Here is a 283,835-nt window from a genome sequence, read left to right as displayed (position 1 = left end):
AGCAGAAGTCACTCCCTGGGGTGACGGGGAGGCAGAGGGACAAGGGTCAGGAGTCCCCACCCCCACCCCAAACTTGCTACCATGAGGAAACTAAACTCCAGAAGTGACACACTTACTATTACAACATCATCAATAACATTACTTAAAATATGAGAAACTTGTCTTTTTGTAGAGTGGAAAATCCTTTCCAAGCATGACACTAAACCACCAGTCATAAAAGGAAGAGATTAACCAAAATTATATCAGGAGAAATAAATCCGAAGGAGAAAGATAAATTAGGGATGGTCTCACTTTTATGTGGAATATAGAGAAATACAGTCAGACAAAATGAACCGATAACAAACTCTTCACATCTGACTGCAAAACTCAGGCCACAGAGGGGCTGGTGGCGGGTGAGAGGAGGGGCCGAGGGACCTCATGGAACTGGTGGAGGAATGTCTGGGCTTTGGTGGTGGGCAAGGTGTGGAAATACACATTTGTAGAGGTTTGAACCTATTGCCCCTAAAACAAATACAATGATGCGCAACAACTTTATCTCGATAAACATTGTTGGGAGAAAAAAATCATACAGCTTGTTAAAAATTACGAACATTACATGGGCCTCCCTGGTGGCACAAGGGTTAAAGTCTCAGTGCTATCAAGCTCTTGGCAGCCACTGCAGCATGAGTTCAATCCCCTGCAGGCCAGGGAGCTACCCACATGGCGCAGCAGACCCTTTTCTGTCTCTCCTGCTGCTCCCCTCAGTTGTGTATTTCAGTCAGTCTGCCTGTTCTGCTCTCCACTCTGTCTCTGGTGAATTCTCTCACCCCCTGCACCTCTGGCCTGTACCCCAGTTTTTGTATGCATAAATAAATAAAATTAAATCTTAAAAAAAATAAAAGCACCAGGTCAAAAAGCTTAGGAAAAAAACTCAACCCTTCTACTTTGAAGACTCTCCCCCAGACATCCACACCACACAGCTAAGGAGGTCACAGAACACCACCACCAATACCTGAGCAAGAACCAAGTTGCCCTTTGCAGGTCCTGGGCTCTATACCATCTACCCCAGAGTGTCTACACAGCCAGGATCCACCTCAGTGACTCACAAGCCTTATAAATGAATTCTATAATATCTGCCAAACTGAAAATTATTTGTAACCTACATTACAGACAAGGAAGAAATAGTTCTTTCAACAGGTAAAGGTTGGTTGGTTTGTTTTTTTTTTTTTGTTTTTTTTTTTTACAAATCTTTAAAGAAAAGAAAATAATTGTCTTAATAGATAAATGATAGGAACAAAAAAATTAAAAATCCACAGCAGGGATTGGACTGGAAACTGAATTTGGATTACTGGGATTTCATCCCCAATCACCAACCCCCCCACCCCCCCACCCCCCACCGCTACCCCCCTATTCACTGGCTCGGTTCGGTTCTGATCCCCGCTTTATTCCCCTCCAGGCACGTGGGGGACGATGCAGACGTTCTTCCTCCCTTTCTGCAGGAAGGATTAGACAGTAAACAGCGGGCAGAGCCGCGTACAGATGAAGACACCGAGCGCCTCGCCCTCACTGTTCTGGACAGAAAAGGAAGGACAAGGCGACACTTCCAAAACCAGAGGGAAGGGCCGGATAAATGATATTGCAGCCGCACAGCGGGTGAGCACAAAGAGGTCCAGAGAAGGGGAAAGGCGCAGGAAACAAGGGGCAGAAATACATGCCCAGGGTGGTTCTATTTGTTCATAGTTATTTGCACGCACACGTGCTCACACACGCACGCCGGGGTTCTGGCTCCATTATTAATGAATTTCCCACTTAGCGTCTCATCTGCCTGGAGACATTGGGGCTCATTGCAGAAAAGACAAAAACAGAGCAGAGAGGTGTTGTCAGCTTCCCTCATGAAAAATGAAGGCTCTGCGGTAGGGCAACTGCAACGCAGGATACTATCTTGAAAGCAGATCCTCCAGATGTTTTTATTCCCCCAGGAGTTCTCTTGTGTTGCAGAAAGGAGGCAGCTTTGCTCCCCAGGCCGCAGCCAGCAGGGCAGAGACGGTTGGATGCAGGACTGCAGAGAGAGGGAAGGGAGGGCGGGGAAGGAGGAAGGACAGGGCTTCTTTCTATTCCCCCCACCTTGGCCCCAGCCCAGAGAGGAAGAAGTGTGAGGGAAGGTTGAGAGGACACCAGGCTTTGGCTTCTGCCCATCCTGGACTCTGAAAAGCCCTGCTCACTCCATCAGCCAGGGCGCAGCTGCATTACCCCAGTGGACACCAGGCCAGCAGAGGGGGCGCAGCTGTCCTCAGGTCAGTGGGGTGTGCATGCTGGATGGACATCCGTGGCCGCAGCAGGCCAGCCTCAGTGGCGGGTGTGACGTTAGCAGAGGGGAGCGAACAGGGCCTGGTGGAGGACAAGCCAGGTTCAGGGGTCTGCAGACCGGGGTGCCAGCCGAGGCTTCCACTGCAGGGGGCCGGGGGGCCAGGCTGTGAGTCACACAACCACAGCATCCACTGAAAATACAGGGGGGCACAGGGGATGGGGGCATCCCCCTCAGAGGACACAGCCAGGGAAAGGCAGATCTCCAGCTGGGGTCAGGCAATGGTGGGGAGGGCAGCGTGAAGGTCAGGGGTCAGGGTCCGTTCACCTTAGGGACCTGAGATTCAGCTGAAGAAACTGTTGACTTTTTTTTTTTTTAAAAGATTTATTTTTTATTTATTTATTTATTTATTTATTTATTTATTTATTTATTTATGCAAGCACTAGGTACAGTCAGAAGCGCGGGAGGGCGAGAGAATTCACCAGAGCCAGAGCGGGGAGCAGAACAGGCAGAAGGACCGAAGTACACTGCTGAGGGGAGCAGCGGGCGGCAGGAGAGGTCTGCGCGCCATGTGGGACCCTCCTCTGGTGGGCGGGGAGCAGCCGGGTATCGAACCAGCGCTGCAGAGGCTGCGGGCAGCTTCGCAACCCAGCGCTCAACTGCTGCGCCACCAGGGAGGCCCTGTTGACATTCTTGACAAATTTGAGTCTCATTGCACATGCTTTACATTTTTTAATAAGAAAAATATAGCATCATTTAAAATGTTTCCCCCTGCGGCCTCCCCTGTGGCACAGGGGTTAAAGACAGTGTTTTCAAGCCATCGCCAGCATGAGTTCAATCCCTGGCCAGGGAGCTACCCACATGGCGCAGCAGACTTCTCCTGAATTCCTGCTGCTCCCCTCAGCAGTGTATTTCAGTAGGCCCAGCTGTCCTGCTCCCCACTCTGTCTCTGGTGAATCCTCTCATCCCCACATCTCTGGCTCTTGTATGCATAAATAAATAAATCTTAAAAAAATAAAATAAAAGGGCCTCCCCTGGTAGTGCAGCGGTTGAGTGCTGGGCTGTGAAGCTGCCCGCAGTCTCTGCAGTACTGGTTCGATCCCCAGCTGCCGGGCAAAGGTCCCACATGGCGCACACCACCTCTCCTGCCACCCGCTGCTCCCCTCAGCAGTGTACTTCATCAGTCTGCCTGTTCTGTTCCCTGCTCTGGCTCTGGTGAATCCTCTCACCCTCCTGGGCTTCTGACTGTACCCAGTGCTTGTATAAATAAATAAATAATCTATAAAAAAAAAAAAAGAAAGGAGATTCAGCTTGCCTTTTGCTGTGGGATGAGAATGGATGATGCTTAGTTAAGTACGTCAGAAGGAGAAAGACAAACGCCACATGGTGTCACTTGTATGTGGAATAGAAAGAAATAAAAGGATTGGACAAAACCAACCCAATAACAAACCCTAGAAATCTGACTGTAAAATAAAGCTGAGAGGGGCCTCCCTAGTGGCGCAAGGGGTTAAGCACCGCTCTATGAAGCTATCTGCAGCCTCTGCAGCACAAATTCAATCCCCGGCTGGCCAGGGAGCAATGCACATGGCGCAGCAGACCTCTCCTGACTCACCCACTGCTCCCCTCAGCAGTGTATTTCAGTCATTCCACCTGTTCTGTTTACCACTCTGTCTCTGGTGAAACCTCTCACACACACCCCAACCCCGCCCCACATCGCTAGCCTGTACCCCAGCTCTTGTATGCATAAATAAATAATTAAAAAAAAAAGCTGGGGTGGAGGGAGGGCAGAGAAGAAGGGTGGGAGGGGCCCATGGGCTGAGGTGGAGACGGGTGCATGGAGTTGGGGGTGGTGTGGTGACACACATCTGAAGCGGTGTGATCCTGCACCTCTGAATCATGCACAGTATTGTAAACCAATGCTACTCCAATTTAAAAAAAAAGTGAGGTTCAGAGAGGTTAAGCAACTTCCTCACCATCACACAGCTTTTATGCAACGGAGCAGAGATTCCATACCCATCTTCAAACTCCTCCCTGACTCCGGCAGTTCTGCCACACCAAGGAGGACAGAGAATGAGCAGTGGGATCCACCTTGCTTCTGCGGAATCATCCCCACTGGGGCCCAGGCCTCCTTTGGGTCGAGAACATTGTCAAGTCATGTGATTTCCCTTCCACACCAGAGCAAAAACTTTTCCCGGCACTGCAGCTGTGCACCTGGGAGCTTGGTCCAAAGTTTGAACCCTCGACTTCCTGAAAATAGCAGCCTGAAACAGCAAAACTGGACTGGCACCAAGCACCAGCCATGTGTGCGTTTCCTGGCTGGCCTGGCCTGCTGAGCCCCTTCCACTCTGGGGGGCCTGTCGTGCCAGGGAGGGAGGAGGGGAGTTGGGACAGGGGGGCTACTGTGCTGGGGGCCTGCGTGGGGGCATGGGGGGCCTGAGCAGGGCAGGGGGGCTGCTGTGCCTGGGCTGGGGTGGGGTGGGGAGGGGGGCTTCTGTGATGGGGTCCTGCTTGGGGCAGGGGACCTGCTGTATGGGGGCCCTGCTGTGTGGGCGCCAGCTGTGTAGGGGTGGCGTGTGTCCCTGCTCCTGAGAGCTTCCTGGACAGCGGGTCAGATCAAAAGCAGAGATAAGGTCTCTCAGAGCAGAGGGGCTGACTTCTCGGGGTCACACTGCAGCGTGGAGGAGAGCAGAGCGGGGAGCAGGTCATACCGGCAGGGCGAGGCTTGCCTCAGCCCATCGATTCTCCAGGCTCCAGAGAGCTGATGTCTCCTTAAACTCATCCCCAAACTTAAACCCCGCCGGCTTTCTTTTGTGTGACAGTTTTGGTCTCTGAGTCTGCCTTTGGTGGTGGTTATTTTTTGCTCGGGCTAAGGATCCATGTATTTCAAACTCAACGCGGTGGCTGGTTTCTCCTTAAGCATTTTAAGGATTCTCATTTAGAAATGTTCCCCTGAACGTAGTTCTTCCTGTAACATCTATCTGTCTGTTTATCTACTTTTATTTATTGACATCTCATGATTCTTTGATTAATAAATTATAATCTCAGTGTCATGCAACTTGAAATATGGCTTCACCCTCCCTGCCCCATTGAACTACTTCGTGGTGACTGATTAGATAGATTTTGCTGGGTCGGGTCTTGGGCTCTGGAAGTTGTAGGGACAGTGAAGGTGGACATTTGATTTGGGGTATCCTACATGAAGCAAAGAGAACTCTTTGGACTCAACAACTCCCTCTGAGATCCTCCCTAATGTCTGCTTTTAGTTTGATTTTATCTGGAAAAAAAAAAAAGAAAGAAAATGGTGGTGAAGGCGGTAAATATATAGCCTGGCCCCTTCCCATCGGACCCAAGGGCATCCTGGAATCTCACCTCCTTGTCGCTCCTGTGGCCTGGTTCCTACTGGCACAGACAGGACTTGAGAGCAAACCCAGGGCCAGGTTAGAGCCCCTCCCACAGGCTCCTCTGGAAACTGACTCCCCTACTGAGATGCTCACTTTGTTATCACTCCCAAACTGTTTTCCTCCCCAGATAGACCCTTGTGCCGGCCATGCCTCCTGCTTCTTTTGCATTTTGTGCATTGTCTAGGGTAAGACACATAATCATGAACACATTTTTTTAAAATTTTTTAAAAGATTTATTTATGCATACAAGAACTGGGGTACAGGCCAGAGGTGCGGGCGGAGGTGAGAGGATTCACCAGAGACAGAGTGGGGAGCAGAACAGGCAGATCCCTGAAATACACTGCTGAGGGGAGCAGCGGGGAGACAGGAGAGGTCTGCTGTGCCATGTGGGTAGCTCCCTGGCCAGGGATCAAACCTGTGCTGCAGAGGCTGCGGACAGCTTCACAGTGCTGTGCTTAACCCCTTGCGCCACCAGGGAGGCCCAATGAACATTTTCTTAAAAGAACAAAATGATCTGGAATGTAGTGTTGGAAAGCAGTGAGACTTTTAAATTAGACCCCCTTGCACCCTAGTAAAAATGTAATTTTCAATCAATATTTGCATAGGAAGTCTAGCCATTTTTCATAGAAAAAAGTCTAGCCAGGTAGGTTTTTTGTTTTTTTGTTTTGTATTTTAAGATTCATTTACTTATGCATGGGGTACAGGCCAGAGGTACGAGGGTGAAGGATTCACCAGAGACAGAGTGGGAACAGAACAGGCAGATGTACTGAAACACACTGCTGAGGGGAGCAGCAGGCAAGTCAGGAGAGGTCTGCTGCACCATGTGGGTAGCTCCCTGCCCGGGGATCGAACTTGTGCTGTGGTAGTTGCTGATAGCGTCATAGTGCTGACGCTTAACCCCTTGCACCACCAGGGAGGCTCCCGCCGCCACCAGGTGGTTTGAATTGAAGATAGGATTTTCATAACCCACATTTGACTTGGAAGATGACCTTCGCCAGGAATTTCCTGTGGATGATGCAGTGACAACAGCAGCCCAGACCCAAGTCTCTGCTGGGGAGAGTCGCCCTACACCCATATTGGATTAGGATGAAATTGCAAAATAAATCACTGCTGCGGTTAAGCCTTCACAGCAGCCAGTGCTCACTCATTCAATTTCCCTGGCAAACACAATCTCCTCTTGAGCTGCTTTGCAATCTATTTGAAATATTCCTAGTGCTATCAAACCATTATCCTTTGAATATGAGTTAATTCATTGATTCAAGTTAGTTCAACAAGTGTGTGTTGAGCCCCAGTGTGTTGGGGGTAGACTGACAGGGGCCTGGATAGACAGCAGGCTGAGTCGGGTATAGCTCTCCCTGAGCTCATAATGTCCCGCCTCCCACAAGACCTGTCAGCCTGAAAATCCAAGACATGATTTAAAAGGCAAAGAGTATTTATTGAGGGTCAAAGAATTTTAAGTCAGAGCACAGATTCAGGTAGCAAAACCTAGAATGTACTCTCCAAAGGGACAAAGTCAGGGGGTTTTATGAAAAGTAAAAGGGAAGATGAGATAAGAGGTGAAAGAAAAGTTGATGAGTATTAATAAGCATAAACTATTCTTGGCTATACATAATTGGTTACTAATTCTCTAAAAAGGACGAAAAGGGAGCGGACTGTTCTAGTCTCCAGCTGAAAATCCATAATCATCAGTTCTCAAACAATTGTCTGTGCGTTGGTTTCATGAAACAATGGCTGTTCACCCTGTCCAAAAGTCTTTGGGCACTCAAGGCCATGTAGATCCTTGTAATGGCCTCCAGCTCTATTTTAATATGGCCTCACAGATGTCAGTTTCTCACCAGTGCTCATGCTCAGCTGAAGGTGTGGGCAGGAAGACATGGAGCAGACAGCTTAGTTCTAAGTCAAAGGGCTTTTTCTTTGAAAACATTCTATCAGGGTCTCCCTGGTGGCGCAAAGAGTTGAGCACAGCACTATGAAGCTATCCAAAGCCACTGCAGCACCCCAGTCAGGGAGCTACCCATATGGCGCAGCCAACCACTCCTGTCTCTCCTGCTGCTCCCCTCAGCAGTGGATTTCAGTCAGTCTGCCTGTTCTGCTCCCCACTCTGTCTCTGGTGAATCCTCTCACCCCCTGCACTTCTGGCCTGTACCCCAGTTCTTATATACAAAAAATAAATATATCTTTAAAAGAAAAAAAAACAAAGCACTGTATCAAAAGAGCGTGGTGCTGTCCTGGTGACCTTGGCACTGTAAGAGCCCTCCCCACTTAAGCAACTGTGGCTTCCCCTTCTCCTCTGCCCCAGGACTTCTGCCCCTGCCCTTTGGTGCTTGGTGATGTCCCCAGTCAAGAGGTGGCACAGTCTAATCTGGGCTTGAGACCTTTCCTGCCCAAGGGGGCACCCTCCAGTTTGATCCCTTGAGTAGTCCAGTTGTCTCTTGGGAAGAAAACAACTGGCCACTTTTGTGCCTCTATTTCCCCACAGGGACCCCGAGAAGAGACAAGCCCGTTTACGCTGCGTCATCAGGCCGTGCAAGGACAGGAGGGAATGCCAGGCAAGCGCGGCGCTGGGCACAGCAGGTCCGCGAGAATGAATAAATCATGGCGAGTATTGATGCCGCTATTGATGGAGGCACAGCGCCCGCAGCCCTGGCCTGCTCTGCTCTGAACTCCTCCCGCAGGGGCGGGTCTGGTGAGAGTGAAAGCGCCAAACTAGTGCAAAAATGGGAGAACATGAGTGGGAATTGGTGTATTCCCCCCCCCCCCAGGATCAATCAAATAGTTCATGAGAGTAGAATGAGCTGATGATAAGAGCCAAAGCGCCTGCAAGGCCTCAGGGCGCGCTTCCCACGCTGCGCACGCGCCCCCACCACCCCAACAATCGGGCGCTTGGATGAGGCGGCAGCCGTGCTGGGTGCACACCCCACAAAGTGCACTGCGCAGGACCGCCCAGTCTATAGTCTCACTTTATAGCTCACCTTTCCATCCTGGGCACCCTGCGCTCATCCCAGTACCCAAACCTCTCCTTGGAAGTAGGAGGAGCTTTCATGGGTCTCGGTGTCTCTGTGCCCACACACTATGTGAGGGGTCAGACTGAGGCGAGCTCCCCAAAATTCCAGCCACGAAGGCCATGGCTTCCATTGTGATCACAGCTGACCCTGCTGGTAGTTCTCTTGGCATTGCCTTCTTAAGATGACGCAGCTATGGCACAGAGAGGTTAAGTAACTGAAATAAGATCACACAGCATGTCAATCGCCAAGACCTAATTTCAAACTGCAGGATGACTGACTCTGGATCTAAGTTCTTAGCTGGTTTGCTGAACACTGCCTGCGATAGTGAACTTGTGTTAAGGTTACTGAGTCACGAGATGCCCAAATATCTGGGTAAATGTTTTTTCTGGCTCTTTCTGTGACGGTGTTTCCAGAGGAGAGTCGAATTCAAATAGACTGAGTAAAGCAGATTGCCCTCTCCAGTGGTGTGGGCCTCACCCAACCTCTCCACGGTCCAAAGAGAGCAAAGGGTGGAGGAGCAGGGACTTCCCGTTCTGCCAGCTGGAGCTGGAGCACCTGGCTCAGTCCTGGGACTGAGACCGAACTTACAGATTTCTTCTCTGTTTCTGAGGCCTGGAGACTCACCAAACAGGGGCTCCAGCGTGCAGAGAGCTGATGTGGGCCATCTCCACCTCCGTGATCCCACCGGCAGTTCCCCACGACAAATCCGTGTGTGTGTCTTATTTCATACGCACATATCTCCTTCCAATCAAATATATACATGTATATATATTTTTTCTATTTCTCTGGAGAAGCCTAATGCACCACCTATCCCACAAGAAAAACTCATCTTTTATGTGCTTTCCTCTTTGCCAATTCCTTAGGGCCAGGATGGTGCAATTAAAAAGCTGACTAACAATATATTCATCCATCTAACTAGTCAGCATTAATTGCTGTCTTTTATGTTAAACATAATTTTGCTATCTTTAATAGTGAATTTCTAAATTAAATAGCTTTACAGAATTTCCCTTCCCAGATTACAAGAAAAAATTTAAGTGGCCTCTCTCGTGGCACAAAGGGTTAAAGTCTCAGTGCTATCAGGCTATCTGCAGCCACTGCAGCACGAGTTCAATCCCTGGCCAGGGAGCTACCCACAGGGCACAGCAGACCTCTCCTATCTCACCCGCTGCTCCCCTCAGCAGTGTATTTCAGTAGATCCATCTGTTCTGCTTCCCACTCTGTCTCTGGTGAATCCTCTCACCCCCACATCTCTGGCCTGCACCCCAGCTCTTGTATGCATAAATAAATAAATCTTAAAAAAAAAAAAAAAAAAAGAAGAAATTTAAGTGAAAAAAAAAAAATTCCCAGCAACAACCCAGGAGGAAAAGCATACACATCCCAAAGTACTTTCAAATAGCAGAAAGCCAAGAAGAGCCTGGGACTCAAGAAAGCAGGCAGGGACTCGACCCACCAGGGGCAGGGCCTGAGGCAGCCCCCATACCACTCTGGTGGGTCGACAAAATCCTAATGGCCAAGTGGAGAGGAAAGCTGTCTCTGCCCTCTGAGAGAGGAGCAGTAGAGCTGACAGAGAGAAACAGGCCCAACCCGGAAGGGGCTGAAATTGTGGGTGAAGGCAGTAGTTCAGCACACTGCATTTGGGGCTGACCTGAAACCCCAGTGGATGGAGCCCCAGGACAGGGCCAGGCGAAGCAGGTCCTGGGACGGCACATTGCCTCGACTTCCCCTACGTGAGAGGAAGTCAGATAGCCCGACAAGCACAGCAGGCCGCGTTCACCAAGCACCCCCTTCCAGCCTCCAGTTCTCGAAGGCAACAGAGAGGGGGATAGTCTCCAACTGCTTGTAGGTTACCCTGGCCTCAGAGCAACGGGGAATATCAAGTTACCTCTTTAATTTCCAGAAACACAGTGGCTGAGAAGCTATTGGAGAAGCTACTGAGTGCGTGGTAGCCAAGAGAAAAGGCTGGCCTAAAACAGCTGGTAACCATGAATGTATTTCAATGTCAAATTTTCACATACCAGCAAGAACCATGGTTGCCAAACAGAATGTGGTTGATGGAAACCAACCTGGATGGGGGAATAACGAGGGTACCATAATGGAGCACCCCGAACTGGGTGGTGTTAACAGAAATGCAGTGCCCCACAGTTCTGGGGGTTAGAAGCCCCAAATCCAGCTGTCAGCCAGATGGTTCCTTCCGGAGCCCGGGGCCCTCTGCCCCAGCTTCTCTCCTTGCTTCCGCTGGTGGCCAGGCAGCCTCGCCATGACCCCGGCTTGTGAATGCACCGCTCCAATCTCTGCCTCTGCCTCCACAGACTTTCTTTCCTTTGTGGGTTTTTGTCACAATGTCCCTCTTATAAGGACGCCGGGCATTGGGCTAGGGCCATGTCACCCAGTGTGACTTCCTTTTAATGTGAACACAGCTGCCAAGATCCTCTTTCCAAATGAAATCAGACTCACAGGTTACCAGCGGTTAGAACTTGAATATATCCTTGGGGGGAGATGCAATTCCAATATCTTTGGGGGGATGCAATTCCACCAGCAATAAAAATATACCTAAAGTTAAGAGGCAGAGGAGGGGACTGCAATCAGCATGAGAATGTTAATATCCGCAACTTCATTTGGAAGGAGACACTTGATATGTCCTGAAATCAAGACATGCAGTGTGTAGAGGTGAAGGTGTAGTCCTGAAATTTACATAGCATTGTAAATCACTATAGTATTATTTTTAAAAAGATGTACAGTGTAGATAAATGTGAGCACACATAGATTTTCTATAATCTTTTAGACAACAGAAAAATTTACAGAACTAATCTCTGTTGTGACAAAGAAGCAGTTTTAAATTATTTTTAATTTCTTAAATTAAAAAAAAATTTGCATAGAAGTACTGGGGTGTAGGGCAGAGGTGCGGGGAGGTGAGAGGATTCACCAGAGACAAAGTGGGAAGCAAAACAGGCAGACTGACTAAAATCCACTGCTGAGAGGAGCAGTGGGGAAACAGGAGAGGTCTGCTGCGCCATGTGGGTAGCTCCCTGGCCGGGGATCTAACTCAGGCTGTGGCTATGATAGCGCTGAGACTTAACCCATAGACCACCAGGGAGGCCCTAAAAAAGCATTTATTTCTGGTTTAACTTCAGTTTTTGTTCTTTTACAAAATCAGTAAAATTTAAATAGGATTTTTATTCTTTTCGAGACGAGTGGCTACTTAAGAGGCTGTCCCATTAGGCAACTGTCATAATAGCGTCTTCTCTCACAACCCTCAAAACCAAAGCACAAGAACAAGTCACCGTTTTTAGTCATATTTGTGGTTGCAGCAGCTCACAGAATGGCTGGTACTTGTTTAAAGCTTAACTGATGATTGCTAGATTGGAAACTTGGTAGTTACCAGAGAACATATAAGCCAAGGGGAGCCCACCTGCCTTGGGAACCTGCATCCCTGGATGTGCACAGTGTCCAGTTTTCAAAGACTGCATTTTTCATTTCTTCTTTGCACCCAAGAGCCAGAGCCTAGGAAATTAACTGCAGCGTAGCTGATGGGGAGAGGGCACAGCTGCCTTCAGATGAAGTGATCTGTTCTGAGAGGAAACATGAATCCCTTCTTCCCGTCTGAAACAGGCGCTCTAAAGGCACATTTTCTGGCAACATAGTGAGTCAAGTCATCCCTGGACAACAGACTATGCTGGTAAAAAGCCAAGGGTGATATCTGTCAGCAACTTGGACTCAGCCCTTCCCGGTGAAGGGCTTTGCTGCTGCAGATGAAAGTTGCCTGGTCCAGAAACGAGCAGATACTGCAGTTGCTGGCCACTGCAGGCAAGTTAGGACAGCAACAAGCTGTCGTCAGCTTTGTGCCTCCTGTACCCCCTGCCTCTCCCAAGCCAGCCACCTCCAGCCTACTTGGAAGGCACCCCAGAGGGATGCAGGGTGCAGTGACAGGCATCGAGCAAGTGCAGAAGTGGCTTAGCTATTATTAACACGCTCCCGGCACTGGAGCTGAGCGCCACCTCCTCTTGCTCTGCCTCTGTCTGGCATGAATGCCTCGCTCCCCACGCCTCTCTCAACTGCACCCTGGTGCAATCGATGGTGCAACCTGGTGCCCAGTCCTGGGGGGCCAAGCTGCCCGCTGCTCCGTGTTGACTCATCCACGACCCATCCCGGCCGCCTGCCCCCTCTGTCCGGAAATGCTCCTTGGTGGAATCTCCAGCTCTGCCTCATCAAGGCTCCAATCAGTTTTCCTTTTTCCAGAATGCCATGTGAGTCCTCTCCTGCTCCCTGCCTGCCTGGCAGTCCCAGACAGGCATTAGCGCAGACTCGGGCTTTCCAGGATGCAGTGGCAGGGGGCCCATGGCCAGAAGCAGCCAGGAGGCGCCACACTGGTGATCGGCAAACACGCTAGAAATAGATGAAACCCAGGATGGCGCTTTCTGCGTCCAGGTTTGGTGCGATTTCCTGATTTCATGTCCTAAGAATAACTAGAGGGATGGAGGAAAATAGTCATTTAAATTCTTACCTAGCAGCTAGTGACAGAGGTTTCCAGCCGGCTGGACCTCAGAAGTCGCTGTACGCAACCTCCTTTTTCAGCACAGGAGAGGGAGGGCCAGAAGGTGGGGTACGGCTCCCCCAGGTCATGTGGATGCACAGGCCCCAGTCCAGGGACACGTTCTTGTCTCTGGAAGTGAGGCATCTGCAGCGCTGCGTCTGAGTCTTGTATGCTGCCCCATGCTTGACTTGGCAAGGTTTGTGATCATGTGATGTCAACAGAGACCTGTTTAGAGATGGAAGCGTGTTCCCCGAGCTGGTGCTGGCCCGGCACATGGCAGCCAGGCTGGGGAGCCCACGGGTAGGCTGGGGAGGGGGGTGGCGTAGAGTGAGAGGGACTCTCTGGGCATTGCAGGAGGAGGACAGACATCACGGCCTCACCCTGGAGGTTTGAAGAAGATGGCCAGCGACCTGGCATTTCACATCTTTGGGTCAGGAAGCCACATGAGCTCTTCTGGAAAGGTCTCTTTCTGGCTTGTGCAAAAGTTCTGCAGAAAGACAGTGCTTGGCTCCTATAAATTCTGCTGCAGGCCTCCCTGGTGGCGCAGGGGTTAAAGACAGGGCTATAGGGCCTCCCCGGTGGTGCAGCGGTTGAGCGCTGGGTTGCGAAGCTGCCCGCGGCCAGGGTCCCGCATGGCGCGCAGACCTCTCCTGCCGCCCGCTGCTCCCCTCAGCAGTGTACTTCGGTCCTTCTGCCTGCTCTGCTCCCCACTCTGGCTCTGGTGAATTCTCTCGCCCTCCCGCGCTTCTGACTGTACCCAGTGCTTGTATAAATAAACAAACAAACAAACAAACAAATAAATAAATAAAACAAAAACATGCGTCTATAAAAAAAAAGTAAATTGCCATTTAAAAAAAAAAAAAGACAGGGCTATAAAGCTATTGCCAGGGAGCTACCCACATAGTGCGGCAGACCTCTCCTGACTTGCCTGCTGCTCCCCTCAGCAGTGTGTTTCAGTCAGTCTGCCTGTTCTGTTCCCCACTCTGTCTCTGTTGATCCTCTTACCCCCTGCACCTCTGGCCTGTACCCCAGCTCTTGTAGGCATAAATATTTAAAAATTAAAAAATAAATAAATCCTGCTGCCTGGGTTGCAGGGAAGGGTGGGGCCAGTGAGAGGGAGTAAGGAGATGAAAAAGGGAGAGGACGACAGAAACAGAAGGAAATAATAAGGAGGGAGGGCAGCTGAAGGGCAGCCAGGTGGGGAGATAATTGGAGGGAGCAAGTGAGGAGGTAAGAGAAGGGAGCAGGGAGACGGGGAAGATGGCTGGGGGGTAAAATAGTGGGTGGGCTGTTTTGATGGACCTGTGGGTAGGAGGTAGAATTTGAGGGGAGAAAGAGAAGACTCCCTGGGCACCCTCCCGAAGGCTGTGAGCTTACAGGCTCCTAGGCCTCAGGAGGGAGAGTCGCCTTTTTTTTTTTTTTAAATTTTATTTTTTTTTTAAGATTTGTTTTTTTATTTATTTATACAAGCACTGGGTACAGTCAGAAGCGCAGGAGGGCGAGAGAATTCACCAGAGCCAGAGCGGGGAGCAGAGCAGGCAGAAGGACAGAAGTACACTGCTGAGGGGAGCAGCGGGCGGCAGGAGAGGTCTGTGCGCCATGCGGGACCCTCCTCTGGTGGCCAAGTCACAGCCGGGGATCGAACCGGCACTGCAGAGGCTGCAGGCAGCTTCGCAACCCACCGCTCAACCGCTACGCCACCGGGGAGGCCCGGGAGAGTCACCTTTAAGGCTACCTGCTGTCAGGTTTTCTGGGGAGACAGTGCTGGAGCCTCCTTGAGCAGTTCCCAGAGGGCTCCTGGTGGCGGGATGGCCCATCTCCCCGCTAACTACACCACCTCCCCACTGACGTGAACCTGAGCATGGGCTTTATCTGCAAGTCATTGTTCTCGCCCTTCCTTGGGATTCTCAGATTCTCACATTTGTGTTACACATCTCAGAGGCCAGTGCACATGTTTGCAGCCATGCGTGCACGTGTTTGTGGCACATGTGATGGTGCACATGTGTGACCATGCGTGCGTGTGGGAGGGGGACTCCTGCACAGTCTAGATGTATCATCTTGGCAATGATGGACAATTAGCGAGCACACCAGTGACTGATTCAGCTGGCGGCTGTTCGCAACTATTCTAAAAGTTGTATTTTCCAATCCTTAAGTCTATTTGACTTTGGAAATCCTGAATTTCACACCAGGGGTATAAGTGCAACCAACTTTCAAATGCAAACACTGGACTCGTTAAAATAAATCTGTGGCTTTTCCCAAGATGGGTCCCCTTCTTCAGTGATGGCGAATTCTTCCCTGCCCCTCAGCCCAGAAACCATGCGTTTACTGACGCCTCCTTCTCTTCCATTCGGGGTCAAGTTTGGGGGATCCCACACTGACTTCCATCCACAGCCATGGCCTCCAGCCACACTAGCTTTCAGGCTCCACCTCCTCTGCTGGTGCCCCCAGGAGAGCCCACAGTCCCTAAGAGGTGGGGTTTGTATACCGAGTGAGGGACACCTCAACGCTCCACCCTCCACCTTAGCAGCCCTGTGTCTTGCGTCTCTTCCTCTCTGTGTCTCTCCATTTGCACTTGGTTGGACCCCTTGCTTTGCCTCCCAAGCCCCCAGACCCCAGCTAGCCCCCTTCACCATTCACCTGTGCCCTTCTCACCTGTCCTTCCAGCCTCAGGTTTGACTTGTCGATTCTCTGAGACCCCTGTCCAGAGTCACAGCCCCTCCTCACTCTGCACTGGGGGTGTCTAGCACTTCTCTATCTCTGGTGATCCCCCCACCCACTGGGTATGCCTCCCCCTGGACTCATCTCTCCACCAAGGAGGGCCCAGCTGGGCCATTGGGCAGGTGAACCTGCACCCAGCATGGTGCCGCCCAGGGAGATAAGGGTTCCCTCCTCTACTGAAAGCACCTCAGACCCCCACCCCCACTCCCCTGCAGCTGAACGCCTGTAAAGGGAATCCTGAAACCCCCTTCTGCCCTGCTGTCCTCTCATGTCCTTGAACAGCCTACACCTTCTCTCTCAAACAGCTGGAACATTCCCCCAAGGGCAGGACACTTGCTCATAAAAATATGTTACTTGTTATGTGTGGCCTGCGCTAGAGTAGTAGATAACACTCAGTACGTTCATATATTAATGTAATATATAATAGAAATTGAAATTTAATATTTAATATACGCTATATTATAGAATACATCACTAGACAACAGATTAACATACTGTTCATGATAGGTTAATATAACAGAGCAATCTATTATGCATACCCTATTGACATAATGAAGTATTATATGCTTCGTATATTAATATGATAGCACATCGCACATACTATTATAATATAATAAAATCTAATGACTTGGTATTTATTACCTAGCATGCATACCTAACAATTAAATAATTGTTATATGAAACTATGCATGGTGTGTATAATTACAACACACACAGTCTTTTTCCAGGCCAGCTGCTCTTCCTAACCCTTCACAGGCATTTTATCCTCCCAAGAGCTTGGCAATCTCAGGGGACTCTGCAGCCCCCCACTTGCTTCCCCCATCCCTGCCCTATGGCTCAGTTGCAGAGTGGCCAAGTATGATGGCCAGCTGGGGCCACCTCACAGCCCCTACTCCTGCCACATTGGGCATCCTGGAAAAGCCAAGGAGCCTATGAAATTCATGTGGTGAGTGGCTCAAAGGGTTGATTGAGTCTTAGCACTGTGGAGCTGTCTGCAGCCACGGCAGCATGATTTCCACCCCCAGCCAGGGAGCTACCCACATGGCGCAGCAGACCTCTCCTGTCTCCCCGCTGCTCCCCTCAGCAGTGTATTTCAGAGCCTCTTCTGCTCCCCACTCTGTCTGGTGAATCCTCTCAGCCCCGCACCTCTGGCCTGCACCCCAGTTCTTGAATGCATAAATAGATCTTTAAAAAAAAAGGAAAGAAAATCATCTGGTAGGAGCCGATGCCACGTTTTTGTACCATTCCTACCCCTGCGTGCCAGGCCTGGAAGGGCAGCTCACTGCCACCATCTGCCAAATGGGGATATAGCAGCAACTACCTACAAGGTTCCCAGCAAGCAAGACTGTCATGTCAAAATAAGAACAAAACTCAGCGCTGGGCTCTGTGAGCTTTCTGGAAAAGGTGTGTGGTGTGTGGCAACAGCTGCCATTTTTCTTATTGTGGGTTGAACCCAAGAAAGAGTGTTTGGGAGATGATCGCTTGGCTTGGAAAACCAAAAGCAAGTATCATATTCTGGTCACGGACATCAGAAAAATCCAAGTCCCCTAAGCTTAGCACATGGCAATGTCCCCCAAAACTGACCCTCTGTGGGGTGAAAGGCATTTGGGTGTGTCATTGATTTATGGGGATTGATTATGGGAGTTGAAAATAAGTTGACTGACATTGATTGCCTAGTGAATTTCTCTGTGAACTCTTACTGCTTTATGTTTGCAATTCGGGAGCACAAACTCAGGTGTAGCCCAAATGTCCCATTGGGATCTTTGTCTAAGGGGGTATAAGGGCAGGAATGAACACAGTGCAGGTTCTCTGATCCCATGCAGACCGGGTAAAGGAGGAGTCAGAGTCCTCAGTGGTTTTGCAGGTCTTTTATTGGGGTTCAGCGGGCACGTGGCAGGCAGGGGTGCTGGGGGGCTGAGAGGCTGGCAGTCCTTCACTCTATCCTTCACTCAGTCCTTCAGCAAATCTTCACTCTATCTGGGCTCTCTGGCATTCTCTGTTTCTGCTTCGGGCTTTTTCTCTTTCGGCTTCTACTGGCGTCCCCGTGACACCGCCCTTAAAAAGCACAGTCTTAGAGCAGGTGTACCCACTCCAGGTGCCCGCCATCAGGCATGCATTCAGGATCACAAGGTTCCCTCATCTATCCTGATGGCGGGAGGGCAGAAAAGCCTGATTTTTTACCTTCCCCTACAGGGGGGGCTTAAAGGAAAAAGATGGGGGCAAAGGAAGGACAGAATTGCAGAAATGTTTACCAATAACGAGGATTGGTCATAGATTACTTTTCTTACATTCATTAACTTTTAGTCCAAATGGTCGTGTTCGGGGTGGAGGAAGGAAAGTAGTTTTCGTACAATGTTGCTCAACATTCCACCTCGCTGAGCATTTGAACACTATTTACGGACCGACAAGAACCGGTTTCCAGCCCGGCTCTGCCTTCTCTGAGAACTATGCAGAGATCATATTATTTTCTTTTTCTTTTCTCCCTGATAACTGAGGCCAGGTCACATAAATGTCATAAATGAGTGCAGAGGAATTTAATCTATAACCAATCCTAATTCCTGGTAAACAGCTTTTGCAATCCCCCCTTCTTCCCCTTCCTTTTGTCTTTTAAAGCTCCTTAAATAAAGCCCCAGCTGGACACAATGTGGGCTGATACCTGAGTTTGCATTCCTCCATTTATTTGCAAATCTAAGACCCCCCCCCAAATAAATGCCACTATTTTGTTTGACCCTCATCTTGTTTTTCTCCCTCATCAATCCCCTGTACCCCTAAATAGTCATCATGCATTTTATAAGAATAAGAAAATCCTCCTTCACACCACAGAACAATCACCAAATTCAGGTAATGTGAAACTGATACCATACAATGATCTAGTTTATAGCAAATATTCAATTTTCACTAATTATCTCATTCAAACTCTCTGATGCAGTATCCAAACTGAACGATACAGCATCGTGAGTTCTCCTGCACACTTTCCTTTAAAAGGGGTGCTCATTTTTGTCATTAAAGATAATGGGTTTTTTTTTTTCAGCTTTATTGAGGTATAATGGATGATACTGCAGTCTTTGAAGAGTACAGACCACCTTTTTGGAGAATGTCTGAAACTTGATTTGGTCCAATGTGTTCTCCTGACAAGACTTAGGTGATTGTCATACATTGGCAGGAACTTGGCGGGGGCGGGGGGTGCTGTGTTCTCAGTGCAAGTCATCGTAGAGACTTAGTGTCATTAGTTCCACCAACCCAAATAGTAACTCCTCTGTCTTGGTAAGAAAATGCCAGGTTTCTTCTTTTTTGCAATTTGACTAAGGTAGCACTGGTTTATAGCACTGTATATGATTTAGGGGAATAGGTTCACACCTCCTCAATGTTTGCTACCACACCACTCCCACCACCAAGCCCCCCTAATCCTCTACCACAGTCCACTCCCCACTTTGTCCCCAACCCCCCTCCCCCCTCCCCCCTCCACCCAGTAGCCTCCAGTCTGCTCTCAGATTTCTAGCCTGCCAGGTTTCTCAACAAATCATTGTTTGAAAGGAAAAATATATATATCAGCTATGGTCTAAAGTCCTCCATGGGCACATTTATAAATTTAACAGAATTCCCCCCAAATCTCCTCACACATCTCCTTCCTTCAGGAGTAGACATGCAGGTTCATTCATAATGAACAAGCCAGCATGGCCCAGGGAAACTCTCAAAGAGATAAAGAATGGAGCAACCCTTGTCTCCCCAGTCCTTAAAACCCATCCTACTGTCCTGGTGGTTGATGCAGAACGGCACATGGATGGAGAGACAGAAAATCCAGAAAAACCCAAATGTTCCTGGGGTGTTGATCTATGACAAACATGGCCACTCCCCAGCAGGTCAGGTGGGTCTGGGGTAAACAGGCCTGGAACCGAGGAGAGCTGCTGGGGCAGAGCTAGGCTGGAGCATCATTACGCCATAGTCCATCAGGATAAACTCTGCCGCATCAAAGTTGGTTTTTTTAAGTTTATGTTTACTGAGGTAACATGGGTTGACATCACTGTATATGTTTGAGGAGCTCAGTCTCACATGTCTTCAAATGGGCCATCATACCAAGCCTGGGTCAACATTTTTTTTTTTAAAGATTTATTTAGTTATGCATACAAGAACTGGGGTACAGGCCAGAGGTGTGAAGGTGGGGAAGGGCTGAGAGAATACACCAGAGACACAGTGGGGAACAGAACAGGCAGACTGACTGAAATACACTACTGAGGGGAGCAGCGGGCAAGTCAGGAGAGGTCTGCTGCACCATGTGGGTAGCCCCCGGGCCAGGGATTGAACTCGTGCTGCAGAGGCTGCAAATAGCTTCATAGGCTGCATCTTAACCCCTTGCACCACCAGGGAGGCCCCGGGCCAGTGTTTTAAAATGGAAAGTCCTGTAAAGTTTGTCCCAGGCACTCTTTCACTCTGCGGCATTTCTCTCCCCTCGACAGCATTCACAGAGGCCCCACCCTCACTTTCTCTCTTGTCCTGCACTCGCGGGCTGCCCAGCTGACTCCCACAGGCCCCCACACCGGCCACAGGAGCCGTGACCAGTCAGATGAGGCAGGAGGAGACTGAGGCAGGGTGTTCACTCCCTGCCTCCTCAGACTCAGGCCCTCTTCTCCAGGAGCCCGGGTCTCCACAGCTCGAGAACTTTGTCTCCCTCAGCCTCCAGGGCCTGTGGTAATGACATGGCCAGCCCAGCCGTTGCTGCTCAGCCTGCCTCTTCCTGGGGTCCCTGGGAGGCCCCTCAAGCCAGCCCATAACCGTGTAATTAGTTCCTTTGTACTGAGTTATCCTAATTCTGGTGTTTCATGTGCTCCCCGCTGGGACTCTGATGGATGGGATAACTGGGGTCCGCTGGCCTCCTTGACTATGTCTCAAAATCCAGAAGAAAAAAGAAAAAAAAGGGATCATTGTAAATCTAAAGACCAACTTCTACCTGGTAACCCAAAGCAAAGCACCACAGAAGGAAAAATAAAAGATAAACACTAGGAGAAATATTCGTAGCTCATGACACAGAAACAGTGTTTTTCTCCAAAATATATTAAGAGATTGGGTGTGTGTGTGTGTGTGTGTGTGTGTGTGTGTGTGTGTGTGTGTGTGTGTGTAAAGAGCCCTCAGGTCACAAGACCAACAGAAAAATGGGCAAAGGTCACAGGCAGCTCACAAAATAAAAAATACCAGTGAGTGGTTATACCTACGTGCAGACTCTCATAATCAGAGAAGTGAACATTAAAATTACAGTGGAGACAGTTTTTCCTGGATCAGATTGGAAAAATTCCAAAAGTTTGACAAAACACACTTTGGCGCGGTGCTGGGGAAGCAGATGCTGGAGCTTCCTCAGTGGATCTGCCAAGTGATGCAACCCCTTCGGCAGTGATATTCATCAGAATTTCAAATGCACTCCCCTTTGACCCAGCCACCCCGGCTCCTGGAGTCGTAGCCACAAATATCAGCTGACATCTGACAAAATCGTTCACTGTGGTATTGTTTGTGATACCCCAAAATGTGGAAACCACCCAAGTGTCCACGTCTGAGGAAGGGGCTAAATAAGCCTATGATTTACACGTGGCAGAAGAAACTGTAACTGGTTTTGTTTTCTTCTAAATGAGGAAGTTCCTCATGCACTAAAGTCAAAATATCTCTTGGGTGAAGAAGGAACCCTCTTTCACTGTTGCTGGAAATGTAGATGGTCCAGCCCTATGGAAAACTGTGTGGAGGTGCCTCAAAGGCTGAATATGGATCTTGCATATGATCCAGTGATTCCACTCCTAGGAATCTACCCAAAGGACACAAAAATACTAATTTGAGAGGAAACTTGTACCCCTATGTTTACTGCATCACTGTTTACATGGCCAAGATATGGAAACAACCTAAATGCCCCAAACAGATGAGTGGATCAAGAAGATGTGGTCTATACACACAGTGGAATACTACTCAGTGATCGAGAAGATAAACTCATGCCGTTTGTGGCAACATGGATGGAGCTGGAAGGGATTATGCTAAGTGAAATAAGACAAAAGGAGAAAGAAAAATATTGAATGGTCTCACTTATATGTGGAACATAGAGAAACAGAACAAAAGGTCAAGAAAAAGTCAAAACTAGCAAGTAGACCATAGAACTGACGTATACACAAAGGAGTGGGAGGAAGAGAGGTGGTCAAAACAGGGGAGGGAAATCTTAAAAAAAAAATAAATAAGGCCTCCCCAGTGGCACAGTGGGTTCAGTGCAATGCTGTGAAGCTGTCCCCAGCCTCTGCAGTGCAGGTTCGATTCCTGGCCAGCCAGGGAGATTCCCACATGGCATGGCAGACCTCTCTGCTCCCCGCTCTGTCTCTGGTGAATCCTCTCACCCTCTGGCACATCTAGCCTGTACCCCAGCTCTTGTATAAAAATAAATAAATCTTAAAAAAAAAAACCAGGGGAGGGCAGAACACAAGGGAATACAGTGATGGTTCAAGGGTGATAAGGTGACAGGAGAACTGATAATGGTGGTGGGGATTACAACAGTGTGAGAAAATAATTAATTTTTTAAAATTTCCAAAAGATAAAAATAAAAAAGATAAACCTTAAAAGCTACCCATGGATCTGTGGCATCCAGGAGGGGAGGGAGAGGGGCAAAATGAGGGGGCGTGGGGGGAAGAACACAGTGGATTATTTTTTTCTTTAAGAATTATTTATTTATACAAGCACTGGGTACAGCCAGAAGCACAGGAGGGTGAGAGGATTCTCCAGAGCCAGAGCGGGAAACAGGCCAGGCAGACTGACGAAATACACTGCTGAGGGGAGCAGCAGGCATGGCAGGAAATTCCGTCGCTCCATGTGTCCTCGCAGGTGGCTGGGGATTGAACTGGCGCTGCAGAGGCTGCGGGCAGCCCCGCAGCCCGGTGCTCAACCGCTGCACCACCAGGGGAGGCCCAAAACACAGTGGATTATAGTGATGGACTGTGGGTGCTTTGGTGATGGGAGAACTGTGGGGTCCACACCTGAGGGGAGAAATCCTATACTGCCAAAAAATTAACATGGATGCAAGAAAAAAGTACTTCCTTAAAAAGTAAATCAATTTAAAAAATCTCTCCTGGACATATCACTAAGTGCAAACAGAGGGGCAATATACGGTGCAGTTGGTGTGCCAACTTTGGGGTAAGAAAGTGGGAAAATAAGAACACACATTTCTATTTTCTTGTGTTTTCATAGAGACACACTGAGGGGAGACCACAGCAAATATTGCCAGCAGAGGGCTAGGGTGCAGGCAGCAATGTGTTCGGATGGGTGAGTGTCTGGATGGGTAAGTGTCTGGATGGGTGGGTGTCTGGATGGGTGGGTGTCTGGATGGGTGGGTGTCTGGATGGGTGGGTGTCTGGATGGGTGGGTGTCTGGATGGGTGGGTGTCTGGATGGGTGGGTGTCTGGATGGTTGAGTGTCTGGATGGGTGGGTGTCTGGATGGGTGGGTATCTGGATGGATGGGTAAGATTTCTCAATGAAGGCCTTTTGAACTGGTTCCGTTTTGGGACAGTCCCTTGAATTCATGGCTATTCCAAAACAGAGAAAAGATAAAAGGGGTCAAGAGGAGACAAGGAGGGCGATGAGGGCGAAAATGGAAGGAGACAAAGACAAAGGAGATGAAGATGAAGGGGAGAGAGATGGAGAAACCGGCCATGTTGCTTGAGCCCAAGGGTTTGGCAAATTCTCCTCCGTAATTGTCCCTCCAGTGATGAGTCACAGCCTGGGAGGTTCTGGCTCTGGACTGAAACATCCCTTGGTTTGATTCTTGGCACTTCTGCTTTCTTGCTGAACAAAGGACTTCTCTGAGTCACAGTGTGTGTGATGGGTAAATGCAGATTGTAGCCGACCTGACTTCGTACCGTTGTTGCGAGGGCTGAATTAGTTAATATGTGCCCTTTGAAAGTGCTGCCTCACAGGAAATACAAGACCTCATTTTGCTAGCTTTTAAGTAGAGACCTTGAAAGGTGAGAATTTAATTGCCCATGTAAACTCTTTTTACCGAAATTCTCTCTGGAAAATGAAATTACTGTCTTCCAAATAAATACAGAAGCTTCTATTTTGAGATGCGCGGTGAAGGGCGCTTTACCCAGGTGTAGTTCCATCATTTCAGCCTCCATTAAGAACACAAGATGCCAAGGTACCGAAGTGCTGTGGTTTCAACCAGGGCTGGGCTGAGTCTTCACCTCTCCCCACTGTCCTCATCTCCACACTGCTCCATCGCCAACTCCTCTTCTCGTTTCCTTTCTCATTCCTTTTCTCCTACCTTTTTCTGTCTTCCTCTTGCCTCTGTAGTCACCAACAACCTGAATGCTAAAAACAGAAGCTAATCATTTTTTTGTTTGCTTGGTTTGTTAATTCTTCCAAAAATCCCCAACAGAATTAGGAAAACTCCCTAAATAGTGTTGTTACCTACATGACCAAACATGTCAGTGTTCTAACTTATTGATTCTATTTTTTTTTTTTCTGGGATATGTTTCTCCCAAGCCCTTGTTCCTCTTACCCAAATGAAGACCAGAGGAGCAGGCCTGGTCCCCTTCAAAGCCCTTACTTCCAAGCCCTTTGCTCTGGCTGGATCCAGGGCTTGACCTTAGGAGCCATGTCCTCTTTGTTGCCACCCACTGCCATCGTGCTAACATGTCTCTGGTCCCTCACAAGAAAGGATGCCTGTGGGCCAATACTATTAGACCAGGAATATCTGGGAAAATATCTTTATTCTACCTCCCGCTGGATCAGTCATGGGATAAACCAAGAATCACTTCTCCTGGGTCTTCTGATTTCCTTCATGGCTCTCCATCCATTACATGTGGATTCTCATGCCTTTGTATGTGACTTTCTTTTTCTTTTCTAGAAGCTTTTAGGGTCTTCTCTGCTTATCACTGTGACATTTCAACAATGTGCTGTAGTGAGGATTTTTTTTCATTCACCTTGTTGGCCATTTTTGGGAACTTTCATTTTCAAAATGTATTTCATTGCTGAACAGTAAGACTTAAAATTTGTGTATTTTGTTCCAACTCAACAAAAAACTTAAAAACAGGGAAGGAAGAGCCTGACTTGGAGCTGGAAAGCCTAGGGGTGCTCTGGTGGTACGTGGGGTGTGGTGGTAGACATCTAAGGAGGTGGGAACCTGTTCCCCGAATCATCTACAGCTATGGAAACCAATGTTACCTCAATAATAAAAATTTTAAAATGCAGGGATGTGAATTCTTTAGTATCCATGTTTCCTCCCGCTGGAGGCAATTTGTGCTTCTAGGGGATGGCAAAGATGACAAGGTATGGTGTTCACCCAGGAGTATGTGTGGGGAAGCCTGGCTGTGTCACAGAATCTCTCCTCCACCCCTGTTCTGGCTTTTTGAGTTCGTAGGTAGCGATGCTCTCCCCAGCTCACAGGACAGTCAAGGCTCAGGACATTCAAGTGACAACCGTAGATCATGCAGTGAACTAAGATTTGAACGTGACTTAGAGTCTTGCTGACTCCTAACTCCCATTTTCTCTCTCTTTTCTTTCCTTCTTCCTTCCCTCCTTTCTTTCTTTCTCTCTTTCTCCCTTCCTCCCTTCCTTCCTTCCTTCCTTCTCTCTCTCTCTCTCTCTCCTTTTTTAGATTTATTTAAGCATGTAAGAGTTGGGGTGTAGGTCAGAGGTGCAGGGAATGAGAGGATTCACCAGAGACAGAGTGGGGAGCAGAACAGGCAGACTGAGTGAAACACACTGCTGAGGGCAGCAGCGGGCGGGACAGGAGAGGTCTGCTGCGCCATGTGGGTAGCTCCCTGATGGCCACGCAATCGAACTCATGCTGCGATGGCTGGTGATAGCTTAATAGTACTGTCTTTAACCCCTGAGCCACCAGGGAGGCCCCAACTCCTGTTCTTATTCACAATCCTCACATGCCCCCTGGGGTGGAGAGGAAAGAAGGAAGCAGGGAGGGTCCCCCCCTCCCCCCCCACCCCCCCCACCCCCCCCACCCCCCCCGCCACCAGCTGCTGAGAGGACCTGTCTTCAAGCCCAGACTTGAAGTCGGCTTGGCTTTCTCTTTTTCTTTTCCATTTTTCTATTTCTCTTTTCATTTGCTCTTTCTGCTCCCTTAGGAGATGGTAAATGTCCCGGGTATATCCATGAAAATCGAAGCTGCTGGAGACTGGAGAAGAGTATTTTACAAATGTTTTCACCCTAGAATCCAACAATCCGGCAAAGGTTAATGACCAACAGAAGACATTTCTCATGGGGTCAGAGGCTCTCGTTCCCCACGTGATGCTAAGATTACCTTTTATTTACTAGCCACAGCTCCGTAACTGCAGGCAGAGGGAGAGAGAGAATAGACTCTGGTATCACTTCTCCTTTTTAAAAATAGATTTCTTTTCGGTGGGGGCGGGGGTTGGGCTTGGACTCCTTCATAAACACATGCAGTGTATATAAACACAGCCGGGTGCTTCCCTGTGGGTTTCTCCAAGACCCAGTGTAACCCTTTCAGCCATTCCCAGCTAATCTGCCTATTTCTCTTCCAATTCCATTTAAATGTAAGTGAAGCATTTTGATTTTTCTGGTGATGCAATGGTCTCAACGACAGAAGACTACTCTGCTATAATTTCTGGAGAAAATGAAAATATTTCCCTCATAAATGAAGCCTGCAATTGGATTCTCTTTCCACAATTTAATTTGCTAGTTTAGGATCCTGGTTTTGCAACATAGTGATTAATACATTACACCAATTAAACTGCAAGTAACTTCACATTTGTTTGCGTATTTTTTTTTTAGAAGCTCACACACAGAATTAGTTTAAACCAAAGGTGTAATTTATTTGCCTGCAGTCTGAGTCACCAAATTCCCTCCGGGTATCTTTCAAGTTGTTCCTGCTTAATCTCCATGGAGTATTTTTTTTTTTTTTCAAAACATGTGTGATTTATTTAGAAACAGGCTACCCAGTTCAGAACTCAACCTGTTTCATAGTTTCTATTTCAGAATTAGTTCACAAGACTTCAGGAACTTCAAAACTCTGTACTCTGTGTACATTTTACAGCTCTGAATGGTTACTTGGTGGTGAATCTGTTACTGTGGGTGCTTTATTACTGAAATCAGAAAGGGCACTGACTTACAGGTGCCAGTTAGCAAGGTAAAGTGAGAAGACAGGTGACACCCCTGCAAAATGTTCAACTTGGTGGCACTACAGCGTTAGCTAATAGCTCACCTAAAGTTCCAAAGAGGTTTTCCTCTGAAACATTTACTTTGCTTTCAGCCTTAAGAGAGAATCACAGACATTTGATGAGAATTTCTATTTCAGTTCTTGGGGAAGTTTGGGGGGGCCACTTGCGTTCCTGGTGTTCCCTTTGCTGAGCAGAGGGATGAGACTCCAGATGAGTTCTGTCCTCAGACACCCCACTGTGCAAGCAGCTGCCCCCACACAGAAGCCCTGGTCTGGGTCCGCAGGCCCCCCAGGAAAGAACCGCCAATCTGGCAGGGGTTCTGAGCCTGCAACCAATTTCCTCCAGACAGGGAGAGGAAGGGAGTTTCCATGAGAAGAAAAAGCCAATGCTGACTTGCTGAAGTTCTGGCAGGCGCCCCTCCCCTGCCTAATTCAGGCCCTGGGCACCCACCACATACCCCGGGGCCAGCTCAGCCTGACACAGGTTCCACCTCCACTCTCTGCTCTTGATCCATTTGGCCTCGTGCCTTCCCTCCCAATGGCAGCCAAGAGCCCTCACAGCCTGGCAAAGACACATCACACATGAGGTGGCTCCAACAGGCGACACCAGCAGCCCAGGTGTGTGTCGCTGCCCCGTCCAGGTGTGTGGTCTCACCCGATGGCATTTGTGCAACGACCATGTCACCCCGCAGTGCATTTCCCAGCACAGCCCCTGGGTGAAGGGACTCGTGACTGTGTCCTCCGCCTGGACTCAGCGCTAACGCGCTTGCAAATTGGCTGGAAGGAAGGGCAGCGCTTGCCTTCTGTGTTTACGTGCTGGAGCGTCCTTAAGGAAATCCATCCTCTTTACAAAGCAATTCTGGTTTGATTTCCAATAGCGACTTATTTCCTTATTTTTAGATATTGAAGATGGTCCAGTGAGACCGTCTCTTGGACAGACTTTATGTTTCGGCTGGTTAGACTTATAAGCATATTTGAAATCAAGAAAATGAAGATTTCTGTTCCACTCCTACTCTCAGCAATGCTGTAATCTGGTAAGATCTGGTGAGCCGTGCCCCAAGGACCCCACTTCTTCCACACAGCGACGTCCTCTCCTCTGTCCTGGAAGGACCTAAACAAAGGGTTAAGGAAAGCAAGTCCCTGCTCTGTTCATCCTGTTGGTTGTGTTTGCAGGTCTCCGCCCAGCTCTGATGTGGGCCTGTCGATTGATTAACTCGCCCCATTTGTCACCCTAATCTCTCGTGCCTGTAAATTTCCTGAGGCTCCGGCTGGGCAGCGCCCTAACCCAGGATCAACATCTCCTCCTTGGTTGTGAGTCACCCACTTCCCTAAATGTCTCCAAGTTTCTCGAGTTTGCACATTGTTGGTGTCTCCATGGCCCATAGACCCTGGAGTCCCTTGGGCCCCCCGGGCGCTGCCGTGCACAGGTTGGCTTGTCTGATGCCTGGAGTGGCCTCCTGGCCTCCTCAGAAAAGAAACAGTCCAGTCCTCCACAGGCCGGTAGTGCCCAGGCTACTTTCCTACAGTCCTGGGTGTTTGTTTTTGATTCAAATGTTCATCTCTGCTCTTTTTTTTTTTTTTTTTTTTAAGATTTATTTGCTTATGCATACAAGAATTGGGGTGTAGGCCAGAGGTTTAAGGGGTGAGAGACAGAGACAGAGTGGGGAGCAGAACAGGCACATGTACTGAAATCCACTGCTGAGGGGAGTAGTGGGCAAGACAGGAGAGGTCTGCTGCACCATGTGGGTCACTTCCCTGGCCGGGGATTGAACTCGTGCTGCAGTGACTGCGGACAGCTTCATAGTGCTGGTGCTTAACCCCTTGCACAATCGGACAGGCCCTCATCTCTGCTCTTGAGGGGAACTCTTTACATGAGTGCTGGTCATGCTATTGAGGTCAATTTTAGTATAGTGATGATGGAAGAGGAATGTGCCTGTCACAAAAGAGGATGGGGCGGGGGTGGAGAGAAAGGTTGAAGGGAGGGAGGGAGGAAATGGGGAAGAAAGAAAAAGAATCTCAAGAAAGTTGGCCTTAACCCAGGCAGGCTCTGAGTGTCTCACTGCCTCCTCACACCGCCCTCCCACAAACACATCTCCATCCAGGGAGCTTTCTACATCAGTGACCTATTGATTTCAGACCATCTTTGTGTGGAAAACAAGTAATTTAGGGGCACCATAAAAGCTTATTGATTATCAATGGCCCATTCTGTGGCAGGTACTCAGGCCGGGGGGAAAAGGAAAAATAGAAATAAGCCCAAGTTCACTTCTACAGAAAGACATGGATCAAATACCAATATGGCGCCCTCCCAGCTCAGGCTGTTTCCTGCCACTCATTAAAATTCAAAGCAGTCGTCCAAGTGTGTCCTGGAAGAAACTTCCCAGAGTCTGGCTAACGTGTTGCCTCTGTCCCTCTCCACCTCCAGCAGAGCCTCTCGGAGGGATGGATGGACTCAGGGCAGAGGCCCTGGAACTTGAGCATCACCCGAGGGCTCGTGGAGCTGTGGGGTGCCCCAGAAGGTCTGCGTGTCTACCCTGTTCCCAGTGATGCTGCCCGTCCGGGGACTTCTCTTTGAGAAGCCATGTGAACCCTGCAGTGAACTAAGCAGTCACCACCCGGACTCTGAAATTCAGACCAGCTCAGCCCCCATCACTCCCTCACATGTGTTAACTGGAAATAAAGTCCCATTCAGCTAGATAATGATAACCAACCCTGGGGGGCAGTCAGGCCGATTTTGCTCTGTGAGAGCTGTTCCAATAAACACAAGTTTGCACTTAGTTTATCTAGGTAGGAACAGTGGGTTGTTGACATTAAGAGTGTGATCACGCTAGACATGGGGCTTCTCGTTCGAAGTTGTCCACAGCTACAGACATAATGGTGCTGGAGGGAGGCCAGGCAGGATTTAACCTCTCCCTTTGTGAAGAAGGGGCTGCAGAGAGGCAGAGGCTGTGTACCCAGTGTTAAATCTTCTTTATCTGGCTCCTGGGTGATCAAGGGGGTGAGAAGACTGGTTTCACCTCCAGGCAGCTGGCTACAGGGCAGAGCCTGTTCTGCCAAAATCTATGCAGGTGGCTTTGTCTTCTGTCTGCCAGACCAGGGGGCCAGGGGCATCCCAGAAAATTTTCCAGTATGTTCGCATGCGTAAGCCTGGCAATGCCTATTGGTGCCTCAGTTTCCTCATTCTGTAAGTGGGGTTATGGTAGGACTTACGTCATGGTTGTCAAGAGAACTGAATGAGTTTCTGCGGACAAAACACCTAGAACAGAGCCAGGATGTGGCAAGACCACCGACGAGTGTTAGCGAGCGTCTTTCTGTGACACAGGCTGGTCCCTCGAGGAAGCAAACCTCCCAGTTGAACATCTGGTCTCTAAGTCCGCCTTCTCCTCTCAGCTCTGCCAGTTTTATGCTGTGAGGCGGAATGGTTAGCTCAGCACTGGGCCTCCATTTCCTGATCTGTCATAGGGGAGGCTTAAGTAGCTGACTTTCATTGTTCCCTCTTAGACAAATACAAAGTGGTTTCTAGAGCTTCCTGGAAGCTGTGCCTGTCCCTGGGCCATGCCGCCCACCTCTTTTGTCAAGGCAGCAAACTTCCGAGTCAGCCAGGGCCAGGGCTGTGAGCTGGCCTCTGCACTGCCTTCCTTTCCAGGTGCCTGTCCTTCCTCCCCGACCTGGCAGGCAGCGGGAGGAGGAGGGGCTGAGGCCTCTCTGGGCCACCTGGCCTTGTCCAATTCATTCCCTACAAATTTTGAAAAGCTGGTATAAGGCTTCAAGCAAGGAATGTTTATTGTGGGTCACACACTAGGGGAGGGGCAGTGCCTGCCCTGAGTTCTGGGGACTCCAGCTTTTTTTAAAAAAGATTTATTTATTCATACAAGAACTGGGGTGCAGGCCAGAGGTGTGGGGGTGAGAGGATTCACCATGTGCCATGTGGGTAGCTCCCTGACCCAGAATCGAACTTGTGCTGCAGAGGCTGCAGACAGCTTCATAGTGCTGAGTCTTAACCCCTTGAGCCACCAGGGAGGCCCGGGGAATCCCAGCTTTATGGGACTGGTTGCCAGATGAGGGGGGTCGGTCAACATCATGGCAAACATCAGGTGGGGCTGCACAGGGCACATGCAGGTGGGTGACTGCGCTTCTTGTGTCTTCTGTGCATACACCTGCGTGTCACCGGGTCTCAGCTGCAGGAGATCTTGCACGAAGGCAGGACACTGCGGGGCGGAGGGTCTTCTGTCTCTGACCCGCGATGGCTGACTTCCCTTTACCCTGCGGCCAGGGAGGCCCAGGTCCTGGGGTCCCGGAGGGGTGTGCAGGCAGACTCCAGGCAGTCCTGGAGGTGCATTGCAGGGGTCCCGCTCTCCAGTTGAGGCTACTGAGCCATAGGAAGCTAAGTAACCCAAGGCTACCCAGCTGGCGGGCGAGAAGCTGGTGTGGAGAGGCCCAGCAGACACAGGACAGCAAGACCGGAACCCCCCAATGGCCCGGCCAGGGAGGCTCTTCCACAAGGCCAGTCCTCGGTCCGTTCGCCGCACTCTTCCAGAACGGACTGCTCGGCTCTGCCCCCCACGCTGGGCAGGGGCCCCTGAGGACTCTACTTGTGTCTCCACACATTTTCTCAGCAAGTATATTCCCTTGCTCCCCCCGGCCCTGAACCAAGGTGCAGGCTCATTTGTGAAGACTCGGCCCACCCCAAATTCAGTGGCTCTTCTGAGGCCTTGCCCTGCAGGGACCCCCTCCATCCTTGCACCCCACCATTTTCCCAGCACCCTGAACATTTCTACCTTAACCCTCCGGGGCCCTTTAAGGCCTTTTCCTTCCCCCATCTGACCCCCTGTTACAGGTGAACCGTGACCCCCTCCCAAACTCACGTGTTGAAGCTCTGAAGTTACGTGAGGTCGTTAGGGGGCCTTCATCCAAGGGCACTGGTGTAGACACGCACCAAGGGAGGAGCCCGTGAGGACGCGGAAGGAGAAGGCATTTGCAAACCAAGGCAGGCTGCCACAGAAGGAGCCAGCCCCGTGGGCACCTTGGTCTTGGACTTCCCGCCTCCACGACAGTGAGGAAGTCAATTTCCGGAGTTCGAGCCATGGGGTCTATGGTATTTGCTACACAGCCCTAGCAGACGAATGCACAGCCCCCCTCAACAATGTAATAAACTCCCCGCCAGCTTAGAGACCTGCTGTTGCTCACACCCAGGTATGGCTCGGGCCTCCCTGACAGTCTTGCGTGAACAATGTTGATGAATCAGAGGGCAGGTGTGTGTAAATACACTGTCCCCATCTCCGTTATAAACTGGAGGCTCCTCGCCTGATACTTGAGCGGAGACTGAGGCCTCAGCCCTGCTAAGAACCAAACTTGAAAAACAGCAAGCACCAGGGATTGACTGAAAATCCAAATCCTCCCTTTTCTGAGTGCTCTGAAAATTTAAGGAGCTGCCCCTGACCTGGAGGCGGGCCTGGGGCTCCCCGCGGGGCTGTGCGGTCCTGCCGCCGGACATCAGCACAGCACAGGTGTCCCCGAAACCACCGTAAGATGGACAAAGCACAGTTGCTTGGAAATTTTGCTCCAGTACAGACAAAACAAGGCCACTGGGCTACCCACGAAACTGCCTTCCTCAGAGCCCCCACTTCCAGCTAAAATGACTACTCTGCCCGTCACAGCTTTATCTTGTTCCAGGGCCCCTCCACATAAAGAAGTTCGGTGCCGAGCCAAAGAAATGCCCACTTTCTGCAGCACCTGACAGCAAACTGAAGTCAACCTTGGCTTCCTTAGATCCCCCCAATCCTCCATGCAAACCTCGAACCCTAATCTAGGGCCTTTCTAACCCCTTCTCCCTGAGGCCCCCCAGGTTCCTTTGGAGAGACCCACATGGCCCCCCAGGGGCCAGGCTGCAGTTCCTAAACAGCTGGCTTTTGTTTGACCAAGTGGGATGTGCGGGTGCCGAGCTTCTGGGGAGGCCGGTCAAGAGTGGGCGAAAGTGCAGGCACTGAGGAAGCAGCAGGACCTGGTCGTTTCGGCAGGAGAGCCATCCAGGGGCTATGGGTCCAGGGGCTTTGTGGGGGTAATGCAGCCATTTCCCCGCCCTCCCTGCAAAACCTGCAGTAAGCCCCAATTATTCCTAAGCCCTTGGAGTTGGGTTTGGGGCAGTTTATCACATTGTTGAGGGGGGCTGTGCATTCGTCTGCTAGGGCTGTGTAGCAAATACCATAGACCCCATGGCTCGAACTCCAGAAATTGACTTCCTCACTGTCGTGGAGGCGGGAAGTCCAAGACCAAGGTGCCCACGGGGCTGGCTCCTTCTGTGGCAGCCTGCCTTGGTTTGCAAATGCCTTCTCCTTCTGTGTCCTCACGGGCTCCTCCCTTGGTGCGTGTCTACACCAGTGCCCTTGGATGAAGGCCCCCTAACGACCTCACGTAACTTCAGAGCTTCAACACGTGAGTTTGGGAGGGGGTCACGGTTCACCTGTAACAGGGGGTCAGATGGGGGAAGGAAAGGCCTTAAAGGGCCCCGGAGGGTTAAGGTAGAAATGTTCAGGGTGCTGGGAAAATAGTGGGGTGCAAGGACGGAGGGGGTCCCTGCAGGGCAGTAATGGCTCTTCCCATTACTGGCTGAAGATACTGGATTAGAAGCAGATTCTCCAGGAGAGGTGGTGGGCAGCTGCTGAGAACTCCATCGAGACCTGCTGCCCGCCCAGGCTGCAGACGTCCGTACTGGGGTTTCATAGCGATGAGAGCAATTAGTGCCCACCGGTGTGACACGCTGGCCAGGGGGGCGCTCAAGACTGAGGGTCTTCTGTCAGAGCAGCCCCTGCACATGAGCTCACTGCACTGCCTTTTCACCTATTTTACAACTGCGCTCCCCAAGAAAGGGCCAAAGTGAGAGCCCTCTGTGACCATCCCAGGAGCCCCCCAACATTTCAGAGAAGCAGGTCATGGGTCCCTGTGCAGCTCACAGCTGGCGGAATTCGCCCTGGGCCTCTGAGCCCAGGGCATCCCTCGACAGGCTGGCCACAGGCCGTGCAGTCGCCCCACCCAGGGCTCGTGGATTAGGGGTGGCGGTGGCTAATGTATCTACTTTGGTCCTTTCTTGGGGAGTCCAGGTGTAAAATAGGTAGAAGGCAACACCAGTGAATTCATATCTGGGGGCTGCTCTAGCAGTTCTCTGTGTGGCTTGCGGACGGCGTCCTCAAGTTCCTCTGTGTTTCTGTGTCCAGATTTCCCTTTCGTGAGGACGCCAGTCGCTCTGGACCAGGGCCCACCTACGACCTTACTGCAACTTCACTTTCCTCTGGAAAGACCCGGCGTAGAGGAGGGTCACACCCTAGGAGCAGGTGGGGTCCAGCATAGGGGTTTGGGGAAAGGCTCTGCAGGCTGTAACGTGAGTATTGACAGCTGCTCGTGGTTGCATGGAAACATCATCTCGGGCAGCCCCTGCTGCCTGTGAGGGGAGTCATCTGTGGCTCTTCCTAAATGCAGATTCTGATTCAAGCAGTCCTGGCGGGGCCTGGGAGTCTGCGTTTCTAAAACAGATGCCCAGAGGATGCTGATGTGGCTGGTCCATGAACCACACTGAGGGTTGAGCATGTGAGGCCTTGTCCAGGGTCTCTACTTTCCTCTGGGAAGGACGCCCTGAAGGACTGACCTTTTCTTAATGGTTCTTTGAGCTCCAGATATTCCAGGGAGAGATTCTCACCCACCGTGGCACATCAGAAGCACCGGGTGGCTTGGAAGCTGCCCTCCTCACTGCCCCGCCTGTCAGAGAGCCAGGTGAGCTGGGCTGGGCTGGGTCCCAGTGTTTTTTAAAAAGCTCCCAAGTACTTCAGGTACCCTTCCTGCCGGCCATTTATTTCTAATTTAAGAGGTGCATTCCTCATTAAAGGTAGGCTGAAGGACTTGAAATAGACAGAGTAGGGTAGATGTACTGAAATACACTACTGAGGGGAGAAGCAGGTGAGTCAGGAGAAGTCTGCTGCGCCATATGGGTCTGCTCCCCAGTCTGTCTCTGGTGAATCCTCTCAGCCCCCCATACCTCTGGTCTACACCCCAGCTCTTGTATGCTTAAATAAATAAATCTTTTTAAAAAATAAAAAATAGAGAAGATCGTCACAACTATGGGAATTTCAACCATCTATTTCAATGGGGGAGGGGTGTATGGTGGACAGACAAGTCTTTGGCTCTTCAAATGACAACAGAATGAGGTCATCTTAGTGCTTGTGAGATCACTTCTGCCAGAGAACATGGGTGGAGACCCAAGCTACGATGTGGGTTCTCTTCTTCAGAACAGAGGAATCACTCATTCTCCAAGAACACCTTGAGTGGCATCCAAGGGGAGAACCAGCGCCACCCCAACAACACCTGACATCTCAGGGCACAGGAAATGGTCGTTCCGTTGGTGCTTTGCAGAGTGAGGGTATCTAGATGGGAGTGGACGTGCTCCCCAAGTCCTCTAGGAGCCACGGCCCAAGACCAGTGCTTGAACATCAACTACGTCCATAAGAGAACCGGCTGAGGCAGCCATCTATGGGGGTGGCAAGCAGCTGAGACCTGCAGGAGCAGGAGCTGGCATTCCCATCTACTGTGAAGAACATTTTTTAAAATCACATTGGGGCCTCCCTGGTGGCACAAGGGGTTAAGCACAGCACTATGAAGCTATCTGCAACCTCTGCAGCAGAGTTTGATCCCCCAGCCGGCCAGGGATGTGACCCACATGGCACAGCAGACCTCTCCTGTCTCGCCCGCTGCTCCCCTCAGCAGTGTGTTTCAGTCGATCTGCCTGTTCTGTTCCCCACTCTGTCTCTGGTGAATCCTCTCACCCCCCACACATACCTTTGGCCTGTACCCCAGTTCTTGTATGCATAAATAAATCTTTTTTAAAAATCACATATAATTAGAAAAATAAACAAAACGTGCTATGATTCAAGACTTTACTCCTTGTCCAAGTCTGGGATGAATGATCACCAGCTTCCAAATACTAGAAAGTGCATCACACCTCGGCTTCAACTGCTCCCGTCCACTGTCTCTCCTGACCAGAGATCCCTCCTTGAAGGCCTGTGTTGCCTCCAACAAAGAATCTCTGTCTAGCAACGGCCTGGCACGCAGCATTACTGCAGGCGCGGTGGCCTAGCTACCAGCCCCGGAGGGTGGGCGTCTGCAGGGCTTGATCTGTCTGCATCTGGGTGCTGCACAGGGGAGCTGAGGGATCATGAGAAGGATGAGTCTGGGCGATGTTCTGCTGCCTCAGTTTCCTCATCTCTAAATGGGGGTCTGGTCATATTTACTTGAGAGGGTTGACAAGAGAATGGAACAAATTCAGTCCATCTAAGGACGATGTGCTTAGAATGACAGTAACGTGTTGAAGGCCTTGCTCACAGATTTCATAGGTCAGTGAGGACTTGACTGTTCAGCCATGTGCCCTCTGACCCCAGATTCATTTGCCCAAGTTGGTGCAGCAGCAACAAGAGGGTGGCTGGGAAGGAGAGCGGGGGTGGTCTCAAGAGGTCTCTAAGCCTTGAATTCTCTCCTGGAGACCGTCTGGGCTCCAGCGACCACTCTGGGCCCTCACCTAAGTGAAACCGCAGTGTCTGTCCTTTCCTGCCCAGCGCTGAGAGTCGGGAGGCGAGGAGCCCTCTTGGGGAGAGACGTCTCTTCAGAGGATGACTGCAGGGTCCCTGCCGGCACTTCCTCTGCCCCACACATTCCACACGCTTCCCAGGTGGTTTTGCCCGGATACTAAAGTGACCCCAAAAGCTGCCATTTTCCAAGTGAGGAGACCCGGCCCACTTTGCCCATGGGCTGGCACCCTCAGGCCAGAGCTGCAAACCCTAAAAAGATTCAGAATAGCATAGCTGATATTTTGGAAACTGATTAATAACCTGATGTTCACTCAGCTCAGCTGCCTGAGTTGGAATCTATTCAAATGACCAACAAGTGGCTGTGGACCAGCTCCTGGGAGGTGGTCATGGTCAGAAGCTTTGCTGAGAGAAATGGATGCTGATGGTCACAGCAGCTGAGGGACAGGAAGATGGCTGGGGGGGAGTAGGGAGAGAAGGTGGCTTGGGACATGAGCAGATGGGGCACAGAAAGGGGGGGATCATGGGAGGTGAGGATGATGGAGCCAATGTGTGGAGGCTGGAAATGGCGTGGTGTCACTGGACAGAAGGGTGCATGCTGGGGCTGCCACTCAATAGGGCTGGTAGGATGGGGGAGTCCCCAATGAGAGGGGTGATGGAGGCCTTGATGAGAGAGACATTCAGCAGGTAATTCAGAGATCAACCTAGCAGACAGAGTAAGAAGCAGACCAGCAACTGCAGAGACACCAATGAGAGAGGATTGCATCTGGCATGAGGTGGTGCTGGCATGAGGTAGCACAGGCATGATGTGGGGAGCATGAGTTGACATGGGGTAGCAGACTGGGGATAAGAAAGGACAACTCCAAGGTAAGAACAGTAGGATGTGGTAAATTGGATGCAAAGAGGTGAAAAGAGGTGAGAAGTTAAAAGTTTAGGGCAAATTTTAGTGGCATAAGAATTAGCTGGAGAGCTATTTTCTTTTAAAAAATTACTTGTTTCTTTTTTAAATTATGGTAAAATATACATAACAAAATTAGCCATCTTCCCCATTTTTAAGTGTACAGTTTGGCACACTGTAGTAGGACCATCCCCTCCATCTGTCTCCAGAACCTTTTCATTTTTCCAAACTGTCCCCATTAAGCACTAACTCCCTATCCTCTTCCCCCAGACCCCCCCACTTTACTTTCTGCTTCTATTAATCTGACCACTCTAGGAACCATGTATGGATGGAATCAGAGAGTACTGGGCCTTTCATAACTGGCTAAGTTCATTGAGCATCATAGCCTCAAGTTTCGTCCATGTATAGCAGGTGTCCAAATACCCTTCCTTTTTAAAGGCTGAATAATATTCCAATGTACATCTGTACCACAATTTGTTTAGCCATGCATCCAGTGATGTACACCTGGCTTGCTTCCGCCTTTTGGCTATTGTGAATAATACTGCTGTGCACACAGCTGTATGAACATCTGAGTTCCTGCTTTCAATTTACCTCTCTCCCCTTGCACTTTAACATAAGGGGACCAAGTCACTTCTGTGTCATTTTGCTAAGAAATCACTTCAGCTAAATATCCAATTCTATTACTGCAAGGTCTACCTTCCAAAAGCAGTGGAACACAGTTCAGTCCAAGTCTTTGTCACTTTATAGTCAGGATAGTCCAGGATATACAGTCAGGATATCTATAGTCAGGCTCCTGGATACTTCAGTTTCCAACTCCGTGTTGTTCATTTCTGAGATTTCACAAGAAGGGCCTTAATCACCCATATTCCTACCAGCACTCTGTTTGTAGTGATAAGTGTTCTTGAAGATGATGCCCTTCTCTTCCTGAGTCCTCACCAGAATGGCTGTTGCCATGCAGACATCTACCAACAACCACGTCAAGGTGATCTAAGCTTCTAGCATGTACCTCCTAAACTCTTCCAGTCTCCACCCAGCACCCAGTTCCAAAGCTGCTTCTATATTTTTAGGCATTTGCTGCAGCAGCAGCCCACTTCTTGGTATGCCTAAATCTGTCTAAGTCAGTAGGGGCTACTCTAACAAAATCCCACAGACTGAGGGACTGAAACAATAGAAATGTATTGTCTTGTGGTTCCAGAGGCTGAAAGCTCAGGATCCAGGTGCTGACAAATTCAGTTCCTGCTCAGAGTCCTCCTGGTGTGTAGACAGCCCCCTTCTCCCAGCTCTGTCCTCCACGGCCCCTGTGCAGATGTGGAGGGAGAACAGGGTCTCTGGAGTCTCTTACTCTTCTTGTAATGACGTCAGTTCCAGGGATTAGGGTTCCACCCCGTGACCTCACTTAACTTTAATTATCTCCCCAAAGGCTGTATCTCCAAATATAGTCGCCTTGGGCGTCAGGGCTGCCACACGTGACATGTGTTCCACAGTTCATCCCACAGAGGCACGCCACCCACCCCTGCTGTTTAGGTGCCTATGACCTCAGCCACATCAGCTTCTGCTCCCACATTGGCCCTTCCCCTGGGGAAGCCACTTCTCCAGGGTGGCTGGTAGATTGGTGGGGAAAATAGCACCTTTTCTTACAGTTGTGTTTAAATTCAAGCGTGGGGACTCCGTGGCGCAGGGGCGCAGGGGTTAAAGTCAGCACTATCAAGCTATCACCAGTCACTGCAGCACGAGTTCGATCCCCGGCCAGGCAGCTACCCACATGGCACAGCAGACCTCTCCTGTCTTGCCTGCAGCTCCCCTCAGCAGTGTATTTCAGTAGATCTGCCTGTTCCCCACTCTGTCTCTGGTGAATCCTCTCACCCCCGCACCTCTGGCCTACACCCCAGTTCTTGTATGCATAAATTCATAAATCTTAAAAAATAAATAAAAAGAAAAAATAAATCTAATCACAAACAGGGCGGTGCTTCAGTCCCCTACACACACCTAAGGAATTCCAAGGCACGGTCTACCAGGCCCCCAAAGGGGTCTAACCATCAGACAAGCAAAGCTCATGTCCATACTCACCCCTGCCTCCTGCCTGCTAGCCAGGGCGGATTGTGTTAGAACAGAACAAGGGTCTTCACTACCGTGAGGTGAGGGAGTCAGCTGTGGTGGGTCTCAGCCGGGCCTAATGGGAGACAGTGTCAGCCGAGGGCACAGAGGCAGGGACCAGGTTAGCTCAGACTCCCCGCTGCCCAGGTGGTCAGGGGCTGCACTTTTGCTTCTCAGTAACCCCACCTCACTCTCTAGCGTGGGGATTTGCTGTTCAAGGTTATGGAATCACAATGTCAGAAGGCAGCAAACGCTGTTTAATGACCAAACCTCAAAACTGCCATCATGTCATCCTCAGCACAGTGCCTAGCACCAGTGAATGGTTGGTGAGTGAATCCCCGTGCGTGTGCATCTGAGCGCCCGTGCAGAGCATGACTAAGGATTCGAGCTCCCGTCCATCCTGCCAGCATCATGCTTCCAGTTACAAAGAAAATGAAATGGGAGCTGGCACACGCCATGTTGGACAAGACAAAGACGTAAGGTAATTAGCAAACAGGTTTACCTGTGCTCAGAGGCATCTCATTCTCCGCACGCTAATGGCACCTTTTTGATTCTGGCACCTAGCACCTCCCAGGTAGGATTATAACTGGGATTCTGCCGGGTCTGTCTCACTAGACAATGAACTCCTTGAGGGCCAGGAGTACGTCTTACGAATCTCTGCATTGCCAAAGGCTGTCACCCAATCTCCCCCATCATTAAGTGTGTGGGTGACTCAGTCAAGGGACCAGGAGGGGTGTCACTGAGTTCCCAGAACTGGAGATGCCGGCGATGTCTTCCTTTTCTCCTTCCTTTCTCCCACAGCTCCTCGCTGAAGGGTACAGGATCCGACACCACAGGGTTTATTTTGGTCTTTGTGTCTGTGAACGAATACATTAGGTGGCTTTTTTTAAAAGAGGGAGCTATTCGAAAGACTGGAATCGATGTTATTTTAGATGCTCTCAGAGCTAATTATAGGATTGGGAAAATGCCCTCACCCCACGCAGGAACTGTGATGCTCCCTAGCTTTTAATGTAAAATATGAAGTAAACAAAAATCACAGTCATTGTTAATGTCTTGGATCTTGCTGGGGATCCATTTAAGATAAATGATGTTCAGCTTCCTGGTGCGTGTAGCTTCAAAGCCTCCTTGGAATTGAAGCACCATAATGCATTAAAATCATTTAAAATCTGGATCCTGCTTTGATGCTTGTTTTTTGTGGCCATGGCCGATAGAGAGGACGGTTCACATAATTAGAACATTGCCAATGTCATCAACTCAAACGCTCGTTTTCTGGCTTAACCCAGACGGGAGTTGCAAGGCAAGCCACAGGACATGTCTGTTGTGAAGCATGTGTAGTGAGGGGTGTGTGTGTGTGTGTGTGTGTGTGTGTATGTGTGTGGCTTTACTTCAGACACGCTAGATATACACAGAGGAGAGATTTTGAAATCTGTCAGCTAGAACAAACAGATGTGTTCTTTAAATAGATACACATGGTTAAATCTCAAAACCAGTGAAAAATTTCCATTTAAAATTATTACATTAAAAAGTCATTCTCCCACCTCGGATGTATCTAATGCATATGTGGATGTATTTTCTTACATCTCCTTCAAAAAGGAAGAGTAAGGAGGAATACCAATCAATACTGATTAATACTAGGACTACTAGGAGTACTAATTAATACTAATGGTTTAGTAAGTGCGTACCACTCGCTCTAAATTCACTGAATCTGCAAACCAATGCTCGGAGGTGAGTGTTATTATAATACCTCCTTATAGGCGCAGAACCAGAGGCAGATACGCACTGAATTCAGCAACTTGTCCATCTGGCTGAAGAAGAGGATTTATTTGATCCAGGCAAGGTAGGAGATTTTAATTCCCCTCCCTGCCTTTCAAGCAGAGAGAAAAATCTGCAGTTTCTGTTATCTCCAGGGGATAAACCATTTCCGAATCAAACAAACCATGTTCCCCAAATCCTAGGAGAGACTGAGGAGGACCCCAGAGCGCAGGGGCAGAGGGTCGCAGAGCTGGGGAGTCTGAGCGTGGGGCGCGGTGGTCCCCGGGTGAGGGAGGGAGACCCTCGCTGCTCCCCTGCAGCCAGGAGCTGCGCAGATGCAGCTCATCCTCGGGTCCACTCCCAAAGAACCCCCAACCTCCTGGAGTGTCAGGGCCTGGCTGGCAGGGCGAACCCAGCGCCCCGCACTGCCTGGCGTGTGAGCTGCTGGATGAACGGCCCCGCGCGCGTCAGGAACGGCGACCGACACTCGCAGGCCGCGTGGGTTGGGGGCAGGAGACCCCGAGGTGAGTGGGGCGCATTTTCATGTGGGGGAGTCTTCAGTAGGAGGAGAACATGGCAGGCACCCGGGGCGTGGCGTTGAGTGTCGTCGACGGTGCCTGTTGTCTGCCCCGGACGTCCAGTCAGGACGCAAACCGCACCCAGACGAGTCCCCTGGACAGCGGTGTAGGGAAGAGCAGGGCAAACAACGGGGGTTATAGTTGAATTTAAAAAACAAAATAAGACATACTTGGTCCTTATTCCCTTTTCCTGCCACAGAGCTCCTAGCTCGGCATTTGCTGAGTGATGGGAACCCCCTTCCTTCTAAATAAAGAGCCCCTTGGACCATACCTGGGTTTATGCTAACGGGGTACCTCTGGGTGGTCCCCAGACAGCCTTAGGATGGGGCCAGTCAACAGAGGATCATTAACTCAAAGGCTAGGACTTTTGGCCTCACTCTGCCCCTTTGGGAGAGGGGCCTGGGGAGTGAGGTCAGTCACTGGTGGCCAGTGGCTTAAGCAGTTGTGGCCGAGTAACGACACCACCGTAAGAACTGGACGGTGAGGCTCAGTGATGGGATTTCCTGGGTGGAGAACATATTGATAGACCAAGAGGGTGGTCTATGGGGTGGTCTACCCCAAGTCAATGGGGTAGAGGGTCTGCACTCGGGGTCCCTGCAGACCATACTGCGTGCTTCTCACCCAGCTGGCTATTCTTCAGGTACATCCTTTATAACACAATTTAATTGTAAGGGTCACGCTTTTCTGAGTTCTGTGAGTTGTTCTAGAGAATTATCAAGTATGAGGGTGCACTGTGGGAACCCCTGAACTTGTATCAAGTAGGAGAGAAATAAGAGTCACCTGGGAACTCATGAGTCACAACTGGCACTGGGGTCTGTGCTAACTCTCGGTAGTCAGTCTCAGGATTGAATTAATTGTGGGGCATCCAGTCAGTGTCAGAAAATGAGAGAGCTGTTGTTGAACAGACATGGGGGTGTTAAGACCCTTGGAGCGTCCCTAGAACAGGGGGCACCAGAGGGACCAGGAGGTGAAGGAGCTGCACAGGAGCTTGCTTTGTGCAGCCTGGAGTGGGGGGTTGGCAGAGAGTCAAAGGGGTGTCTTGAATTAGAGGCTGTGCAGAATGGAAGCAGGACAGGCTCAGCCACCGGGGCTGGCCACATCCCCGCCTGCACCCCGGAAGGCTTTCCTCCACCGAGACATGCAGCCTGGGGTTAGCAGCACAAGAGGCCGGGAAGACTGCCCGAGGGGTCAGGTGTCAGGTTTTCAGGGGGCTGAGGCAGGGTGGATTAGAACAATAATCATCGGATGGCGTGCTGGGGAAGTCAGTCAGTCATGATAAGGATGGTGGGCTACAGATTCCAGGTCAGAGAAGAAAGAGGTGAAGCCAGCAGGAGGAAGAGGGGGGAGGGTGTAAAGGAAGTAATTGATCTACTAAGAATGCTGGGACAGGTGAAAACAGGTCAAGTGGGGTATCTAAGGGAAGGATCTCGAAGCAACGAGGTTGTATGGAAGTGGGACCCTCAGTCTCGGGTGTGCCATTTGGGGGTAATAGTGAGGTTAGGTTGTTGTGTGGACTCAGCTGTGCTGCCCTATAACTCATGTTGACACCTTAACCCCCATGGTGAGCTTACCTGAAGTTAGGGCCTGTAGGAGCTCATTGAAGTTAAGTGAGCTCATGGGGTCGGGGGGCCTATCCTAGAGGATCTGGTCTCACAGGAAGGGGAGGACAATCTCCGTCTCTCTCTCGCTGCTGGTGTCGCTCTGGTGTTACGCCAGCCTGAGCTGACCCGTCCAGTAGCACCTGGGGGAGGGGCAGTCCGTGTGGAGTGGAAGAAAACATCACCCGAATTGAGGAAGTCAAGGAACCAGCTAAACACCCGAGTCGCCAGAATCATGGCAGTAGCTGGGGTGATGAAGACAGTGAGAGTGACTGCAGTGGTTCAAGCACAGATGAGGGGGACTGGCCGGGAGGTGCTCCATGATACCCACACAGGAACAGGTTGCAGACAAGCCAGCCACGTGGTCTCAGCAGGTGCAAATGACATGGAGGGCCACCACAGGCCCTGGCCAGAGGTTTGAGGAGAAAGAGTCCTCGGGAGCAGCCGGCTTCTGTCCAACAGGAGCGTGAGGTGAACTACTTTTGTATCAGTCTACACTTGGGTGACATGACTGCCCGACAGCAGGACATGACGTTGCCATGCAAAACTCGAGTCCTGATGGGTTCAAAACTAAACCTGCTACCATTCAAGTCGTCTCTGTGACGCGTTCATCCCCACACTTGGATCTTGTTAAACCTAAGAATAGGAAGACAGGAGATGACGGAGGATAGAGCGGCTTCCATGTTGGGTGACAATTAAGGATGGGAGCTGTGTGAGATGTGATGGCTCTGGTGGTGCAAGGGGTTAAGACGCAACCTATGAAGATATTTGCTGCCATTGCAGCACAAGTTCGATGGCGCAAGGGGTTAAGACGCAACCTATGAAGATATTTGCTGCCATTGCAGCACGAGTTCGATCTCTGGCCAGGGAGCTACCCACATGGCACAGCAGACCTCTCCCCTCAGCAGTCTGAAATACTGTTCTGCTCCCCACTCTGTCTCTGGTGAATCCTCTCACTCTCTACATCTCTGGCCTGCACCCCAGCTCTTGTGTGCATACATAAATAAATCTTTTTTAAAAAGATTGGATAGGATGTTGGTCCCCACAGATGGAAGACTATGAGCCCCCCAGAAACCAGGAGGCTATTCCAGTAGTCCCCATCCCATGTCACAGGACTAGCTAATCCCACTGAAAACAGTAATGCCCTTCCCACTGGAGGGGAGGAAGAAGCTCCTGTACCCACAAATGAATGGGTACAGGAGAGAACAAGGAAGGAGAACCCCTGTCTCACAGCATAGGTGACCTGCACTGGCTCTCCCATCCAAAGGCTTAATTCCATATGCAGATGCCTCGGGTCAAAAGGTCACAAAGTCTTTCTAAAGTTTCCTTGTGAAAAGAGACTAAATAAAAGGGACATTATTAACACAAGTGAGGCGAGTAAGGAGAAAGCAAAGATGCTTAAGGGAGTGAAGGTATCTCTGGAAGTGGGGTTCACAAAGGTCTCCAGGTATATCCAAGGGGTGACTGGAATATGTGAGAGGTACAGACCCAGGGAGCTTGACACAGGTGAGTGGGCAGCCACCGGCTGTTGTGCCAGGTCCTGGAAAAGGGATCCTGCACGCCAGAGATATCACTGCCATGTGAGTCACTGGAAAGATTCAGAGGGAGCTGGGGTGCTTTGCTGCCTATGGTGAGCCCTGAAGACCTCAGAAGTGGGTGACACTGAAGAACCAAAAGGAGATTAAGAAATAGAACAGAAGGCACCAAGAGTTACCAATAGAGGTAACTCTATTTCTCTTTGGAAGAATGTTCCAGTCCTTTGGAGAAACAGATATTCAACAAGACCACACCTAGGCCAGAACTATTATGAAAAGCTATTGTACTAATGGTTCAGACAGTAACTGAGTCAACTGCAGGCACGTTCGGCCACCAAGCATAAACTCTTCTCAACGGATTCCTGTTATTTGCAATATCCTGAGATAAAGAGCATGTTTTTGTGATTTCTTAAAGAGCACAAACCACAATAGAAAGAGACTGACAAATGGGACTGAATTAAAATTTAATACTTTCATGTAACAATAGGCGCCAGAAGCAGAGTTAAAGTTGATACCAACAACAGAAAGAACCACAGACAGGGAGAAGATATTTGCTGGAGGCAAGAGATGCAGGATTAGGACTCAAGACAGAAAAATCCCTCCCCCAAATCATTGCTTTTAAGAATGGCCTGCTGCTTCCTTCAGCAGTTTATTTTGGTCAATCTGCCTGTTCTGTTCCCCGCTCTGTCTCTGGTGAATCCTCTCACCCTCCCACAAATCTGGCCTGTACCCTGGTTCTTGTATGCATGAATAAATAAATCTTTAAAAAAAAAAAAAGAATGAATACATGGACACACTCTTGCCCATCCCCCATAGGGAAGAGAAGAAGTCACTTGTCTCACATTCCTAGGAATCATCCTGAGACAGCACTTCAAAATAAATGTGCCCTATCTCTGGGATTGTTTCAGAGAACAAATTTTGAAGACACAGAATTCAGCAAAAATGTATGTAAGTCACGGAACTGTATGAAGTGTTCTTTACAGAAAATACAAAATGCTACTCAATATTCATTATTTCCACATATACCTGTGGAAATACAGAAACATGGCAGAAAGATAGACACCAGGATGAAAAGGGTGCTGCCGAGGATGAGGGGTGCTGAAGGGGGAGAATGAAAAGTTTCAAATGTATCTAAAAAACATGGAACAGGTTGCGCAGGGATTAAAGTCTCAGCACTATCAAGCTATCACCAGTCACTGCAGCATGAGTTCGATCCCTGGCCATGGAGGTGACCCACATGGTGCAGCAGACATCTCCTGTCTGGCCCTCTGCTCCTCTTAGCAGTGTATTTCAGTTCGTCTGCCTGTTCTGTTCCCCACTCTGGTGAGTCCTCTCAACCCCCCACCCCCAACCTTTGGCCTACACCCCAGCTCTTGGATGCATAAATAAATAAATCTTTTTAAAAAAAAAGGGGGCCTCCCCAGTGACGCGGCGGTTGAGCGCTGGGTTGCAAAGCTGCCCGCAGCCTCTGCAGCACCAGTTCGATCCCCGGCTGCTCCCCGGCCACCGGAGGAGGGTCCCACATGGCGTGCAGACCTCTCCTGCCGCCCGCTGCTTCCCTCAGCAGTGTGCTTCGGTCCTTCTGCCTGCTCTGCTCCCCGCTCTGGCTCTGGTGAATTCTCTCACCCTCCTGCGCTTCTGACTGTACCCAGTGCATGTATAAATAAATAAATAAATCTTTAAAAAAAACAAAGAAACAAACAAAAAAAACATGAACATCCAGGGCAACCTCTGCTGAGGTTGTGTGGCATATCTAACATTCTTTGCTTATGTGCTGGTATGTACTTTACTGTATGTTTGATATATGTCAGAGAGAGGGAGAGGCTCTTTGGTGCTCTTCGGCGTCTGTGGGACATCCACCCTAGGCCCTTCCATAAGCCCCGGCCTCCTTGAGCCACTTGCTCTCCCCACAATGCCCTGTTAGATCTCGCCCCCTCTTCACCGCACAGAGTAGGCCACCAACAGCAAATGTTCTAGCAGCTCCTTGGATATGCAGATTCTCAGGTCCTGCCCAGACCAGAAGACCTGGAATCTGCACCTAAAGAACTCCAGGGAATTCTGGGGTTCCTTAAAGTGGGCAGACCCCACCTACATGCTGTTGCCTTCGCACAACCAGCCCCCGCAGCTCTGTCTGGATGAGGTTCAAGTCTCCTGGTCCTAAGATTTCCGTGAAGCTCTCTAGGCCAGAAGTTGTCTGTGTCTGCACCTGCTTTTCTCAAAACAGGCAGCAGCATCTCACCCGCTCCTGGACGGGGAATCCCCGTCCTCTTCCTGAGCTGCTGGGGCGTGTGAACAGCTGAAGTTCAAGGAAAGCTTCAGGAACCACCGGTGTTTGCAGACACCAGGGAGTCGGCAAACACACTCAGATTATTCCTCCAGGAGCAGCTGGGCTGGGATTACTTCCATGCATGGAATGAGCTTCTTCCCATCTTTTTAAGTTCTATAAGTCATTTTTAAATCATCCACCTTATTTCTTCTACCTCGACATCCCCAATGTCCAAAATGGGAAGAAACTGAGTTTGCAAGCAGCCTGTCCTCGTCCTCAGTGACCTTGGCGAGGGGCAAGGGAGGTATAGGGACAGGAATGGACACAGTGCAGGTTTTCTAGGATCCAGCAGACCGGGTGTAGGGTAAAGAAAATATCAGGCTTTTCTGCCCTTCCGCCATCAGGATAGATGATGGATCCTTGTCCTGAATGCATGCCTGATGGCGGGCACCTGGAATAGGGTGTGGGCATAGGTAGATGGGATTCAGCTGAGCTAAGACTGTGCTTTTAAGGGCGGCGTCACAGGGTGATGCCAGCAGCCCCAGCCAGCAGCAGCAGAACCTGAAGGAGAAGCCAAAGCAGAAGCAGAGAACGCCAGAGAGCCCAGATAGAGTGAAGACTTGCTGGGGGCTGGGAGGCCTGCCAGCCTCCCAGCCCCCCAGCCAGCACCCCTGCCTGCCATATGCCTGGTGAACCCCAAATAAAAAACCTGCAAAACTACTGAGGACTCTGACTCCTCCTTTACCCGGTCTGCATGGGATCAGAGAACCTGCACTGTGCCCAGTCCTGACCTTACACCGGGTAAAGGAGGAGTCAGAGTCCTCAGTGGTTTTTGCAGGTCTTTTATTGGGATTAGCAGGTACATGGCAAGCAGGGGTGCTGGGGGCTGGGAGGCTGGCAGGCCTCCCAGCCCCCAGCAAGTCTTCACTCTATCTGGGCTCTCCGGCCTTCTCTGCTTCTCTCTCGGCTTCTGTTTGTTCTCGGCATCTTGGCTTCTGCTGGCGTCTCTGTGACGCCGCCCTTAAAAGCCCAGTCTTAGCCCAGGTGAATCCCATCTACCTATGCCCACACCCCATTCCAGGTGCCCGCCCTCAGGCATGCATTCAGGACCGCAAGGATCCATCATTTATCCTGATGGCAGGAGGGCAGAAAAACCTGACATTTTTCCTTACCCTGCAGGAGGACTATGAAATACCAAGAACTAGCTTCTCCCCATTTTCCATTGTCCCCCTCCTGCTGGGTTTCAGGGGGCGGTGGAGGACTCCCAAGTCTTGGGGAGCTCAGAAATCAGGGCTGTTTGTAGGGGTTTTTTTTTTTTTTTTGCCTTTTAGAGAACAGGGGTAAGAAACCTTTCCACTATGTAGTTTTATTCTGAGGACACCCAACTCCCCCCACTATTCTACTGGCTAGTCCCCATTTTTATAAACTGTTGTAGGGTAAGGTGAAAGTTATCAGGCTTTTCTGCCCTCCCACCATCAGGATGGATGAGGGAGCCCTGTGATCCTGGGTGCATGCCTGATGGCGGGCACCTGAAGTGGGTACACCTGCGCTAAAAGACTGATAATATAAGGGTGGGGCAGCAGAGTGCGGTGTGGTGGTAGTGCGGTGTGAAGGGTGGGGGAGTGGAGTGTACGGAGGAGTGTTGGAGCGACTACAAACCACGGCGAAGAGCATGTGGCTGCTAAAACCTTTCATAAACCTGCTCGGAATGGGTTGGTTGCCTTACAACTGTTTATGAGTGTCCTGGGGGAGGCGGGACAGGGTGGGAGAGCTTTTCCTTCCCCCAAACCCCTTAGCTCCTCTACACATCCTACCCCCAGCCCAGAGCTTGCCAAATGTCTGCGACGCCTGCCTGGTACTGACCACCTGTGTGGTCCTGTAAAGAGCAGGGCAGGAATGGCCACTGAGCAGGTTTTCTGATCCCATGCAGACCAGGTAAAGGAGGAGTCAGAGTCCTCAGTGGTTCTGCAGGCTTTTATTGGGGTTCACCAGGCATATGGCAGGCAGGAGTGCTGGGGGGCCGGGAGGCTGGAAGGCCTCCCAGCCCCCAGCAAATTCACACTCTCTCTGGGCTCTCTGGTGTTTTCTCTCTGCTTTTCTGCTCATTCTGCTGCTTCTCGGCTTCTCTTTCAGCTTCTACTGGCGTCCCCGTGATGCCACCCTTAAAAGCACAGTCTCAACCCAGGTGAATCCCATCTACCTATGCCCACACCCTATTCCAGGCGCCCGCCATCAGGCATGCATTCAGGACCACAAGGATCCATCATCTATCCTGATGGCAGGAGGGCAGAAAAGCCTGACATTTTTCTTTACCCTACAGTCCACCCCCTCAGGGTTTTCTGCCATACAATCTACATATATACAATTTTCTTAGCAAACATAAACAATGCAGCCATTGCCCACAAAAGCAAATACATCACAATATAACAACAAAATACAACAGAACACAAATAAGTCCAGGCAGGGCCCCAACCTAGTGGCAAAAGACAATTATTGGTACCAGCAGATGCGCCACCACATCTGCTGCTAAAGGCACTGCTCATGCGAGGGAGGGGAACCACTCACGGCATCTACTCTAACACACCAGGAGCCGTCAGGCTTCCTGGCCTTCTCTGGCTGCAGTCTAGGCTACAAGCCACACACCGCATCCACCCCCAGGATGCACTAGCTCTGGGATTGGCGATTCTATTCTATTGGGGGTAATCGCCAACCCTCAGGGTTTCTGTCTGCAGTCGCTCCAACACTCGGCCTTCATAGCCACCAATGCGACTCAAGACCCCTGCACTCAGGCCAGCCCACTGCACAAGCACATGGGTCGGGGATCCAAACTCTTCACTTGGTTTGGGCTCCACCCCAAGCCATGTTCCCCACCCGTCCCCCAAGGACGGGTTCCTCAGCTCCTCACCCTCACTCAAGAACGAGCAGGGCATCACCCACAGGTGATTTTACGAGACTCACAGGTCTTCAGCATACTCAGGCTGCTTAACAGCCACTCAGGGCTTCTCAACTTAGCATCAGCACCAGCTTTTGCCTTCTCAGTTGGCTTTTCTCCTCCACCTGGCTGCTGGGCATACACAGGCTGCTTTTGGCCATCAAGGCCCACTGGCCACCTTCAGATTGCCAAAAAAACATTATTTGCCAAGGTCCCCCGCCTTCTGGCGGGATTTTCAGTCCAAGTTCATCAGGTCCTGACATTAGTCACCACCCCCCAACTTCTGGACTGGGGTGGGGGGAAGAGTTTGAGTTCTTTGGTCTTGTCCCCATTTTTGGCAGTTTTGGGGGGCGAGGAAGCTGGCCCCAGGACCACTGAGTCTCTCCTGCTGTGTTTTTATATAGAATTGTTGGTTGATTCTTTGTTCTCTTGAACTATGCCAAGGAAAATGAAAAAGAATCATGCACATTTAAAAAATTAGCTTGCTTATTTTTTTATTTATTTAGAAACAAACAAAAAGCCAAAACAAAAGCCCTTGTTCCCTCCTCCCACCCTCCTCACCTCTGCGAACCTCAGTCCTGTTATCCATGTCCACTTCACGAACTCTGAATTTTTCTAGAAGTCTTGGCTGTGTTTAAATGTCTGAGGACAGATGTGGAACCTTCTTCCCAATTGAATGCACATCATTGGTTTATGTTTTCAGTACCCAAGTAAAGAGCTTCTGCCCTCAAGTCGACGTGGTTGTGTATATCTGCATTGTTCTAGAATTTTCCACCAAATCATAGGAACAAAAATGTGTCTTTGGACCTTCCCACCACAGTACCATGAAAGTAATCCCAGCCACCCACTGAAGATCACGTCCACCTTCATCACCGGCTGAGGAATTGATGTTTTGCAGGGTTTTAAATTTGAATTAATTCCACCTGTAGGTCTAGAGAAAGAATCAATACTTACTGGTCAGGGGCAGCCCCGGGGGAGGAATGTGGGCCTGCTTGAGCTACAAAGCTGTCCTCAGTTACCTGGAACAAACAGCATTTTATCAAGTGGCATTTTTTTTTTTCTTAAGATACATAAAAAGAGCTTCAACATCCTTCAGAGAAGCAGTGGAAAAATTTTATTCTACTTTCAAGCACCATCTAACTACCACATGGTTTGAAACATGAGGAACAAGTAACTCAGAGGAATCCGGAGTGGGAGGAGCCATCTGCCCAGGACTGGATGAGGTCAGAAGGCCAGGTCATGAGGTCAGTCTCCCCTAAATTAGTGCACCTTTGCTGGAGAGAAAAAAAAAGATGAATACCCACCCCTCCCAGCAAGTGACCCCCCAGTCCCTTTAGGAGAAACCCCCACCTTCTAGCAAATCATCACTTCCCCGACTCTCCCCTGACATCCATCCAGTGCTTTAGTGGAATAAGAACGGTATGATAATAATGTAAGGGTTTGCACTGTTTTTAACTTTACAAAGCTCTTTTACTTCATGTTGGTCTAGCATTTTAATTATGTGGCCAGAAAGAAAGAGGAGCTTCATCCTCCACTCAGTCCATTGCCCTCCACCCCACCCCACCCCACCCCACCCCACCCCACCCCACCCCTGCAAGCCCACACCACCGCAGACAAGCACCCACAGCCACCAGGACCTGGATTCCTGCTGAGTCACAGGAGCTGGGCTGTTTACTGCCTGCGTGTGCCTGCTCTCTGATGTTTGTGAAATGACTCCCTGGGGAAATATCACTCAGCTCTTCCTAGCCTCTGAGTGATTGAAAAAGCCTTGGAAATTTTGAGAAAGGCAGAGACATTTCAAAATGGGGGGGTGGGGGGAGGGGGGGCTGCATGCCTGGGGAGAGGCGAGTTTTTCCAGAAGAATTGCCTCTCATTGGGAGACTCATATAATTAAGAATCTGGCGATGATGAAGGGGAACTTTGGATGAGTAACGTTTTTATTTGGGATTTTCATTGACTTTCAATATGGCATGGATGTTGTCAAAATAAACCAACTTCATCAAAATAAAAGAGGGGAAAGAGGGGGGATTGCCTCCAGCTGGGGCTGCACTGTGAATGGCACTGACACAGACCAGGGTCCTCGGGGAGTCACTGGCTGTAGCTTGTTCTAATCACTCCCTTCCCCATTTGTCGAGCTCCTGCTAGGTACAAAATGACACATAGTGGGTCTTCAGAAAGTTTGAGTTTCAGGGAGGGACTCTGAGAGGACCTGTTTGAAGACATTATTTGTTTCCAGAGAGGTGAAGTTGGAGAATGACAAGGCAGGAAAATGCCCATTGATTGGGGCCCACAGTTGTTTTATTGATCCCCAAGTATTTCTGCACCAGCTCCGTCTCCCAGGAGGCAGCACGGAGGACACGTGACAGGGAGTTGGAACCACTGAGCGCTGTGTCAGGTGGAGTCTGGCAAACTCTTTTATTTAGCTTCAAGGATCCCACTTTCCTGGTGTAGGGTAAAGAAAAATGTCAGGCTTTTCTGCCCTCCCGCCATCAGGATAGATGATGGATCCTTGCAGTCCTGAATGCATGCCTGATGGCGGGCACCTGGAATGGGGTGTGGGCATAGGTAGATGGGATTCACCTGGGCTAAGACTGGGCTTTTAAGGGCGGCGTCACAGGGACGCCAGCAGAAGCCGAGAGAGCGAGAACGCTGGAGAGCCCAGATAGAGTGAAGACTTGCTGGGGGCTGGGAGGCCTGCCAGCCTCCCGGCCTCCCGGCCCCCCAGCGCCCCTGCCTGCCGTGTACCTGGTAATCTAAATAAAAAACCTGCAAAAGCCACTGAGGACTCCAATTCCTCCTTTACCCGGTCTGCTGGATATTAGAAAACCTGCACTGTGTCCAGTCCTGCCCCTACACCTGGGCCTCAGCTTCCTCTCCCAGAAAATGAGGGGCTTAAAGGAGATGGTCAGGGTGTTCCATGGAGCCTCAATATTTGTCATTCCAAAGCTCTTTTTTCTTGCCCAGAAAAGGGAGAGATTGTCAGTTTTCTATTGTCTTGGAAGGAGCCAGTCATGGGCAACTAGCAAATGCCAGTCCCCCCACGTGAATAAGCTGCGTCGCTCCTTACCTGACCCACTGCCACTCAGCCTCAAGGAGGCTCTCCAAACAGATGATAAGAACCTTCCTCTTCCCTGGACATAGGCCCCAGTGGCCATTTGCAGAGCTACAGAGAGGCTGGACTTAGTGTGAGTTCACACTTGGGTTTAACGCGGTGCAGTATCTCTTAGCGACAGAGAATGCCCAACAGCGAGGCCAAATTCCAGTGTAGACACTACCAGAGGCTCATGTGGAATCAACGTTTATGGGGGGGTGGGGACTGGAGACCTGGAAGTAGAGTCCAGAAGGTGAGTCCACACTCGCTACGTTGAGAAGGGAGAGGGGCCTTAAGTGGCTGGTTAGATGTTTGAAAGGTCCATGCGCCGTACCTTTCAATGTCCACCTAAAGTAGGGAACGGATTGGCAAAGGTGCATTGCCTGGAATTTGCCACATCTGGGCCAGCAGGGTTTCCCACGAGAGTGTGAGTTAGGTGGGAAAATGAGGTAGTCCCCAAGCACACGCTTTCTCCTTTGAAAGGTGAAACATAAAAATGTGGAGAATAAAAAGAGAAACAGGAAGCTGTGTTGACTTGATTTTCTCATCCTTTTCTCTTTCACCTTTGGAAAGCGAAGCCTCGCTGAGTAAAAGCAGATAGGAAACATCTGCTTTGGAGGACATCTCGGCAAGGACGATGACAATTTCTTCCCAATTCCTCCTGGGGTTCGCACACCATTGTCACCCTCATTAAACAGAAAGTGTGAAGGATAAATGCATGCTCGGCTAAGATCAAAAAAGGAGGTGGTGTTTGAAAGTGGGGGTCGAGAAGAGAGCTAGTCAGAGCCTTCTCTTCTCCCCAGGAGGAGGATTCTTCTCCCTCAAAGCTTTAGGGGGTGGTTCACAAGAAAATTGGGACTCCTGGGGGCCACTTTCAAGATAACAAAAGGAATCTCTCCCGCTTGTTTGATGGTCTTCGGTCACAGGAAGCCCCAAATGCCTTTTCTCAGTTTAATGACTAAACTGGCTTTCAGTGGACTTTTAACCACTTTTCTTAAAATCAAGAGAGTGAAAAATGGTCACAATAGAGATAATTCAAAAGAAGCTGCAGCAACCTTCAAATGCAATTTTAGGGCCAAAAAGCTTTGGCATCACAATAGTGACGCCTTTTTAATCTGGCTCATGTCTTCTGTTAGGAGAAATATGGGCCTGCACACCTGCTGGGTGGAATGGACCCAATGCCTCAGGTTAATTCACATCCGGGGCATGATCTAGGTGGAGAAAGAGGCAAAAAAATTAAACAGACTCGCAGAAGGTGGAGGTGAGATTTTCCAGTTGGGGGTCTTTTCCTGCAGAAAGCCTCCCACAGGGTCTGGACAGCTTTTCCGGTCCAATCCCCAGCCCTAGACAGCAAACCCCTAAGAGATCTCCCAAGGAAGGTGGGGGAGGAAGCCATTCACCTGAGCTTCTGGTTAGTTCCTTTTCCAACAGCAGGATTTTCTGAATGTTTCACACAAGGAAGACAGAGAATTTTTTGCTTGAGTCTTTGCAACAGGAAGATATTTGTGAACCCCCCAAAATGGGAATCAAGTGAGTTTATAAAGGTCACTCGGATTCTGGTTATTCTCGAAGGGGTAATGCTGCACTAGGCCCCTGACTAGGTAAAGGGTTCCTGGAGCTTAAGGCCTAGAAAGGGCTCCAGGGAGGGCTGAGTGACAGCATGGACCCCAGGACCCCTGCATGAGCATTTTCCTGCCAGGAAGCAATTTGAGGTTTCTCCAAGGTCACTGGTGTTGAGGTGGAGGGGATGCTGGTTCAGAGGCAAAGGAATTTATAGGGTTCAAGGAAGCCCACTAGGCTCTATTTTCTGCTGTGAAATGGGGAGGGAGACACTGGCCATCAGCTCGGAATGAGCCCATGAGATTAGGATTTTCAATGAGTCAGAAAACTCAGTGGGCCTGCCCTGCTTTGCTGAGCAATTCCCTGCAGGGCAGGCAGTTGGCTGCAGGGGATTAGAATCCTGAGCTCTGGCAGGAGACAGGTCTTAGTTTCCCTTTAGAGTCCTGTTTCTGATACTGTGTGACCTCAGGCAATTCACTTACTGTTTTTAAATCTTGCTCTCTTTGTCCCCCAAAGGGGTGCAGTAGTACTTCCTTCAGAGGTGTAGAGAGCGTGTAAGTGAGATCATCAATACATAAGTGAGATCATCTGTACGGGGAGGTGTGGGTTACTCAAGCACCATTATTAAGATGATTTAGGAACATGTCACCTGGTTGCATCAAAGATGCAAAGCAGTGTGCCTGCAGCAAGGCTGAACCGAGAGGGACTGGGAACCTAGCGTCAGCTCCACCCATGGATAAGATCACGGGCAGGAAACGGGCTGCCCCTGATGGGGTGCGGCTGGGTGTGCTGGGCCTCTGCGCTTGATGATGTTTATTTACTCTAGTAGATGAGATAGGGGGGCCTGCTGGCCTGCCCCTAGGCACCCCTGATTCAGGACAATACATAGAGGTCTGGCCAGCAAACACTCACTACCAGGAAGTCTGACCACAGGCAGCAAACTCCAGCTCTGCCCATCTGCCTCTGCTCTGGAATTATTTAGCAGAGCTAATGGAATGAGATGTCTGCTGGGGATTCCAGCCTCTTTTCTCTATGTGATTGATCTTGGAATCTGACCCTGGTTTGTGGTGCTGAAGAATCAGCTAAGCTCGTTATAGACATCTTGAATGGCTGGGGCCAAGATAACCACTGCTAACAGTACCCAAACCAGACTGGCTATTGTGCTATTGTGTGTTTACACTTCCAAACCCCCTGGGGTCCCACCATCTCATTTGTTGGTCAACCAGCCTGTGTGATAGGCAGGTGAGACCGGTGTGAGGACTATGCCCATTTTACAGGTGGGGAGAGTAAGGGTCAAGGAAGTGATTTGATTTGCTCAAGGTCACACCACCAGGAAGATGTGAGGTCTGGTCTGAAGCTCAGGGAGTCTGACTTTAGATGCTGTTTCCCTACTAGGTTCTCATGGGCGTAGGTGTCGGTGCTTAGGAGCAGGTCCTGAAGTGCAGTTTCATGTGCAAGGAAGCAGGTGGGGGGCAGGGCTGTAGTTGGCCCATACTCACCAGTCACAGGTAAAAGGGCAACTGGACTTCCAGGGACTTGCTGCCCTCTTGGCCAGTCAGCTCCCACAACCCAACAGCAAGGCTTTGCAGAAAGTCTCAGTAGGGGGTTGACGGAAGGAAGAGCCCCTTGCAGCCGCCTCCTTCCTCCAACCCCCAGATTTCCAGACAAAACAAAAATAGTTCAAAGGCCCCTGAAGGGTCTGGCCAAAGACTGTTATCCGCCTCTAAGTCACTCAAGCCAGGAGGGGCTCAGACCCTGCCTCCTGATCACCTAAAGACACACATGCCCCACGCTGTGTTAGATGGGAGGTCACTAGAGGCTTTGCAGGGAGTAGTTCCCTCTGAATTTTTTGCTGAATGACCCCAGAAGTCAAGATTGTCTCCCGACACTGTAACTCACGCCTCTTCTATTTTAGATCAAGGCTCCTAAATGACATCCGTCTGTTCAGAGATCTAGAAGGCAGACTCGCTGCTAGCAAGGACAAGGGAAGTGGCCATGGTCTCCCTTTCTGGTTACTGCACCTGGGGAATTGTGCTTCGCCACTTTGTCATCGGGTTCAGACCTGGCTAAGCCACCTCTGGGTCACGTGACCCAGCCTGGCCAATGAGAGCTGGTGAGATCGGCCTGGTATTGCTGGGGTGTTTAGTGGCCAGGCGTCCCCTCTCTGGAGCTGCTGGGGTCAGCAGGGGAAATCGCCACACTGAGCAACAGAGACAGAAGCAAACTACTGACCTTTAACCTGTGACAGGGAAGGAGCACAATGGACTGGGGGCGGTCTAGGTGCTGCCTTAGTGGGTGTGGGGTAGTAACAACACCTGAAGGGGGAGAGCCTGTCCCTCTAAAATGGAAACAACATTGTCCACCAAAGGAAGGAAGCAAGCAAACCCCAGGGGCGGTGGGAGACCCAGACTCAGTCATGTCGGAGCCAGGCAACCCCTTGGACTTTCTGTCTGTAGATGTAAATAAGGCTCCTTTTTGCATAAGTCAGTTTGCCTGGAGTTTTCTGTAGTTTGCATATGAACAAAATAGCGAGGCACTCACAATATTGGTAATTTCCTATCATTTTCATGCTGTGGAAGCAAGTATGAGACCCTAATATGCTGCCGAAAATGAGTCCGTGCTCAGCTACTGACGCGGAAAGTATTCGCTCTTGCTTTGGAGTCCTCACATAGTCTCCCCATTGTCCCTTGTGTCCTCCAAGAATACGAGCATTATTCTAACTCCCTAAGAATGCAAGCTATTCCGTGCCAGCTCATACGACGGTCTTTGTTCAAATAGTGGCTGTGAGGACAATTTTTGTGGGTTGGTGACATTTCCAAGGGGCCATTTTCAAGAAGTGAGCTGTGACTTACCACACAACCCACCCACCCTACTAGATATTTACCCAAGAGAAAGGAAAATAAATATCTTCACAAAGACATGAAGGTGAAGGTTCATAGAGCCGATTCAAGTGTCCTCTGCCATCTCGGGGACTTGGGGACGCCTTGGTCCCCATCGAGAGAGGGTGGGTTCAGAAGATGTGGTCTGTCCATTCAGGGCAAAATTATTCAACCATAAGGGAAGGGGAGATGTTACCATTTGTGGCTAAATGGAAGGAGTTCTGGGGAATTGAGTGTAGAAAAGCAGGTCAAAATAACAAAGACAAATATTGGATATTTACAGAGCAGACCTTTTTGGGGTGTCTCTTTAACTTTTAAAATTTATTTATTTTTACATCATTGTTAATTTTTGTATAATATTTGATTTCTCAGGTGTCATCCCCATAAAACTCCCACCATCACAGCACCCGTGATCCATCACTATAGTCCCTTGTGCTCTTCCCTCCTTGTTTTGATCCCTCTCTCTCCCTCTCCCCTGCTTTATGTCTCAGATTTATAGTTTGCCTGCTAGTTTTGTCTCCTTTTATTTCCTGACCCCTTGTTCATTTCCCCTATTGTCCTCCTATAAGAGAAACCACCACATACTTTTCTTTTACCTTCTGACTTAGTTTGTGTAGCTAATCCCTTCCATTTACATCCATGTTGCCACAAATGGCATGAGTTTATCTTTTTTGATCACTGAGTAGTATTCCACTGTATATATAGATCATGTCTTGATCCAATCATCCAGTCATCTATTTTTGGGCATTTAGGTTGTTTCCAAATCTTGGTGACTGTAAATAGTGCTGCAATAAGCATAGGAGTATAGGTTTCTTTTCGAATTAATGTTTTCATGTGCTTTAGGTAGATTCCTAGGAGGGGAATTGCTGGGTCATATCATAGCAGACAGTTTGATGAAGCAAGATACTTATAAAAACTTGCAGACACTAATCAATGAAGCAAGACTTCTGAGGTTAAGAGGAAGGGAAAAGAGATTGGGTCAAGGAGAAATAAGGCATGCTGATGGAGGAAAAATAAATATAAAAACAACTAGCTAAATTCAAGGTAACCACAAAATGAAAACTGTAAATATCGACTCATGAAAAATGGGATTCATACAATGAACACTACTCAGCCGTAAACAAAAAGGAATAAAATACTTATACAACAACATGGGCATCTCACAGGTGTTATGCTGAGTAAGAGAAACAAGGCAAAAGAGAGCACTGTGCTGTGTAGTTCTAATTTTTCTAAGTTCTAGAACATGAAAGAGTAACCTGTATGTGACAGAAACCTGACCAGTGTGTGTGTGTGTGTGGTGGGGGGGATTGGCTGAAAACAGGCGCAATTCCTTGGGCAAAGGCGATGTTTTGTATTGCCTTTCATGGGGGCAATGGTTGCACTGATGTACTCATCAAACTCTACATTTAAAATGTGTGCAGTGGAATAGTACTCAGCAATCAAAAAGGATAAACTCATGCTATTTGCAGCAATATGGATGGAAATGGAAGGGATTATTCTAAATGAAATGAGCCAGAAGGAGAAGATAAATACCAGCTGGTATCACCTATATGTGGAATCTAGGATCAGACAGAGACAAGCTGTAAGACCGGTCCTTTGGCAAAGCAGAGCATAGGTATGAGACATTGGGGGAAGGGAGAGAGAGAGGGGAAGAGTAGAGAACAGAGGTTGGGAGGAGAGCACAACAGACTATGGTGGAGACTCTGGGTGCTTCGGTGGTGGGAAAACTATGGTGACCACACCTGAAGAGAGAAATCCTGCATGGTGACCAAAGTAAACAAGGATGTTAAAAAAAAAAAAAAGTATGTAAATTACACCTCACACAGTTGTTTTATAAAAGAGGTATTTCCCTAGGATTTTCTTAACTTCCTTCCAAAACTCATAATGTATATATTTAAAATAGTATCATCACATTTTGTTCTATAAATACTATGATTAAATCATATTATAGAAATGCCAAGAGATCTATCAACATTCCCAAACGTGCAATTCTCATTGCTACTTTCGTGTTCATCTTGGTGTTCCTTTGGCGTGGCATATTCTGTTCCTCACAACGTTGTGTTTATCGTCCCATTCTTCATTCATTCTGCAAATATTTATTGAATGCCAGACCCTGTGACAGGCAGTGGGGCTACTGAGACCTATAAATCAGGGGCCCTGTGCTTTAGGGACGTAGACTAGAAAATGGAGTTATACTTGAACGGCCTTAGATTCATTTTCCCAATATTTTCTGCCTGATAAAAAAGGACTCTGTCAAAGACCGTTAACCTGGAGGCTACAGCCAGCTCTGCTCAATTACCTAAAGCACGCTAGTTACTCCAGACACATATACTTCACAGTCTCCCTAAAGGTTCTATGTTAACTTTAAAGAAATGGGATCTTGGAGGAGGCTAACAAGGTGGGAGGGGGAGAAAGCTCAGAGAAGTTAAAGGGAAACTTGATTTAAATGCATTTCTGGATCCAAGAGGAAAACTCAGTAGATTCTAAAAATGTAAACTCAGATGAAACAGGAGTATTTAAACAAAGTGAGAGTCATCACATACGTCAGACTGGGGGGGTGCATGGTGCCATGCTTAAGGTTCACCCCATTTTGGTGGCCTTTTTAAGCCTAGCCTAGACCATTGCTGACACATTTTATGTCAGTTTCTTTAACAAGTTTTATTAAAATTTATTTTTTGATGACATTTTTTCTGTTCCACCATCCACTTTGTTTTCCAAACTATTAAATCTTCATCTGATTAAAATGTCTCACAGAGCCTCCCTGGTGGCCTAGGGTTTAAATCTCAGCACTATCATCTTTATGGCCTGAGTTTGACCCACAGCCAGGGAGCTGGCCCACATGGTGCAGCAGACCTCTCCTGTCTCGCCCACTGCAGTGTATTTCAGCCAATCCACCTGTTCTGCTTCCCACTCTGTCTCTGGTGAATCTTCTCACCCCCCATCCCACTGGCTACACCCCAGTTCTTCCACACAAATAAATAAATAAAAATATCACCACAGATATATACAGTTGCTGACATGAGAAACCATACACTTGAAGCCTGGACAGTGTTATCAAGTAATGTTGACTCAATTTAAACTGAATAAATATTTTTTAGAATGCTTTTTCACTAAGCTATCCAGTGAAAATAAATAAATAAATAAATAAAAATAAAAATCCTGCACTTAGCTGGGATAGGGTATGAGATTACTCACATTTAAACCCATTTCACATGTGAAATGTCTACCTGACTTGATGGCATATACCAGAACTATTTTTTTTATTTTTAAAAAGGATTTATGTATACAAAGGTGGGGTATAGGCCAGAGGTTCAGAGGTGAAAGGATTCACCAGAGACAGAGTAAGGAGCAGAACAGGAGGATCTACTGAAATACACTGCTGAGGGGAGCAGCAGGAGAGTCAGGAGAAATCTGCTGCGCCATGTGGGTAGCTCCCTGGACGGGGATTGAACTTGTGCTGCATTTGGCTGTGGATTGCTTCATAGTGCTGCAACTTAACCCCTTGTGCCACCAGGGAGGCCCAAAAGAGGGCTATTTTTAAAAAAGATTTATTTATTTATGCATACAAGAACTGGGGTACAGGCCAGAGGTGTGGGGGGTGAAAGGATTCATCAGAGACAGAGTGGGGAGCAGAAGAGGCAGATTGACTGAAACACACTGCGAGGGGAGCAGTGGGCCAGACAGGAGAGGTCTGCTGTGCTTTGTGTGTAGCTCTCTGGCTGGGCATCGAACTCGTGCTGCAGTGTCTGCAGATAGCGTCACAGTGCTGCATCTTAACCCCTTGCACCACCAGGGAGGCCCCCAAACCAGAGCTATTTTAATTCATATATTTCAATATATGGAGCACCACAGAAATAGAAGCTAAGCAGGGAAAATTACTGAGTTAGAGCTTAACATGAAGAATTCATGTTTTGAGAGAGTAGTGCATCACCTTTCAAAAAATACATTTTTATTTAAAAATTACAGAAAATTTACAAATATAATATTAATTATAAAAAAAATTGGCCAAGGTAGTACAGAGAGTTCCCAGTTGACCCATACTCAACTTCCTGTTATTAACACATACATGAGTCTGTATGTACATTTGTCACAACCAAGGAACCAATGTTTACACATTTTTATACATATTAATTGAAGTCCTGCGGCCTCCCTGGTGGTGTAAGGGATTAAGCACAACACTGTGAAGCTACCTGCAGCCTCTGCAACACAAGTTCGATCCCCGGGCAGGGATCTACCCACATGGTACAGCAGACCTCTCCTGACTCGCCCGCTGCTCCCCTCAGCAGTGTGTTTCAGTCGATCTGCCTCTTCTGCTCCCCACTCTGTCTCTGGTGAATCCTCTCACCCCCACGTCTCTGGTCTGTACCCCAGTTCTTGTATGCATAAATAAATAAATCTTTAAAAAAAATTGAAGTCCATGGTTGATGGAGACATCTCAGTTTTTACTCTTTCTCTTCCAGGACCCCATCCGGAAGGCCACAGACACTTCCCCAGAGTGTCTCCTTTGCTTCCTCTTGGCAGTGGCCGTTTCTCCAGCTTTCCTTGTTGGGGTCTCCTGGACAGCTTTCAGTAGTGTGCAGGTCTGTCCCTCAGCTGGGGTTTGTCTCAAGTTACCTCATCCTTCCACAGGGGCTATGGGCCTGGGGAGGACAACAACAGGTCACAGGCCAATCCCATCACATTCTATGACATCCTCCTAGCATATCAACAGTGTGACTGTTGACCTTGATCTTGGTGACCTGGCTGAGGTCGTGGTTATCAGGTTTCTCCACCACAGCCTTTTCCTCTCTTTTCTCCCTTTCCACACTGTCCTCCTGGGAAGGAAACACCATCCCTCAAGCCCTCTGTGTCTACTGATAATATTTGGATTACTCTGCATGTGAGATTTGCCTCTTCATCCCACTCATGTCTTTCTCTTCCCCATCATTTTCCACGTCACTGTGAATTCTTGGATAGATATGTACACCTCGGTCACTGTCCCATCCTAATTTTTTACGCTGCTGCTCAGATGGGGGCATTCTTTCAGGGGGCTCCTGTGTGCCTTTGACACAATCCCGTCATTGTGTATATGTGGTGGGGAGTGTTTGGCACATGACACGGTGCCCTAGACTCATACATTTCCCACCCCAGCCCCACATCAACAACCTTCCCAAGGAGCCTTGGTTCCTATTATTAGGGGACAGTCTTAGAAACAAGGCTCCAGTGCTGGGGTGATTGTTGCTGCAAAGGGGTGATACCAGCTTCTGAAACAGGTATGGGCATCACTCAAAGTTCACAAACTTAATTATATTTTTTTAAATACTGACTTTTGACGTCGGAAAAAATGTTTCAATGACTTTATATAGATATTGTTTTATATATATAAAATATATAATATAATTATATTCTATAGCTAGATATATTCTAGAATCACTAATTTTCTATTCAAAGCTCCCAGGAGACCCACAATTGAGATGGAAGATAGTATGCGTATCTGGCCAATATTTTTAATATGAAAAGTCCTTGCATGTTAACAGTCATACACTCAGACATGCCTTATTAGACAAAAAGGTCCTCTAAAAAGTCTTTAGTCAAAGCATCTTGCATCAAGAACTATATTCTGGGGTTAGTCTGGAGTTATGGGGTTGGGAGGTCACAGAGGTCAAAGGCCATTCTCATTGCCTCCAGTCAGGGTTACCTGCTCTCCACCTGACATGGACACTGAAGAACCCACTGAGGGGTGTTCTTCACTCTGCCTCTTCCAGCTTCTACGCATTGAAGGAAATCCATTCCGGCATGTCAGGTGTGGCTCAGAGAACACGCAGACCACACAGCTGTGGATTTTCCTTCTCCACTGAGCAAGGAAAGAGGTGGAAAGTGTTCTATTCTGAGGGCATTAGTGTATCTTTTGTAGGAAATGAAGGTTCCTGTTCCTAAGCCCTGTGGTGCCCCCACAGTAATTACATTCAGATGGCTCACCCATTGCTGAAAGCCCCAAAGTCTCCTTGAGGTTCATTTGCAAATTGGGGGATGATTCTTGTCAAGCAAAAGAGGCTATTTCCATACTGAAATGAAACATAATGTTCACTTCTGAGTTCTGGCAGCATTCTGTCCTTCCCCCCAGTCCCCCACCCGTGTGTGTGTGTGTGTGTGTGTGTGTGTGTGTGTGTGTGTGTGACAAAGAACATTCCGAAGCACAATAAGGCAAATGTGACAACTGTGATTTTTAGCAAACAATAGCCAACATCAAATTTTAGATCAATTTGTTATACGAATTGTTTTTTAACTCAATAAAAGAGTTCAAGATTAAATTTTGACCAAGCTCTTACAAGTAAATGGGCCCTATCCATCACATTTACATTTGAATAGCTCTTTGTTAAGAAATCTTATCTTCTCTTTTCTATCTTCACTTGCTCTCAATCTGAAGGGATGACTCTGGCTTAATGAGTAGTTTTTCTTAAGATAATACCTGTGGCTTTCCTTATGCTAGATGATGTGACATTTTTATTACTTCTGCCACTGAACAAAAGTAACTTTTTCATCTTCGTCTGTGATAGGTTTTGTAAATGTCAAACTCCTTGTTCTAGAATTGGAGTTAACATTCAAAAGTCAGCGGATGATATAAATAATGTTCAAGTATACACAGTGGGAAGTAATTTCACATCTCTTTCTCCCATCCTCCAAAAATCAAGATAACCTACTTTTTGAATCATTATTTGAAAGGAAAAAAATCAAACCGCAGTAAGAAAAAAACAACACCCAATACCCCCAAATGTAACATCTGTCTAGATTTCAAGTATAAATAACAAATATGAACATGCAGGAAAACTAATATGAAATCCATTAGCTGTGACTTGTATTGCACATTTTAAGTTAATCAAGCCCGACAGTAGCCGTTCCTTGCAACTAACTTTTATAGAATTATGGAGGATTCAACATTCGATTTCTACCAGCGTTAGAAGTAATCTCAAAATATTTTTGCAGTTATTTTCCTGGAAATAAAATTGTTTAAGTGTATTGATGATTAGGTTGTTTTTTTCTTAGTTTTTGGAAATGACAAGCTGGTAGGTTATTTAACATGTTTTCAAGAGAAGAGATAATGATTCAGCTTCTTTGTGGAGATAAATGGATTCAGAATGTAGAGTCACAAACGTAGACACTTTGGGAGGGCAGACAAATGACATGCACGAGGGATACATATCTTCCAGGGAGGCACAGCCCAGCAGACAAAGGGCATCAAAAGGACCCGGGTTCCTGTTGTGATTTTTGGCTTTTAATGTTCAATCTCCCGATTTTCCAATGGTGGCAATTATTTTCCTGAAAACGTTGTGTGTGGCCTGTGAGCTACATTTGACCTGCAGGCCAACTATCTGCAGGCCAATAACTGCCCACAAGAACTTCATACTGGGAGCTAATCCACTAACCACAGTAACTTAGAATAAAAAAATGTATAATTGCCAAGTTCATTTGGATCCTCCTGTTGGCTGATCTGAGTACTCTATTTGAGAGATTGAACAAACATGAAAAGGTGTCTTAGTGACTTGAGAATCAAAGTAAATAGAATTGTAAGAGTCTAATAGATGGAGCATCAAGTGATGATAACTTGATATCTTCATTCATTCAACAAATATGTATCTGGCATGCATGTGCCAGGCACTGTTTAGGCACCTGAAATACAGCTGAGAATGAGGTCTGCAGGGGAGAGGTAATAAATAAACAAACAAACAAACAAACAAACAAACAAGAAAGTTAGCACTTAGTGATAACTCCCAAGCAGAAACATCAAGGAGGGGAATGAGATAGCAGGTGCCTAATCAGCTGCCTTCTACCTGCCCGTGAACTTAAATACATACCTGGAGACCACCAGACTGTCAGATGCTTCCTCTTATTACTCCTTTTATTCTAGGTCCCTCTGTGAGGTCACCTGTGGTCTGTTTTAATGAATTGAAGGCCAGTTTATTTTAAATAGTTACATTTTAATCCTCTTGACTAGATTTTGGGGGCATATGGACCCAAGAGGGCTACAGGGGAAACTTGTAGCTATAAAAGAAACTTAGTTACAATGCCCAAGTCAGAGTTGCAGATGGCTAATTCCAAACATCTTAGACTGATGGTGCTTAGCCTGAGTTTTAGAGGGTACCATTTTCTAGTACATCTCCAAATTAGGGAAATGTTCCATTTGAGGATTGTTACCACCTTTTGGGACAAGGACTAAAAATACAGCCTGACAGTGAAATTCCTCTCCTAAAAATGTACATGAATAAATGTCTTTTAAAACTCTTTCCAGTTGTACTGCAATGGACCCCTGCATGGTGAAATGGAGATGCCTGGGGTGGCAAGTCAGAAAGTGTGGATGCAGAGCCAGCTGTCTGGCCCTGCCTGAGTGGGCCCTTGGATGGGATAGTCCCCTAATCCTCCCAGCCACATCTTGAAGACCCACCTCTTGCGGTCCCATAAGGACTGGATGAGTATGTGTTGAAAGTCAGTATTATTTACAACAATGATGGAAGGGGCTTGTCTGGGGCTGAGCTATAAAAAAACAAAGGGTAACACAAGGGGTTAAGATGCAGCCTGTGGAGCTGTCCGCAGCCACTGCAGTACAATCTCGATTCCTGGCCAGGGAGCTACCCACATGGCACAGCAGACCTTTCCTGTCTTGCCCACTGCTCCCCTTAGCAGTGTATTTCAGTCAATCCACCTGTTCTGTTTCCCACTCTGTCTCTGGTGAATCCTCTCAAGCCCCCCACCTCTGGCCTGTACCCCAGTTCTTATACGTATAAATAAATCTTAAAAAAAAAAGAAAGAAAACAAAGGGATACTGGTGGTTGTTGGCAAAAGAGTGACACACAGAGCAGACCTTTCTAGAAAAGTCGGTCATGAGGGAAAATAAATAAAATCTGCCAAGTTATATTTTCAATTCAGAAATAGACATGTTTACTTTGCACACAGCAGGAGTAGCAGTCGTGTTGATAACAAACCGCTAACATGTCTTGAGCGCATCCTCTGTTCCAGGTGGGCATGTAAGCACTGCTCACTTACTCTCTCTTCCCCTGGGGAGAGGGAAAGGCCAGAAAAAGTCAAGCTGATAAATAACATGCAGTGTGGGTGTTGGGGGGGGGAGATCATTACCACATGCGCAACATGCACAATCATCTCCAGAAACTCTTGAAATACGCGCTGGTCTCTGGACCCCTATGTTGGAGCCACTGGAGTCTTCATCAGCCCTGCAGCCTCTGGAGCTACTGGTTATCTAATCTCCCCCTCTCAGGCGCACGCCCTCCCCACCCCCCAGGCCCAGCCCTCCCGCAGCCCTCAGATAGAATTCTCTCGCGCAGGCCGGTATTGCACATGGTGAGCCCATGACAGAATGAAGCGCAGGTTCAAACTGTAAGTAACTGATAGAGACGCAGAAAAACACCCGGAGTGCCTGCAGCTTGGATTGGATTCTTCGGAAAAGCAAAAGCATTTCTTTCTCCCGTTCTCCCCAAACAATACGGGCGAAGGAGCGCTTTGTCTGCGTCTTCCCTTAATCAACTTCTCAGAATAGGAAACATTTTCAACGTGCGCGGACGCTGGGGCGAAAGGTGCCGGGCCAGTCCCAAGGGGTGCGGGGCCCAGGGCGCAGGAGGAAACATGCTAATGCAGCCGTTTGCCGCAGGGCTGGAGTTATTTATACAGCGCGGGCTGGGCCAGGTTGGCGCTGGAGCCGGGCGAGGGCTGTCTCCGTGCGCGCGAGTGTGCGCGCCTGTGCACTCGGCATTCGGAACGTGCATTCCAGATCTGGGGAGGGGGTGGGGAACACCCTCCCATTTACCTTTGTGCCCAGATAACTTGGGTTGGCAATAGAACCTTGTAGACTCGGACTCGAGCGTTCACTTTGGCGTGGGGAAAGAAATGGCGATTTGAGAGCGGGAGCTGCGGTCGGCCGCGGGTGGCCGGCGACCTAAAATTGGCAAAGGCGCCTTCTTGACCCGGCCGGCGGACACCGAAAACCTCCACCGTCGCCGCACCTGCGAAAAGCGCCTCTAGAGGGCTGATCCCGGTGCTGGCGACCCAGGGGGTCGCGACCCGAAGTGGGTGCGGGCGGCGGGGTGGCCGCGCCTCTGAAATGAGCAGAGGCCACCGACCCCCGCGCGCGCGGGGTGGCTCGGGGGCCCCACGCGGGCGCGGGAGACGCGTCCGGCGGGGGCTCCGCTTCGCCGGCTCCCCGCGCCCGCCGACTCCCCCGCGCCCCCCGCCCGCCCGCGCCGCGGCGCGCCGCCCCCTCTCCCGCCCGGCCCGGGGGGCGCGCGCGGGGCTCCTCGCGCCCGGCGGGCCCGGGGTGCCGGTCTCCCCGCCCCCTCCCGCGGGCCCGCGGCGCGGCGGCGCGGCCGGGCTGGAGGGGGCGCTCGCGCGCAGGAGCGGGCGCAGCAGGTGCCGCGGTTACCTCCACCTCGGCGGGGGGGCGAGGGGGCGGGCCGGGGGCAGGGCGGGCGCGGAGGAGGTGGCGCGCGGCCGGCTCGCGAGCGGAGAGCGCGGCCGGCGGGGCAGCAGGCACCGAGCTCGCGGCTTCCGGAGGCGCCCGAGGTCGGCGAACTACATCCCGGGCGCGCGGGGAGCCGCGGCCGCCGCCCGCACCGCCGTCCCCGGGCCCGAGCCGGCGCGCCCCGCGCGGCGCCCGGCCCGCTCCCCTCCCGCGGCCGGCGCGGAGCAGCGGAGAGCGAGCGGCGGGTCGGCCGCCGGCGCCCGGGCCGCGGAGCCGATGAGCGGCGGCGGCTGAGGGCCCGGGCCGGCCTGTGCGCGCCTCCTCCCGGCGCCCGAGCGGGGCCGCAGCGCCCGGGGCGCGGGCCGGGGTCGCGGCCATGGAGGCGGACTGACGCTCCCGGGCGGCCGAGCGCGCTCTCTCCAGCCGCGGGCCCTCCTCGGCGGCGGCGGGCGCCCGGCCCGGCGCGCTCTGCCCGGGGCGCCCGCGGCAGGCTCTGCCGCGCTCTATGCGCCTCTGCGGGCGCCGCGGGCCCGGGCCATGGCGATAGACCGGCGGCGCGACGCGGCGGGCGGCGGGCCCGGGCGGCAGGCGCCCCCGGCCGAGGAGAACGGCGCCCTGCCGCCCGGGGACGCGGCGGCCTCGGCGCCCCTCGGCGGCCGCGCGGGCCCCGGCGGGGAGATCCAGCCGCTGCCCGCCGCGCACCCCGCCGGCGGCGGCCCGCACCCGAGCTGCTGCGCCGCCGCCCCGAGCCATCTGTTGCTGGACTACGACGGGTCGGTGCTGCCCTTCCTGGGGGGCCTCGGCGGGGGCTACCAGAAGACCCTCGTGCTGCTCACCTGGATCCCCGCGCTGTTCATCGGCTTCAGCCAGTTCTCGGACTCCTTCCTCTTGGACCAGCCCAACTTCTGGTGCCGCGGGGCCGGCAAAGGCTCCGAGCTGGCGGGGGTCACCGCCACCGGCCGGTGGGGCGCCGGCGACTTGGCCAACTGGACCAGCCCCCCGCCCACCCCCTTCTCCACTGCCGCCTGGGGGGGCGCGGGCAACCTGAGCAACAGCAGCGATGCGTCCGGGGGCGACACGCCACCCCTGCCGTCCCCGCCGGACCAGGGGGACAACGCCTCCAACTGCGACTGCCACGCGTGGGACTACGGCATCCGCTCAGGCCTCGTCCAAAACGTGGTCACCAAGGTAAGCCCGCGCCCTTGTCCGGAGCCCTGGCGCGCCGCGGCGGTCCCCCGCCTCCCTCTGGCCCCAAGGGGATGCCAGCCCGTGGGCACGGGCAGAGGCGCACTGTCCTCCTCACTGTCCTCGGTAGGGCCAGAGGCATTTTACTTGGGTGTGAGGCGAGGGCTTCTTGCGGCCTCTGCGGGGGACACGCTCCCAACTCTTAGGGGGCACTGTCGCCTTTCCTAGTTTGCCTTCGAACTCCTGTCCCAGAGCAAAGATGGAAAGGGTGCCCCCCCTCCCCCAACGAAAACAAAACCAAGAGTTTCCTTCCCTCACCCTTCAAACGGTCACCCTCTCCCAGGCCAGGATGGCCACAGGAGGGCAGGCCGCTGACCTGTCACCAGCCAGGCCTGGAGGACTGGCCTGCCTCTGTCTGTGGTGAGGATGGTGTGCTATTCCCAGACCTTCTTCCTGGCGGCCCTCAGCCATCCTGGGCTTGGTTTGGAAACACATGAAAAGAACCAGAGTTGAAACCAGAGAAGCAAAGAGCTTTTGAAATCTCCCTCCCCCCTCCCCAAGCTCGGTCCTTTCCAAAGACTCTAGACTTTGCCACCTCAGTGCGCCCTCGAATGTTTCCTCAGGACTTTTTAGTAAACATCACATGAGTATAGGACGGCGGCTAAGAATGTGTCTGGTGTGCCAGGACTACCTCTACTCTTATGTAGCAGCTGCATTTGTCTGAGACTCTGAGACCCTGGGCCGTACTATCTGACGGTGACACTGGCTGCAGCCAGGTGTGTGCCCTCAGCAGAGGTGTTGTTGCGTGAGATGGAGCAGGTGTGTTTTGTGAGCACTGAGCAATGTTGTATGGCCAGGATAAAGAGGGGATGTGGGCAGCGTTAGAGAAACCAATGCCTGAGCCATCTCTATAATGTTCTGGATGTCTTAACACATTGGAGAGAGTGTGTGCCAGAGTGTCAAGCCATCTGCATCCATTGCCCCTTCTGTCTTTTAAATAACCAATTTGCACTGCAAAGTCAATGTAGCCTCTTCCTCCACGTCTGGGCAGATGAAATGCTTTGTTTAAATGAGAGACTGAAATGTGACAGTTTATAATAACCAGGATGCATGTGCACCCCCTTGTGTGTTAGTAAACAGTGCAGCCCCTGGGTGTGTAAGATGAAACTCTTACATCATCATAACCATTGTTTTAATCTTGTACCAACCTGGCCGGGTGGCTCCTGGGGGACCGACTGGATCAGCTGTTCCTGGGGAAGATCCTTCCAGCCTGGCTCACCTAGATGCCCCCACTCCCTGCCAGCCTGTCTTTCCAAAGGTGTGCCTTCCTATGACGGTTTCTCATCGATGGAGGGCAATATTGGTTTTTTGTTTACCCGCATGGAAAAAATTGAGTGCAATGATTATTCTAATTCCCCTGGTCCATCTGTAAGAGTGAGGATTTGGCCACACTCCCAAATCCTTTTGGCCCCTTTTTGAAACAGGGGAGGGAGAATATAGACCAAAGCTAACGTCTGTGGAGGGTACTTGGTCTGAGCTGGGGTCGGAGGGGAGGTGGTCTGAAAGCTAGGAGGTGCGCTAGGGTGGCCTTATCCTCAGGATGGAGCCCCAGAACTGCATCCCCGGCTCACGCTGTGCCTTGAATGGAGGAAGAGCTGAAATAGCCAAAGATGTGCTGGGGGGCGTTGTGGAGGGCTGGGCAGTTTTTCTCAGTTAGCACTCGAGACAGAGTCACCGAGGCACCTTTCTGGGGTACTCGCTGTGTCACACTTGCAGCTGACAAGGCCAGGCTGGGCGGTGGAGACTTCAGGACAACAGTTAGAACCACATTTTCTTGTAAGGTAAAGACTGGCAAGGACATATTGATTTTCACGCACAAATAAGATCTAAATAAAGGACTGTCCTTCCACGGTGTTCTTGTCCATAAACAAATGCTTTCAAGAGCTTTAGAAGCACATTCTGGCTCGCACCAGACAGGCTCCCCCCTCTGCTGGCCGTGTACTTGGGAAACCGTTTCAGATGTTCAAATATGGAATGTGTACTATGTTGGGCTGGATTCTCGGGGTCAGGTGCCTGGCAGCTGGTCCCCAAGTAGAAGCAGGAGGGAAAGGTTTCTCCTGTGTCAGTGGATGTAAGTTCAGGGTCGGAGAAGTTGCCCTCTTCCTCACTCCTCCCAAGAGCTGGCAAATAAGGCCTCCTACCATGTCTTTATTCTGTGGTGCATGTGGGTGGGTGGGTGCTGTGGAGGGGGCCATGGAAGAATGGCCAGAGCTTATCGTGTGTCCCATAACATACAGACACATAAATACAAATCACACATGCACATAGGATGTGTGTATATACTATCGCATAAATGTTTTATCAAATGCATAGTGTAAATGTATTAGCTGTGTAAACTAGGAGGTAAATGTACTATTGACATATATATGTATTACATGCACCATATTGTGTGGCCTGTTTTATAGACTATGCTCCCCGCTCCTAGGTGAAACTGCCAAGCCAGAATCCCAGGTTTTTGGGTATTTTTTTTTAAAGACTTTATTTACTTATTTTTGTGTAGAAGAACTGGGGATTAGGACAGAGGTACGGGTGAGAGGATTCACCAGAGACAGAGTGGGGAGCAGAACTGGCAGATCTACTGAAACACACTGCTGAGGGGAGTGGTGGGCGAGTCAGGAGAGGTCTGCTGCGCCATGTGGGACACCTCCCTGGCCGGGGATTGAACTCAGCCCGCAGCAATGATAGCGCTGAGACTTAACCCCTAGGCCACCAGGGAGGGCCAAGAATCCTAGGGGATTTTGTAGTTAACAGGGATCTTAGGACCGACCAGTGTTTCTCCCCTCCTGAATGATACACCTGACATGAGTTCTCTTACGGGACTGGGCAGGGAGGCCCATGAACTAGGCAACCCCCCCAACAGGGAGGCAGGTTTGGGGGAGACCGTAACTCTGGCTGTCTCATGCTGATTTGTGTGGCTCCCTCCTTGGAGTCTCTTCCTGTCTGACACAAAGTCAGGTGTCTGAGGGTGCCTGAGGCCCTTCTCAGGCGGAGGTCGCAGGCTGCTGCAATCATCTACTTGGCACAGTTTGCCTGCTGGCATGTGTGGGGGCCCCCAGAACTCCCAGGCCCGAGTGTCCTCATGGAGGAGAGGCTGAATGGTGGGCGCCATGCTTCCAGGAACAGAGCTCCCACTGAGGCACGAGACCTGCAGGGGCCAGCACGGCTGCTGAGGCTCCCCCTGGTCAGGCTAAGTCAGGGCTTCCCAGCCCACAGTTTAGGTTTCACCTGAATAGTTTGTGGTTGTTGGATCGCCGATAGCAGGGCCTTGTAGGAGCTCTGTCATTGCTGTCTCCTCCTGCTAGGGTCTTCCTTTTTTCTATGTTGGTTTTTGTTTTGTCTGGGTCCTTGGTATTTTTCGTCTGTTCCAGAATTGGCAGCGCCTGCAAAATCATAATCATCACCATCATCACCTTTCTTTCCGACAGCTCCTTAAAGTTTACAAAGGGTTTCACGTATATTGTTTCCTTTGATTAGGGATGTTGAGTAGTCAGGGCAGTCTTAACATTGAGCATTATCTGGGATCAGAACACACACACACACACACGCACGCACGCACGCACGCATGCGCGTGCAAGTGGTTGGAACAGAGCGGGTGTTTTGAGCCTGATGAAAGTCGTCACCCTGCCTTTTATCTCCAGCCATGTTGAAAGGTATTGTCAGTGCCTTCCTGAAGAGAAGAATCTAATGAATTCCTGGATAGTCACTTAGAAGGCAGCCCAGTGGGTCGCTCAGTTCTGTTCCTCCTCCCTCGCTGGTGTTGCCTGTTCAGCCTGGGTGCTCTGGTCCTTCTGAGATTTGACTTACTGGGTTAAAAAGAAACAAGGGGGGGGGGCTCCCTGGTGGCGCAAGGGGTTAAGTCTTAGCACCGTGAAGCTGTCCATAGCCACTGCAGCACAAGTTCGATCCCTGGCCAGGGAGCTACCCACGTGGTGCAGCGGACGTCTCCTGACTTGCCCGCTGCTCCCCTCAGCAGTGTATTTTAGTAGATCTGCTTGTTCTGCTCCCCACTCTATCTCTGGTAAATCCTCTCATGCCCCCACACACAACTCTGGCCTGCATCCCAGCTCTTGTAAGCATAAATAAATCTTTATAAAAAAATAAAAAGAAACAAGGCAGCTGACTTGAAAGCTCTCTCAACATTTGCTTAGCTTTTCCTGCATTGTTCTAAGTGAATCCTTGTTGGTTCCTTATACTCACCACTTCCTTGAATAATCCCTAGACTTTTGCCAAAACTCAATGTCAGGTAAATGTTCTAAACCCCCAGCCTTTTCTGTAAATGACATTTGGGAGGTTTGTCTGGCTCCAGTCTTCTGCTATTTCTTCTGTTCTCCACGAATTCGCAAAGATTGCTGGTTTTTGTCCTGTAAGTACACCTGAGAGTTGCTTAAATGTCCTGGGAAGTAATTGGTGTTCTTTTTCTGGGACTCAAGACTAGGAGTTATTTAACATGAGTACAATTTGGTTAGGGTTAAAAATAATTATATCATTGCGATAGTAATAGCTGTAGAAATAGCCCACTACTAGGTCATCCTCGTGAGGTCTTATTTTGTCTGGTGTATGCAACACCACAGTGAACATCTTTATGCCTAGCTATTTGTGGAAATTGACGATAATAGGTAATCCACGCCCATGGCAGAGAACACAGACAGCGAAGGTAACATCCTTGCCAGCTCTGCGTGCCGTTTGCCTCTCACAAGCAACCATGGTTACCAGCTTATGTACCCTTCCAGAAATACTCTAAGTATATTTTCACTTATATATTTGTCTCTCGCCATGACATAATATAGTCACTGTTTTATGCCTTTCCCCCTCATTTTGGGGGTGGATGCATATCAGTCCATGTAGAGCCCCCTCATTCTTTCTGTGTCTGGTAGGATTCCATTGTGTGAGATCAATTCCACGTATTTGATTTAACTCGTCGTCCCCTTAAAGGGCATTTTGTTTGGTTCCAGTCTTGGCTATGACATAATCTGGAGGGAAATCCTGGCAATCACTAAATTCTTAGAAAGGGGGGCTCAAAGCAGGCTGCCTTTAGCTATTTAACTTTGATCGATGTGCTCAAGTAGACATCTGCGCAATTCACACGGTCATCACCATGTCGCCTGTCCCTACAGCCTCCTGAGCCAGGGAGTCCTGCTTTTCAATGTCTCCTGGTTGGATAGGTGGGAAACTATATTTGGTAATTGTAATGTGCATTTCTTTTGTTATGAGGGAGGTTCCTTTTCTTTGCTCTGTCCATGTCCTTTGTGGATTGCCCGTGTGTGTTGTGGGGGGGAGGCATTATTTTGTTGCAATGTGTAGAATAACTGCATACAAAGATTAAATGGACCCTTTGGGATGTCTTGTAACTTCCCCCCATTGGCCTTGGTTTCATCTATGGTGTTTAGTTGGGCAGGAACTCTGGGTTTGCATAGAGTCAGCATGGATCCGTCTTTTCTTTCATGGTTCCTGGGTCTTGTGTCAAATTCTTACGGCTTCCATAATCCCGGACACTATTTTTAAAAGTCTGCCTTTTCTTCTGTCATTTCTATGATCTCAGGACTTGTTTAATTGGGTGTTACAGGTATCGACTCAATAAAACTGCTTTGGTTGAGTTGTTTCGATAAGTTGCTAGAAAATGAAATAAGTGTCAAGCCCATGGATAGCATCAGCATCTCACGCAGTGTTTGGCTTGTGTATACCAGCGTCTTTGACGCTGAATTTGGCTGTGGCCCCCGTTGATGGAAAGGTCAGAAGCTGAACATGCCTCAGCAGCTCCTTCCCGCTCTTTCACCACCAGGCAGGGGGCGAGTCTCACCTTCCATTCCACAGGACTCCCTGCCAAACATCTTCTTTTGTTCGTCCTCAGCATTATTTGCAAGGCTCAATTCCTTTCGGCCTTTCATTCAGAGTAGGGTTGAGGCAAAAGTTGATGTCATTTAAGGACATGTTGGACTCTCTGAATGACCGCAAACCCATGGAGTGGGACAGCAGACTGGCCTGAGTAGATCCCTCCGTGCTCACAGTGCTCCAGCTGTGTGGTCTGGGCATCTTGGGGGCGTTGCATTGGCTGCAAGGGCGTGGCATCAGCCACAGGGGCGTGGCATTGGCCATGCAGGAGTATTTACACCATGGCAGTTGGCATACTCTGCACATCAGCGCATTTTCCCTCTGAGAGCCAGTGGTTAGGCAGTTATCACCGTACTGTCTGTGACCCTGGGCCTCCTCTTCCCTTCTTTTTGTTGACCTCTCCCTCCCTCCTTCCTTTCTCAGATACCAGTGACTATTCTGGGGCAAGCACCATGCTTGCTCTGTGTTGGGGAAATGGCAGTGACTGGCAAAACTAGCTCAGCTCCCACAGAGCTTACAGACTGAGGGAGGCACACCTTATCCCATCAGATAATAGCATTTTAATTACATTTTGGGTGAGTGTGTGCAAAAACAAGGGGACAAGAGACTGGAACAAGGAGCCTCACCTGGACTGGTCCCCCCTGAAACATGAAATGAGACCTGAAGTTTGGGAAGGAGCAAGGCAGAGTTGGGGGGGTGGGGTGGGGTGTGTGTGTGTTCGTGTGTGTGTTCATGTATTCCAGTGTTCCAGACAGCAGGAAGAGCACCTGCCAGGGCCCTGCGGTGGTAGGAGCCTGGACTTAGTAGCAGGCAGTACAGCTGAGAACACGGGAGGGGGCGGCTTCTAAGCCTTGTTCAGAACAGAAGCCATGAGCTGAGCTCTGCCAGCTGGGGGTGAATTGGGAACGCAGGGCGCTTGGCTGTGGAGAGTGTGTGGGGTGAGAGGAGGCCCTGGGACTGAGACCTGAGCCTTCCTTGGAGGCTCAGTCTCTCCAGATGGACACGGGGGTAGGGGAGAGGCATCTGACCAAAGGTTCTGGGGGAACCCTGGACCTGTGTGGGCTACAGGAAGCTGCTTCCTGAGGGGGAGCTGCAGAAATCATACTGGAGCTTCAGGATCTCATTGGACTTTGGCAAGTGAAGCCTGAAACCTGCTCTCAGGGCCCTGGACAGGAAGCAACACTGGCCTGTGGGAGTGTTCAAGCATTTTCTCTTGCCCTCCTCCTCAAAAGGGGAAGGTGCTAATTAAATTTCCACAAGATGTTAAGACACTGATAGGGGAAATCATTTGGGGCTAGACAGTACTTCTAGTCTACCAGATTTACCTTTTCCAAGTGCCTACAGTAGGTCAGAGATTGTCCTGGACATGGTTGTATCAGCTTCTGGTCCAAAGTCTCAGGTCACAGCTGAGAAGACTAAGGCTGGGGGCTGGGACTGGACAAAGTCACCAGCCTCTCAAGGTTAGGATCCTCTTTCCCTCCCCCACAGGGTTTCTTGCCTCTGCCCTGAGGAAGGGGGCTGGGGTGCCGGAGTGGGGGTAGGCCCTGCCTGTCTCTCTCACTGACTAGCAGTGATGGCCGTCCCCCGGGTGCTGGCTCCTGCCGGGTGAGGCCCGGCTGCTTTTCCTGGATGGCCAGTGGCCGGGCCGAGTGGACGCAGCTTGCTCCATCTCCACCTCTTCCCCTCTTTGCCCTCTTCCCTGGCACGTACTCTCCCCCCTCCAGCAGCCGGTGGGTCCCTGTTCATCCTTCAGATGGACCCAACCCCAGGAAGCCCCCGGGGACTCTGGTGCTCACTGTGTGCCAGTCAGAACCGCGTCTGGCCTGCCTGGATGCGTCTTGCTCTTACCCACAGGGTCTACCCCACTAATGTCTGGGCTCACAGGAACTTGTCCTGAGCACCTCTCCACCTTAGGGAGCGGCAGGACCTCACTGGTGAAGAGGGGTCAGTGCTGGCCTCACCCGGAGAACAGAAGAGCCCCTGCCCTGCCCCTCCAGCATGTGGCAAGCAGGAGGAACCTGAGCGCTCAGGTCCTGCTCATCCACCTGGGGGTGGGGGGAAGGGGGCCGCCCCATGAGTCATCACAGAAAGGCTCCCTGGCGTAGCTGTCAGCCACACCTGACGGGATGGGGATGTCTTCCCTGCAGTTGGCTGGAAGCTGATGACCTGGGAGCCAGGTGTGCCCGTCAGCAGGACACCAGGACCCAGTGGTCTGAGTACCCCAGGGTGGGGTGTGTTTGAAAGCCCATGAAGGACTGGCTGGTGTTGGAGGTCTAATCTGAAAACAGGGCTCGAGGAGCTGAATGGAAGGATGTCCCGGCTGACCATGCTGACCCCCAAGGATGGGAGGGGGGCTCTGCCAGAGCTCCCCGGAGTTTGTGCCCTTTGATGGGTGGCGAGTCCTCCATCTGCTGCGTAAACATGTTCCAGGCCTGGCTGGCTGTGCAGGGGGTGGGGAATTGGGTCAGAGAGCAAGCGGGACTTTGAGGAGTCGATGGCAACGTTGTGCTGACTTCCTGCGCAGGGGAAAGCTGGAGGGAGGGAGGGAGGGAGGGGGCCCAAGTGGGGATGCCCCTTCCCACCTTGTGGGTTTTTTGCAGGAGACCATTAACTTTGATCCCTGGTCCAAAGTCCCGCTCTCCTGCGTGCCGAGAGAGGTCATGTGTTTGTCCTCTCGTCTGCTCAGCGTTTACTCAGCCAAGGAAATTTCCGCTGCCCAGCCCTCCCTCCACAGGCGGCCTGGAGATGGACAGTGTGCCCCTGGGAAGGGGGGGGGGCTCCTGTCAAATCAGAGATTGCACCCCGGGGTGCTCAACTGTCCCTTCAACAGTCCCTTAAGCAGAGCTGGACCCGCCACTTGCAAGTAACGAAAACAAATGACAACAGAGCAGGAAGTAAGGTTACGAGAAGGTGCAGGGAGGGCCCTCGGGCCCTCGATTGTGATTTGAGATCAAAATGGGTGCATCTGGAGGGGTGTAGGTTTTTCAGGAGCTGCAGTGGATCCATCCCTTTCTCCAGAAGTCGGCTTGTTCCCCTCCAGGCTGATGTCTGATGCTTCCCCTCCATGGCTGCCCAATCCCACTCCAGGGTCCTGGGCGCACCTGACGTCCAGTTAGGACTGGGTGAGGAAGGCTGAGTTCCAGGGGTGTGGCAGAACGGGGTGATGGCTGCTCTCAGTAGGGCTGGAAGAGATCACAGGTAGATCTTTTTGGTGATTCCAGAATAATTGAATATTCATGCTCTAGCCATTACATGCTCTAAACTTGGTATTTTTTTCTTCCCAGGGTGTAACTCACCTGGCTGTTTAAACTTTTATGGAAGTTTAAACTTTTATGGAAGTTTAAAAATTGGTAGGAAGGCATCTCCTGAGGCTTCTTTTCTGGAAATAGCTGGGATGGCCTCCGCTCTTAGCTCCAGATCGTCCAGGGAGCTTGGAACCAACTAATCCTTGAGGGGTTTAGCAAATGCTCCCCTGGTCTCACCCCATCTAGTCTCTGTTTTCCCAAACCTTGTCTGCTAGTCAGAACAAGCTCCATAACTTGCAAGGCCTGGTGCAAACTGCAAATGCAGAGCCCCTTGTTGGAAAATCATTAAGACCCAAACCCAGATGGGGAGAGCTGAGCCGGAAGCCTGAGGTGGGACCTTCTGAGCGGCCCTGCCCCCACGACCTCCAGCTGCCCCTCCTCACAGCTGGCTCCCGCCTTTCCCCGTCTTCCTTCCTGGTCTGACCACGCTTTCCTGCTGTTGTCCCTTTTTGTTGTGCTCTTCTAGATTTCTTGCAGTAAGAGTGAAATGACCTTTCTGTGGGGCCTGTGTTTCCCAAAGCCCTGTGCGACCTCGTTTGAGGTGTCCAGTTAGCGTAAGGTGGGCAGCAGTCAGAGACACGCGAGGCTCTGGAAGACACAGTTCCAGAGGCGAGGCCTCGCTCACTTGTCTGAGCAACGAAGCAAACAGCTGAGTCATGAGTCTGTGTGCTGACGAATGTTAAGTCACAGGAATGCTTGTTAAGTGTTTATCGGCCTTTTATTTTTTTTCAGTGGGGAGGAGGGTCAGGCCTTTACATCATTTAATTCTACTAGCAAACAGTCACACCTCATTTCTCATATCGTTTCCAGAATAAGTGGGAAGGCGGTGATGCGGGCTTAGACTAGCCGTATTAAATTGTGGGACGAGCTGGGCACTCAGCATCACGATTCGTACGTACTACAGTGTCTCCTCCCAGATTACGTTAAAAGAGGCTTTGGGGGTGTTTAAAGATGCTTTACAAATGGGGCCCCCTCAATAGTCAGGAATGGAGAAACTCCACTGTCCACAGCCATTTGCAGTTAACACAAAGTTTTTATTCTCCTTTAAAATTGTCTTAATTGAGGTAAAATGTACATCACTCTTTTAACTGTAAGTGTGCAGCTCAGTGGCTTTAAATTCACTTGAAATCAGTGCACCTGTCACCACCCTCCAGAATGCTGGTCTCCTGAACTCTTTTTTTTTTTTTTAAGACTTATTTATTTATGCATGCTAGAGCTGGGGTGCAGGCCAGAGATGCAGGGGGTGAGAGGACTCACCAGACACAGAGGGGGGAGCAGAACAGGCAGATTTACTGAAATACACTGCTGAGGGGCACTGTGGGCAAGTCAGGAGAGGTCTGTAGCTCCCTGACCAGGGATCGAATTCATGCTGTGGTAGCTGCGGCTAGCTTCACTGTGCTGCGTCTTAACCCCTTGCACCACCAGGGAGGCCCCTCCAGAACTCTTCACATCTTGCAAAACTGAAACACTGTCCCTAGTAATTAGGGCTCCTCACTCCCCTGCCCCCAGACCCTATGAATCTTATACCCTGGGGGCCTTATGTAAGTGAACCCTAGAGCCTCTGCCCTGTTTGTCTGACTGAGCCACCTCAAATCATGTCCTCCGGGTCTGTGCATGTTGTGGCCTGTGTCAAGTGTCCTTTTACGGCTGAGCCACCTCGTGGTGCATGGGTACCACACTTTGCAGATCTGCTCCTGTGTCACCGGACATGTGGGTCCCTTTTGCTGCTTGGCCTGTGTGACGCAGGTGCTGGTCTGCTTTGGAGAGACAGTTCCACATGCCCCCATCCCAGTCAGAGGTGGCTTCTGCAAGCCTCTGGAGCACCCCACCCTCAGAGCTGCTGCTCTTGGGCCACCTGTGTGCTCCTGCCAGGGAAGGCAGCACAGATGGAGAGAAGTGGCCTCTGCCCTGGAGAAGGTGCTTGTGGTCTGGGCATGTGGAGGACTCCGGGTGCGTGTGGGACGATCCTGGGGTGCAGGTGTGAGGGCCTGAGCTGAGGGTGTGGGTGCGGAAGTGAGCACACCCTGGGCAGCCAGGTGAGGAGTGTCCTGTCCACGGGAGTCCTCACCCCCCAGTGCTGCTGTGGCTCTGGAGTCACTGAAGGAGGGATAGAGAAAGGGTGTCATGCACAGGGTGATGAAGGACACAGAGCAGGAGGACTGGAGAGGACCGGAGAGCACCAGAGCCTGAGCGCCAGGCCTTGGGCTTCAGTTTGACTTTGCCCTGGTGGACGATGAGTCATCGGAGGGTTGTAAACAGAAATGACGGACGAGGCCTGGGGGAGAAGTGCTCCCGGCTCCAGTCTCATGGGACTCCTTGCTCGTCCTCAGTGTCCTTGGGACCCTCTGTCCACCTGCCACGTGCCAACGTGAGTCTAGATGGTTTTCTTGAAAGTCACCTTGTGGAGGCCCCTCTCACGAAGTGGCCCTGGGGCTTCTTCCTGACGCCCCTCCTTGGCGAGCCTGTTGCCTGTGGTCTCCTGCTCGGCCGCCCTTCATGCTCGCTGCGTCCTGACGGCTTCGGGACCCTGGATCCAGACACAGTCACGTTTGCGGGGCTGAGGGTCAGGATATGAGCGTGAGGGGTCTGGGCGAGGGGCACCGTCCAGCTCCTGCAGGTCCTTCTCCGTGCAGCCCTGAGGGGCGCTGTGCACCGTGCTTGCTGGCAGCCCTAGGCCGCGGCTGCCTGGCTTGCTGGTCTGGGTCTCTGGCCTCTGGTCTCATCCACCCCCTTTGCCTCAAGTGCCAGGGTTTTGGTCCTGAACGGTGGCCGAGCTGCTCGTGTTACTGCCCTGCTTCAATCCCTCAGGGCTCTCTCCAGGCTTCGAGATGGCGTGGGTCCAGTGGGCAGGATTTCCCGGTCCCCAATGTCCCGTGTTCTGCCCGCCTCTCTGCAGCCCTGCTGTCTCACCTGCAGGGTACCCTGGCTCCTTCCCGAACAGTGCACGGCCTTTGCACATCAGCCTGGGCCACCTGCCGCCCAGCGTGGTCCTGTCACCCCCTTCAGTCCATTCCTGACTCCCTGTCCCCCCCCCTCCTATTCTGCACTCACCCCGACATGCACCTGGATCTAGTAGGTGCTAACTAAATAAATGTCTTGACAGTGAAGCCATGGAGGTGGCAGAGGAGCCGTCATCTGGGGTGGGAGGTGATCTAATTCTGGGGTGATGAGACTGGAGAGAACCCAGACCTCAGTCACATTTCTGTGAGCTGTCTAAGACAGCGGCGAGTGATGTCATTTATCTAAAATAGCAGCGGATCCGACTTGAATTCACACCGGGCTGTGAATAGATAGCGTCTTTACTTGCAGCCACGGCTTCCCAGGACTCCACGGAGCCTTGTCCTCTGGGGGAAGTGCCGTGTGGGATGGCTTTGCCGAAATCTGGGGCTGGAGGTGGGGAGAGCTGGAGTCCTTGAGGCCACCTGAGGAATTTTTTGAAATACCTACGAGACCCAGGCATCAGACACAGAAGTCCCAGGTGTCTGCTTCTCCTCAGTCTAGAGAGGATCACAGCAGAGGAGGGGCTGCTCTTGGCACCTGGCGGGGAGACCAGGGCTGCTGAACTCCATAGGCGGCCGCCAGGGCAAGGGCGATTCTGCTCAAGCTGCTGAGCCTGGCAAGTGTGAGAAGTCCTGGTCTAGGTGGCTATGAAAGTTCATTGTATCTCCCAAGTGTACCCACAGATGGGTGGGGGGCAGCGTGGCCAGCTCTGCTCCTCCTGCCCTGGGGTGGGGTGCAGGTGGGGTGTGGGCCGAGAGAAGGCCTCACCACCCCCCCCGCCCCCCATGGTGCCCTGGGGAGGAGGGGCTGGCTGAGCGCAGGGCTGGTTCCTGAGTCAGCGGCACCCATGAAGCCTCACGAACCCCATTCTGGACGATGACGTTAGCTTGTGGCTAACGTGGCTCATGACCAGGTCCCTGGTTAAAGCAAGTCCTTTGTGCCTCCATGTCAAATAATGGCTACTCAAGAAGGAAAGTACAAGGTATTTATTTTCCAAATGTCTCGCATTCACACGGGCCTTTTCCATAATTAATTCCCATTCAGTTGGCATGATCGTGTTCTCGGCAGCAGGAACTGAGAACTCCCCGTGGGGGCGCGCACACTGGTTGCCAGAGGCCAGGACCAAACACTGCCACGTGCGTGGCCGAGGGACAGATGCGTGGGTGCGCGGGAGGCCGGAGGCCCAGCCTCTGAGAGCAGCTACCAGTGCCCACCAGGGCCTCCCGCACCCAAGCGTCCTCCCCCGGGGCTCCTCCTTCCTTGGGGGCTCCCAGCACCACCTCTGTCCACCTGCTTGGAGGCTGTGCTGGGTGTTCTCGTTTCTCCAGTAAAGGGCTGCGGAGGGTCCCGGCTGGGGTGCTCATCTACCCGGCTCTCAGAGGGAACGTCGGTAGGAAATAAGGATCCAGCCTCCCCTCTGTGGTCTTCCTGCGAGACTGCAGTGAAATGCAAGAGGGTACCGCGTGTTCTTGGGGGCCCAGCCCCGTCTAAGGAGTTTCGGGGCCGTGGTGAGGCCTCAAGTCTTCTGTGTTCAGGGATTTTTATTATTCCCTCTGAACAGCTTTACTTTATTTATTTTTATTTTTAATTTTTTTAAAGATTTATTTTGCATACAAGAACTGGGGTACAGGCCAGAGGTATGGGGGTGGGGGTGAGAGGATTTGCTAGAGACAGTGAGGAACAGAACAGGCAGAGCTACTGAAATACACTGCTGAGGGGAGCAGCAGGCGAGACAGGAGAGGTCTGCTGGGCTATGTGTGGCTGGCCGGGGATTGAACACGCGCTGCAGAGGCTGCGAATAGCTTCATAGTGCTGACACTTAACTCTTTGCACCACAGCTTTATTTTTAATCTTTTTCTGGATAGTCCCATAAGAAGCAACTCCCCCCCCCCACAACCCCATTTTAAAAGGACATGTTTATTAGTAAAAGGGAGAAGAATAAGAAAGAAACCTGCATAGCCACAGGCGGGCAGGAGAGCTACCAGAGACAACTTTGTAAAAATGAATAGCTTCGAATTGAGGAAGGCTTCTGGCTTCCTTCTTTGTTGGTTTTGTGCAGAATTGAATTGAATTATGGTTGAAAGCGCTGCTTGCCCTGTTTCATTCATTTCTCTTCCACCGCCCTGTTGCCCTGTTTATAACTCTGGCTGCTTTGCTGACGGTCTCAGCTAAGTGACCCAAGGGGAGGGCGAGAGAGGAGAGCCACAGTACAGCCTTGATTACAAATCGCATTTCCAAGCAGGCATTTCTTGAGACCACGATGACCTTGAACAGGCAGGTGACTGAGGAATTTAAAGACTGAAAGTTTATCATGCTGAAATAGGTGTTTAAATCTTCCAGAGGTTTCTAAACCGCCTTTGGTCTGAGGATGCAATGACAGACACCAGTCTTTCTTCCATGGTCTGCTCAGATCTCCATAGCAAATGAGCAGCCTCCTCTCAGAGTTTCAAAGGTGTGCGGGGAGGGGAGCACCTCAACACAGGGGCTAGAGAGACATCCTGCAGCGGAGGAGGAGGGAGAGGGGTCAGAGGAAGGGAGGAGCACAGGGGACTGAGGTGATGGTGCACAGGTGCATTGGGGAAGGAAACTCTGGGGACTACACCTGGGAGGGGGGGAGCAAATATTGTTTAAAAATGAACAATGATGTAAAAAATTAAAAAAAAAATCAATATAAAAGTAAAAGGTGTACGGGGAAAATATTGTGCAAGCAGCATCCAGAGCGGCAGGTAACATCCACGTGCTTATTAGGCACTAAGTTGGGGACTAGGCGGAGCAGCCCATGAGTTGAGGAATGGGGGATCTGGGAGGCACAGCCGGGCAGGGAGGGAGCAGCCGGGCAGAGGGAATGTGCACAAGCTTGGAGGTAGGGAAGGACAGGCGATGAATTGGAAATCGCTAGAATGTAAGTCCTGTGAAGGGAAGGAGTGGGAGGGGAGCATTTGTTTCAATTAGGGGGAGAGAACACACAATATTTTGAAGGGTTTGAAAGCTTGGGGGAACCGTTAGGATGCTGTCTGCTGCGAGAGCACGGAACCTCACATCAAACAGTTTAAAAATACGCAAAAACACCATGTGTCTGAAAGTTCAGAGATAGGGTCGGCCCAGCCCTCAGCTCTGTCTCTCCTCCAGGCCTTGCCCAGCACTGGTTCATTCCAAGGCTGCATCAGCCTCCCTGGGTGGCCGTGACAAGGCCCCATGGGTTGGTGGCTTCATCCACAGACGTTTATTGCCTCACATTCCGGAGGCTGCAAGTCCAAGATCACGCTCAGGGCCGCTCCCTGGACGGTCACCCCCTGTGTCTGTGCCCTCATACCCTCTTCTTATAGGGTCTGTTACCCTGGGCCAGCCCCATAGCTGACTCTGACTGAATCACCTCTATAAAGACCCTGAGTCCAATGCAGTCACATCCTGAGGTCCCAGGGTCTGGAACTTGCACGGGGACACCGTGTAGGCCTTCACAAAGGCTGAGTGAGCCCCGGTGGTGGCAGGTAGCTTCCCAAGATGCTGAGCCCTTTGCTGCCCTGGCCCCTTCCTTAGAGAAGAGGGGTTGACACCCTTCTTGGAATGTGAGCCCTGCTCCCTCACCTGCACACTGCAGGTGGCACACCAGGCCAGTGCCACTCACCTGGGCAACATGTGGGCATTGGGGCCAGGTGCCTCCCCCAGATCATATGTGTATGGGAAGGTATCTTCACAATACTGGGTTTCCAAAAGGGAGGAACCAGAGATAAGAGGCAATCTACCCCCTCTCCTCTGCAGGGGAGCCTAGACAGTCTCTGTGGGGCTGGGGCGGGGGGTGGGAATACGGAGGGCTCTGAGTGAGGTTGTGGGGTGGCCTTCCAAGTTGGCTCTATGAGCCACCAGATCTTCCCCCCAACCGCCGCAGGAATCTGGGCGGTGCCCTGTGCTTGCAGATGACAGGTGCCCTGTGCTCGCAGGTGACAAGGCCTAGAGGCCAAGGAACTTGGTCCAGGACACTTAATGACAGGTGATGTCACTGTTCTCATCTGCATCCTACCAGCTCCAAGGTCTGTGCTCTGCCCACAGGTCTGCCCAAGGTGAACCAGCTGTGGAGTGGAGCAGGTAGAGCTTGGTGTGTGTGTGGGGGGGCGCTGAGGGGACCAGGTGGGATCTTTCAATCAGGTGAAAAGGGGAGCAGGGGATGTGCTGCAGGGCACCCAAGAAGTACAGAGTCCAGGTGTGGGCCCAGTTGGCTCCCCCAGGGACCGCGTGCTTCTGGGGTGCTGCTTTCCTTCCTCATGTGGGTCCTGCATCTCCGCAGGCTTCCCCCCTGTCTCTTCAGTGTGATCCCGCCAGCTTGTCTCTGTCCAAAGGCCCATTTTATGACGACACCAGTCTTACTGGTGGGGGGCCCACCCTCCTCGTTGTCATTTTAACTTGATGGCCTCTATGAAGTCCCTGTCCCCAAAGAAGTTTCTATGCAGAGGCACCAGGGTTTGGGGGGGAACCTAGCCCACAACAGGATCCTTTCAGGGGAAAGGAGGCTGTTAACCCTGGAACACCGGGGACTGTGTTCTTCACACCAGTTCCGCAAGAAGAGGGCCTCTGTCGGTTTTACCTGTTGTAAAAGTGTTAACCTGGCTGTGAAGGCGGCTGTGGTGGGGGCCCGGATGTAATGAGGGCTGGGTAAGGAAAAGAGCAGGCCGGGGACAGGGGTGGAAGGTGAAGGAAGGGAAGGGGAGGGAGGGGCTGGGCTGAGCATGGAACCCTGAATCCTAGCGACAGCTCTCCCGAGGGGAGAGGCGGGTCCATCTCCCCCTCACTCAGTCCTTACTCAGTGCCTGGAGCTGAGGGCGTGTAAAGGCGGATACAGTTAGGCCAAGTGGTGGGGGCGGGATTTGAACCCCAAGGCTCTGAACGCTGCTCTGGCTGGCTCGCCCTGCCCCTGCCTCTGCGCTGGGGCTGAGGTCCCTGCAGGTTGCTATGGAGGAGTGTCCACCCAAGCTGGACTGTTCTAGCGCTTTTGATACAGTAACAATGATGCTCTTGTTCTGACCTGACCTACAGCCCATCACCACATTTGTTCAGACTCTTAGGCCTTGAAATAGCAACTGTGTGAGTTGTTGGCCCTGGTGGCGCTTGGCCTAGGGGTTTGCTCTTCAAGCAGGAGGGAAAGTGGAACCAAATGCCTTTCCCCTTGGGGTTCATCCAGTTACTTGGGTTCTTCCGGCGTGAATTGTGCCCACCCTTTACCTCTGCCTCCTCATTGCCGCCCGCCGGAGGGAGGGAGAGATGGAGAAACAGACGCCCCAATCCATTGGCCTCTGCCTAGTCTTTGGGGACAACTTCCCAGAGTTTTACATGGAGGTGTAACCTATAGCACCAGGGACAGATTCTAAGTAGAGTCTAGTGTGTTTTGACCTGTGTACACACCTGCTAACCGCCACCTGCATGAAGACACAGATCATTTTCCTATTTGGGTAAATTCTCTCACGCCCATTGCCAGTCAGCCCACCCCAGGCAGCCCTGTTGGAGTCTCCACCACAGTTTTGCCGGGTATGGGATGCCCAGGAGCAGCAGAGTTCCACCCTCCCGGGCCTGTGTCTGCTGCCTCCTCCACTGGGCTTTGGGATGGGTCCCCACTCCTGCTTTGCCCTTTCACTGCTGAGCCGTGCTCCATGGTGAGCTCACGCATCCCCTGTCTGTCCCAGGTGGGCACTGGGCTCCCGCTGTGGCTGTCCTGCCAGCCCCGGACATCCTCCCGGGACGCTGAGCCTTCTGGCTTCATGGCGCTGCCTCCCGGGTCTGATATTTAAAAGCAGGTTGACACGCTCAGTGTGGCTCCCAGGACCCCTGGGATCTGTCAGCGAGGCATGGTGCCCTTCTTTCCTTTGCCCTTGCGGGTAGGAAGCGGGAGAGCAGGTATGGGAGAGGCTGCCTGTCTGAGGGCGGGGGCCAACAATGGAGACGGTGAATCACTCCCCAGGCCGATGAGGAAGCCAAGGAGGGTGAGGTGAGCCCGGGAGGTGAGCCCAGGAGTCCGCGGGGGTGAGGGCCACTCAGGCCGCGGGGTGGCAGTCGGCTCTAGCCTCTGACCAGGCAGGCCCCTCCCTCCCACGGACTCTCGAGAGTGGCCTTCCTGCCCTGCGGTGCCTCCTGCTCCCTGGGCGCCTTGCTGAGACCTGCTCATCTGGCTGGTGGGGAGGACGGGTCTCGGCCCCTGGAGGCTGCCTCCACAGCGCAGGGACACGCACACTGCATCGGACTTCGTGGGCGTTCAGTGCCCGAGTGGCGTGTACGCTCCCCGCAGCTTTCAGGGCCGGCCTTTTCTGCCAGGACCTGCCCTGGCTGGCAGCTGCTGAAGTGAGCCCCGACTGCCCAGCCCTGACCTTTACACCCCCAGCGAGGACACAGCCGCCGGCCCTATGCCAGTTCCGTCTCTGAGCACGCACGTGCTCCTCATTCTCCCCCTTCCCGCAGACCCGAGTTGAGTCCGGCTCTTCGGCACCTCACTTAGGAGCTTTGCCTAGGTCCCCACAAATGCCCACTTTCTCACAGCTCCTTCACTTTCTGCTCCTGCGTTCTAGAACATCCAGGCAGCTAATCTTCGCTGCGATGAAACAGCTTGCAGGGAGGTGTAAGGGCAGAGCTGAGCCTTCTCTGCCCAGCTCCTCTCTCTGGAGAGCTGCCCGTGGCAGAGCAGCAGTTGGCCCCCTTGGGTGTGAAAACCTGGGGCCTTGCTGCCCCACCCTCCTCCACCCCCCAGGCACACTCTCTGCTCCCCTGTCTCCCAGACAGCCAGGTCTGGATTTGTCCCCTTGCTTGGCAAGGATATTTCTGACCTCAGCGCCAAGCAAAAGTCAAACTAAGCTTGGATTTCAGCAAACATTTAGTTCCACTTCAAAGTTGTTTTTGGCAGAGCGTCACCTGTGTGGCAGCGTGCAAAGCCCCCTCCCCTCCCCGGGCTCCGGGTCCACCCTCAGCCCTGCCACAGTGTGGGAAGTGGGTGCAGATCTCTGTCCATTCCCACACTCCCCCACTGTCCATCTGCCCCGGTACCTCCTCCCCTGCCCGCCTGACCAGGCAGAAGAGGAAGTCGTGACCAGAACCACTCCCCCACCCCAGGCCACATTGGCTGGCACCACACCTGATCTGGTCACTGTGTCTGGTCCTTGCATTGTCATTTCTTACTCACAACTGCTGTCCACCCTTGGACCCTGAGCTCTTGCAGCCAGCAAGCATTCTCTGCACTGTCACTTCCCAGGACCTGGCATCCATAGGTGACCAGACCTAGTCATTGCATTTTGTTTTTTTAAGATTTAATTATTTATGCATACAAGAACTGAGGCACAGGCCAGAGGTGAGGCGGGTGACAGAACAGGCAGACTGACAAAATACACTGCTGAGGCGAGCAGCAGGTGAGCAGGAGAGGTCTGCTGCGCCATGAAGGTAGCTCCCTGGCTGGGGATCGAACTTGTGCTTCAGTGGCTGCGGACAGCTTCATAGGTTGCGTCTTAACCCCTTGTGCCACCAAGGAGGCCCTCATTACATTTTGCGGAAGGATACCCAAACCCTCTTCTAGGGAGCCTCTCCTATCCCCTAGTCTGTCGCTAACCCTGGCCTGGCCCCCTCCTATCACAGGGACCCCTGTGTACACCTAGCACCCCAGATCTGCTCTCCACCCTGGCAGCCCCATCCCTGTTTCTATCCTTTGCCTCCTTCCCAGCCCATCCCTAGCCTCTTCCTGCATCCAGGCTGACCCACACCTGGGGGCTGGCCCAGGTCCCTGCTCCCCTAACTCTGTGCCAGCCCCCTGAGCCACGGGGCTGCTTGATCCCCAGTCATCACAGGTGAAGCTGAGCCCTGCCCAGCGTGCACATGAGCTCTGGTGGCTGCAGGGTGAGAACGGGAGAAGAGCTCCTGGCGTGAGGCACTGCAGAGCTTAGGGCAACTGCCTGGCCCTTGGGATGAAGATAGAGACCGGTCAGGGGCAGGGCCTGTGAGCAGGAGCAGCAGCCTCCCGTCTCCCCCCCCCCCACCCAAGCTAGCAGAGAAAGGATGCTTCCTGCAGGTACTCTCAGCCTCACGACGAGCAGATGTGGTGCAGAGTGTGCTGGACCCTGGGGAAGATGTGCCTGTGGTCATGCCCCATTCCCGGGCAGGAAGGGGGCGCTTCCCCTTCCAGTGCTGGGCCGAGGCCATCAGGCTCTGTCCCCAGCATCCTGCCAGGTAGGCGTTCTCTCCATCCCACATCTTGCCTCTCTAGTCTGTAGAACCGAGCACTACTGAACGCTTCAAGCCCAGACTTGGGATAGCCTTCTTCCTCTGTTTTGGAACTTTTTGAATTGTGCACAATACACCTACCAGGAAATCAACCCTTTCCAACTGTGTCGTTCGGCGGTGCGAAGTTCATTCACGGCCACCCAGGCTGTGTTCACCCCCGCAAACTGAAACTCTGTCCCCCTGAAAGCCGGAGGCCCCTCCCACTGTCCCCCCATCCCCAGCAGCCGCGCCCCACTGCCTGTCCCTGAATCCCACGCTTCTGGGGGCCTCCTGTAAGTGGGCACGTCCAGCTGCCGTCCTTCTGTGACAGTCCAGCTCGCTGACATTTGTCCCCGGGGCTCCTCTGTGGCGGGGCCTGCGTGGGGTTTCCCTCCTGCACAGGCTGGGTCCTGTTCCACACGTGGGCGTTCGCCCGTTGGTGGGCATGTGGGTTCTGTTATCTGGCTGCTGTGAACAGTGCTGCTGTTCACGTGGGCGTGCAAATACCTGTCCACGGTCCTGCATTCGCCCCTTTGGGTGCACAGAACTCCCGGGAAGGAACAGGCGGTGTGCAGAACTCCTGCAGCGCGGGGCGGAGCAGGGCGGGCACTGCCCCTGCATCTCCTCCAGGAGGCTGAGTTTACAGTTGGTTGCCTCTTGCTGTGGGTGACCTTTTGCCTGCCATTTCCCGAGACCATGTCGTGTCTGCCCATCTGTTCCCAATTAGCCTTTGTAATCGTTTACGGAGACAAAGGAAAATGGTTCTCATCTGTATGTTCTCCGATTGAAGGTGGAAAAAGAGATCCCTCTCCTTGCTTGGAACAGCTTTGGATCTATCTGAGCCTCACCCCTCATCCCCTCATGTAGATCCTGGGGTGGCAGGCTGTGCCTTGTCTTATCATTTGCATGGGGACCGTATGTTCAGTCAGGGGTGGGGGACCCCAAAATATACCTGGCAGTACCTCTCATGCTCAGCAGTCTGAAAATATATATACCCTTTAGGGTGTGTGTTTGTTGGGGGGAGGCTGTTAAGGCCAAGGAAGTTTGAGAAATGTGCATGCAAACCCCCCTTTTGGGATTCATGAGGCTCTGAGGACCCTGCAAATGAGTTGCCAGAGATACTCTGCCTAACTACAGGTTACTGCACATTGCTTGATAGTGGATTCTGTTGTTGTTTTTTTAAAGATTTATTTATTCATGCATACAAGAGCTGGGGTACAGGCCAGAGGTCGGTGGGTGAAGGGATTCACCAGACAGAGTGGGGAGCAGAACAGGCAGACTGACTGAAATACACTGCTGAGGGGAGCAGCGGGCGAGACAGGAGAGGTCTGCTGCACCATGTGGGTAGCTCCCTGGCCCGGGATCAAACTCAGAGTCTGTCTTGGAGATGAGCGCCTATCCTGTCCCCTTGAGTAAGCTGCCTCCAGAAAATGCTCCCTGCCAGCGTGAAGACATGTCCTGAAGGGCAGCTCCTGGCAGAGTCCAGCTGAGGGCTGGACTTATGGGCTGTTTACTTTACCTCATCTTTGGGGCTTCTCATTTGCCTTTATGAGCAAGGAGTGGAGTGGGGCGGCCTAGTGGCTGGGCTCGGTCCCCTTGTGGCCAGTCTTGCACATGCCCCCTGTTGAATCAGTGGCTCACACAGAGTGTTACTCGGGATTGTCTGTGACTTGTGCCTTTTCGGTGCTGCCTGAGGCTGACGTGGACGTGGGTGCCCCGGCTTAGCCCTGCAGGGCCGTGAAACCCCAGGCAGCGATGGACATCACCACCAGAGCAGAAAGTCTGGGGTTGTGGAAGCAGGACAACAACCTGTCGTGTCCACTATTGGGGCTCCCCCATCACCAGTTCCTAAGCACCCTAATTCCAAATCCACTAGCAGCAGGAGTAGGTCCTGTTTGGAGTTCTCTGAGCCAGGTCTGTTGTCAAACCTGTGTCATCCAGTCAACCTGGCGGGCCAGGCGGGCTGCGAGCATCCAGGCCGAGCAGCTGGAGGTCTGCTGAAAAGCCCGCCCCAGACCACCTTGCCACTTCTTTGCCTTAGAAGGGGCACTGCTTGCTCCCCCTTCCTCTTGCAGAAGGCAGTGTTCTGCAGGGAGAGGGTACTGGCTTTGGCTTATGGATGCTTTTGAGTTTTATTTACAGACAACTCCAGGAGAGCTGTCTGTCAGCTAAGTAGTCTCCTGGGGTGTTCCGGCAGCCACAGCGGGAGGCAGGGAGTGGCCTCCCACCTGGGTGCAGCTGCCCCCTCCTGCCGGTGCTGTGCCTCAGGGCGGAGCTCCCCAGGGGCTCAGGCAGCCCGGGACACAGACTGCGCAGTCACACTTTGCTGTCTCAGTGCCAATTCCGCCCAGTGTTTGTGGGAGATTAATAGTTAGTGCAAGGGGAAAAATATAAACACCCTTTTGTGTATAATAGGGTTGTTAGCTGCTCACAACCAACCCACTTCTCTTCCTTTTGGTCAGAGAATGTATATTTAATGGGGGCCTCCTTGGTGGCGCAAGAGGTGAAGCACAGCACTGTGAAGCTGTCCGCAGCCCCTGCAGCATGAGTTCGATTCCCCGCTGGCCAGGGAGCAACCCACATGGCGCAGCAGACCTCTCCTGACTCTCCCGCTGCTCCCCTCAGCAGTGTATTTCATCAGTCTGCCTGTTCTGTTCCCTGCTCTGTGTCTGGTGAATCCTCTCACCCTCCCACACCTCTGGCCTGTACCCCAGTTCTTGGATGCATAAATAAATCTTAAAAAAAAAAAAGTGTATTTAATGAATGATGGTGGGGGGGGGGAAGGGGGCTGGGTGTCTATTCCCAGCACACAACCGATGAGGCCAAAATGAAGGGCACTGCATCCCGGGAGCCAGTGAGGGATGTGTGTGGAGCTGTGCCCAGCGCCTGCAGCACCTCCCCAGATGTCTGTGTTTTGTGGTGGGGGGGGGATCTCTGTCTCCCTCTCCACGGTACCTCTCCTGGTGCAGGCTGCACAGACAGGTTGTACAACTGGCAAAGTAACCCTTCATTTGACCAGTGAAGACTATGGCTACAAGAATAACACGGACTCTTCAACATCAAAACCCTTTCTGACAGTACTTTCATGATGCTCACACCCCAGTGTTCCCCAACAACAGGCATGAATAAGGCCCCAGGGAGCTGCTGGAATCACAGGCATGATTAGCAAGTAATGGGACTCCCATGTGTCAGCCACTGCACTGGACGCTTGCCCCGTGTTGTTCCCTGGCTCGAGACCAACCCCTGTGCTAGGCTTGGTGGCTCCTGTGTTCCTACATGTTGCAACTGAGGCCCCAAGAGGGGAAAAGTGACCCGGCTTCACACGACAGGCAAGAGGCAAAGCCAAGATTGCGACTCGGGGCTGTGAGCTGAGATCTCTGCGCTCACCACGATACCCAGCTGTCCCGACCGACTGCTGTCCGTGAGCACCCTGAGTGCTTCCTCCACAATCTTATTGATCACATAAATGCTCCTCTTCCAAGAGCGTGTAGGTAATAGCCAGGCCCCATGCAGGGAAGGCCATGGCCAGGCTGGTGAAAATGCAGAAATCTCTGTCCCTGCAGACACACCATTTGTCGGGCCTGTGACTTTGGGACACAGCTTGGCCGTTGCGGCTGAGGGTTAGGGCTGACTGTCCTCACGGAAGAGGTGATCCTCTCCGCTCACTGCTGCTCTGGTTTCCTATCACAGTTGGTAGGAAAAAAGCAACCCTTGTAGGAAGAGCCCATTTCACCCATGTCATCCACATCCTCTCTAAAGGGCTAGTCCAGTGTTGAAACAGAAGAAAAACTGGTTTAGCTGCTCAGCGCCTCTGATTCACAGGCTCTTAAACCAAGATGAGACTTTGCAGGAAGCCCCAGAGTTGGTCTCAGTGAAAACGTCCATGTTTTCCATCCTGGTGTTGTCAGGGATTGGCTCAGATTGGCTCAGAGGGGGACTGTGCCCAGGGTCAGGGGAGCAGCGGGTCCGTCTTCGTGCTGCCTTGGCGGTCAGGGGCTTGAGCACCTTGCTGGGAGGTGCCTATGCCACCAAGCATCGGGGTGGGGGGGGGGGGGCATCAGAAAGTGGGGTTTTCCCACATAGCCTGGGACAGAGGTATATCTGCTCAGGAAGCCAGGGCTCTGGCATGTATCGATCAGCCATGTGATTTTTTTTAACTTGAGCCAGTCATTTCATCATGCTTGTCCTCATTCCTTATTTTTTATTTTTATTTATTTTTTAAAGGTTTATTTATGCATGCAAGAGCTGGGGTGCAGGCCAGGTATGTGGGGGGTGGGGGATGAGAGGATTCACCAGAGACAGAGTGGGGAGCAGAACAGGCAGACTGACTGAAATACACTGCTGAGGGGAGCAGCAGGCAAGACAGGAGAGGTCTCTGCTGTGGGTTACCTCCCTGGTGGGGGATCGAACTCGTGCTACAGTGGCTGCCAATAGTGTCATAGTGCTGACTTTTTTTTTTTTAAAGATTTATTTATTTATTTATACAAGCACTGGGTACAGTCAGAAGCATGGGAGGGTGAGAGAATTCAGCAGAGCCAGAGCGGGGAGCAGAACAGGCAGACTGATGAAGCACACTGCTGAGGGGAGCAGCGGGCGGCAGGAGAGGTCTGTGCGCCATGTGGGACCCTCCTCCGGTGGCCGGGGAGCAGCCTGGGATCAAACCGGTGCTGCAGAGGCTGCGGGCAGCTTCGCAACCCAGCGCTCAACCTCTGCACCACGGGGGAGGCCCCCATAGTGCTGACTCTTAACCCCCTCTGCCACCAGGGGGTTAACCTTAACTTTTTCCAGCATTTCAGCAATAAAATTCTCTGGAGAATAAGATAGGGTGATGGTCTGATTTTAATAGCTGCCATTTATTAAATACATTATTTACAGGCACCTTAGAAGTTGTTTTGGTCTAGTCGCCATAACAGTAGATAACAGTGGAATAACCCTGGAGCCTGTCCAGCTTCTCCTGAGAGGCGTTGTGTCCACATCCATGAAATACCTTGTTACAAATACTTGTTAAATACTTGATGAGACAAATGCTATAGCATTTAATGGAGATAGAAAAATGGCTTTTATTTGCATGAATGAGGGCTCTTTCTCTGAGTTGACTGGGAGAAAGAGCATAAGTTTTCATTAGACGTAGTTTTTTTAAAAAGATTTATTTATTTGTGCATACAAGAGCTGGGGTATAGGCCAGAGGTGTGTGTGGGGGGTGGTGGTGAAAGGATTCACCAGAGACAGAGTGGGGAGCAGTACAGGCAGACTGACTAAAATACACTGCGAAGGGGAGCAGTGGGCGAAACAGGATAGGTCTGCTGTGCCATGTGGGTAGCTCCCTGGCTGGCCAGGGATGAAACTCATGCTGCAGAGGCTGCAGATTGCTTCACAGTACTGTGCTTAACCCCTTGCACTACCAGGGAGGCCCAGACGTAGATTTTTAATCTGCTACTGAAGAGTTATTTGACCTGGCACCTGTTGGTTACCCTCTCTGAGCCTCAGTTTCCCCCTCTGTAAAATGGTCACCCTGTGATAACTAACACCTGTGTGGTTGGGAGTGTGTGAGGCCTGTGGGAAAGAGCTTAATTCATAGCAGATGGCAGAGGGCCTAGGCCCACTGGGTACTCACCAAATGTTTCTGTCCATCTTTCTGAACAATGTCTAACATAGATAACAGATGTGTTCTATTATGAGAGAATTATTCATAGTTTTAAATAAATTTCTCATCTACCCAATGGGTTTTTGTAATAAAAGGAGAATGATCTTCCCCTGGGAGCATTGCTAATTGTAAGAAGTTTGGCAGAAACAGCTAGAAACTATATTGTCTCCATAAATTTCCTATAATAAATATGTATTTATTTAAGTAAAATTTATTTGAAGAAATAATCATGGGAGGAAAAGGGATAAAGAAGATCATGGTACCATGACCTCCAACAAACACCAAGAGCACCCTGGGGTCCTGAGAGTGGCCATTTCTAGGCAACAGTATCTTTTTGCAGTATCTCCAGTTCCAGCCAGTATCTTCAGGACTAGAAATAGAAATAAATCCCTCTCTTTGAAGAACTCATGGTCTACATGTGGAGTTGGCGCCCTCCCCCTGTGAAAAGTACGTGTTTCCAACTTTGCTGACTATGGGGTTTGTCACAACCAGGCAACTCTGCATAAACCATCAGAGGCAGTATGGAAATGAATGTGTATGGCTAGGGGGACAATAAAACTTTATTTATAAAACAGGTGGAAGGGCCAAATTTGGCCCACGCTTGGCCATTCCCCCCAAACTGTGAAGGAAAGACCTGTAAGCAAGTGATGGTACCATACTGTGATACTTGTGGTGTTTTCGTGAGCACTGGGTGTTACCCAGAAGGCAACAGGATCCAGACTGGGGAAAAGAGACCCTCCCTCTTCCCCAACCCCACCACTGAGTCTCTTACCCTTGTTAGAAAGATGGAACTGTATCTATTTCTATCTTTGCAATTTTGTGTCCCTTTCCCTCTTCACTTAATTGTGGTACACAAAGGTAACCAGTGCTCCTGAAAGAAAAAAGACAAGCCATCTTTAGCCTCTCTGATGGTGCAGGGGTTGAAAACAGTGCTATCAAGCTACTGCCAGCCACTGCAAGCACAAGTTCGATACCCGGCCGGCCAGGGAGCTAACCACATGGCACAGCAGACCTCTCCTGACTCGTCCACTGCTCCCCTCAGCAGTGTATTTCAGTCAGTCTGCCTGTCCTGCTCCCCACTGTCTCTGGTGAATCCTCTCACCCCCCGACCTCTGGCCTGTACCCCAGTTCTTGTATGCGTAAATAAATAAATCTTTAAAAAATAAAAAGACAATTGGTCTAGCAAGTCATCCTCCCACCCACCAGTGATAGACAATGGTGAAGAATTGGAGTTGAAAGGAGTTTTATCCTTTGAGCGGGCACTGAGCCAGAACAGCCAGGGCGTGTTTGTGGATATTGTGGGGCAGGCCAGGAAGAGCAGTGCAGGCAAAGGGCACCGAGGCTCTGGGTGCTGCACGGGGTTGGCACAGCTGCAGACGGGTGGGGGAGGGTAGGCATGTGAAGGGTTGGTGAGGGATGACTCAGGTTGTAAAAGGAACTTCACAGGCCCTGTGGAGTCTGGGTCGCAGCTGCCAGGCAGTGGGAAGGAATGGATGTGTTTGTTTGCGGTGAAGGAAAGGGGATTTTCCTTCTGCTGGGATAGATCCCCGGGGTCATCCAACGCCTCATTCTGAGGATAACCTGCACCTATGACCCAAAGGTCCCCATCCTTGGCTCCTCTGCAGGATTAGTTGTTAATTTAAATGTTAATGTGATAGTCCAGTTTCACTCGTGTTCAATACTATACTAGAGTAAACGCGAGAGAGCTTTTGAGTTTCTCAGGTTGAGACTTCCTGTGACTTGGTATAAATTAATGTGCTCAAGCCTCTCTGGTTTCACTTGGGGCGTCCTGGCTCCTCTGCTGTGATGCTTAGGGCTATGGCTGCCTGCCTCTATGCCTCTTCCCTTCTTCCTTCCCTTTCTGCTACCCTCTTGTCCCTCCCCCTCTCCCCAGTTTTGTAATAGGCCCCTTTAATTTATAGGACTTACTATTAATTTCCCTTCTTTGAAGGAGTTGGTGAGGGCTGTTGGCACAATATGCCTTGCAGAATTTGGAAAGACTCTCCAAGGTTTGGGTTGTTAGAAGGCATTGCTTACATGTACTGTCAGCTGCCTTGGGGGGTACATCTATTCAACGCCCCCAAACGCCGTTGAGCTCATTATGCCAAATGAACAAACACAATATTGTGGATCTCTGCTTGGAAGCCCTGCGCCCTCGTAGCTTTTAAGAAAATAAAGGGTCTGGGCCTCCCTGGTGGCGCAAGGGGTTAAGTGTCAGCACTATGAAGCTGTCCGCAGCCTCTGCAGCATGACTTCGATCCCCAACCAGGGAGCTACCCACATGGCACAGCAGACCTCTCCTGTCTTGCCTGCTGCTCCCCTCAGCAGTGGATCTCAGTGAATCCACCTATTCTGCTCCCCACTCTGTCTCTGTTGACTCCTCTCACCACCCCCCAGCACCTCTGGCCTGCACCCTGGCTCTTTTATGCATAAATAAATAAATCTTTTTAAAAAAAGAAAGAAAAGAAAAGAAAAGAGAGGGGAGGGGAGGGGAGGGGAGGGGACAGCCTTGTTTCATTCTCCCGGAGAGGATTCTCCCTCGATGCCAGAGGCCCATTCAGGTGGTCAATTTTGTTTCCCTTTCCTTGGAGAGAGGTTTTACATTGCTAGAACCCCTCTCCATGTCAGTCACAAAGGATTGTTGTTCCACTGCCCTCCCCTGGGATGGCAACATCATGGAAAATACAGCAGGTGTTAGGAGCCATCCTTGGAAGGACCCAAACAGAGGTCAGCGTGGAAGGGTCAGAAGGAATCTGAAATGACCATGTTAGTTAAAAATAGGACCAAGTGAGCTTTTGGGTTCTGAACCACTTGCAGGGGGATCGAACCGCTTCTGTGCGTGGTGCGGGGGGGTTGGGGGGGTCCAGAGATGGGGGGCTGCAGGTTTGCTGTCCCTGTCTCCATCCAGCGCGAACAGGCTTGTAGAGGCGCTGGGTACGACTGTCTCCCTCATTGTTCCCTATCTCGGTTCTTGGCACTAAGTTAAAAAGGAAAAAAAATGAGGGGCCTATTGAGCCACTAGAGCACCCACTGTGGCCATTCGGTCCCCCAGGAAGTTTGTGAGGATGCTGCGGCAGCGGGTCTCCCGCAACCAGAGAACAAGCTTAGCAGCAACGCGCCACGAGTCATCTGAGGTTTGCAAAACAAGCGGTGCATCGTGAATGTGGATGGTCTTTTAGGAAAAAGAAATTCCACACACTGCTAGTGTGGAAACTGCCGCCCGCAGGGGCGCCCACGCAGCCTGAATGTGGAGGTGCAGCGGGAGGAGCCTGCCGGGCACTCTGGCTTTTGTGGGGTGTCCTTTTGTCTGCGACTAACCTCTCCGCGTGGACTGGCGCACCGGAGGGCGCGCGCCTGTGTCCTGCCATCTCTTTGTCTCCAATTAAGAAATGCAAAGCGTGGCGGTGCCCGGGATGCGGCCCGCTTCTCCAGAGGCCGCCGAAATGTCACTTGAAGGGGAAAATATACGGTGGCAGTGACTGCTGAGCTCGCATTTCTCTGGATCCCTGTCACTCCCACAAGCATTTTGTTTTATTTAAGCTTTTGAAATTTTCGGCAGTATCAGCCCTTGGCAGTGAGCAGAAATGTGCCCTCTCGCTCAGCGGGCTGGCTGTCCTCAGAACCGACCCCTTGTGTGGCGATTGGTAGGATTCTGGTGGTTTCTGATGGAACAAGCACAAAGGGGGGGATCTCCACTGCCAAAGGTGAAACTCGGGGGAATTTTTCACTTAGTTCCTTAAAAAATGTTGAGTTTTTAAGGCGCATTCACATAAATACGCTGCAAGCTATGAAGACCTGGGCTGCTCTGGGCACTTTCCAAATGAGCTTCCTCTGGGTCTTCACAAAGAACGATAAATTGGTAGAGGCGTGACAGAACAGACAAAGGGGATTTTGATTTCGAGGGGCTGGAAACATGGGGAGGTAAACCTGTGGGGGAAGCTGATAGAAGACCAGGGTCTTTCTGGCAAGGTTTGCTTACAGCTGACATCCCATCGCTTCACAGGCGTCACGCTTCCCTGGAGGGGGTTTATGACAGTCCTGCTTCTGGGAAGTTCCTGCTTCCAGGCAGACAGAAGAGGCTCGAGAAGAGCTGATACTTCTCCTTTGCCTCCAGCTCAAAATAATTCTTAGGTATTATAGGGGGGCACACTCCAATCCCCCCTACTGTATTTTTGTGAGCTTAGGGCTTACCATTTTATGTAAATTTTTTGGATACATGGATGTTTTCAATAATAATTAAAATTATTATTTAAGTATCAACTGTCACCAGATTGAGGTTTTTTTTTTTTTGGGGGGGTGCCCTCCCCTTAGCTTTTATCCTCAGGGATTCCACCTCTACTCCAAATGTGCAGAAATTCTGTTTTCTTCCCATTTTTTAAATGTTTTGGTTTTACGTGTTGCTTTCTCATCGGGCACATGATTACTGGAAATAAGATTGTCTCCCTCCCATCTATTTTCCATCTCCTTGAGAAATTTCATTAGTTTCTCTGATGAAAATGTGTCTGCGCTGGCATGTTTAGCAATGAGATGATTCCTTTGAAAACAATGTAAATGTAATTTCTTCTTATCCTGAAATTACATAGGTAGAAAAATAGTCTGCCAGATTTCCTGTCACCTCGCCTATTTTTTTTTGTTTGTTTGTTTTAATTTTTAACGGAACACATGTGACTGAAACGGAGGACACTGCTTAGTGCTGTGGCCTCGGCGTTTAGTCCTGGCTCACGAATACCATGTGGCACCCCCACTGAACATTCCCACAGAACAAGGTGAAGAAGACCAGCCTGGGATTATGAAATGGGGCCGTGACTCCAAGGCTTTTAGGATCTTGTTAAACCTGCTGATGAAGTGTTAATGGGCCTCATGAAAGCACCTTTCTCATGTCTGCATTCTCATGTCTCATGTCTGCATTCTCATGTCTCAGTCTGGGACGAGACCAGAGTTAATGCATATAGACCTGGTGTCTCCGACCCCCTTCACTAACCCCATCCGGAGGAAGGTCACCGAGGAAATAGAGTTCAATTTGCAGGTCCCAGAAACCACTGCAGGTCTTTAAGGGCCTAGGATTTGACGACTGGGAAACAGTGTGAACTTAATTTCAGGAGTGGCCGCAGGCTGGGCCTCCAAGAGGATTTCTAGGACGAGTCCCTGTGGCTGGCCTGTCTGGGGAGCCAAGTCACAGGCTGGGGCCTCGGGAGGTCACTGTGCTGTTGCTGGCTCTGACATCACACCTGAGCCCCCTGCAGGCCCAGCCCCGGTCAGGTCAGAGCAGCCCCTTAGTCCTCACTTAACACTCTTGCCAACTGAAGACATCCTGAAAGTTTGAACTAGGTTGTACACTGAAAGTTATTTTGGGGTGTCAGCTGATTGGCAGAACTTACACCACATTTGAAACCTTAGCCGTAAGGGAGCCTGGAAGTGTTTTTTTTTTTTAGTCCTCCAGTACACGCCAAAGGAACACCCTCCAAATGGACTATGTGTGAACCCCTACTTTATTCCCATAAATCTGACCACCCCTGTGGCTGGTGTGTGGGTGGAGGATATTTGAAATGGTGAATCTTCTGGAATTAATCGGTGGTTGATTTGATGGGGGAGGAAAATGAGAAGAGGGAGGCAACAGGGTCATGTCAGACGCAAACCCATGGCATGAAGTCCTACTTTTGCACTTTCCACCCTTAAAATCCCGTGGCCTTCATGATTGATAAGTGGTGCAAACAAATTTCAAGAGCAAGATGATCTCAAAACTTCCTCATACCGCTGAGATTGCTTTGCAGATAATCCGATGTCTGAACCTATTTTATTCTCCCAGGACATTTTTGCCAGTACCATAAGTGGAAGGCAAACACACAAACATGGGGTGGGGTGGAGGAAGGGGGTGTATCTGGCGTACTGCACAGTGAGTTCCCTGTGCCTCCCCACCCAGTTTATGGAATGTGCCTGGGGGGGGGATGGGGAGATGGGGGTGCTCCAGGCTTTCCGGAGTATCCAGGGGACCTTGTCCCGGGAGCCTGCTGGGGTCTGGAGGCCTTTTGCCCTTTGACTCAGGCCATCAATTCTCAGGTCTCATGGAGGGGCTTGGGTGGACATCCCTGTCCCGGATCCCCTCACTCCTGCCCCAGACTGATGAGGACCAGCAGACGCCTATAACACGGCTTTCTACCCCCAGCTGAGGGGTGCTCTGCCCCCACAACTGTTTTTTTTTTCCCCTCCAGCCCTGCTCTAGGCAGAGGCTGCCTAGAGGCTCCCTGAGCATCTCACTGGGTGGCAGCTACATCGGGTCTGGCCCCAGGCAGCATTACCGGCAGGTGGCTGAGCTCACACATTCCCTCCACCCCTCTGGATGCCTTGATGAAAATCTCCTTTGTTTCCACCATCTCACCTAAGCAAAACCTTCTCCTTCTCATCCCCCCCACCCCAGGAATTCATTAGCAGGAGTTATTGGTGGAGCCCCGAGCGAGGACCCTCTGCCACAGAGTCCTTGGTGGGCGCCCTCCCCTCCAGGGGCGCTCTGGGAGTGGGGTGTACCCCTCTCTCATCAAGAATGTGCTGGGGGGCCTCCCCGGTGGCGCAGCGGTTGAGCCCTGGGTTGCGAAGCCGCCCGCGGCCTCTGCGGCGCCGGTTCGATCCCCAGCTGCTCCCCGGCCACCGGAGGAGGGTCCCGCATGGCGCGCAGACCTCTCCTGCCGCCCCCTGCTCCCCTCAGCAGTGTACCTCGGTCCTTCTGCCTGCTCTGCTCCCCGCTCTGGCTCTGGTGAATCCTCTCACCCTCCCACGCTTCTGACTGTACCCAGTGCTTGTATAAACAAAACAAACGAACAAACAAACAAATAAATAAATAAAACATGCCTCTGTAAAAAAAAAAAAAAAAGTGTATTCTTAAAAAAAAAAAAAAGAATGTGCTGGGCTGAGACATAGGCAGGTGTGATGTAACAGGACAGTAAAGATTGCAGGTGTTACAAGCACCCCCACTTCCAGATTAGCCAGGTGTGCTTGTGCATGTTGGGCAATGGCAGCCTTGTGGGCGGGGGCCATGCGGGGCAGAGCAGCCGATCCAGAAGCCACCTCCGAACTTACAAACCTTACTGGGAAAGGCACAGATACGCACTGCTGGCTCCGGTGCCATGACTCACCTGATAAGGCAGAACCTGCTCTCCTGAGGCTAGAGATCAGCTGCACCTTGAAAGCTGTTTGTTATTAAAAATTTATTTTCTCCTAGAAACAATACAGACTTGCAAAATGGCCTCCAAAGGCCACTTGCCTATCATCCAGTGCTGTGGGGCATCCCCCCGGCCACCTTCACTGCCCCTCCACACTCGGGAGTGTGCGCCGGAGCCCGGCACTGCCTGGGCGCTCAGCCTTCCTCTGGAAACCACAGGACCGGCTGCCTGGGGTTCTCGAACTCTCTGGGGGGCTAGTTACATGGCGGCTGTGCCTCCTGCCAGAAGCTCTTGTCACTGGGGCTGGGATGGGACCTAAGAGTTGGCATTTCTGACATCACAGGAGGGGATGCCGATGCTGCCAGTACCTGGAGCAGATGTGGGGGTCTCCTGGGGCAGACATAGCAGGACATCAACCCCTGGGTCTGATTCATAATTGTTGGATTCTGTGCAGCTGGCAGCGCCCCACTCCTAACACTTGAATAAGCCTCACAGACAATACCCTCCCCCCAAGCTATAGCTAGTGTGCTTGCATTGCACGCCCTCCTTCCTGAGGCTAGCATTGGATGCCTTCTGGAAGCAGATGGCATGGAGGAGCAGGTCACCCTCCCCAGGTCTCAGGAAAGTCACACGTGCCTTCTGGTGCCAGCCAGTGTGGGGACTGTGTGACAGGCAGCCAGCTCCCTGCTCCAGGCCAGGTGCCTCCCTCTGCAACTGCTGTGCAGGAGCCCCGATTCCCCCAGAGCCCGCTGAGGCTGGACACCCACTGAGCACTCCTTCAGGGGCTCCATCGGGCTTTCTGGAAGTTTGGGCACAGGTGCAGAACCTGGGTTTCCAGTGGCCTTTAAGAATCCTCTCGATGTATGTCTTGTAGTGCTTTACCTATATTTTCTTCTATATATTTTATGGTTTCAGGTCTTATGTCCAGTTCTTTTATCCATTTTGAGTTGCTTTTTGTGCATGGTGAAAGGTAGTGGTCTAGTTTTCATTTTTTTGCATGTGGTGGTCCAATTTTCCCAGCACCATTTATTGAACAAACTGTCCGTGTTCCACTGCATAGTCCCCAGGGCTCAGGATGGACAGACAAGGGGCCAATGGAGAGATGTACAAGCCGAGATCAGGTCTCAGCCCAGCATTGTCCCCCTCCCCTACCCACCCCCAAAGCCTATTTCTGGTTTCTGTTTCCGGAACTCCTGTTCTGACATCCCCTGGAGAGCCCCTCCCTGGCCTCACCCCACTCCCGCCTCTGCAGCTCCTCTGCCCTACAGCCAAAGCCCAGAGCTGGAAGCTGCAGCTGAGCTGTTGCTCCACTAGGAAGGGGGCTCTGTACCACTGATGGGGAGCACGGGGCTCAGTCTTCACAGTGTCACCAGCAAGACCCCTCTGATCTGCGCCCCAGGCTTGAGCCCTGTGTCCCCACTTGGGAGCAGACTTGGGATCCCACCTCCCGCTTCCGCAAAGGAGAACACAGCTGGGTGGTTGTTTGCATTTTTAATGCCAGAGCGAAACTTCTTGTAAACATCGTCTAAACATGGTCTGCACCCACGGCTTGACCTTGCCTCCAAGGGCAGCAGATGGCTTTACAGTGATGTGGGGAAAGTCGAGGACACTTCCACAGACAGAGAAGAATGCTCAGGTTGATATTTCAACATTTACTAGCAATTCTATTTTTTTTTTTAAAGATTTATTTATTTATACAAGCGCTGGGTACAGTCAGAAGCGCGGGAGGTTGAGAGAATTCACCAGAGTCAGAGCGGGGAGCAGAACAGAGCAGGCAGACTGACGAAGTACACTGCTGAGGGGAGCAGCGGGCGCGGCAGGAGAGGTCTGCACGCCATGTGGGACACTCACCCTGGGGCCGGGGATCAAACCGGCGCTGCAGAAGCTGCGGGCAGCTTCACAACCCAGCGCTCAACCACTGCGCCACCGGCGAGGCCCAGCAACTCTATTTTTAAGTCAACTTAGGAAGTTTTTGGAATGGCGGGGATGGAAACATAGAGGATGTTTTTAATTTCCTTCTGTTGTTATGAAACCCCTTGCAAAAAGTTGGGACTGATGCCAGTTCTGCCGGGAAAAAGGGGCCGTTGAGCAGGGACCCGCAGCTTCCTTGGCTGCTCCCCCACATCTCTCAGATCATTTTTATACCCTGTCCTAGTCTGAAATGTCACACTGCTTTTGTGGACAAATTCTCATTGTTGGATTTTCAAAATCATTGACGAACCCCCGGTGGAGGGATCCGGTGTTGTGACCAGTCAGGGGGTCCTCACTCAGTGACTGTTTTGCCCTGTACCTGCCTGCACCCCACATCTGTGGATGTTTCTCTCTGATTTGTTTTTATTTGTCCCTCTCTAGTGGGATCTTGTGTGTGATAATGCCTGGAAGGTCCATATCGCTAAATTCTCCTTGCTGGTTGGATTAATCTTTGGCTACCTAATTACTGGATGCATTGCTGACTGGTGAGTACCACTTGCCTGCCCCTCACCCCCTTGGGAAGCCACATGACTTGGGCTGGCTGGAGAGGAGGGGCCACTAGCTTCCTGCTAGCGGGCCTGGTCTCTGCCCAGGCACTAGCGCGGGAGCAGAAAGCTGGAGTTGTTGCCCCCCTGAGCTAAGCACACTGGCCAGTGCCATGGCGGGCCCTTTAGAAGCGAGAATTTCAGCTCATCACAGTTCTCCCGCTGCCAGAATCGAGCCGAGTGCAGCAGCCCATGGCAGTCGGTGGCCCTCTCTCCTGCTACGGTCAGGCTCCACAGGCTGGGCTTTAGGTGGGGGTGGCTGGGGATGTGCAAGATGCATCAAAAAATGGGGAGAGGAGAAGTAGAGGCCAGATACACAAACAGAATGGGGAGCCAGTGCCAAGTAGTGAACTGAAGGGCCACACGGGTTTCAGGCTGGGGCCATCCCTGTGGCTGGCTTGGTTCAAAGATGCCTCTGCAGGGCCCCTAAGGGTGGCCAGCTCGAAGCTGGTGGCCAGGCCTACGGACTGTGGCCAGAGGGAGGAGACGTGCTTCCCAGGGGTTAGGGAGTCTGAGTGCCCAGAGGCAAAGGTGAAGTTTGGAAGGGAGAGCAGATGTTGGTGTGGCGGGAGGGGAGGAGGGGGCAGCAATGAAGACGGCAGCGGCGCAAGCTGGCACTTACTGGCTGGCCTCTGCCGTCAGGTGCTGTGCTGGGAGTTTCCATTCATGAAAACAGCCGGCCACCTGCGGCCCTGCTGGCCAGGCCATCGAGACCTGCTTCCTAATGGGAAGTGGAAGCACAGAGTCTAAGTAGCCTCCAGACACCTGTCTGTGCTCATCTCTTCTGTTGCGGAGCCCCTGGAGAGGAAGCTTCTGATCATGACACTCCTGTGTCCACACACATTTACTTAAGGTGCTCACGAGGGCAGCAGAATGAGCAGCTGGGCAGGAAGTGGTTGCCACAGGGGACGGCCTTCACACAGGCTGGGGCTCACACTTCTCTGTCCTGAAGGAGCTTTTCTGTGAGCCCAGCAGACCCTTGGCCCTATTGCCAGGGGAGTGAACGCCTCACACCTGTGGTTTGCTTCCATGCCCCGGTGCCCTAGCCAGCTGGGAGCCCTCCAGACCTGGGCATGGGGCAGCCCAGAGGCATCCCAAGACCACTTTGAAGTCCTGGAAACCCCCGGTATTTGGGGAGCCCCTGCATTATGTAGTGTGAGTGCCTTTGGGTTCAGACTTGGCTTAGACATATGCTGCTTAAGCTGCCTTCCCCGGGACAGCCACGAGGATGTTTAGAGAGAGGAAAAGCATAGTTTTTTTTGTTGTTTTTTTTTAAACAAATACTTGAATGTAAAGGTATTCAGACTGAGCTAGACGGATCTAAACATACTCTAGCCTCAATATTTGAACCATGACCCCATTTCCTAGAAGCCAGCGCTGATGTGGGTCGGGACGGTGGGTTCACATAACCCCACAGCATGGCCGTGGCGTCCTCAGCCAGGATGTCCTGGAGAGGTGAGGAGGTGGCCCTGGTGCCTCACCTCTCCACACCTATACTGCTTGGCCTCCCAGAGTCCACTCTGGGCCTGGGACACACAAGAGGAGCTTAGGGTCTCCCTTGGTGGGGGGTGGTGTCTGAGGCTGCAGACCTGGCCTCAGAGGCTCCTCCCAGCAGCAGGTGGGCATGGGGGCGGGGGCCAGCCCCCCTTGCATGGTGGCTTCTGGAACCTTTTGAGCAGACCTCAGTCCCAGCTTGAAAATTTGGTGTTTTCCACCCTCTTTTTTTGTGGTTTGTGGACAGAGGGGGTGGCCTTTATTCCATGCCAGAGTCTGCTTATAAGGAAAGAGAGCCAGGGAACCCCACCAAGTCACCCCACCATCTTACATCCTGAGATGCAGGCAGCAGCAGTGGCACAGGAGAAGCCCGCTGTTGTCTTTAAGAAGCAGCTGCTTCCCATGCCCGTGATGTTGGGGACGTTGTGTGTTGCCCTATAACGTCTGTGTAGGTGTTTGAGAGCCGGTGGCCCACGGCGCCTCCCCCCGCCCCTGGCTCTTTGCTGGACCTTTTGCGTTTCTGGCTCCAGAGCCCTCTGCCCTGTCCCCAGCTGGCACTGGGAGGCCCCTTGCCCTCCGCTTGGCCCTCTAGCTCCTGGCGGGGCCTGGCCCCTGGGGAAGGAGCACTAGCCAGAGAGAGTGGAGAGGAAGAGGGACGTTTTGTTTTCATCCAGGACTCTGCAGAGCTGCCTGCCTCTCCTAGGGTCCCCCCTTCTTACACACACACAGAGCACCCCTTTCTCTGGGTTCCACAGCCATCCTCCCTGCCAAGTCTCCCCCGCCCCACTCTCCCCACCATTTTCTCGCACAGCTGGCCTGCCCTTTTGTAAATAATCCCTTCACCCAAATCTCAAGTGACTTGCCGTCGGTGGGACATCTGTCTCCCAGCAAGATCCTACATGGCTTCTCCTCTGTGACTGACGACCCCACGCTTCAGGCTTAGACAAATGGACTTACAGGCCTGTGGTTCCCACAAAGCTAACAGCCAGGTGCCGGCCGGGCTGGGCTCGCTGCTGGAGACGTCTGTGGCCTTGCCTGCCCCAGCCTCTTGAGGTCATTCCTGGCCCGGGGGCCCTTCTCTGGTTTCAGAGCCCGCAGTGCCCTGTCGGGTCCTTGTCACGCAGCCCTGGTCCCTGCAGCCAGGCCAGGTTCTCCACGTTTGTCTCAGAGCCACCTGGCTCAGGGCCTTCTCTTTGATGGCTGCTGCAGGGGCCCCTGGGCCACGCCAGGTAACACAGTCATAGGTTCTGAATTTCAGGACCTGGACAGCCTCTGTGGCTGCCTACCACAGACCCTCATGCCCTGCTCCACATGGGAATTAACCCTCGTTTCGGAGGGATTCCACTGGGGGCGGGCCAGGCCACACTCAGTGTCGATGCCCATAACTAACGCTTGCTGAGCGCTTGCCAAGTCCCCTCCGTCTGTCCACACCCACTTACCACCCCACTAGGTCAGCAGGGGCCGGCCCTTCCTAGAGAAAACCCTGGCTGATAGGGTCCAGCCCCGCCTTCCCGAGACCAGCCCTCATCAGTGGTGAGCTGGGACTCTGAGCGGGGGTACTGATTGTGACGACCCCGTTGGCCCCACAGCTCCTAATCATCTTGACTGATTTTCACAACCATTTGGGAGGGAGACATTTAGAATAGTTCTACGAGTTTAAGAAATAAGCAATCAAGGCTCTTTTCTGTAGAATCACCCTGGCATCCTGGGAGGGGGGGGTTGTTGATGGGCACTGGGGATAAAGACATGTGGAAAACATCTCTCACAATTGCAGTAATGCTGCAAAGTGAGGTGGTCAACCCCCATACAGATGGGGAAAGAAGGGGAATAAAAATGGAGAGGTCAGATGTAGTTATCCGTCTTCTCTGAGGGGATTGTGCCCTGGGGAGCCAGATTTTAAATTTATTTCTGTAAATGAATTGGGTTTGGACAAATTTATCTGAAGACTTTTCTGGCAAGGGCTTGGTGACCCCAGCATGGGTCAGTGAGGGTAGTGACCCCAATATCTTGACAAGATGACTGATATTGGAATCATCTTGACCTAATTTCACTAAACCAAAGTGATGAACAGGGGTGGTTAGAAGCTTACAAAGTTCTGAGTGAAACTGTGTCCAGTAGCTACCCCCCTGAATTTTCTATGAACACATCCCTCTCCTTCCTGGGGGAAGGCCATGCCTTATGAGTATCCCCTTAAAAAAAAAAAAAAGCAATTTTATTGGCAGGTAATATACATACCATAAAACTCACCCATTTTAAGTACACAATTCATTGAGCTTTCGTATGTTTACATAGTTATACAACCAGCACCATTCTCTAAGGTCAAACATTTCCTTCCTGCTGGCAGGAACTCTGAGACCATTATAGACGCTCCCCATCTCACACCCAACCCCGTGCAGCCATGAACCTACCTGCTATTTGCCCTTCCTGGGCATTTTGCTTTGATGTAGGTGTCACGTCATAAGTATGTTGAGATGAGTTGAAGCCATTTAGCTTCCTTTGGGTGCTTGGGATACCAGACTACTCCCCGACTCCTCACCTCCCCCCCAATTTCCCCTCCTCCACCCCCCCCCCACCCAGCAAATAGAGACCAGTTCTCTCATGTTCCAGTTTCTCTGCAAGGTGTCCTTCTGGCACAGGCTGGTTGTGTGACAATAACTTGTGTGCCACAGAACTTCTCACCCCAGTGGCTTGGTGAAGGGCATGATGGCGTTAGCCTGGGGGAGATGGCCACTCCCCTGGACCACCCTGCACCCTCTAGCTTCACCTGGAAGCACATCGCCTTCTAGTGGTCACCCACCTGGCACCAGCCAACTCTGCCCAGGCACCCACAGAGGGTGTGCCCCGCCCCACCCAAAAATTCCCCAGAGGGGCCTCCCTCCCCACCCCGCTGCCTGGTGGGCTTCAATTTCAGGTCCACAGCAGGTTTTTAAAGCTCCAACTCTCTTAGTTTAGTCTTCAAGCCCTTAAAAGTTACTTTGTGTTGCATGGTTGAAACGAATTGGCAGCCTGCCTGCCCTGCCCATAGGGGCTGCATGGGAGCTCAGGTGCCAACTTAGTTAAGAGCCAGGGCCCTCCCTGGTGGTGCATTGGGTTAATACGCCTCACCATGAGGCTGTCTGCAGCCTCTGCAGCACGAGTTCGATCCCTGGCCAGGGAGGTGACCCACATGGCGCAGCAGACTTCTCCTGTGTCTCCCTCTGCTCAGCGGTGTATTTCAGTAGATCTGCCTGTTCTGTTCCCTGCTCTGTCTCTGGTGAATCTCATCCCCTGCATCTCTGGCCTGCACCCCAGCTCTTGTATGCATAAATAAATAAATCTTTAAAAAAAAAAAAAAAAAAGAGCCCAAAGAGGAATGAAGCTGCTCGCCCAGAGCCCACACTGACTTGAGAGCCGGTTCCAAAGGTCAGCGATTTCTCTGTAGGTTGTATGCTAGGTGTGTCCAGGTTTGTTTGGGGAGTTGTTACTGATTTGGTTCCTTCTGCCTGAATCACCCCATCATATACTCAGAAACAGACTTAGGAGAACTGACTTAGTTCTCCTAAGCTGATCTCTGCTCCCTTATCTGCATCACCAGGAAGAGTGGGCTCCATTTACCCTGAGGATCTTCCTTCCTCTAGATCGACCACAGTGGGTCTAAATAGTCTCAAGTCTTCTAGTACAGCATGCATTCAACATCTGTTAAGCGCCTGCTGGATACCGAGCTCCAGCATCCAGTCCTGTCTAATGAGTCTCACGCTTTCCCTCTTCCTGTGCAGGGTCGGCCGACGGCCTGTGCTGCTGTTCTCCATCATCTTCATTCTGATCTTCGGACTGACTGTGGCCCTGTCCGTGAACGTGACCATGTTCAGCACATTGAGGTTCTTCGAAGGATTTTGCCTGGCTGGAATAATTCTCACGCTATACGCATTACGTAAGTGGGAGTCTGCGTCACAAGGCAGAGTGTCGCCGAGGTCCTGGGAGGGCTTGGATGATGGTCTTTTGGGGGCACCCATTTTAATGCCTCAAATGTTGCAAAAAAGCTTTGTTGAGTCATCCTGACCTCCGACTTGAGTTCAGGGGACATCAAAGGATTGAAGGGTTGTGTAATTGCTTGCAGAAGGAGGATCAGCCCACAGCTGATGTGGAAGGGCCTTTGCTTTGCTCTGGAATTTTCTTTGTTGACATTCTGTGCACTTTCTAATCCGATTGGAAAGTGAACCAAGTGCCTGCTGCCATGCAGTGTCTGGGTCAGCATTTTGGTTGACTTTAAGAATTTGTCTTCTGTCTTATTTCTCCAAGGCTATGCCGAATACAGACTTTGCATGTGGGCCCAGATGTGGCTCTGCGTTGTCGGGACCTCAATCTAAGCATTGGTACTGAAAAGTGAGTGGTGATATTTGTTAGTATTTGCTCCTTTTAGGGATCAGAAATATTTCCTCCACCGATCTGTTGAATACCCTATTTGTTGGCCATATTAACTCCCCTGGCAAGTGTGGTTATTATTTTTTTTGCAGTTGGTGTTTTCTAGGGCACTGTCACAACCCATAAGGAGAAGAAAGATTTTAAGCATGGAGGTTTTACTTATTTTCCAGTTTTATACTTTTTCATCATCTTGTGAAAGATCCATTAGGAATCTTGCTAGGAACAATGATGTAATCTGTTTTGTCTTAGACAGCCTAGGTATGAGTCAGTTATAGGCGGAATAGCACTGTCTAGCAGGGTAAATATCAATAGCTCTGTATTCTCTTTAATGTGCATATGAAGGATTTGATAACACTTTTTAAAAATATTTTATTTATTTTTGCATAGAAGGACTGGGGTGCAGGCCAGAGGTGCAGGGGGTGAGAGGATTCACCAAAGACAGAGTGGGGTGGATGTACTAAAATACACTGCTGAGGGGAGCAGCGGACAAGACAGGAGAGGTCTGCTGCTGCATGTGGGTCAGCTCCCTGGCCAGGGATCGAACTCCGGTCATCGCAGTGATAGCGCTGAGACTTAACCCCTAGGTCACCTGGGAGGACCTTAATAACACTTTCAGATAACCTGAATTTTTGTTCTATATTGTAGAAAATAGAAATGTATCGATGTATAGCATAGCTTTATAGGCACAGAGGAGGAACGGGCAGAGAAGGGCAGGGTGTGTTCTTTTAAGTCCCCCTCAGCAGTTTTGTCCTCACCATGAACTATAGTTTCTTAAATATTGCTATTTCTACTTTATTTGCATTTACTTGGGAACCCTGTGTCTTGGGTGGCTCTCTAGGAATATATGTACTTGAGCCCAGCAGGTGTAGATGATGGCTGTTTGGAGGTTTTCTTCTTGGACAAGCAACTTGGGAGTTGAGTGTTAACATTTTCAGATAAAATGCCAGTCCATTCTCTGGCCCCACCCACCTCCCTCTGACCTTGCCTACCTTTTCCTGGCTCCACCCACTTCTCTCTGACCCTGCCCACCTCTCTCTGGACGCACCCAACTGTCTCTTAACCTGGCACATCCCTGGCCCCTGCCACTTCTTTGTGGCCCCGCCCACCTCTCTGGACCCGCCACCTTTCTCTGGCCCCACCCACTGCTGGTCTATGCAGAGACAGTGCCTCCCATTCTTTCCATGGAGGGGACTCCTGACCCTGTTCACCAGGTATATGCATGATCGAGCTTCTTGTCACCACTCTCGGGGGCTCCCAGTTCACACGGGAATGCCACAAAAAGGGTTGACTCTGAACTTCAGAAACTCAACAGAGAGTATGACCACCAGCTCACACCCAGGACCTGTCAGAGAACATTCATGGAAAATTACCTCAGCACAAAGAACACGATGTATATCAGTTCTCTCTTGCATGAACTGGTAACGGTTGGTTGAGGCTTCCCGAGACTCCGAGAAGACTCTGGGCTCACTTCAGGCCTGGGGACGGGACACCTTGATCCATCAGCCTTGTCTGCCCAGAACAGGGTGGGAGTGTCGGGAAGGGTGGGCCTCACAGCTGGCACTTGCCATCTCTCCAGACTCTCCCTGAATCATGCTGGACCAGAGGAGACCTGACCCGAAGGGGCATCCCTCCAACCCCACGTACAGTTGTTTTAATGAACGTTATGATGTCATGTCATTGTCCTATGAAGCCTGCTGTGTTTACTGTAGAAAATGATGCTCAGAATGTTTTTGCATGAGATTACGTAGTGAGCTCTCGGTAGTAAAAAGTTCTCCTACATGTCAGAACCATATGGAGGGTGTGCTCACCCTGCTTGACTTCGCTCTCTTAGGCAAAGAATCATATAACCTGAGCCATACAGCCTTTTTTCTGGAAAAAGCCAAGGAGTAAATATTTTAGGTTTTGCAGTTTTTTTGTTGCAACTTCTCAATTCTGCCATTCTATCCTGAAAGCAGCCTTAAGTAATATGTAAATGGGTAGGCGTGGCCATGTTCCCGTAAAACTTTATTTACCAAAACAGATGGCGGTCAGGTCTGGCCAGCGGGCCCTGATGTCTCCGCTGCTGTTGTGAGTCTCTCCTCCCACCGCTGCCGGGAGGCTGGACAAGCAGCCATCTCCTCCAGCTGCTGTGTGGCCTCCCAAGATGAGCTTTCCGTTCTGGCTTTTCCCTTTTTTCGTTGTCACTCTCCTACTTGAGCTGCTTTGTCCCGTTATCCTATCCCTGTAATTTGATTGTTTTACTGTATGTATTCGTGTAAGCAGCCTCAAATTTTTTTTGACATAAAGCAGGGCCTCCATAAATAGTTATGTTTTCTTCGATTGGAAATGCAAATCCAACTTCACCACCTACACTATGGCAGTGGAAATTTCCGGGCATCAGCCTGTGGTCCACTGTCTGAGCTAATACAGTATCTGGTATAGCAGAATTAACATAAAGCCAGAGGATGTAATGATTACTTGGTGCTCATTGAGACAATATTTAAACAATGTAAATGGGGTGGGGGAAGTTGGTGGAGAGATAGCAGAAGAGCTAAGCTTGGCAAGGGAGGATCAAAAAAGAAAATGGTGAACAGGGGTTGGGTGGGGTGTGATGGGCTGGCTTAGCCCATCTCTCTGGCGGCCTTGGGAGGAGACAGAGAAGATGCCAGAAGTTGAGCGAGAGGCTCCCAGTCAATAGGGCACTGACTGAATTTCCAAATTAGCATGCTCGCTAGCACTTTCTACACCAGTGATATATGGGCCCAGTTATCACTTAGGAATTTGCCTTGCTTGAAAGAAATTATTGATGACCTGGGTCACAGGGTCGAAGTGTTTCTGGACTCCAAAGAAAAGTTTACAAATTTGGTACATTGATTATTTAGAAGATACATCTTTAATGGTCCTGATTTTTTTTTCTCCCACCTTCAACCCGAAGGTTTTTATCTCACTTAATGCATCTGCTGGAAAGGCCGGCACTGTCTCGGAAGAGAACTGGCGATCTCGCTGTTTTCAGTCTTGCAGGTGCTTGGCAGTACAGGCAGGGAAAATAATGATTTTTGCAGATTCTGTTTCTTGTGTGGCTTGTACGCCACGAGGCTGGACTCTGAGTTTTGAGAAATGCTGCTGACAGGGGTAAGTTTTCTGCTTCATGCGCAAGGTTGCTTAAGGTGTTTTTCTGCTTCGGAAGTTTTCTAAAGTACATTCAGGTTAAATCCTCTCCTCTCCTCTGAAAGCTTTTGTTTCCTTCAAGTCACTAAAGGGAGACATTGGTTGTGTCATTTGGACATAAAATAGAGATTACCCGCACCCTCCCCCCTAATCTTTACATGGAGGGACAGTGCACGTTTGCAAGTGAGAGAGAGAGAGAGAGAGAGAGAGAGAGAGAGAAGTAATGCCAAATGGGTTTGGGGGGACTGTGCAGCATCCTGTGCTGCCAGGACACTGTGGAATAACTACATGCACTTGGGTGACATCAGTGGCTTCGTTGTACGTCTTTACGTCTGGACAAGAAAAGGAAGGAAGGTAGAAATCTTAGCTGGGTAGGGAACCACAGACCTCTCAGAGAAGCCAGCAACCCCGCAATTTCTTATTTATGGATGGAAAATAAAAGTCTATCAAGGAATAAACAGACATCACTTTTCTGCGTAGGCAGATGTGATTTGTTGTGGTATAATTCTTTGTCCAAGTAGGATTCAGAATGCCACAGACAGGGGAGTGCAGCGTTCTTTAAGCTGTGTCTTCAGAAGAGGTAAGCGACAGATTATATTGCTTTTTAAGTTGATGTGGTGGCAGTTATCAGAAAGCTCTGTAGGAGAGAAATATTTTCTTTTCATCTAAGTCCTATTTTTATGCTTCTCTCCTCATTTGATCTCCTTCTCCCTTTCTTCCTTCAGCAAGCTCCCCAACCCCCATTTGAAATACTCACCCACCCTTCTGCTGGCAGAGAGCACACCTTATGTGACTGGCAAATGAACTTCACTTTTTGGCTGGCTTGGGTCTAACAATGAACAATTTTCTTGAAAAATTCTCCCAGAACTTCCCGTTGATTGTAAAGACCCTCCTTGAATGCAGACAGCCTAAATAATTGGGGCAACTTTACATGTAATCAAGGAGTGGCCAGAATTTCACAGGTGACTAGGCTGAGGAAACCGATGACTTTGCAAAATTAGAGGCCAAGTCTTGACTTGGCTGTTCATAGACCCAGGGGAATCTTGCGTTTGCTCCAAGTGGGGTGAGGTTGTCTTTCTCCCCAGTGCTGTTGGGGTGAGAGTCCTGCCGAGGTGGCTGGGTAGTTTCTAGGGCGCCGGTAGAAGGGGCCGTTCCTTTCTCATCGTTGCATATATTTCTGTCCTTTGATGGTCTGAGCAAATATTCCTTGGCTCATATTTCAGTCCACAGGGTGGTTAAGCATCAAAGCTGTACTATACATTAAAAAAAGGCAAGAGAATGATAGAATCATGGGCTCCAGGAGTTAGTTGTCAAGTTGTGGATGGATGGATGGCTGTGCCCTGTGGAGCGTGAGGGACTCAGCTGCCTACTGTTTACTTCTTCCCAGGAGGCACATTTGCATGGCTTTTGGGTGGAGGGAAGTCTCCCTGCACCCTCACCCACTGCCCCTTCTCCCCAACCCCGGCCAGTGGCTGCCGGCCCCCGAGTGATGCCCGGTGCTCCCGGTGGGCCTTCTCCATGGACAGCTTTTCCCCACTAAAGCAAGACTCCATTCACCAAAAGCCTTTGACACATTATTTCATTTTTTTAAAACAAAGTGCAAAGAATTTTGCAGATCAGATTAAAGCTTCTCCCCTCATTTGATCTCCACCTTCCCCCTCTCGACCTTCAGCAAGTTCCCCAACCCCCATTTGAAATACTAACCCACCTTTTGCTGGCAGAGAGCACCCCTTATGTGGTGGGCAAATGAACTTCACTTTTTGGCTGGCTTGGTTGGGGTCTAACAATGGACAATTTTCTTGAAAAATTCTCCTAGAACTGCCTGTTGATTGTAAAGACCCTCCTTGAATGCAGACAGCCTAAATAATTGGGGGAACTTTACATCTAATCAAAGAGTGGCCAGAATTTCACAGGTGACTAGGCTGAGGGAACACAGTCAAATGTGAAAGCCGATCAGGGTTTCTCTTCACTAGAAACCTGTTGCTGATCCTGCCGGCAGTCTATAGAAGCCAAGGAGCAAATGTAGAAGCAAAGTATCTGTCCTGCCCGCCCTTCTTCCTGCTGTCCAGCCCTGAAGACCCCTGGGCTCTGACTGGAGCCCCATGTGAGCAGAAGCAGCAAGTGGGCAGAGGGAGTGGGGCCCGGGCAGGGCCAAGCTGCCCACCGGGCTGAAAGCTGAGGCCGGCAGACCAGCGAGTCACCAGAAAATGGCCCAATGATTCATTTTTCTCAAAGTTATACCAATCCTTCCTTCAGCGAAAGGACTGAATCTGATTAAACCTCTCTTCCTGTTTACACGTTGGTTCAAACCAGGTTTGACATAAAGACTTTATCTTCTCTGAATAAAAATGCAAATGTCTGTCTGTCTATCGGGCACATAAGAATCTGTGGCCTCACCTGCAGGCTAAGAATGGAAATATACAGGCAGAAGAGGAGTAAGTGGCTGTCCAGTCTTCCTCACCCAGGAAGTCAGACAAAGGTCTCAGTGAACTTCAAGAGGCCTATTTCTTTGGGTGTTTCAAATCTGGCAAAAATAAACTTGTCTCAAAGTCAGGTGAAAAAACAGCAAAATTTTTGATTTCTGGCATTTAAAAGCTAGAATATTTGGATGCCTGACCCACTCTGGAGGACGTTCTTAATGTTGTCTGTGCCCCCAAAGGATTGGGTTTCTCCCAGACTGGAATTCCAGTGGTGCTGAGAGCTTCCTCTGCAGTGAAGCTATTCTCCACACTCAAATGAATGACCTGGAAATCAGGAGAGCCGAGCTGTAGTGAGAGTTCTGCAGGGGACCCGCCCTGTGATAGCACAAATTGCTTTCTCGCTCAACCTCAGTCCCCCTCTCAGTGAAGTCAGGACACAGGTCTTCAGACCATGGGACCTGGAACCACTTGTGAGGAAAATGGATAGAAGACAAGAGCCATGGAAAGTCTCCGTCACAGCTCCCACTTGTCGAATAGTCTGACCTCTGAAGTCTAACCTTGACCGGTAGCCTCCTTCAGTGTGGAGGATTTCCTGGTGCGGTGGAGGGGGAGTGTGAAACAAGGGGTTCTTGGCCCCTGAGTCCTGTCCTGTCCCCACTAGTAACTAGAGCTGGCGGGCTCCCCCTCGCTCTCTGGCTGGCTGCCACGGGGTGTCTACCAAGGTGATCTGGGAAGAGATGAAGTGATAGGGCAGGATTAATGGGTAACAGCTCCCCTTTGCCACTTCCAGACCCTGCTCACATGTCAACAGCTTCGTCCTTCGGAATTCCCTTGGGGCCCGCTCCAGCCCCTTTCCTGCCACACTCTTGCCTGCTGGACTCCTGGGCCAATTCCAGGGATCCAGTTACCCCCTGAAGGATTTTCTTTCCTCATCTGGAAAGTCAGGTGGGGCATCAAGCTGAAAGCAGAGCTGACTAGCAGACAAGGCTCAGGGAAAGCAGGAGAGCAACATTGGACTGACTTTATTTTGTTTTGGTTTTCTCGCTCTTGAGATGAAATAAAAGGGGGAGGAAATAAACCAGCCGCCTTGAAAGCAAGTCAGGAACACCAGGCTTCTTGAAACATCCAAACTTATCTGGTGGGAAGTAAACTCATTACTGCTTTGCCAAGACTCCAGTTAGTGAAAAAATATAATCTTGGCTGAGAGAACAGAGAGAAACTGCTCCGATGAAGCAGAGCCTTGAACCTGCTGCTGGTGCCCATGCTGCTGTGTCCCGCTGTGTCGCCGTGCTTCAGAGAGCTGAAGTCCTGGTTTTTGGCGGCCCTGATGGAGACACAGACCACATCCTCCTCTCGGTCCCTCGGCCAACATTCAAGGGCTCACCAAGGGCCAGGGCACAGCTGGTCAGCTTGCATTCCTGCTGGGCACCCCCAGCAGGTTCCACTTTCTGCCTGCGGGACATGCAGAGTTTAATGAGAAAGATGTGGGGACAGGCCCTGCTTGGGCTGAGAGCATCAAAGTGTCCTGAGCCATGAGTTTTGTAGGATCAGAGAGCACAGGTGTTTGCTCTTTATAGTGGGTGCTCAGAGGCCAGAGGAGCCTGGTACATTCTGGGTACTGTGGGTGATGAGAAGCCTGGTACACTCTGGGTACTGTGGGTGACGAGGGATCACAGGAGCCTGGTGCACTCTGGGTACTTTGGGTGATGAGAGCCTGGTGCATCCTGGATACTGTGGGTGACAGGGACCAGCGGAGCCTGGTACACTCTGGGTACTGTGGGCAACAGGGACTAGAAGAGCCTGGTGCATCCTGGGTACTATCAGTGACAAGGAGCCTGGTGCATCCTGGGTCTGTGGGTAATGAGGGAGATTAGGGACAGGTTGGAACCCAGACTCTGGATCATACATAGCAATGTCTGGGAAGGAGTCTGGGACAATGCATAAAGGTTCTTGTCCTCCATGACCTCAGGGTGGTGCTAGGCTGTGAAGGGTCTGAAGAGAGGCAAAACTTCTGTTCAATGCTGGTTCATGGAGGTCACTTGGGCTGGGTGGTGGACAGCAAGCCAGGGAGGAAGACAGTCCAGACAGGGAGGCTGTCGCTGCCGTATCTTGGTGAGGGAGGAGTAGAGGCCGGTGAGATGGAGCCATGGGGAGGAGCATCGCCAGGAGGTCGATGCTACTACGGCCTCAGGGACTGAAGAGTGGGGAGGGGACAGGCAGGACCAGGGGCTGGGCTGGGCGCCTGGAAAGCTTTCCCTCCCAATGGCTGGGTGAGGGGTGCGACCCAGGCGTGCTGCCTCCAAATCCTAGATTTTGGAGCTGCCAGCCGTGCCCTTCCCCTGGCAGGAGGGGACGAAGACAGCTTCGGGTTCAGATACGAGGAGCAGGTGGTGCTTTAGGGGCCGCTGAGCAGACCGAGTCAGTCTGGGTTGGCTTTTCAGAAACTCAGGAGCAAGCGGGTCCCTGTGTCCTCAGCATGAAGGTGACAGCTCAGGGCCCTGGAATAGCTAAGGTCCCCCGGAGACTGGGCGCCGTGAGAACTAAGTGGGAAGAGGCAGAGCCAGCTGAAGAGATGGGGGGCAGCCTGAGTGGTGAGTGGCAAGTCGGAGAGGCTGATGACCAGGTCACTGGGGAAGGCGAGTGAGGGTGTCACTTGGTGCACAACAGGGATTGCGAAATGCCCGCTGGGTCCACCCAGTAGGTCAGAAGTCGCTGGGGCAAAAGCAACTTAATTCCGCTGAGGAGTGAACGTAATATAGATCATTTCAAGCATAGGTTTTGATTCGTGTGTGCCCAGAGCACCATTGTCTTGTCCCTATGGCAAATCTGGTAAAAAGTATCTGGTTTTTTAATTATGTAACGTCACATCTGTCCTTTCAACCATCGTAAGTTGAGCGTGGAGCGACATCAGGTGCACCCTTGTTATCGGGCAAGAACGTGCTTTTTAACTGTGTTCAATGTTTGTTCCAACTGAGTAGAAAGAAGGGGAATAGGAAGGCAAATGAGCCATGACCATTTTTCCTTGAAGCATCCGACACAGAATGTTCTCGTGGTTCAGCAAGGGGGAGCTCGGAACGGGAGCTGAGTGCCAGTGGCCCTTGTGCTCTCTGCCTGATGTGCCGCTCGCACTGAAGCCCGTGTCTGAACACTTGGGTGCCTCCCACCCTCCTCCTCCTCTGCCCGGCACTGGGCGCCAGCCAGGCTCCGCACCTGCCAGCTGCAATCTTGGGCAGGGAACGTAAGGACTCAGAGTCAATGTCGTCACCTCCGAGAGAGGGTGCTGAGAGGGGACTGCCATCGCAGGCCATAGCCACAAAGGTCAGAGAAATGTCAGGGGGGTCTGTGGTGGCACGTGGGTGCCTGTCCACCGGAGGCCTCTGTCCAGCTGTCAGCATCCATCCACGCTGAGTGGTCACCCTTTGCTCTTCTCACATGAGCCCCTCCCAGAGCTCTCAGCCAGCTTGGACTTTGGACCGGAGCTGCCCGCCAGCCCAGGTCAGAGGAGAGTAACTAGGGTGGGGTGGGTGGGAGGACCTGCTTCAGAATTGCTTCTCCAGTGATCGACTTCATAAATTCCCGCTCCTGTAACATCCGGGGATTACATCTTAAAATGGGGACGGGAGAAGACCGGAAGACAAAGGAGCAATTCTCCTGAACAATTCTGTACTGAGGGACTTCGCCTTGCCAGTGCCTGAGTGTTCATCATGCCCAGAATGTTCCGTTCAGTGCAGAGAAAGGCTGCTGAAGAAATAGAACACCTCCAGATACACATTCCAAAAAGCGCTCCCTCTACCTCCCCTAAACCATCAGTCCCTGTTTACAAAGGTGCCCACACTTGTTTTCTCCGTATCTTTCAACGTTAACTCATGACTCTTGTTCACCGCCCTTCACGCGGCGGCGCTGGCGCTGAGTGGCCGTGTTCTGCTGCCCAGTGTTGTGGCCCTGCCTTCCTGTTGGGAGGACGACAGCTCCTCCTTGGGTCATGATTCTTGTGTGACAATGTCTGCTCTAGGGACAGGCGTTTTCCACCCCTGGCTGGGTGAAGAGGACTGTTCCTTCGGTTTTCGATTCCTCTGGAGAAGTTGTTCCAGTTTGCTGGACCAAGAACCACGAGACCTCAGTCTTTGAAGTGAGGTGTCGAACAGGCCTGTGGGGTCCTTTGCTGGCCCTCTGGATGAACACCCTGCCTCCCACCATGAGCCCCGAGTTGAGCAGGGATGTCCCTTCATGACCTTCAGGCTTTTTCCGGTTTGTGAGCACCTGCTGGGCTCTTTCCCCTGGGCCCACAGCCTTCATGGCAGATGGACAGCCCATGTCATGGAGACTCTGAGGCATTTGAGGAAGCCAGACTGGGCCCTCCGATAGAAAGCAGCCTCAAGAAGTCTGGGGGAACCCAGAAGGGTTGCAGCCAGGCCAGGAGACCCTCCTAGATTTGGCTGGGCCTCTGCCCTCCAGGAGGCTCTCCCATGTGACCCAGCAGGACAGCTGCCACCGAGGCGCAGACTTCCCCTGAGTCTTCTTTGAGGACACAGGTGGACAGTCCTGAGGCCAGGGAGCTGGGCTGCAGTTTCCCTCATTTCCCCTTCCTTGGGGCCCCTGGTGACAGTATCAGACCAAGGGCTTTGTGTCCCCCAGAGCTGGTACTGCCCCCTCTTCTCTGAGAGCCGAAAGCTGCTGTATCCCTTCCTGCCTGCACCTTTGGGAAGCAACTCCACTTGATGGCTGCGGGTGTCACGGCCCCCCACAAACCATCGCCAGCATGGGGGTGGGGAGGAATTAAGGGCCTACAGTTCACAGAAGAGAGATCTTCCAGTGGTTCCAGGCTGACAAGGACTTCTGACTGTTTCTTCCTGATACCCATTTAAATTGTTCAGCTGCCATCGTTGGGTGTGTGTGTAAAGCCCTGGGTGCCCGAGGTGGAGCAGAATGTGGGGATACACGTGACTTGTCCTGGTTATAAATATTATTGGTATGTCTTGGGGTGGGGATGTGTGACTGTCTATATTGTGTGGGAGGTATTTGCTGGGAACCCCGCGCCCTTCACCCTGTGGTCACTTCTCACTGTGTAGCATTCTCATGCCTGATGCATGGATTGGTCTGTGATCCCATTATATCATGCCCTTCTAGGATATGTCTTCTGTATTATACACATCACGTCCCACATTTTCTAAGTTCAGGTTCTGTGCTAAGATCTTCATACACATGCACACACATAGATGCACACGTGTACATTTAATTTCTTACACTCTAAAGGAGACCCCGTCCCATTTTGCAGATAAGGAAACTGAGACCTCTGATCCTTTGTCTGCCTCACAGATGGGGCCTTTAAGTAGAGCTGACTTCAGGGGGCTCGTACAGTGTACCTGGTGCTGTGCTGAGGGGAGCGGAAATAGATGTGGGTGCCACTGTACCTCCATTGTGCAGGTGAAAACCTGAAGTGATCTCAAACGTCTCCGAGGTCACCTACCAAGGTACAGGGGAGCCAGAACTAGAACCTTGGTCTGTGGGTCCAGGGCTGTAGTTCCTAACAGCCCTCTTTTTTTTTAACCTTAAAACATATTATTGTAGTATTATTATTATTATTTAAATGTGTACAAATATCCCATAAGAACTCTGCATTAGTTCTGATGACTTCTACATCACAACAAAACAAAAATGTTAACCACATCCAACTTAAAAAATGATACAACCCAAATTATTAGTAGGATTTTGATATGATGAATGATGGTTTTTCCCCCTGCGACAGAATCACTCCCTCATCCTTGTTGGCTGAAATGGCAGAAAGTCATACCTTCAGATTCTATTTCATATTTAATCTATTTTGATGTTGGGGCTTGAAAAATCCCTGTGTGCATGCTACCTTGCCACAGAATTCTGCTGTCTAAATGGCTTTAATAGCTATAAGGCTCTGCCTGCCCAGGTCCTCAAGCCTCACCTTCCCCACTCGGCCATGAACACCCCGGTCGCTCACTTTAATGGGGCGCCCACTGACGGCTCTGCTACCTGGTCTGCTTCTCTGGAAGATCAAGCAAGATTTGTGGCATGTGCATATTAATTAAGTGGTATTTAGTCCACAAAGCGCCAGAATCAAGCCTAGAAACCTTCATTGTCACCTATTTCCTCCTTCTGCTCCGTGCATGAAGTTGGCCTTTACCGCTACGGGGACCCAAGACTGCGTCCTCAGTCGGGGGTCCCGGGCCTGTGCCCCCTGCACACGTGCAACTCGGTTGTGCTCAGGTCACTGTTTGACCTGCCTCAGCACAGCCGTCACCGTGACACCCAGCTCGGGTGAGGTAGTGAGTATTGGCCTAGACACACTCGAGAGCCGTGAAGACTCACGTTCGTGCATCCGGCCTCTCGGCTCATCCAGATGTTGGAGGGGAGGCTTATTTTACATCTACTAAGATTTGCATTGACATGGAACATAAAATTTCCAGAACTCCCAGAGACTGCCAGGAAGGCATCCACAGCTGGCCTTCCCTCCCCCTCCATCCCAGCGTGGTGGTCTAGCCCCACCTGTGAGGCCCCCGCGCCCCTCCTCATGACTGCTCTCCTCAGAGGCCCCTTCCTGTCCCCACCCCTGTCCCTTTCACGGCACACCTTCCTTTTTGGCTTTCTGGCTCCTCTTCCAACAGCCTGAGCATGGGGCACCTACCCGAGACTTACCTGAGCCCCCCCACCGAGGAGCCTGGCCAGGTGGGTCACCACTCAGGGCTGGGAAGGTCTCCCAAAGGGCTCAGGCCATGGAGGAGACTGCTTGTCCCATGAGGTGTTTGCACTTACTCCGTTGATGGTGGAGAGCACCCTGGATCTGGCATTGTGTTCTGGATTCTGGGGCGACACCTCTGGAGGGTCGTGCCCTGCCTGGCCTACCAGCTCCCATAAAATAGTTTGTGTGGCATAATGGGCTAATTTCCTCTTTGATGCAGCAGGCACCCCTGGAACAAGTGAAAGGGAGGACTTGCCTCCTGATTTTCACTTCCCGTGAGTGAAGAAGTTACCCCAGCCTCTTGTCCCCAGGCTGCTTGGCCACTGACAGGATGGCCTCCCTTGAAGCCATCACTCAGCTTGCCCACGTCTCACAGGGACTTCCCGAGTCCCACAGAGGTAGGACCTACTGGCCACCTCTAAGGATGAGAGTTAGTATAGAGGTGTCTCAAACATTAAACACGGACATACAACCCTGTAATTCTTTCCTAGACATCTACCCCAAAATTCGAAAACACTAATATGAAAGGAAGCTTGCACTCCCATGTTTATTGCGGCACTATTTACAATAGCCAAATTGTAGAAGCAACCTATATGCTCAAAAGCAGATAAGTAGATCAAGAAGATGTGACACATATACACCGTGGAATACTACTCAGCAATCAAAAATGATAAATTCATGCTATTTGGGGCAACATGGATGGAGCTGGAAAAGAGGATGCTCAGTGAATTAAGTCAGAGAAGAGAGAGAAATATGGATGGTGTCACTAGCATGTGGAATATAGGGAAACCAAACTAAGAGTCATAGTAAAGAACAAAGAAAGAAGCACTATGGACTATGGTGGGGGACTATGGGTTATTTGGTGGTGGGTGCACTATAGTGGTGATTCCTGATAGGAGTACCCTAATATTACCTCAATTAAAAATAGAAAAATAAAAGGATGAGGGTTAGAAGGTACCCAGGAGCTTGGGGCTCTCAGGGAATGTCAGGTTAATCTGGGATACAGGATCTTGTTCTTTAGCGGAAGTTCACTGAATGGTGGAATGCCCCCCTAGCAAGCCCCAAGTCAAAGTGGGGAGTAGCATGGTGCCCACACCCCTCTTCCTCTGTGCTTGTGACCCCAAGACTCAAGTGTTCTCTGAGCCATCTCTGGTTGGATCTGATTTTCCATTTCCTCGGCGGGGTCACCGCCGAGTCCTTTTTCATGTTCTCTTCAGGGGATAATTGTGCTCTGGCTGTTTTTCCAAGTTCTCCTTTTTTGGCATTTTTCCTTTCTACCTTGTGACAGTAGAAGCGAATGTTTGCACAGTTGGCTTTTTTTTTCTGCCGTCCCTGCTGCACTGCTGTCTGGTGAAGTCGGGGGGAGAGAGGAGAACACCCAGGGAGGGGCCGGGCTGCCCCCTTAGGATGGAGAGACCTCGCTTTTGTTTTGTTTCCAGCCTCCTTTTGAAAGCGAAGGTGAGGCAACTCAGAAGGCCAGAACGACAGCGATTTGTAGGGTAATTACCTTCTGCGAAGTGGGGCATCTGGCCTCCTCAAGTACTGAAAGTTATTATGAACAGCTTATAAACTTGAGCCGGCAGAGACTGGGCAAAGCAGTGGTGACTGAGACTGGTGTGTGTCTGTGTTGTAAAAGGGAAAATAAAGCTAAAGGGGGAAACAGGCTTTTCTTTTCTCTCCCATTCTCTCTCTCACATGCGATCCTATAGCAACAAGGCAAATCAGTCATCACACATTATTTCTAGAGAAGGTGCTTAGAATTTAGACCAGAACTTTCCAAGACAACTGGCTGCGTGATGGAATGTCTTCTCTCTGCCCTGACCAGTGGCCTGACCGGTCCTCACAGCGTGGACATGTGGCTGGTATGGCTGAGGGACTGAAGCTGTCATTTTAGGTTTCATTAATTAAATGTGAATAACACGTGGCTAGTGACTGCTGTGCCGGCGCTGCTACAACCCAGCATGAAATCCTCTCTGCACCGTTTCTGTCACCAACCTTGACTTCCCAGTCGAGTTCCAGACTCCTGTCGCCCTCTGCCTGGAGGATGGCCATTTGGATGGCCAGTAGCACTTCGAGTTTGGCGTGGCCAAAATATCACCCTCATTTCTCCATCATCCTCAAAGCTACTCCTCCCTCGTCCTTCCAGTCTCTGCAGTTGCTGGAGTTAAGAATCAGAGAGGTCGCCGTTCTCTTTGCCGTGACCCTTGATCAGCAGGTGCTCTTAGCTCTCCCTCCAGGTTATGTCCTGGGCCCCCCAACTTCTCTCCAGGCAAAGCCTTTTCATATCTTGCCTGGTTAACCATGTAGCTTCCTAACAGATCTCCCTGCTTCCCTCTGAAACCTCCATCACTACTCCCTGACAACCAGTGTTATTTATACAGGTCAGCCTTTACACTCGTCCACGCAAACGCTCTGGCTTAGTTATCAATAGCTTCCCTTGAGAGACTAGAAAACAAATGACAGGGGTCGAAACACAGTAGACGTTTATCTTCACCGTCAATAGTCAGCCCCAGACCTATGACCCCGGGGCCCCGGACCCTGCCTGTCATGCCAACCCGACCCCCATGTCCATGTTCCAGCCACCAGAGAGAGGGAAGGGGCGTCATTTCTCAGAAGCCATGGGACCGCTTCTTAGATCCACTGACCAGAATCTTGTAACCGGCCCACTCCCAGTTGCAAGGATGCCTGGGCGAAGTCATCTTTTTTTGTATAGTCAGCAGCCTGCAGGGAGAAGGGCGAAGGGATGGGGGATGACTAGTGGCCTTTGCCACACCCACCAGCAGCTTCTGTTGTGCAATCCCCGGGGCCGGGTGAGGCTCTCTGTAGTCTGATTCCTGCTGATCTCGCACCAAATTCCAGCCAAATGGACTTGCTGTCTGGCCCTGCATGCTAAGCTTGTTCCTTAGGTCCTTTGTACCAACCTCTCCCTCTACCCAAAATGCTCCTTTCTCATGTCAGTAGACCTGGGCATGTCTTGTCACTACTGATTCTGACATCTGCCAGGCTTCCTCAATGCCCCCATCTACTCATCACCCAAATGATCCCTTCAACCACCTACCCCTCCCAGAAAATACTGATCCATGTGTCCACGCTCACCCCCCATCTCCCCGGGCAAGCCCTGCAGGGCAGACCCCTCTCTGTTCTCTCCGAGAGTGCCAGCACCTGGCCCGCCTGGGGCAGGCCAGGCGTGTGCTGAGATTAAAGCATTAAAGCTGGGAGGGTTTCCCACATGTATCACAAAGGTGGTTAGAAACACTGGAGACAATGTGCTGAGCTTTCTTGTGAAGGCCTCGGGAACCAGACAGATTTGGACTGGATGCCAAAAGAATTGGGTGCAATCGAAACAGATGGCCCCACCATGTTCCCTTTTTAATGAGCATAGAATAGGGGGATGGTCAACAATGAGAGAAAATAGTCTTCCCCCGTCTTCCTCTTCCTATCTCTATGAGGGGGGCATGGAGCTGTCTTTGTTTCCTCTGTCCTGCCACAGTAGATACACAGTGGGAATTTTTGAGAAGTGAGGATTCAGGAATGCAAGATGGGGGATCCCATGGGGGAGGGCTGCTGCTAAATTTGAGATACTTCTCAGCATTGCCACAAGTCAGGGAGTCATTTCTCTGCATTTTACCTGTGTAGCTCATGAAATTCAAAGAGCTGAACCACCATTAACAGTGGACATTCTGCTTTGCCCCTCCCGGCCTGTGGGCTTTTGGGCCGCAGTCCCCCGTCCGCGGCCTTGACCCCAGTTGTGGCCAGTCAGTGGCCTGATGGATCGCTGGCAGCTTGCTCAGGCCCATGGCACTAATGATGATGCTTAGGAAAGAAAGAAGCATTCTGTGCACGCCATATCCTGCTTGGGCATCCAGTTGTACAGACTAGTCTCAGGGATGCCAGTGCCCAGGATGGTGTACACACCAGCCCCCTGATTGCGTCCAGCCTGTGGTATCCGTAGCAGATGGGTGGGGCAGTGCTGCCAGAGTGGCCCCAGTCTTGGGTCAGGTCACTGACCTTGGGCTAAGTCATTCCTTACAAGATATTTAAACTTGGGGGTAAGCTCTAAGTGTACCCCAGAATTCTGGGCCCCCAAAGCAATCTGTTTACTCTGAGGTCTGAGGACTTTTCCTGGTGGGAGAGCCCATGGACCGAGGTCATTGTAGCCATGAGTGGACTTCTTGGCCGGCACATGCATGTAACACTGAACTTGACCAGCCTTGGATGCAGGAAAAGGGAGTGGACCAGGAGAGGCCTCTCTCTCCAGCACGGGGCATGCCTCCATCCCTCTGCTCTCTTAGAAAGGGGGGCGGGTCTTTAAAATTCAGATTTGTGTGTCCTGAGGCCAATTACCCAAGATGCACAGTGGAGGTACGTCTCCTGGGCTGTGTCCACTTTCCTGTGAGTCTTCCTCCGTTGTCATCGGATGCAAGGTGGAAGAGGAGGCTGTCCTGCGTGGGCTGATGGGGCCACCGGCCTGGGAGTGCCATGCTGGGTGTCTGCTCCCCCAGCCGGACCCAACGCAGAGCTCTGACGCGTTCAAATTTCAGCTTGCCCTTTGACCCACAGGTATTGGTTTTTGAGGACAAGCAACAACAGGTTTGCAAAAAAGAGCAAACAATGGGAGTGATTCTTCGAATCTGGTGCTAGGGAGGCCCTTGGGCACCAACGGGTGCCATGTATGCTGGGGGTTCCCGCAGCTGCCATCATTTGGAATGAGGACATCAGCTCCCCCGCTGGTGCCTGGTTGGCATAGATTGAATCTGAGGTTTCTATAGGCAGGAAGCTCCACTTATCAGGCCCCCCATCACCCTGAATTTGGACCTTCATAAGGCTGGAAGAGGAGGTGACTGCAGGGAGCCAGTGGGCTGGCAAGGGAGCCCTAGAAACAAACGCTGGGGTTCCGTCCACAACACCCTCCGTCCTGGTCCCGCCTTAGGCCTGGCCTGACCCTTCACTCTGGACTCATCAGCTTGTTTCTCGTCTCACTTTTTAATTCTCTGCATCCACTTTAAAATTGTTCCTTAAGAAACCCTTGGTTGGTGGCATAAGGTTCTGCACCCGTGTGGGAAACAGTGTGGAGGTTCCTCAAAAGATTAAAAATAGATCCACCATGTGATCCAGCATGTGATACCCTCTAAGGTAGCCACCCAAGGACACAAAATCACTAATTTGAAGGGACATGTGCACGCCCACGTTCACTGCAGTGCTCTTCTCAACAGCCACATTATAGGAACAGCCAAGTGTCAGGATAGAGCAGTGGAGGATGAAGATGTGGTCTGCATACCCAGTGAATAGTACTTGGCTGTGAAAAAGAGACAAAATCTTACCATTTGCTGGATCCTGTGGACCGTCTTCATCTGTAAAGCCAAAGAATTGGCTGTCAGGCTCAGCCTGGGCCCTGGGGCTGTCTCCAGCGATGCTCAGCCTGGCCTCTGAGAAACAAGGGCCCTCAGAGGGTCCCCTGCCCCCTGCCTTGGGGGTGGCTGTCGCCTGTGGTGCCAGTCTCCTCCAGGGCACCAAGAACAAAGCCGTCTTAGGGGAATCGTGAGCCACCCGTGACCACTTTATTTTAAGTCACTCCCCAGCTTTTCAAACAAGCAAACTTGTGAGGAAGAATAGGCAGAGGTGTGTTTCTAGAGCCCATTTGCATCGTTCATGGAGGTTGGCTTTGTTTATAAAATCTGTGGCACAAGTGAGGTTCCTCCTCCTTCTCGCTCTTCAGCTCCGAGGCTCATCTGCCTCCCTTGGGTCTGCTCAGGCTGCTTCCACCCGCAGGCCTCCCAGGCTCACCCTCTCCTGTCCCCCTCCAAACCCTCCACACCCAAGGGCGTGCTTGCTGAGCCGGGGAGGTGGCCATGTCTTGTTTCCAGCTGATGTCAAGCTAAGCGTTTAATAAGCCCATGGCACCGGGCAGCTGAAAACTTGGGAGGTGCGTGGAAGGGTGTCCTTCTCAGCACCCCTGGAAGTCTCTTCCTTGTGCCCGGCAGGGGCCGATGTTTAACAAGGAGCTTGGGAGCTGCAGAGATTCAGAGCTGGGCATTTGTTGCAATGTCTCGCCAGGCTCGTGGGTGATTCTGTGATGTTCGCTGAAAAGAACGAGGTGACCAAATTCCTCACAGCGTCCCAGCTCCAGTGCATCTCTCAGTCCCGGCCCCAGAGTTTTCTGAGGAATGTTGGTTTTTTTTTTTTTTTTTTTTTTTTAAATAGAGGCATGTTTATTTATTTATTAATTATATTTGTTTGTTTGTTTTGTTTATACATGCACTGGGTACAGTCAGAAGCGCGGGAGGGTGAGAGAATTCACCAGAGCCACAGTGGGGAGCAGAGCAGGCAGAAGGACTGAAGTACACTGCTGAGGGGAGCAGCGGGTGGCAGGAGAGGTCTGCGCACCATGTGGGATCCTCCTCCGGTGGCCTGGGAACAGCCGGGGATCGAACCGGCGCCGCAGAGGCCGCGGGCAGCTTCGCAACCCAGCGCTCAACCGCTGCGCCACCGGGGAGGCCCGGAATGTTGGTTTTGAGCACGGGGTTGGGTTTTTCATATAGGTGCAAGCAGGGGTGTATAGGTGTTGGGAGCACAACCAGTGACCCTGGGCCAAGCGCTGGCTTCCCCCTCTGATGACTTCCCTGCGGAACCAAGAGCCTCTTAAGGAACCTAGACCACTATGTGCAAGAGCACAGGGCAGGGTGAGCCGATCATGGACTCAGTGGCTGTGGTTTCCGTTAGGACAGCCATGCTTTGAAACTATTTTGTTGTGATAAAATATGCACAATATAAAATTTACCATTTTAACCATTTCTAAGTGCCCAGTCTGGTGGTTTTAGTACTTCCCCAACTGAAACTCTATCCCCATCGAGCACTAACTCCTTATACCCTCTGCTTCAGCCCCACCACCCACCATCCTCTCTGAATATGAGTTTGACTACTTGAAGCACTACATAGAAGTAGAATCTTACAGAATTTGCAACTGTTCTGACGGACTTATTTCACTCAGCATAATGATTTCAAAGTTCATCCTCATTGTAGCTCGAGTCAAAATTTCCTTTTTTAAGGCTGAGTAATATTCCACCGTGTATGGGGTCCACTTTTTGTTTATCCACTCATCCATCAATAGACACTGGAATTGTGCCCATTTTTTTGTTTATCATGACTAATGCTGCTATGAACATGGGGGTACAAATATCGATCCAAATCTCTGCTTTCGATGCTTTAAGGTCTCTACTCAAAAGTTGCTATACCTTATAGTTTCGAGAACTTATAAAGACATTGTGTTCTTTAGAGATAATCATTGAAGACCGGGGCCAATTTACTGCAAGAATTAATACATGCGTGTTTATGTTGACATTTTTCAAGTAGAAGTAATAGGAGGCAAAAAGAAAATATGGTCATTAGTTAGTAATTCAGGTACAAGTGAAGTAATGGTGTGATGGTGAAACCTGGGCTGTTTTCCTGTTTTGCTTTCTTTGTGTATACATGTGTGTGAATACAAATGTAGGTATAAACATATCTATTTGTTCTTGCCACTAGAAACGTGGTTTTAGCCGATTTTCCTACTCTTCTGATTTTAAAGTATTTATAGCATTTATCTGTACTTTGGGGAACGGAGAAGCATTTTTAGATAGATACTGGTTTAAAATGAGTCAGACAGATGACCGCACAGCCAGAGAGGCTTTATTTCAGAGCAGGAACATCTCTGCAAAGATTCGCCGCGGAAGGTCTTTCCAGCCTTAGGCTCCTCTGCTGCACTTGTGGTTAATTCAGTGAGTGAAAACATGCCAACATGGAACTCTGCCTTCCTGCTGGAGTCCTCCATCATCCAACGCACCCCCGCTGGAGTGAGGTGCCTCTGTTGTGGCCTGACAGCCCCCCAGTTTGCTTGCTTGCCTGAGGGTGGCGGTGTGAGTCACGACCCTCCGTGCAGGGTTTGGCATCATCCTCGACTCGCAGAAACCAGAGGGGACTTCGGATAGCAGAATAGACTGATGTCTCCACAGCAGGAGAAACTTGTGCAGCGGCAGCTCAGACCCTGCCTCGCTACTCCATGGCTTCCTCTTCCAAAGGTTCGTCTTGCTTTTGGCATGAAGTCCCCTTGCTCCACTGTGGCCCTGGTGGCCTTGCCCGGCCTGGTGCCCCTCTCACGCCCGCTTCCCTTCCTCCACCACACTGCTGCATTCGTTTCTTGAAAACACTGTCATCTGTTGTCTTCTCTGGACGTTTGCACAGGCTGTTCTTTGCTAGAACATTCCTTCACGTCTCTCTCTTAGGGTGAAGTTTGCTTATTGAGTCCTCAGGGAATGCATGGGCCACTTTTTCTCAGGATTGTCTCCTGGTCCTCATAGCTGAGTGGGTGGCCCCTCGCCTGTGTGCCCACAGCACCCTCTATGGTCATGGTGACAGGCCCCCACACCCGGCCCACAACGCCCATTTCAGAATGTAGTGTGATGGCGTCCCGAGTAGACACAAAAATGCTAATGGACACCTGTGACCTCTCCACCTGCTTGTAGAGGGAGGAGATGCTGTTACTTTCCAACTCCCCAGCTGTGCTTCCTTCCATACACCTGGCTCTTGGATTACGTCCTCCCCTGCTTTCCTTTATAATTTGCCCCATCCATTCCTGTCCATATACAATGCTGCTTTTATTTTCCATGTTGTCTAACTTTTAGTAAGTGGGGCCACATGGCAGGCCTTGTACTTCCAGCCCAGTTCCCAAGATGCTTCACGTTGGCCTTCATCGCTGTCTCTCCTCCATCTCTCTGTGGTGGGTATGGGCCTCCATTCTTTGCTTCTTTATATAACTCCATCCCTTCTCCTTTCCACATGCCTCCCACTTCGCCCTGACACACAGCTCTATACTTCCAAGGGGCAGAGGTTGAGATGATCTTGCTCATTGGCGTGTCCTGGTGTCTGTCATGTAAGACATTATTTGTTCAATGAAACGTGCCCTTTGATCTGAGGGTTGGCCTGTGGACAAAATCAGCAGCAATAGCATACTTGTCTAGAAAAATCCACTTCCTCCCTGCACCTTCCCTAGCCCAGGCTCAATGTACTCTCTCTGTAGCAGGCCAGATGATAAATATTTGGGGCTTTGAGGGTCCTGTGGTTTCTCCCGTAAAGACTTGACTCTGCCTTGTAGTGTGAAAGCAGCTGTAGATGAGACCTGAACAAGTGGGTGTGCCCATAAAACTTTATTTACAAAAATAGACATCAGGCCAAACTTGGCCCAAAAGCCAGAGCTTGCCAGTTTCTACTCTGGAGGACTTCAAGGTGGTCGGGGTAGACAGTCTTGTTGCTGTGTCCCTGAGCAGGAGGCTTGATTCATACCTGTGCCTTCAGGGGACACCCTCCCAGTCTACTGTAAACTGGAGGGGCCCCCTTTGAGGCCATGGGCAGAATAACATAGCTCTAGTCCATGGGGAACGGTCGCCATTGTCAGACCAGGACTGCAGTGGATCTCAGAGGTCAGCAAGCTCTGTATATAGACACAGCCATGAGGCCATGGACAGAAATGCCACAGGGATAGGTGAGTTGAGGCTACGAAAGAGTCAGGGGACCCATCTTACCATCTTTCAGCCCTACCCTCTCCTCCCTGACTCTTCCCCAGCATCTGGACTTGCCCCTGGCTACAGAGGACTGACCACTGGGTGGTCTCTCCTCTCTGTCCAGCACTCAGAGTCTAACAGAAGAAACACTGGCTGTGGATGCTGAGTGGAGCAGCTTCTCTCAAGAATTCTGGGTACCTTTGGAGGAATGCCATTCTGTGGGCCATGTTCCCCATGTGACTATGAGTGAGCCCCTTTGGAGTCAGGATTTGGGGCCCACCAGGTAGAAGATCACAGTGGAAAAGTGAATCCTGAGACTCATGGTCTTTTTGGATTTAAGGGAGGCTCTCACCACCCCCCCAGCGGGGTCACCAGGAGGAGTGTGAGTTGCTTGTGGTGGCAGCACCTGACAGCAGCATGATGAAGGGAGGCCAAGGTGATGATGATGAGAAAACAAAGAGGAACAGAGGGAAATGGCAGCGTCTCTGCTGATGGAGAGCTGCAGGCTTGTTCTGCCCCTTTTCTTCTCATCCCATCCTCTTGGTGACCCTGGAGGGTGGGTGCCTAGGCCCCTCTTCCAGATGGCAAATGGAGCAGAGAAGGCAGCCGCCTGCCAGGGTAGTGTCAGTAAGGGGCAGGCCCGGGGTCAGCATGCGTGGAGCGAGCCCCTCGTCAGTCTGCTTCTGTACCGTCAGCCATTTGGTTATTGTCACGCTCTTGTTGGGTGCCTGACCCAGTGACTGGCCACCCTGTTCTGCCCCTCTGTAGCTAGGGTGCCCAAGCTTTAGCAGAGCAGCCAGGCAGAGTCTGGTGATGGTCTCTGGTAGAAAATCAGGGCATAAAATTAAAGGGAGGGCCTCCCTGGCAATGGAAGGGGTTAAGCACTGCACTATGAAGCAATCCGCAGCCTCTGCAGCACAGAGTTCGATCCCCAGCCGGCCAGGGAGCAGTCCACATGGCACAGCAGACTTCTCCTGACTTGCCCGCTGCTCCCCTCGGAGTGTACTTCTGTCAACTGCCTGTTCCGTTCCCCACTCTGTCTCTGGTGAATCCTCTCTCACTGCCCACATCTCTGGCCTGTACCCCAGCTCTTATATGCATAAATAAATAAATCTTAAAGAAAATTAAATTAAGGGAGCGGAGGCTCCACTGAGATGCAGGTGCCATGGTCATGGCCAGGTCACTGCTGAGCCCTGTCTGTTCCTTCCCTTCCGGCAGCTCTGTGCCCGTTTCTCACAGAGGCTGCCCCAACCGGGGTTCAGCCACCCCAGGCATGGGCCTAGGGCTCTAGTGGAGGCCACGCAGCTAGTGGCCTAGAGATATCAAGAGTTTATATCCACATCTTCATGTACGATGTTGGCTGGTAGTTCATGCACTTGGGCCCAACTGTGCACCCAGTTCTGCCCGATAAGCTGTGAGCAGGAGAACAGGCCCCTCATCCTGGGGTAGGGAGGCCTAGAGACCGCAGGACCCCACCAGCCACGCTCGCACTGGCTGCCCTCTGTCTGCAGCCTCAGAGTGGAGACAGACCCTGTGGGCCGAAAATGGACTCTGGTGTTTTAAGTTCTGACATGAAGCACAGACCCACTGCAGCTTCCTGGCTTGCAAGTGGCTTGTCTGTCCTTTTTTATGACTTGACAGTGGGGGCTGGCATGCAAGAATGTCAGTGCTAACTTTGGGTGTAACGAGTTTGGTAGAGAGTAAATTAGAACTTGCAAAAATAGTTTCATCGGACTCCGCACCTACTGATTTAAATCTCCCCAAATGACTGGCTTCACGATGATGTCCACAAGAGTTTGTCAGGCCAGTGTTAGGGATGCAAACGTATCCAAGTGTCCGGGGGCGTATTCGGATGACTCGCGTCCTCGTGTGTTCTTCTTATTGATCCCTTCTCTTTGGGGCTTGAAAGAGCTCTTTCTGGACAATCTGTCCATCTGAAACTTCCATCGAAGCATCTCCCCAAACCTGCTTAACTTGTTGTGTTCAGGCAAACCGTTGGCCCCACTGGGCTGTCGAGTCAGCCCAGGCATGTTCTGCTGTTAGCCTGTCTTGAACAGTCAGCGTTTAGGATTGTGGTCCTCTCCCCCTCTGCCTTATCCCTCCTCACGGTCTTGGTATTTTTCTTTCTCTTGCTCACACACAGGCTATCTCTCCATCACCCCGTTGCTCCTTCTCCTTTCCCCGCTCCCCATCTCCCGCTCTCCCCCTTCCCCTGCTTCTTCCTCTCATGCCAAAGATTTAAATCGCTCCTATTCTGAGATCCCTGACCCTGGGGAAATATCTGTGCATTATTCATCCTCCCTAATGAACCAGCCTGCAGGAGCCCTTTGAAAGGCTCCTGCTAGAAATGGAGGGAGGCTGAGTGGTCCCCATAACCCATTCACCCCAGCTGCAAGACCTCAGTTGAAATTGCCTAAATTTCTGCCTCGGGCACAAACTCCGCAGGGTCAGAGGTGCTAGGAACCAGGGTGCTAGGTCCAGGGTGCTAGGAGGGGGTGGGGTTACTGGAGGACTAGTGCCTTGTGGGTGGGGGGAGGACTCAGCATTGCCTTTCCCGGTCACAGAAGCTCAAGTTCCCCACCCCGAGTGGAAACACTGCCTGCTGCCACCCACCTGAGCCTGTGCCTGGTTGCCCGGGGTGGCTGCTGTTCTGTTCACTCACGGCATCCCAGAGCACAAGATACACAGCGCACCTTGGGCCACGACAATCACACCCTGAATTTTCTCAGGGACGAGTCCCTGATTTCCAGTGTACTGACTTTCTGCAGAAGGCGGCCCTCCCCTCAGAGAGCTTCCAGTCTGGCTGATGAGTTGTCAGGTTTCTGCCAAGGGGAGAGCACACACTGGAGGGAGCAGACCCCAGAGCACCATGTGTTTCCAATTTCCGCCCTCGCCCCTGCTCAGCCTGTCTCAGAGGCAGGCCAGGTACAGGGGAGTGTCTCCAGGGAGCTCATTAAGGGAATTCAAATGACATCATGAAGAAGCAGGGAGACAAGGGCGGCCTGGCCGGGAGCCTCAGAGCAGAGGCAGCCTCACTTGAGCCTCAGCTTTGTGCCCAGACCAGTGAGTCTGACCTAAGGTGTGCCTGAGGCTGGCAGCAGGGCCTGACCTGCAGCAGCAAGGCCCCCTGACAGGGCAGGGAGACAGGCACTGTGGGGAAGTGGACCCCATGGGGAGGACCCTGCCCCTCCCAGGCAGGCTGATTCCTGTGACCTGAGGAATAAGAGCAGCAGTGGCAACTTTGTAAAAAGTTTTGTCTAAATGCCCTTCCACATGCAATTCAAGCATAGAAAACTATCCAATTACAGGCCTCCCTGGTGGTGCAATGGGTTAAGCACAGCGCTGGGAAGCTATCCACAGCCTCTGCAGCAGGAGTTCGATACCCAGCTGGCAGGGAGGTGACCCACATGGCACAGCAGACCTCTCCTGTCTCCCCTCTGCTCCCCTCAGCAGTGTATTTCAGTCAATTCACCTGTTCTGCTCCCCACTCTGTCTCTGGTGAATCCTCTCACCCCCTGTACCTCTGACTTACACCCCAGTTCTTATTTGCATAAATAAAAATCTTTTAAAAAAAACAGTTAATAAATGGGCAGCAGACCAGACGATTCACCAAAGAGATCTGGAAGGCCAGTAGCCACGGAGAAATGTTCATCGTCGCTTGCAGTAAGAGAGATGCAGGTTGAAGCCACAATGAGACACCACCTTGCACCAGTGAGATTGGCACATATTAAAATGACCCCCAACAATAAGTGCTGGGGGGGATGTGGGGACAGAGGAGCCTGGTCATGCTGCTGTGGGAATGGAGACTGGGGCAACCCCTGTGGATAGCAACTGGGATTTATTTTCAAAAACTAAAAATGTAAATACGATACGACCCAGCAATCCATGCTTGGGCATCTATCCGAAGAACATGCAATGAAACCATCAGCACAAACAATCATTTGCTCTACCGTGTTTTTTGAGGCGCTATTTTGCGATCCAATAGCTGGGACATGGATACAGCCTGTCTGTCCACAGAGGATCGGATCAAGATGCTGTGGTCTGTCCACACCGCACGATACTATTCAGCTGTGAGGAGAAAGGAAATTCAGCCTTTTACAGCAGACTGGAGGGTGTGGAGGGAGCGCTGTGCCTTAGAGAAGCTCAGAATGACAGGACACAAATGCTAGGCATTTACCTATCTAGCAGGTGATTTGATGAAGTAAAATACTTACAGCAACTAGTGGACCTTAATAAACACCGTCAGGGCTCTCAGGTTAAGGCGTGGGGCAGGGGGGAGAGAAGGGCCAGGGGAGTAGAAGGGGCAGTGCTAAGGGAATAAAGAGATGCCCCTGCAGCCTTTCAGGAGGATGTACTGAGACTCAGGCTAAGGTTTTCACATCCCTTGGCCTTGCATTCCTGGCAGGACCGTCTGGGTTCTTGTTGCCTGCACTTTGTGGACTTTGACCATGCTGCCCTCTGACCTTGCAATGCACCCACCTGACTAATGTCAGAACAGCTAGAGGGACAAAGGGTGTGAGGTCAGCTGAGCCGTCTTGGGTGCCCTTGGTAATGCCGAATGCTGAAGAGGAGCTGAACACAGCGTTAGGGCCAGGCTGACAGTGTTCCCCATCCCCCCACTCCCAGAATGCCTGTAGGTGTGTGTCCTGCTCTCAATGCCCAGCAGTGTGTCCCTGGTCAGGCAAACCCAGAATGTTTATTTCATGTAGTAGTGACTGGGGCGGGGGTGGGGGGCGCACCAGGCCATGGAAGGTATTTAATGGGCTCCGGGAGCATCTGTATTCTAGAGAAGACCCAGGCTGAGTCCTCAGCAGGCCCTGCTCTCAGTCTCTCAACACAGTTACAGGCTGAGCTCTGTGCCCAGTCTGTGTGACCCCAGCCCTGCCCTGGCACCCTGTCCTCCCTAGAACACCCCGGGCCCTGGTTCTGTAGCTTTCTCTCACTGGCTGCCATGCACACACTTGAGCAGATTATTCCCTCACTCTACAGGGCTGCACAGGGGCTGGTGCCCACCCTAGGCCCCCTGACTGTTCTGTGCAGGCACCAGGGGCAGCTGCCTGCCAGGAGGGTGTGCTGGAGGAGGGTGCCCCAGCTATGGCTGCATCTGCAGCTGGAGGATACTCCCACATGTGACCCATCCACCTCCTCCTCAAGCCCTCACCTGTGTGTGCCCCCCCACCCCTGCCTTCACCTGCCCCCCACCTGAAGCACCCCCTTCCTCTGTCCTCTGTCTGCATGTCCTGCTTCTACCAGCTTATCAGGCCAACTCACAAGGCCTTTTTCTTTCTCACCATGAGGACCACCTCCCGGTGTGTGGCGAGTCCTTGCACAGGTCTGCTAGTGATCTCCAGCCCTGGACTGCAGCCGGAGCACAAAGACCATTTCTCTATACTTAGCTCCCCTCCCCCACCCCCAGCTGGGGCAGCCTCTCTGGCTGCTGAGCCCCTGCTGGACCCTGCTCCTCCTGCCATTGCTTCTTCCTCTCTCCAGCCAGTCTGACCAGGAAAGGGGCCCCCCAGTGATTGTGTCCAGGTGACCCACTGCCCTGCCCTGGGCACGACACCCACTCAACTGCATTTTATAGACACGAAAATATTTGGAAACTAGGCGAGTGCAGTAAGGATTGTTGCAGGGTGGGAATGGTCCCTGGGACCTTCGGAGAAGGAAGAATGTGTGACGTCTCCGTGGGGGGAGGGAGGTGGTTTCCAATGGAGTCTTGGAGGTGCAAGCCAGCAGGCCAGGTCTGGAGGGAGGACACCATCGAGACTGAGCTTCGTGGTGTGGGTGGGGCTGCAGGGCCTCAGCAGTGTGGGCTCAAGAGGGAGGACTCATGTCGAAAGGGACTCAGGAGGCCTTGCCTGGCCAAGGATTCAATGAATTACTCACAAAAGGGAAATGCGGGGAGTACCTGCAGGCAGCCGGGGATCCACTCTCTTGAAAATGATGGCACAAATATCCTGAAGCCAGCCTCCATGTTCCCTGCACTGCCCCGAGCGGCACCGTTGTTTAATAAACCCTGTAGACTCCTTATGACCCCAAATGCAGGGCGTCTTCCCAAAGAAATATATACGACTATAAAATATTCAAAAGTGAAATACAGAAGAGGCGTCCTGATGCCTGCTAGCAACGGAATTGAAATGCACCCAGCACCAGATGAATTTATTTCTGCTATTATAATTCCGAATTTGCCAACTACTAAAAAGGCAAATCCAAGTAAACAGCCTCGGCGTGTATTTCTCCGAGGGGGGTGTTTTCGTCAGAACGGGAACAGCTGATAGACGCTATCTCCAGCTATCTCCAGCCAGAAATCGGCCTTTGCCAATAGTGACCTCGAATAGATGTGCAGGGCGGGATAATTAACTGCGTGGGGACAGAATTGCTTCTCCTGTCCTGTTTAATACCAGCCTGTGTATTCAGCGCAGACACACACATAGAGGCTGGCAGTCCCTCCCTGGAGAGACAGACTGTCCACGGAGCGGCAAATTGCATCTGCAGAGGCCAGGCCATGCCAGAGGCCTCAGCGGTGTCTCCTCAGGACCCCTGTCTGTCCACCCAGGGCCCAGCACTGGGCCTAGGGGCCTCTCTGGCTCTGACCGTGCCCCCATTGTGCACTGCGCCCTAACTGAAGGCCGAGCTGAAAGCAGAGCTGTGCTGTGGAAGGGCAATTAGCTTCCTGAGGGTCAGCAACCGATCTTCTATTTCAAAACACTGAACGTGCTCAGAGAGAATCATGAGAATTCATCAGACTCCACAGCGCTTATATAAGCAATATTTTGACAGGGGGTGGTTTGTTTTGAAGCTGGGGCCACCGAAAATGTTCCGTGATGAATAAGAGCGGATAACCCAGCTCTCAACTAATTGCTTTTCATTTTTTCCTGAGTGCTGGTGGTTTCTTTTTTGTTGTTGTTGTTGGAGCTCATTATTCTTTAAAGTCTTGCACTATCCAAATGGTGTTTAAACTTAACTTCCTTTATTTTTTTAAGATTTATTTATGCATACAAGAGCCAGGGTATAGGCCAGAGGTGTGGGGGGTGAGAGGATTCACCAGAGACAGAATGGGGAACAGAACAGGCAGATCTACTGAAATACACTGCTGAGGGGAGCAGCGGGTGAGATAGGAGAGGTCTGCTGTGCCATGTGGGTCACCTCCCTGGCCGGGGATCGAACTCGTGCTGCAGTGGCTGCCGATAGCTTCGTAGTGCTGCATCTTAACCCCTTGTGCCACCAGAGAGGCCCCAGACATAACTTCCTTTAAACATAACTTCTCTCTAGACAGAGTTCCTTGCTTCCACCGCGTCACTGTGATCCCGTTCTCTGCACTTGTCTGCAACAGCTGCCCCTCTCCCTGTCTCCTCCGCTGTCTCCCACACACGCTGTGCAGACCTCTTCGGTCGTCTCTTCAGACGTGGTTCTTAAATCCCACACCAACTGTCAGAATTCCAACCCAGAGCTATTAAAATCCCAAGAGGAGAAGGCGAGGAGGCGCCTCTGAGCTGGTCGGGGTGACCCTCTGCTTAGAAAAGCTGCTTGTCTCACCGGCACCTCTGCCGACCCAGCATCATGGTGGGGAACGTTCTGATGTGACCTTTACAGTAGCTTCTCATCTCCTCTCCCTGCTCCTGGTCCATGGACCTCCAAACCTCCACCATGCTGCCCCCAGATAAATGGCACCAAGTCCCTGCTGGGCCACTCCCGCCTTCCTGGCTCGCTGCCCACCGCTCTCCAGCTCTTGCTTTTCACTGGAGGCTCGCAGTGGTTGATTTTGCCTGCTCTCCCCCAGGTCACCCCGGGGTCCAGGCAGGCTTCTCTTTGTCCACCTCCTGGCTGGGACTGTCGCTGGCGCCCGGCAGCCTATTTTCCCTACTGACTCTTTGGAACGTCCCTCTGAGCGCCCCTCATACCCATGAGTTCCCACGAGTCTGGGCTGTCCGGCCTCCCACTCCCAGGGGTTTCCCTCCTCCGCCTGCCTCTGGTGCTCCCGGGAGCAAATCCAGGGGCTGCAGGGTAAGGTGGGGAATGGGGGGGAACAGACAGTGGGCGTGAGCCTGGCCACACGACTCCGTCTCACACACACATAATCAAAAGGTGTGCACAGGGGTCTTGAGCTGGGAGTGGTTTTTTTTTAAGATGGATTTATTTATGCATGCAAGAACCGGGGCTGCGGTGAGGACCATCCATGACCATGGACGGTGCTGAGGGCGGCTCCTGACGCACAGTAGGGCCCGAAGCGTGTGAACTGTTCCCTCCTGCGCTACCTTCCTCCTGTCCACCCTCGCCGCCTTGCTGTCTCCTGTACCTGACTTCACCCTTCCGCAGGGTGAAAGTCCCGAGGTTTTCATCTCCCCGGGCAAGCGTGCTCAAAGTCTCGGAGGGGACCAGACGCTCAGCCCTGGCTTCCCATGCTCTTGGGCTTCAGGGTCTGTACAGTGAGTGGGGTTCCCCGGCCCTGCCCCCAGCTTCCTGTGCCTGGCCCGCACTCGCCGAGGACTGTGTTCCAGAGCTAACTGGCTGAGGATGGTGCCGGGACGCCCGGAGACCCGCCGGGTGATTTACTGTGTGGAGCCCACACGCCTGTTTGGTCGGGCTGTGATTATTACAGCAAAAGGTCACCGCAGATCAGCGAAGGGGAAGGCGCTCGGGGCAAGGATGTGGCAGAGCAGGCTGCAGCTCTCCGGCCTCCCCTCCCTGGGTGCTCATGGGACACGCTCGACTCCCCGCACGTGTGAACCTGGCACAAGGGAGATCAGGACTCAGTGCCCGGCGTTCATTGGAGTGGCTCATGCACCTCGCACACCAAACTCCAGTGCTCAGAGAGGGAGCAGGTGCTGGGCTGAGCCTTGAGGTCTCTGTGGGCAGTGCAGGGGCTCCGGTCCTGGCTGATCTGGCAGCCAACTCGGAAAGACTCCTGCACCCCAAGTTCCAGCCATGTGGCCCTCCGCCCTCGGGGGCCTCTTCCAGGACAGCAGCTCTGCCTCATGGACTCCGCTGCCCGGGACCAGGATGGAAGGGACATGGCAGCAAGCTCTTGAGCAATTAGTTTTGCAGGAAACAGAAAGCCCGTCCCATTTAACATGTCTTAAACACATCGCACAATTTGGTGAGGAAAGAATGGTGGGGGGGACGAGCAGACGCCAGAGAGGGTGCAAGCAGGAGCAGCCCAGCGACTGCACCCTCCCTGAGTGTCCGGAGTCTGGTGTGCGAGGGGCATTGGACTGTGGGCAGCTCTGGAAAGCACCAACCCTGAGCCCCCTTCTTCCACCCAAGTCAGAATTTGAGAGCGAATTATGGCCTAAATCCTCCCATGATCTGCCCAAGACCCACACCCAGCACCTGTGGGGTGCATCTGATTCTCAGTGACTCGCTCCCACGGTGGTGCTGGGAGGTTGGGGTGCACCCTGAGCCACCTATGACCGAAGGATCACGCCCCTGGGCTGGGACTCCCCGGACAACATAGCTGCAGGCTGGTCTCTGGCTTTAGACTTCACATCCATACCCATTTCTCTCACATCAGGACAAAAAACTCCACATTAAGAAACTCTGCTCACCTTCTGTCCTCTGAGCATCTGTTCTCATCTTTCCCTGGCCAGGCAGGGTCCCCGCTGTCATGTAATCTGCACACTTGGTTTTGGTGCCTCTTGCTATTTTGTGCCTGCCTATTAAAACCCCCGCTCCTGTTGCCCCTTTCTGCGCTCAGCCCTGCTTGGAAATCCCAGCGGGCACGACGAGCAGGCACCTGTCCTCACTGACCAAGCAGGATGCTGGTCGGTGCTGCCTGTACTCCCCCTGACTATTCCTCCCGAGGCTTCCCACCTGCTCCCAGGTGCTGGGATTCGGGACCAGGCAGCCCACATTGAACAGCTCAGCACCGGTACTGCCTGGCTGTTTGTAGACCCCACACCTGTCAGGGGTTAGCGAGTGGTGGCTTCCTCTGGGGTAGGACATCCAGCAATGGTGCCACTGCCGATGGCATCATGGATTCAGCCACCACTATAAAAAGTGCAACCCGAACATATTCCTGGCAGGAAGCGAGTGTGTCGGGGATTCGTTGGTATTGCATTTGGCCACCGATGTCGTTGTGAGACAGGACCCCCTGCGGGAAGTAGCAGCTGCCAGTCATTTGGTGCCGTCTGCCTCCAGATAGCTGAATTCTTAATTCCCTGTTTTACAGATAAAGCAAGGCTCAGGAGATTGGGGTGAATTATCACCTTGGGTGCAGAATAGGGGTGCAGACCTCACTCTAGCTCGGGGGTCTGCACACCACAGCCAGATCCAGCCTTTTGTACGACATCTGTGAGCTGTGAGTGGTCTTTTTATTTGTAGAGACTTGAAACGCATCGGTGAAGTAAGTTAATATCTCGTGACACGTGAAAATGATAAACTTAAGTTCAGCGGCCAGCAGGGAAGGCCCTGTCCAAGCGAGACGTGGGGGCAGCACAAACCACCTCGCCCAGGACAACTGAAAATATTTGCCACGTGGCTTTTTGCTGGGAAGGGCGGCAGACCCTGTGTCTTGTTCTTGGTTCCCCAGTGTGTCCTTGGAGGAGAGAGTCTCGTTCGTCGTCCTTTTATCTTCCACACTGGTATGCACTCAACAGCGCTTGCTAGGTCAAATTTTGTGCATGGCTGCAAAGTCTAGAGAGTAAATCTCGAGGCCCTTGGTCACCATGGCACCAGGTAAACATCCAAAGGAAATATTCGTCAGCTCAAGGAGAGGAAAACCAGTTACAGAGACACTCCAAGACAACTTTTCAAACAAGTTCACATCTATGTTGCCGTCCCTCTTAGAAAGTAAATAAAGGCCTTCTTGATGGTGCAAGGGGTTAAGACGCAGCACTGTGAAGCTATCCACAGCCTCTGCAGCACAAGTTCAATCCCCGGGCAGGAGCTACATAGCTCACCAGACCTCTCCTGCCTCGCCCGCTGCTCCCCTCAGCAGTGTATTTCAGTCAGTCTGCCTGTTCTGCTCCCCGCTCTGTCTCTGGTGACTCTTCTCACCCCCGCACCTCTGGCCTGAACCCCAGCTCTTGTATGCATAAATAAATAAATCTTTAAAAAATAATCTATAATTAAAAAAGTGAATAAAATTCCCCAAGAACAAGATCACATTCCTGGGGGCGGTGGAGAAGGTGCTAAGTCTCAAGCAGAAGACTTCACTGCTCACCGCCCTGAGGAGTCCCCCGCCATGCTGAGGACCCCCCAGGTGACAGGTGCCCTGGCTCAGAAGGTCTCGTATGTTTCAAGAGACCAACCGAATTACTGAAACGAAAGCAGGATCAGTGGTTTCTGAGTTAAATGTTTACCAGCAAGGCAGGCGCAGGCTACTCCAGGTCGCTGCGGCCTTGCTCAACTTGGGGTTTGAGCAGCAGCCCTGAGGAACGTGGCTGCGTCAGGTGAGAGGGCCAGGTAAGCTTACCGTTACTTCCAACTTCAGGGGAAGGCGACACAGGGCCCCTGGGAGCTTCAGCGTTGACCAACCCAGCAACAGACACGTGGGCAACTCTGGCAAGTGACATCCTCTCTGCCCTCCACCTGGGGACAGATTTCTCCCCAGCACAGGGCTCTGCAGGAGAAAGCCTCCTGCTTCACACCTGAATGGAGAAAGTCTCCTCCAAAGTCAAAACCAAGAGCCGACACCTGCCCTTGGAAGCCCACCTGCACCCCCGTAAGACTCAGGGCTCCCCCAGGACCAACCCAAGGCTCTTTATTTTTTTAAAGAATTATTTATTTATGCATACAAGAACTGGGGTACAGGCCAGAGATGTGGGGGGTGGGGTAAGAGGATTCACCAGAGACAGAGCGGGGAGCAGAACAGGCAGACTGAATGACATACACTGCTGAGGGGTGCAGCGGGTGAGTCAGGAAAGGTCTGCTGTGCCATGTGGATAGCTCCCTGGCAGGGGATCGAACTCATGATACAGTGGCTGTGGATTTCTTCACAGTGCTGTGCTTAACCCCTTGCACCACCAGGGAGGCCCTCAAGTCTCTTTAAAATACCTTTAAGCATTTAAATGGTCTTATTAGATAATTTCCCTTTAAGTCATTTCCCCCAAAATCATATATAGAAAGAAAAAAATTGTGCTCTTAGATGTGCCTAGCTGTCTTGAGTTTCCTAAAGAAAATCAGTGGAAAAATAAGTAGAGGGGGAACTCCTCAACCAAGCCATTTTTTAAAAAGATGTATTTATTTATACATACAAGAACTGGGGTGTAGGTCAGAGATGGGGGGTGTGAGAGGATTCACCAGAGACTGACTGGGGAACAGAACAGGTGGATCCACTGAAATACACTGCTGAGGGGAGCAATGGGTGAGACAGGAGAGGTCTGCTGCGCCATGTGGGTAGCTTCCTGGCCGGGAATCCAACTCGTGCTGCAGTGGCTACAGACAGCTTCATAGTGCTGAGACTTAACCCCTTGTGCCACCAGGCATTCCAAGCTGTTCTTTAAAAATGGAAGCATGTATGCACTGGAGTCAGGGGAGCTCCTTCCCTTCCAGACATCCTAACAAAATAGGGTCCAGTGTCTCACAAGCCACCTTTCTCCTAAAAGAAAAGTGTGTTGCTCGGCTAATGTTAATGGTTCTCACAATGTATATTGAGCTTTTCGTTCATGTGGAGGTCATCTATACATAAGGAAGTTTCTCACAAGGAAAATTGTTTTAAAATATATTTAAAACCATTTAAAAAAATAAAAATGACTCTGCTGTTGTTCCAATACACACAATTTAAGTATGAAGCCTTTCAGTTATCTCTAAACATTCTCGTGTCTGGAGACGCTGAAGTCGTGGCTTCTAATTGACAGCCTGGACCCATGTCGTTGTTACTTCTAATAAGCAAGTTACCATGGACTTTGGGGACAACCTGGACACATGTTGTTGTTATGTCTAATAAACAATTTACCGTGGACTTTGGGGGAACATTTGTGAGGTCCGTATGGCCTGGCTGGAGGCTTGGAGGAAGATCACAGAGAGTGCTGTGTGCTGTAAAGGCCAGGGCGTGGTCCTTGTCTGTGGTGATGATTCTTGTCCTTTTGTTTTTAATTAGGGGCCCTGCAGGGTGGGGCAGGAGGGATGTCGCCTGTTTTGCTTCGTTCCCTTCTGCCTGGAATGGCCCCATCTGTCTTTCCAAGAAAGGTTTGAAGGAGACGGATGGAATTATCAGCTCAGCTAAATTATTCATGGGATTATTAAGCAGGGAAAAAGTATTTTCTTTAAAAAAAAAAAAAATGTAAACCTCATGCTTCAAGTGACTGTCAGAATTAGGGTAAAAATAGAGCTGTCTCTGGGAAAGACCATCGCATTTTAATTAGCGCATCACTGAGTAATTCCGACCCGTGGGCAGGCTGGGCCCAGGGGGATGCCAGGACTTCTGGGCCAGAGACACATTTTTTTCCAGCAGGTTTAAGTAAAAATAGGAACTGGTGGCAGCTAACAACTGCATGGAGAGACCCCATAGGAACCACAAGCATCTTGGGGCTGGAGTTGCCAGGAGCCCCATTTGGAACTTCCTCTTCCACCAGGCACTTCCTGTGCTCACCCCTCTCCCCAACCCCGGGTCAGCCTGTGCCCCCACCCCTTCCCCAGCCCACACCCCCATGCTCCTGTAATCCTTTTGCATAACGTATTGCAATGGAGGATTTGTTTTAATTTTCCCAAAATCTTACAGATTCAATTGCCCATCCTTGACTTTTTTTCAGCTTTTCTTCACTCTGACCCACTTTATGTTGAAATTTAGCCAGCTTGACAGAAACGAAAGCTCCTTTTCAGCAGTGCTTCCTTTTTTGGGTCAGAGACCCCTTTGAGAATTGGGTTCTGAAAAACCATAGGTCCTTTCCCTGGAAAAATGTGTATCTTAGACACTCACGCGCCCACGTGAGCACATGCAGCTTTACAGAAACTGCAGAAAATTCGCAACTGTCCCGAATACACACCTGTGGATCCCAGGTTGACAATTAGCTGGCCAGGGAGCAGAAAGAGTATGCAGATGCTGGGGTCACATGGAGGCATGGTTGGGGAGGGGCTCAGGTTCTGGATAGAGGTTACAAGGTGACCCCAATGTGAGATGAGTTGGCCTGACTGTGCGTCCTCACCTGCACACTTAAAAGGGACTTAAAATGATACTCAACTGCAGGCGCATGCAGAAAGGTTAGTAAAGGGTTTATTTACAAAAAGGGGAAATGAAGAAAGGAATGACTCAGGGAGAAAGAGAGAGAGAAATTGGTGAATGCGTCTTCCCTGTTCTGCTGAGCTGGAACCCCAACAGCACGCTGAAAGCTGGTGAAAAACCAAGGACCCCCAAGGCCTACATGTCTGGTTTTATACCAAATCTGACTGCTTACCCCCACCCTCAGGTCCCAGCAGCGCCCCCTTTGGTGATGACGACCTGATGGGATTTCTAGTCCTTGGTGTCTTGATATCTTGGTGTCTAAGATCTTGGTGTCTAAGAATCTCTTTGGCCTGGGGTGGGGATGGGGTCCATAAAACCTGTGTTTGTGAAATTCATTCGGGACATCCTTTCCCCCCCAATACCTTCATACAGAACCAAGGATTCAGATTTTGCTTGACATGCCTCCCTGCCCTGTTTCCAGAAAATACCTTTTGTCCAAAAGGGTGGGAGGTGAGCAGTTGTGACCCACTAAGGCAGTCGTCCACCCACAGACTGAACATGCACAGGCTACCTTGTGGAGGGTCTCCAGCCGCTGGGGAAGATCCAGAGAGCTGGAAGTTTCTGGACTTGACTGAGACCCTGAGCAGGACATGACTCAGCCCAGTGAGAAAAATGCAGAGACCAGTGCTGGGGTTGCCCCATGCTAAGCAGAAGCAAAGATAGTTCTCTGGATCCCAGTCGGGGTCACTGAGGACATGGGGGTGGGGAATCTAGTCCCTTTTGTACCTCATGTGACTGAGCTTTTATTACTAAAGAACAATCAGCAACCCTGCAGCATGCCGCCAGCCCTCACCGGGACCTATTTGAATGTCCCTCCAGGAATGCCCCCACCCCCAGGAACTCTGTCATTTGGGGTAACATGCCTCAGTTTCCCCATCTGTGGTGTTTTCCACCAGGGCTGTGTAATGAAGGCCCACCTCCTCCTTTCCCCTCGCCCAGACATCTCAGACCTGGCTGGGGAGGCCCTGAATTGTCCTGCTTTCTGGGAGTTGACCACAGAGCCATCGGCAGGGGCCGCAGGGGAGGACTAGGGAAGATCAGGGGAACACAGCCCTGCCAGTGCCTGGGGTGATGGTGTAGGGAAACGGTCTTTTGGTGAGGACCATGGATAAGGCTTTGAAAACCCACAACTGGCATCAGCCCAACTCCTCATCCACCTATACCTGTGATTCCTGGACTGTTCTAGAAATGAGTTTCTGAAGGGCGTGAGACTGGTGCTTTGAGCCGAAAGCAGCTGTTCCTGCTGAGTCCAGGGAAGCAGAAAGCACCACAGAAAAGTGTTGCCTCAAGTCCCACAAGCCCTGTCTCTAACGGTTTGCCCCAGAGGTCTCTGGTGCAGGAGAAGGTCTCATGGGGGTGTGCCTTGAGCGAAGCACCCTGTGGCCTGTTTGTGGGACCCTGTTCACCTGCTATCCTGTCCTTCTAGAGGACATGTCTCGTGTGGCTGAGCCACCCCTGCAAAGCTCACAAAGTTTCATTCTGAGCAGAGGATGGGGTGGGACCAGTGCCACGGCTTACCTGTGTTTCCCTGGTGTCTGATTCCCGCCGCCTCTGCTGGGGATGGGCTCTGGGGTGTTTGCTCCCCAAGCCATGTATTCGGGGCTTGTGTGGGAGGGGCAGGTGAGTGAGGATAGTGGCCTGCAGCCATTACCAGAGCCCCACAGGACAAGTTCCTTTGCACACATTTCTCGTGGTAACAACAACTGGCAATCAGAACAAAGTGCAAATGATTCCTTGAGTCAGGAGCTGAACTAGATACCCCAGCCCTCATGCCTGCTCTGGGCCTCCCACATCGGCCCGCTGTTTCCGAGGCCACATGCCTCAGAGGGACCCACAATGACTGTGATGAGTTAACGGAGCCAAAGTGGCGTGAAGTGGATGAAAGAACAAGGAACCAATGGGACCTTCCAGCAACAGCGTTGTTCTAAGACAAGGGCTTCCTGGCCTCCGTCACCTTTGGTTTCTCCTGGTCTCCGAAGACGTCAGTCAGGACAGGGATGCTGATGTCACGGGTTCCGTGGACCAGATGACGCGTTCGTTGTTCATGCTTTAAACTTTCTCAGAAAAGGAAAACTGAACATGTGGCCCAGTCCTTGTCTTTCGCCAACAACGGAGAAGGTCTTTTTTTTTTCCAAAAGATTGATTGATTGATTTATACAAGCACTGGGTACAGTCAGAAGCGCGGGAGGGTGAGAGAATTCACCAGAGCCAGAGCAGGGAACAGGCAGACTGATGAAGCACACTGCTGAGGGGAGCAGCAAGCAGCAGGAGAGGTCTGTCGCGCCATGTGGGATCCTCGCCGGCAGCGGGCAGCTTCGCAGCCCAGGGCTCAACCACTGCGCCACTGGGGAGGCCCTGGAGAAGATCTTTTTAATGGGGTTGTTCTGGGAAACCCCAATGGATGCTTTGCATGGGTCAGATCTGCATCCTTGAATGTCCAGTGGGGGTGTTGCTCCCCAGCCCAGGGCACAGGTGGGGAGAGAGCAGGTGGGGTTTTGGGGACCCAGGACCAGACCCAAGCCAGGACTTCACAAGGCCTGTCCTTTGCTCTTGGCGTGGAGTGGAGGCAGGTGTGACCCACTCTCATCCTGTTTTCCAGAGCCAGGCTGGGGGTGGAGGAGCGCCCACTGAGGTTGTGGGGGTTCACCTGTGGCACTCGCCAGCAGACTCTGCATCCCATCCTCCTCTGCTCCTGCCGCCTGGGCTCCTGGGGCTGGGGTTGCCTTCCTCTGACCCCCTCTCTGCTCTGCAGCCTGTGTGACCTTCCTAAGCCCAAGGCCGTGGCCTCCCTCCTCGGCTGCACACCTTAGTGGCCCAGAACCCCAACTTGGCGGCTGGCTCGGCCAGTCCCTGCCACCCCGTGTGTGCTTGGCAGTGGGCCCAGGAATGGGTCTGGGGGTTTCCTCCTCCTCTGGGTGCTCCCCTGGTGGGAGTCACTGCCACTTAGGAGCTACACACATTGACCCTCCAATTGCAGCAATGGAGGTGTCACTTTCTGACACCTTTCCTTGCCTCTGTGTCAGCTTCAGCGGCTGTTCCTGTGTCGCCTCCCATGTTGTGCACGGAGCCCCCCACCAGGTATGACCTTATCATGCAGGGCAATTGAGCACCTGGGGCAGGTGTGACTTTAGCCTCAGGTGGGAGCTAGAGGGCCAGAGGGTGGGAGCACATCCTGCACTGTGAGGGGCACCCAGAACAGGGGCCAGCTCATCCCCAGTGAGGTGAACCACCCAGCAGGTGTGGCCTCCTCCCGAGGCTCGTTTCTAGCTCTGCTCTTTCCTTTTGTTTTTTTTTTTTTAAGTATTTAAATTAACTTTATTGATTTTGTTTTTTAATTAATTTTTAAATTTTTTATATCATTTGCCATTTTCAAACAATATTTGCTTCCCCCCACCCCCTCAGTGTAGTCCCCATAGAGTTTCCTTCCCCAATGCACCCGTGCACCATCACCTCAGTCCCCTGTGCTCCTCCCTCCCTCCCTCTGATCCCTCTCCCTCCTCCTATCCTGCAGGATGTTTCTGTGTTTTATTTGGTTCCCCTATATTCCTGCTATAATTCCACTACTAGGGATCTAGTAGTGTTTATTGCAGCACTATTTACAATAGGTAAAACCTGGAAACAACCCAAATGCCCAAACATAGATGACTGTATCAAGAAGATGTGGTTTATATACACCATGGAATATTATTCAGCAATCAAAAAAGAGAAACTCATGCCATTCACAGCAACATGGATGGAGCTAGAAGGAATCATGCTCAGTGAAATAAGCCAGAAGGAAAAAGAAAAATATCGGATCCTCTGACTTTCTTTTAAGAAGGCAACAAATGTGAAAAACTAGCTGTAGGAATCTGAACCCCCTGGTCCTGCTTTGGGAACTTAATTAGCCGTGTGACCTCGGGTAACTTACAGCAGAAAAGCAAGCCCGTTTCTGAAAATATAAAACAGGAATTGTGCCTGTTCTGTCTAACGCTGTCACTGTGGGAATGAGATGTGCCGGGGTGGGCAGGCTTGGGGCAAGTGTCTGGGGGACCCTTGGGACACTGTGTCAGCTCCGCGCTGGGTAATGTGCACATTTGAGTGCAGGCTGGGGAATGAGCTATGATGTCACCGATGTTTCACCCCAAGGGGCTCGCCTGGGCCAGCACTCGCCGGACAGCAGCTGTCCAGCCGCTGAGCCCCTGCCTCTGATTCCTGCCCACGCCCCCTCCCTGCCCCCTCTGTCCTCCTCCCCAGCCGGACCCTGGAGCTTCCCACCGGCCTGTGTCCTGTACCCTGTTTAGGCTGGTGGCTTGGTCCTGGGGACAGAGCCCCCCAGGCCCCTGCAGCCAGCAGCCCTGATGTCACACGGGCTGACTCCAGCCTCTCCCTGCTCCCTTGCCAGGTGTGCACAGGTGAGCCAGGCTGTGGGAAAGAACAGCTGGTGAGGAAGGTGGGGGTAGGGAGGGCCTGGAAATGCAGCTGCTTCTGTTTTTATGTTGTTTGACAGGCACCTAAGTCCCAGAAATGGAATTCCAGGGCCTGTGGAGAGCCCATCTGTGACATAGGTCAGAGTTTATAAGTTGAGGGACAGGCCATGGGGTCAAGGGACCAGGGAGGGATGTCACCTGTTGGAGGCACAGGGCCCACGGGCCAGGCTGGCGTGGCGTGACCCAGCTGGCCCACCAGCCCGTGGGCCTCGGTGAGCAGAATGCTAACTAAGCAGGAGGAGGTCAAGGGAGAATACGGATTGAAACTCAGTTCCTTGGCCTCTCAGAGGTGCTTGAAAGGCTCTTAATTGGCTGAACCTACTTAAGATTTCACTCACACATGCCCCTGGACACCAAGAAGGGGCCCGTGCAGAAGCTGGCCCAGAACCCCCCTCTCCTGCCCAGCCCCCTCCACCCCATGCCTTGGCCCTTAGAAGCCTGTCTCTGGTGGTGTCTGACATCCAAGCTCAGTTCACGTTTCCTCCCCCTGCTGTGGGGCCCGCATTCCTGGGACCTGCCGCTGGGCTGCTGTTTCCATGGCCTGCTCAGCACCGGAGGGCCAGACACACTGGGCTCAGGGGCTCCCCACCCGGCCCAGCCTTCCCAGTGCATGCACTTTCTGAAAAGATGGGTCTGGGGGCTTTGCCTGGGCCTGTGGAGGCCCCAGGAGGCTCCTGCCCCTTCCTGCTTAACAGGCACTCAGGTCAAAAAAGCATTTCCTTGGTACATATTTCAACTTCTGTACTAAATTTTTTTTTAAGATTTATTTATTGTGCATACAAGAACTGGGGTGTAGGCCAGAGGTGCAGGGATGAGAGGATTCACCGGAGACAGAGTGGGGAGCAGAACAGGTGGATCTACTGAAAGACACTGCTGAGGGGAGCGGCGGGCGAGACAGGAGAGGTCTGCTGCACCATGCGGGTAGCTCCCTGGCTGGGGATGGAACTCGTGCTGCAGTGGCTGGCGATAGCTTACTAGCGCTGTCTTTAACACCTGTGCCACCAGGGAAGCCCCTCTGTACTAAATTTTTATGTCTGGAAGATTTTTTTCTCTTTGACTAGTGGTTCACAGAGCCCTTAACTGGCGGGCAGGCGTATGAATCACTAAAAAAGGCGTCTGGGCTGTTTCCGTGTGTTCCTATGGCCAGGAGCCCTGCGTGACCCCAAGCCCATGAGGGTGATACGGGGTTTGGGTGTTTTCTGCTTCTGACAGTGCCCCCCACGGCGGGCCTGGGTCTCTGTGCTCTTAGCTGTCAGCGCCGTGGGTCATGCTCCATGTGCTCCCTGCCCAGATACGTGTCATCTGCTGACATCGCCTCGTGTTCCTTAATGGCCAAATCGTGTGATTCAACAACAAAAAATGGGTGCAGGGGAACCACCCTCCCCACTTTGCCCTCAAGCTCAAATTCAAATTCTGCTTCCTCTGTAGAGTCCTCCCCTGGGCTCACCCCTCCCTGCTGCCCCCAGCACAGGCATCACACTGGTGTCTGGCGTCCCAGCCAGGAATCTCCCGGTCAGGGTCAGACCGTCGGCCGCGGTCCCCGGCTCAGCGCTGTGCACGCTCCTGCGTGGGCCATCCCTGGTGCCCCAGACTCATCACTGCTCAGCGCTTCCTGCGGGTCAGGAGTTCAGCAGGGGACTTTGAAGAAGAACACAGTCCCCAAACTTTCAGGGCTTTCATTTGGACCCAGAAAAGTCAATTCTGAATTTTTATGTATAGCACGCTTTTAGACATCTTTGTGCTATTTAGAAAGAGGCAAACAACACCGTCTGTGGAGCTCAGTTTAACTCATTCAGATTGTTGCCTAAGGCGGCGTGTAGCAAGCAAGAAAACACCCTGCTCTGAGCGCGAAGCCACATCCCCCCTCTCATCTGTCGGGAGCAACCCCGGGCTGCAGCCAAGGCTGCCTTTGCTGGGGAAGCTGCCGGGTAATAGTTAGCAAAGACATGGCCGAGGCGGCGACCGGGGCCCAGCTGCTTTTTGCAGTGCAGTTTCTAGTGCATTTGACCTTTGCTTAAGGTAAGGGAGGGTTTGTTTGGCTAAAACAATGATAAATACTCCCCTGGCATTTAAAAGCAGCTGCAAGTCTGAGACTCTGGGAACGCGACGTGAGCGCTAACAGGGTGCCTGCCTGCTTCTTATTTTGGGGTCGAGCCTTGTGGCTGTGCTGTGCCCTGGCTGGAATCCAGGCTGGCGTCTCTCGGAGGCACCCCCAATCGCTCTGCCCATGAACTGACCCTCGAAGGTGCCATTTCCCATCTCCGTAGTGGAGCTAATACTTGATGTCCTTATTTATAGGGCTTGGCCAGGGTGGGTGAGGTAATGCGTCTAAAAAGGCTGGGAGGGCTTAGGTGTTACGGGCGCCCAATCCCAGGCTGTACAGGCCCGATCTCAAAATCTGGTGGTCCTGGCCAGTCCCCACAGCTGAGCTGAGGCGGGAAGGAGTCGCCACGCAGCTCCAGATTTAGAAAGAAACGCTCTAGGAGATCGGGGTCTGGGCCAGCGCCTGGGCTTGAGAGTAAACAGTGAAATGGAGAAGCAGCGAGGCAGTGATGAGTGGCCAAGTTGGGGGTCAGCTGTGTTTTCAGAAGCAGAGGAGGAAGCAAGAAGCTGGCAGCCTCGCTCTCTGGCTTCTCCTTCCTGGGAAGGTAGCTGTGGCCACCAAGTTGGGATGTGGCCCCTTCACCTCGCAGGGGTGAGTGCCCTGCTCTGCCACCAGCTCTGCGGCTGGCCAACTGCTTGGCCTGGCCCCTGAACGTCCACCTTGAGCCGGCTGCTCGGCTCCTTGCTGGGCTTTCTTGTTCCTGTCGACTCTGGAATAGTCCTGACGTGGAGCACCCTGGACCCACCTCTTGCTCAGGACAGCCTGCCCCTCCTGCCCCACAACTGCCCTGCTCCGCTGTCCTTCCAGAAGTCTCCGTCGCCCCACGTGGCTGTTCATCAGCCCCTGGCGTTTCCTTTAGCGTGGCCACATCCAAGCTCATCTCCAAGCAGCTGCGGGTGCTGCTGTGCCTTCCAGGAAAAAAGAACTTTAACCAAGTGTCATTGTGCTGTGCTTGTTCTTCTGAACTTCCTTTTTTGTTTTCTTTTTAAGAACTCACACTCTGTTTGGGAGGTTCCTCCCTTGTGATAAGTGGTAGGGCTGGCTTAGCATGGAGCAGAGCCTTGATTGAAGAAATAGTGAAGAGTGTGGTCCACGAGCCAGAAAATGATGTGCTTCTGTCTCCTCCATGTTGAAATTCCAATTTGGAAGGTCCAGAGATTCCGGACTCCCAGCATCGGAGCGGGGTTCGAGGGCCAGGTCAAACCCCAGCTGACTCATAAGAGGATTTGAACACTGCTGTGTCATCAGGTAGAGAAGATATATATTCTTCTTTTTGTAAATTCCAAAGCCTCAGTATTTTACCTGCTTCCTACTTAAAGGAAAGGATTCAGCACAAAAGCATCCAGACGCTTCTTGCTTTTAGAGACAGTCTCAACTCTATGATCTCTGACCCCAAATCTCCACTTTTTCTCATGGCCCCATGTTGCCTTCCCCTGGATGGACCAGGCCCACTTCTTGATTGACTTGGCAGGACAAGAATCACTTGAAGAAGCTGACACTGAGTCATGAGCTTCTGTGCCGGGTTGCACAATAAGTTGGTGCCTTCTCCGCTGTAGACATTGCTGACTATTTGATTGATTAGTAGGACATTAGAGATGGTGTGACAACTGACATGAAGAGCAACCATCCAACTCTTTGTCTTTCCCCCAGTGCCCTTAATGGGGTTTCTGCTGAAACACGGAGACCATGTTTCAATTTATCTGTGTAGCTCAGCCACCAGCAAATGGCCTATCCATCCTTTACTGAGTGCTTGCTGGATGCAGGAACCCTAAGATGGAAAGACATTGTCCTGCCCCACAGGCACACAGAGCCTAGCATGATGGGCATTTGACGCCGATCTAGCAGTCGCTATGGTAGAGGCACATACTGTGCGTAACAGGGACATGGAAGAAGGGGAATCTAACCCTTCTGAGATGTTCTTTCCTAACTAAAGGCAGGAAAAGGGAGGAGTCTCCAAGTGCTTTTATTTACTATCCTCTTGGCAAATGTACATTTCCTGTTAGGTTGAGCACACAGGAGTCTGGACAGGGGTGCCTCGATCCATCTGGTGTCCTGGCAGCCTCTGGGGGAAAAGATCAGTTCCATCCAGTCTTGCTAAGCTCTGTGTATTTCTGGTTTGGAAATTTCACTCAGCCTTTTCTTTTGACTCTTGTCTTGTCATGCCAACACTAAGGAGAAAATACCCAGGATTGTCATCCAAATTTCCACAAGCCATTCAACTCTTACCTGATTGGAAATGTGATTTCGCTACCTCTTACTCCAGGGAACTCAGTCAACCTTCCCCAGAGGCTAGTGTTTTTCCCCAGTGTCTTTCTAGAAAAAGCAAAGCAGCCTGTCCACAGGGATCTGGAAAAATGAAAGACTGGGTTATGGAAGGAGCCTCTGTCTGTGGCTGTTTTGGTGCTTCTCAGGGCAGTAACTGGGGCCCCCAGAAGTGTCCACAGTGGAAGAGAGGAGACACCCCAAGTTGGGGCTCTCAGGAACAGTGGCCCCAGAAGCCAGAAATTACAGAGCAGGTTTGGGTGGCCATGAGGGGACAAATAGAACCATGGCAGAGCTTCAGTAAAGCTCTCCTCCCCCAAAGCAGCACTTGACCACATTGGTGGGGGGGGAATCCTATAGAGCTCATCTATGATTCTCAGCTGAACTTTCCGCCAGTGTTTTATCTACATGGTTTTGTAAAGGATAAAAAGCACATAAGATGTCAGTGAATTACCCTTCTGCTAATGCTGCTTTTGCTGAATCCCATAAGTTCTGATAGCTTGTGTGTTCATTTTCATTAGATTCTGGGTATTTTTTAGATTGATGTTTTAATTTCCTCTTTAATCCAGTGGTTTTTGAGCAGCATGATGACCCCCATTCAGTCCTTAGGTCTCTCAGTTGGGTGTGACCCTTGCCATGAGGGCTGAGGAGTCAAGAGAGGCCCAAGGAGCCCCCAGAAGTCATCCAAACTGAACCACTGTAGACAAGGGTGAATCTGTCAGCTGAGAGCTGGGGTGGCAGTTCCTCTCCATGGCCATTCTGCCTGTGGTCTCAGCGCTCTGCCAGATAGAGCTTTGCTGGTTTCAAGCAAATATTGGAGACCCAGGTTGATTTCAGTGAGAGCCACTATCAGTAGGTAAAGACTCTGATGGGATGCCTTTTGCGGTCTTCTGCCATCTTTGCTTCAAAAAGATAAAAGGTTACTCCTTTGAACAGTAGCAATTCTTCTTTGTAATTTTAGCTTAGGCAGCCAGTGGAGGTGTGCAACATCCCCTAGTGTATTGTGGGGCCAGTCAGTATTTGCACAGTATTTGCACAGTCATTATATTTACTTACAACTTTATTTTTAAGAATTTTTACCCTGTTCCCCAGCAATAGGACTGTGTTGAAAGGGAGCTAATCACCCGTGACAGGAAGGCCCTCAGGTCACCTCACCTCTCCCAGGTGTTTGCCACCTATCAGCTGTCGGACCTAAGCATGTCTCCAACCTGGTGTTTGGAGAGTTGTCAAACAATGCAGAGTTTTCGCAATCCGCTCTCCCTTCCTGGCAAACATCCTTCCCTCCCATGAATGACAGAATTGTAATCTTTTTTCTTTTTAATACTGTGAGCAATTCTAGTTGTTCTTGGAACTCCAAGCTGCTACTAGACGGTGTGACGCGAGGCTATGTCAGGACCCCAGTGATTCCATTTTCCGTGAGTCAGGCGCTTCCCAGCAGAGGTTTCTGACTTACGGGTGGGAAATGAGAATGAGGTGGAGCCCAGGATCGGAGCCTGTAGAAATTAAACCTTGACACAATCGCTTTCCCTTTTGCTCTAAACCTTTATTACAGTTGAAGCTTGGGCCTCTGTTCTCTCTTCTTCTCCTTCTCTCTTTCTCTTTCTCTCCTTTCTCTCTTCCTTGCTTTTTTTCTTTCCCTCTCTATCTCCCCACCCCCTTATTTCCTGTGTCAGAGTAGGAGGCCAGAAGTGCTTACACAGTCCTCCTCCTTACCTGTCCTCCACATGGTCCTGATAGGTCAAGGTTTGCCTGCTTGCCCTGGCCACCCAAGGGCACCCTGCGCAGGGGAAGAGAGACTGGGAAACGCTTCAGCCTCACCTCTGACTCCCTGTGGACCCTGGATGATCACCAGCCCTGGGCTCCCCTTCCTGCTGTCTGCTCTCCTCTTTGCTGTGGCCACTTGGTTGCGCTCAGAGTGGTGCCCCTAGCCAGAGGGAGCTCGGCCCAGCTCAGCCAGGGCACACACCTGATGAGGGTACATCAGTGCCAGGCTCAGCCCAGAAGAAACCAGCAAGCGTCTGGCCATCCTTGGGGACCCAAAGAACAGGAACGTGGCTTTCATCCTGCCCCCCACTGTGGCCACCGTGGGGCAGGGGAATGTGCCGCTGAATCTTCAAAGCTGAGAAAGACCCAAAAGAGAGGCTCCTGGAGGTGCCGGGTGGGGCGGCAATGGGGGAAAGGGTGCAGAGGGACCATGTACTCACTGCTGTGACTGCTCGTTCTGTCTGCTCCCTGCAGACTGGATGAATATCCCACACCCGCCTGACATTCTCAGACAACCCGGGTTTGGGGTTCATGGCCCACCCAGCCATCTTGAGGTTTGTCTGGGTGCCAACATGAGCCAATAACATCAGATTTCTCTTCCCCTTCCCTCTTCCTTCATCCCCCTTCCTCCACGAAAGGCTAAACCCCCAGGCCTTTTCCACCGTGCTCGGGTTACCCCAGACAAAGACCCTGGCTGGAGCTCACAGGGAGATTTCTCTTCTGCCCCCGGGGCCCTCCCCAAAGCCCAGGCTCCCCTGGGGGGCCTCCAGGCTGGCTTTCTTCCCTGTAACTCTAGACAGGCAGCATTAGCCTTTTCCAAGGTCTTTGTTCTCAGCGCTGGGCTGGGAGGGTGCTTCTCATCTGACATGGGCTGCTTGAATTTTAAGTGAATTTGGTTCTGAACAGCGTGGCGTGACTCCTCCCGGAGGAAACACAGGCTGGTGATTACAGCCACCAAAGGTGAAAGGAGTGGCTTCGTGAAATGATTCCCTTCCGCCGCCAATTGAGTGCCTCTGTAGAGAAGAACGTTAAAAATTAAAATGCCCTTTGAGGATACGAACTCACTGCCCTCTCCTGTGTGAGGGGAAGGGCCGTCGACCCCACACCCTGAGAAATTCCCTTTGCTCTCCTATGGGAAGGTAGCTCAGCCTCCCTGGAGGACCCAGACTCATTTAAAAAGTCACACTTCACGTTCTTTAAGAGTTATCACTGATTTTTCTGTTACAAACTGAAATCAAACTAAATTATCCTAGCTCCGACAGCAATTTGAGAAGTAGATCAAATAAATCCAGCTTCAGTGCACACGTCGGCAAGCTTTTTCTTTTTTTTTAATAAGATTTATTTATTTATGCATATAAGAACCAGGGTACAGGTCAGAGGTGTGGGGGTGAGAGGATTCACCAGACAGAGCGGGGAACAGAACAGGCAGACTGACTGAAACACACTGCTGAGGGGAGCAGCGGGGAGACAGGAGAGGTCTGCTGCGCCATGTGGTTATTAGCTCCCTGGCCAGGGAACGAACTCCTGCTGCAAAGGTTGTGAATTGCTTCACAGTGCTGTACTTAACCCCTTGCGCCACCAGGGAGGCCAAGCATACTTTTTCTGTGAAGAGATGACGTATTTGAAGGCTTGCAGCCCAGAGAAGGAGTCTGGGGGTTAGCGTGACTGCATCCCAGTGAGACCCTGTTTGCAGCACTAACATTGAATTTCCATAAATCCCACACAGGAAACATCGTTCCTCTCTGGATGGTTTGGAACCATTTAAAAGTGTGAAAGCCACTCTCAGCTTACAGGCTGAAAAAAATAGGCGCAGGTCATACATAACAGGCAGTGGAGGGGACTCAGCTCCAGACTCGTATTTCTGGGTCCTGTGCAGCAGTGTTGTTCAGAGCTGAGTTTGCTACATGTTGGTGGGTTATGAAGTCTGTTTTTTGCTTTTTAAAAGAAAAACAGTTGAATTTAGTGTGTCTCATTATAAGGTTAGGTACTGTGTCACAAAGTGTGTGTGTGTGGGATGTGTAAGTGGTTGTGTGTGTGTGTGAATGGGTGAGCGGGTCGTGTGTTTATGTGGTGTGTGTTGGTGGAGTGAGTGTCCATGGTGTGGGTGTCAGTGTATGTGTGTGTATGTGTAGATGGTGTGTGTGTGTACATGGTATGTGTGTGTTAGTGGGTGTGTCCAATGGTGGGCCCATGTGTCCGTGGTGTGTCAGTGTGTGTGTTAGTGTGTGTGTCAGTGTGCATGTGTCTGTGGTATGTGTGTCTGTGGTGTGTGTGTCAGTGTGTGTTAGTGTGTGTACCAGTGTGTATGGGTCTGTGATGTGTGTGTCCGTGGTGCATGTGTCAGTGTGTGTTAGTGTTTTTGTCTGTGGTGTGTGTCATTGTGTGTGTTAGTGTGTGTCAGTGTGCCTGTGTCCATGGTACGTGTGTCCGTGGTTTGTGTCAGTGTGTGTGTCAGTGTGCATGTGTCCATGCTGCATGTGTCTATGGTGCATGTGTCAGTGCATGCATGTGTGCTGTCCAATGGTAAGCCTGCAATATCAGCCATGCCTCCCGCCAGGCTTCCGTGCACCCAAGAAACACAGAATGGGGACCAAGAGGCTGGGGTTGCAGCCACCCAGAGGGGCCAGGACCCATCGAAGCACAGCCCCCAACCTGGGGCTGCTGGGGCGGAGCCAAGAGAGGTGGCGTCCCTGGCCTGGAGATGCAAGGCCATCGTCAGGGGGTGTGCACGGTCCCAGTCTCCTGCTGTGAGGTGCGTGTCTACCCTGCAGCCCAGGACTCAGCCTCACCTCTGCTCTGCCTCCCAGATCCGCGGTGTTTGCAGCATCTGGGGGGACATTCAGGACCCCTCACACAGCGCACAGCGGGGTGTCAGGAGGGTGCGCCATCTCAATCAGATTAAAGGCACGTCCAGCACCCCGGCCGCCAGGTTGTGTGGGGGCGGAGGAGGAGGACAGAAGGACTATTTCAGCACTCTGATAATTCGGGCCCACAGGGGATGCCCTGTGGGTGGGCGACATCCTGGAGAAAGTTCCAGAAACTTCCAGGCCACAGAGCTGCCCTTCCCTGGCTTTGTGTCTGGGTAGTCAGGATGAAATGGGGTAGAAATCTGGGTGGTGAGATGTAGTGACGGGAAGGAGAGTCCCTTGGGTCCCTTCCGGCTGGTTCTAGAACCTGCAGCGGGGAGGTAGAAGGACAGGAAGGGGGTCTAGCGATGTTGGGGGTACACTGAGCAGTATGAACCCCGCCCCAGTCACCCTGCGCTTCCTGGTGGCTGAGCACTGGCCCCTCGGGGTGCTGGTCTCCCCACTCTGTGGCCTCCACTGGAGGACCTGGGAGAGTGTCCAGAGCAGCCGGTGCCCTGAGCTGCTGAGTAGGGACACCCCATCCTGAGCTGCAGGGACAACAGGTGGCTGCTGTCTACATGGGCAGAGCCACAAAGCTCAGCGATGCTGCATGGCCTCCGTGTTTACCCAGAGGGAGACGCGTTTACTCCGCTGAAGGGATAAGGAAACAGCTTTCATCTCCAGGGTGGCGATGGCGAGGCAGGAGTGGGGAGGGAGGGAGGCACTGGCTTGCCTCTGGACAAAGAGTCATCATCCTCCCCCTGCCCCGGCTTCAGGGTCGCTGCTCTGGACCTGTGGCTGCTTGGGGTGTCCCCATGAGGACCTTGCCGTGGGCCGGCTGCCTCTTCAGCAGCCCGAAGCCCATTTCCCCCAGGGCGGCGCCTCCCGGCTTTTGAGTGAGCTTGGGTGGTGGGGAGATGCCAGGTGCCGGGTCAAGTCCAGGCTCAGGGCTGGGCACTCTGAGGACACTCGTTGCTGTGAACGCAGAGCACTGGGCGAGTCCTGTGTGCCCGCTGTCGTGCGCCTGCAGCCGGGGGCCAGGAGCAGGCCGGGCTCGCCGCTGGGGCAGGGGGAGAAGACGGATGACGTGCAGGCGGCTGTTGTCACCCTAAGCACGTGTCAGCCAAAGCTCTTGGAGAAAAAAGAAGGACCCGGAACTTACAAGCCCCGCTCCGGGGAAGGCCGGCGTGGGCACCAGCAGTAGCTGGGGTGGTGGCCGGGCCTTCCCCTCCTTCCTTCCCAAACACAGAATATGTGTGACGGGCGGGTGCTGAGGACGGAGGCGTCATTCCAGGACAGACAGGATGGTGCAGGTCATCAGATCTGGGGATCTCCCGTGGTGGAACAAGGGTGCTAAAGAAGGAAGTGTCCAGGGTGAGAGGGAAGAGCTCGGGGCGGGTCATGGTGTGGAAGCAGAGAGGGAAGCCTGTGGGAGATGTGTGGCTCGTGCGGGACCCAGAGGCTCAGCGAGGGACAGAGGCCTCAGCCTACACTGCCTGGTGTGGGGAGAACGTGGTTTGCATAGGAGGTTGGGGGGCCTTGGACAGAGGCCTGAGTAGAGCAAGCAGACCAGGCCGGACCTCTTGGTCAAGCCTCACCAAGACGGGGGAGGGTCTGGTGGGGGGAGTGAGGAGATGGCATCAGATTCGTGCCCTTAGCAGATGACTTTGCCCAAGGTGTGGCTGGGAAATTGGAGGGCAGAGCCCCGTGGAGGCCGCGGCGGCTGTCGGTAACTGTCTAGCCATCCAGCCCAGAGCAGGCTGGGAGGATGGGGTGACAGGAAGCCCAGGTTCCCCTCAGGAGCCACGGTGAGAGCGGTGAGTCTTGCCAAGAATGGGAGGCAGGAAGGAAACAAGGTCCCAAGCAAATCTCTCGGGCAGCTGACACTCAGTCCTGGGCCCAAATCCCTTACGATTTGCTGTCAGGAACCAGCTTCTGGGCAGCTCCAACTTTAAGAAGCTGAACCCCAAACCCATCAGCCCACCAGAATGTTTCTCCAGGGCTGCTCTGTCAGCGAGGGCACGTGTGGGAAGGACCCGGTCCTCAAGAAAGTATAGGTGCATTTGGGGAGCAGAATCCATGTGCAGCCAGGATAGTGTCACACTCGACATGGGAGGCAGCCGGAGCACCAAGAAGACATGGACGTGTGAATTAAGGGTGCAGCTGTGGATGTCCCTCCTGGGGGCGTTCAGTGATGGGAAAGTGTCTTCAGTGTCACCCTAAATCAGGAAAGCAAGCTCATCACCAATTTTTTTTTTGCAAATAACTCTTTAAAAGATTGGGAAGAAACAGGCTTAAAGATGAACTCCAGGGACCTCCCTGGTGGCTCAGAGGTTAGGCTCAGAGCTATCACCACCTTGGCCTGAGTTTGCTCCCTGGCCAGGGAGGTAACCCACACAGACCTCTCCTGTCTCCCTGCTGCTCCCCTCAGCAGTGGATTTCAGTAGATCCACCTCTTCTGCTCCCTACTCTGTCTCTGGTGGGTCCTCTCACTCCCTGCATCTCTGCCTATACTCTAGTTCTTGTATGCGTAAATAAATCTTAAAAAAGAAAAGATGAACTCCAGCCACTTGGATTATTGGCAACTCATTGAATGAATATTTATTTCTACATTTTCAAAATTTCCCTCAGGGCATGTGTCATTGTTTCTTGGAGACTGGGACATGTGTGCCCTTCTCAAAACACCGCTGGGCAGGGATGGAGGGTGCACACCAGCCGCATGTCTTGGCCTGTGGCCATCTCCCTGGGTCCTCGGACTCCAGGTGGTCTGTGGCTGGCTAGCGTCCATCCTCGGCTGGCAGGATTATAGGGCTGCTGCTCGGAGATCCAGGCCCAGCAGGTCGAGGTAGCCTCACTCACATGCCAGAGGGGAGCCATCTCTGGCCTTGGGTGACCGGAGCCGGCTAAGGTTCACTGAGCTGCCCCGAAGTATAAATGGAACATTTTTTTAAAGAAGTGCTTTTAACAAAGTTTATTTCCACTAAAAAAACCTATCCAAGTGTTAGACATTTATTTAAGGCACAAGAAGAAATGATGGTAATAAATGATCATAAGCCTAACAGGATGGTTTAATAAATGATCTCGTTCCTCAGCAGGGAGAATGTCAATCATCAAACCGCCCAGGTTAGTTACACATTCCGGCAGCTCGCTCGATGCTGGGATGCCAAGGATGGGGAATGTGTAGGTCAGTTTTGAATCTACTGGTTGAAAATATTCCTTTTCTAGTAAGTAATTTTTAAAAAATCAAATAAAAATATGAAAAAAGGAAAAAAAAACCAAAATATTCCTTTTCTGTCTCCAATTGACTCCGTACTAGGAAAACAAAGCTCTGTGATATTGCAACCTCCATTCAACTCCCTTATATTTTATTTTTTTAAAGATTTATTTATTTATGCATACAAGAACTGGGGTATAAGCCAAAGATGCGGGGGGGTGAGAGGATTCACCAGAGACAGAGTGGGGAGCAGAACAGGCAGATTGACTGAAATACACTGCTGAGGGGAGCAGCGGGTGAGTCAGGAGGGGTCTGCTGCACCATATGGGTAGCTCCCTGGCCAGGGATCGAACTCGTGCTGCAGTGGCTGGCGATCACTTGATAGCGCTGTGTCTTTAACCCCTGTGCCACCATGGAGGCCCACCTCCTGTAGATTTTAAATGCCAAAGTGGAAACCCCTTGGTGGCAATAGGACAGGGCAGTGAGCCTGGCCACTGTGTCACTTCAGGGTCCCTTCCAACCCACCATGGGAGCCCAGGGAAGACCACACCTCAGAGGCACGGTACACGCTGCCTCGAGCATCTGGTCAGCCAGTTTGCTCTCACGATGACCTGGGCAGTGGTGTCTGCCCATGCAGTGAGCTCCCAGGTTAGCAGCCCAGACTCAGGGAGCCTGCCACTCCCCTCTGCATAAACACAAACCCCGTCCTGTCCTGCCGGGCACTGTGTTTCTAGAAATGTAGCCTGTATGTACTTGCACTATCATGGAAAAGCCAGTGGCTTCCCGTGTGGAGGCTGCTTCTTTCAGATGGACAGAGGCGGGTGCCCAGCCTCCATCACCTGCCCACAGTCATGTCTCCGCCTGTGTTCATTCCCCAAGTGCCTGTGCCTGGCGTCTGGAACTCCAGACAGAACAGAAACGACACTGGCGTGACAGCGTGTGCAGATTATCTGACAAAGCCTAGACTCTTTGAATTCAGACATAGGGAGGTATTTATTAGGCTTGGCGGTGCATCTTTTGTCAAGGATTCGACCATAAATGGCCATTTCTTTGTCTGAAGGAGGCTTGCTTGGTGACAGGTCCACGTGTTTGCTGCTACTGAAAATTTATGGAATCATTTACTGAGACTAGGGAACCGTTGCCTCCGCCAGACTCCCGGAGCTGCCAAGAAAATAGAATTTTCCACATCCTCACTTCCACCTGCCGAAGATCCTTTACTCTGTTGTAAGGTGGAGCATTTACAGGCAGCTTATTTCTGAAGTTCTAAGGACCAAGAGTTGATGTGGAAGGTTTGTCACTGCCTAGTGATTCCTCGTTTCGGTTGCTTGTAGCTTGAAATTGCTTCTTCTGAGACATGGTCTCACCTCCGCCTTTAGAAGAAATCTCTGTGCATCATCCACCTGGCCATTCAAATTGGTCTCATTTTAACTTGCACTGGAATCCACACGTTGTAGACTTTTTCTTAGTTGTTGGGGTGACTTAGCCCCTGGTATCCACTTTCAGAACTTGGAACCCCAAGGCCCTGTGGGGCACCAGGCTTTACCATTAGAAACTTTATCTCTTATCCTTAGTATAAAATAAAAGGGAGTCTGGAGAATATGGTAAAGATTTGACCAAGCTGAGTGTTGGGCCCAAAGTCTTCTCTGTTATTTTTTATACCTTTTCAATACACTTGAAGGATTTCATCATTTAAAAACGTTTAAAGTTTGATTTCCTCCTCCTTCCCACTTATATATTCTTGAGAATGTTGGCAAAACATCTTATTTTCACACTTTAAATCATATTCCAGATCCGTGTGTCTGGCTGAGTGCTGGAAATGGGACTCGAGCAAATGAATTTTTTCTTTTATTTGATTGAAGTTGATGCTAAAGGGCCCTCGGTGGCCACCACATGTCACAGCGCACATGTCACAGCGCGGTGCAGGAAGGGAAGGCTGCGGAATCTAGGCTCCTCCTGCCCTGAGATGAGAAGCTGGACCGTGTTCTCCTTTGTACACTGTTCCTTACAAAAATCCCCTTAAAAGATCTTAGGAATTAATGAAGCAAGCCTACAATTTGCCGAAGGAAATAATATCTTCAATATGTATAGATGAGGGCCTCCCCGGTGGCGCAGCGGTTGAGCGCTGGGTTGTGAAGCTGCCCGCAGCCTCTGCAGCGCCGGTTCGATCCCCGGCTGCTCCCCGGCCACCGGAGGAGGGTCCCGCATGGCGCGCAGACCTCTCCTGCTGCCCGCTGTTCCCCTCAGCAGTGTACTTCGGTCCTTCTGCCTGCTCTGCTCCCCGCTCTGGCTCTGGTGAATTCTCTCACCCTCCCGCGCTTCTGACTGTACCCAGTGCTTGTATAAATAAATAAATCTTTAAAAAAAAAAAAAAGAAATTCCTTTCTCTGGAGCTGCACAGCTCCTACCAACTGATCCTGGACGCCAGTCTTCTTTATAAAAAAAATTATATATATATATATATATATATATATATAGAGAGAGAGAGAGAGAGAGAGAGATGGGAGCTCCTACTGCCATCTCCTACCTCCCCCCCTCGCGCTTTTCTATATGAAGCGTTTTCTTCCTCCTCGTGTGTTGAGCTGCTTGTCAGCAGGAACACGTGGGTGATGGTGATGGTGTCAGGGCTTACCCAGGTCTCACGAACCCAGCCCCGAGGTTGTCAGTCAGTGTCGTTGTGTTTGGAAGCACTTGGATGGATCAAGAACAGCCTGAGTTCCTTAGGCTCTGGCGAATTGCTGAGTGTTTAATTGTGTCTTAGAAAACCCCCAAGCAAGCCTCATTGATGGGTTTCATTTAGGAAGGGGTGGTCTCCCTGATGGTCTGGTGAGGAACTGGCCTGGTCTCATTGAAAGCAGATGACTGGAAGGAAGTCAGTATGTTTAAATGATGGGTGGGTGTGGGTGTCTATGGAGCGAGTGTTGTTTGCTTTGTTGTTAAAAGCATAAATCTGGCATTTAAAATCAGAAGACCTGAGTTCAGTTCCTGAATACAATAAACCATATGCCCGGAGGCCCGTTTGGTTACATCCTCCAGAGCCACGCTGTAAAATGGGACTAACTCTTGTTTCCACGATATAGTGTGATTAGGGGATACATGTGGGCAGGGGGCTATGTTTGCTAATGAAGGGACCCAGAATCAGCCACTGTGGCATGAAGATGGCTTCGAACGGACAGATTCTCTGTGCTTTCCCATTACGGCTTCAAAGCAGATCCTTTCCCAAACATGCAGCTGTTGTAAAGAGACGTTTCCCAAACCAGGGGGAAAGAGTGATTCTTTCACCAGAGATGACAAATTGCATAAACCACTTTAGTAAATAAACTCTACCTTCCAGAAGTTTCTTTCATCTATTTTATAACCACTTCCTGCCATTTATTGTCCCTTGAGATTCTAACTCCCGCTCCATCTTCAGTCCCCAGTTCTAACCACTTTGTGAGCCCCCAAGTGTATACCTTCATCAATAAACTTTTGTCTCTTGCTAATCTGTCAGTTTAATTCACATGCCCCCAGTGACATAACCTAAGAGGACAGAAGAAAAGTCTTTCCTCCCCAGCACTAACGGGTGAAGGGGATGGTACTTTGAAGCAGAAGAAAAATGCCACAGTTTTTCCTGATACCTGGTGGCAAAGGTTCTCCAGTTTTCATGTCCAGCAGAACCCCCGAACCTACGGTTAAACCCTGGTTCTGGGGCTTTACCCTGAACATGTCTGATCCTTTGAGAACCACCATAATGCAGATAAGTAGACCAAAATTTGGGGGTCGGGGGTAAAATGACCTCCTTTTCATAGTTTTCTGGGTCTGGACTTGATTCTGAATTCCAATTTTAAGTTTATTATTTGGCTGCCAAAATGAGGGGAGATGTTCTTTTCAATTTGACTGCATCTCAGTGGGTCAGCTACCCAATGGCTTTTCGAAGAGGTTGGTTGAGGAGACACATAGCCTTCAAATATCAAAGGCAATGAGTTCGATTTGAAATTCAGAGTTTTTGACTGCAAACAAAATGGTGACTGAAAATGAGTTTTCACACAGACACACCAGGCCTTGAAACCCATATTCCTTACCTAGACAAACAAAATGCTAGCTTAGGAGTTACTAAACTGGGATTATCTTCTTAACTCCCCTGGGCAGGCTGTTTCCTCTGTCCATGAATCAAAACAGAGTTAATCACTTGGGTGCTAGGAATTGTTCACGAAATGAGAGACATGTGTGGAGTTTTCAGTTCTAGGATTTTTTTTTTTCAACCTGTTAACTTTCCTTTTAAAGAATTTACATTTGGTTTTATTTGGCGTAAAGCATATCACTCAAACTTGATTTGATTTTTTTTTCCCCAGGCCAGGTGTGGGGAAGACTAGGGTTAGGTGGGGTGATTTTCCAGAATCATAGCAAAGATTCTGTCCTGCAGCCCCACCCCACCTGCCAGGAAGCCTCTGGGCAGGGTAGATGATCAGTGAATGTTCCTTGGTTTTCTGTTCTGTTTGCCTCTCTCTGCCTGGTCAACTATGCCAAAGGCGTGAATGCCAAGCGCTGACTGAGCACGTACCCCAAACTTCTGGGGGGCAGCGTTTACATTTAAATTGGCCCAAATCCATAGAAATGATTAACCAGGGTCTAGAGGCACAGTCCAGGGGAACCAGTATGGCTTTTTCCGGGGACGTGGAAACAAACAAATCCACCTTGTTCTCCAGGGCTCTCTGACCATTGTCTTCCTAACAATCATGCTTTGTGCCCTCAAAGCTACACCTTGAAACAGCCTCACCCTAAAAATGGCTTTGGAAATAAACCTTTTGAATGATCACAAAAATTGTACGTCAATGGCATAACTTTTCTAGACTTCAAATCCTTTGAATTCAACATTCTCCCCCCGAAACTTTGCATGGGGACAGCTTTCTCTCCCCACTTGCTCTCAGAAGGGCATCTGTGAATGGGGTGAACCCCAAGCCTGGAAGCAGGGTGTCTTTGTCTTTATAAAGTGCCCCGTGTCCTGCAGATGCTTCCTTTGGGAGCAGGAGCTCTCCTATGTGATGATAACATCCCATTTTGTCCTCAAAGGAGGAGTGTAGCGTGAAGACACGTCTCGTTTAAATATAATTACTTTCCCCCTACACTGCCTCCCCATCTGTTTCTCCAAATACTAAATAAATCTGTCCATTCCACACAGGTCCCATCAAAATCACAATCCCTGGGGGAAATCTCTGTTCTCCCTTCACCCCCTCATTGTGGGGCTGCCCAGAACCCATCAGGCCCCATCCGTTCTCCAGAAGAATTGCTCTCTGCGGCTTTATGAACCGGTGACACCAATTGTCTCGTCCCTTTTCACATGAGACCTGGAAAATCGTTTTTTGCCTCTACACAATGGATCATTTTGAAAGACCTTTGTACTCTGGTTAGACCGCCAGTCACTTTGGAAGTTGCCATTCATATGCAAAATGCCCCCAACTTTTGCAAGAGTTATGAACTTTTACAAACGTTCGTTTATACCACGGTCACCTGGAACTAAAGGGGCATTCTGTCACAGCCTCCAATGGGCTACAGCCTGGGCTCTGGCTGCTGAACCGTGTCCTGAATTATTATTCTAACGTGCTGCTTCAAGGCGCTAGAGCTGACATGCTAGCCCTCTGCCTTCTAGCACCATTGCCTTTCAGTCTCACACCAGCTCTTCTGGTCAGGAGCTATCATCATTTCCTAAGAGAGGCGGGGGTATGTTGAGCACCCGGCCACACAGCTGGTACCTGGAAAATGGAATTTCCAGCCGATTTCAAAGCTTCTGCTCTTGCACTGGATCACTTTGAAAGACCTCTGTCCTCTGGTTAGAAAGCCAGTCACTTTGGAAGTTGCCATTCTTATGCAAAATCTCCATGTCTCCTGGAGCATGCTGTTTTTGTGGGCGAAGAGGAGGGAAGGTGGATTCTCATGGGTGCAGTCATTTTTAATCCTGTACATCTGCATGAGGAGGCTGGCCCTTGGGTAGCTGTTCCCCAGCATCAGAAGCTGAGGCTTGGCTCTGGATGCTGCAGCTGGGGCGTGAACAGGAAACCAAAGCTTGATGTTAAAGTTTGTCAAGGATCTTAGAGGACAGATCATCACCTGTGTCCACAGAGATGGTGCTGAGATATCAAGGGGGTGGGAGGAACATTCTGTTTTAATTTTATCAAAATTGGAGGAGGAATTTTAAAGAATGTGAACCCCTGGCAGGTGGGAAGCTGACTTGGATTTATGTAGCAGCCACAAAGCTATCGCGTCCCCTAAGATATGACTGACAAGCTTCCCCCCCTTGGTCCTACCATACTTCTGCTGTTGTGTTCTCACCCCACCCTTTCATATGGCCCCCCACATCTCCCAGCTTTCAGCCTAGGGTCTCTTCCCTCCTCCCTCCTGGAGCTCCTTCCTCAGGATCTGTCTTGACCTTTATTCTCCATCCACAGATAAAATAGCAACCCTGAACTGGCAAGAGCCAATGCTTTCAGACAAAAGGAGAAAATCCAAAGGCTGCATCTTTTTACCCGACAAAGCTATTGTAATGCCACCACTTTACATTTTGCACAGATTCTCCTTGTCTCACAGCATTATTCTCTTTTGATAATTATCACACAGTTATGAAATGTGAGTTTTGGGGGTACAACTTTAGGGGAGAAAAGGATTTTTTCTTCCACCCTCTTAGGTTTGGTCCCTGGGGTCCTGTAAATTAAACTAACAAAGACAGCTCACAAGAGCAAATAGGATTAGCAAGAGAATATCATTGGATGTTAATAATTTTTATGTGCACTTGGAGTTTCACAAGAAAGAAGCACACCTGAGAGCTTAGATATAATTTCAACAAAGAGCAATACATTTGTGGAAAACTGACAAGACAATGGAAAAGGGGCAGCATTTGTGCAAAGGTAAATGTTTGGGGGAAGGCAGTGAAGGTGGGGGCTATTTCAGTGAGGCGTGTTCTTTGGATTCAAGTCTAGGAGTCATTTCTTTTCCTCTTCCTGGAATAGGAGAGGGGAGTGGGGCAGGGGCACCTTCACCAAGGAACCTTTAGGCTAAAAGGAGGAGGGGAGAGCTTTCTGTGCACCTGCTGCTTCTCAGGTACCTTCAGCTGAGTCCTCCCACCGCACTGGCATATCTCCATGTGGCATACACTCACCCGTCAGCTGCAGACAGCACATATGATCATGGACCCGTGTAGTGAGCAGGGGGTGTGTAACAGGTGCTACCGTCTGGGTTTGTGTGACCGCGTGTGACACTCACACAGCACCACAGTCTTCTTCTCAGAACACATCCCCGCCAGGAGTCCACCCTCATCCCCTTCACAACTCCAGAATCGTGACCAACATTTCGTTCTTTTTTCTTTTTTTATTAATGAATTTTTTCTATATCATTTTAGTCCCCATAGTGCTCCCACCACCATGTCACCCGTGAACCATCACTGTATTCCCTGCGGCTCTTTCCTCCCATTTTGACCTCTCTCCTTCCCCCTTCCCTGCGGTATGCCTCAGATCTATGGTCAGCTCGCTAGTTTTGTCTTTTTCTTGACCTTTTGTTTGGTTTCTCTATATTCCACATAAAGGTAAGACCGTTCGATATTTACCTTTTTCCTCCTGACTTATTTCAGTTAGCATAATCCCTTCCAGCCCCATCCTTGTTACCACAAATGGCATGTATGAGTTTGTCCTTTTTGATTGCTGAGTAATATTCCACTGTGTAAATATTCCACAACTTTTTGATCCATCCATGGATTTTGGGGCATTTGGGTTGTTTTCACATCTTGGCTATTGTAAATAGTGCTGCAGTAAACAAAAGAGTGCAGTTTTCCTTTCAAATTAATGTTTTGTTTGACCAGCATTTCTTGACAAACAAGAACACTTAGTACAAGCAAGATACTCACTAGCCCGGGGATGACTGAAAGAGCCAGGGTTGAATGGGTGGGTGGGGTTCTGAGCAGACAGGTCAAGGGACAGGGAGCAGTGGTGGCAGCAGGTAAGACTTAGAGTCATCCCGATTGCTGGAATTTTGAGTTCTGTGAGGAGAACAGGGAAGGGAAATCGGTTGGGAAGACAGACTGGGGTGAAATCAGAGCACCGTGAATGTCGTGCTTGGCTTTGGACGTGGCGTTCTTGGCAGTGCTGGAATAGAACAGAACTTTGCTTCAGGGACAGTAATTATCAGCAGCATCTAGTGAATTAATAGATGAACCTTCACAGGAAGCCCTTATAGAGATCCAGGTGAGAAGCAGCCTCTGAGGATGGAGGTGCCAGCTCCCACTCTCCAGCTGCCTAGGGTAGATGATCAGGAGGGATGTCAGATCCCCCCCTTGTTGGGAATTTTTGCTTAATGCTGAGTCGGTGAGGTGCAGGCCTCTGAGCATGCAGTTTCTGTAGCTTCCAGCAGTCCCTTCGAGCAACAGCAGATGATGCTTTAACTTAGTGCTGCCTCAGGGCCCCGCTCAGAGTCCGCTCACTCGGTTATAAGTTCATCTCAGCTCTGGAGGGACAGACGGCCACCCCCCAGGGGAGACGAACCCCTGACTTCCAGGAGAGAACTGCATGATCCTCTTGAAAGTGAGGCCCCAATGATAGTTTGGGGAACATAAGCAGCTGCCTCGAGGTCACACAGCTGTGAATCACAGGTTACCAGAGGGCTTCGACCTATGGAAGCCTGGAGCTGGGCTGCTTGGCCTGACCACCGGGAATTTAGGCGAGGGAGTGTTCTGTTACTTGAAGGTCATAAACATGTCACTCAGCATCTGTTTACTGAGCCCTCACTGTGCCTGCCACAGGCGTGGGTGTGAGGAACACAGGGTGCCCACAGGGGGCTCTGGGGCTGTGCCCTCCAAGCCCTGCTCCCACATAGGATAAAAGTCCTTACCACAGAGGGGTGTTGTCCCTAATTTCCCAGGGCAGGACTCGACTGAGGACTTGGCTGTGTGTGTCAAATTCCTCAGCTCCCACCCCCACCCCCCTGAGCAGGAAATTCAAAGGCAAACATAGAGCGGAAAAGTTCTGTCAGAAACAAGATGGCACCGGGTCTTAGAACATTCCAGAACCTTGTGCTCGCCCCTACGGAGGAGGCCACACCTTCTCTTGGGTTGGGAGGAGAACTGCTCATGGCTCCCTCAGACCTTTATTACCCCACCCACCCCCACCCCATGGACCTCTTTCTCAGTCATCTGTTCCCAGGAACTGGCCCGCCCCGACCCTTGCTTTGGCTGGCTGATAGTGTTCGCTTGAGCATAGCGCAGAGGGCTTTCCCGATCGGGTGGAGGAGGAGAGAGCTAATTTTAACTGCCGTCTGTCACATCAAGTCGGATTTTTGTTTTTATTGTAATCTCCACTTAAAAATAAACCAGAAGCCATCCAAGTGGCTGGGTTCTCCAGAGGCAAAGCAGGGAAGCCGAGAGGCCTGGGCTTGGAAGCGTGTCTCGCTCCGGCGGCCGGCCAAGCCCGTGACCTTGTCTTCCCCTTGCCCGGCACGAGCAGGTCTGCTGAGCTCCAGGAACCGCAGGCTGGCACTGTGCGCACGCCCTGACCCTGGCCATGTTCCGTGTGACCTGGACAGTGTTTTATTTTCTAATTGCATCAGAAGACCTGTAAGCCGGGCGGGCCCCGGCTGCTTGGCCACCGCCCCACCTCCACGCACACCAGGGCTGCTGCCACATGCTTCTTGTGGGCCTGGCACTCGACCTGGTGGGCGCGTGCGGGGGCCACCTTCCATCTGACGTAGACCGAGAGCTGAGCTTCTCCCTGGCTCCAGGTCCTCTCTGCCTGCCCTTGCCTTGCCCTTTGGGTCTGGGAAAAACTCTTTCTTCCATGAAAAAAAAAAAAATCACATCTGGTGATGAGAAGAAAGCAAGGACGGAGCCACTGCCAGGCCTGGGGCCAGCAGCGTTGTAAGCTGTAATAGCTCAGTGGGGTTGTTTGTAGTGTGTGAATGCTGCGGAGGGGACGTCGGTGCTGGGCTCCAGGGTCAGGAGCTAGACGGTTCTCAAAGTGTTCCTGGAACACCCAGGAACGGGCTCCCCATGCACATTCCAGAACCTGCCCCACACCCCCCTAACCAAAATGTCTGGGGCCTGAAATCCCATCTGAAGTGGAAGGGTAAAAACTGTCCTCCCTCCGAGGGTTAATGCTAGGATTAAATGAAGTCATATTTGCCAAGTGCTCTGCAGCGGCTCTTCAACCAGACTCATCAGAATCGCTGCCTGAGGGCGCTCTCAGTACAGGCCTGCAGGCCGGAGAGGGCCCTGCCTGTGTGAGGCTCGGGGTGGGACCCACGCTTGAGAACCGTGTTCTGGAGATGCTCCCCCTGGGTGAAGCCATCAGGAGGGCTGGGGAGGGCGGAGAGACAGGGACTGGGGTTTGGCAGCGTGTGGTCCCTGCTCAAGCAGCTGTGTTGGGTGGCGACCTGAGGTGAGGAGGAGGGAGCTGCGCGAGGCTCCGGGTCTCCAGGGAGGGTGTACTGGCATAGGTGACAGTCAGCACAGCAAGGGTCCGGGGTGGACCTGGGGGATGAGGGCCAATGTGGCAGGGGCCGGATATGGGAGGGGCCAGGATCACTCACTTGAGGCCTCGGCTCCTCTGGGTGCAAAGGGCACCCCTGACGTGTGAAATCTTTTATCACCCAGGGTCTCGATTCTACAGCGTGGCTTCGTAGGAATTAAGTCCACTTTTGGGTAAAAAAAGAAGTAGTTCTCATGGGTGAATTAAAGTTTTTCTTTATAAAATAATTCAAAGCAGAAAATTATGCAAGATAAATGATGTGATGAGAAAATCAAATCAGGTCGTGGCACCCCCTAATGAAAGAATTAGTATGGTCATTGGTGATCAGAGGATGCGGAGACCAGTAGTATAAAGGTGAGTAAGTGAGCCCAGGATGGGGATGGGGGCGCCACCCCCTGAATCTGCCCATCAACCTTCCAGGCTGGTGTCATGCCCGGCGACAGCTCTTACCAGTCTGAGTCCATCCAGCTCAGAGGTGAAAACAGCCCAGGGAGAGTTACCACAAGAAAGCATAACTGTCCAGTGTTTCAGCAAGACAGTACCCGGAGTAAGAGTGGGGGATGGTCTTTCCAGTGTTGAGAGAGCACCTAAGGGATGGGCAATAGGTGGCTCTCGCTTAGACCTAATGTTTTAAAAAGAGAACCATAAAGAGACGTTTTGGAGATGATTGAATAATTTGAATAGAGTAGGTATTTAATATTAAAGAATTTTTTAATTTTTATTTCAATTTTAGGGGTTACACTATTGTTCTTCCATATGAGCACATGTTCCACTCACCCTCTACCAAGGCCCCCAAGTTCATTGCCCACCTGCCTCTCTCCCTTTCCCCTTCCACCTTCCCCCTGTTCCCTTTGGTAAATATTATATTCTTTTCAAGGTTTATTCTTGCAGTAACTTGCCTGTGTGTGTGTGTTTTTTTTATATTTATATTCCACAGATGAGTGAAAGCATCTCATATCGGTCTTTCACCTTTTGACTTATTTCACTTAACATAATTACCTCAAGTTTCATCCATTTTGCCCCGAATGCCACTAGTTCATCTTTTTCACAGTTGTGTAATATTCCACTGCATATATCATCCTCAATTTCTTTATCCATTTGTCTACTAAAGGGCACTTAGCTTGGTTCCATGACTTGGCAATTGTGGACAGTCTACTGTGTACATAGATGAAGATAGATCTTTTCATAATACAGTTTTCTCTCTTTCTCTCTCTTATACCTAACAGAGGTCTAGCTGCAGCATACAGAATTTGCAGTTTTATTTTCTTAAGAAATAACCATATCATTTTCCACGTGGGCTGTACCAACTTGCCTTTCCACCAATAGTGAATTAGAGCTCCGTTTTCATCACAACCTCACCATCATTTGTTAATTCCATTCTTTTTGATATGGGCCATTCTCACAGGGGTGAGTTGGTATCTCATTGTGGTTTTGATTTGCATTTCCCTTGTAATAAGTGACATTGAACAATTTGAGAGTTATTAATTTTGCTCGATGTGATAATGGATTTGTCTCTAGGAAAATGTCCTTTTCTACGAGAGACATGAATTTGCATGTAGAAGTGAAATGACATGATTTCAAGAATTTGATTGAAAATAGTACAGGAAACAGAGAGAGAGAAAGAATCAGAAGAACCCACAGAAGCAAAATATTGATCATTGCTGGTTCTAGCAGATGGGTCGTGAAGATTCACAATATTAGTCTCTCTTTCCTGTGACTGTGTGAACTTGCAAAAGATCAATTTTGTTTTGTTTTGTTTTGTTTTATTTTTCTTAGTGCAGATGCAAGAGAAGATGGGAAGGTCAGAAAGTGAGGAAAAGGAGGACTGTTTAGAAAGACTAAGTTGCTAGTAATTCTTTCCTGCTTAGGAAAAATATGTCAAAGAATGAAATACATCTTTTATGTGTGTTTAGGTGTGATACGGCAATAATACTATGAACTCATGTGGATACACAGCCTGTCCACCACCACTGCAGACCCTAACTTCTCGATCGATTGCCAAGCTTGTAAAATAAGGACGATCTCAACAACACTGTTGGTGGGGAGTAAAATTTGGGTGACAGTTCCCAACCCTTGACATTTGCATGTACGCTGTTGTGGATCAGAAGCAGAAGTAATTTAGGACTATTTAATGCAGCTGTACTCCTGAGGTTGCAAATCTGAAGCCCTATGAGGCTTTTGTGTGCTCGGCTGCACAATTACGCAGTCATGATTAGTCGATAGTGTGGTTTGGGTGAGGATTGACACTGTTCCTTTGGACCAGCAGCTGAAAAAACCTGGACAGTCACTCTCAGTGTCTGTCTGCCCCTCCCCCTGCTCGCCCAGCTTGGAAATGCTCAGCTGACTTAAAATGCAAGGATGTGAGACTATCCTGATGTTTGAAGTCATTTCTCTCCTTGGGTTCTCCTGCTGTTATGAAGTATTGAGAGGCCAAAGTTAGTATTAAGTTCTTGACCATCAGGTACTGGACATTATCAATCATCAGTTTTATTTATTTATTTTTAAATATTTATGCATATAAGAACCAGGGTACAGGCCAGAAGTGGGGGGCGGGGAGAGGATTCACTAGAGACAGAGTGGGGAGCAGAACAGGCAGATTGACTGAAATTCACTGCTGAGGGGAGTAGTGGGCCAGACAGGAGTGTTCTGCTGCACCATGTGGGTCACCTCCCTGGCCAGGGATTGAACTCCTGCTGCAGTGGCTGCGGATAGCCTCACAGTGCTGTGCTCAACCCCTTGCGCCAGCAGGGAGGCCCCAGTCACTGGTTTTAAAACAGAAGAGATTGCCGGGCGGAAACACTAGTGAGCCTTTTGGTCCCTGTTCCCAGTTTTGAGTCATTATAATGTTAGTTACTTTAAAAAAAAAAAAAAAAAGGAGAGAGAGAAAGAAAAGAAAGTAATAGAAATAATGTATTATCTAGAAAGGAAATAATATACTATCTGAACTTAATAGCTCCAATTGAATAGGTGGGTCTTAGGGTTGGTAAAAATTCCCCCAAATTTATTTGTGAGGATGTGGACCACGCCCAGATGGGCTGACTGGCCTCCCCTCCCTGCAACTAGACAGTTCATCGCTTAACAGATCTCTGAGCCCCTGCTCCAGCCCCAAGCACTGCCTCAGGCTTCAAGAGCTGTGACCAAGGCCCAGGGACCTCTGCTCCATGGAGCTGGGAGGCTGGTCCCAAGGCCTCACCCACCTAGACCTCCCTTACGATATGGCTCCTGCCTGCAGCAGGGGGATGGAGCCCCCAGCTTCACTTCCTACCCTGTTCCTTCTAAGTGTGTCATCTTGGACAAATCACAAGCTTCAGGGTTCTCTTGTGTGAAACCAGCATTGAAATAACTCCTTCATCCCAGGGGTATTGAGCCAATGCAACGAGCTTAATGCAGGAACGATACCCGCTGAAGGAAGGGTTTGACCTGCAGCAGGGGGTACTCAGCTGCTAATACCCGGGCACTTCTGCCTTGTTCACCAACTATCGTCCAGTGCGCGTTCCCGACTGTGATTCGCAGGAAGTTTTTCAATGTCCATTTGTTTTACTTTCTCTTGCTCTCGACGAAGAACACAATTCTTTCAGTTCCCCTTGACGGTTCCTTTAAGTTGGCAGGTCCTAAGTTCAGAGAAAGTTCTCTCTGGGAAAGAGGAGCCTTGGAGTGCTATGATAATAGCAGCCTTTTACACTCATACCTCTATGCTATTTGAGTCTCTGTGACTGACAATTTCAGGCCTTCTTGCCCTGTAATAAGGAACTCCACAATCATATGTCCAGAGGTCCATTTTTTAGGATCCCGGGGGTCCTGTGTCCTTGGCCAGGACAGTAATTAGTGAGTGGTACACTGGCTTCCAGGCTTGGCTTGGCAAATTGTTAGGAGGAGGGTAAGTGCAAGGGAGGGAGGAGAGGCTCAAGGTTTCCAGCAACCACAGTGGAAGCTTCTGCCTCCCCCTTGCTGTGGAGGGAGGGAGGGTGGGAGACCTGGAGAGGCTCAAGGGCAGCTTGGAGGGGCCTCTGGTTGGCCTCCAAGTGGGCATCAGCAGCCCTGAGCTGATCCAGAGCCAGTGCATGAGTGAGACAAGCGACACTGTCAACCTTCTGTCTCCCGGGTGATTGAGAGGAGCGGTGGGCCAGCAGGCAGGGCTTCCTTCTTGATTGGTGGTAAGGGCGGTGGGGAGAGGAGAGGACGAGTGGGCTGTTTGAATGGATGGGGAGTCTCTGCAAATGGCAAGGTTTCATTCCTTTTCAAGATTTTATACTTTTTCAAGGTTTTTTTCGTGGCTGAGTAGTATTCCATTGCATATACACGCTGCGTCATCATAGAACATATATAGGTATGTTCTGAAAAATGCATCACTAGGTGATTCTATCGTTGTGCAAATGTCACAGAGTGTAATGCACACACCTAGATGGTAGACCCCACTGCACACCTGGGCTACATGGTATTGCCCCCTGCAACCTCTGTCTTTATGCAGCCTCTTGGTAACCAGATGCCGTTAAGCAACGTGTGACTGCATCCCATCTTCTTGATCCAGTGTCCCTCAAAGGACATTTTGTGACGCTTATAAATAATGCTCCGAATAGGGTAAAGGGGATCCATTGTAAGACAAGGGCTGGCAGCTAGGCTTTTGGTGGTGATTGCATTGCAGGGTAGACAGATGTCAAAATACACTGTTAAATACCTGAAACATGTCATGCCATGAAACAGTGTTAGTGCAATTTTTAAAAGGGCGGGTGGGGTGGGGAAGAAAAAAGAAGACGGGGAGGTTGGAAAACCATGTGCATCCTGCTCTGCCTGTTCTGTGCTGAGCCCCCCACCAGTCCTCTGTGCGGGTGCCCTTCAGTGCTCCCCTTCAGGGGGCCTGCATTTTGATGGGGTCTCATTCCTCAGGCTATTCCAGGAATCGCGTTTAATTCTGGTGCTTGAATCCAGTTTGGGGGCGGAGGGGACACTGTCCATCCCTGAACCTCACCCTGAGCGCAGAATCTGGGTCCATCCAGAGTGAGTGGGGGCAAGGCAGCAGGGATGTGCAAGGGCTGGCTCTTCCCATCAAGGGCTCTCGAAGTAAAGCATGCATTTAAAACATGTTTACATCCTCCTTGCTGAGTCTTGGAGAGGGGTGTGTGCTTCATTCAGCTGATTCCCCTCAATTCAGACTTCTCTGCTGCTTTCCCTGGAATCTCCGGTGTAAGCAGATGAGGGCTGGGGTGCCGTGCGGTAGAACGAAGCACTATGGGGCTGGCGGTGGCAGGAGGAGAGGACACAGCCTCCCAGCACCTCCTGCTCAGTTGACGAAGCCTCGCTTGGGAAGCCCTTCTCTCCATGCTGCTTGGCCAGCTTCCCCCCGATAGCAGAGGTCCCCGATAGCAGAGGCTATTGAAAACTAAGAATCCTATCCCACGGGGCTTGGACACAATCGCGTTAGGCAGTCCCGACCAAGTTCTGCCTAAAAGAGTTTCAGCCCCACATGGAAGAACTTAATTCACTAGTTAGTCTCAGCTCCATGATCCCCCACCCCGAGTCTCCTGGGGTGGCCTGCAGCCTGGCCAGTGGCCAGCAGCCTGCGAGGTCACCAGATCCGTGCCAGTGTGCGGTGGCTAGATTCTTACCTGCTTTCTAGACGAGGAAACAGGGGCACTAAGAGGGTGATTGGCCTCCCCCAGGCTGCAGGGAAGGAGTTTCGCCTTCCCCTGTGGCCCAGAATGTGGGCTCAGCATCTCTCCTGCAGGGTGTGATTGCTTCTGCTCCAGGTTATATTATCAGCCAACAGAAAACCCCGTAGACTTGTCTCAGAGAGGCTCAGAGCTCTCAGCCTGCTGCTTCTGCCGTCAGCCTGCGCACACGAGGGTTGTTCGCATATACTTAAGGAATAAAGGAATAAGAAGGAACGATCTCTTACCTGCTACAGAATGAGGGGATGTGTCTTTTAAGACTGGTCCCAAAAGAATTTTTGTTGTTGTTCAATAACTCTGTTTCCCAATATCAGTGAGTGTGTAGGTCTGTGTATGGGTGGAGGTGGGGAGTCATGATAGCAGTCAGTTTTCTCACAGATTTTTTTTTAAAGATTTATTTATTTATGCATACAAGAACTGGGGTACAGGCCAGAGGTGTGGAGGGTGAGAGGATTCACCAGAGACAGATTGGGGAGCAGAACAGGCAGATTGACTGAAATACACTGCTGAGGGGAGCAGCAGGAGAGACAGGAAAGGTCTACTATGTCATGTGGGTTGATCCCTGGCTGGGGATCGAACTCATGCCGCAGTGGCTGCGGGTAGCTCCATAGTGCTGCGTCTTAACCCTTTGCACCATCAGGGAGGCCCTGTTCTCATGGGTATTTCTGGCATGCAGTAAAGCAGAGGTGACTCGTGCCAGCCCCCAGCGCGCACAGCTTAGCCTCTTCCCCAGCCCTTCCCGGGAAGCTTCAGCCTCAGGGTCTCACCACACAAGGTGGGATTTGAGTCCACTCATCTGTGGGCTTGGGAGCTGCCGGTCAGGTGCCCACCTATGGAGGAGCCCGCAGGCCACAAATCAATGGGCTGCTGTCCGCAGCCAGGAGAAAGCTAGACAGAGGTGGATTTGCTTATCTTATAGCTGAACATTATGTGTTTGTATTTTAGTTAGAAATACAGCCAGGAGTGTCATCTCTAGATCAGATATTGTGTGTATTTCCTAGATTTACTGATTTTTATTTCTGTATACACGTATATAAAAATGACATTGTGTGGGCTGGAAGTCCTAAGTCATTACTCGGCACTGAGTACCTGTAGAAGACGGGCGACGTCAAATCCCTCAGGGTGAACTTAGCGCCTTGTGTCACATGCTGATTCCCCCAGGGCACACCTGACACTTGGCAGTGTTAGAAAGCAATGTGACTTCAAGTTAACACATTTTTTTAAAGATTTATTTATTTATGCATACAAGAACTGGGGTACAGGCCAGAGGTGTGGGGGGGGTTGTGAGAGAGGACTCATCAGAGACAGATTGGGGAGCAGAACAGGCAGATCTACTGAAATACACTGCTGAGGGGAGCAGCAGGAGAGACAGGAGAGATCTGCTGTGCCATGTGGGTAGCTCCCTGGCCGGCCGGGGATCAAACTCGTGCTGCAGTGGCTGTGGACAGCTTCATAGGTTGCGTCTTAACCCCTTGTGCCACCAGGGAGGCCCTCAAGTTAACACATTTAAAATTGTTCAGCTAAGCGCTGGAAGGGATCATGCTCAGCGAAATAAGCCAGAAAGAAAAAGAAAAATACCGGATGGTCTCACTCATAGCAGGAATCTAGAAAACCTAAATAAGGGACCAGGGAAATGAATAACTATAAGAAAGTGAAAATCAAAATCAACAAAAAACTATGAACCAGAGACACTCTATGGGGGGTGGGGGCGGAGAGGGGAGGGATTGGGGTCAAAATAAGGGGGTTGCAATTGTATGGGGAATATAAAAATAAAATTTATTTTAAAAAAATAAAAAATAATAAAATTGTTCATCTAGCAATTAATTCAAGAAAAGAACATTCGGTCCTCCCTGGTGGCGCAAGAGGTTAAGACGCAGCACTATGAAGCTATCTGCAGCCACTGCAGCACGAGTTCCATCTCTGGCCAGGGAGCTACCTACATGGCGCAGCAGACCTCTCCTGTCTCGCCCGCTGCTCCCCTCAGCAGTGTATTTCAGTCAATCTGCCTGTTCTGCTCCCCACTCTGTCTCTGGTGAATCCTCTCACCCGCCATACCTCCAGCCTGCACCCCAGTTCTTGTATGCATAAATAAATATTTTTAAAAAAGAAAAAAGAAAAGAACATCCCTCTGAACATGGGAGCAAGCCAGCAGGTAGGAGCCTGCCTTAGGTGTCGGCTGAGGCGACGCCCACGTCCATGGTGGGAGCAATGGGCATGCTCCTGGGAGACCTTGTTTCCCTCTGGAGCAGCCTCTCATGCCACCTCCCAAGAAGCCAGTTGCCCCACAGGTACGGGGTCACTGGGCCATGCCCACAGCTCCTCGTCCGGGGGTCTCAGGGAGGCTGGAGTCAGCGATGGAGCCACCTGGGCCTCAGCAACTTCCCACCTGTCGGCCTCGCAGCCATTTGGCTCATTTCTGCTCTTTGTGCTTTGATGCTACTTCCAGGCAGGGGGTGTTAGAAATACACCCCCTGTACCCCAGCTTGTGAGCTCATGGGATTGGGGAGCTCCCCAGTGCACTCCCTTTTCAGATTGCCCTTATATTCCCAGGGTACCAGAGCCTGCCCCCTGAACTTCTTGCTCCCCAAAGATAAAAGCTCCCTCGCTGTTTTCTTCCTCTTGTAGAATTTACAAAATCCTCTCTGAACTTTATCTTCATGTCTCTCCCCTGCACTTCAGCTTCCAACTTTCTGCCGAGCTCCCCTCTGCTGGCAGGTGCTGAGGCTGGGTCCTGTTTAATCTGGGGACCCCATCAAAGGTTGACAAGGGGAGCAGAGCTGTGCCAGCCATGGGTTCTGGCCAGGCTGCCCCTTGAGCTCAGCCATAGCCCTGAGGCGGGCATCTGTCCAGGGCGGCCTGGGCAGGGAAGCAGGATGGAGGTGGAGGGACAGTGCAGTCCCTCTGGGCAGGAAGCTCCTGAGACAGAGCTTCCTGGGGGGCCCCGTGACCTGGTACAGGTGCAGGAAGCCAGGAGGAGAATCACAGTAAGACTTTCCTGCACAGCGACACGAGCGCTGTTGTGCAGGCAAGTCGGCAGGTCTGGAATCCCAGGGGCTGCGGGACGCAGGGTGAAGCTGCCACTCAAAGTGGAGTGTGTTCTTCCTCCAGGAAGCCTGGGTTCTGTTTTTATGGCCTTGCAACTGATCAGAGCACCCGCCCCAATTATCTAGGACATGTTCCTAACATAAAGTCAGCTGAGGTGGACTGGAGCTGAATGTCAGCCCTTGGCCTGGCTGAGTAGCTGGAAGCCATGGCTGCAGCGACTCAGCAAAGTGGCCCTGCAAGAACCAGCTGTGCGGCTGAGTGGGCCCCGGGCTCTGGTCATGCTCCCCTGGGGCATCCCCTGGGGCATCTCATCCTGAAGGTGCATAAGAATCAGAAAACTGGTTCCTCCCTGGTGGTGCAAGGGGTTAAGACTTAACCTATGAAGCTATCCGCAGCCTCTGCAGCATGAGTTCGATTCTCGGCCAGGGAGCTACCCACATGGCACAGCAGACCTCTCCGGTCTCACCTGCTGCTCCCCTCAGCAGTGTATTTCAGTCTGTCTGCCTGTTCTGCTCCCCACTCTGTCTCTGGTGAATCCTCTCACCCTCCCGCACCTCTGGCCTGCTCCCAGTTCTTGTATGCATAAATAAATAAATCTTAAGAGAAAAGAAAAAAAGAAAACTTCTGAAAAACCTTGCCAGACTCAGGAATCCTAAAAGAATTTGTACCCCGAACCCGCATTGCAACACCTCACAGAGGGACCCCGGGTCCCCGGCTATGCGTGCTTGCGCAGCCGAGGGCCCCCGTTATCACAAGCCAAGCACCCGGTTCCGTGTCAACACGTGCTGTTTGTTCTCCCGCCCTGGCGCTGTCTCCGCCCAGCAGTGTGTATTCAGCTGCGGAAATAGCTCTGAAGCCCCCCGGGAAGGCGTGAGGGGCAGCCGCTTTCACGATAGGGGTTTGGGATGTGGTTTTCTTGGAGCCCCTTAGTTCTGCTGCTTCATTGCCAGATCATTTCTCGTTCTAAGAGAATCACCAGCAAAGAAGGAGTATGAGTCACCACGAAGTGATCACGCTTTTCTAGTCCATTAGAACAAACCTCCGTCCTGCCCCGAAGCTCCGCAGATCCGGGGAATAACACAGGTTAGGTGAAACCAACGTGTGACTTGGCAGAAACTTACTACATGTGGTTTTCATACATGATGTTAGGTAAATGCTAACCCCTGGCTCGTGCTCCGTGCTCGCGGCCCATTGCACACGGGACAGAGGCGCCGAACGCAGAGATGACCGATCCGAGGTCGCAAGGACGGGAATTGAACCCAGACCCTCACCTCCACAGTCCAGGCCTGGTAACCTCGATTTCAGAGGTCTGGACGGGGCCCACAACAGGAAATAACTTTATGTTTGAATCTAGAATGATAGTTTTATTTATTTTTAATCTTTAAAAAGATGTATTTATGCATACAAGAACTGCGGTACAGGCCAGAGGTGGGGGTGGGGGGTGAGAGGATTCACCAGAGGCAGAGTGGGGAACAGAACAGGCAGATTGACTGAAATACACTGCTGAGGGGAGCAGCGGGCGAGACAGGAAAGGTCTACTATGTCATGTGGGTTGATCCCTGTCTGGCCGGGGATCGAACTCATGCCGCAGTGGCTGCGGGTAGCTTCATAGTGCTGCGTCTTAACCCTTTGCACCATCAGGGAGGCCCTAGAATGATAGTCTTAGGACTCTTCTCTGCTTTACATAATGAAGGGGGACGTGGCGGGGGGTACTGAAAGTAAAACTCTCCTAAGGTGTCTTGGGTTGGCTCTGTTGGCAAAAATGTGGCTCTGAAAAGATGTGACATAGCTTTGGGATGTCCCGTGGCTGGTGCAGGATCCCCACCTTGTGCCTCCCATGTCAGCAACCCCGGCCAGGAGCTGGAAGCGTCTCCGCAGTCCCCACTGCTGCATGGCTGGGGGCAGCCCTCGGAGCAGCAGACCCTGGAGCAGCTGGGTCGGAGCCGTCGTGTTCTGATGTATGCCTTCCTCCCCGCCACTGCTGCAAAGCTGATTTCTCCTCCTCCAAAAGACACGTGTGCTCCATGGTGAGCCAAAAGCGCCTGCAGTTCTTTGATAATTGCTTTTTTTCCTCCTTTTCAACATCTTTAGAGCCACCTTCAGAATGCAGTGGGTGGATTCGGTTTGGAAAGAACCTCTGGTGAGTCAGTGCCGAAAGGTTACAACCTGCAGGTGTCACACCTGCTCCACACGTAACCGGCTTTGTTTTCCTATCGCCCCGACAGGAACACAAAGTAAAACCCCTTCTTCCATCTGCTGGAGGGGTTGACATTTCTCTATCTGCAACAGAAAAGCCCTGCTAGGGTTTCTAGCAAGAGCAGCAGTGGAGCGGCAGAGAGGGTGTTCCGTATTCCGTGCTCGTAGCGGTGTGTCTGGGGGGGATTACACGCTTTGGGGCTGCGTGGCAGCCGGTGGTTTCTGAGCATCTGATGAGGTGCCGACTCTGGCGCCTGTGTCTCCAGCTGGCTCCCAGGGCTGCGGCTGCTGCCCAAGCCCGTGCCAGGAGCCAGGGCCTCTCTGAGCCGTGCTCTGGACAGAGAACCCTGCAGGAGGAAAGCTGACTCGCACTAATCGTCGTGCACACAGTGACTCTGATTTATGCGCCATCACAGCCTCGCATCTGCAGTAGGGACTCGGGGAGTTCTGGTCTGGGGCTCTTCGCCGTCCAGGAATGATTTTCCTTTGTCCTCTGCAAACCGCCACCCCTCCGTCTGGGAAGCAGCCCCTGATCCCCTGTGTGATACCCATTATGGGTGGATCAGAAGTTGGGATTAATCATGCCAGAGGGCCCCTGTGGCAAGAGAATTGAGGTGTTTCCCCGCTTACTGTTTCATGAGATTGAGTAGAGGGAAGTGGGGGGCACAGCGGTAGGCAGAGCCTGTTGTACCTGCAAATCCGAGATGCTGTTCTGAAGTCATCTCTGACTTTGACGGTTCCCTGGGGGGGCAGGCGCTTATGTGCCCACCCCACACAGCTTGTGGGGAGCCTCAGGGTGCTGTGCTCACGTGGGCTAAGGCAGGGACCCCTTCCCAGAGCTGCCAGTCTACTTGTCTGCTTAATGGCACAAGGGGTTAAGGCGCAGCACTAAGAGGCCATCTGCAGCCACTTCTGCATGAGTTCGATCCCTGCCGGGGAGCTACCCACATGGCGCAGCAGACCTCTCCTGTCTCCCCACTTTTCCCCTCAGCGGTGTGTTTCAGTAGATCTGCCTGTTCTGCTCCCCACTCTGTCTCTGGTGAATCCTGTCACACATCCCCTCACAACTCTAGTCTGTACCCCAGCTCTTGCATAAATAAATAAATCTTAAAAAAAAAAAAAAAGGAAAGAAAAAGAAAGTATCCTTAATGCTGCCTACTGCAAAGGAACAGCAAACCCCAGCTGCGCCTTCTAGTAAGGACCTTCTCAGGGGGACTCAAGCCGGGGCTCTGTGTTGGTCAGCACTTGGCACTGGTTTGTCTTGTGATCGTCCTTATCACTCAAGGTCAAATGAGGAGCACAGATTCTCGCAGACAGGAGGGACCGTGGTGTCCTTCCATCCCGTGGATGTTGGCAAAGGCAGACACTGGTCTGGCTCTGGAGCTGGAGGTGCAGCCGGCATGCCCCTGCGAGGGCATGGTCTGGGACAGGGACAGAGAACAGGGTGCAGCCGTGCCCCTGTCCCACAGGGCAGAACCTCAGTGCGGAGGAGAGCTTCTGGGGAGACCACGACTATGTGATCTGAATCTGTTTTGTTGTTTGGTTTCTGTCCAAGCAGATAAGCTGCTCCGTCTATCATGCTCGCTGTGCCTAGAACTCGGGGTCCCCAGGGGCTTGGAGTTGGGGCCAGAGGCGGGTGGGGCAGGGGTGGGGTGAGCCGGAGGACAGGCTGCCTGCCCTGAACTGAAGAGTGGCCCTTTGTGCTGCATCACAGGTAGGAGGGATGGCAGCAGGCAAGGCGGGAGCAGGGACCCCCCTGGAGCAGAGGGGGCTACATGGGCTGAGAACTGTACCTCCGGGGAGGCAGCACGTCCTAGCTCAGGGCTGCTCAGAATAATCAGAGTCTCATGCTCTGTGTCACTTGCTCTGTGAGCCTGAGTGCAGTGGGGGCCTGGCTCACCCCACTGTAAGAGCCAGGAGGGAAGGCTCGGGGCGCTGGTGGCTCCCCACTCCATAGGGCACTCACGTCTCCCTTGTCTCTTCTGTGTTGCAGGAATAGAGCTGTGTCCCCCGGGAAAACGGTTCATGATCACAATGGTGGCGAGCTTCGTGGCCATGGCCGGCCAGTTCCTCATGCCCGGCCTGGCCGCCCTGTGCCGGGACTGGCAGGTGCTGCAGGCCCTGATCATCTGCCCCTTCCTGCTCATGCTGCTCTACTGGTCGTGAGTATCCCCTCCACTCCCCCACCAGACCCTTCCCGTGGCTGTGCTGTGTGTTTCGGGGGCTTTCCTGTCTTTACAGAAAACGTCATATTTTAAACTTGGCATCTGGGGAAATACTCAAACATAAAGGAAATGAGTGGACTGAGCCCCTTACTGGGACTCAGTGTTTTCACCTCCCCCCCTCACATGCCTGCTGGGTCATTTTGGTGTGATTTTGGTGAATGGATTTGCAAATGGAGGATTCTTGCATTGGGAGGGGAAATACAGAGCTGTCAGAGGAGGGATTTAGAAAAGCCCCATCAGGGAATTTCACGGGGACTATAACTGAGATGAAAATGCATACGTTGTACAAAAATGAAAAATGATATAAAAAATATATATATATAATAAAATATCTTTGGGGAAAAAAGGAAAAGAAAAGAAAAGAGAAAAGAGAAGAACAGAAAAGAAAGAAAAGCAAAGCCCACCTCCTCTAGATCAGGGACAGGCAAACTCCAGGGCCAGGCCGACCTCCATCTGTTCTTGTAAATAAAGTTTTATCAGCATAGGGCCATGCGCACGTGTGTGTTACATCTACATTGGCTCAGGCTGCAGAGAGCGCAGGTGCCACAGCAACCATGTGGCCCACAGAGTCCACCCTGCCCCCGACGAGACCGATATGACCTTTAGAAACATGTGCAACATTTGGCTTTTGATTCAACTGGCTGACTTTAGAAGAAAAACAACTAAACATCTGTCTAGCGCATGTGACCTGGTCATCAAGATTTTTTGTGAACTCCCCAAGGGATTAATGTTCAGCCAAGGTTGAAAACCAGCACACATGGACAGATGTTTGGGGGCAGGGAATGATTTTCCTGTCCTTTTTATAAACCACTCTCTTCTCTCTTTCCTGACACTCTCAGCCCCTCGCCTGCCAACACCCTCACTTCACCCACAAGTAGGAGATTCCATGGTGTAGACACTGCACCGGGTTCCCAGTTTGTAGTCACTAGTGAAAAACAAGTGTTTCTTTTTCCCTCCTAAATAACCACAAATGACCTTAGCCACGCCAATATTATACATGGAATGTCAGAACGAAAATATCATAAAGCTGAAAATAAAAATTGCTCTTTGTTTGGGCCCTTCCCCAGAGTTTCTCAAATTTGGAATTGAAGGGTCATTAGCGTTTACAGAAGTGTCTTCTGTGTGCACGTGGTCGTGGTGCAGAGGCCTCTTCCCCACGTGGGGTCACAGTTAGGCCTCTTGAGACCATTTCAGCAACCCCCCAGCTCTGTGTCCTCAAACCCCTCCCCTGCAACATGCATACACGTAACAGCAAGAGCTTGGCACCTAACGGGCAGTTGTCTCCTCACTTCTTCACTTACGAGGGCCACTTATTGTTCCGAGGCAGACAGGGTGTCTGTATAAACTGCTGTGGAAAGGGAGGTGGTCAGGGGTGGATGCCGCGGTTCAGCATCCAGCAGGTGAATCCAGAGCTCACAGGAGGCCCTGGATGGGGCCCAGATATCCCTGCACTTGGCCATGGACCCCACCATGGTGTACCCCACAACCTGGAAGAAGACCTGGGAGCCCAGGTGAAAACCGAATTTGTGCCTTTGAGCTGAGTGGAGCCGAGCCCCCGCCCCACCTGGTGGAAGGTCCCCAGCAGGGCAAGAACAAGGCGAGTACAGGTGTGTTTCCTTCAAGAGCCCACGTGTGGCTTACTGCATCCTAAGAGTCATGCCGCAGCAGGGACCAGCGATAGCCGATGAAGAAAGGCCACCTGCTGGGGGAGACTGGCACCCCCAAACTGCCGCTCCCTGGCGACAGGTTTCAGGACATCCTGATCCCCAGCAGGGTCGAAGCGGTTCAGAGTGAAATCAGATCCTTTTCCCAGAGCAGGATGGAGTGGGCAGATCCTGTCCTCCGAGGAAGCCCTTCCTGTTCCTTCCCTTGTTTGTTTTGGAACGCAAAGGTATTTATTTACTTAACAAATGTTCATGCCCTGTTTGTGCCAGGCACAGCTTTCAAGCCCTGTACAGACCACAGGTCATCCGGTCCTCGTGTTTGGGCACCCTGATGTACCGGTGGCAGCGCTGAGGTCACGCAGCAGACCCTGCGTGGCTTGGGCCGGCGCTCTCCTGCCTGCAGAGTGTCAGAGAATACATGACAGCCCTCACCCCTGGCTGCGGCGCGGTCTCTGGCCAGTGCCTCCCACCACCCCTTGCATCCTGGCCCCGAAGGTCCCAGAGGGCCTGCCCAGTGCTTCTGTCTGAACAGACACCACAGGAAGTAGAGGAGGGAGCTGTGAGGTCAGGCAGAGGGAATAGCAAGCGCAAAGGCCCTGAGACAGAGTGTCTCTGCTTGTTGGATGAGGAAGGAAGCCGTGGGGCTGGAGGGTGCAGGGCTGAGACATCACTGTGAGGACTGCAGCTTTGAGTAAGATGGGCACTACCGGAAGCCTTCATCTCCCAGACAGCAGAGTCCTTAGAATTCCTGGAACTAACAGAAGAAGGCAAGACCATCTCCCTCTGGACCCCACTGTTTTATCTGCAGCCATAGACCCGGTCTGGGAGACCAGATAGGCCTGTGGTGGAGGTTAAGGAGAGAAGGTCTCTCCTGCCTGTTTCCCGGCCATCCTGGCAAGGCTTGGTTTCCAAGTGCCCCTCCAGCCCTGCCAGGGGGCTTGGGGAGCATTTTCTTCCTGCTCCTCTAAGACATTCAACCAGGTACCTCCTGAAGGAGGACTTTCCTCCCAGACCTGTCTACGTGGGGCGTGAGCTTCTTGGAGGAAGAACAGCAGGCGTGCTGGAGATGCGTGATGGTGCTCAATTATTAACCACACTTGGTTCTGTTGGAAAGTCATTCCGCGCTGTTGGCACTCCGCGATGGGGGAAAGCATCTGGGAATGCACTGCCAGGGGAATGAGCCGTGTGGGGAGTCAGGAGGAAATGAGCAGCAGATGAGGCTGCAGAGCGTCGGAGAATACGTGACGGTGTCAACTCCCAAGTGAAAGGCAGAGATGAGCACCTTCCGTAGAGACACACTCTTCACTGTAAGGCAGCCGTACCCTCGGGGGGAAAGGGATGTGTCCAAAGGGTCTTTCACTGTCAGAAATGTCAAGAAAAAGCCTACTGTGAAACATTTAAACAGCCTCAGGTTAGGCAAATAGCCAGCAAAAGAAAACAAAATTACTAACAATTCCAGAACATCAGTGGTTCTAAAACTGTTTGAAATATCACTGGACATATAGTGGGCAGAATAATACTAAGTTGGACCATTTCTTGAGGTCTTGCTCTGAGTCAGGGGCTGCTCAACTCTTTCCAGAATCAATCCTTTAACTGCCCACTCACCTGGGAAGAAGGTGTAAGGGCAACCTCCTGCACAGATGGAGAAACTGAGGCACGGAATGTCAGTTCGCTCAGATCCCAGAGCTGGACTTGGGGGTCCCCGCCTGTGTGCTTCTCGCCCACGAGGAATTTTCTCTCCTAGTTACTCTTTTCTATTTAGTATGTTGTCGAACATTTACCGACAATTCAGAGAAAAAATGTTTCTGGAAATCACCAGCACAGCAGTATCTACTGAGGGCACAAGAAAATTGCGTTAGATGGATGGATTCACTTTGCTGCTTGTCGTTGTCGAAATGATTTCCTTGTAATCTATCTTTTTGCAGAGTCATGCTCGTTGGCCCCCTTCAATGCATTCACAATTCTCACTTTTTCTCCTCGCCACCTCCCTCAGGCCCTTGGCCCTTTCTTTCTCCCCCTCCCTCTAACCTCAGAAACCCCACTTAGTGTATTATTAGTGTCCCCAGTTTTATTGCTCTGTGATCGTCCAGCCTTGGTCCTGTCCTCTGACCTCCTTCCCGTCACATCACTCCTCAGACGCCGTTCTGCTGTAAATATTTCATCTATTGTTGAAACTTTTCAGAGGCCCTTTTAGAGTGACATCTGTTTTCCTTCGAGCAGTTCTCAGCCTTTTTCCCTGCCCCCACACCCTTGAGGCGCACAGCCCCTTCCTCAAAAGAGTTTTACTTCCGGAGGGGACCTCGCTGTCACCTCCCCTTCTCTTACAGGTAAAGGAAGGGCCCGGGGGAGTTTCATACATCGGTATTTTGTTTCGTGCAATCCTGTTTGTCTACACATGGCCTGGAAGGGGGAGAGATTGAGTAATGACAAAAGGCAAACATGAAAGTAAAAATGGCAGCTCCTGTTTCAGTGTCAAAAGCTGAATGGGGGCCTCCCCTGGTGGCGCAGGTGGTTGAGTGCCGCGCTGTGAAGCTGTCCGCAGCCTCTGCAGTGCTGGTTCGATCCCAGCCGGCCTGCGAGGGGCCCACGGGTCGCTCCCGCTGCTCCCCTCAGCAGTGTATTTCAGTCAGGCTGCCTGTTCTGTTTCCCACTCTGTCTCCAGTGAATCCTCTCACCCTCCCGCACATCTGTCCTGTACCCCAGTTCTTGTATAAAATAAATAAATAAATCTTTTTTTAAAAAAAAAAGCTAAATGGGCCATTAAAGGTGAGATCAAAATGTCCCCTGGGTTGGTGTTTGGGGATCTGCTGATCTGTGGGATTTTAGGAAGCCCTTGGGCAAGAGGTTGAGACCCATTTTTAACTTCTGAATGTGCCAAGGTGATTAAAATATTAGGAGCCCCTGAGGTCAACAAAACTGCTTCCAAGGTGAAGAAAAGCATGGAAGGTGTGGCCATTATTCCCCACGGCCAGGCCAGAGGAGCTACCTTGGCTCCAAGGCCAGTATCGCCAGTCCAGGGCCACCCACAGCTGTGTCATTGCTGTTCCCTCCCACCCCGGAAGCTGAGGGTTGTGTAAGGTCAGCTCAGGGTCACTGAGCCCAGAAGCCAGGCTGGCCTCAGGCAGCCGAGTGTGCACAAGGGAGTGTGGGAGTGGTGAGGTGAGCTCGTGGCAGCTGGCAGGAACAGCCAGTGGCCCTCGTGACAAGTGTCCTGTGCCAGCTGGACCTGGCCAAAGCCCACAGGCTGCAGAAGTGAGGCCGAGACCCCAGGAGGTGGCCATGAGGAATTCTGACAAAGCACATGTCCAGGGTCAGAAGAAGTGGGCTTGGGGGGGAGGTGGGCCCTGGTGGCCTGGGGTTAAGTCTCAGTGCTGTTACCTGCTATGGGCTTGAGTTCAACCCGCAGCCAGGGAGCTAGCCCCCATGTGGCACAGCAGACCTCTCCTGTCTTGCCCGCTGCTCCCCTTAGTAATGTATTTCAGTAGATCTGCCTGTTCTGCTCCCCACTCTGTCTCTGGTGAATCCTCTCACATGCCCACCTCTGGTCTACACCCCAGATCTAATAAGAAAAAAAAGGCGTGGGTGTCTGGAGCTGGTGACGATACCTGGCTGTTTGTGTTGGCAGTGGGGGAAGCGGGCACAGGATGGCCACGGCAGCTTTCCAGGCCTGTGTGAGGTCATCCCGCGTGTGGGCTCTGTTCCCTTGCTGCCCTGGGGCAAGATCGGACTGGCTGGCCAGGACCAGCAGCCCCCCAAAAGCCTGATGGAACCACCAGGACAGGCCGCTCTTGCGGAAGGGCCCCTGGTCCCAGTTACCAGCAGAAGCGGCATCAGCCCCTCGTTCCATCGACCCCCTGTGCTCCGCAGTGTTTCCCAACAGCACCTTTTTTTCATCATTTGCCAACAATGCCGCATGCGCTCCCCTACGGCATTCCAGGCTCCTGTGCCTTGAACATCCCACAGCCGGGTGGCTCATTTGGATAAATTCCTAAGAGGAGCAGAAGGGTGGGGTGGGGGGAGTGATCCCAGTCACGTTCAGGGCTACGGAGTATTTTTAGGTGGATTCTAAGTATTCATCTGTCTGTAATGTAAATGGAGGAACATTTTAAATTTCTGCCAATTGTTACACATTCGGAGTTGCTTAATCTTAAAAAGGCAGCTCCAGGGAACTTGGAGCTGGTGTCCTTCTGCACAGCACAGACTTTGGGTGGCAGGGGACAGACCTTGGGGAACAGGGCACAGGCCTCGGGTGGCAGGGGACAGACCTCAGGCGGTAGGGGTCAGACCTCAGGCAGCAGGAGAGAGACCTCTGGCGGCAGGGAGCAGACCTCTGGCAGCAGGGGTCAGACCTCGGGCAGCAGGGGACAGACCTCGGGCGGCAGGGGACAGACCTCGGGCGGCAGGGGTCAGACCTCGGGCGGCAGGGGTCAGACCTCAGGCAGCAGGGGACAGACCTCTGGCGGTAGGGGTCAGACCTCAGGCAGCAGGAGACAGACCTCGGGCAGCAGGGGACAGACCTCGGGTGGCAGGGCACAGACCTCGGGCGGCAGGGCACAGACCTCGGGCGGCAGGGCACAGGCCTCAGATGGCAGAGGACAGACCTCAGGGGGCAGGGGACAGACCTCAGGCGTCAGGGCACAGACCTCGGGCGGCAGGCCACAGGCCTCGGGCAGCAAGGGAACATACCTCGGGTGGCAGGGGACAGACCTCAGACTATTTGCCCAAGACGCTGTACCAATGGCCTTCTCTTTATCCTTCAGAAGGAGGTGCCATCCCCATGAGCCCCTGAAATAAATCAGATAGAGAATGTTAGATCAAGGCGTCATTCATACCCCACCCCATGCTGTTGACAGATGTGGGGAGACTGAGGCCTGGAGAAGTTAGGAGCCTTGGCTGAGGCCTCACAGCTGCTGTGTGAGCCCAGGGCTTCTGGTTTACACCCTCCGTACTTCTTCCATAGTAAAGAGTTTCAGGGCTGAGGCGCAGAGCATTTTGGAAAACAGCAGACATCCCAAGATCTGAGTTTACGTGACAGATAAATCAGTGGCATGGGCACTTAAAGTATGAAAGAATCCCTTGTTCTGGGCCTCCCTGGTGGCACAAGGGGTTAAGTCTCAGCACTGTGAAGCTGTCCGCAGCCTCTGCAGCAAGAGTTGATCCCCAGCCAGGGAGCTACCCACATGGTGCAGCAGACCTCTCCTGTCTCACCCACTGCTCCTCTCCGCAATGTATTTTGTCAGTCTGCCTGTTCTGCTCCCTACTCTGTCTCTGGTGAATCCTCTCACCCCCGCACCTCTGGCCTGTACCCCAGCTCTTGTATGCATAAATAAATCTTATAAAAAATAAAAAAGAATCCCTTGTTCTGCAGAGTTCACTTGCCTTTAGAAAAAACCTTGAGGTTTCACCATCTAAAAAGCCGACTTTGATTGGATTTGATAATATTTGTCCTCTCTCCTTAAATTACTAAGTTTAATTCAAATCATGAAGTTAAATTTTCTTCTTATAGCCAACTCACATCCACTGGCTATACCAGGAACTGAACCTACTTCTTTTTACACCAAACAGAAGGAAAGTTTTTGAAAAACCCCAGGGAAAGCGCTAAGCCCACCTTTTTGTAAGAGCTTCAAGCCAGAAACTTAAAATATTCCCCAACTGGCATTTAATTCAATTAGAGCCTTGTTTTTCCTTATTTGACTATCTTTTGTGAATTTCATACATTGTGCTAGTGGGCTGGGCTCTGTGGTTGCAAAACCTGGTATAGGGAACTCTTAACAGGCAAGGGCTCTGGGGGCCCCCCTGGGGCTGAGCCCCGAGAGTGCCCGGCTTGCGGGTTGTCTCCTGGAGACACACACCACCAAACCCACAACCCTGTCTTGACAGGATCTTCCCAGAGTCCCTCCGATGGCTGATGGCGACCCAGCAGTTTGAGCCAGCCAAGAAGCTGATCCTGTACTTCACGAAGAAGAACTGCATGAGTCCGGAGAGTGACATCAAAGGCATCCTGCCAGGTGGGTACCTGTCCCTTCCACCCAGAAGCGCCACCTGGCCTGGGCCAGCGTCCACAGAGCTGGCCTAGAGCCTTGGGGGGAGTGGGGTCTAGAATGGGGACGTGAGTGCACTGGAATCACGCCACCTCCTCAGTGTGGACCGATGATCCGATGTGCCCTGGGGTCCACACAGCCTGTCCACAATTGAGGCCTGAACCTAAACAAGCCTCATGGCCCAGAAAGATTCAGGGGAGCACAAACCCCATGTCTGGTTGCCTGCTGAAGTCCTTCTTGGGGTGCAGCTAGCCTTGGCCACCCCTTCTTTGCCCAGCACAGCTTCAGAGAGCCCTCTCGCCTCTTCCTGCTGCAGTGTATTGTTGGATAACTGGTGGGAAAGTGATGTGTGTGGGGGTTCAGGCCTCTATAATTTGTGGGTGTCAGGAGTAGTGCTACAAGCTAAGGGGCTCTGAGGCTGGTGACCCAGAAGTATCACTAGGAGTTTGTGAAAATCCAGACTCCTGGGCCCCTCCTGGAGGCACCTACAGGTTCTGACCGGGTTGATTTGGGGCCAGCCCTGAGAGCTTGCGTCTGTAACAAGCCTGGAGGGCATTGCTGACCTGCCGCAGGCGACCCAGGGGCCAGGGCAGGCGGGGCTCTCGGTCCAAAGTCCCCAGGCAGCCTCTTTAGGCTGTGTGGAGGGCTGTGTGGAGCGCATTCCCCCAGGGTCTGGAACTCTGCCTGACAGACAGGTTCTAGCCCCCTGCACCTGCCGGGAGCCTTTCTAGAACAGAAAAGAAAATGGACAAAGCCTTGCTCTCATGGGCTGGCGGGCAGGCGGGAAGGCTGTGTGTGTGTGATGAAGACCTCAGGAGGCATAATGTAAGAAGACTCTGCAGGGTAGTGGAGGGGGCTCCTGGTGCCCACATGACAGGGAACAGGGGTGTGCCCTGCGGGCCTGCATCCAGCACAGGCCAGAGACATGCAGGAAACTGAAACAGGAACTGCCTCCTGCGAGCTACCCCAGCAGACTCTCATGGGCTCCTGCCTCGGGGGACCTGGGGTTCGTGTCTGTGGGAGCTCAGAGCCTGTTGCTGGGCCGGCACCCCCGCCAGCAGGGCCACCTGTGCACCTTCACTCGGGCAGAGTCCAGGCAGCCAGAGTGGCCAGAGTGGCGGGCGCTGTGCAAGGGGGCATCACCGTCCCTCTGTGCCCAGTGGGGGTGACGACAAGTGAGACCTAGTGCATGTATGTCCATCCCTGTGATTTGCAAATGGTCACCTGTATTTAACAGGTAATCCTCAGCGCTTTCCACGTGTTAATATCTTCATGACGGTCCGGTGAGAGAGGTGCTAGAATTATCTCCATTTGCAGACCAGGAAGCAGAGGCCTAGAGAGGCTAAGTGGCTTGATGGGGGTCACACAGCTAGTGAGGACCTGATCTGGGACTCGAGCCCAGCAGTCGGGGGAGCCCAGGGAGAGACGCTGCGGCTGGGTGGGGAGCGCGGCATGTTGGAGGCACTGGCCCTCTGGGCCCTGCTTCTCACCTGGGACTCTCCAGCCTTGTCCCCAACTTCTCCAGGGCCCCTACACTGGCAGGCTGATGCTCGTAAGTCTTACCAGATAATTTGCTCCTGGCATTTCCCTAATTAAATCACCATACTCCACTTCTTTCGAAGTAAAATATTTCTGAGAAAGAAAGTTTTCACAATCCAAATTATACTGATTCATTTCCTTCCTATTTTTGGAAAGTGGTATTATATCTTTCCTTCCCCATTCTTTGCTCATGAGCTTCTCTGCTGTTTATGTCTCTTCTGGTGCCCCAGGAGGAGGTTGGGGGAGAGGTCACGACCTTGGGTGACTTTACCCAGAGATCCCTGTAACTCCAAAATAGGCACAGAACAGAGCTCACAGGAGCCTCTGGGTCCCCGGCCCATGCCAAATGCATGAAGACCCCACATGGCAGGAGGGGAACAGTACTGTCCCAGGAACAGATGGGAAACTGAGGCACAGAGCAGCTCTCGCAGGGATGTAAAGAAAATGATGAAAACTGTCGCCTGCCAGCTCTGTTGGACCCGTTGCTGCGCCCCAGCGTGAAACAGGGTGTCCCCGCCACACTGTGTCCTCCAGCTGTGACCTCAGAGAGGGACTGAACTTCCAGGGAGCAGGGACGGGGCTGCAGGGGGCACAGGAGCTGCCTGGGCTATCAGAACCCAGTGGCCCTCCTGGGGCTTTGGTGTGGCATTTGTTGGAAATCCCAGAGCACTGGAGGGTCTGGGGGGAGAGATTGGGGGGCGCTTCTGACAGCTGCATCCCACAGCTCATGGCTCATGAGCTCCCTGCCCTGTTACACGTGGCACTCCACGAGCAGGGTCCAGAGAAGGTGCCTGCGAGTGCTGCCCCAGAACCAGCGCTCAGGAAGGGACCCCCCCCATTCAGCTCCCCTGGGGTGTCCTGCAAGTCATGCCAGCATCTCACCCAGAGCTGGTGGCGTCCAGGCCCAGGCTGACAGGCTGGTGGGTTCTCTATCGATTTGGGCAGATGGATAAAGGAGCGTCCTGGAGCCCTCGGTGGCTTTTTCAGGCTTTAATGCCCTTGCTGTGGGGCAAGCCCACAGTCTGCAAGGCCAGGAGGCCTGGGGAGCCAGGAGGCTGGTGGGGGCCTCCCAGCCCCTGGCGAATCTTTACTCTTTCTCTCTGGGCTCCCTCAGGCCCCCTCCGTATAGCCGTTCCTCCATAACCATCCTTCCTGTCTCTGCATGAGCCGCCCTTGTAGCTTTGCCTCCAGGCTCAGGGCACCCACTCACACTGCCCACATGCACCCCAGGTGTCCACCCTCAGGCATGCGCTCCCCAGCCCAGCTCCCAAGCTCCTCTGCACTCAAGGCCATAGGCGATGGCCTCAGAAGCCAGAGGCGTAAAAGCCTGAGCAATTCACTTACCCTACAGTGACCAAGTGACCAAGCCCCCCAGCCCCCCAGCCCGGCCCTTTCAGAATCATCCTCAGGCCTTCAGACCTCGGGCTCGAGAGTAACACTGGAGAAAATCTCCCGGTCGCGTTGCACTTGTGCCAACTCCTTTAACATCTGTTTCATAGGCAAGCATGGATTCGGAGGCCGCCGTGGGCCACATGACCAAAAAACCCTTTAAGCTTCTGTAACATCTCTCATAGACACGTTTCCTCCTGGGGCCGCGGGTGGGCAGGCAGGGGTGGCTGCTCTAGGTGATTCCTAGTAACATGCACAGCGATAGATCTGTGTTGGTCACCGTGGTACTTCCATGCTCTTTTGTTGGTTTTTGACCATGGGAAAGGATGTGTAGTGCCAGGAAGGGACGGAGCAGGAGCAGATGGGTAAAGGAGAGTGCTGGAGCCCTCGGTGGCTTTCTCAGGCTGTATTGAGCTTTTGCCAAGTACACAGCAGGCAGGGGTGCGGGCGTGGGGGGAGGCTGGCAAGCCTCCCAGCCCCCTGCAAATCTTCACTGTTTCTGGGCTCTCGAGTGTTCTCTCATTCCGTTGCTCTTTCTCTTTCTCATTCTCTGCTCTGTTCTTTGCTGCCTGCTGTTCTGCTCTCTTCTGGTTCTGCTGGCATCCCCAGGACGCCACCCTTATTAGCCCAGGTGTGCCCACCTATGCATGCCCACACCCCACGCCAGGTGCCCGCCATCAGGCATGCATGCAGGACCGCAGGGATCCATCATTAATCCTAATGGCGGGAGGGCGAAAAAAAACTGATACTTTTTCACTTACCCTACAATCCACCCCCTCAGGGTTTCCCGCCATACAACCTATATACAAGTTATATACAAGTTTCTCTCGGTGAATTATGAACACTGCAGCCATGACCTACAAAAGTAAACAGAATACAAATGAATATAGCAATGAAACAAAAGACAACAGAACACACATAAGTCCAGGCAGGGCACCAACCTAGTGGCAAAAGACAAAGTTATTGGCACCAGCAGATGCGCCACCACTTCTGCTGCCGAAGGCACAGCTCATGCGAGGGGGGAACCACTCAGGCATCTGCCGTCACACGCCAGGAACCGTCAGGCTTCCTGGCCTTCTCCGGCTGTGGTCTCGGCCACAAGCCACACACCGCATCCACCCCCAGGATGCACTCACTCCTGGATTGGGGATTCTGTACTCTTTGGGGGTAATCACCCAATCCTCAGGGTTTCTGTCTGCGGTCGCTCCAACACTGGGCTGTCATAGCCGCCAGTGTGACACGCAGACCCCTGTGCTCATTGCACAAGCACATGGGTCGGGGATCCATGGATACAAGCTCCACATGCGGCCTCTCTTGGGTCCCCTCTTCGGCTGTGGGCTCCACCACAAGCCACGTCGCCCAAGGACGGGCTCCTCAGCTCGTCACCCTCACTCAGCCGTGAGCAGGGCATCACCCACAGGTGATTTTAAGAGACTCACTGGCCTTCTTGAGCTTACTTAGTGCATAACAGCTGCTCAGGGCTTCCCAATCTCAGCACCAGCTTTTGCCTTTCTAAGTTGGCTTTTCGATACATCTCCTCTGCCTGGCTGCAGACAACTTGGCGAGGGCTTCCTCCCTCAGCCTCTTGGGCTCTTGTCACGCCCGCCCCTTCCTCTCCTCTGGCCATTGCCTCTCTGGGCTGTGGCCCTAGGAGTGCCGGGCAGTGCGCGGGCTGCCTTTGGCCACCGAGGCCCAAATTCCCATGCCTTGATTTTCATCCCCTGGGCTGTACAAACAACACCATCCTCCCCCAGAGTCCCCAAAACATAACCTCAACCTGCCAAGGTTCCTCCACCTTCTGGCGGGATTGTCAGTCCAACTCCATCGGCCTCTCCCTGGCATCAGTACTGGGTGAGCTCCGAATCGTGGCCCTTTCTTCCCCGATGATTCTGCTGCCTCAGGGGTGGTGGGCCGGTCCTCCAGGGCTGTCTCCTCCTCCACTCGAGGTCTCGTCCTGCAGCTCCCTGACCTTGTCCCCCTCCTGTGCTCCTGCAGCGTCTTCAGCTCTTCCCACAGCTCCGGACTCTGGTCACCGCCTGTGCTGCCATGGCTCGTCCAGCGCTGTCACAGGCTCACAGTGTGCCCCTCCTCGGTCCCTCCTGAGGTCTTCAGAGGCTCCATACCCGTCTGCATGGAATCATCCTGCTGACTTACACCAACTGTAGTGGCAGGATGGGCACAGAGCAGGATCCCTATGACCCGAGCAGACGGGTAAAGGAGGGTCCTGGAGCCCTCGGTGGCTTTTTCAGGCCTTTATTGAGCTTTTACCAGGTACACAGCGGGCTGTGGGGCCTGCCAGCCTTCCAGCCCCCAGCGAGTCTTCACTTCTCCTGGGCATTCTGGCGTTCTCTCGGGGTCTCTGCTCCTCTGCCGGCTCTGCTCTCGTTCTGCTGCTGGGTTCTTCTATTACTGCTGGCGTCCCCGTGACGCCGCATTATAAGCCAGTCTCAGCCCAGGTGCACTCACCTACGCATGCCCACACCCTACCCCAGGTGCCCACCATCAGGCATGCGTGTAGGACCACAGGGATCCATCACTAATGCTAATGGCGGGACAGCAGAAAAGTCTGATACTTTTTCACTTGCCCTACAGGATGCTACCCATCAAATCAGCCTGGCTTTGCAGAGGGGGAAATACAGGTCAGGAAGGCTTGGATGCCAAGAGGGGCAGAGAATAGACTGAAAGTGCCCACCAGACACTTGGGCATAGACCTCTGTATGGGAAGAAATTTCTGGAAACTCAGGTACCCCTTAGACAGGGAAAAAGGGTTTCCTTCTCCCTTCTCTGCCCCAAATGTTGACACTGACACTCCCCCCATATTTTTTTAATAGACTCTCCCAAACCCTATGGTTCAAACTCTTACTAATGAGGTTTGTGACTTCCCTCCATGGCAGGAGAGGAAGCAAAGAAGAGAGTCCACCTTGGGACACCCAGGGGTGGCCCTAACAAGCAAAAAGGGCTGCTCCTGTCCCCCAGGCCATCATCTCCATCCGAGCACCAAGGACTCCTTCAGAAGAGTGAGGTCTTCCACCCCCACCTCTGTTTAAATTGTCAGTGAGCTTATTTTGCAACAATTTAAGTTTACAGAAAAGTTGCAAGGATAGTACTGAATTTCTGATTATTCAGGCTTCCCACAGTTAAAGGCAGGGCCCACCCATCACCCTGAAACCTGCGTCTGGTACACGGCTAATACCCCGTCTCCTCAGCCTCTGCCTAGATTCACCTGTCTGCCTGCTGGTGATCTCTGTCCCCGCTGGCTCCCCGGGGCAGCAGCCAGCCCTCTGCCTCCCCATCCCTGCCGCCCTGTGACAGCTTCTCAGCTTTTCCTCGCATCCCTGGCCTTGAGGTGCACTGGCCTCCACCTGGTCTGTCAGGTCTGCTCTTTGTAGCTCCAGTAAGGAATGACCCCCAGGACAGACCTGACTGGGAGAGCAGGATGGGGCCAGGACACTGATTTCTGTGCACAGACCGTTTGGAGGTCCTGCGGCCAGGTGCTGACTTGGTTTGCCCTGTGAAATGGCCAGGCCCAGGGCCTCAGTGAGCCCCTTGCCCAGTTAGCCTGGCAGTGGGACTGTTACAGGCCAGGGAGAGGGGCGCCCCAAAACCCTCAAATCTGCCTATTCTAAATAGGTTCTGCCATCTGCCTCATCAAGACAAAACATACAGACCTTTAATGGAAAGAAAGTTTAAGACAATTAGTGTATAATATAGAGAAGACAAAGAATATAGTTTCCAAATCAAGCACCCAAATTTACCCTTCCCCTCGTGGGTGAATGTCCACCCAAATGGGATTGGCCCAGAGCAAGGCCCCAAAGCCTGCTACAAGTCTAAGGCACCTTCCAGCGGGGACCCACAGAAAAGGGTCAGAAACAGACAAGTCTGGGAGGAAAAAAAGCAAAATCAAAACCAAGATAAAAGCTGCCACGGGTCTCTCACCCTTGTCTGTTTCACCCAGTTCAGGACCAAGAATTAAGTGCAGCTTCTTCACATGTCTCTGCTCCATGTGCCTCCTCCAGGTCTCCTTCTGGCTCCCCATCCTGCTTCCTTCCTTCCTCAGTCTCCTCTCCAGCCTCTTCTCCACCCTGCTCAGCTCCACCCTCCCTTGGGTGGGGCAGGGAACCTGGAACCTCCCCCTTTCCTGGGGAGCACCCTGTACAGAACCACAAGAGCCTGTTCCATTGGCCTTCTGAGCTGGTTGAGCCTCAGGGAAACTCTTTCTTGTAACTGTGGTTGGCTCACTTTGGCCAAAACCTGGTTTGTCCAGCTCCTAAAGGCTTCAGACCACTAGCTGATCCACACCTGCAGGTGGTGTGCATGTGTGTGTGTGCATGTGTGCGTGTGTGTGCACACATGCCATGTGCACAGTCATTTCTCTTGCGGAAAAGTGGGTTCTCTGGGGACAGTCCAGAAGCGGGTGTGTCTGAGCCAGGGGTGCAGCCCAGAGAGACTCTTTAAGGAAAAGAACCACTTGTCTGTGTTTGTCCAGCATCAGGCCGAGCGGACGCGCCACACTCAGCCTTGCCCGTGTGTCCCACTGGGTTCCAGTCTCAGGAAATGCTCCTGGAGGGAGAAGAGTGTAGCAGGGTCCCTCGGCTCTGCCCAGGTCCCACGGGGAAATCCGAGCTGCCAAGTTGGAGTCTCTGGAAACGCATTTTCTAATCTCAAAGCCAACTCCTGGCCCTGGCTTAACAGAAAAGACAAGACAAAAATGTCCCTTTTCCTGACAAGCGCCGAGCCCCGGGGTCTTGCTGAGGCTGGGGCTCCCTTCCTCTGCAGAGCTGGAGAAGGAGCTGTCGCGCAGGCCCAAGAAGGTGTGCATCGTGAAGGTGGTGGGGACCCGGAACCTGTGGAAGAACATCGTGGTCCTGTGTGTGAACTCGTGAGTCCCGGAACTCAGGGTGGGGAGGAGGGTCACGGCGGAGGCCACGGGACTGGCTTCCAGCGGAGCAGGAGGGCGGAAGGCTTCCCTGGGACCTCAGCGCACCAGGAAGGAGCGTCCCCAGGGGCCCGGCGTCTAGGCGCTCCAGCAGCGCTAATTATAAAACCACCGCCCGGGGACCCGGCTGTGCTGAGCGTCCCGGGGGAGAAGCACGTGTCCTGCCAGGATGCGTCCTCCTGGGGCAGGGCGGCTGCACTGGACCTGATGCATCCTCCAGGTCTGCACAAGCACTTAGGGATCCCAAAGCCCTTGAGGGGGGGCACTTGGGAGAAAGGGATTTTCAGGGCTAGAGGAGAACTCGTGGCTCTGGGATGGATGCTGAGCGCCAGCCTGAGGCAGGAGCTCACGGCAGGTGGCGTCCCTCAAAGTCCAGTCCAAAAGGGCCCACTGAAGCCCTGGCGCCTCCTCAGCCTCCTGGGCACACAGACACACCCCGCTCTTGCCGGCGTGCGCACCTGCCTGCAGTGACAGGGACACGCGTTTCCCGCAGGCTCAGGTGAGCCCGTGGGGCAGCGGGAGAGCTGTCCGGGCTGAGGGGAGGAAACAGGTAAATGAAAATGGAAACCAAGTCTCTGAGTCCACATCTTTATTGGGCCTGATTGCCCCCTGGCTATCTCGGGGTGTGTGGGTTGTTCTAGGCATGGAACCCCAAGTTGCCAGACCCCTGGATGTTGAGGAAGAGGTGGAGACTTGGGTCGCGGTGTGACCTGGTGTCACCGGGCCACCTGGTAGCCCCGAGCAAGCTCAGCCAGTGGGAGGAGGACCCCCTCCCCCTCCCCCCCCCACCTCCCGTTGGACGCCTGGGGGTGGTGTCTCTGTGCCCCTCCCTCCTGCTCACACCATCATCCGTCTAGGGGAGTCACGGCAGGGGGGGGCTTGTGCACCTTGAGGGGACACCACCTGTCACTTTCCCGCCTTCACTTTGTCTTGCGCGTTTCCTGGACACCGGCCACGGGGCCTCCCTGCAGGTGGCTGCCCCCCGACGCCCCCTGTGTGTCTCCCGCAGGCTGACGGGCTACGGCATCCACCACTGCTTCGCCCGCAGCATGATGGGCCACGAGGTGAAGGTGCCGCTGCTGGAGAACTTCTACGCCGACTACTACACCGTGGCCAGCATCGCCCTGGCGTCCTGCCTGGCCATGTGCGTGGTGGTCCGCTTCCTGGGCCGCAGGGGAGGCCTGCTGCTCTTCATGATCCTCACGGCCCTGGCCTCCCTCCTGCAGCTGGGGCTCCTCAACCGTGAGTGGGGCGGGGCCTGGGGGGGCAGGGCCCAGAGGGAGGGGCAGGTGGGCGGAGCCAAAGGACATGCAAAAGGGCAGCTGGAGACTGTGGAAAGGATTCAAGAGACCTGAGCTGCTCTTCCAAGATCAACAGCTTGAGGAAACTGGGAAAGCACACGCTGTGTCCCGCCACCTCCATGGCCAGCCCCGGGGCTGGGCGCTGGGCTGGGCTGCCCGCTCCCTGCCCACGAGGCCCGCAGCCTCCCGGGGGACATGAGTTCGCTGACCATCAGACTGTTTCTTCGCCGGATGTCACGTGACGCGGAAGATGGGCTTACTCATTTCAGGCGGGACTCCAGGGGACATCACCCCGTCTTGCAGCCTGGCTTTGGGTCACCGCCACTCAGGAGACATCCCCAAGTTCATCAGCTTCTCTTTGGGCCACAGAACTTCTCAGTGAATCTTAACGAATAATTGAAAGGAAAGCGCGCAAATCCTCCAGCAGGATGCAGCCCAACACCGCTGCTCGTGAGCAGATACCCGTGTGGAAAAGGCGTCTCCATCCCCCCAACACGTGAGCTGGGGATGAGCGGCGGGTCCTCCAGGGGACAGATCCCACCGCCCGGCCCTCCCAGGCAGCACTGACCTGGCGTGTCCAGCTGCCCCACAGAAGGTGGCGGGGCAGCTGCATCCAGCAGAGGAGGGCAGAGCGCGGCTGGACGCTTGGCCTTGCTGTGCCGGCAGATCACAGAACTGCTCGCTTCCAGCTTGGGAAATGCAGCCTGGTCAGGTCCCCCCACGTCCAGTGTCTCGCTGGGAGCCTGGTCTTATTTTCAGCCATGATGAATAAGGAAACAGCTAAGCATCATCCCCACCGGCCCACCCCTGGACGGGATGCCCGGGGCCCCTCCTGGAGCCTCCTGAGAGCTTCCCTCCTCCGGCCGTCGCAGAGGCCTCTGTCCCCGGGAATGGAGGCCAGAGGAACTCCACGCAGCCCGGTAGCCGTGAGGGCCAGAGACTGGAGCCCAGACATGCCTCCCGGCCAGGCAGCCCCCACCTGCTGGGTTTTCCTTGAGCCCAGACCAGCGATGACTCTGGAATACTTCTCCGCACCGTGAAATGGACCCTGAGGCTGGAGCTCGGGGACACTCCCCGGAGTCTGTTCTCATGGATGGTTTTCTCCCTGGTCTCAGAGGCCAGGGTGGTTTTATGCCCTCCCTTCTGGACAGAAAAAAGAGCCTCAGGCACTGACTTGACGCCCTGCCTGCAGGTCCCAGCAGCTGGCACCCTTGGGTGTAGCTGGAGCTCCCGGGGGCCTGGGGGCCGGCAGCCCCCTTAGAAACACAGAACGCAGCGGAGAAACTTCTTACCTAACGAGTTTTCCTTCCTCTTTTCCCACCTTCTTTGTCCCTGTCCACGCCATGCTATTTCTGGGCCCAGTGATCGGAAAATACAGCCAGCACCCAGACTCAGGTGAGTCCCAGCGCCCTGCCGCGCTTGGCTCTGATTATTGCAGCCAGACGGGCGTTTCAGAAAGACTCACACATCTGTGGTTTGCCTTTCCTCCTCCTCTCCCCGCCCTCCAGAGCTGCAGCTGAAGTTGGCCGTAGGTTGGACACTATAAGCGTATATTCGTATTCTTTCCTCCCTCCTGCTTCTAGAAAGAGCGCCTCCCTCCCTGCTTGCACGCATGCCCCCCTCTTCCCCTGGCCCTGGGGGCCCCTTCAGGCCCCTTGACCCTGCCGTTTGTCCTAGGAGGAACCGCTGGGGAGGTCACAAGCCCTGGGGGTGCTGGAGGCTGGCCTCGATACTATCCCGCTGTGCAGCCCCGAGCTTGCCGCCCTCGGGGACCTGGGGAGGCAGTGCTGCTTCCTGGGCCGCTGGTCACCCCTGCCTGGCCGGACCCCACCGTGCCACCCTGGCTGCCTGCACCGAGAGCCCCGAGTTTGAGAACTCAGCCTTGTGGGGGCTGGGCCGTGCCCAGATGTGTGAGCCCAGCTGCATGCCTGGGCGCAGCGGTGGTGGAGGCTGGACTCTTGCGCCCATGCAGGACGCCCAGATGGCCAAGCACCGTCCCTCCAGGCCCGCACATTCTGGTTGGGTTATCGCAGTGTGTGTTCCCTGCCGTCAAGCCTGAGCCGAGGCCCTGTCCCGTGTATCAGGCCTGCCACCCAAGGCCAGATGCCAGGCTCTCTGGGGGCGAGGCCCATCGGGGACAGGCACAGGGGCATGTGGCTACCGTTCCAGGGGCCACCGGCCCTCCTGGCTCTCAGGAGTCACCCTGAGCTCCGGGGGTCTCCTTCACCAGGGGCTTGCAGGAACCCCAGCAAACCCCCGCCAAGAGGGCTTTGCCCTCCCCAGCCTGGAGGTGCCCCTGGGTGCCCAGGGGACCGAGCACTCTGGTCTGCGCCTCCAACGTGGCTGGGGGTTGGGGAGAAGGAATCCCTGCCTGTGGCCTGCCCGCCTCCCTTCTGCCTCTGCTTGCCCCGCCTGACCAGCTTCCTCTGCCCACCTCCGCACCCTCACGCCCCTGCTTCTCCCACAGGCATGAGCGACAGCGTCAAGGACAAGTTCTCCATCACGTTTTCCATCGTGGGCATGTTCGCCTCCCACGCGGTGGGCAGCCTCAGCGTGTTCTTCTGCGCGGAGATCACCCCCACCGTGATCAGGTGCGTAGCAGGGACACCTCCTGGACGCCGGTGGGAGCAGCCTGGCCCTCGAGGCGCCACCCCGGCCCCCAGACCAGGGTGCGGCCTGTGTGAGGGGCGGCCAGGCAGGCAGCCTTGCCCTGACCCCAGGCAGCTGAGTCAGGTGGGAACTTGTCCCTGGGTAGCATCCCAGCAGCTGCTGCAGCAACAGGGAGCAGGGAGCCTTTCAGGGGTGACTGGGAAGGGAGAGAAATAGGTGACTCATGTTGCATACGCTCCCACTTCAGTTTCTAAGGGGCCTCCCTGAAAACCTATCTCACAAGAGCGTGAACCAGAAGGGCTGCATGGTTGTTACGGGCCTGGAAGGCGGATGTCGCTAATCCAGAGAGAAGGCCTGGTCAAGGCTCTTGGCTATTGGGGGGACGAAAGGCCTGGGAGATGGGAGACGCCCAGCAGGCTCTGTCACTGATGAGGCTGACACCCTGGGGGCGCAGGAGTTGGGGCGGCCGACCCCCAGCCCCCACCTGTCTGGGAGGCTCACACGCGCTTGCCTCATGCTGCTTCGGTTCCAGGGAGGCCTGCTCTTCCCCGGGGCTGCCCCGCAGTGTGCTCGGGCCTGCGCCCCAGCCCGGGCCTGTCCTGGTGGATGAGGCCCAGTGCTCTGGCCACCTCCGGGAACACCCTTGGCGTCTGACTTAGAGATGTGAGGACAGGCAGGCTTTGGGCCGGGAGGTGCGCAGGTCAGCGTGAGGGCGCCGGGCCCCAGCCTCCCAGGAGGGCGGGGGGAGGCTGGACCATCCCAGAGGAGCGGGCGGCTGCCGTGCCAGGGGCGCAGATGGGACGGACAGTGGGCTGGGCTGGGCCGCCCTCCCCGCCTCGGCGTGCTGACGGGAGACTTTTCACATGACCTCATTTTGATTCACTCCAAGATCTGCACAACACACGCCAAGCCTGGAGGCTGCTCGCACCCGGGCGGGGGATGTCAAGTTGTCCATTTAAGAAAAGAGCAATTAAGTGCAGGTGATTCATGCCGTTCCGGCCCGTGGTGAGCCCAGGCTGGCACACTGGAGGGCACGGGGCGCCCCGGGCCGAGCCGGTCCCCCGCTTCTCCTTACCCAGTGGCGCGTCCCCCCTTTGCACACGAGCCCCGCAGAGAGGATTGTGTCCTAGAGCTGTGGTTGCAGCAACGAGGCCTGGGGCTTGCCCGCCGTCCTCGCCGCCTGTGATTGCACAGAGGCCTCGGCTGCCGGTTGTTGGTGGACAGACGTTCTAGTCGCCTAATAGGTTTGCTTGACCAGTGAACTAGGGGCAACGTGGTCAGCCCCCGCTTCACCCAAGGTCTCATCGTTTCGGTTACCTGTGGCGAGCCTCGAAAATTTGAGAAGCCATTTGGAGAGGAGAGACACACTCAGGCGCCCCTCAGGTGTGTTGTCAGTCCTGTTGTGTTAGTGGCGGCTGTTCCTCTCCAAGTGCGCCTCGCTTATAGGCTGGGCCCGGCCTTGTGTATCTGGGGGTGGTCCTGCCTACAGTTTTGGCACCACCGAGGGCCTCAGGGCCCCCGAGGTTTAGGGGGACCACCGAATCCTTTCCCCTTTGATGCAAGCCTGGAGAGGTTATTTCGGGCTAGAAGCCAGCGACTGTGTTCTGGAATCCAGCCTGCCAAGCGGACGGGCTAGGGAAACACTGGCCACTCAGTGGTGTCCTGTGCTCATGGAGGATGAAAGGAAATGTAGCCCAAGGGGTGTCCTGGCCAGGATGCAAGTGTTTCTGGGGTCACCAGTGAGTCAGTCGCTGTGAGGCCTGCCTCACCCCATCTTACATGGGCGTGCAGAGCAGTTCCCACGGGGCCCCCAGGAGGGCACCCACACACACACACTCACGCAGACCAGTCGCAGGCCAGGCGGCGGGGGCCCGAGAGCCGCGCTCGCTGTACAAACTAGCCTTTTCCTGAATCGCCTGGTTCAATCCCATCTTCTGGACGAGAACAGTAGGCCTGAGGTCAGGGTGCCAGGACTGGAAGCAAATAGGAGGGGACTTTCCCCAGAGTCATGCACAAGCCCTTCATCCCGGGACACTCTCTGGAGGGCTGGCTGGTCGGCCAGAGTCCAGTTGCTGAGGCGTGCTCCCTCCCGACCCTGTCCTTCCTCCCCCGCAGCCACGCAGCAGGTTCTAGCTCTTCATCGGGTCTAGAATCTTTCAGATTTGGGCATCGGCAGTGCTGGTCTCCCTGGGCCCAGGCAGAGTGGCCGCTGCTTGATCCAGAAGCAGTGGGTGGCTTTTGGTGGCAGGTCTTTTCTCCCCCGTGTGTGTCTGCAAGCGGCAGGGGGGAGCCACAGCCTGAGCAGCCTCCCGGTGCATCCCCAGATGTGGGGAGTCTAGGGGCACTGAGTACAGGTGACCCGCTTCTGTCCCTCCTCAGACTCCTGCAGAGCTTGGGCACTGGGTTCTTGGTCCTGTTCTCCTGAGCTCGTCCTCCTGTGTGGGCATCTCATCCCCACCTCCAGCAGCCCCGCTCTTCTTCTAGAAACTTCTTAGAACGAGCCTTCTAGGAGGCCTTTCTCTGACTGCCTTCTCCCTCTGGACTGAAGTGGGCCCCGATGCCCTCCGCCTCGGGGACAGGTATGGGGGCAGGCGTGACCTGTGTCGTGTGGCGTCTAGAGGCCACGCTAGTCTGTTTAACATCTTGTGAAATTTCTTGAAAGAAAATCCAAGGCCCATGAAAAATGGTGAGTGAGTGACCAGCAGCCAGGGACATTCTAGCCAAGGGCTAGAATGAAAACAGCAGGACAGGCCGCCACCGGGGTACAGCGGCGGGGCCTAGAGCCTGAGACTCAGGGTGTCCGCCTGTGAGCCAGGTGGGACGCACCCACAGTCCCCATGTGGCCATGGGCGGGTCCTTGAGCCAGCCCTTGGCTCATGGCCCTCAGACTAGACTGGGCCAGGCCCTGCCTTACGACTGTTCGGCCTCAGTGTCAGGAGACCCCTGGAATGTCGAGTTGGGGCCTTACCCAGGCTAGCCGTGTGGGGGGAGCCCCTCGATGCAGGTGGACGCGTGGGGCTGTGATGGGGGGGCCACCCACACTCCAGGCCACGGCTCCTTCAGTCCGGTACTGAGGGGTTGCCCGCCCTCCCCGTCCAGTGCAGAGGCGTGTGGTGGAGACTAAGCCATTGGAAAGCGGACGTGGAAAGGGGAGATTTGTCTCTTGCATTTAAATGTGCGCTGCTGTCCGCGGGTCTGGCAGGTGACTGGGAGGCGCCGTGCCAGTGCCGCGGTTCTGTCCCCGAGCCCCTGGTGTCGCCGGTGACTGAAGGTGGCAGCAGGTATCGCAATGTCTGGGCATCCTGAGCTGGAACCAGGAGGCAGGACGTGGATCCGCCAGCCGGGTACCCACGCGCGGGCCCCTGCTGCCCCCTCGTGGCGGCCTAGGAACGCGCAGGAAAGGCCCAGCGTTTGCACTTGGGGGAGACCTGCAGCCAGAGCCTTAAACCCCAGCGTGGAGCCACCCCTTCTCTCCACTGAGGGGTCCAAAACTGAAAACACTAAGCCAAACAGAACTCCTGAGGCGCTCATCCTCCCGGGTAATTTCAGGGAGTCCTGATAGAAAAAGCGAAATTGCTTGGGGGGAGTAGGGGGCAGCTGTGTTTCGAGTCTCCCTACACCCTGAGGCAGGAACAGGCCCAGGTCCGCGGGCACGGCCCGGGGGCCACACAGGCAGGTGGTCAGCATGTGGTGGCCACTGGGCCTCATGCGGTGAATCTAACACACCTCATGTCACCAGCTGGTGTGCTGGCGTCCGTGTGCCAGCCTGGGGTTCCCTCAGTGGCAGAACTCCCCCAAAACACTGGCTGGCTCATCCGCATTTAGAGGTAGCCCCGTCGCGCAGGCCTTGCAGCAGGTGGGTGCCCCCCCCCTTAACCAGACCTGGTCCTGAGGGTGAGCCGACCTCCTGCCTCCAAAGCCGCCATCCCCCGGTACTCACTGAGCACCGTGTGCCGCTAGTGTTCTAGAAAGGGCCTGGCCCCTGCGACTCAGCTGGGCAAGACGGCAGGTGGGTGAGCTGCACTGCAGAGGTAGCGTCCTAAGAAGGGCCCAGGTGGCTGGGCCCTTCACTTGGGAAGGGGCTGGTACCAGGAGACTCCCCTGAACCCCACTGACCTTCCTCTGAGTGCCAAGGGCCCAGGAGCAGGAGGCTGACTGTCCAGGCACCTCCAGCCAGCCCCCCCTCGGAAGGGCGGCACCGCCTGGGTGCCCACTCCTGTGAGAAGGGCCCGTGTTGCCGGGTAAGGGGCTAGGGGTCTAGGGGCCCGGTCGGCGGGCCCAGGAGGCAGGGTGTGGGCCTGCGCCCTGCTCCCCACGGCTGCGCCGCGCCCAAATGCCCTGCAGTCGGTAGCTCAGGACTTCACACTGAGTTTGAAGACAGGAAGGTAAGTTCCCAAGCTGTTATTCTTCAACCTTGTTTCATCCCTTCTGGGTCCTTTACCGTTTTCATATAAATTTCAGGTTCAGCTCATTTTCTCCCCCAAAACTAAACGGGGGCCCTGGCAGGGACTGTGCTGTGCACAGCTTTACTGGGTAGAAGGCCACCTGACAGGATTCAGGATCCCCTCCGGCCTCCCAGTCTCCCCTACCCCATTCTCCTCCTGCCCCCATTTCCACTCTCCCCTCCCCGCAAGCTGTTCCCCTAGCCCCTCTCCCCAGCCCTCCAAACAGCCCCCTTCCCGACTTCTCACCTACCCTATCACCCCCATCTCTCCCCTCCTCCCCCACCCCTACCTCTGCCCCTTGGCCTCTACCCCTTCCTGCTACCTCCCATCCCACCTGCCCCATCTTGCCCCCACCCCTCGATCCCCCTCCCTTCCCACCTCCCTTCCACCCCCCCCACCGCCAACACCGAAACCCCCTCCCACCCCTCCCTTACCAGCTTCCCTCCCCCACCACCCCTTCCCCATTACCCATCACCCTATTCCTGCTCCCATCCCCCCTCCCCAAACCCCATTATATCCCCTCCATGCCACCTTCCCTCTACCACTTTCCTCACTTCCCCCACCCACTCCCTTAAACCCTCCCCTACCTGACCCACCACACACCATCCATCCCCCTCCCAACCACCCCTTCCCTACCCAAACCCCATCCCACCTCCCCTTCCCCACCTATCACCCCATCCTCCACCCTCCCCCCTACCCTTCACCCCTTCCACCTCCCCACCTTCCATTCCCCACCCTATCACCCCATCACCCCTTCCCCCACCCCTAGCACCCCATCCCTCTACCCATCACCCCTTCCCCACCCTAGCACCCCATCCCTCTACCCCACCTCCCCTTTCCCACCCTATCACCCCATCCCTCTACCCCTTCCCCCTACCTTCACCCATCCCACCTCCCCACCTTCCTTCCCCCACCCTATCACCCCATCACCCCTTCCCCCTATCACCCCATCCCTCTAACCCACCTCCCCTTCCACCCTATCATCACCTCCACCCTCCACATCACCTCCCCTTCCCCACCCTATCACCCCATCCCTCCACCCACCTCCCTTCCCCCACCCTATCACCCATCCCTCTAACCCACCTCCCCTTCCCCCCCCTATCACCCATCCCTCCACCCCACCCTCCCTTTCCCCACCCTATCACCCCATCCCTCCACCACACCTCCCCTTCCCCCACCCTATCACCCATCCCCATCCATCTACCCACCTCCCCTTCCCCACCCTATCACCCCATCCCCCCCCACCATCCCCTTCCCCACCCACTATCACCCAACCATCTCCACCCCACCTCCCCTTCCCCACCCCTATTCACCCCATCCTCCAATCCCACCTTCCCTTCCCCACCCTATCACCCCATCCCCTCACCCCATCTCCCTTCCCACCACCCTACACCCCTTCCCCCTACCCTTCACCCTTATCCTCCTCCCCTTCCCCCACCCTATACACCCATCCCTCCAACCCATCACCCCTTCCCCACCCTATCACCCCATCCCAATCCCCACCTCTACCCTCCCTCCCCTTCCCATCACCCTTACCCTCACCTTCCTCCCTCTTCTCCCTCATCCCCCTACCCATCACCCCATCCCTCCCTATCCCAACCTTCCCCCCACCCCATTAGCCCACCCCTCATCTTCCCGCACCCCTTCCCCCCACCCCCATGCCCATCCTTCCTTCCACCCCTCCTCTCCCCACCTTTCCCCTTACCCCCACCCCCATCCCCCTTGCCCCTCACCCCTTCCCCCTGCCCCCTGCCCCTTCCTCCTCTTTGCACTCCCCATCCCACCCCTCCCCTCACCCCCTCCCTCCCATCCCCCTTTCTCCCCCCTCCACCCTTCCCCATCCCACCCTCCTGCCCTGCCCCACCCCTCTCCCCACGAGCTCTGTGAAGCTGGGAGCCACCGGCACAGGGAGGGGAGAGGCCCCCAAGCCTCAGCTGTGGTGGGAGCTGGAGTCCGGGCTGGGGATGTCCTGGGTGTTTTGCGTGTTCGCTGCCTTCCCCCCCCCCCCCCCCGTTCTTGCTTCCCCCCACTGCTCTCCACCGGCCTCTGGGCTGTACTTCCCGTGACCCTGTCTGGGCTGGAGGAGTCCGCAGGGGAGCAAGAGGGCGCCTCTCCCCTTGGGAAGCCATCTGGTCCCCGGACTTGAGGTTTTTCAGTTCAGTTTTATGACCCAGATTTCCATTCCCTCTTGACTCAGCCTTGGATTACGGTCCCAGGGATTCGGCCTGGTCCTCCAGGTGGTCCGTGGGCGGCCGCGGGTCCTGGCGCTCCTCCGCCAGCTTCCACCGTGAGCGGGTTTTCTTCCTTCTCTGCGCGACTCCGGGTAAAGGGCTCTGGACTATTTTGTTCACCTTCTCAAAGGACCAGCGTTGGTTTCAGTGATTTTTAAATTCTTTTTGATCTTTTTGATCTCTAGATTGACTTTCTGGTTTTGCTTTTTTCCTGCTTCCTTGAGAGACAGCGGCGCCGGCTATGAGCTCCCCTCCAATAGTGCTGCTGCTGCCTCCCAAAGGTTCCGAGAGTCTTCATGTTCACTTGTCTCCAGAGTTTTTTTAATTTATACCTATAAGAACTGGGGTGTAGGCCAAAGGTGCGGGGAGGTGGGGAAGAGGGTTCCTAGAGACAGAGTGGGGAGCAGAACAGGTGGACTGACTGAAACGCACTGCTGAGGGGAGCAGCAGAGTCAGGAGAGGTAGCTCCCTGGCTGGGGTTCAAACTCAGGCCACTTGGTAGCACTGAGACGTCAACCCCTGCGCCACCAGGAGGCCCCACCTCCAGCTGTGCTTTGAGTTCACCTTGCGCTCCTTGTTGGCCTCCCAGCTGCTCCGCAGCACGGGGCTGGTGCTCCGGGTTTGTGGTTTTCCCTCTTGGCTGATCTCTAGTTTCATACCATGATGATCTAAAAAGGTGCGTGCCGTGACTTCCGTCCTCAGAAGGTCACGGGGACCTGTTTTGTGTGCCAACTTGTGGTCCGTCCTTGTGCGTTCCATCAGCACTTGGACAGAATGTGAGTTCTGTGGTTTTGGGGGGGAATCGGGTGTCGCGCGCTAAGTACCTGCGAAGTCCATCTCACCCGTCATTTAAGGGCACTGCTTCCTTGCCGACTCTCCAGCTGGATGGTCTGTCCGTGCTGGAAGTGGGGTGTCAAAGACCCCCGTCCTTCTCAGCATGCTCCTTTAGCTGTTAACGTGTCTATGTATTGTGGTGCTGCCAGGCACCAGAAGTGGCCTGAATTTCAAAATAAATTCAGTAACACGAGGTGAGAGGGAAAGGACTAGCTGAGCGCGGGCTGGCAGCCCTGCGGCGGGGCGGCTGTGGGGCGCGGGCTGAGCTGCGCTGTGCCCCTGCAGGTGCGGCGGGCTGGGGCTGGTGCTGGCCAGCGCGGGCTTCGGCATGCTGACGGCGCCCATCATTGAGCTGCACAACCAGAAGGGCTACTTCCTGCACCACATCATCTTCGCCTGCTGCACGCTCATCTGCATCATCTGCATCCTTCTGCTGCCCGAGAGCAGGAACCAGAGCCTGCCAGAGAACATCTCCAATGGGGAGCACTACACGCGGCAGCCACTCCTCCCCCACAAGAAGGGGGAGCAGCCGCTGCTGCTCACCAACGCGGAGCTCAAGGACTACTCGGGTCTGCACGACGCGGCCGCCCCCGGGGACGGGCTGCCGGAGAGCGCCACGGCCAACGGCATGAAGTCCATGTAGTTCCAGGCAGGTGGCCAGGCCAGCGGGGGGCCTCCTGTGGCTGGGGCGGGGCGCCCACCTGTGCTGCTGATGCCACCAAATTGTGAGACTGTCAAGTGGTGTGGGGAATCCTCTCTTTCCAAAACTCTGCGGATCATGTGTTTGAGGAAGCAAAGTCTTTGGAATTAGCCCTCAAAGACTTTCTTTTCTGCCATTAAATGTTTGTATTTATTTTGGTCATTTTTACGAGAAGCACTTTACTCCCTTTCCTCTCACTGATTTCGAAACAGAACCACCTCCTGACAAGGAAGAACGTGGTAGCCCTCGGAGGATGTGGCGTGTGACCAGCACTGGGCGCCCCTTCTGGCCCAGCTCTCCAGGAGGCTGGTGGCGCCTCCGTGGCCGCTGCCTGTGTGACCAGCCACCCCGCGTTTCAGGCCAGCTGGAATGTGAGCCATCAGGCTGCTCCCGGGGTGGGGTGCGTCTGGGTCTCGCAGGAGCTGGCGCATCAGGTGAGAGCTTCTGTGCCGTGTCGGGGGACAGCAGCTGGCGGGTGTCCTTCAGACCAGCCTAGTCTTTCCTTCATGCTCATCCTGTTGTACTTGAGGCTGGAAGCTCTGTGGGGAAAGCATAAAGGCTTCGTCAGTGCTTCTGGCAGTAAGGCCGCTGTTCCCACAGTCACAGCCACAACTAGCAGACACCCGGGGATCGGAGACGCGCCCCTTGCGCATCGATCCCCTCCCAGAGCTCGCTCCAGCACTACTTGAAAACATGGCTACTTTCTGAACTAAAACCACTAGAACTACTGACGTAGACAACAAAGGCAACCCCGCCAGAGAGGGGATGCTCTCAAACACGGCCCGTCCCCCCCATCTTGAGCACACACCATGTAGAAATCACCAGCCTGGATGACTGTCCCTCACTAACTCGCTGCTCAGAGCCCGGACCACCTGCAGGAGCTGTCCCCTTGCGCCTGCCACCTGCCCGCGCAGGGAGGCGCATGCAAGAGTGGCGTCTCCAGGTGAGTCCACTGGCGTCAGTCTCTTAAGCACCAAGACAAATGGAGAGAAGCAATAACCCACCAAAGTCCAGCCCACCCCCCCGGCGCCAAGGGCTTGCTGTGCTCCTGCGCCCCAACGACGACAGAGGCTTCCTTCCTCTTACCTCTCCGGGTCAGGCCAGTCCACCTGTCCAAGGGGTGCCCAGAGGAAAGGCAGAGGCTCCTCCAGGAGCCGGCAGGTGCCACCTTGGAGCAGTGCAGACACCTGGCATTTTGGACGGCCTGGGCTCTTCCTAGAATCGCCACCTCCCGCTCATGCCACGTGTCTGCCTCAGCAGGGGCCTCTCACCACTGCGAAGCCATTTGGTCTCTTCCAGCCAATGGTCGCTAGGAAACAAAGGGCCAGAGTGGGGTCAACTTCACTTCCCTCTCCCGCTCCAGCTCCCCCATCTGTCCCTCACCCTCGCCACTCACCTCTCTCCTCCGAAACCAGTGGACAGCAGCAGGCGCCCGCTGAGCAACGGTAACGCTGGTGGGGTGGCTCCGGCGCACGCAGCCTGTATCTGCTGGTGGCACTGGCGGGGGTGGGGGGCCTCCACAGCCTGGTTCAAGGACGGGGCTGCTGGGGGGGCTGTCTGGCCAGTCTTCCCCAGCTCCCTGCTCATCCTTGCTGCCCCGTTGTCTTTAAGTCGCCTTTGTTCTGTGTTTCCATGTGAGTCCGCATTCACCTTCATTTGAAAGGCCTTTCTTTGTGCCCCTGCAGCCTTTGCGTGCCAAACTTGTGAAATACTACCTTTTGCCTTTTTTAGAGTACTTACACAAAGCCACCTGGCAGCAGGCCCGCTAAGGCCAGGACATGATACACGCAGAGGCCAGGCCTGCCGGCATAGGGGGGTGGGGGTGGGAGGAGCCAGCAAGGCCCCTGGGCACACACCTGGCCGGGTATGTGTCCAACCTGACACCACCTAAGGCCTGTGAGTGCTTGTGGTCCCACACACTCTAGGGGACATGTTGAAGCTTCCCGGGCCACCAAGCTCTCCAGGGGCAGAAGGGCAGCCCTGAGAGACTCCCACTCCAGGGCCTCTGGTCTCCATCTTAAGTGACAACAGAAATGCGGGGCCAGTCCAGACGGCGCCGTCCCCAGGAGCGGGACTAGCTCGCATGATGAGCCCACGGTGGGCCGGGCTCTTCAACCAGTCTCCCGGGTATGGGCAACGCCAACTTGCTGGCGGTTGGTAGGAGGCATCCCTGGGCCGGGGGCCCTGGTTCTGGCATCTGGCGTCCGGCATCCAGCGGCCTCAGGATAAGGAGCGCAACTGTGGTGGCACCGGCTCAGCTGCAGGTCACCTGACGCTCCGAGGAGCACCTTTGCAAAACGAAGCCAAAGCAGTAAAGCTGCCCGGTGGGCCGAGCCCCCTGAAGCCCCGTACCAGTGAGAAGGGCGCCGGCCCGCCTGACCCCACCCAGTCCTGCCTCACTCTGGGTGGGAGGAGGCTGCATGGCTGCTCAGCCCTGCTTCCTCCTGCTCTGGGGAGCACTTCTCAGGCACCTGCCATTCCACATCTGCCCTCCAACCACCCCCACCCCTACTCCCAAGTGCTGCCACCGCTCCGGTGTGGGTAGGGGGGAGCTGTGGCACTGTAGGCACAATGGGAATTCCCTACACAGGGTGGGAGGGGCCTCCTTCTGTTCTCTTCCAGAAGTCTGTAAGGAACCCCAAACATTAGCACCGGAGACAAACAGGAAACTGTCCTTAAGGGTTTTGTTTTCTACAAAGGGGGTCACCACTCAAAAGGAGAGGAAGGGGGCTGCTGAGTCGGTTTGGCCACAGAGCAGAGACAGCAAAAATACGCCTTGGGAAGGAAGCGCTGCCACTTTCTACAGCCAAACCAGACAGTGGCATCACCCCGGCCCCACCCCGCGCGCGTGCCGGGAAGGCCCAGGCTTCCTGTCTCAAGGGCACCCCGCTTTCATATGTGTTCTGGAAAAGCAGCACTGTGTGTCCTGTCTAGTGGGGGATACCCCAGTCCCTCCCGCGCCCCCAGCGGTGGTCTCTTGTGTCGGGGCTGTGTCCTGTGCACATCCGCGGGGCCTGGAGGTGCTTGCTCACAGCACAAGCCTCAGTCGAGCTCCCAAGTGTCGTTCAAAGCTAAATGTCTGCATGATGTCACACCTGTTGTACCTTCGGGGAAGATTTGTATGTAAATGTACAGAAATAAAAATGTCGCCCCATTAACAAATTTCCTCTGGAATGTCTTCCCTACCTCATCTGATGGTACCCAACGAAGGGCATTTCACGACCATTGACTACAAGTAATAAAAACTCTACCTGTTTATCCAGATCTCACTGCGTCCCTCCTTAGCGCCTGTGCCTGATGCTGGCTCTCCCGGGGACAGTGGGGGGCCTCTCTCTGCCCGGGCTGTCCCAGTCTTAAAGGCAGGCGGAACCCAGACACAGGGGCCAGCGGTCAATCTTGGAGTCTTTTCTCCCGTGCGCTGACGTCCTGCTGACCCAGGGCCTGCTGCTCCCTAGAGAGGTTGAGAACTGATTCTCTTACACTGTGACTCTGTGAGGAAAGACTGGTACCCCAAATCCTAATGTCGTATTTTTTAACAAAAAAAAAAACTATTTCTTTAATAAAGTATTTATACCAAACTCCTCTCTCCATAGCCCTGGTTTTGTGTGACTTACTCTCCCGCAGAGCGCCCGCTGGGCTTTCCGCGCCACCTCGAGGCTGGTGAGGCCTCGGCGAGGAGCAGGGCCAGTCTGCAGAGGAGGAGCATGTCCTGAACCCCGACCCCACCACCGGTCCACTGGGGTGTCACCAGCCCTGGCACCCACGGGCCTGAACGGAACTCTGTCACTGCACAAAGCGTGCGACGGGTTCCTGACCATCCACTGCTAGTAACAAAAGGGGTCCAAGTGGACCCTCAAAGAGCTGCCAGCCCACCTCAACCTTGCCTGGGCTAAGCAGCACCTGGAGCTTTGCAACTCCACAGAAGTCAGGCTCCAGGATGAGCAGCCTCTGGCCCATGAAATAGTAACTCTGGAAAAGGGAGGAAGGATCGGAAGGAAGCATGCGGTGCCAGAGGCTGAATTCACCACGCGGAGAGGCGGAGGCTGACGGGGCAAAGCAGGGACCTGGCAGGAGGGAGGAGGAACTGCAGGGAAGCAGGGAGGAGCCCGAGCACCTGGAGCCACAGAAGTAAAGTTGCTAGAACCACAGCTGACACTTGCCCGGGGCAGTGAGGGTTTGCAAGTCCTGTCTGCGCATTTCATCCTACAGCAACAGTGAGGTGAGCTCACACCCCAGGGAGGGCCCCACACGACCACCCTCCTGGTGCACAAGGGGAGGTCAGCCACGGGACGGACACCACAGTCCTGCTGATGGAAGCCTTTGCTGGGTTATTAAATTCGCCCCTGACTGCATCCTGCTGGGAGCCCCGCTGTGGCTCTGAGCAGCCCCTGAGGAAGCACAGCACGGCCCCTCATCCGTCCCGGGGCCACCACACATGCTGCGGGGGGAGGGGGGAAGTGAGATGAACCCGCCAAAGACAAAAAATGCGAACACACTGACCTGCTGATGGTGAAATTCAACCCGTTTATTTAAACGCAGGTGGGACATAGACCACATGCCCCGCTTCTCCCACAGCTAGAACTTCTCCGGGAAAGCCTCCATCTCCTCCTTGATCCTGTTCTCCACCAGCAGCGCGAAGGTGCTGTCTGTGTTCTGAAGGTTGTAGCTGACGAACACCTGCTTGTTGGTCTTCCTGGCTGAAAGGAGCAAATGCAGACACGTGACTGCAGCCCCACACCCGATGGGGACACCCGGCTCCAGGGAGATGACAAACTCCCCGTCCCAACTTCATGGCGGGTGCATGGGCCCATCTGGGGGCCTCTGAAGAACAGCTCTTCAAATATAGTCCCCCGTCAGCCACACTAACAGGGACCCCTGAACCAGAAAGGCTGGCAGGCAAGAGGCAATGTCCAGGAATCTATGGTAATTTCCCACCCGGGGCAGAGGGGGGACACCTACACCCCAGAGCCCTGACCCCACCACAGACAGACAGACAGACAGACACACACACACACACACACACACACACAAACACGCTGCCGGTGACCCTAAGTAAAGGGGGCGCAGTGAGCAGAGGGGAGGCCAGCGTCTGTCCCGTGACACCCCACTCCCCCTGCCCTTCTGCAGCAGCAGGAAATTCCCTGTGCCAAGGGTGGTCACATCAATTTAGCCGCTCTACTTGCTAAGATGGCGCCTTACAGGAAGAAACACTGTGTGGGCATCGTCCGCCCAGCAGAGCAAGAGCGCAGCGAAGAGGACCCCACCCACACCAAATGCTCCAAGCCTTCTGGGGCAACTCTAACTCCCCTTCTCCAACCTCCTTCCATCTTCTGTAAGAGACACCTCTCTCCCCTCACTCCCTGTCTCACCATTGGCCATGGTTAGCACTGCAAGGCCCAGCCCCAGGCTTGCAATGGCCCCAGGGCACAGGTGGGCCAGACAGCCTCTCACTGTTCCCGCCCAGCACACTGCTGACACTGCACTCGCCTCTCATGTGCCTGCCTTGGCGGGAAGGGCCGAGCGCTGCCAGCTTGTACCCACATAGGCCAGAGCAGGCCCTTCCTCAATATACGACCTTAATAAGCTGGCCGGGGTATCTGTCTTCACAGCAGTTCTGCTTCAGTGTACTGTGGGTTATTATAAGTGGGTGTAAACCACATGAGAAAAATGCTGAGTGAAAAGTGCTGTGGATGAGCATGGTAGGCACCCACGCACAAGGGATCAGGATGGTCAGCACAACCTTGACCTGAGTGCTTCAAGGTCAAGGCTGCTGGCCATATACCCCCAGCACAGTCGGGACTCCAAAGCCAAGACTGGAGAGGGACTCCCCATCCCTCAGCGTCTCTGGGCACCCTGAGCCGGCCCAGCCTCACATGCAAGGGCCGACACCTTTGCCTGGCCCCTGAGCGCTGACAGGAAGCATGCTGGCATGGAGGCAGGGCCTCCGCCTGTGTCCCGCTCAGTACCCGCCCTGCACCATACTCTCCCCCAAGCTCTGACAATGCCATATGGAGGCAGCCAGGCCCCACCTGCACTCCTGTCATGCACTCCTGGGGCGGTAACGGGCCCTCAGGTAGGAGCAGTTCCCATCACCAGCAGCCTGGACACCCCACACAGTGGTCCCTTGGGACCATGCTGCCTGAGACAGTGGTGGGCATGACACTCCCCCCTTAGGGCGACCCACACACAGATGTCTGTGCGTGCCCTGCACAGCCAGCCGCTCGCTCGCTCGCTCGCTCGCTCTCTCTGGTGGGTCCACAAGGCAGGCCGGCCGGATACATACCTAAGCGTTGGGCAAGGCCGGTGGAGGTGGTGTCAGACGTGTCGCCGAGGAGGGAGGTGGACACTGGGATTGGGTCCTGAAAGCAAAACAAAGAAGGTGAGGCACTTCCCCAGAGAACGGCCAGCCCAACTCCTGAGCCTGTGCGCGCAGCTCCGGGAAGTCAGACACGTTCACCAAGAGTGACCAGCAGGAGGCTGACCACAGGCTCGTGAGGGCCTGGGCGGGGCAGGCGGAGAGGCTGGCTCTGGTGCCATGGTGCCTTCCAGAACGGAATTCACAAGCTGGAATTAGCTTGTGCTAGCCTGGGAAACGCCACTGCGGGGCGAAGGGCAACATCATGAGCAGTAAGGACACAAAGGAGGACAAGCAGCAGCCAGTCACGGCTCCGGGTGACCGCACTTTGAGTCCCTCTGGCCTGGGAGGACACATGAGCCTGAAAAGGCAGGTGGTCTGATCACCTCATCTAGACTGGTGAGAAAACACAGGGCTCCCTCCCCTGGAGGTTGTCCAGGCAGGCAGCTTGATCTCCTCATCTGGGCCAGCAAGAGAACACAGGGCTCCATTCCCTTGGAGGTTTTCTGGACTCCTCGGGGTCAGTAAGGACCCTATTAGCCACCAGCCATCAGCATCCGAATAACAAATAAAAACTTCTCAAAGCACTTGACCGATCCTCATTTCAGACAAAAAGCAGTAAGACTAAAATAAATGTGGATCTCATGAAATCTAGACGTAATCTTCCAATGACCGCGGACATCCCGGCCCATTCTGCAGGAATCCAGGGCTTCCTGCCTTAAGCTGTAGGGCCTGCACCTCCATCTCCAGCCAACCCAGTCCTCTGTCCCCGGAGGGCCACATCAGGCACATGATGTGGCCATGGGGGGGACTCAACTTCCCACAGGTCTGACAACTGACACTGTCCCCTTTTCCTGTTCCTGTTCCTTGGTGGCATGTGACCTTCCAGTCAAGAAAATACGGCCTTCTGGGGGCTACAGCTACCAAGTGGTCAAACCGCCAGAGCCACACGGGAGAAGTGGAAAGTTACCCAAGCAGCGGCCCGTGGCCTGTGTCACCCATGGGGACAGGAACCTTCATAGGACAGAAGGCAGCTGAGGGCACCCCTCCCCCACCCAAGACTTTTCCCTTCCCCACCTCCAAGGAAATACCTGGAAAGTAGGGACCCACCTGCTGACACCCACCAGAAAGGAAAGGAAAGAAAAACCCTACCCAGGAAAAGACCAGGAAGAGGGGAGAAGGCAGGAGAGGGGCCCTGCTGGAGGACACCAGGAGTCACTCTCAGAGGCCAGCTCCTTCCTGAGGCATCAGCCAGGTCAGGTCCCACCTGATGGTTCACTGGCTTCCCGCCACCCCTGGGGGGAGCCCCTCTATTACAGTCCTTGCTTCCTGACTGGCTGCAGGGTACTGGAGTCCTGGGGAGGAAGAGGGCGGCCCACTTATTCAACAAAGATTAAATGAGCAGCTGCCAAGCACAGAACACAGACCTCACCACCACTACCACACCCCCCCCCCACCAGACCAGGGAGGAGACTGACAATGACCTAGAGAGGGGTGTGACTGGCATGGCAGCGCGGCCAGTGAGCTAGAGGCCAGTGAGCGGGCAGGGCCCAAGGAGCAAGAAAGTCCTACCAGGTGATAGGCCTGGGGGTCATCAGGAAGTCTCGGGTCTGTGCTCTGAGTTGACCCCTTGAAGGGTCTGGAGCAGAAGGCGGCCAGTCTCTAAGGGCAGCTGGTTGTCCCATGGAGAGCTGGGCAGCAATGTGTAGCCTCCAAAAAAATACACCCCCAGCCTCACCCCTAACATCTGTGAGTGTGATTTTATCTGGAAAAGGGGTCTTGTGCAGATAAACTTTGGATGTATGTTAAGATGAGGTCATGCTAGGGAAGACCTAAATCTATTATGATGGGTGCCCCTGTAAGAGGAGATGCACAGAGCAGAGACTGAGGTAATGGAGGTGCCAGCACAGACCAGAGGCTAGGAGGGGGCCTGGGATGAGCTCTCAAGAGGTGCAGAGGTGCCAGCCCTGGAGCCAAGGGGCCACACCTTGAGTTCAGGCTTCTGGCCCCCAGAACTTCAAGAATAAATCTATCTTAAGCCTGTTTGTGCCATCCTGTAGAGCAGTTCCAGGAAATGCAGGGAGCATGGGGAATGGCCAAGGAGGAGGAAGTGCTCCCACCTGGCCCTGGGAGACCTGGAGCAGGAGGAGGAAGAGCTGGAGTCCCGCTGTGCTGTGACTGACAGCAGCGCCGCCTGGGCACGGACATGCTGACACTGGCTGGTGGAACACAGTGGGCAGAGAGGAATCAAGGGTGACCAGAGACTGGGCCGGCTGTGGGGGAAAGGGTCTGAGGGAAGAAATCAAAAGTTGGGTTTCAACACACTATGGAATATATTCAATCTGGAGGAAAGATGAAGTGCAGCGTGTAAGCTAGATGGGAGGCGTCCAAAGAATGACATGCAGTAAAGCAAGTCACAATGATAAAACCCAAAACTGCACATTTATATTACAGACAATTCGATAAAGTAAAATATTTACAAAAACTATTAAAGGCAGTGAGGGCTTTGGAGTTAAAGAGGAAGGAGGGAGAAAGGGAGAGGGGACACACGGGATGGGGGAGGAAACAGAGATACTCGTAAAACATCAGAACGGGAAATTTTTGTTTCAAAAAGAAAAATAAATGGAGCAAATGCTACTTTATTTTCTTAAAATTTATAAAGTTGTATTAATAGATTTCAAGCAAAAAAGCATGAGTAGGAACTAGTAAGCATAGAATGGTAAGGAAAAAGATAAAGTGGTGCATTTAAAATATCTAAAACAAAACTAGGCAGAGTGTGGAATCAACCATGATGGATCCTGGTCTTAAGCAACCTCCAGACTCGCCTTAGAAAGAGAGTGAGGTCTTGAATTAGTCTCGTGTGGGCCTGTTGACTTCCACGTGGAGAAGGAGTTGCAAGTTCAGGGAACAGAAGTGTCAGCAGAGGCAGGGCAGGGCAGCTAAGGGGTGGGGGTGGGGGAGCGTACAGAAAGTCTGGAGAGCAGGAGCCAGCAGAGGTGCTGGAGACAGCGAGGAGTGAGGGCCCCAGGGGGAGAGGGGAGTGCTACCAGGGGGCCTGCCCGAGGAACCCAAGGCTGGCCTGCCTGACCACGCCCCTCCAGGTGCTGCGGCCCAGATCTACTCCCCAGTTCCCTATTATCACAGGAATTATTCTGGAGAGCCCCGAAGGTGCCATGGACCCAGAGACCTGCAGAACAGGGACCGCAAGCCACAGACTCCAGGCGGGCACCCGGCACACCTGTGGCCCCTTCCAGTAGCCGCCCTAGCCCAGCGCCCAGACACTACAGTCACCATCCCGCCCAGAGGCCCCCCACCCCCTACTGACGCCCCCATGCCTCCCTCCCGCCCCTTTAGCCCCCGCCCCACACAGTCCTTCCCCATCGCACCACAGCCCCTCCGGGGCCCTCCTCCACGCCCAGCCCCTCTCAGGGACCCCCGCGTCCACCTCCCCCAGGCCCTCTCAGGGAACCCCGCGTTCCCCTCTCACGCCCAGCCCCCCTTGGGGAGCCCCCCCCGGCGCCCCAGCCCGCCCGCGGCACTCACGTAGCGGTTGCACATGGCCACGGCGAGGTTGCGCAGGTGCGGCGTGGCCCCCACCCACAGGAAGAGCGAGTCCGTCAGCCGCATGACGTGGAAGTGGACGAGCTGCTCCCACAGCCTCGCGCTGAAGTTGTGCAGGGAGACGTCCCCAGCCGCGGCGGCCCCGGGCGCCTCCATGCTCCACGGGGGGACCGGCCCGCGCGCAAAGACCCGCGCCGCGCCGTAACCGCGCCGGGCCAGGCCGGAGCAAGCGAGCGCCGAGAGGCCGATCGCGCCGCGGCTTTCGATCCGGGCGCGGGCGGGACCGAGGAGCGGAGCGGGGCCTGAAGGGGCGGGGCCAAGCTGGGAGAAGCGGGGTCTAACCCGGAGTAGGCGGGGCCTGGCCAGGAGGGGCGGGGCCAGAAGGCAGGGCGGCCCTTGAGGGACGGGGCCTGGAGGGGAGGGGCTGGGCCGGAGGCATGGCGGGGCGGGGCCTGGCCAGGAGGGGCGGGGCCAGAAGGCAGGGCGGACCTGGAGGGGCGGGGCCTGGCCAGGAGGGGCAGGGCCGGAGGCATGGCGGGGCGGGGCCTGGCCAGGAGGGGCGGGGCCAGAAGGCAGGGCGGACCTGGATGGGGCGGGGCCTGGTCAGGAGGGGCGGGGCCGGATGCATGATGGGGCGGGGCCTTCCATGAGGGGCGGGGCCTGAGGCCGGGCCTGTTCGCTCTCGCCCGCAGGCAGGCAGGACGCGCTCACCACCACCGCCTCGGGGCCCAGGCTGGCGTCCGGCAGTGACCTCGGGAGTCCCCGGAGCCCGGCAGACTCGCCCTCGCGGTTCCCTCCCCCCTTCACCCCGATTATTACCGACATGTAGCTCTGACCTGCAGGTGCGGCATCTTCCCAAGTCGAGACTCGTCGCTGGACACACACACCTTTCATCAGTTCCTCCAGCGCCGGAGCAGCCCCCAGCAGGCCGCTCCCTGCAGCCTGCGCTCCGGGAAGCCCTGGAAGTAACTCTCAGAACCTGCCATGCAGCGAGGAAGTCTGGCCTTGGCTGCGGGGCTGCGGGGTGGCCTGCCTGGACCCCGACTCCCTACCCCACCCCCAGCGCAATCCGCAGGAGTCGGGCCTCGGGTTGACCTTTCCAGCTGAGACTCAGGTTCCTCATCAGCAAAAGGGACACAGAACAGGCACCTCTTGGCGGGGGAGGGCGGTGGATCGTGGCCTTCATTGTCCCTGCTGAGGGACCTTTAACTGGAGGCATCTTGAGAATTGAAGTAAGCCTTCCACCTGTCAGAGAGTGTCTGTCTGCAAGCAAGCAGGGCCTGGGGGTCAGATTCCGCGACAACTGTTGGGTTTTAAGTGAAAACTATTAGAGTCCTGCCTTTTCAATCTCTGATATGGTTAAGTTGATTACATTGAAATTGAACAGTGTATTTTTATGGGTCTGTTTCCATAATATAATTTTCAGGTCAATTTTTCTTATATGTTTTGTCTTTTTTTTAATTCAGGTCAATATTAACACTTTATTAAGGTAGAGCTGACACGCAATAACTGGACGTATTTGCAGTATAGAAATTGACTTTTTTTTTTTTTAGAAGTTGACATTTTGACACACGTGTAATCATCTCTGGAACCCAGACAGTGAACAGGGTCACCACCCCAAGATTTCCTCAAGCCCTTGGTAATCCTCCTTGTCCCTCCTGCCACCACTGGTCTGCCTGTTGCCACTACAAATTAGTTTGCATCTTCTAGGGTTTTATATAAATGGGATCACACATACACTATGTACAATTTTTGTGTCTGCCTCTTCACGTGTAATACATTGAGACTCATGGTGTTTACGGGTATCGGCAGTTAGCTCACTTTTATTGCTGAGTGGTATTCAGTTGTGTGGGTGCACCCCTATTTATTTACCCCTTCACAGGGGTAAATTTTATTTAAGCCTTCACAGACGTTTATTTGGGCTGTTTCCAGTTTGGGGATATTACAATAAAGCTACTCTGAACATTTTGCTTTCATTTTGTGTAAATATCTGGGAACAGAATGGGTGTATCCCATGCTACTGTGTGACTTTTTAAGACTGTTCCACAGTGATTGTACCATGTACATTTCCATCAACAGCCTGTGACTGATGAACCTCAATTCATAACTGACACCACAGACAAAAATGAACTCACTGTAGACCTAAACCTAATCCAAGGAAAAAGATAGGAGAAAACTTTTGCAACTTTTAAATGAAGACTTCATAGATAAAACACTAAAAGCACGATCTGCATATGGACATTTTGATAAACTGGACTAATGCAGTGGTGGGGGAGGGTTCTCCCCCACACTTCAGGGCCCCTTTTGTACCCTCCAATGCTTTGTTCCTCTAGAAAAAAGCACAGTTTTTTAAATGGCAAGTTTATCTCTAAAGGATCTCAGAGAATTAAAGCACTAGTTAACACCCTGTGGTGTCAACCCCACAGCTGGTTTTTCCCATTGTAAGGCAAGGGCCTGCCTTAAGTTTTGGCATGGAAGCAGCCACTTCAAAGGGGACCAGCTCAGTCCTCACATTGCCAGCCACAGTGTTCTCCCTGTACCCTAACCCTCCCGAAGCCCACATTCAGCAGGTGACCCTGCTTCTAATGTACCAAAAAAAAAAAAAAAAAGTGATGATGCTTAATTTCCCCAACTCCTTGTCCTGCTACTGAAACCCTTGTCTTTATCTGACCCCACCTTCTCCTCCCAGTCCCCATCTCAGTGACACGCGCTCCTCTTGTCCAAGGTTAATCTATTCCTGGTGCTCTGAGCCTTCTGCCACCTCAGGAACCTCCCTGCCTCCACTGTGGTGACTATGAGAAATGTCCCCAGGTCCCTCTTCGAGAAAGGACTCATCCCACCGCTGGGAATTCTCTTGGGGAGAGCAGTCCTCCAGGTGAATGAGGGAGGACACAGCCTAGGGGGCTGTGGGGTAGTTTTAGGGGGCATGACTGGCAGTGAACCTGCCTGCTGGGACACCCCCTCCAGAGTCTGCACACCCCCTCGGGGCAGGCGCCACAGACTGTGAACAAAACAGCCGCAGGAGCAGGGAAGCCCATTTAACGAAGTTGATCTTGCTGCCACCACCACCAAATGCCGTGCCTGCTAAGAGGGGCCAGACTGGGCTCGCTGGAGCACATCCCCCCGAGAGAGTCCAGGCCGAGGCAGCACAGTGGTAGTGGTAGATTCTTTCCATCCGCAGGGGCCGTCAGTTTGTTCAGACAGACAGAAAGAGAACCACGTTTGGGCTGTGGGTTTGACCTTTCTGTCCACAGGTGCCTCAGCAAATGCTCACGGACCACGTGACCGTCCCACACGGTATCCCCCTAATGCCCCGTGAGACAAGGAGAGACGGAGAGAGCCCAGACGCCCAGGCCATTGGCACTCGCTGCCGCCCAGATGGCCATTTGTGAGGCCACGGCACCTGTCTTCAGGGCCCTGTATATGCTGGAACCAATGTCCCTGGTGGGGGGAACCAAAGGAGTCAGGGGTCCTGGCTGGGGTAGGCTTAAGGGCAACCCCACTTACCTTCATTTCCAAGCCCCATTTATGAGTTTGTGTTCCCCAAATCTGCACTGATGAACTGCAGGAAGAAAGGCCCATTTCCCAAAGGGGGAATCTCCACCATGGGACCCAGCAACTGTCCTGCTAAGCAGCTGTCACTGAGGCCACTGGGCCCCAGGGTCGCCTTGTGTGCAGAGCCCGGGGTGTAGAAAGAAGGGTCACTAGTGGGTAGGGACCCGCCTGGTCATCAGGAGGAGGCAGAATGCCGTCACCTGGTGGGCCCCCCCAGTAATCTACGTGATGCCCTTTGATTCTCCCCTGCCCAGGTGACAGTTAATGCACCAAACAGCAAGTCTGGCCAAAGGGGTGGGCGCCGAGGCAGGGGAACCAGTTAGGAGGTGAGCTGAGGGCCTCCCTGGTGGCACAAGGGGTTAAGCACAGCACTATGAAGCTATCCTCGGCCTCTGTGGTTTGACCCCCAGATGGCCAGGGAGCAACCCACATGGTGCTGCAGTCCTCTCCTGACTTGCCCGCTGCCCCCCTCAGCAGTGTATTTCGTCAGTCTGCCTGTTCTGCTTCCCACTCTGTCTCTGGTGAATCCCCCCACCCCCCGCACCTCTGGCCTGTACCCTAGCTCTTGTATGCATAAATAAATGAATCTTCAAAAAAAAAAAAGGTTCGCTGAGTCTGGCAAGAGACTGCAGTGGCGATGGTGGGAGGTGAATGGAGAACTCTGCTCATGTTACTTCCATTCTTAAGAAAATTCTCAGTGACATTTGGTTTAAACACCTCTGCAGACATCTGAGATCCCTCACTCTGCTCACTTAGCTGCCTGCTGCTTCCTGTCTATCCCTCACCCCACCTGCTGACTCTGTGCTCTGGTGACCCTGAACTCTGCAAGGCAGCCAGACCCACCCTGCCTGTCTGTCCTGGGCACCAATGTCCCTTGCCTGGGCCTGCCCCAGACTTACCTGCTGGAGAAGCTCCTCTTCCCATCACCACCCCTGAGGGGAGTCTTCCCTGCCCCAGAAAGGCTGGCTGCCGCCTCTGACTTTTCACTGTACGGCCCACGCAGCATCCTTCTATAACCCAGCCTCCTGCTCTCACTTCTTCCTTCTCAGGAAGCTCTTAGGGGCAGCGACAGGGTCTCAACCTGCAGAGAGCAGACAAGAAGCATCGGGGTAGAGTGGTGCAGTGAGGGTGTGCATGCTGCAAGAAGAAGAAATGAGGCCGCCTCGGGCCCGAGGCTTCTGTCCCCCCTCTCGTCTTGTAGGTCTTAGTTCCCGGGGCTGTAAGTTGGGAAGACTGCGAAATCTCCAAGGCACCCTGCAGATCAGAGAAGCGCGCGGGCGCCCAGGGCCCCGGCCGGGAGAGGCCGCAGTGCCGCGGGAGGCCGCTAGGTGGCGAGCGCGCGAGGCCGGCCTCCCTGCGCCTCCCTGCACGCGGGGCCGCGGCCGTCTGGGCTCCGGACGCTGCCGTGTCCGAGTTCGCGGGCGAGCCGCGGCCCCTGTTCCCCAGGCACCCCGGGGCGCGAGCACCCGGCGCAGGCTGCCATGACGGCCGACCGGGGCCTCGGCGTCCTGGATTATCCTCTTTGTGCCCCAGATTGGGGTGCGAGCCTTTGTCTGATGACGGTGTCATTGAGAGCCAGAATTACAGGATTTTTTTTTTAAGATTTATTTATTTATTTATACAGCACTGGGTACAGTCAGAAGCGCGGGAGGGTGAGAGAATTCACCAGAGCCAGAGCGGGGAGCAGAGCAGGCAGAGGGACCGAAGCACACTGCTGAGGGGAGCAGCGGGCGGCAGGAGAGGTCTGCGCGCCATGTGGGACACCCCCCCCCCTTGGTGGCCGGGGAGCAGCCGGGGATCGAACCGGCGCCGCAGAGGCCACGGGCAGCTTCGCAGCCCAGAGACCCAGCGCTCAACCGCTGCGCCACCAGGGGAGGCCCAGAATTACAGGGTCTTAGATGGATAAGAAAATGCTCTACGAGCAAAGGAAGAGACAAGGTGCAGGCAGAATCAGCCCTAGAATGGGGGTCGCAGAGGGGGAGGGGCCGTGGACGGGATGGGGGCTTCTGGGGGCGCGGGGTGCAGCAACACACCCCTGAAGACGTGTGGGCCGGCGCCCCTAGATGGTGCACAGTGTTGTAAACCAGCAGGACCGCGATAAGTTAATATAAGATTTTAATTAAAAAAGTGTGAGATCTTGAAAAGGCATAACCAGAGACATTCACCGCAGCGACAGGATTTAAGGTTCTGAGCTTAAAAATGCTGATGTCCGACTGTAAACTAGTAAGACCTTTTCCATTAAAGAGGGAGGGAGGGAGAGAGAGGAGGAGGAGGGAGGGGGAGGGGAGGAGGGAGGGAGAGGAAGAAGAGGGAGGGGAAGGGAGGAGGGAGGAGGGCAGAGGAGGAGAGTGGGAAGGAGGGAGGGAAGAGGGAGGGGAGGAGGGAGGGAGGGAGGAAGGAAGAGGGAGGGAGGAGGGAGGGGAGGAGGGAGGGGAGGAGGGAGGGGAGGGGAGGAAGGAGGAGGAGGAGTGGGGAGGAGGAGGGAGGAGGGAGGGGAGGAGGGAGGAGGGGAGGAGGGAGGAGAGAGGGAGGGGAGGAGGGAGGGAGGAGGGAGGGAGGGGAGGAAGGAAGAGGGAGGAGGAGGGAGGGAGGAGGGAGGGGAAGAGGAGGGGAGGAGGGAGGGAGGGGAGGAAGGAGGAGGGGGGAAGGAGGGAGGGGAGGAAGGAGGGAGGGGGGAGGGAGGAGGAGGAGAGTTGGGAGGAGGGAGGGAGGAGGGAGGGGAGGAGGGAGGGGAGGAGGCATGGACGGAGGGGAGGAGGGAGGGGAGGAGGGAGGAGGGAGGAGGGTGGAGGAGGAGAGTGGGGAGGAGGGAGGGAAGAGGGAGGGGAGGAGGGAGGGAGGGAAGGAGGGAGGGGAGGAGGGAGGGAGGAGGGAGGATGGTGGACGAGGAGAGTGGGGAGGGAGGAGGGAGGGAGGAGGCGGCAGGGGAGGAGGGGAGGAGGGATGGACGGAGGGGAGGAGGGAGGGGAGGAGGAGGAGGGGTGGAGGAGGAGAGTGGGAGGAGGGAGGAGGAGGGGGGAGGGAGGAGGGAGGGAGGGGGGAGGTAGGGGAGGAGGGAGGAGGATGGAGGAGGAAGGTGGGGAGGAGGAGGGAGGGGAGGAGGGAGGAGGATGGAGGAGGAAGGTGGGGAGGAAGGAGGGAGGGGGAGGGAGGGAGGAGGGAGGGGGAGGAGGGAGGGAGGGGAGGAGGGAGGGAAGAGGGAGGGAGGAGGGAGGGGAGGAGGGAGGGGAGGGAGGGGAGGAGGGAGGGGAGGGGGAGGAGGGAGTGAAGGGGAGGAGGGGGAGGAGGGGGAGGGAGTGAAGGGGAGAGGGAGGGAGAGGAGGAGGGAGGGGAGGAGGGAGGGGAGGAGGGAGGGGAGGAGGGAGGGGAGGGAGGAGGGGAGGAGGGGTGAAGGGAGGAGGGAGGAGGAGGGAGGGAGGGAGGGGGGAGGAAGGGGAGGAGGGAGGGAGGGAGGAGGGAGGAGGGGAGGAGGGAGGGAGGGGAGGAGGGAGGGAGGGGAGGAGGGAGGGAGGGGAGGAGGGAGGGAGGGGAGGAGGGAGGGGAGGAGAGGAGGGAGGGAGGGGGAGAGGAAGTGGCTTGTGAGAGGACATCTGTCAGCTCCCAGGTGAGGCAGGGGCTCCCTGGTGCACAGCTCCTGCACATCCACAGCCCCACCAGCGGGTCATCGGACCATCCGGGAGTTCACAGCCTCTCAGGAGTCTCTTGTGGGGCCTTGGGCCAAATCAGTTCCCAGCTCCATCTTGCTGGGGGGGCACCACAACAGGCTGGGTGGAGACTGCGGGTTACGCTGGCCCCGCGGCACCCAGAGCCAGGGCTTCGTGCACCAAAAGCCCCCTTTGCCCAGGCCGGATGTGCAGCTCAGAGGGGAGGGGAGGGGCAGGAGGGAGGTGGAGACGCAGCTCCTTGAGGAACTTGGAGGGGGAAGCTGCAGTGCTGGGCCTGCCTTTGGCTGCGCCCACCTGGAAGCGACCTGCCCATCTTCCGTAGCCCATCACGGGAGAAACAGTCTCCGTGGCTGCCTGCCTTTGGGCGTGGGGAGGGGCTGTGTGCACGTGGTGGGGCGCAGAGAGAAGTTGGATGAGCACCCTGTTCCTGCCCGCGTGACAAGTCAGCACCTCAAACGGTCCAACGTTTTCAAGTCCTGCTCTCCCCTGAAGCGAACACGGCAGTTCACATTCTGCTCCAAGCCCGACAAGCCACAGCTCGAAGGCAGGACAGGAGGGTCCCTCCTGTCCCGCGACTGTGGTGAACTGACCACGTCCATCTGGAGTGACCTGCCCCACAAGCACACCCCCCACCTTCTCGAGGTCCCCGGGCACAGGCAGCACCGCCACTTCCTCCTCCTCACACACCGCCTGCGTCAGCGCACAGACGTGGCCTGCAGCAACTGTCTCCACACCCCCTGACCGCCCCGCCGCCTCTGCTCCGCTCTGCAGCAAGCTCGGCGTCTCTCCGGCGTCTCTCCCCCTTCCTCTCGGCCACAGCCTGTGGTCTGGCCGCGCTGCCCCTCGTGAACTGCCCCCACGGGTAACCCGGGACCCGCCCTCTCAGCGCCCCTGCGGGCCCGGGGTCTGGCCTCAGTCATGGTCCAGGTCCCAGCCCCTGGGACTGAGGTAGGCCCGGGGGCACCACTCCCCTCAGCACAGCCCGGATGGAGGATTCCCCACTCGTGTCTCTGCAGCCAGCGCCGGCCCCTGCCCCTGCCCTGCCCCTGCCCCAGCCCAGCCCCGATGTCCCGGCTGCCCTCCCAGCATTCCACCCGCCCTCTCCTTAGTGAGGGTCCCCCAAGCGTGCCTTTCCCACAGCCTTCCCCACCTCAGGGTGCGCCGAGAAATCATCGGGCTGCAATGTAGTCAAAGGGCCTGTTCCGAGGCCAGGAATACCCCCCCGGCCTGGGCCCAGAGGGCGGCCCCGGGGTCAGAGGACGGGTCGCTGGAAAGGCTCAAGCTGGGTGGCGATCACTTGCGAAACGCGTGGCCTAAGTCCACTGTCCTCGAGGGGCAGGCGAGGGCCTCCCAGCGGACGCCTGCAGTGTGGGGGCTGCCGCGCCGTCAGCAGGTGACCCCGGGTCACGGCCACCCCCAGCGCAGCGGTGAGGTGGCGGGGAGGCCAGGCGCCGTCTGTTGACTGAAAGCAGGTTCCAGGCCGTCCGGTCAAAACCCAGCCGGCTCCTGGACGGCTCTCCCTCACCCCTCCCCAGCGGCTCCAGCCCCGCTGCTCTCGCATCACCTGCCACCGTCTCCGCGGTCTCCTCAGACGCAGCCCCCCTGTGCCAGCCGCCCTGCCTCAGCCCCGCAGTGTGCCAGCCAGAGCCAGCCTTTCGAAAGTCCCCGTCAGTCCTTGCATCCCCCAAAGGCCAGTGCTCCCCAACCCAGCTCCGCCCACCCGCCCTCGGCCCGATGCGGCTGCCCTGCTCACGCCTCGCAAGTGCCCACAGTGGCCTTGCCTGCCGCCCTGCCCCCGCGGCTGCCGTCCCCAGAGGAAAATCGCTGCCCAAGCTGATGTCATCAGGCTCCGGATCAAAGGAAAAGGAGGCAAGGCCATCACCTGGCTCCACGGGGGGAGAGAGCGTCAGGTTCTACACTCTGACTCATGGTCAGGGAGGGATTTTTCTGGTGACTCTTGCAAAATTGCCCACACAGATTCTTAACCAACTAAGCCTCCAACGGCCCTGCCCCCAGGACCCCTGTCAGCACAGCCTGGCCACCCCCGGCTGGGCCACCCCACCTGGCCACGCCCCCTCCCGCCAGCCGACTCCCCACTCCCCAGGAGTCCAGAGTCAGGCTGCAGCCCCCACAGTGCCGGCTGGCCCGGGGGAAGCTCAACAAGGCTCCTGCCCAGGGGGCAAGGCCAGGGTGCAGCCGGCGGCTCCCCGACTGGTTTGCAGGGAAGGTGCAGAGAGCCCAGGGCTGGCGAGAGAGAAGCTGGGGAGCAGTCTCCAGGTGGTCACTCGCCGAGCCTCACTGGTCAGCAGCTTTGAGAGCCGCGCAATAAGCCAACAGCCTTGACCTCCACACGGTTACTGACAAAAAAAAGCAGCCAAAAAAAGGTTAAAGTGAAAAGTAGGAAAAACTGTGAGGTGATGAGCACCGCGAGGCTGGAGGAGATGCCAGAGGGCAGCCACTTTGGGGTGCAGCCGGGTCTTGGATCTGCCCCACCCGGGGCTTCTCCCCCTGAAATGGAGCTGAAGAAGCGAGGAGGGAGGCGGGGGGGAGGCCTGGTCAGGAGTCGGACTGAAGGGGCGCAGGTCTCCTGGCCCAGGACCGCCCCCCCAGCTCCGGGGTGTCCACCTGCACCTGTCCCCTGGCTGCTGGCCCTGGGCCGTGTCTCCGAAACTAGAGGAACTTCCATTCTGCCCTCTTTCTGGGTTTCTGAACCAAGACCTTGCGTTCCCCACACAATCCTAGTTTTTAACATTTCCCGTAATACGGGCCGCGAGGCGATTGCACAGCGCGGCTTCTTCTGATTTTTTTTTTTTTTTAAGATTTGTTTATTTATTTGTACAAGCACTGGGTACAGTCAGAAGCACGGGAGGGTGAGAGAATTCACCAGAGCCAGGGCGGGGAGCAGAGCAGGCAGAGTGACGAAGTACACTGCTGAGGGGAGCAGCGGGCGGCAGGAGAGGTCTGCGCGCCATGTGGGACCCTCCTCCGGTGGCCGGGGAGCAGCCGGGAGATCGAACCAGCGCCGCAGAGGCTGCAGGCAGCCCCACAACCCAGCGTTTAACCGCTGCGTCACCGGGGAGGCCCTCTTCTGATTTTTTTAAATAAGCAAACACATATGGGGGTCCTTTGCATAGATGATGTGTGTCCTATTTTGGGGGAAAAATGGAGGTTGTATCTGCCTGTGACCAGTTGGGGGGTTTAAGTCTCTGGGCTACATGTCAGGCCCTCCAGCACCCCCTGAAACTCGCAGAGATGCTGAGAAAGCCCCCAAGGGAGTCGGCCATGCTGGGCACCCACCCACACCTCACACCTTATCTCACTGCAGCTTCAACCTCTCCCCTAAAAGGGTCCTCAGCCATTCACCTGGGACTCCTCACGGACAGCACCTGTGAGCTCATCTGATAAGACCCACATGCCTGCCCAAGGGGAAGTTGGTTGTACCCAAAATCTTTTCTTTTGCGAACCGCCCAATCCCGCCTCTCTGCCTCTGCACACCTCCACATTGTGCGGGCCCTTGCACGGTCTGGACGGGCTGCTGCCCATTTGGGAATTGCTGAAGCCAATGAGATGGTTACGCTTGTGGATTTTTTTTTTTTCCTTAAGATTTATTTATTTATTTATACAAGCACTGGGCACAATCAGAAGCGCGGGAGGGTGAGAGAATTCACCAGAGCCAGAGCGGGGAACAGAACAGGCAGACTGAGGAAGTACACTGCTGAGGGGAGCAGTGGGCACGGCAGGAGAGGTCTGCACGCCATGTGGGACCCTCGCTGGTGGCCGGGGATCGAACCGGTGCTGCAGAGGCTGCGGGCAGCTTCAAACCCAGCACTCAACTGCTGCGCCACTGGGGAGGCCCGATTTTTTTTTTTTTTTTTTAAACAGGGGAAACAGAGAGACAACTCTGCTGTCAACAAACAGAATTTGCGGTCCTGGACCCACCCCAGACAAGACCACCCAGGCCAGGGGTAGGGTGTGGGGGCCTTTGGTGCTTTCTTACAGCCTCAGTCTGGCTTGGGAGCCTCCTGCCAGATAAGCCATCATGGAGGATGCAGAACAAAGGACTGTTTCTCTGTCTCTTCCTCCCTCTCTCCCTCCTGCTGGAGTGGGTCACGTGACGCAGAAGCAGAGATGTATCTGCAGCGGCCCTGCAGATAGGAGGGGCAGGTAGGCTGGCTGTTCTGCGCGTGGGCTTTTATCTGAGAATGTCAGTGCCTGGACCTGCCCGAGTCAGGGCCTGCCTGTGGACCGGGCACTCGGCCCCTCTGACTCTCACAGGCAGCCGCCCCGTGAGCCCCGGCGCGAGACACCCCATCTCACTTGTGGACGGCTGTCCTTTGGGCACAAAGGAAGTCTCCTCTGCAGAGAACATGGCTGCCCGGGAGGGTCCCTCTCTCTGCTGGCTTTTTCTCCCTGGCACTGCAGACCAGCACCACCACCCCAGAAGGAAAGACACAGCCCAGGGAAGCAGCTGGGGCTCAAGGAGACGCAGGGAGCAAGCCCAGGAATACATGAAAAGCTCAGTGACAAACGTCCATTCATCGGGCTCACTCAGCAAACATTTACTGAAGCCATCTGTGCTCCAGGCACCGGGCTGAGTGCGGGGAGACAAAGATGCCCTTGGCAGTGGTGACCAGCACCCCCGGCTGCCCGCCCCCCCCCGCCACCCCACGCAGGCCCACTGAGGAGGGAGGAGCACACTTGTAACCAGAGCACGTCCACCATTCACCGCGGGGCCGAGGACGCGTGGCTGCGTGTGTGAATGAGCAGCGGGAGGAAGGACTCACAGGAAGCCGGACTCTCAGTCCCTCCTGCTGGATCCTGCCTGTAGTCGCCGGCCAGAGGCAGGTGCCCTGGGGAGGGCCGGGTGGGACCGCAGACTCCCGGAAGGCGGGACTGTCACGAGAACACCATCCTGCTGCACACCTACCCCCCGGGCGCTCTCTGCTTCGGTGCTCGGACTCTGTGCAGGCACATTTATACAGGCAGTCCGCGCTGAGCCACGCTGGCAGGTTCCTGGAAACTGACTTGAAGCAATAGGACAGGAAGAGATGCCCCTTTGGCCCTAGGCTGGTTGATAGAAACAAGAGTTGAGGGTTTTTTGATCACCAAAATATCACCAAGCTTCTAAAGACCCCAAGCACTTTGAATATTCAACAATTGCTGGGATTCGTTCATTCATTTTCCAATGTTCTTCCAATTCAGGGCCTCTCGTGGCCCAAGCAAGACCCCAGCTGGACAGGACACCCTTCCGTGCCAGGGCAAACTCACACTCACTCACGCACAGTCTCACACTCACATACCCAAATACACACAGGCTCACTCTCTCGCCCGCATTCACACTCACCCACGCACTCACACCCAGACTGGGAATGCAGACGTGCCAGTGAGGGGTGATGTGAGAGGGCACACGGGCCCCACAAAGACATGGCCCCCACCGGGGGCCGATCTTGTCCTCATCAGCCTTGTATCAGAGCAACTGTGAAGCCAGCCAGCCCCAGGGCCCACTGGGTGCGTGCAGGGAGAGGCAGCACCGGTGCTGGCAGCTACTCCGCCTGTTACCTTCGTCAGGTAAATTGTCCTAAACCATCCAGATAATTCTGGCAACTGCAGTCTCATCCCAAGGCCCATGTCTCCACCGAGAAGCCTGTCTTCACAGCTGGCCTCATGGCTAGTGCAGGGGGCAGCCCGACCTGCCTGCTGGGCCAGAAGTGCCTTCGGGACATGCATTCCAAGGCGCTTTTCACTTGTTGAAAGTGAAAATGCTGTCACTGAGCTCCTACCATCCACCTCGAATGTCCTAAGGCTGCGAAAACATGCACTTAAACAGTTGCGACAGGAAATTTGATATTGTGTGTCTTTTACCAGAATTAAAAACCAGCGGCCTCCCTGGTGGCACAAGGGGTTAAGTCTCAGCACTATGAGGCTATCTGCAGCCACTGCAGCATGAGCTCGATTCCCAGCCAGGGAGCTACCCACATGGCTTAGCAGACCTCTCCTGACTCCCTGCTGCTCCCCTCAGCAGTGAATTTCTGTATATGTGCCTGTTCTGCTCCCCACTCTGTCTCTGGTGAATCCTCTCACAACCCCCCCAACCTCTGGCCTGCACCCCAGGTCTTGTATGCATAAATAAATAAATCTTTAACAACAACAACAAAAAAAAAGAATTAAAAACCAAAAACAAAGGCCACCTTGACTTGGAAGGCCAGTCCTCTTGCGAATGCAGTTAACCAAATCCCACCACCCTAGGAGGCTTCTGGGGACTCTGCTGCCCACACCCAGACAGGCCCCCTCCCACCCGAGGGCCCAGAACAAGCCCAGACTGTCGTTCACTCAACAGGGACCCTGTTGTATGTCCCTCAACCTTCGGAGTCAATTTCACTTCCGAGAGCCCCGCTGGGTCTGGAGCCAGCTTCCCGGCCGCTCCTCCCTAGAGGCTGCTCCTCGGTACAGAGACACCACGGTCAGGGGTTGCCCCTGCTGGCTGCAGTCCCAAGTTTGAGTTCCGTTTCTATCCTTGTGACAGAGAAGCCTGGTAGGAGGAGGTTGGAGGTCATTTTTAAAACATGGCTCCCCAGTTTTAAAAATGTAATTATCCCTGATGGAGGCTTCTGGCTTTTGTCAAGTTTAGATCGCTTGGTTTCCTAGGCTGCCTTGCCCCAAAGAGACGCGCTCCTCGCCTCGCGCAGAGGCACAAGTGCTGGGGCTGGTCACTTTCCTGATTCACAGAATAGCCTGCTCTGCTTACGTCTCTAGTGGCTCTGCTCTTGGCCAGCTAGAGGTAAGTTCACCCCAACATGCCAAGTCAGGCCTCTCTTTGGCCCACCCCACCCTCCAGCCACTCCAGGAGGGACACCTCAGCTCAGCAGGAGGTTGGGGAGACCAAGGACCTCCTAGGGAGCAGCCCCAGGCCCTTGTGGCCAGGTAGGGGGAGGAACAAGGATTCCAGGATCCAGTCCCTGCTCTCCCCAGTTCACCAGGCCATTCTTTATACTTTCTTCCCAGTCAAACGTGCTGAAATGCAGGTTCCCATGCTCAGATTAGACTCCTGGACTTTCCCCAGCATATGGCACCTCATCGCCCGGCCTAGAGCAAAGAGTCACAGTCCCTGGGTGTGCTAGGAGCCTGCCCTGGGCCTCAAGCAGCCACATTCACAGTGTGGAAGGTATTGAGGTTCCTTAGCCTCCGCCTTTGATTCTCTAAACAGGAACATTCAGAGCCCTGTTTAAATCAGGTTGGAGGTCAGAAAGCGCACCCACGCAGGCGCACATGGGCACAGTGCAGGTTCCTGCTGGCGGCTCCCTGCAGCGGGAAGAGGGCGAGGGGGGTGCGTTTTCTCCCTCTGGTGGGACTAGGGCGTGGGGGTCACCAGCCTAGGAATCAGCTGGCCATGAGGCACCCTCCAATCTGCCCTGGCTCCTGTGGGTTTGCTTCTGAACAAACCCTGCTTGTTGTCAGAATAACTGATTGCCTTTGGGGGAAAGTGATGATCCCGGACCAAAGCTCTTCCCGAGCAGCTCTTATGAGTATTTGTCCATCTAGGCTTGCCTTGGAAGTGGCTTTGAGGTGACCCCCTTGGTTAAAGAGGCTGTAACCTTACCCCCAGCTATGCCTCATACTCCCTGGTCCTACGGCTCCTCCTCCACCCCATCCAGCCCACGGTGGCCCCCGAAGGCACCCCTGCCCCCCCCTTTTTCAGTCTAGCAACAACACTGACAGCAGTGAAACATCTGTCTCCATCACATGACACAGGCACCCACTCACCGGCTGGCAGGAGAGTCTCCACACATCATCCTGGATTACAGTCCTGACACTGAAGGCCCAGGGAGCCTCTGCCCAAACTCTGCCCCCACCCAGCCCCCTGCACAAATGCCTTTGCAGGAGGGCATGTTGTCAGAGTCCCTGAGAGTCCAGCAGCAATGTGGAGGGAATATCACAATTTCCTCGTGAGTCAAACCAGGGACAGTCTCCCCCCATCTATCCTCCAGGAAGGAAGCACCGCTTGTGGATGAAGGAGGAATCTGGGTGGGCCAGGAGTCTGAAGCTGCCCTAAAAAAGTGCTGCTGTTGGGCTACAGAAGAGTCTATGTGCCGGGTGGGAAACAGGCAAAGTCAGGTAGGGGGACAAGTGCTGGAACCTGAGGACATCCCTGAATCTCGCAAAATGTGGGGTGGGATGGGGACAGAGTGGCCATGAGAGTGGGAATCTGGGTACCTGAGGCCTCAGATGCCAAAGGGCAAGCCCTCTCCAGGGCCACATGACCTGTCCCAGACGCCACGTGAGAGCCAGCTTCGAGGGTGCTGTGCTCCCTGGGCCTGGAGGAGAACCCGCAGGAACAGGGGTGGAAGGAGATAGAAGGATTCAGAAGCAAGCCATAGTGAGAAGGTTTCCACGCAGACCCCGGGGGGCATGCTCCGGCTGGGTGGGCATTTTTGATAGCCTGGGTTCCCTGATGTCAGTGTCGCCATTGCCAAAGGAAAGCATTTTCTCAGGTGTATTGATGAAGGGAGGATGCAGAACCCACTAACACCTCTGTCTTCCCCAGGACAGATTCCTACCCACAGATCATTTGGGGGGTGTCTCTCCCAGAAAAGAAACTTAGAACGGTGCACCATCCACATGGATATATGGCAGACCTTGTGTGACCCCAAAATTTGATCTTGGGGGAGTGACAAGACAGAGGAACATGCAACAAGGAGTTCTCTCTGGAAGTCATGGTTCGAGGCGTTCCTTTCTGTCCTGGGCTGGCATGTCCCACCTTCCACTCCAGCGAGAACTCCTGGCCAGCTGTCGGGAGTGTTCTACAGTGACTAACAGTCTGGGCTTCTGGTAGCCGGCTGTGTGTCTGGCTCCTTGGCTGTGAGCTTGCACTTCCCCTGCAGCTGGTAGCGGGTGGCTGCTGGTGTTCCTTGTCTCATTTACACCAGCGATGAACCAGCTTCTTCTCCAAATCAAGGTCATTAAGGATTTGCGCTTTCTGCTGTAAGGTCTTTTTTTCTCATTTTTCTGCAGAATTTTGGCCTAATATCATTGTTAGGGGGAAAGGATGCGCTGAGCAAACTCCATACAGGCTTTGTGGACTCCACCCCCAAGTCATCAAGACACTGGGAACTACAGATCCCATGATCCCCAAAGGGAAGGTTGCGAGGACCTGAGGGCGGAGTTAAGCAACTATGTTCTCTGTTTGAGTATTTAACTGGCCATGTGGGTGTGTGTGTGTGTGGGGGGGGGGTTGCTCTCTTGGCCACGTGGTGTGCTCGGTTTTTCACCCGTTCAGCAGGTCATTGGGATTCCAGGTCATCGGAATGGGTAGGACGCATTTACGAACTTCTCTCCCTCTTTTTGTCCCTGAGTTATTCATTTCTCCATTTCCCCTTCCCTTGTAAAGAAACCTTTTAGCAACCTTTTGTCTGCAGTTTAGCTTTCATAAGTCCCCTTTAAATGCGCGGGTGAGGACCCACAGTCAGGCAACCCATTTTATATCGGGGTTGCTCTGTAACGTCATGACTAAGGACCCAGCATCAGCCAGTTTTTGTTGCTGTCGGGGAAACAAAGGAAATCACCCCATGCCCCTCGGGGTTCTTCTAGGCTGGCAAACAATCAAACATGCATCAGGCAGATTAATAAGAGAAAATAGTCTAAAAGAAGTTAAATAATAACTTCTGTATCTCCTGGATACACGGGAGAGATGCAGCTAAGTACTTGGCCATGTGGCTTCAGAGGCCCTCTTATTTTTTTTAAGATTTATTCATTTATATAAGAACTGGGGCACAGGTCAAAGGCACAGGAGGGCGAGAGAACCCACCAGAGGCAGAGTGGGGAGCAGAACAGGCAGACAGACCAAAGACACTGCTGAGGGGAGCAGCGGGTGAGGCAGGAGAGGTCTGCTGCACCATGCGAGGCTGGGAATCAAACCCACACCGCAGAGGCTGCAGACAGCTCCACAGCGCTGTGCTCAACCCACTGCGCCACCGGGGAGGCCCTTCAGATGCCCTCTTAAACAGCTCAGCTAAGACAGACATAACAGGGTGGTCCCAGGAAAGGGAAGATTCCAGGTTCCCTCCCCCCTACCCCAAGGAAGGGTGGAGCTGAGCAGGGAGAAGCTAGAGAAGACCGGGAGCAGGAAAGCAGGGGATCAAGAAGAGGACCTGGAGAAGGCCAGTGGAGCAGAGAGACGTGAAGAAGCTGCACTTGCTTCTCAGCCTTGGACTTGTACCAGGGGCTTGGGGGACATGGAAGGAGACGCTTGAGACAGAGAAGGGGTGAGCGACCCGTGGGGAGCCTGGCAGTGGCGGCCTTTATCTTCATTCTCATTTTGCTCTTTTTCTTCCAGACTTGCCTGGCCCTCTCTGCCCCTCTCCTATGGGTCCCCACCAGAAGGCGCCTTAGACTCGGGGCAGCCTTCCAGGCCTCAGTGGCTCTGTTTGACTGGATATTTACCCATGAGGGGATGAGTGACTTTGAGTGCTTGGTTCGGAAACTATTCTTTCTCATCTCCTTCTCTTTCCTTTATTGCACACTAATTGTATTGAAGTTATTTTCTATTGAAGGTCTAATGCACTAGAATATGTTTAATCTTGAGGCAGCGGTTGGCAGAACCCATTTATAGTAGGCAGGTTTGGGGTCCTGGGGAGCCCCTCACTTTGCCCAATAACAGAACTTTGCGGGAGAAAGGGAGGGTCAGTGAGGGAGGTTACAGGGCAGGGTGAGTAGACCTAGGTATTCTCCTAGAAGAGCGAATAGATTAGGTCTTCTGAGAGAGACCCCCAGGGAGTTTACATGTAAATATCCAGGGCAACCTCCCCCAGCCTTCAGAGCCTCTCCGGATCAGCCACACCTCGCCAAGAAGACATATTTGGGGCTGGCGATTTTAGCTCCCTTACAATAGCAAGTAAGGTCTAAGGCAGGTTTAGAAAGCAGTGGCGAGCTGCCTAACCTTTCTGAGCAGTGGTTGGCGGAGCGGTTTCTACTGGGGTGGTCCTGGCACCCCACTCTTTTAGCCATCTGCCGGTGCAACTCAAAATGGCTCCTCCACCGCCATCCTGGGCAGACTCCCTCATTTCACGAAAGCCTAGTTTGCAAACGTGTAGATTTCGCCGGCTGCACCTTGCAGCAGCGCCCTGTCAATCTTGGTGTTTTATCAAGCACCCCGCCCCCCCAAGAGGACTTTCTCCTCCTCCGCGTCTGTTTTCTGCACAGTCTGGTCTGCGCGCGGAGATGCCACTCACCTGGACGCACTGAGCGGCGCCCCAGCTCGCGCTCCCCAGCCCCAGCATCTTACACCTCCTGGATAGTGTGGGGGAGGGGAGACTGCCCCGAAAGGGTGCCCCAGCAGGGTTCTATCCCTCCCTGATTTGTATGACAACGGTGGAAACTGTCTTTGGGGAGAGCTCGGCAGGCTCAGCCAGGACTGAGGTCATTTAACCCACATCTGACTGAAGGCAACGGGGTGCAGCCTCGCCTCGCCCTGGAGCGAAAGTACATCCAAGGGCCGGAATCTTCTCTGCTCTTCCCAGCCTTTTGTCACCTGCGCCGGCTGGTCCCCACAGGGTCCCGCGACTTCAAAGAACCCGGGTTCTGGGGCTCCCCCACCCCAGGAAGCCTTTGATTAAAGAGCAGGGGGACACTGTGCGGGGAGCTGCTGGCTTCTGATTGGGGGAGGGGAGGGCAGGGAATGTGGGTCATAAACCAGGGACAGCCCAGGCTGAGAAAGGGCACAGATCCCCAGGGGGTCCCGGGAACCCCTCCACTGTCCCCTGAGCACACTCCGTCTGGAGCTGGGAACCGCCCGCCCTGGCCCCAAATCTCTGGCTATTTGGCTTCTTTACATCAATGTTAGAGTTGGTAGCTTTCCAGTGCTGCTAAATGGTGAGCTTACGAGTAAAACAGCAAAATAGAGGAAATTTTTTTTGATGGATTTGCAATTTCTTTCTTTCAGTTTCTCTTCATTCATTGGCTAGGGCCGGTTGCCTAGGAAACCGCGTGCCTCTGGGCTGCAGAATTGAATGTCAGGCTACTACCAAGGCTGAGAGCTGTGATTCAATGGGGGATGCAGGCAAAATAGTTCTGTAGGAAAATCTGAAAGCTAAATGTCTTGCAATTTTTATAAACGTGGTAGAAATACTTTCTGCATTAAAACAAATGCTTTTTTTTTTGTTTTGTTTTTACCAAATTAGCTATGCAATGTCTCCTTTCTATTAGACTTCTTGGGTTAATTATGACAAGGACTCTCCAAATGTATTAGATAGAGTCAAAATCACTTGGGAATCTGCCATTCAAAATACTTGGGAAATTGTGAGAGCAAATGTAATTTTAATGGCGTTGGGGCTCTCCCGCTCGCCTCAGTCCCAAGTGAGGCACGGAACAAGGTTGGATTCTATTTCACACACAAGGTTGCATTATTTCTATGACTGTCTCAGGAAGGGCCATTTTAGACAGGTTTGTGCATCATACAACTAACAGCATGTAAGATATGAGATATAGTATCCTGGGAACCTTATGTCTGATGTACGCTGACATAGAGAAGACTTGTGACTCATAAACATACCAAAAAAGGGCGGGGGGGCTGGAGTACCCAACTGAGAAGAAATTTTTTTTTTTTTTCTGATTTCAAAGCCTCTCACTGGTCTCTCGGGAAAGGCACAAAATGAGGATAAGGGTGAGCAGAGAATCCGGAAGCCTGGGCTGTCATCAGCATTCAGACTTCTGACACAGAATTAGCTCCTAGGGAAAAGGAAAGATGCTCCTCCAGAATCCCAAGTAAGGAAGAGGGCACGCAAGGGTTAACAAGAATGTGGCTTAGTAAGGGTGGAGGGTGGGGGACAAACCCCCACAAAATGGGGGAGAGGACAGCAGCTCTTGAAGCAGAGGGGATTCCCCAGGGCATTGAGCTTGCAGTAAAATAAGTCCTAGTCTCTCCCTGTCCCAGGTCCCTTTCTCTAAAAGAAACCTGAGGCCAAAGGGTCCTTTTTTCCATCCCAGCACTCCACGGACATCTGGCTCCAAAACCAAGGCTGATACATGAAATCATTGGTCAGGTGGAGGAGGCAGGCACCCGGCTCGAGTTACCTGGCATGAAGCCGAGTCCTGTGGGTTGGGGTGTCCCTGGATGCCCGCAGCACCTCTGTGTCTACACTAGCAGGGCAGGTGTCCACACTAGCAGTGCAGGCATTACCATCCCGGGGTCCCCGTGCTGATACGCCAGCCCAGACCCCTTTGTCCTGGGCGTGGTCACCATTCTGGAGGACAGGGGAGCCCGAAGATGGGATTCTAGACTGACCCCCATCTGGGGGGCCTGGGGGATGGATGGCCTTTGGCATGTCTGCATCGGCAGCAGCTGGACCAGCCCTCCCTGCCAGGCCCTAGGCCCGCGGAGGCTTGCCAGTGGCATGTGGCTGGACCTTGGGTTCCTGCTCCACCCACCCGAACCCCGCCTTGAAGCAGCCAGGTCTGGGGAACCCGGCCCTGAGAGCTTCCATCTGGGTGCAAAGGGGGGTAGGGGGCTGCTGGGCTTTTGTTCCATTTCTTTGTGCGCTGGAATTGAGCTGAAAGCCCTCCCTCCAGCCCCCAGCGGGGAGGCAGGCGATGACAGCTTGCGCATAGCTCTGGGAGGGGCTCACTCAACAGCTGCAGGCTCTGCTCCCCAGAAACCCAGCGAACCCAGCTAGCTGGGCCACCCTCTCCCAGGGCATCCGAAGGGGCAGAGCACCCGCCCCACAGGAGGAGGAGGGAGCTCTTCACCCTCGGAATTTAAGGGGTCGGCTTCCAGATCTGGGGTGAACGTTTCAGTCTCAGCCTCCGCCCCCCCATTGACACCCCCCAACTCACATAGACTCACACAAGAGGTCGGCTCCTTCTTTGACTACCTAAAGCCTGGATTTGAAGGGGCGCGGGGTGGGGAGGGGTGGCCTCCGGGTCTGCGCACGCGCCACGTGGGCGCGCCCGGGTCTGGGGGGCCGCTCCTCGCCGTGCCGCAGGATGTTAGGTGTGTCCCTCACCCCCTGGGGACCCCGTGGCGGCCGCTGGGTCCGGCGCCCGACGGAGGAGAGCGCTGGGGGCGGGGCGCGGCGGGCGATGGCCGCCCTGAGCCGGTGCCCGGACTGGAGCGCAGCGGAGCCGCGAGCCGCGAGCCCCCGGGCTGGGGTTTTGAAATCGCCGGTGGCAGCCCGAGCCCCACACCCGCGCGAGCCCTTTGTTCCGCCGCGGCCCCGCCCTCAGCCCCACCCTCCTCCCGGCCGCCGACGGACCCCTCGGCTCGGCCCGCCACACCCACCCGCCCGCGCCCGAGGAACAAAAGCCAACTTGGGGGCTGGAGGGGTCCTCGCTACCAGCTGGGGAGCCGGGAGTCGGGAGAGGGTCGGGCAGGACGGGGGGCGCCGCAGACAAAAGAGAGCTGGGGCGCCGGGGGCGGGGCAGGGGCACCCTGGGGCTCGTGGTTCTCCAGTTCCCGACGCCCTGATCCCTCTCTGCCTCTCGGGCGCCCTCCTCTCCCGAGGCCGCGTGTGGCCGTCGTGGCCACCAGGGTTGGGGAAGGGGGCAGTGGTCTCGGGGGGTGGGGTGCACGCGGCTGAGGGATCGCTGACCCCTGGCGGGGGTGGCCCCGCTGCGGGAGCTGTATGGCACCGCGCTACGCCCCCCGGCCCCCTCCCAGAACCCCAGCGCGCGCCCCTGCCGTGCACCTGACGGCCTCTCCACCTGCTGCGGTTTCCCCGCCGCCCCCACCCAGCGCCAGCCGTCCCCCAACGCCGGGCCTGCCACACAGGCCGCCCCGCCACCCTCCCGCCCTCGGGGCCTTCACCCACCCCCAATGCTCAGCGCCCGGCTTTCACCACCTCCCCCCAAACCAGTTCTAGACAATGCGCACGCTGCCACCCTGCTCCACGGGGCCCCCACTCCTCTCGCGGCCACAAGTCTGTGCTGATTGGCCGCAGGCTGGTGGTCCAGCCCCCGGGATGGTCCCCGGGGCTCGGAGCATTACGTCAGCCGGGCCTGGAGAGCTCCGGGGCCAAGGGGACTGGGAGGCTCGCGAGGGGGGTGTGGCCTGCGCCGGCCGCCCCACCCTTCCCGCATAAAAGGCCGAGCTGGCGGGGCCCCCGCTCTCAGCCAGTGGGTTCCGGAGCGCGTTCCTGGCGACCCCGCAGTGGGTGAGGAGGACGGACAGACGGACCAGAAGGCGGCCGGGGCCGGAAGCAGCTAGCCAGCACCATGCGTGAGATCGTGCACATCCAGGCGGGCCAGTGCGGCAACCAGATCGGCGCCAAGGTGCGCGCGGCCGGGGAGGCGCCGGCGGGCGGGCGGGCGGGCGGGGGTCCCACGCCCCTCGGGGTTCCTGGGCGCGGGCGTGGCCCCCCGCACACACCGGGCTCTCCAAGGTCAGACCTTCCCGGCATCTTTGTGCAGACGAGTGGGGCGTGGGCTCGGAGGCCACTTTGGGGTGGGAAGGAGGAACCTTTCTTTTTTGCCGCGGCTCATCTGGATCCCCTCCTCCTCGCCCCCAGTTTAGCCGGGTTCGCTGGTCTGGAGAGGGCGCGGGTGTGTCCCCAGGGCGGTGAGCCCGGGCGCGCGGGAGGGGCGGGACCACGGGAAGATGGATTTTACTCGTCCGGCGTGGAGCCGCAGGGCGGTGGGGGCGGTGGGAGAGGCGGGTGATTGTCTCGCCTCCCCGGACGTGCTCTGAATCCACAACACCGCTCCGCGGGCGACCTCCGTGCCGGCCCCCGCCCACCGCCCCGCGGGCGGGAGCCTCCGAGCGCGCGCCCCCGGCCCCCTCCGCGGTCCCCTGCCGCCCCTGCGCGCCGGGTGCGGGCGGGCTTCGGCTTGTCGGCCCCTTTCTTCTCCCCCACCTCCCACGGTCCCCTACCTCCTGCCGCGAGCAGCTGCTCCCCCCCAGGGAAACGCCCAGTTTCAACTCTCTGACCTTGGAAATTACCAGTCCTGCTGCTGTGCGGACACGCCGCGCTCGGGTCGTGAAGGGCTGGGCGGTGGGAACTGAGTGGGGGCCTTTTCATTGTGCGTCTCGGCCCCCTGGAGGGGTCGGCATGGCTAAGGCCCATCGTTTTCTGTGTCTCAGTTTTGGGAGGTCATCAGCGATGAGCACGGCATCGACCCCACTGGCAGTTACCATGGAGACAGCGACCTGCAGCTGGAGAGGATCAATGTGTACTACAACGAGGCCACCGGTAACTGCCTCTGCCGCACCCTTTGGGGTTTTTTTTTTTTTTAATTAGATTTATTTATTTATTTATGCATGCAAGAACAGGGTATAAGTCAGAGTGTGAGGGGTGAGAGGATCCACCAGAGACAGACTGGGGAGCAGAACAGGCAGATTGACCAAAGTACACTGCTGAGGGGAGCAGCGGGGAGACAGGAGAGGTCTGCTGTGCCATGCGGGTAGCTCCCTGGCTGGGGATCCAACTCGTGCTGCAGTGGCTGTGGTTAGCTTCATAGGATGTGTCTTAACCCTTTGCACCACCAGGGAGGACCCCTTGGGTTTTTAACCCTCCTCTTCCTGGGAACCCATGGACCCCCAAAGTGTGCCCTCCCCCAAAAAATACAGACTATTTGGGGTCCCCACCTTACTGTGAAACCTCATTTCCCTGGGCTTGCCCTGTGTACCCGGAGTCGGTGACCCCTCCTTTGTTTGGGGGCAACAGCAGTGTCTGCAGAAAAGGAAGCTGAGCCCTGGCTGGGCTCTTCACAGCTCTCATGAGCAGGTCTAACCCAGCCTTGTCCGCAGGTAACAAGTACGTCCCTCGGGCCATCCTGGTGGATCTGGAGCCGGGCACCATGGACTCGGTTCGGTCTGGGCCATTCGGCCAGATCTTCAGGCCCGACAACTTCGTGTTCGGTGAGTGACTGGCAGGGCTGATGGCAAGAGGTGGTCATTTACTTAACAGCAGACCCCCAAGAGGGAAGTGGGGGGAACACCCAGTCAGTCCCAATATAAACAAAAGCCGCCTTTCAACCTCTAATAGCCAGGTATGGCCCCAGCGAGCATTCCCTTGTTGATAATTATTATCTGGGGCCAAATAATTGAATGTCTGGCCATTCTGCTGCAAACATCTTCTCGGAACACTGACTCATTGATCTATATTAAGGGGTTTAAGGTAAGGAGGAATGTGATCCAGTCATCAGTGACGTGTCACATCTGGTTCCCTCGGGCAGGCCAGAGCGGCGCCGGCAACAACTGGGCCAAGGGCCACTACACAGAGGGCGCCGAGCTGGTGGACTCGGTCCTGGACGTGGTGCGGAAGGAGTCCGAGAGCTGTGACTGCCTGCAGGGCTTCCAGCTGACCCACTCGCTGGGCGGCGGCACGGGCTCGGGCATGGGCACGCTGCTCATCAGCAAGATCCGCGAGGAGTACCCCGACCGCATCATGAACACCTTCAGCGTCATGCCCTCGCCCAAGGTGTCGGACACGGTGGTGGAGCCCTACAACGCCACCCTGTCCGTGCACCAGCTGGTGGAGAACACCGACGAGACCTACTGCATCGACAACGAGGCCCTGTACGACATCTGCTTCCGCACCCTGAAACTCACCACCCCCACCTACGGGGACCTCAACCACCTGGTGTCGGCCACCATGAGCGGGGTGACCACCTGCCTGCGCTTCCCCGGCCAGCTGAACGCGGACCTGCGCAAGCTGGCCGTGAACATGGTGCCCTTCCCGCGCCTGCACTTCTTCATGCCCGGCTTCGCGCCCCTCACCAGCCGGGGCAGCCAGCAGTACCGCGCGCTGACCGTGCCCGAGCTCACGCAGCAGATGTTTGACTCCAAGAACATGATGGCCGCCTGCGACCCGCGCCACGGCCGCTACCTGACCGTGGCCGCCATCTTCCGCGGCCGCATGTCCATGAAGGAGGTGGACGAGCAGATGCTCAACGTGCAGAACAAGAACAGCAGCTACTTCGTGGAGTGGATCCCCAACAACGTCAAGACGGCCGTGTGCGACATCCCGCCGCGCGGCCTCAAGATGTCGGCCACCTTCATCGGCAACAGCACGGCCATCCAGGAGCTGTTCAAGCGCATCTCCGAGCAGTTCACGGCCATGTTCCGGCGCAAGGCCTTCCTGCACTGGTACACGGGCGAGGGCATGGACGAGATGGAGTTCACCGAGGCCGAGAGCAACATGAACGACCTGGTGTCCGAGTACCAGCAGTACCAGGACGCCACGGCCGACGAACAGGGCGAGTTCGAGGAGGAGGAGGGCGAGGACGAGGCGTAGGCCGCCTCTGCAGCTGGGGTGCAGCTGGGGTGCAGCTGGGGTGTCGGCAGGAAGCGCGGGGGAGGGGGGCTGGCGGAGAACGTACCCTGGCGGTCGAAGGAAAGAAGCATGGTCTACTGTAGGTGTCTCGCTGGTGCTCTTCACTGTTGCCTGTCTTTTCTCTTTTCTTTTTGTAATATTGATGACATCACTGTCACATTTGAGACATTTCCGATCTACTGTTGTAATGGCTAAAATCACATAAACGTTTGTGTCCTAAAGGTGTCCTCTTTTCTGTCTCCTCCTCTCTATGATCAATTTTTTTTTTTAAAGATTGATTTCTTTTATGCATACAAGAGCTGGGGTGCAGGCCAGAGGTGCAGGGGGTGAGAGGATTCACCAGAGACAGAGTGGGGAGCAGAACAGGCAGACTGACGAAATGCACTGCTGAGGGGAGCAGCGGGCGCAACAGGAGAGGTCTGCTGTGCCCTGTGGGTAGCTCCCTGGCGGGCTGAGGCTCTAACTCCTACTGCAGTGGCTGGTGATGCCTTGATAGCACTGTCTTTAACCCCTGCACCACCCAGGAGGCTCCTCTATTATCAATTGAAGTGTAACTTGCAGGGCACAAGTTAATAAGGGAAGGGATAGAAGTTCCAATGGCTGAAGCTACTACAAGTGTATGAACCAACTACAGTGTATCCAACGTAAGGCAGGAGATCTGGACCTTAAAATGCTTTTGCATGACTATTTTATTAGTTGAAAGCTTGCCAGTGTGAATGCACCCTACCATTCTTTCATACAGAAACCCCATTACACCTTTATTTCTATGACAACATGTCTGAATAGTTGCGACACAGCCACAGCGTAAAATTCTGAAGAATGGAGAATGGAAAGTTGGTCTTTCCTTATTTCTCCCCTAGAGAGCCACTTTCTTTCAGTATCTCTCCTACACCCTGATACAGAATTATTCCATCTGTTTTCAAACCTACATAGATTTCCTCTTTTTCTTTCTTCATACACATTATGATATTATCTGCTCTTTTCACCAAACAGTGTATCTTTAAAACAGAAGGCATTCCTTCTTGAATAGATAGGTGCTATCCTGTCACTTTGAATGGATACAAAATATCTTCCCTTAAGTGGATGCCTGTCTTCCTCCTTAAAATGGACAACCAGTATCTTTCCTCCTTTAAAGGGATACAGTGTCTTTCCCCTTTAACTGAATATAGGACTGTGTCTTTTCTCCAATAAATTGATAGGTATGTCTATAATATATTCCGCCAGATTTTATTCCCTACCAATGGACTAGTAAATTTATACTTTTTTAAATTTTTTAAATTTATTTTTTATTTATGCATACAAGAGCTGGGGTACAGGCTAGAGGTGCAGGGGGTGAGAGGTTCACCAGAGACAGAGTGGGGAACAGAACAGGCAGACGGACTGAAATGCACTGCTGAGGGGAGCAGTGGGCCAGACAGGAGAGGCCTGTCGTGCCATGTGAGTTGTTCCCTGGCAGTCTGGGGATTGAACTCTGCTGCAGAGGCTGCAGGTTGCTTCACAGTGCTGTGCTTAACCCCTTGCGCCACCAGGGAGGCCCAAATTTATATTTTCTAAATGTCACAATTAATAATGTTGTACATATGCCATCGTATATGAGACGATCAGTTTCCCTAGTGGAACTTTCTGCCAAAGGGTATATGATCCTATGTCTTTTTTTAAGTTAATGAAATCACCTATACTTAGGAACAGCCATAGATTTATAAATACTAAATAATTAAAATTCTCAAGCCACTTTTCCTTCAGGCAATCATGATTATACTACATGACAAACTATTTGCTTTGAACATCCGAATTTATACAAAATTATAAATTCTATTGACGAATTTTAAATAAGCAAGCTACAATAATTTTCAGTTTATCATCTGACCATGCAAGCTGGGAGCTGGGCTTGGAACCAAGTCTGCCTCTAGATTTGAACTCAACTACTTATCAAGTCAAGGGATTTCAACAAGCAACTTTCAGGAAAGATTGTACACGTCTGTAGGATAAAGTCTACTTTGTCAAAATGTTGCCAATGTTCCACTTTATCGGGCCTGTTGGTTCTTATCTTGGGGAGGGAAATAGAGTATAAGACAGGGACAAGTAACACAATATTTATTTACATCCCCTTAAGGAAGAAAAAATTAAGGAACCTAGATATATGACTTTTCTATCATTGAAACAGATATAAAATCAGGGGAAAAAATTGAACTCTGTGCCCATATTTATTTAATTCTACTTCTACTTAAATGCCGAAAAGAACAGCAAGGAGAAAGATGACAGGTAGGTGAGTGATTTCCACATTCAAGAGGTGAAGTATATTTGAAAAATAGTTCCAGACAAAGGGTGAGTAGCAGCATTATAAATAATGCTGAAATAAATTAATTCAACCGAATGGCTGCCCATCCATGGCAAAAAGCAGCTGCTCACTTTACAAATACTCTACGTCAGGAAAAGTGGGGTTATCAGGTCAGCAGCCAGTGCCTGCCACTCCAAATTCTCTATATTTAACAGCCAGCTGGCAGGTGCTGTTCCTGCTGCGTTGGTGTAAGCTCCCATCACCCATTCAAGAGGACACTGGTTTTAAATGGCCTGAACGCTTGGGTCAGCTGCCAGGCCCCCGGCCGTGGATCCCCCACAACCTGTCAGGTGCATGATCAGTGATTCTGGGAAGAGTGAGGTTGCTGCCAGAGGCCGCTTGGTGCACCGTAAGCATGTGCTCCGGAGAAGGCACAGGGAGGCACCCACCAGCCTGTCCGCACAGCCACGCACTGGCAGCTCCGGCTCATTTCAGCGTGATTCCAACAGAGGGTGCCAGACGGACCAGTGGAGCAGATGGTGGGGGCTGAAGCTTGGAAAATGCTGCGTAGTATGGACTTGAACACGAACTTAGGGAGATGGTTCAAAGGCAGGAAAATGCACAGGCTAAAAACCAGGATTATGCCATAAAGGAAACTAAGTGTTTTAGGAAGTTGTTACTACTGTGTGATGGGGTGTGTGGTGCTGGTGGGTGGATTGGAGGTGGTGTGTGCTCAGCACTCTGCAAAGGAAATGCTCTTTCCCTCCCTGCTGTGCCATTAGGAAGACACTCACTTCTGGGCAGGCCCAGGGCCCACCTTACAAGACCCAGTAGGACGTGATAGGGGATTCAGAGGTGGCACTAGAGAGGGAGAGCCGGAGTCTCCCTGATGTTACCCCAAGGATCTGAGAAGGCCCAGGAGCCCCTATATCTTCCAGATCTGCCTATACCTCTACGCCCGTCCTGGACATGCTCTGCACTGTATCAGGCCTCTCGTGTCATCATCTAAATATGGGTTAGATTAGTAAAAATTTGAATTAAAAGCTAAGGAGATCATCTAGTTTGACTGTATTTCACAAGCAAAGAGACTGAGGGTCAGAAACTGGTCTAAGCATAGAACTCTTTCTGCACAAGTGAGATATGAGGTCCCCTGTTCTGTGCGCTACAGTCCTGCCAGGCATAAGGCAGCACGAGGATTATGAAGAAGGGCAAGAAATGTCCTGGCTTCAAGGAAGCAACCAAAAGTGTCTCTGGGCCCACAACCTTCCTGGATGGGATATTTACAAACAACATACAGTCTTTTTGTCTAATAGGTCATGGTTTGACAGGACAGAGAGAGAGACACACACGCTGTTATAATGCAATAGTATTCCACCAGAGGATAGTTACTGTGAAAATGAGTAGGAAGTTAATGAATTCTTGGGAGGGCCACCTTTTAAACACACACACCCCACTTTAGTTAAGATGTGACTTGCCCGCTAGACAAAGGTGCCTGACAACATCTGTGATGCTGATTTCTTTCCAAAGATATTCTATTACAAGATCACGCTTTCCTACATGTGTCTCAGAGTGGAGCCAATCACTTGAAACCAGCCTCACCCACATCTTTCTTACAACATTGATCCCCAACTCCCACCCCTCATGTTTTTCTTAAGCCATGCTTATCAGCTTATTCCCCAAGAAACTTACTTTGGTGTGCTATTTGGAACCCTTGAAATGCTTCATAGTCATTTTCCCTTTTGCTTTTAAGTGAGATAAAAATCACACACCATAACATTCACCATTTAAAAGAAGTACACAAGTTTTTAAAAAAGTAAAAGAAAATGAAAAAGTATGAGTCAGTGGGTTTTACCATACTCACAATTTGGCAATGATCACCACTTTGTAGTCCCAGGACATTTTCATCCCACCAAAAATAAAATGCTGTACCCACTGGCAGTCACCACCCACTCCCCTCCCCTTTAACCCCTGGCAACCACTATTTCTATCTGTACGGATTTGCCTATTCTGCACATTTCCTGTAAATGCAAGCACATGATACATGATCTCAGTATCAAGTTTTCCAGGTTCATCCACATTGTGGCATCTTTCAGGACTTTGTTCCTTTTTCAAAGCCAAGTAATATTCCATCGCTTGCATCTACCACATTGTTTTTATTCATTAGTTTTGGCTATTAAGAATAATGCTGCTATCAGGGAAATGCAAATCAAAACTGCAATGAGATACCATCTCACACCAGTGAGAATGGCACTTATTAAAAAAACTAGCAACAACAAATGTTGGTGAGGATGTGGAGAAAAAGGAACTCTCCTGCACTGCTGGTGGGAGTGCAAACTGGTCCAACCACTGTGGAAAGCTGTGTGGAGATTCCTCAGCCTACTAAAGATAGAGCTTCCATATGATCCAGCAATTCCACTCCTAGGTATTTACCCAAAGGACACAGAAACATCAATTCCAAAGAGCACCTGCACCCCTATGTTTATAGCAGCACTATTTACAATAGCTAAGCTTTGGAAACAATCCAAATGCCCCAAAATAGATGACTGGATGAAGAAGATGTGGTACATATACACCATGGAATATTACTCAGCATTCAAAAAAGATAAACACATGCAATTTGCAGCAACATGGATGGGCTGGAAGGGATCATGCTCAGCAAAATAAGCCAGAAAGAAAAAGAAAAATACCGGATGGTCTCACTCATAGCAGGAATTTAGAAAACCTAAATAAGGGACCAGGAAAAAGAATAACTATAGGAAAGAAAAAATCAAAATCAACAAACAACTATGAACCAGAGACACACTATGGGGGTGGGGTGGGGGGGAAGGTGGGATTGGTGTCAAAATAAGGAGGTTGCAATTGTATGGGGAATATAAAAAATAAAATTTTAAAAAAGAATAATGCTGCTCTGAATATTCATATTCAAGTTTTTTGTGTGTACATGTTTTCCTTTCTCGTGGGTAAACACCAAAGAGTAGAATTGCTGGGTCATGTGGTGACTATTCATAACTGTTTTGCCTTCCACCCAAGGATGCACATGCTTTCTCAATTGCCCAGAAGGCCAAGGAGGAATAGAGAGCAGGTAAGTCTTAAGGACCTTTTACTTCTGTACCCATAGTCTTGAAAGTGTAATTTTCTCAGGAATTCCCCCGGTGGCCCCATCATTGACAAATGAGAGAATTAATCCCTGCTTGGTTAGCCATGTCCCCAGGTCATCAGTTAGGGCTGATGTTCAGCTGCCGGTAACGATAGCCGAGTTATTTTTTCCTCTCACTTCAAGAAGTCTAGCGATGCATGGTCCAGGCCACATGGCCCACTATGCTCTTGCGGCTCTAGCCATCACTGCCATTGACCTCCAACCTCAAGTTCCCCTCAGGCTGTGGGGTAGTCACTGTAGCTCTGACTACAAGAACTGGTTCTTTCAAAAAGGAGGGGAAGGAGAAGGTAAAAAGGCACCCTCCATCTGAGGGAGCCTGGGCCAGAAGCCCCTGCTTGCATTTCCTTAGCCAGCCTTTTTCCCCAGGGGAAACTTAACAAAGTAGTCTCTGAGACTGGGGACATTATCCCCCCCACCAACAATTTAGAGGATTTAGAAAGGAGATGTGGAGAATGGACACTAGATGGGGGACCTGTGGTTTCTTCCATGGTTAGAGAGTAGTCAAGAGGGGACCTTAACCCAGAGCTCTTGGCTCCCTTCCAGGGCTTTCTGTAGACTCAGGTTTGTAGAGTGTTTCATGCTCGAAATCCTCATTTTCTTTTCTTTTTTTTTTTTTTAAAGATTTATTTATTTATTTATACATGCACTGGGTATAGTCAGAAGCGCGGGAGGGTGAGAGAATTCACCAGAGATAGAGTGGTGAACAGAACAGGCAGACTGACGAAATACACTGCTGAGGAGAGCAGTGGGAGGCAGGAGAGGTCTGCACAACATGTGGGACCCTCGCCAGAGGCCCAAGGATGGAACCGGCGCTGCAGAGGCTGTGGGCAGCTTTGCAGCCCAGGGCTCAACCGCTGTGCCACCAGGGAGGCCCTGAATCCTCATTTTCTAAAGCTCAAGACTGAAAGATTTCTTGATCCAAGTATCTGAATCCAAATGCTGCTTCTTCTTTTAGGGCCTTCTAACTTTTACCAACAGATGACAACACATTGCCATCACTTCCAGGGAGCTTCTTCACAATGGTCTGTAATGACACGCTCATGGCAGGTTACACTGATCATAGAAATCCTGTTTTTTTTAATGAAATGTTCACATGACTTCAAAACCTAGTGCCTGAGAAGGAAGAACCAAGGTGGCTTTGGTGACCTGAGCGGGAAGAGAGTGGGCCAGACACCTGCCAGGAAGGAACAGTAGTGTGCTCAGGTAGAAATGGGCATCAGGGACTGACCAAGTCAGAGGACCATGGGGCCGGCCAGTGCCAAGACATTCCGGGGATACCCACACCAGAAGTAGCTGAGGAACCGAGGGGCCACCTGAGGGGGATGAGCCCTCAGAGGCTTAGACCGGAAGATATAACTATTAAAGGAGTCAGATCCTTCAAAAGCAGATTCATCCTCTCACTCTCAAATTGCTCCCAAGTCACCTCTGAGCCAGATTCCAAGTTTCCAGCTTCTGCTTTTTTTTATTTAAAGATGTATGTATGTATATATGCACACAAGAACTGGGTACAGGCCAGAGGTGGGGGGGTGGTGAGAGGATTTACCAGAGACAGAGTGGGGAGCAGAACAGGCAGACTGACGAAATACAGTGCTCAGGGGAGCAGTGGGCAAGACAGGAAAGGTCTGCTGCACCAGTTCCTTGGCCGGGAATCCAACTTGTGCTGTAGTGGCTGCAGACAGCTTCATAGTGCTAGGACTTAACCCCTTGTGCCACCAGGGAGGCCCCCAGCTTCTGCTTCTTTTCCACCACTGGGCAGGCAGACAAGCTTCAGGGTCTCATTTCCAGGAAAGAGGAAAGGGAAGCAACATTCATCATGTTCTGTGGTGTGGAGACTACGGAGTGGAGAGACACATCTATTAAGTCAGGGGTCCACATTTGCCAAGTGGGACATTTGCCAAGTGACTTCACCTCTCCCGGTCCCTCTGGAACATAAGAGATCACAGCACCTGCTAACGCAAGTATCAGATGGCACTAAGGGTGTGGAGTGGTAAGAAAGTGTGAGCAGCCAGTCATGGTGACCATGTGCTGTTGGTTACAGGCTTATCTAATTCTTGCCTCAGGGGATACCCTGGATAGTGAGGGTACTCTTGATCATCTCTCAAATCAGCTCAAAATTTGTTTACAGGGTCTCCCTGGGGGTGCACGGGTTAAAGTCTCAGTGCTATGAAGCTATCACCAGCCACCGCAGCACAGATTTGATCCCCAGCCAGGGAGCTACCCACATGGCACAGCAGACCTCTTCTGGCTCGCCCGCTGCTCCCCTCAGCAGTGTACTTCAGTAGATCCACCTGTTCTACTCCCCACTCTGTCTCTGGTGAATCCTCACACACCCACACCTCTGGCCTGTAACCCAGTTCTGTATGCATAAACAACTCTTTTTTAAAAATTACTTACAAATAGTGCACTTGTGTCATTATAAAGTCAAGGGCAGTCCTTTCAGATTCTATCGTGGTTTCGTCTGGAGCCTTTAAATAAATTATCAGAACTTCTTCCATCTTTATGGCTCTCTTAGCACCACCTTCTTCTGTCTGGCTTCATTCTTGGGCAGATCTCCCCACTGTGTGGCAGCCTGGGGGTCATATCACCCTATTGCTAGAGACCAAAGGAAGGGGGAGTCCAGACTGACCATTGCTCTTCATTTCTTTCCCCTCAGTTCTCTCGCTTCTTGGCAAGTATCTCCTTTCTCTGAGAATCTAATGTCAGAGTTTTTTCTAATTTTAACGTATTTTTTCTCTTTCGTGATTGTTGTCTTGATCCCCCCTTCTTTTATTTGTTTGTTTGTTTGTTTATTTAGATGACTTTCTCATTAATTTGGATCTGTTGCCTTTCTGGCATCCTTTTGTCATCTGTAGAAACCTCCAGTTCTCCTTGCCAGAGTTGTGGGGGGTGAGAGGATTCACCAGAGACAGAGTGGGGAGCAGAACAGGTGGATCTACTGTAATACACTGCTGAGGGGAGCAGCGGGCGAGTCAGGAGAGGTCTGCTGCGCCATGTGGGTAGCTCCCTGGCTGGGGATGGAACTTGTGCTACAGTGGCTGCAGACAGCTTCACAGTGCTGCAACTTAAGTCCTTGCACCACCAGGGAGGCCCTCCGTTGAGCATTTTGAATGACTTGAGGTTTCCTGAGTAAAAGCAGCCCAGGAGAGTCTTGAGGGCTGCGTGACTCTATAGCTCCCCCTTCTGCTGTAGTCAGGAAGTGTTCTGTAAAAAGCAGCCGCCTTCCTTTACACCCTAACCTTTCCTTTGCCATCCTGAATCGTTATCTCCAAGTTACAGAACCAGCTCCCAGTTTTTTCCTCACTGCAAGGCTTGTTCTGAAAGGGAATTTGGAATTTTTTTTTTTTTAGTTTAAGCATTCACAGGGCTGGTTTGTGTGCTTTTCAGTGGTGACATGAGGGGAATGTGATTCAGGGAGGTTCAAGTCCAGAATCCCACCACCACCCGTGTCTGCCACGTGTGCTAGAATCCACTCACTTCTCAAGTCCCTTGCTTCCAAAGGCTGTATCCATTTAATCATCCGTTTACTTCCAAAAAATATTTATCAGGTGCCTACTATGCGTACAACACTGTGCTGAGAACAAAAACAGAAATAAACTCTAGCCTTCGAGATGCTTCCATGTCAGCAGGAGAGACAAACCTCAGCACAGTCAGGATGGCCGGGCTGTCGTGAGCGGTGGTGGTGCTATGGAAACAGGCACCAGCACATTCTCATTGGCTGGAAATTAGGGCAATTTCCACAGAGGAAATGACATTTACATCTCCCCCCAAAACCAGAAGGTCTAATGTGATTCACATAATGAGGATTGGGGTTCTTACAGGAGGGTGGATTGATTTCGACAATAGCTCGTGAAACAGCCAAGATATGTCATTAGAGAAAACACAGCTCGGTAATGAGTACTGTCTCCTTTTCAGGGATGCAGGCTTTCCATCATCATTAGTCTGGCTTCTTTTTATTTGTTTTTCTCTTCCCCTAGCAATTTTGACAGGTCTCAGGGAGGAAGACAGGGTAGCTGTGGCTGGCTGTAGATCCTATCTCTTTCTCCTCATGTGAGACACCCCAGAGTATGACTCCCAGTGCTTCTGAAAGAGGAGTCTTCCATTGAGCATTTCTGCGTTCTTGACTTGCAACACCCATCCCCATCCCTTGCACCCCCATCACCCTGGGAGTCTCCCAGGTGAGCCCCTCCATGGGCACATCAGTAGTGCCCATCGGTGAGCTTATGCTCATAAAAAGCCAAAGGGCCATTGTGGGTGCTGGCACGGGAAGGGGGCAGCTCCACTTCTGCCATGTTGATGGGCACCTTGCCATTACACGGTTCCGATGTGTGCATCACTTCCAGGCATAGGAATAGGTTTGGCTTCATAATGCAAGGGCTCCATTAGATGTTTTTAAAAGGCATAGATGGGGCCTCCCTAGTGGCACAAGGGGTTCAGTCTCAGCACTGTGAAACTATCTGCAGCCACTGCAGCACGAGTTCGATCCCAGCCAGTGAGCTACCCACACGGCGCAGCAAACCTCCTCTGACTTGTCTGCTGCGCCCCTCAGCAGTGTGTTTCGGTGCGTCTGTCTGTTCTGCTCCCCACTATCATTGGTGAATCCTCTCACCCCCCACAACTCTGGCCTGTACCCCAGTTCTTGTATGCATAAATAAGTAAATCTTTTTAAAAAGTAACCTTGCAATAAGCAATCCACTATTTAAAAATTTAATTATTAAATAAAAGGCATAGATGTGGTTATTTTCTGAAATTTTCTTGCCCCAGTGCAGGCTGCTATGAATTCCTACAGACCCAGAAGCTCAGAAGTAACCCCGGGGGCCAGGCAGTGGAAGGAAGAAGGGAATGGATTAAGAAGGCTTTCTCCCATATCAGCCCCCCAAATGGCCATTCCCATGGGGTGGGGCTGGCTAAGGGTAAACATGGCTGGAAGCTGACAAAATAAAGAGGAGATGGTGGAGGAGGAGGTGAAAGAAGAAAAGGAAGGCGGAGTCCAGGAGGGTGGAATCAGCAGCCTTCCCCCGTCCTCCTCACCTCTGCCTTCTGGGCACACTCCCCCCTGCACCAGCTTCCTTAGCTTATGCCAGGCCTTTGCGCAAGTCACTGCATGATCACCATTCTCCTGGCACCCGAGGATTCAGTGACACCCCACAAGTCCTCATCTAGGGGAGGATACCTCTTTTGCAAGAGCGTTCCACAAGATGACGTTAGAAAACTCCTTGAAGAAGTGAGATATTCGGCATGGTGTGAGGCAGTAGTCCAGTTTCATTCTTTTTGCAGGCAGTGGTCTGGTTTTCCCAGCACATTTTATTGAAGAGACTGTCCTTGTTCCAGAGCATATGCTTTGCTCTTTGTCATAGATTCGTTGTCCACACTCAAAATGGATAAAAGACCTGAATGTAAGACCCGAAACCATACAATACATAGAAGAAAACACAGGCAAAACACTCCATGACAAACATCTCAGAAACAACTTTGAGGACTCATCCCCCAGAGCAAAGAAAATGAAAGATGAATGGTTGGGACAACAAACTCAAGGGCTTTTGTACAGCAAAAGAGACAATAACCAAGATAAAGAGACACCCTACAGACTGGGAGAAAATATTTGCACTCATTGCAACTGATAAGGGACTGATATCAAAGACATACAAAGAGCTTATACAACTCAACAAAAACAGAGAACCCAGTCAAAACATGGTCAGAAGAACTAAAGACACTTCTCCAAAGAGGAAATGCAGATGGCCAACAGGCACATGAAAAAAATCTCAATATCATTTATAATCAGGGAAATGCAAATCAAGACCACAATGAGATATCACCTCACACCAGTGAGAATGGCCCACATTAAAAAAACTAACAACCAGGACCTCCCTTAGTGGCACATGGGTTAAAGACAGTGCTATCAAGTTATCAACAGCCTCTGTAGCAGGAGTTTGATCCCAGTTGGCCAGGGAACTACCCACATGGTGCAGCAGACCTCTCCTGTCTCACCTGCTGCTTCCCTCAGCAGTGTGTTTCAGTAGATCCACCTGCTCTGCTCCCACCCTGTCTCTGGTGAATCCTCTTGCCCCCCACACCTCTGTTCTTGTATGCATAAATAATCTTTTTTTTTTTTAAAAAAAAAAAACTCTCTTACACTGCTGGTGGGGATGCAAACTGGTCCAGCCACTATAGAAAGCTACGTGAAGGACTTCAAATTACTAAAAATGGAGCTCCCATATGACCCAGCAATTCCACTCTTAAGAATCTACCCAAAGGCCACAAAAACATTAACTCAAAAGGAAACCCACACTCCTATGTTCATTGCGCACTATTTATAGCAGCTGATACGGAAATAACCTAAATGCCCTAAGCCAAGCAAGTGGATCAAGAAGATGTGGTCTAAACACACAATGGAATATTACTCAGTGAGCAAAAAAGACAAACTCGTGCCATTCGCAGCAACATGGATGGAGCTGGAAGGGACTATGTTCAGTGACATAAGTCAGAAGGAAAAAGAAGAATATCACTGTTTTCAATTATAGGAGATACATCAGGAAATCAAACAAGGGGTAGGGGGTAAAAAGACAAAACTAGCAAGCAAACTATAAATCAGAGACATACAGCAGGGGAGGGGAGGGGCCAAAATAGGGCAGGAAGAGCACAAGGGACTATGGTGATGGTCACGGGTGGCTTGGTGGGGGGAATTTTAAGGGGACTACAACTGAGAGGAGAAGTCAAACATTGTACAAAAATGAACAACAATGTAAAATATATAAATATCCTTAATTTAAAAAAATTGAGATATTCTAAAGCTTCGAAGCAAAGCGCGTCTAAGTGACCAGATTCTTGCACTAACTTACAGATTGGCTCACAGAACTTCCCACGTTCTCTTTGTCCAGACTTTGACCCTTTCTGAGTTGGGCACCCGAAGACTCAGATCTCAACCAACCACAGAGGGCCTGGGAGGGGCCCTCTATCTCCCCGGGTGCTGGACTTGCCCCGCCTCTGGCCCTGGGCACAGCCAGAGGCCAGTGCTCTAGTATTAGGCTATCTTGGGGGGGCCTGTTTTATTCCCTCAGTTACCCCCGGGACATGGCGATGAAAACACGCCCCCTTGGGATTCTCCTACATTTCTCTTTGGTGCTTCCAACCTCCTTGAATGAATCCTTCAGTGTGCAGCCCCCTCGGGGAGGGCCTCCCAGCCCCACTGGCACAGGCTGGTGTCTGGTGCTGATGATGCTGGGGCTCCCGGGGACTCCGTTCCTGGGATCTCGTCTACCCCATAGTGGCACGGCCAGAACCAGGCTCCTCACATGTCCTCATCTTCGTAACTTGTGTTTCAACCACTCAGTGTCTTCAATTCCCTGAGTGGTTTCTCTAGCGTCAGTCCACATGTCCCTCAGGAAGTGACAAATAGCTTTTCTTAACTTTCGTCCAGCCGCCCTGCCTCCAGGCATCCCCCCACCCACACAAGCTGCTGTGACCTGGCCAGTTACTTCACTTTCCCGAGCTTGGGCCTCCCTGGTGGTGAAGCTATCCACAGCCTCTGCAGCTCTCCTCAGCAGTGTATGTCAGTCAGTCTGCCTGTTCTGCACCCACTCTGTCTCTGGTGAATCCTCTCACCCCTGCAACTCTGCCCTACACCCCAGCTCTTCTATGCATAAATAAGTAAATCTTTTTTAAAAAATCAGAACATCACTGTGATGGCTCCACAAGGTGAATTACCAGCGCAGCGCCCAGCTGTGCCTGATACTATTACTGACTGCCCTCATTGTTGTTGACACTGCAAATGCTGTGGGGGAGTCACTGCCTCTTAAGCAGACTCCCCTTCTAGGCAAGTGGACAGGCCTCCTGAGATGTTCAGAGCAGGGCGTCCCCAAACCCGGCATGTTGGCAGGTGGATTATTTCAACCTGAGGTCACATGAGGATCTGCGGGGTGAGGAGAGACATTTTCACTGTTCCCCTGGCTACAAAGAATGAAAACTGGGGTATTACCCACATTTAAGATTTTTAAAAATTTATTTATACATACAAAAACTGGGGTGCAGGCCAGAGGTGCAGGGGGTGAGAGGTTTCACCAGAGACAGAGTGGGGAACGGAACAGGCAGCCTGACTGAAATCCACTGCTGAGGGGAGCAGCGGGCAAGACAGGAGAGGTCTGCTGCGCCATGTGGGTAGCTCCCTGGCCGGGGATCGAACTCATGCTGCAGTGGCTGCAAACAGCTTCCTAGTGCTGTGCTTAAACACTTGTACCACCAGGGAGGCCTTTATCGGAAGTTTCCTATCAAAGAAACTTGTTTCTACGGCAGGGCAAACATCTAATTACAGAGCATCTGGTCTTTGTCCTGCGAGCCCCAGCCCCCAGCCTGTTCTCTGGCCCAGGATCTCGGCCTCATTCTGCCCCACTGACGTTAGAATGCGCATTCATGTGGCTTCTCTATAGGTATGTAATCAAATTGGTTTTTCTCCAACTTATATGCCTGGTGTTCATTGCTGGGCCCAGCCCAGAGGGGAGGGGGTGCTCCTCTCCCCCGACTCAAGCACCTGCCCATGTCCCCCCCAGGGCTGGCCCGCAGGTCTGGGGCAGGAGCAGCACTAACCCAGTAACTGAGTTGGGGGGGTGACGGGGGGCGGGGGGGGAGACGGAGAGGGATGGACACACAGACTCACTTGAACACTCCCCCAAAATTGAGGCTGGACCCTATGAAATTTTGGGGAAGGAAGCCATAGATGTGTTAGCACAACCCCATATTTCACTTCAGCAGCAAAGAATTGGAGAAATGTGGGTTTCTGGGGTGTCCCAGTTTTTCTCACCAACCCAAGTTCTCCTGATGACTCATCACATAGAGGAGAGCTTCTGGGCCTGGTTGGGCTCCCCAAACTTTCAACTCCTCTCCACCTAGGAAGATGGGGGAACGCAGAGTTTGACTCAGCCGTCCTTGCTAGGGCTGGAAATGCCCCATTTCCAACAAGTTCCCAAGGGAGGTGGCTGCTGCCCCATTCCTTGAGGACCAGGGGTCTAGAGCACAGAGTTCGAATATGTCCTAGTTCCAAAGGTCCCACAATCCATCTTTCCCTCTGCATATTCAAGACAAAACAAAATAGCACCGCGTGGACCTGCAACAGCGGAGGGACAAGTTGTCCCCACACACACCGGGCAGTTTCCTAGCGCAGACCTCACGGCAAGCGGGCGAGGCTCATCAAGGATTTTTCCTTCTCTTTCTTCACGGGGTGTTCAGGGAACAGGTGTCGACTGAGCACCTCCCACAAGGAGACACCGTGCTGTGAGGATGAGTCCCAGCCCATCGTCTGGACTGCAGCCAGGGTCATGGTCGAAAGGCAAGCTTGAGGCTGTTGCCTCTCCTGGCGATTCTGTTTCACTGCTACCAAGTTCAAGTGCCCTGGGCTGGCGTGGCTGACCCCTGCTGAGAGTGGGCTCAGCCCCACTCTGTCCTGCTCCCCTGCTCTCTGTACACGCACTTGCCCCCCCACCATGGTCTCTGGTCCTCAGGGCTCACCCACTGCCTTCAGGAAGGCCCCTCCTTGGAGGACTGTCCCCAGACACCAGGTGGATTTCCTGTCCCCTCTGGGCTCCCCTCTTCCACAAGCCCTGGTTCTCTCTGAGGCACTTGCTCTGTGGAGAAGCAGCTCACACTTTTGCTCACCTACCTTTTGGTAGAAGCCGATACCCCTGGAGGAGTGCCTGGCCAGGGTGTCTGAATGCCCCAGGGCCTGTTCTAAGTCACCAGCGGGGGCCTCTTGGCTGCTGGGACAGGCTGGTGAAGAGACCTCAGAGCAAGGAGAACCGTTCTAAGGGGGATGTGCAGCCCCTGTAGTAAGAATGTCTGACAGGCTGGCTGCCAGGAACAAGTCACAGAAAAACCTTGTCAGGAGCGGGCAGGAAAGAAGTCGGGGATGGGGTGCTGGCATCCACCCTCGGACACGGTGCAGCCAGGAATCTGAGATCTGCTCCCCTGGACACCTCTCATCTTTGAAATCTCTCAACTCTCCCCATAGTGAGATGAAAAGGGGATTCAAATGCTCTGCAGTTTCTAAAACCTTTGTCTAGTGCTTGGGACTGCTGCTCTGACTGAACTTAGCTTTTACAACCATCTCACTTTCAAGTGAATGGTTGAAAAATCCATTCTTTCTATGAGAAAAGCATTTTGGAAAACATCTCATTTGTTGCTCTGGTCCTAAAATCACAATCCCCATTCAAAACACATACCCAACACCACAAAACACTTTTTAAAAAATCTTAAGGGCCTCTCTGGTGGCGCAAGGGGTTAAGCTATCTTCAGCCTCTGCAGCACGAGTTCAATCCCCAGCCAGGGAGCTACCCACATGGCATGGCAGACCTCTCCTGTCTCCCCGCTGCTCCCCTCAGCAGTGTATGTCAGTCATTCTGCCTGTTCTGTTTCCCACTCTGTGTCTGGTGAATCCTCTCACCCCCTGTATCTCGGGCCTACACCCCAGTTCTTGTATGCATAAATAAATAAATCTTAAAAAAAAACCTTAAGACAGAACCCATTTTTGTTGCACACATTTAAATGCAAACCGTTCATAAGTAAGCAGCTCACATCTAGCGTGCATTTTTCCAGACTCATTTCTGTAACAAACACGTGTATTTTTACCAAAACATGATCCTACTATGGACACCACCTAGAATGGTTCTTGGATCTGGGTCTCATTGGGTATCCAACGGTCTGGGTCACTCAGACCACGTAACCTTCTGCTGTCACATATACAAAATCAGTTTAATCTATCACTGGATAATTTTGCTTCAGGAATGTTCTGTCATTATAGACAACGTCCCACAAGGGGTGTGGAGTTTGATGGGGTGTCAGTGTGGAATGATGGCAGTGAAGTCCTGTAACTTCCAGGACTTAGAATCAGCCATGGAGAGGAGCTGGCTGAGGTGCTCGTGAATTCACGGTCAACCTGCATGGATCAAGCTGAAGCTGTCCTCTCTGCCAAACCCAAGCAGGGCTCGCAGGAGAAAAAGGAAGCCAATTACGGGAAATTTAAAAACATAAAACATAAACATAACTGTTTATGCACTAAAAATTCATATTGTATAAAAATAGACATTAATAATTTTTGCCAACCTGGTGAAAGGTGGTATCTCACTATCTAATTTATATTCCTCACTATCATTTAATTTATATATCTCTCATCTCATTGCCATAGCTACCATTTTGTTGATATAGTTATCATTTTATCTAACTCACTATCATTTTATGACTTTTTTATTTATATAGATTTATTTATTTATGCATACAAGAACTGGGGTACAGGACAGAGGTGCAGGGGGTGAGAGGATTCACGAGAGAGAGAGTGGGGAACAGAACAGGCAGATTGACTGAAATACACTGCTGAGGGGAGCAGCGGGCGAGTCAGGAGAGGTCTGCTGCACCATGTGGGTAGCTCCCTGGCTGGGGATCAAACTCGTGTTGCAGTGACTGCAGAAAGCTTCATAGTCCTGCGTCTTAACCTTTTGCATCACCAGGGAGGCCCCTATTCATATGTCTTAATTATCAGTAAAGTTAAACATCACTCACGTGTTACTGGGGGCATTAGTTGTGAATCTACTACAATGCTTTTGAAATCAGTGCAGATGACATGTACAGTGTAGGGAGGATCTGCAGATGAACCCATGTGCACAGAAATGGGTGCTACCATTTTCACCTTCAAAATGAGTTACAGGGACATTCCCTGCTAACAAGTTGAACTTCTGCCCTGAGGAGGTTGTGCTTTGTTTGCCCACGTATTTATCTCTCTGCTTATCCTGCTAGTCCTTCTCCTTACTCTGTTCATGAGCTGCTAGAAACGAGGCCAGGTCACTAGACCAAGCGCTGATTCAGGATCCCATTGCTTCCAGTGCCCCTCTTCCCTTTCCTCACCAGCACTTGCTTCTTGGGCTCTACATTCGCCATGGACAAGTCATTCAGCACGTTGGGCTCTTCCTTCAATATATTAAGCCGCATCAGTTTACTTGCCCACAGAGGCAACACCCACTGAGAAATTACTTTTATTAAAACCGAATGGGGGGCCTCCCTGGTGGCGCAGGGGTTAGGTCTCAGCGCTATCAAGCTATTGCCAGCCATTGCAGCATGAGTTCGATCCCCAACCAGGGAGCTACCACATGGCGCAGTAGACTTCTCTTGTGTTACCCGCTGCTCCCCTCAGCAGTGGGTTTCAGTAGATCTGCCTGTTCTGCTCCCCACTCTGTCTCTGGTGAATCCTCTCACCCCTGTACCTCTGGCCTCCACCCCAATTCTTGTATGCAAAAATAAAAACAAATCTAAAAAAATCCCAAATGGTACAAATGATAAGGAAGACAACCTCGAACTCTGCACCTCTAACACAACACTTAATTTCATTTTTGCTATCGGCATCTATCTAATCCTCGCTCAACTACAGATATTTTGCAGACTTACAACGCTGGGTCATTAACTAGGCATTTCCCTCTGTGCGCAGTGGACATTAGGCTGCTACATTTATGATAAATTATACAAACAATGATTTTCTATAACAGCATAATTCTTGTCTGTTATACAACTCAAATTGTCTTTACCCTGCTTTTGTCATGCACTCATTAATTCTTTCACTACCTGAAATGTTCAGCCTGTGGGTAAAAATGTAAAAAGGCAGACATATCCCTGCCCAGAAGGATCTTACAGTATAAAAGACAGAAATTATGTGATTTTCATGCATTTACCCAACTGAGTCCTGCCTTCAAGTTATATTTGCACAAGTGTCAAAACAGCATACCCTGGTTTATATACAAGTGGCCAGATGTGCGGGGGCTCTGTGTGTGCTTTGGTTGAAGGAGTTGTTTCATCAAGGCTATAAAAGTAGAAGCCTGAAGGCTTAATCTCCAGACAACACTTCCTTTTACTTCCTGCCACAGGACTGGCCATCTGATAAAATGCTCTTTTGAATGAGAAAAACAAGTGTTGAAAATGTGAGAAGAAAACACGATAAAAATAGAACTCAAATGGAATAGAATCGGGAGCCCAGAAATGCCCACACCTCTATGGACAGTTAATTTATGCAAAGGAGCTGAGAACATACAGTGGAGAAAGGAAAGCCTCTTCAATAAATGGTGCAGGAACACTGGACAGCCACGTGCAAGAGAAGGAAGCTAGAGCAGTATCTCACACCACACACAAAAATCAACTCAACATGGATTAAAGACCCTAAACTGTGACGGGGAAAGGATGTCCTGAGCAAACTCCACACGGGTTTTGAGGACTCTGCCCCCACTCCAGACCAAAGCCATCAAGACACCAGGAACTACAAATCCCATCACCACTGAATGGAGGGTGGCTGGGACCTGAGGGTGGAGTTAAGCAGCCAGGTAGGGTATAAAACCAGACACGTGGGCCTTGGGGGTCCTCTTGGCTTGACGCCAGCGCTCAGCGTGCCATTGAGATTCCAGGTCAGTGGAACTGGGAGGATGCATTCACCAACTTATCTTTCTCTTTCTCCCCAAGTTATTCATTTCTTCATGTCCCCTTCTTCTGAAAATAAACCCTTCATTAACCTTTCTGCATGTGCCTGCAGTTGAGTCTCATTATAAGTCCCTTTTAAATGTGAGGGTGAGGACCCATAGTCAGGCAACCCATTTCACATCACAGTGGCCCTGTAACAAAACCATAAAACACACAGGAGAAAACATGGGCAAAACACTTCATGACACGAGCTTCAGTGATGTCTTCGCAGATATGTCTCCAACAGCAAGGGAAACGAGAACGGAAACAACTGAGACAGCATCAAACTAAAAAGCTTCTGCACAGCAAAAGAAAACATCACTAAGACAAAAGACACCTGAGTGGGAATAAATAGTCATATACCATACATTGGACAAGGGACTGAAACCCAAGATCTATGAAGCGCTCATACAACTCAGCAAAAAGAAAACAAATAACCCAATCAAAAAATGGGCAGAAGAGCTAAATCAGCACTTCTCCAAAAAAGACACGCAGATGGCCAACAGGCACACGAACAAATGTTCAACATCACTGATCGTCAGGGAAATGCAAATCTAAACCGCAATGAGATCCACCTCATACCTATGAGAACAGCCTGTTTCAAAAAGACCAAACAAGCACTGGTGAGGGTGACAAGAAGGACCCTCTTACACTTTTGTGGGAGTGTAGGCAGGTCCAGCCCCTGTGGGAAGCAGGGTGGAGGTTCTCCAAATATTAAAATACCCTGTGAAGCAGCAATTCCACTCCGGTATCGACCCAAAAATCACAAACACTCACTTGAAGGGAAACTTGCACCCCCACGTGCACTGCAGCATTACTTGCAATAGCCAAACTATGGAAACAACCTAAGTGTCCCAAAACAGACGAGTGGGTCAAGAATGTATGGTTTATACACATGATGCATATATATCTTTTAACAATGCAAAAAGATAAAGTCATGCCATTTGCGGCAGCATAGGATGGAGCTGAAAAGGATGATGTTGCCCCTGTGGTGGCGCAGGGGGTTAAGACGCAGCACTAGAGAGCTATCTACAGCCACTGCACGAGTTCGACCCCCAGCCAGGGAGCTGCCCATATGGTGCAGCAGACCTCTCCTGTCTCACCCGCTGCTCCCCTCAGCAGTGTATTTCAATACATCTGCCTGTTCTGCTCCCCACTGTCTCTGGTGAATCCTCTTACCCCTCATATCTCTGGCCTGCACCCCAGCTCTTATATGCATAAATAGATATATCTTTTTTTTTGTAAAAAGGATGATGTTAAGTGAACTAGGTCAGAAGGAGAAAAACAAATACCAGATGGTGCCCGGTGTAGCATACAGAGGATCCAGACAAAGGGTCAGATAAATCCATACTGAAAAACTAACCTTGAAAGCAAACTACAAAACTGAGACATTCAGAGGGGGAGGGGAAGGAGGAGGGGCACAGAGTGGGGAGGGAGCACAATAGACTAAGGTGGAGGACTGTGGGTGCTATAGTGGTGGGAGCACTACAGTAACAACTTTGGAAAGGGGAGGATCCTGTACTTCCAAAATAAAAATAATGATGTAAACCAACATTACCTCCATCATTTTTTTAAAAGGAAGGATAGGGGCCTTCCTGGTGGTGCAGAGGTTAAAGTCTCAGCACTATGGAGCTATCCACAGCCACTGCAGCTCGAGTTCAATCCCCAGCCAGGGAGCTACCACATGGCACAGCAGACCTCTCCTAACTCGCCCTCTGCTCCCCTCAGCAGTGGATTTCAGTAGATCTGCCTGTTCTGCTCCCCGCTCTGTCTCCCTCCTGCACCTCTGGCCTGTACCCCAGTTCCTGTATGCATACATAAAAATAAACCTTTAAATATAATAAATAAAAAATATAAATAAGGGGAAAGTCAGGAAAACATGAACCACTGAAGCCAGTTTTATACTCTAGGCCCATGATGAGGAAATCTTTTATGTTTCAGGCCTTGAACTCACCATTAGCCCTTTTTCCAAAAAATTAAAGACTTGAAATCTACAAGCAGAAAGAACAGCACAGTCAGCTCCTGGTCGCTCTCCCCTGACCCCATGGGTATCCCCGCTTTGCCCACTTGCCACATTTGCTTACACATGTATCTCTTTTGTGCTGAATTACTTGAAAACAGATCTCAGACACTGACCACCTCCCCTCCGAAGCGTTGGTATTTGGTACGCACCTCCTAGACACAGGACATTCTCCCCTGAGACCACCGTGCCATCAGCCCTCCCAAGAGACCCACTGCAAGTCTTCAGCTCCCCTCGCACCCAACCCAGCCCACCTCCCTGCTGGAACGGAGACTGGCCCTGCTGTCCCAGCCCTGCCAATGGCTTGTCCAGGACTAGAAGTCTGACTTGGGGCCCTGTCACTATCCAGACACTGGGCCAGGCACCTTCAGCCGCCCCAGCTCACACTCCTGGATGCCCACCCCCGTCAAGCTGAGTCCAGCCTTCCCCATCCCTGTGCACCAGCCTTGCAGTTAGGCAGAGGGCCCTTGATCTTGACACTGAAACTATCCATTGCTATTTAAAATGGCCAGCAAGAATATTAATCATACAGTTGGGGCCAAAGACAGACTCTCTAGGACGTGCCTAAGTGGCAGGCTGATTACTTTGAATTGGAAGAGATTAAGATTAAGATTAAGAACCAGAAGATCCAAGAATGTTTTTTTCTTTTCCCAGTTATCTGGCTCCCTAAAAACAGAAACCAGATCTTCTCTGTGGTGGCCCAGGAGGTGAGGCGCCCCCTCGCCAGCCAGACTAGAGTCCGCAGGGCCCATGCCTATGTCGCTAAGCCCTGCAAATTCTTCTTTAAAGGGCAAAGTTCTTTAGTTCTTCTTTCCCACCAAAATGCATTCCCTCCCCGCGCCCCCAGACTGTGCACCCTCACTGCAGTGACCAGATGGGAGGCTGCACAGAATTAGAGTTAGTATTTTCTGTTGCTAATCTCGCATGTGAATTTACTTAATTTGCAGCCTTAGGAACCTGCACGGGTAGGGGAAGATCAGACTCCTCCTTGGAAACACAGAACTGAGGGGAGACATTTTTAACTTCCCAGGAAAAGTGGTTTTCAGAACAACCCCTTTGAGAGAATGGCATTAATATGCATGGTGGGGGCGCTGCTTGGGACAACGCGGTGCATTTCAGCTTCGAAGTCAAGGGTGAGTAAATGCTTTGGACCTTGAAGATCGAATGGCTGGAGGTGGTGAGGGGGGTGCGGGCAGCTTCAGCCCTTCCCGCCATTATTTGCTCTCTGCCCACGCCAGGCCCTTGCAGCAGGGCAGGGAGGGTGAGGCCTCTACATCCCAGTGCCACCTGGGCGACCCTCACAGGACAGGTCTCAGGAGCAGAGGCAGCCCCATGGTGACCGACCAGGGTCGCAGGGCCGCACCCTCGCCAGCCCGGCCGGCGCTGGCCCCCGCAGGCCCAGGCAGCAGAGCTCCACAGACCCCTGCCCTTGGCAGGAGAGGCGCTGGCAGCTCTCAAGGGCACCGGCTCTTTGAATAGGCGCTCACTACTCCCCGGCCAGCAATGGGAACTTGCTGCAAGAACAAAAAGCCTGAGAAAAAAGGGAAAGGCCGGGAGTGAATAAAAATAGACACAGGCTCAGGGCTGTCAGGGGCGAGCGAGGTTCTCAATGAATCCGCCGCTTGAGCGAGCAGCCCCGGCCCACTGGAAACCCAACCCCGCCGTGAGCTCTGCGCTTTCTGCTGTCACCACAGTGACCCCCCAACAAAGGGTGCGGTGTTGTCGGTGCAGGAAGGAGAGGGGCAGACACTGGCGTGACCGACGCCCCCCGCCCCTCTCACGCAGCCGGTCCCGGAGGCGGGCGGTGGTTACCTAGGAAACGGCTTGGCTGTGGCTGTGAACTCCGGAAAATGTGCTGTGAGGCGGCAGGGGATGCAATTACTGATTTTTTTTTTTTTTTGCCGGCATTGCATGATGCCAGGCCATTTTCTCAAGCCCTCTGTGCCAGCTTCCACAAGGTCGAGGAGGAGATAAAATCTACCTCGAGATAGAGTGTGTGTGTGCATGTGTGTGTGTGTGCATGTGTGTGTGTACACGAATGTGTATGCGCTGCAGGTCGAGCACAGGAGGGGCTGGGGTAGATTCCCCCCTTCTCGCCTGCTCGCCTCCTGGGCACACGGCACACACTTAACAGACGCCACTGAACACACGAGCTACCCCTCTGATGCCAGAAACCGCTGGGGTGACAAGCCAGAAGTCAGCTCCATTGTTACAATGGGATGAGACAAACGCTGGAGAAAGTCCACTCTGAGGTGGTAGGGGACCATCGTTTCTAAATTGGAAAAATACCACTGGAGAGGCAGATACTTCTCATCTACGCCCCGAGTTTAACACCCCCCAACCCCCCACGTGCTCTTGCTGACTCCCTTGAAGAAGCACAGCTGTTGAGGAGCTGACTCTCGGTGGCAAGACGCCCTTCTTACCGGCAAACCCACATCACTGACCTGTGCTGTGACTGCTGCACCCCGGGTTGGGGCCTGTCTCGCTCCAGTCCCCCGCAGCGCTGCGCCGTTGGCCACTCAGCACCCCAGGTGGGGCTGTGGCAGCCTCCCCTCGCAGACACACCCTGGGCAGGCAGCCTGTTAAAGCAAGCAGCACAATTAGAGGTTGTGCACTAAGTGTGCGTGAAAGACTCAGGGGAGCTAAAGGGGTCTTTTCCGCTTAACTGAAGAAGTGGGGCACCCCCACCCCCATTTCAGGACGAGCAGGGGACGGGTGGGCCGCTGCCGGCTCTCAGCTGAGCCCCCATCTCAGTGTCCTCTTCAGTCACAAAGCTGCCCTGACCGCACCCACGGTCCCATCTGTGGGGACCTTCTAACAGGGTGGTCCCCCCAAAAAGGGGAGGTTCCAGGTTCCCTGCCCCATCCAAGGGAGGGTGTTGCTAAGCAGGGGGGGGGGAAGCTAAAGAGGAGACTGGGGAAGGGAGGTAGCAGGATGCGGGGCCAGAAGAAAACCTGGAGGAGGCTCGTGGAGCAGAGACGTGTGCAGAAGCTGCGCTTGCTTCTTAGTCCTGGACTCGTTGGAACAGATGTGGGTGAGAGACCCGTGGGGAGGTTAACGATGGCAGCTTTTATCTTGATTTTGAGTTTGCTCTTTCCTCCCAGACTTGTCTGGCTGTTTCTGACCCTTTCTATGGGTCCTGGTGGGAAGGTGCTTTAGACTCGTGGCAGCTTTCAGGTCTTGCTCTGGGCCAACCCTGTTTGGCTGGACTTCTACCCACGAGGGGATGGGTGGGTAGCTTTGGGTGCTTGATTTAAAAACTACATTTTTTGTCTTCTCTGTATTACACACTAATTGCATTAAAGTTCCTTTCCATTAAAGGTCTTATGTTTTGTCTTGATGCAGCGGATAGCAGAACCTATTTAGGGCAGCAGATTTGGGGGTTCTGGGGTCGACATGCAAGGGCTGGTCAGCATGGGGAGGGCCTATCTGGGACATCTCCTCCGGGATTGGCTTTATCCTGATTGTACAACCCCACTCCCCACTGTCCCCAATCTGCCAAGTGGTTTCTTGGGCTAACTCACCCGCTGGTTTCTGAGAAACAGACCTGAGCCCACTAATTTTCAAAGACCTAAATTACATCATGCATCTGGGTGGTGGGGAAGTGGTGGGCTCCACCTCATGGAATTAGATCTGGAATCTCACACGCTGTCATTTCCTCGACATGTGATCATGCTTGTCCCCATCTGCTTTTTTCAAATTCTTCTCTGCGAGTCCACGCTCGGCTGATGTTGGAGCTCCTGGCTGCTCCTCTGCTTTTCTCATCAATTCTCTCCTCTTTCCCATCCCATCTTCTCCCTGTACTTTCCAGATTGGCTTGACTTCTCTGCCAGTGTCTCCATTAACTTTTCGTTGATGCTCCTTTTTTTTTTTTTTCAATTCCAGGAACTTTTCCTAATTCTTTCTATCTTTGACTGCATTCTGCTCTCATTTCATGGATGTACTATCACCTCTTACCCGAGGAGACTTGTGTTTTAAAAGAGTTGCCTTCTCGTCACATAATCTCCTGCCTGTTTTTCTCTTTTCTGCCTTTCTGAGCCTCTCCTCCCCTCATGGAGTTCAGACGCCCAGGGACGTCTGGTCAGCTTGTTTGGAAGAGACGGACTCCAGGAAGCCAGCTGGAATCTCTAAGCCTATGGGGGATGTCTCGACTGTGTGTTTCATGGGCACATTACAGCGAGCCGGCTGGCCGTTGGAGAACCATCAGTGACATTATACAGACGGGGTGATAGCTGAATGTTTGCTCTGGTGGCAAAGATAATGTGTGGATGTGACTAAGCCACAGAGTCCAACTCTCTGGTCAACTAGCAGCATAGCTGTTGCTGTGAAGTTATTTTAAAAAAATGATTAATACTGACAGTTTACTTCAAATAAAACAGATTACTCGGTGGGGGCAGGGAGGTACTGGGTAAATTGGGTAAAGAGGATCACTGTATGGTGATGGACAGAAACTAAACCTTGGGCCCCCCTGGTGGTAAAAGGGGTTAAGTCACAGCACTATGAAGCTGTCTCGCAGTGACTGCAGCACAGCAGGAATTTGATTCCCTGCCCGGCCCTCCAGAGGGCTACCACATGGCACAGCAGACCTCTCCTATCTCCCCACTGCGCTCCACAGCAGTGTATTTCAGTCAATCCACGTGTTCTGTTCCCCACTCTGCCTCAGATGAATCCTCTTACCACCCCACCCTGCACCTCTACCCCAGCTCTTGTATGCATAAATAAAATAGACTTTAAAAAAAAAAAAAGAAACTAAACCTTGATGGGGATCATGTGCAGTATATATAGATGTTGAATTATAATGCTGTACAGCTAAACAACGTAGAGAGAGGAGAGACAGAGAGAGAGAGAGTAGAGGTTTCTATACACCAATAAACAATTCTCAGACACCAGTAAGATATTGGGGACTTCACCTCAATACTGACATTACCTACACAGAAATAGTTTACACAGACTTGGGCTCAGTCTCCAAAGCCCACCCTCCATTTCAGACACCACTGGGAGGCCCAGGCATCCGACTGGCTATAATCAGAGGTTCTGAGAACACCCCCTTTAGGTCTAATTTGCTAGACCAGCTCATAGAACCCGGGAAAGCAGCTTACTCACTGCATCGTCATTTTATTCCACAGGCTATCACCCAGGAACAGCCAGTTGGAAGAGATGCAGAGGGTGAGACAAGGGAAGGGCTGGAGGCCCCTCCCCTCTCCAGGCAGGCCCCACCCCCTCCAGGCAGGCCTCCACCCCAGATCTCCTGTTGGCCAACCCAGAAGCTCTCCAAGGCTTCTCCTTTAGAAATTTTATTGAGGCCTCATTCTGAAAGCCATGACAGATCAACTCACTGGCCACTGGCAACGGAGCTCAAGCTCCAGCCCCTCCCAGGAAATCAGGAGGTAGAACTGAAAGTCCCAACCTCCATGCCTGCTGGTTTCCATGGCAACCAGCCCCATCCTTGCCATTAACACAGCAAAAAATACCTTTCTCTTTCCCAGCACGTAGGAAATGCCAAGGCTTTTGGGAGCCATGAGCTAGGAACTGTGGATGAAGACCAAGTATGTACAGGAAGCATAGTTCTTGGTCATTTGCTGAATGATCAGATGTACATTTCTCATAAATCACATATCACAATGCCTGAGACTTGTACAAAGCTTTAAACCAATGCTACTTCAATAAAATTTAAAACAAAGCAGATTTCCCTTCCTAACTCGGTGTGCCTCACCCAGTCAGCTGAAGGTCTTTATAGTCCCTTCAAGATCTTGACACAGGGCCTCCCTGGAGGTGTAGGAGTTAAGTTTCAGCACTATGAAGCTATCTGCAGCCACTGCAGCATGAGTTCAATCCCCAGCCAGGGAGATGACCCACATGGCACAGCAGACCTCTCGCCCCCTGCTCCCCTCAGCAGTATGTTTCAGTAGATTGCTCTTACTGTCTTCAGTCAATGTGGCCTCTGCGCAGACAGGACACTGTCTGTCCAGCTGGGAACTGCTGCCCACAAACAAGGACTGTGGGACAGTGGAGAGTTTTTTATAGGACAACACCCAAGTGCTCCAGGGTCCAGAGGCCCCTTGGGTGATTCCAAAGTCAGTCCCAGGGGAAAGAGTATCTCCTGGCATTTTCTGGGTACCAAGTTCCTTTCTGAATCACTTCCATTTTCTTCTGGAAGTTTCTGCACATACCCCATCCCTGATATTAGAGCATTTCCCTGACATCACCTAAGACTTATTGGTACTTCAGATTTCCATATAATTTTATATCCTTCAGCCATGGGGCAATTTCAATTAATGCCCAGTTGCAGGCTAGTGATTGTCTTTCAAATGGAAATATTCTGGAATAATCACATGAAAATCACAGTGGCCACTGTGGAGTGACACCATGCAGTGGGCTTGAGGAAATCAGACATCCTAGAATCTGGGACCTGGTCTAGAAGAGGGATGTGGTGAAAAGGAGGGTATGATCTCCGGGTGCTACAGGTGTCTCCTTGGGGAGGGGCGTGGCCAGAGGGCCAGAGGGCCTGCCTGTGGGGGTAGAGCTAAAGCTCAGCTAATTTCGTTTGCTCCTGCAAGTCTACCCAGGCTGTCCCGGTGTACACCGTGACTATACTACTACCTCCGGTTTCAGCTTTGCAGCAAAGACACCCAGAGGTCAACAGAAGCGTGTTCCTCCTACAAGTCGAGCTGCAACATCCCAGCAGCAGAAAGAGCTCGGTCAGAGCTCTTCCTTCTCCACGGGGTTCCAAGAAGCCCTGGAACAAGAGGCTAAGGGACTGGCGGGAACTCCAAGGCCCGACTGCCACAGATCACGTGCAGATCAACTTTGTGCCGGAGCTATGGCTGTTTGGGCCTCTTAGGTCGCTGGCCACAACTCCCTCAGCTCCCAGGTCAGCTCCAGGCAACGACCAGAACAGTGGATAGTCTCACCTACAGCACCGGCATGGAAGGAGCCAGAAGGGATGATGCCGAGTGAAGTGAGTCAGAAGGAGGAAGGTAGAAACTGGATGATGTCCTTAATATGTGGACTATAAAGAAACCAAACAAAGGGGGGCTCCCTGGTGGCGCAGGGGTTAAAGTCTCAGCGCTATCACCAGCCAGTGCACGTAAGTTCAATCCCCGGCCAGGGAGATGGCCCACATGGCGCAGCAGGCCTCTCCTGACTCACCCATTGCTCCCCTCAGCAGTGTGTTTCAGTCAGTCTGCCTGTTCTGTTCCCCACTCTGTCTCTGGTGAATCTTCTAACCTCCACACCTCTGGCCTGTACCCCAGTTCTCGTATGCATAAATAAATAAATCGTTTTAAAAATCCTGTGTCATGGTGGTGGGGGAGGGGGAGGGTCATCCAGCAGGGGATGGAAATATTTCTCTACATGAACAGAACACCTGGGGAGCATGAGACCTGCAGGTCTCTGAGAAAAACAGGAGACAGAGATGAGCTAAGGGGCCAAACCAGGACCGGTGGTGGAGGAACTTCTGAGCAATGTTTCTGTCCAAGTTCCTGACACCCACTCTCGCCAGGCATTCCGCTGCATGCCCCACCCATGTGGCTTTTCGGGGAGGGGGGCCCATTCTAGGACAGGGTGGGCTTCCCAGTCAGCTTCCCTGACTCGGGGGGCTCTTCCTATGTGGGCCCCTGGTCTTTGCAGACCCCACAGCTGTCCCCTCCTGTCAAAGGCAGCCCATGGGCTTCCTCCCTCTCCCTCCCTGCTTCCCCTCTACCCTCCTGGGGTTTCCCAGAATCAGCTCCCCAATAAATTGCACGCCAATCCCTGGCTCAGGCCGGTTTCCAGGACCAACCTGAGACACCAACAGGAATGGGTCAAGGGACTTTCTACTGCTGTGGAAGAAGTGACTACACACCCCACAATCATCTTACAGTTTCCGTGGTCAAGGGCCTGGTGCCATGGGCCCTGTGGTTGAGGCCTCATGAGGCTGAGCTTCTCAGCTGCTCTATCTGCTCCTTGTGGGGGGGATGGCCAAATTCGCTCCTCCTGGTCGTCTGAAGTCCCCAACTTGTGGGGTGTGGGCGAGAGGTGGTTCTCCCCCATGGAAGCTGCCCACCCTTCCCTCTCCACAGCATGGCGGCTGCTCCCTCAAAGCCAGGGGCAGAGCGTCTCAGTTGTTCGGAAACCCCAACACACTCTCCTGCCACCAGCTGGAGAAAACTCTGTGCTTTCAAAGGGTTCATGGGATAGGGAAGGCCCCTCCAATCACGTCGCTATTTTAGGTCACCTGATTAGAGACCTTAATTATATTTACAAAGTCTCTTCACAGCAGAGCTGAGATTTGCCTTTGATTGAACAACCAGGAACAGGTGTGTGCACAAGTGGGCCCAGGGGTTCTGGGGTCCTCATGGAATTCTGCCTGCCACAAATAGTCAGTTTGGGGAGTGGGAAGAACTTGTTTCTGGAATGGGTGGTTCCAATGTCTGCATCTTCCGCTTGCTACTTATCTGGCCTGGAGCAAGCATTTTCATCTCTCAGCCTTCGCTTCTTTTTCCAGAAGATGGTGGCACCACCATCAGCTTCAGAGGGTTAGAATGACGGTGAAATGAAATAACGTGTAAAGTATGGTCCAGCAATAGAGCAACAGTGCAGGGCAGGGCCTCTGTCAAGGACCGGCTAGATGGCCTCCTGGCAGGACATCTGCAAAGGGGGACTTGAAATTACCTTCTAATTTTGGAATTCATGACTTTCGGGTCTATGTGAACATTCTTGGAAGAATTAATATACCTACTCCTCAGGATAAGGTCTTAACTGACAGGCATTACGTTATTTCCTGGGTACAGATTTGAGCCTGTGTGCTCAACCTGGGGGGAGTAGCAAAAGGTGGGAAAAAGAATCAAAAAGGAAATCCATGCCACTTAAAATCTCACTTTGGATTTGTACCACTTCATTAAGTTTAATTTGCAATTTCTGTCCTTGGCTGGGCTAGGAGGAGTCACTTAAGATTTCCTGCAGCAGCCCTGCAGTGGAGCCCCTGTCATAACAGGTGCTTCCTTGTCTTGTTTTTCCATCACATCTTTGCAGCAGACCCGAGGGGACAGCAGGATCTGGTCCTGGCATTAATATGTGGCTTGACTTGACAGCTCATTTGTGGACTCCTAATCTTGCTTGGCCTCTGTCCCCCTTACAATTCCCGTTCACCTGACCATGGATGACCTCAACCTGAGCCCTAAGTTCGGCTTCATCTCTCCAATATTTTGGCTTTTCTCCCCTATTGGCTTCTCAACAAGATCCTTATGGCTCATTCATTACAAAACTATCCGATCTTAAAAGTTATCTGTGAACCAGCCCAGTGCAGAAGTAGCCTGTGAGTGAACAAAATTTACTTGGAAACACCCCATATGTGGAAATTTCTGGTTGTGCAGCTTCTCTATCCCATTGCTTTTTTACCCAAAAACCTATTTCGCCAACAGGTGCACAGCAACCAAGCTGTCCTTGGTCAATGTGCCACCTGTTGGCCACGGAGGGGAGGTGACTGACCCAAGACCTCACAAGCCAGATTTCCTCCAAGGTTAACTGCGCACACCTCGATGCATCAAACATCACCTTTGGTTTTGAAAGCTCGCATGACAGTTGGGCATAAAGGATATCTGATTATAAGTAAGTTGTAGTAGTATTTCTACACTGTCAAATAATTTCTTGGATTTTGTCGAGACCCAGAGGAGGGGACCAAAAAAAACAAATAATTTGGGGGTTTTTCTGAAGATTCGTGGCTGCACAATCGAGACCCCAGGAGACTGGATGCTCTAAGTCACATATACCCCAATGTTATTGCAGCTGAAAAATAAAAATAAAAGAAGGCACTTCCTCTGAGGAGAGCACTTAGTGAGTTCTTGGGTGCCGGCTGCAGGCCATTATTGAGGAAGCTGGAAAAGACCACGTGGGCAGAACAGGGAGGGGATTTGCTTTTCCCTAGAATACATATGGAAGTAGAGGTTCCATAAGTGATGCCCCCCCATTGTTGTGGTTTATTTTGAGGGGGCTGGGGTTGGGGAGATGTCTGTGTCACAGGCTGGAACACTGTGTCTGGGGTGGGGCGCTGATGGTTTCCTCACCACCTGGAGGAACATGCTGACGCCAACCTTTCTGTAATTGCTACCTGGCTTGAAAGCAAAACAGCGGCACCTGAGCGCTGCAGCTTCTGAGAAAATGACCCTCACCTTTCCTGCACCCAGGGTGGCCTGTGGGAGTCAGCACCATGGGCCCCACCCAGATTCTTTGGCAATTCGGATTTTGTTTAGAAAAAAGACTGTATGCAGAAAATCGGTGTCGAGGGAGCCAGGAAACCTGGAGGAGAGGGAACAGGCTCCTTTGAGTAGCTCTGGGAGCTGGCCCAGACCAGAGTCCTGACGTGGGGGACGGAGGACATGAACGCCCCTGCCGGGCATGGGTCCCCCACTGACCTGCAGACGCTCGGGGTTCAGGTTGAGTTAAGAGCATTCAAGGAGCTCAGCTCACTGAGTCACTGAGCTCACAGGAGTCCCAGTTCTTGTCCATTTCTCCCACAGCACTCCGCACCAGCCAGCCACGTGGACGAGCACTCAGGAGGACAATATGGAGGTTTGCACACCGTGTTAAGGGGCACACAGGAGGGAGTGTCACACAGAAAGTGACGCTGTGGTTGACTCCTGGTTTATGGAGAAAAATTCCCCAGAAGGGAGGAGGGAGAGAGAGAGAGGGATGGAGGAAATCATCATAACAATTGTAATCATTAAGATTTACAGCACACTTAGCATGCATCACAGGTATTTTAAGCGTTTTCACATAGTAAATCACTCAGCCCTGGTAACGCCCCCAGAAGGGCAACTGGGGCACAGAGAAGTTAAGTAACTTGCTCTGGGTCACACAGCTAATAAGCAGCAAAGTCAGATTTGCGCCCCCTCTGTCCATTCTAGGACCTGTGCTCTTCACCCTTCAGGGGAGGCAGGGGTGAGGTGAATTGGGGGGGTTCTGAGTTCATTCCATCTTGTGAAGAAGAGTTTGCTCAGAGAACGTGGGATGACCCAGATAACCTAGATTACGGGGAGAATGGGTTCCTAACCATATATGGGCAAGGTTTCCATATATTTGAGAATTTGTGAGGCTGTCTGCTTTAAGTCAGGACCTAAGAAAATACCGTACTTCTTCACTCTTAACACCAAAGACAAAAGTTGTTAAAAAGGAGCAAAGAACAAAAATGTGTCAACAACCCACAAAAGAAAAAAAAGGATAACACATCGCACACAAACACTGACAGTAGAAAGACATACTCGTATTCTTTAGTGCTTTCGAACTTTTCGAATTTTGTAATCAGAATATATATAGTGTGTGTTCCTATCATAATAAAAATATTTAGGGATATATAACAAATATCATACACACAGATTTCAATTTGGAAAAGTCTAGATTGACAATCTTGTCAAGATGACACATCTTGGGACCATGAAGTGTCCCAGAAGGTGGCTGAAAACATCACCATCAGAATGGATGAAACTGGGGCTCAGACTGTGCATATTTCAGGGACTCTTGTGAAAAAGGGAGCACCATAAATGTTGCTGTAAGCAAAGTCCTCTGTTTTCATAAAGAGACTCTTTCAGCGAAAGCTGAGTTTGCAGTTAAGAGGCAGGCGGGGTTGTTGGGTGAGCTTCCCGGGAAGTAGCAAACGGCTGCCAGGTGCCCTGGGCTCCTCTGGGCGCAAGCAAGTAGGATACTGTTCCAGGATCATTGAGACAATTTACTGTTAATGTGGGTCTTCGGTTTTCCTTATTCAACAGAGGACACTGATGTTCTCGATATTTCAGGACCCGGATGAAGTGCATTTCAGCTAAATCACAGCTCTCGCTGTGGGGAGGCCTCAGCTAACGGTCGTTATGGGCATCATCCCAGGCACACCAGGGGCACTTTCTCCAGACCCCACCTGCTGCAGGCAGAGGAAAGGAAGACCCCATCTTAGGCACAGCCAGGCACAGCTCAGCCTTGACCTGTTCCCTTTCCACTCCAGCCAGAATCTGGCTGTCCTCACCCAAAGTGCCTTCAGGGCAGGGGGGTGGCTGAGCCCAAAGACCATGGGTGACATCAGGTCCAAGGCAGGAAATGACATGGGGCAAGAGGCTGTCTGCTCCCCTCCCCCAACCACCGCCCAGCAGCAGCCAGAAGAGCAGCTCCTCTTTTAGACTCAAAAAAAAAAAAAAAAAAAAAATAGAGAAAGGGGTGCAGGGGATGGGGGCGGGGTGGGGGCAAAATCCACCTTCTCCCAGGCTCACTCGTCAAGAGTCTGTTCCTGGGGCTGGGAGGCTGCTGGAAGCTACAGGGGGCTGGTGACAGGCTGGGTGGAGAGCAGGAACTCACAGCCCCATGAGTCACCAGAGGCTGGGCAGGCATTACTTAAAAATCCGCCTGTGTGCTTCTCTGATTATACACTACCCGACATCCGGGAGGGGCAGGCGGGCCAGAATGCAGGCTGGTGGGTGCTGCTGGCAGGAGGCGGCGGCCTTGGGAAGAACATTTGCTGCTGTCACCCACAGAGCAGGTGGC

General features: G+C 52.6%; 3 protein-coding genes across 5 annotated transcripts; 2 read left to right on the top strand and 1 right to left on the bottom strand.

Annotated features, from left to right (window-relative positions):
* Positions 1 to 68,346: 68,346 nt before the first annotated feature.
* SLC22A23 (solute carrier family 22 member 23) lies at positions 68,347 to 218,583 on the top strand. 3 transcript variants are annotated; one of them, XM_054698427.1, is made up of 11 exons: positions 68,811 to 69,461; positions 105,026 to 105,129; positions 110,439 to 110,593; positions 187,089 to 187,257; positions 194,865 to 194,992; positions 202,730 to 202,832; positions 203,899 to 204,131; positions 205,553 to 205,585; positions 206,658 to 206,781; positions 214,596 to 214,959; positions 215,223 to 218,583. In XM_054698427.1, the coding sequence occupies exons 1-10, from the start codon at positions 68,811 to 68,813 to the stop codon at positions 214,951 to 214,953; spliced, it is 2,058 nt and encodes a 685-aa protein (XP_054554402.1). In that variant the 3' UTR covers positions 214,954 to 214,959; positions 215,223 to 218,583. The 3 variants fall into 3 exon arrangements, with proteins under 3 accessions (XP_037375084.1, XP_037375085.1, XP_054554402.1); XM_037519187.2 differs by having other exon boundaries at positions 68,347 to 69,461; positions 214,596 to 218,583; XM_037519188.1 differs by lacking the exons at positions 105,026 to 105,129; positions 110,439 to 110,593; positions 194,865 to 194,992; ... (4 more) ...; positions 214,596 to 214,959; positions 215,223 to 218,583 and having other exon boundaries at positions 68,347 to 69,461.
* A 927-nt stretch (positions 218,584 to 219,510) lies between these two features.
* On the bottom strand, positions 219,511 to 225,114 carry PSMG4 (proteasome assembly chaperone 4). Its single transcript, XM_037519189.2, has 3 exons — positions 224,909 to 225,114; positions 221,294 to 221,369; positions 219,511 to 219,707 (listed from the first exon to the last, which is right to left on the bottom strand). Exons 1-3 carry the CDS (start codon positions 225,080 to 225,082, stop codon positions 219,586 to 219,588), a joined length of 372 nt encoding a protein of 123 aa, XP_037375086.1. The 5' UTR covers positions 225,083 to 225,114; the 3' UTR covers positions 219,511 to 219,585.
* A 22,066-nt stretch (positions 225,115 to 247,180) lies between these two features.
* On the top strand, positions 247,181 to 250,658 carry LOC119251914 (tubulin beta-2B chain). Its single transcript, XM_037519185.2, has 4 exons — positions 247,181 to 247,404; positions 248,213 to 248,321; positions 248,879 to 248,989; positions 249,307 to 250,658. The coding sequence occupies exons 1-4, from the start codon at positions 247,348 to 247,350 to the stop codon at positions 250,365 to 250,367; spliced, it is 1,338 nt and encodes a 445-aa protein (XP_037375082.1). The 5' UTR covers positions 247,181 to 247,347; the 3' UTR covers positions 250,368 to 250,658.
* Positions 250,659 to 283,835: the final 33,177 nt, after the last annotated feature.

This window comes from Talpa occidentalis, unplaced genomic scaffold (genome assembly GCF_014898055.3).
Source record: "Talpa occidentalis isolate TD23 unplaced genomic scaffold, MPIMG_talOcc4v2.1 talOcc4.2, whole genome shotgun sequence".
In the NCBI taxonomy this organism is placed as follows: domain Eukaryota; kingdom Metazoa; phylum Chordata; class Mammalia; order Eulipotyphla; family Talpidae; genus Talpa; species Talpa occidentalis.
The sequence above is the reverse complement of the archived record's forward strand: the minus strand, read 5'-3'. Positions and strand labels throughout refer to the sequence as shown.

What these genes read in the sequence shown, in the direction of transcription:
- PSMG4 (XM_037519189.2), bottom strand. Translation starts at nt 225,082, where the DNA reads ATGGAGGCGCCCGGGGCCGCCGCGGCTGGGGACGTCTCCCTGCACAAC. An exon ending in TGGCCATGTGCAACCGCTAC is followed by an intron (nt 221,370 to 224,908) that starts GTGAGTGCCGCG and finishes TTTTGCTTTCAG; the next exon opens with GACCCAATCCCAGTGTCCAC. An exon ending in CGGCCTTGCCCAACGCTTAG is followed by an intron (nt 219,708 to 221,293) that starts GTATGTATCCGG and finishes TGCTCCTTTCAG; the next exon opens with CCAGGAAGACCAACAAGCAG.
- LOC119251914 (XM_037519185.2), top strand. Translation starts at nt 247,348, where the DNA reads ATGCGTGAGATCGTGCACATCCAGGCGGGCCAGTGCGGCAACCAGATC. An exon ending in GCAACCAGATCGGCGCCAAG is followed by an intron (nt 247,405 to 248,212) that starts GTGCGCGCGGCC and finishes TCTGTGTCTCAG; the next exon opens with TTTTGGGAGGTCATCAGCGA. An exon ending in GTACTACAACGAGGCCACCG is followed by an intron (nt 248,322 to 248,878) that starts GTAACTGCCTCT and finishes CCTTGTCCGCAG; the next exon opens with GTAACAAGTACGTCCCTCGG.
- SLC22A23 (XM_037519187.2), top strand. Translation starts at nt 68,811, where the DNA reads ATGGCGATAGACCGGCGGCGCGACGCGGCGGGCGGCGGGCCCGGGCGG. An exon ending in ACTGGATGCATTGCTGACTG is followed by an intron (nt 105,130 to 110,438) that starts GTGAGTACCACT and finishes CTTCCTGTGCAG; the next exon opens with GGTCGGCCGACGGCCTGTGC. An exon ending in TCTCACGCTATACGCATTAC is followed by an intron (nt 110,594 to 187,088) that starts GTAAGTGGGAGT and finishes TCTGTGTTGCAG; the next exon opens with GAATAGAGCTGTGTCCCCCG.